The sequence below is a fragment of the Humulus lupulus genome, chromosome X (assembly GCF_963169125.1).
Source record: "Humulus lupulus chromosome X, drHumLupu1.1, whole genome shotgun sequence".
In the NCBI taxonomy this organism is placed as follows: domain Eukaryota; kingdom Viridiplantae; phylum Streptophyta; class Magnoliopsida; order Rosales; family Cannabaceae; genus Humulus; species Humulus lupulus.
In genome coordinates this window covers 251,318,387-251,606,744 of record NC_084802.1, presented here as the reverse complement: position 1 = coordinate 251,606,744, position 288,358 = coordinate 251,318,387, and the positions used below count along the sequence as shown (strand labels likewise).

General features: G+C 43.1%; 1 protein-coding gene across 1 annotated transcript; it reads left to right on the top strand.

Moving 5' to 3' along the window:
• Nucleotides 1-81,760: 81,760 nt before the first annotated feature.
• On the top strand, nucleotides 81,761-82,399 carry LOC133804153 (ethylene-responsive transcription factor ERF021-like). Its single transcript, XM_062242317.1, has one exon. The coding sequence runs from the start codon at nucleotides 81,781-81,783 to the stop codon at nucleotides 82,360-82,362; it is 582 nt and encodes a 193-aa protein (XP_062098301.1). The 5' UTR covers nucleotides 81,761-81,780; the 3' UTR covers nucleotides 82,363-82,399.
• Nucleotides 82,400-288,358: the final 205,959 nt, after the last annotated feature.

Here is a 288,358-nt window from a genome sequence, read left to right as displayed (position 1 = left end):
TTACCCCTTTGTTCCAAGCTGCGTTTTAACAAGTGACCACGCGGTCCGGAGACGTCCGGACCCCACGCTCACTTGGGGGGGGTATACATGGCTAAGGCATAGCCATACGCCCCTTGAACAAAACATACAGAGAACACCACTTATGTGCTAGCATTGTGTTTGAAATTTTTAAATTGTTAAGCTTAGGTTGATTTGTGCCATGAACATATTTGCATTACGTGTCATGTGTGCATTATGTGGTTATGTGAAAATTGCCATGAAAATATCTGCCATTATGCATCATGAAAATGATCTCCTGTGTAGCCTAGCGATGAACAGGACCGAGGGTTGGGGCGCACTCAGAGAGCTACGCCGAAACACCCCCAACTTCCTGACAAGCCCTTCGCAGGATATTCCGCGACCACTGTGAGCTTTGCTTCGCAAGCTCCAGCTCCGGGTCCTGCAAGGCGAAAGGTGGCAAGATCCGCGACCGCTGTAAGCTTTGCTTCGCAAGCTTCAACTCCGGGTCTCATAAAGTAAAGCATGAAAAGATCCGCGACCGCTGTAAGCTTTGCTTCGCAAGCTCCAGCTCCGGGTCCTGCAAGGCGAAAGGTGGCAAGATCCGCAACCGCTGTAAGCTTTGCTTCGCAAGCTTCAGCTCCGGGTCTCATAAAGTAAAGCATGGAAAGATCCGCGACCGCTGTAAGCTTTGCTTCGCAAGCTCCAGCTCCGGGTCCTGCAAGGCGAAAGATGGCAAGATCCGCGACCGCTGTAAGCTTTGCTGCGCAGGCTTCAGCTCCGAATCTCAAAAAATAACACATGGCGAGTCCCTCGACCACTACAAGCTTCGCTTCGCAAGCTTCAACCCTGGAAGCAGATATAATCGATCCCCCAATTACAGCAGGCCTTGCTTCGCAAAGCCCCTGCTCCAGAATCGCACATGGTAGGTGTGACGATTTCCTCGACCGCAACGAACCTTGCCTCGCAAGGCTTCATGCCAAGTCCCTGAAGTCGGCCACCGTGGGTTCCGCGACGACAGTTAGTTTTGCTTCGAAAAGATCTAGCCCTAAGTCTAGTGACGCTCACCAAAAGAACTCCCGTTCCGGCACCATCCCGCGGAAACGTATTAAGTGTTTGCCTCGCAAGCTTTGTAAAGATCGCAATGGAGAGATGGAACAGGTCACCTTAGCAATCCCAGCAAACAGTATAACTACAAGTCCCGGGATTGGCTATTTTCCTTAGGAAAGCTGAAATACGGTGAAAGGAGTCTGGCCGTTGGAACCAAGAAACCTTCGTAACCTAGAAACTACGTGGGAAGAGACATTAGCCGTTGGAACTCCAAGTTGGAAATGCATAGGTTCTGGCCGTTGGAACCAAAACCTCATGCGCCCCTACAACAGTTTCTACCGTATAAAAGTCTACCCTAAACGCAAAGTTAAACAAAGAACTCGGCAGAAAAGGAAAGAAAAATGCTATAAGTATGGCAAATACGTCTGCAATGAGAAAAGAGTACAGGGAGCTTCGCCCCAAAGGAAAAAACAAATGAAAAACAATAATCAGTAAAGAATATTTTTTACAAAAGATAAGACCCCTTCAAGCATTGGGGGTGGTTGCGGCTTCCACGACCGGGGCCTCGGGGACATCGGTTTCAACTGGGGACGGCGGAGTCGGCTCGTTGGAAGGAAGAATGGCATCACTTGCTGGATCAGAGGTCCCCGCCCCTTCGAGGACTTCTGCCTCAGGGGCTCCAGCAGGCTCGTCAATATTGTAAGTTTGGACGTACACCTCTGGGCCTTGATCCCACACCTGTAGCTTCTCCCTCATGGCGTCAGCATCCTCTCCCAGATAGCCTACTACCTCCGGGTTCATTTTCCAGAGTTGATGCATGAGAACCACATGCGATAAATTAATCGTCCTGTTCAGTACCACCTCGGCATCCTCCTTCTCCTTCAAGCGCTCCGCCTCGGAGGTCGCCAGCTTTGCCTCCGTGACAGCTAATTGAGCCCTCAGTTTTTCCACCTCGGCCTTGGATGCATCCCGCTCTTCCTTAAGAGAATCAATCTCCTTGCGCTGCATCTTATTTTGGTTCAGCACGGATTGCTTCTCGATCACATGCCCCCTGGCAGTGAATTGCAAGGCTCCGATCTCTTTATCCTTCTCAGCGAGCCCCAGCTCCAGCATAGACACGAGATCCTTGCTCCTCATGTGATCTTGCTCCGCCTCGTGCAGCCTTGTTTGAAGAGTGGCATATTCCTCGTTCCGCTTAAGGAGAACATCGTTTTTCGATTGCAGGCGGGCATCCAAGGTATCCTTCTCCTTCCTGACCAGGGATAGCTCTTCCTGGAGCTTGGAGTTTCTGGCCCTCAAGTCGTCCGACCGCCGCTTGAACTCATTCTCCGCGCTGGCCCGGTACTCTTGATATTTGGCAAGATATTTCTTATCCACCTCTTCCTCGGCCGTGCGCCGGGCTTGGCTAATCTTCTCCATAGCCTCCCCCTTCATGCCTTCGACCTGTTGGGTCAGTTTCTGCTTCTCCGCCTCCAAGGCCTGGCGACTCGCCTGGCTCTCCTCCAGCTGAACCAGAACTGCACCCACCTCCCGGAACGAGCGTTCCGCGATAAGAGAGGTCTGCAAGGAAAAATAGCATAATGAGTTAAGCAGAACCAAATGTACTAAGACCAATGACCCCAGAACACAGCAACTGATAGCTCACCCCAGTAAGTTGCTGCTTTACAGCGTGTGTCAGCAACAGCGGGTCCTTACTGCTACTGATGGCCCATTTCTCAGAATTGAGCTCGCACAAGCTCAAGGCCATGTCTTCCATCATCTCCGCCCCGAACGGCGCCAGAGCACGTCCGAGTCTAGGCACCAGCCTCTTCTCCAAGGCTGGGCCATCCAGGACCGCCCCAGTTGGGTAAAGGGATCTCACCCCTTCTGCCAGCTCAGCTCTTCACGGCAGACAGGTTGTCTGCCCTTCCCTGAGTAATAGCCTTCTCGGCCTCCAACCGCCTCTTCAAAAAATTATCAGCCCGTCTTACACCCTCCAGGAGGGCAGCGGGGAAACGTGTTGGTTTCTGAGGGAATTGAAACTTCACGCCAGGCTGAGGAAGGCTTGTTTGTTGAGAAAGTGGAAGAGAAGGAGAAGAAGGAGACCCCGGAAGGGTGGACTCCCTTTGGACTGGAGGAGGAGGTAAACGGGGTATTAGGGACGGTAGGGAAGATACTACCACCCCGGTTTGTTGTTGCTGCTGGTGTTGCTGTTGTTTTTGCTGCTGCGGTGGCGGAGGTGATTGCCTTTGTTGCTGCTGCTGGTGTTGCCGTTGTTTTTGCTGCTGCGGTGGCGGAGGTGATTGCCTTTGTTGTTGCTGCTGATTTTGCTGTTGTTTTTGCTGCTGCTGTGGCGGTGGTGGTTGTCTTTGCTGTTGCTGTTGTTGTTGTTGTTGTGGTTGCTGCTGGGTGACAGTAGTCTGGCGAGGACTGCGCGCGGCCCGGAGGTCTCCATCACCTCCGGGAGAAGAATGTCTGAGGCGTTTCTTCTTGTCGCCCTCAGCCTCTCCTCCGGGGCTCTTGCTCGTCCCGGTCGTCTTCGCGGGGAACACAAGCCCTTCCCCGTCGCTGCTACTACTCGAGGCCGCCATGGTCTCGGAAGGCCCCTTGGCAGGAGACACTTGCGCCTCGCCACCTGTCTTCTTGGATGTGGCAGCTTTACCTCCCCTACCAGCTCTGGCTTTTCGTCCTTTCCCCTTGGACGGATCTTGGCTGGTGGCGGCCTTCTTGATAAGTGAGGTGACTCTCCCCAACATCTTTGCTTCGGGATGTTCTGTAAGCAATGCACGAAGCAAAGTTAACCAACCAGCAAGCAATGTGAAAAAAGATAAGCAGAAAACAAAACAAGCAACAACATAACAGCACAAACAAGTCCCCTAGCAGGGAACAAGAAACGAAAAAAGGGAAAAGTCTGAAAGGGACGACCATGCACGAGAAACGTGGATGGCCTTCCCCGAGCAAATCAAAACACCGCTTCCTGCTCCAGGAAGCTCCCGTACTCCTTGAAGTCCGGGAATGACATGCTGAGGGAAGAAGGGTCAACCATGATGACACCTTCTGGCAGACTACCGTCACTCAAACACCCGAGGAGCTCATCTACCCTATCGCAATATCTGTCAAAGGGTATCCTACACGGATCTAGCCTAAGGAAGCGGGGATCGAACCCCGCCTGAGAAGTCCGGGAAACCTCAGACAGGCTGGGGGTGTGGATCAATCGAAAACTAGTCTTACCTCTCCCGGAGGTACCAGCTCCCGGAGTCCCTTCATTGGGGTAAGCTGCGGCGTGGCGAGCCTCGATCTCTTCTTCCTCCGGCTGGGGGTCGGGGAACCTCTCCGCCCAACTAGGAGATAAATTATTCTCGTCCCGGGCCGCTTGGCAGATCACCTTGGACAGCTCCAGGGCAATCTGCTCCCGGATGTCAGCTGACACCTGACTTTGCCCCCTGCCCTTCACTGGCTCAATATTTTGGAAAGAGGCGAGTAGCCCATACTCCCTCAAAGATTCGGTGGTCACAAGTCCTTCCACCTTCAGCTCTTCCTCCGAGAGCCCCTCGTAGAATTTTGACCTCCTTATCATCTCCGCACAGCGAGGTGTCCGCGGGACGACTTCTGCAAAATCCAAATACAAGTATTAGAGATCCTCCCGAAAGGCAAACCAAACGTAAAGAAACAAAGTTAAAAAGGAGAGGAAGGAGCACTTACCAGGGACTTTGAAGTCCAAAGATAAGGCTGGCACCCTCTTCAATGGGAAGCCAGTCGTCAGGAACCAGTACTCCCGGAGATCTGGAACCCTCGCGGTATGACAGGTGGGACACATCACGTCCGGGTACCTCTCCAGCCTGTAAAACCCCACCTTGTCTGGATGACCTCTCATGGGTTGAGACTTCAGCCCATAGAAGTATAGCACCTCCTCCGGGGTAGTGACCTCCAGGTCCTGGGACTTGCAAAAGATGTACCACCCCGCTAGGAGCTTGTAGCTGGGGGGAATCAACTGGAAGGGGGCACTCCCCGCCTTCACACAGAAATTGGCAAAATAACTTCTTAGGGGCAAATGCGCCCCACACACTATGTGTGCCCAGCTCCAGGCACCAAAACCCTCGTGACTCTGACTAGCAGACTCACCCAGCACCGACAGACGGTGCCACATCAGGCCTGGGATGTTCTTCAGGCCTACCTCTGAGGAGTACAGCTCCAGCATGCCGTAGTTCCTAAACAGGTTCGGCTTCTGGTCCATCTCCCAGATTGAACTGTTGATGGTCGGTGGGCTAGCCGCGACCACTTTAGTTTTTCCTTTCCCCTTTGGGCCAGCGACAGGGGAACCTTGCTCCTGGGCAGATTCAGCCTCTACCGCAGCGATGATTTTTTCCTTTGAGGTGTTCGTCACTGAACAAAAGAAACAAAGAAGAAAACACTCTAAGCAGTCAGCACCCTTGTCATACCCTAACGGTATCAAAGGCGTCGGGGAGACCCTCCCCGAAAACTGCTTGGAGAGGCTCCCACCGAGCTTGCCGAGGGGTTGGCACCATGCCACCCGAAGGACAGCAAGGAACCAAACTCAAACTCCGAGCCTAAGCCCGCCAAGAGAAGTGTGTTTCCAGAGGAAGACACCCTAAAGGCGCTCACGCTTATGCCCTAAAACAGCAAACCAGAACAGCACAAGCAAGACGAGGAACGACTTTCCAAACGCAAATCGTCAAAGCATGCAAAGAGATTACTTATTGACTCACATCAGTCACAGGCCTATCAAAGCCCTATTCACGCATGCATAAAGATGACACCGGCAGAAAACTCAACCCTAACAACTACCAACAATCTGAGGTTTAGAAGGAAAAAGCAAAGTAAAAATACTTACTGGTATTCAGGTATTTCAAGATTGAGGGAGTAACCAGGTCACTGCACCGCGCGAACACGAGAAGTAAAGGCTGCAAAGACAAAGCAACGATTCAGACTTAGAACTTCGGCGAACAGACCTACGGTCAAGTCGAAAGAAAAGTTTCAGGATTCCTTACCAAAAGAAGTGGCGAATTCGCAGGAAAGGAAACTTGAAAGCTTGAGAGTTCGAAGATTTGGGAATCTGAAAATCTGAAAGCTTGAGAATTTGAAAGCGTAAAGAGGAAGAAGGGTTCGTTCCCTCGTTTTTATAGCAGGAGCGAAGTCGTTTCGAGTTCCACAAATGGACGGTCCCGATCTTCCCATACCGCATGCATCAGATCCGACGACTGGGGGTAAAGGGCCGGTCCTATTTATGACTCCTCGGATGGGAATAAAGTATTTATTTCCCATCATTGCACCATCTCGGGCCCAGCGTACCATTAAATACCGTCAAATCGCTACTCAGACGGCTGACGCACGCGAACTCAGCCAATCGCCTCACGCACACGTCTTGGTCGCAGAACCATTCCCTGCATGACGCGTAGCCCTCGCCATATTTGAGCACTTGAGTTCAAACAGAAGAAATTTCCTTCTTTTTTCGTACTAACACTCAGACGGGAAAAAAGGAATCCTTCCAGGAACACAGGAGGTGACCCCTCGTCTAATCTAGGGATCAGAATACCCGGAGGACTGTACAAGCTCCCGGACCTCTCAAGTTCCGTGACCTTGGGGGGTAAATGTTATCCAGATTTCCGTATAGCGTTTAGATGGGTAGCCTTCGGGAAGCAGAATTATCAAAGTCTTCCCCGGAGGGTGACCAGGGCTCGCGGATGGACAGAAAGGCTTCGCTTCTCCTGTTTAGTGTCAAGCACACTCCTTCAAACAACCGCGACCCGGAAGCTCGTCAGTTCTCCCGGACTCCCGAAGGGATATCCCTCGGGGAAGGTCCTTCCAGGAGAAGCTCTACAGGTTACCTTCGCGGATACGATTCCGTGCTTCGCAGGGAATAAGACCAAGTGGTCGAGTCACGGAGGAGGCATAGTTGGAATGATACTCACCTAACACAGGATCCCGCCTGACACGCCTGACAGGTCAAGGCCGCACACATCCCAGCACGCCTAAAGGTGCCTTTTCGCCTACTGTTCCGCTGACCGCCTGGAAAAGACGGCTGCCTTTTGGCAACTCCCATACTTTCATGTAATTATACCCACATAGAGCCTTGTAGCCATGCGACTAGAGTAATTGTATCCCCTATTTATGGCTGGTGTAATTAAGACTCAAGAGGACAGAGTAAAACCCTAATAAAAAAACCCTAGCTATAAAGACCCCCTCATTTTACGATAGAGGGGACGGCCAACAAATTACATAGCAAGAACTCTGCTGAAATCTCTCTAGCTGGATCTTCTCCAAGAGAACCCGAGAGAAACACTGTGAGGTTGTGAGGTTCTTGTACACCAGCTGCTTAACTGTAATTCTCTACAAGTATAATAACATCGACTCGTGGACTAGGGCTCGTTAACGCCTGAACCACGTAAAAACCTGTTTGTTTATTTACGTTTCTGCACTTCTACAGTTCTTATCTTTTTACTATTCTGTTCGTATTCGTTTCCGAAAAACTCGGTAAACACTTAGTGAATTTCGAGGAAAAACAGACGAATGTAAAATGGAAATCATAGCACAGAAAGTAAAAAAATATATAAATACGAATGATAAAAATTGTCTTGGACGCATCCGCATCCATAAAATAATACAATTAAAAAAAAAGGAAGGAAGCCCTAACTAAAATACAAAAGCCCAGGCCTAGGCTTCGTCCTGAACTGGGACATCCGGAGTATTCTCGCCTTCTTCATCCCCAACTGAGAGTGCCGCATCAGCTTTCTTCTTGGCCTCAAATTTAGCCCTTTTTGCAGCCAGATCTAGATAGACGAGGAGAATCATGTTCTTGTCCTGAAGCCAGGCCATGTAAATGGCCTCGTCAAAAGTGGCCTCCAGCAATGCATCAGCCTGCTCCTTCACTTGGCAAGTCCCCTTGCTTCGCTTCATCTCCAGCTGAACCATGCCATCCAAGGCTTGGTTTCGGGACTCAAGGTTTGCCACCTTCTCCTACTCCTGGCAAAGTTGGGCCTCAGCTGCCTCCAGAAGGGCCTTGATTGAAGCCTCTGATCCACGAACATGATGCAGCTCTGCCTCCAGGTTGTCCACCAACTACTTATGGTCGGCGTCCTTCCTGGACAAAGCCTCCTCATGTTGGGCTTGAACTCAAGTAGCGTCCTTGTAACGACCCAAATTCAGTGTTTAGGCTTAAGGGCCTGGGGAAGTGTGCCTGGAGGGCATAATGGGATTTTGTGTGTGACTTTAATGAGCTTAATGCATGATTACGATTTATTGCACGCTATGTGTTTAGTTGATTAATTAAGATGCATGACTATGTGAATTAGTATGCATGTAGACCTGATTGTCTTAGAATGAGCATGATTGTAATCTGGCCATGTTTGGGCATATCTGTGATAATTGTACTATGTGAATTGTGCCATGTGAGTGTGATGTTTTATCAGGATGCACGCATCGAGACGGTCCTAGTGAGCCAGTTAGTCTAAAAGTCACAACGGGATGTTGTACCTGGCTCGGGAGGAGCCTAGGGGTACTTCGGGAATCTTATAAGTTGAGTTGAGAACGAGTGATTAGTTATTGGGTAACTTGGGTAACCATTTGTAACTGTGATGGGTAACAAGTTTTAAGATAGAAAGTGATAGAATTGAAATAGAAGTGTAAAAACTTAAGTGCCCTTGAAGGTTTAGTTAGGAAGGATTATTAAGAAGGGGTAAAATGGTCTTTTGGCAAGGGTAATAGACAAAAGGCAGCTAGGATATAGGGGGGCACGGTTTGGGGCATTGGGCATTTGGGTGTTTTGATAAAATTGGAAGAAAGGAAATAGAAGAAGAAAGAAAGGTTAGGGCAAGAAGAAGAAGAGAAGGAGAAGTGGGAGTCTAGGAGGAGATCAAGGAAGATTTGTGTGGATTCTCCATTTGAGGTAAGGGTTTTATACACATTTAAGTTTGGGTTCTGTTTTGATTTGAGGAATTTAATGCCTAAGCTAAGCATTTTTAAGTTTTGGGTTAGTTGCTGAAATTTAAGATCAAAGGTTTGGATCTTGGGTGTGTTGATGTTTAGATCTTGATTCTAGTGTCTATAGGTTGTTAGATTGTTCATATAAAGTTTGGAATTGAGTTTTGTGGTTGAGATATGTGTTTGGGGTGGTTTAAGGTGAGGATTAGAGAGTAAAATGGTGGGTTTTTCTGGGTTCGAAGGGTCGAGCCGCGGCATGGTTCTTGGTGAGTCGCGGCCCTTACCTGTTTTTGGGCCTTTGAGGGTTCTGTTTGGGGGCCATGCCGCGGCATGGGTGGCCTATGCCACGGCGCTTAAGGGATTTTGGGATTTTAGGATTTTAGGCTTGGGAATTTAACCTAGGGTGCTCGGGGTTGAGTCTTTTACCATGTTTGGTGAATTTCAACGTTCCGAGTACTAGAACTTGGCCTGGAAGCTTATTTAAGGTTGTTAAAAGTGTCTTTTGTGTGTTGTGACTAGGATTTTGGGAGAGGCTCGTGCTAGTGGACCGTGCTCGTGACCGTGGTACTTTGGAAAGCTCGGGATACAGGTAAGAAAACCGTAACACCCGAGAATAGGGCATGGCCCCACTGAGTGATTGTAGGGCATGGCCCCAGATTGTAATATGTGCAAATGTTTAACCTTAAATGAATCATGATGTGTGTGAATGATTATTTCGAATGTACTATATGTGTGATTATAATGAAATGAACGACAAGGGCCGAGTGCGGCGTAGGCCGGGGCGGCCGTGGGGCCGAAAGTAACACACAGCACATGGGATGCTTATATTCAGGGTGGGACCCAAGGGATACATGAGTTATCCTCACAGTGAGAACCGAAACTCCAGGCTTTGGTAAGGCCTTGGGGGCGGCATGGCCGTACTTGTTTATTATGATGGTTTTTCCTATGTGTCAGTGAATTATGCCAGCTATTTGATTTGCATATGTTATGTGCTATTTGGGTTTTCTTGCTGGGCTTTGGCTCACGGGTGCTCCTATGGCAGGTAAAAGCAAGGAGTCAGTCAACTGGCCATGAGTATGGAGAGCGTGGGGGCGGCGCGTACATGTTCGGCCTGCCCGACTTCTTTGGTTGGGGGCATTTTGTATATGGCTGTATTTAACCATTCTTTTGATAGCTGATCAAGTGTAAATCTATTTTTGAGTTGTAAACATTTTGTATACCTTATTTTGGGATCCCAGATGTTTTATATTTAACGTTTTCAATGAAGTTGACCACTTTAAAAGAATACAGCCTTAAACTCTGGTTTAATCACACTTTTGGTTTTAGAAACCACTTTGAGTCAATTAAATGCACAATTTCTATTTTAAACTCACTTAGTAACGGCTCTAAGGTAGTAGGGCGTTACAACTTGGTATCAGAGCGAGCCAAGGTTTATTGGTTCTGGAGATCGACCGAACATGTACGCACGCTGCCATTGAAAAGCTCGACTCAGGGTGGTTTGGTATGGTCGATTGATATATTCATAAATATGTGTTTAATGCTTTATGTGCCTGCCTAAATTATTATGAGCATGATGATTGAAATAATATATGCATGATGCCAGAGCAAGGCCCGTTGTATGCTGCATGATAATTGTATGTCACTTTGGTCGATTGATCTTGGTTGTTGTTGAGATTGAGAGGTGGAAATTGGACCTTGTTATCATGCCTAATGAGCGGTGTCATTGATTGCAGGCATTTAGTTGCAATGCCTCGCTAATCATCGAGACTCCGCGGCATTCAGGCCGAGGATGATAACCAGGGGCAGGACCCTCCACCTGCTCCTCAGAACTGGCAACAGATTTTTGCAGAGATGGAGGCTAGGTTGAAGAAAACAGAGGATGAGCTTAGTCAGTTCAGGCAACCAGCTCCTCCACCGGCCACTGTGATACCGCCACCGCCTAGTGTGGTATCGGCTCCGGTTCAACCTGTGACTGGGAACAGGTTGGAACCTCTATATGAAAGATTCAGAAAACAACAACCTCCTACCTTTGAGGGGGGAGCAGACCCACTGCAGGCTGAGCAGTGGATGAGTACAATGTCAGTAATCCTGGACTTCATGAGGGTTGAAGGAAGGGATAGGGTTGATTGTGCCAGTTATATGCTTAGACATGATGCACGGATATGGTGGGAGGTAGTAGGGCAGCGAAGGTATACTGCTATTATGACCTGGGAGGAATTCAAGAGCATTTTCAATGAGAAATACTACAGCGTAGCCGTTCGAGCGGCGAAGGCGGATGAGTTCAACAGTCTGACTCAGGGCAGGTTATCTGTCACTGAGTACGCCTTGGTATTTGATAGATTGGCGAAGTTTGCGCCAGAGCTTGTGCCGACTGATACGGCCAGAAGGGACAGATTTGTACGGGGATTAGGTGTAATGATTGCCCGTGACGTGAGTATTACAATGGCTCCAGAGACTACCTATGCGCAAGTGGTAGACAAGGCCCTCACTGCTGAGAGGGCTGAGGATCAGATCTGGAAGGATAACGCTGCTAGGCGTGATACCAGGAGGGTAGTGCCTTCTTCTTCTGGGCCTAGTCGGGGCAGCGGCCCCAGTGAGCAGAAGAGGAGAGTACCAGACTCATTTACTCCCTATGGTTCTGACAGGAGGGTTTGCGGTTCTGTGGGTGGCCGCCAGGGCGGTAATGACAACTGGAGGGGTTATCCATGGTGTCCTCGATGCAGGCGACGACATCAGGGCGAGTGCCGGTCCGTCTCTGGGGCGGGTGCCGGCATCAGGGCATGTTTTGTTTGTGGAAGCACCAGTCACTTGAAGAAAGATTGCCCGCAGGCCAGGAAGGAGGAACCAAGGCAGGGTGACAGCCTCGCCCCTGCTAGGGTTTTCACCTTGACACAGACTGAGGCAGAGGCCAGTCCATCAGTGGTCACAGGTCAGATTTTTAGCGCTGGATCCTTGTTTACTGCATTGATTGATTCTGGTGCTACGCACTCATTTGTTTCTGCTAGGGTGATTGATCAGCTGTGTAGACCTAGTATTTTGTATGTTAGGGGTTTTCAGACTATATTGCCTACAGGAGAGCTGGTAGTCTCTAGGAGGTGGGTTAGAGCCTTACCAGTAGTGGTAGACGGTAGAGAATTGTTTGTTGACCTGATTGAACTAGATATGGACGATTTTGACATAATACTATGGATGGATTGGTTGACGCGGTATGGAGCAACAATTGATTGTAGGCGACGAATGGTGACCTTTGAACCGGAGGGCGAGGCACCCTTTGTGTTCGTGGGAACGGTGGATGGACCGCGGGTACCTGTGATCTCGGCACTAAAGGCTAGAGACCTGATGCAAGAGGGTTGCATAGGATTCCTAGCAAGTATAGTGGATTCCTCTAAGGTGGCGGCAGTGGGGCCGAATGAAACCAGAGTCGTCTGCGAGTTTCCAGACTTGTTTCCAGCGGATCTACCGGGGTTGCTGCCACAGCGGGAGATTGAGTTCGTCATAGAGTTGGCTCCGGGAGCAGAGCCAGTTTCCAAGGCACCTTACAGGATGGCTCCAGCAGAATTAAAAGAATTGAAAATTCAGCTGTAGGAACTACTTGATTTGGGGTTCGTCAGACCGAGTTTCTCGCCGCGGGGTGCTCCAGTTTTATTTGTTAAGAAAAAGGATGGATCGCTCAGGATGTGCATCGATTACAGGGAGTTAAATAAGTTGACCATCAAGAACAAGTATCCATTGCCTAGGATCGACGATTTATTTGATCAGCTTCAAGGGAGTACAGTGTTTTCGAAGATTGATCTCCGATCAGGCTACTATCAGTTGAGGATCAAAGAAGAGGACATACCAAAGACTGCATTTCGGACATGGTATGGGCATTATGAATTTCTGGTTATGTCCTTTGGATTAACCAATGCCCCAGCGGCATTTATGGATTTGATGAACATAATTTTTAAGGATTACTTGGATAAGTTCGTGATTGTGTTTATTGATGATATCCTAGTATACTCCCAGTCAGAGTCAAAGCATGAGCATCATCTGCGCCTGGTGTTGCATCAGTTAAGAGAGCATAAGTTATATGCTAAGTTTAGCAAATGCGAGTTCTGGTTATCGCAAGTTTCATTTCTAGGCCATATTATCAGTAAGGATGGGTTACTAGTCGACCCAAGAAAGACGGAAGCAGTAAGAGATTGGCCTAGACCCAGAAATGTTCCTGAAGTTAGAAGTTTCCTTGGATTAGCAGGTTACTACCGGCGGTTTGTAGAGGGGTTCTCCAGAATTTCTACTCCGTTGACAGAATTGACAAGGAAGAAGACCAAGTTTGTGTGGACAGATCGATGCGAGAATAGCTTCAACGAGCTGAAGCGGCGGTTGATTACTGCACCAGTGCTGAGCCTGCCAACAGATAATGAGAAGTTTGTGGTCTACTGTGACGCTTCCAGACAGGGTCTGGGATGCGTGTTGATGCAGGCTGGGAAAGTGATAGCGTACGCATCAAGGCAATTAAAGGAGTACGAGCAGAGGTATCCCACGCATGACCTGGAATTAGCTGCAGTGGTATTCGCACTTAAGGTTTGGAGACACTATCTGTATGGAGAGAGGTGCGAGATATACACTGATCACAAGAGTCTAAAGTATTTCTTTACCCAGAAGGACTTGAATATGCGCCAGAGACGGTGGCTAGAGCTGGTAAAGGATTACGATTGTGATATCCTATACCATCCTGGGAAGGCTAATGTGGTGGCTGATGCATTGAGCCGGAGGGGCCCAGGACAGTTATATAGTTCGAGGCAGATATCTGACAGACTAGCAGGAGAGATGACCAGAGCAGGTATAGAGCTAGTGGTTGGTAGGTTAGCCAACATTACTCTTCAGTCAACGCTCCTCGAGAGGATTAAGGAAGCACAGGGAAAGGACCCCCAGTTAGTTGAACGTAGAGAGAATGTCCTATCGGGAGCAGCTAAGGACTTCTCTATTTCTGAGATGGGTTTGTTGAAGTACAAAGGACGGATTTGTGTTCCGATTGATCCAGACATTCGGCGAGAGATTCTGGACGAGTCTCATACCACTCCCTACTCTTTACACCCAGGTTCTACGAAGATGTACCATGACCTGAAGGTTTTGTATTGGTGGTCAGGCATGAAGAGGGACGTGGTGGATTATGTGGCTAGATGCCTAACCTGTCAGCAGATTAAGGCAGAACACCAGAGGCCAGCAGGATTATTACAGCCTCTTGGGATTCCCGAGTGGAAATGGGAAGATATTGCCATGGACTTTGTGGTAGGATTGCCAAAGACCGTGGGTCAGCATGACTCGGTATGGGTGATTGTGGACAGGTATACGAAGTCCGCCCACTTCTTACCTGTGAAGAAGACTTATACTGTGGATCAGTATGCAGAGCTTTATGTAAAAGAGATTGTTCGACTTCATGGGGCTCCGAGGTCGATAGTATCCGACAGAGACCCCACCTTCACTTCCAAGTTTTGGAAGAGCCTACAGAAGGCATTGGGCACGCAGCTTCGGTTTAGTACCGCTTATCATCCTCAGACGGATGGACAGTCTGAGAGGACAATTCAGATACTGGAGGACATGTTACGAGCTTGTGTGTTGGATTTTGAGGGATCTTGGAGTAGGTATCTCCCTCTGATTGAGTTCTCGTACAACAATAGTTATCAGGCGACTATCGGTGTGGCTCCGTATGAGATGCTGTATGGAAGAAAGTGCAGATCGTCGATTCACTGGGATGAGGCAGGTGAGAGAAGGTATTTAGGTCCTGAGATGGTTCAGAGGACCAATGAGGCACTTGAGAAGATTAGAGCTCGTATGCTCGCCTCCCAGAGTCGCCAGAAGAGTTATTCAGATCAGAAACGCAGAAGCGTGGAATTCCAGGTTGGGGATCATGTATTCCTCAGGGTTTCACCCCTGAGAGGAGTAAAACGATTTGGCGTTCGAGGCAAGCTGAGTCCCAGGTTTGTTGGTCCATTTGAGGTTCTAGAACGAATTGGGGAGGTGGCTTACAGGTTAGCAATGCCTCCAGCTTTATCAAGAGTTCATGACGTGTTTCATGTATCCATGCTCCGGAAGTATGTTTCGGACACTACTCATGTGTTGAGCTATGAGAACTTGGAGTTGGATCGGGACTTATCATATGAAGAAAAGCCTGTTCAGATCCTTGATAGGAAGGACAAGGTCTTGAGGAGCAAGACCATCGCCTTGGTCAAAGTATCGTGGAGGAACAGCAAGGTCGAAGAGGCGACATGGGAACTGGAATCAGATATGCGGGAGCGGTATCCCGAGTTGTTCAGGTAAATTTCGAGGATGAAATTCTCATGAGAAGGTGATAGTTGTAACGACCCAAATTCAGTGTTTAGGCTTAAGGGCCTGGGGAAGTGTGCCTGGAGAGCATAATGGGATTTTGTGTGTGACTTTAATGAGCTTAATGCATGATTACGATTTATTGCACGCTATGTGTTTAGTTGATTAATTGAGATGCATGACTATGTGAATTAGTATGCATGTAGACCTGATTGTCTTAGAATGAGCATGATTGTAATCTGGCCATGTTTGGGCATATCTGTGATAATTGTACTATGTGAATTGTGCCATGTGAGTGTGATGTTTTATCAGGATGCACGCATCGAGACGGTCCTAGTGAGCCAGCTAGTCTAAAAGTCACAACGGGATGTTGTACCCGGCTCGGGAGGAGCCTAGGGGTACTTCGGTAATCTTATAAGTTGAGTTGAGAACGAGTGATTAGTTATTGGGTAACTTGGGTAACCATTTGTAACTGTAGTGGGTAACAAGTTTTAAGATAGAAAGTGATAGAATTGAAATAGAAGTGTAAAAACTTAAGTGCCCTTGAAGGTTTAGTTAGGAAGAATTATTAAGAAGGGGTAAAATGATCTTTTGGCAAGGGTAATAGACAAAAGGCAGCTGGGATATAGGCGGGCACGGTTTGGGGCATTGGGCATTTGGGTGTTTTGATAAAATTGGAAGAAAGGAAATAGAAGAAGAAAGAAAGGTTAGGGCAAGAAGAAGAAGAGAAGGAGAAGTGGGAGTCTAGGAGGAGATCAAGGAAGATTTGTGTGGATTCTCCATTTGAGGTAAGGGTTTTATACACATTTAAGTTTGGGTTCTGTTTTGATTTGAGGAATTTAATACCTAAGCTAAGCATTTTTAAGTTTTGGGTTAGTTGCTGAAATTTAAGATCAAAGGTTTGGATCTTGGGTGTGTTGATGTTTTGATCTTGATTCTAGTGTCTATAGGTTGTTAGATTGTTCATATAAAGTTTGGAATTGAGTTTTGTGGTTGAGAAATGTATTTGGGGTGGTTTAAGGTGAGGATTAGAGAGTAAAATGGTGGGTTTTTCTGGGTTCGAAGGGTCGAGCCGCGGCATGGTTCTTGGTGAGCTGCAACCCTTCGAAGAAGTTGTATGCTGATGGAGAAGGGCGGGCCGCGGCATGGCCCAAGCAATGCCGCGGCCCTTACCTGTTTTTGGGCCTTTGAGGGTTCTGTTTGGGGGCCATGCCGCGGCATGGGTGGCCTATGCCGCGGCGCTTAAGGGATTTTGGGATTCTAGGATTTTAGGCTTGGGAATTTAACCTAGGGTGCTCGGGGTTGAGTCTTTTACCATGTTTGGTGAATTTCAACGTTCCGAGTACTAGAACTTGGCCTGGAAGCTTATTTAAGGTTGTTAAAAGTGTCTTTTGTGTGTTGTGACTAGGATTTTGGGAGAGGCTCGTGCTAGTGGACCGTGCTCGTGACCGTGGTACTTTGGAAAGCTCAGGATACAGGTAAGAAAACCGTAACACCCGAGAATAGGGCATGGCCCCAGATTGTAATATGTGCAAATGTTTAACCTTAAATGAATCATGATGTGTGTGAATGATTATTTCGAATGTACTATATGTGTGATTATAATGAAATGAACGGCAAGGGACGAGTGCGGCGTAGGCCGGGGCGGCCGTGGGGCCGAAAGTAACACACAGCACATGGGATGCTTATATTCAGGGTGGGACCCAAGGGATACATGAGTTATCCTCGCGGTGAGAACCGAAACTCCAGGCTTTGGTAAGGCTTTGGGGGCAGCATGGCCGTACTTGTTTATTATGATGGTTTTTCCTATGTGTCAGTGAATTATGCTAGCTATTTGATTTGCATATGTTATGTGCTATTTGGGTTTTCTTGCTGGGCTTTGGCTCACGGGTGCTCCTGTGGCAGGTAAAAGCAAGGAGTCAGTCAACCGGCCATGAGTATGGAGAGCGTGGGGGCGGCGCGTACATGTTCAGCCTGCCCGACTGCTTTGGTTGGGGGCATTTTGTATATGGCTGTATTTAACCATTCTTTTGATAGCTGATCAAGTGTAAATCTATTTTTGAGTTGTAAACATTTTGTAAACCTTATTTTGGGATCCCAGATGTTTTATATTTAACGTTTTCAATGAAGTTGACCACTTTAAAAGAATACAGCCTTAAACTCTGGTTTAATCACACTTTTGGTTTTAGAAACCACTTTGAGTCAATTAAATGCACAATTTCTGTTTTAAACTCACTTAGTAACGGCTCTAAGGTAGTAGGGCATTACAGTCCTCGCGGTTAGCCTTAATCCAGGCAACTTCCTTAGCCAAAGCCTCCTTAGCAGCTTCCCGCTGGTTATTGGCACCCTCCAGCTCCATCTAATCCGTCTCCAGCTTCATCGCATTTCTGCCACCAGATCCGCATTCCTATGTGCCAACAGGGCATCCTGGAACAAACCAAAGTTAGAAAATATACATGCAATAAGTATGGTAAAATAAAAGATCATACGGGCATGTGATTTATCGTGGTGGCCTGGTGACGAATGGCCTGGGAAACGAATATGGCATCCTGGCTAGCCATGGTAGCATACCGCTTCAGCTGGAGGGTGGACTTGGTATTCCCCACCTGGGCTAGCAAATCAGCAGCCAACGGAGCTGTGTCTTGGCCCAGCGCAGGCCGAAACCTGATCTCGATCACCAATCATTCCACGATGGATTGGGGAGCGTTAAAGGCCTCCGGACGAGTGGAAAACTCCACCTTCCGCTGGACGAGTAAGGCCCATACCACTTCATCCCGTTGGTCTCGACCTTCATCCCAAGACCGGGAAACCACTTTTATCCTCTCTTCCCAGAGGATCAAGTCCTCCTCCTCAGGAATGGCTGAATTGACAGGGAGCCTGGTGCATCCGGAAGCTATGGCGTGATGATCAGGCTCCCACCAGAGGACTGTTCCTCGGCCAAGGAAAGATCCTTGGTCCTGGCCCTCTTGGCCCGCTTCAAGGACTCTTCAGCGACTGAGTCTGTTGCCCTCTTCTCTGCCCTTCCACCTTCAAAGGGCTCTTGTTCCAAGTTAATGACCTGGAGAGGAGCAGGTTGGGGCAGGATCATTTCAGCGCACGCCACCAAGAGGGAACTCGCAGTTGGAGCCTTCTCAGAAGCTTCCTAGACTAGCTTTGAATCCCCAAGGATCAGCTCTATGACCTTTTTCTTGGTCGGGCCCTTGGCGGACCTCTTCGCCAAAGCCTTGGCTGCAACCGCCTTGGCCTCGATCATCTCCTTCATCTTAGCCAGACAAAGAAACTGATCAGCAAACTATACGAATGAGGATCAAAGTAAAAAAAAATAAGGGAGATTTTAGTCTAAAGTCCTCTGGGACAAACCCTTATCTAAAGAACGAGCACAACTCAACTCTTCAATGGAGAAAGAGTGAATTCGGCCCCCCATGTCATCCAGGTCAAAAAAGTTACCGTATTGTAAGAACTAGGACGAGTACATGAGGGTCAGTGTATCTATAACAATGGGGCAAGGAGGCCCCACTTTATTGACGGTCCTGGTCAGATAGACCTTGTACTATTGCATATTCCTAACTAAGTCCTCAAAATGAGGAGCATAAGTTAAAATCAGAGGCGAGTTACCTTGCCTCAAAATACTAGCTCCGGGAGTTCCAATGTTTGGCTACCTCCTCTCCAGTTCTTCGGATGCGACCCTCTCCGCTTGACGGGCCTGCTCCTTCTTCTCTGCGTCCGCTTTTGCTGCGGCCTCCATAGCCTCGATGTGAATGAGGGCCAGCTCCCCCCTCAGGGCAGGATCCCTCTCACATTGCAACCCTTGGAAGCTAGGAGCATCTATCGACTGGTTGGCAGTAAGCATCTTACCAGCTGAAAGTTGTCTGTGGTCACGAAGCCCCCCACGTCCAGTTCCTCAACACTAAGGGTGGCGTAGTACTTCTTGCGGTCTAGAATGGATTTAGTGAGTAGAGTCTGGGTGTACGGACCTGTTTTCCAGGAACGTGACTATGGAGCAGACAAAACTAAGAAACTAAGCGAACAAGGAAAAAAGCGACTTACCCACACGCTGGAAGTGTTAGGAGTGTGTCCTAAACGCATGTAAAAGAAATTTTTTATTATGTGAATAAATAAATACAATGGTTTATTATTATTGTTATATTTAGATTATTAAATATTGTTTGAATAATTTTGTAAATATCAGAAAAATTCCATATTTATTATTGAAGATGTGATCTTGTATTAGTACGAGAGAATTAAGATCACATGAATGAATAAAAATAGTCAACAACAACAAATTAAAGTTATGGAATTCTTTAATTGGGGTTGTAAGTACGGTTTGCTGAGTATCATGTTGATACAAATAATCTAGATTCGGATTATTGATGTGGTAAGACATCTCGGTAAATGTGTTTTATATAATATGATTATATATGACATGGACCGATATGAATAAAAGTCTTTATTCAAAAACCATTTAACAATAAAGACTTATAATTCATATCATAACTAATGATCATTTATAGATCAACCTAAATCCTGAGTGTTCAGGAACTCTTATTCATGTTTATTACATCTTTTGATTCATTCGTTAAGGTCTCTTCATAGAATGAGGCTAATGACTTTTGTTTTGGAGATTTAATATCATGGATGGCTGGGAACATGTATCAACAACACGGAATCTAATCTTTCCTAGCGGATCATATATTAGTTCCCTTAAGGGTTAATTCTGGAACTTAATGATTTGGAGCTCAAATCTATAATTAGATTATAGATTAATTATTCACTAGTGAATTAATGGTACTTAAGGAATAAGAAGTAAAATAGAAAGGTAAAATGGTAATTCTTCCATTCTAATTTATAAACTAATTAATTAGAGGGTTAAACTATTGTAAGATTGTTATATCAATGGATGACTTAAGATAAGATTTTTGTAAAAGTACATATATAACATAAAGAGTGCAATTCTGAATTTACAGTGAAGAAATATCAGAATTAATAAATTAACTATTATAATTAAAGATTTTAATTATTTAGTTTCAATTTATTGGAGCTTAATATTATAGGTCCATGGTCCCCGAAATGACTCAAACAAACACTAACAAAGGTAAATACAAAAATGGGCAAAATGACTTATTTGATAAGTAAAATATTTTTCTATGCATCAAACATAATTATTGTATAATTATGTGTAATTAATTAATTATTTGATTTAACAAAAATATAATTAATTTTGAATTAATTTATTTTTTGGATTTTTGGTATTTAAATAATAATACAAATTGGGAAAAATACATGCCATCCCTGGCATGTGGTACACGTGTAGCACAGTGCACAATCACTGTGCTACACGCATAAGAGACTCTGAGTAGTTTCTTGGTTCCACAATTTTAGTTATTTAAATATTAAATAAATAATGAGATATTGTAATATGATTAAAATATTATTATTTAAACATAATCTGATAACTGATTAGTTATTTTCAAATTGTTTAAAATAACTAATATTTTATTTTTAATATTTTGGATATATTAAATATAGGAACCAATAAATAAATATTAAATATATTGGATATATTAACTAATATCAGTTTTTCAGAACGTAACTTTTCAGGGATAGAAAAATATCGTGAAATCTCTCTGAGAGAAAAAGAACAGTGATACAAGTATAGGTCACTGTTCTTCACAAACTTAGGTCCAAATTTTATCAGATCTCATGTGTTGAGAACATCTGATAAATAGATTTTGTCTATTATTCTGTATAGCAAGTCCACACTCGTTCTTTGTGTGTTGAGAACATTTTGGAAGATCTTGGTGTGAGATCTCAAGGACTTTTGTCACACAAAAAGATAGCAGCAAGGAAGGACCTGAGGTAATTTTCTATCCATGTCTTTGATTCAATATATATATATATATGCATGTGAAGAAGTAGATCTAGAAATCTTGGGGGATTAAATTAACAATTTTGATTGTTGTTCCGCTGCGTATAATCTCTGATTTGATCTATAAAAACCAAGAAATGCTACCAGAGCCATCTTCACATATATATATTGAATCTGTGTGGGTTTAATTTTATGCATTTATTTATTTTTGATGAATGAATGGATGGCTTATTATGATTGAATGCATAGGAATGTTGAATCATTAATTGTATGGTGTTTTGGGTTAGGATTTATTTATGATTAGATCATTGTGTAAGCCATTAAAGGGCATAGGATTAATGTAATTTTATTTGGTTTTTGACACCATAAAATTGTAATTTCGATCACACAAAAGTCAGAACGGAGCCCGGGATTCAAAATTCAGCTACCGTTCCTCCGAGGCCGCCCTCCGAGCCGCTGCCGGGGACGTCGTATGGACCGTACGGACAGGTCCGTACAAAATGGCCCCAACAGCCCCATTTGACACCATGTGTCCCCGTCCTGCTGGCCCATAATTTTTTTTTATTTTTTCTGAAATTATTCTGCTATTTTAAAAAAAAAATTAAATGTTAAATATCCTATTTATTATAAATTTTATATTTAAATAATGTGATAATTTTGTTATCCTAACAAACTTTTTTTTGAAAATCTTATTTCAAAATTTAATTTTAAAAATAACAAATTTTAATTAAATATTTCAGTTTCTTGTTTTAATTAAAAGTTTTTTTAATTAAAAATAAAAATAAAAATAATGATTATTTAAAAGTGTATTTTAATTAATCAAAATAATTAGAAAATTGTTTTCTTATTATCAGTCTAGACCAACAACGACACATATCCTACTAACAGTAAAGTAAAGAAGCCTGATGGAGATCAAGACGGTTTTTTTTTTTTTTTTAATTTTATAAAGTGGTTGTAAAATTATAAATACCCAAAAGCACCCGGTTCAACATTTATTTTTTATTTATTTAAATAATTATTTTCATGTGATTGATAACATGTTTATGCATTTTGTGCCATACATAAAAACCCACACAGTCATAATCATGCATCTCATTAGTAGAAACATGATTATTAGGATTGTCCTATATGTTTATATGAATTGTTTTGCGAAACCAATTGCATATAAATTACTTAGTTTTATTTTTGAAAACTTGGTAAAAATATCACACCAAATTTTAAGTCTTTATGACTTATCTTCTTTAAACCAACTTTATTTTAAAATTGTTCTTTTTTTTTAGTAAAGTTTAGATGAACATAAATGGTAATTTAAAATTGGATATGGACCTAGAAACTCGTTTTCTTTCCAATTTTAATTATGTTCATAAAGTTTAAAGAATCTATAATTAATTTGGAATTAATTAGGTTAAAAACACTTATTTCAAAATAGTGAGTGGGAGAGGGTTGATAACTCAACATAACCCATGGTTTCCATTATTAATATAACACCGTGAGATATGAATAGCGCCTCGCGACGACTTTGTTTTCGTCCCCCGAAGGAAGGTGTTTAGACATATTAATAGTAAGGTTATATTTCTTACAAAGATAGGAACGAATGATGTATTTTAGGTTTGACCGACCCTAAGGCGACATGTCCTAAGTTAAGTCATGAACTCTGAAATAATGGGTTACACTCACAAAGTTATGATTAAGCTTTTGCAGTGGATAATCATAACTTGACCAAACTAAGCGGTACTTTAATGTTTAAAAGAGAAAATAAAGAGTTATTTTAAGTTTTAAACAATAAAGATAAGAATGTCTTATAAATTCTCTAAGATTAATTTGACCGACCCTAAGGCGACACTTTAATTGTTTGAAAGTTTTATTGTGGAAAATGAACTTTATTTTATGTGTTTTAATTGTGCTCATGCATCACGTTTAATTTCTGAAACTTTGATATTTATTTTTCTAAATATAATAATATTTATTTGTATTTATTTATTGCTAGAAAAATGTCTATTGGTGAATTACACACCGATGTTTTTCTCAAATCCTTGGTTTTTGAACCTGAAAATATACAACACTGGTTTCTAGGCATGTTGACCATTTTTTCTTATAAGAAGATGATGTCAACAGTTTGTGAAAAACCTCCAACAGAACCACCAGTGGCTACTAGCTATGAAGCAGAAGAAAAATATGCAAATTGGATGAAATCCGATTGGTTGGCACGTTATTGCATGCTTTCAACCATGCCTGATGAAACAAAGGAAAAATATATACACTATGACTCAGCACATGAGATGTGGCGAGCAATGACAGAGGAAGTCTTTGCTGAGTGTCATCATTTATCTCAAATGAAAAAGGTAAATAAGATTTACATATTTTTTTTTTCAACTTTGAATAGTAGATTCAAATACTATGAATATCATATTCAAATTTTTGGATAGTAGATTCAAAAATATATGCCACTAATCTATTTTTCTTTTGTTTTTCCTTTCGCAGAATCAAAATCCTGAAAAGGAGGAAGAGACTGATGAGGATTTTGATAGTGAGTAAAGAGCTGGAGAAGTTGGAGAGTAGTTTTTATTTAGTAATTTTATTGCTAGTTGAACAATTCAAATTTCTTTATTTTGTTTTAGAAATTTTAAATTTCTTTAAAACAAAGAAAACTACAGTCTAGAAATTTAGTTTATTGTTAGTAATTTTGATTATTAATGTTTGGAAACTTATTTCTATTTTTGCATAACATTTATTTATTTATTAATAAAGTAGTTATTATATAAAGAGATTTTCTATTTACTTATTATGAAAATGCTTTGGGATAAACAAAGTTTACATACTTTTAATGAATGACAAATTTTTATAATTCTGAATTATTTAAAACAGCTAATCCTAGATCTATTAAACTGATTCCGATAGTGAGACATATATGTAGCACTTGAGATTGGGCCATATTGGTCTAGACAAAATAAATAGGCTTGTAAAGGATGGTCCTTTAAGAGAACTATCTATTGGATCTCTCCCTGTTTTTAAATCCTGTCTAGAAGGCAAAATGACCAAGAGACCTTTCTTAGCTAAAGGTTCAAGAGCCACAGAGCTACTTCAGCTAGTACATACGGATGTTGCAGTCCACTTAATGTACAAGCAAGAGGAGGTTATGAATATTTCGTCACTTTCATTGACAATTATTCAAGATATGGTTACCTACACTTAATGCAAAGAAAATATGAAACTTTTAGAAAGTTCAAAGAATTTCAAGCAGAGGCTGAAAAGCAATTATGTAAATCACTAAAAAGCACTTCGATCTGATCGAGGAGGAGAGTACTTGGATTTTGAATTCGAGGACCATTTACGTGAGCATGACATTCAATCCCAACTCACTACACCTGAAACGCCACAGTAAAATGGTGTTTCAAAAGGACGGAATAAAACGTTATTAGATATGATTAGATGAATGCTGAGTTTCTCATCATTACCACTGTCATTCAGGGGCTATTCGATTCAATGTGTTCTATACATATTTAATGATGTTCCATCTAAGTCTATCCAAAAGACACCCATAGAATTTTGGAATGGTTATAAACCTAGTTTACACCATTTTCAAATTTGGGGATGTCCTGCACACGTGCTTAAAAGGAAAGACCAGGAAGTTGGAATCATGCTCTGAAGTGTGCATGTTTGTGGGATATTCCAAAGAGACTAGAGGTGGAATTTTCTATAGTCCAAAAGAAAATAAAATATTTGTATTGACAAATGCAACTTTTCTTGAAAATGACTATGTTAATAACCACACACCTCACAGTAAGGTTGTACTGGAGGAGATGGTCTCGAATGAAGTTGCAAAGTCACCAGCAATAACCAATGAAAAATGGCAAGAGGAAACTGCTAGTTCTAATCAGAATAGTATAGAACTTCGTCGTAGTGGGAGGGTTAGTAAGTAACCCACGTACTGTGAACACGAAGTTCAAATGCTTGTGTTTGACACAAACAAAGACGATCCATTGACATTTGAAGATGCAATGAATCATTCTGACAAGGAAAAATGACAAGAAGCCATGAACCAAGAAATGGAATCGATGTATTCCAATTCTATCTGGGTTCTTGAAGATCCACCTGAGAATATCAAACCCATTAGTTGCAAGTGGATATTCAAGAAGAAAAGAGGAGCGGATGGGAAAGTAGAGACTTTCAAAGCAAGGCTTGTAGCCAAAGGTTACATCCTGTAAGAAGGGGTTGACTATGAAGAAACCTTTTCTCCATTAGCCATGCTAAAAATCCATTTGTATACTCTAGTCCATAGCTGCGTGCATGGATTACGAGATCAGGCAAATGGATGTCAAAACAGCTTTTCTGAATGGCTACCTTGACGAAACCATTTACATGTGTCAACCAGAAGGGTTCGAATTAAAAGGTCAAGAGCAAAATGTTTGTGGGCTTCTTAGGTCCATTCATGGACTCAAACAAGCTTCTAGATCTTGGAATCTTAGATTTAATGACACAAGTAAAACATTTGGTTGTTGAACAAAATGTTGACGAGCCTTGTGTCTATATACAAATCAAAGATGGTATAGTAGTATTCCTCATTCTTTACGTTGATGATATATTACTGATTGGAAATTACGTAACATCATTATCAAGGGTAAAGAACAAGTTAGCTGAACAATTCCAAATGTAAGATTTGGGAGAAGCCAAGTATGTTCTGGGCATTAAGATTCTTAGAGATAGACAAAACAAATTTAGTCACTGTCTCAAGTACCTTATACTAATAAGGTGCTAGAACGCTTTAATATGAAAAACTTCAAAAAGGGTGATATGCCAACCCGTTCTGGAGTATTCCTCATTCTTTACGTTAATTCATATCATAACTGATGATCATTTATAGATCAACCTAAATCCTGAGTGTTCATGAACTCCTGTTCATGTTTATTAAATCTTTTGATTCATTCGTTAAGGTCTCTTCATAGAATGAAGCTAATGACTTTTGTTTTGGAGATTTAATATCATGGATGGCTGGGATCATGTATCAACAACACGGAATCTAATCTTTCCTAACGGATCGTATATTAGTTCCCTTAAGGGTTAATTCTGGAACTGAATGATTTTGAGCTCAAATCTATAATTATATTATAGATTAATTATTCACTAGTGAACTAATGGTACATAAGGAATAAGAAGTAAATTAGAAAGGTAAAATGGTAATTCTTCCATTCTAATTTATGAACTAATTAATTAGAGAGTTGAACTATTGTAAGATGGTTATATCAATGGACGACTTAAGATAAGATTCCTGTAAAAGTATATCTATAACATAAAGAGTGCAATTCTGAATTTATAGTGGAGATATATCATAATTAATAAATTAACTATTATAATTAAAGAGTTTAATTATTTAGTTTCAATTTATTGGAGGTTAATGTTATAGGTCCATGGTCTCTGAAATGGCTCAAACAAACACTAACAAAGGTAAATACAAAAATGGGCAAAAGGACTTATTTGATAAGTAAAATATTTTTCTATGCATCAAACATAATTATTGTATAATTATGTGTAATTAATTAATTGAGAAGTAATTAATTATTTGATTTAACAAAAATATAATTTATTTTGAATTAATTTATTTTTTGGATTTTTGGTATTTAAATAATAATACAAATTGGGAAAAATCACATGCCATCCCTGGCATGTGGTACACGTGTAGCACGGTGCACAGTCACTATGCTACACGCATAAGAGACTCTGAGTAGTTTTTTTTTTTTTTTATCAAGAAAAAAGAAATTTTATTGATCAAAACAGACTAATACATCAGCAGGCCAGAGCTAAAGCTCCCCCTCAATTACAAGCTAGAAATAAATTGTATCATGAGATTAGCTCTGGAAGACAAATTCTTGGATATAAGTTTAAGACCAAGAACTCTAGCTATTACAGAAGTTTTAATCATATTAACTACAGAAAAAAAATGTTAGGCAACTGCTATCAAAGTAACACCTATTCCGAGTATACCAGATAAAATATACTGAAGCAACAAGAGCAGCTAAAGTGATCCAGTCTTTATAGCTTTTCCTGTCTGCAGAAAGCCAAATACACCAATCAATAAATTTTGAGGGCCAACAGAGGCCTCGCAACCACTCAAAAATAGACAGCACCACTCTCTTAGAAAAGACACACTCAAAAAATATATGAGAATGACTTTCAACTTCAAGCTCACAGATCGGGCACACCAGAGATGGAAAAGGTAGGTGACAATAATGCAGGATATCCATTGTGGGCAACTTTTGATGAACAGATCGCCACAAAATGAATCTGTGTTTAGGCACTAAAATATTGCACCAAACAGATTTCATGCTAAGATTTGGGGTGCCAGGAAGGAACAAAGAATAAAGTCTGTTCAGCTTCAACTTCCCCTGAACTGTAACTGAATCCAGCAGAGATATAGACAGAGATTTGCTGATCTTGATCAGTTTTTTCCAATACCAACTTGAATCTTGGTGCAAACTATAATCCCAAATCTGAGTCCCCTTCAAGTAGATACAGTTAACCCACTTAACCCAAAGTAATTCATGTCTAGAGGAGATAGCCCAAATGAATTTAGCAAGCAGCACTCTATTCCACAGAGGCCCCTCCTTGAATCCTAAACCACCATGACTTTTTGGGAAACAAACTTGTTCCCAAGAAGTAAGATGAAACTTGCTCCTGGTACCTTTTCCTCCCCATAAAAACATTCTACAAAGGTGATCAATCTCTTTGATGATACTTTGGGGTAAGAGGAAAATACTCATCCAGTCGTTCCTAATACCCAACAGAACAGTTTGAATCAGCTGGACACGCCCTACATAGGAGAGGTTCCTACTGGCCCAGACAAATAATCTCTGTCTGATTTTCTTAAGGACTAAATCACAATCCATTGCTTTCCATTTTGTTGGTCTCAAAGGCATACCAAGATAAGTCAAAGGAAAATCCCCTTCAACCAGCTGATTAAGGTTCAGCAGAGCAACTTTATCATGGGCCGAAACACCACCAAAGTAAATTCTAGATTTATTTTTATTGATAAGCAGCCCTGAAGCAGAGGACAAATCATCTAAAGCATGTTGAATAATCTGAATAGAGCTGGCATTAGCTTTACAAACAATAAGAAGATCGTCAGCAAAATAGAGACTAATTATATTTAAGGTTTTGCATAAAGGATGAAATTTGAAACCTTTTTCCTTAGCAGCTTGAAAAAGAGATCGGGTAAGGTACTCCATAACTATTACAAATAGCAAAGGTGAAATGGGATCACCTTGGCGAAGACCTTTACCACCTTGAAAACTTCCATGAAGCCGACCATTCATCATTAGACAATAAGAGGAATCTCTCATACAAATCATGACCCATCTAATAAAGCGACCAGGAAATCTTAAAGCTTTCAGCAAGTTCTCCAAGAAATCCCAATCTATGGAATCATAGGCTTTGCTCAAATTAATCTTCATCAGGCACCGGGGTGAACTACGTTTCCTTTTGTAACCCTTAATGAGATCTTGGAGAATAAGAACATTATGAGCAAGAGTCCTATCCTTTATAAAAGCCCCTTGGTTCTGGTTGATCAATTTAGGAAGGATATCAACTAGCCTGTGACAGAGCATTTTTTAGATGCATTTATAGATAGTAGTGCAGCAGGCAATCGGTCTATACTCAGCAGCAGTGGTCGGATGATCAACCTTAGGAATGAGGGCTAGAATAGTATTATTCAGAGATTTAGGAACATATCCTGTATCAAAGAAATCAAGGATTGCCTTATACACCTCCTTCCCTATGTCTTTCCATAAGCTTTTAAAGAAACCAGCCCCAAAACCATCTAGGCCAGGGCTCTTTATGGAGCTAATACTGAACATTGCTGCTTTAACTTCATGGCTTGAAAAAGGTTTAATTAACTCTAGCTGGTCTTCAAAACTCAAACTCGGACCCAAATCTGTTATGGAAAAATCTATACATCCAGTAGCTTTATTAGGACAACCTAGGGCAGATTTAAAATGATCAACAAAATGACTAATCACCTTAGGATAGCTATCTTCAACTCGACCATCTTCAGTCACATAAGATGCTATTCTGTTGGCTCTCTTCCTTTGTTTCATATAAGCATGAAAACAGGAGGAGTTTTCATCACCAAATTGGAGCCACTCAATCTTACTTTTTTGTCTAAGAAAACTGCCATAAATTTTCTCTTGTCTTTTAAATCTCAGCTGAACAAAGACTTTGATTCTGAGGGTTAGTGAAGAGTTTAGTTTTAGTCTTTTGATAATCAGCTTTACTGTCCTCATAATTCCTGGCCACATCTCAAATAATCCTCCAGTTAAAATTCTTCAATTCGTGGTTGAGGCAAAGAAGTTTCCAAGAAATCTGATCTAAACCACGCCCCTCAGCTTGTAAGGCTTTGTTCCAGTTAGACAAAATAGTGACCTTGAACTAAGGATAGGCAGTCCACATATTATAGAACCGGAATGGAGAAATACCCTCATTAAGAATTTATGCTTGTTTCAAAAGAATGACACAATGGTCTGAAGTCACCTCCCAGTGAGCAGTTGCTGTAACAGTAGGAAAAACATCCAGCCAACCCTCATTGAAAAAAACCCTGTCCAATTTAGAGTAGATGCGATTATCCCCATCCTGATTATTAGACCAAGTGTAAAATGAGCCCATTATCTTCATTTCTTCCACCAAACCAAGATCAAGCCAATTCCTAGCATCATCTAACTCTTTCTTAGTAACACTCCTACCACCTATTCTGTCATTAGGATCAAAAATAGCATTAAAATCACCAATAATAAGCCAAGGTTTAACTGGAAATGGTAAATTAGCCAACTCAAACCAAAGCGATTTCCTAGCCTCCAATTGATTAGAACCATACACCACAGTAAGACAAAAATCTTGGCCAGTGATACAAAATCGAACTCTACAATGCAGAAACTGATTATGATCTTTAATAGCTTCCACTTTGACCCAGCTATCCTTCCAAATCAAAAGGATTCGACCCTCCAACCTCATACTGCTATAACAATTCCAACCTAGAAAACTTGTTTCCATGACTTCCTTCAGTTTATCGCCCTTAATTTTTGTTTCTAGAAGAGCCCCAATACCACTTTTATTCATCCGACAGACATCCAAAATAGACATCTACTTATTTTTCTTATTTATACCTCTAACATTCCAACTTAGTAAATTGCAACTCTCCATTTAATAGACTAAGATGGGAAGAATCAGTTTGTACCTGCTGCTGTTCTTGAAGAACACTAAAAGAATTCCTAGTTCTCTGAGTTGGGCCTTGACTTGCTGGTTTCAAAGTCCCAGATTTCTTCGGGTAAGACCACACTTGCTCTATTGGTATTTCCTCAGTGTGAGGCTCATCCTGCTGCGCTTGATCTTGAGATGAAGAAGCATGAACGACTACTGGGGTAGAAGTAACCTAAGAAAGTCCATTAGACTCATTCTCTTGAATTTTTGTATCCTCCTTCTTCCTCCATATTGTTTCTGAACTAGACTTACAGGTAGCACTTGTGTGCCCCAATTTTTTGCATTGAGAACATTTCGTGGGCAGCCATTCATAATCTACCAATTGTTCCATAATTTGGCCTCTCTCATTGAGATAACTGATAAATCGGGGCAAATTTTCAGAAATTTCCATGTCCACTAGAACTCAAGCAAATTTGATCATTGATCTATCCTTAGTTATCTTGTCGATCATAATAGGTTTCCCTATTGTACTAGCAAGAGCACTCAAGCAATTTACTCCCCAATACTGTAGTCCAAGATCAGGAAGTCTAATCCACACTGGAACCGATTTTATTGACTTCAAAGATTCAATATCAGTCGTCCAAGGCCTTAAAACTATTGGTTTCTTATCAAAGTGAATCACTCCTGCCTCCAGTACCAGATCTCGGGTAGCTTCATCCCTGAACTTAACCATGGTGAAACCAGCATTCATTCTTGCCACACGTTATATCCCAAGCTTACCCCAAATACGATTTATAAAACCTGTAAAAACTAGTAGAGGAGGGTTAGCACCAATCACCACACATATTAAGGCAGATTTCCAAAAGGATGCTTCAACCTCAATTTCCGTAGTATCCATCTGAGCGATCTTTTGGCCATCCCTCTGAATGGGTTCCTTAAATTGCAGCTTCGTACCCCCATGTGAAGGGAGAGATTCCCTAAAACGGGATCAAACTTCCTTGGCTGAATCTTGAAAATTTTGACCTTCTACCTCTTCCGCCCACGATTTAGAATTCTCACCTGGATCAACATTATTCATTGGAGGAAAGAGGCTACCCACACCACCAGTATCGGATACTAAAACCTCAGAAACTGACTGTTCCTCTGCAATGATCACCTTACTCTCTGTAGTTACATTCTGGTCTACCACTGCATCAATGGATGAAGGGAGATCCGGCGATACTTCTCAGAGAACTGGCTTCTGCACAATTTTCCGCCTCCGCGCCATGGCCAGAGAGAAATTAAGCTTCACGCCTCTTCTGAGTAGTTTCTTGGTTCCACAATTTTAGTTATTTAAATATCAAATAAATAATGAGATATTATAATATGATTAAAATATTATTATTTAAACATAATCTGATAACTGATTAGTTATTTTCAAATTATTTAAAATAACTAATATTTTATTTTTAATATATTGGATATATTAAATATAGGATATCAGTTTTTCAGAACGTAACTTTTCAGGGATAGAAAAATATCATGAAATCTCTCTGAGAGAAAAAGAATAATGATACAAGTATAGGTCACTGTTCTTCACAAACTTAGGTCCACACTTTATTAGATCTCATGTGTTGAGAACATCTAATAAATAGATTTTTCCTATTATTCTGTATAGCGAGCCCATACTCGTTCTTTGTGTGCTGAGAACATTTTGGAAGATCTTGGTGTGAGATCTCAAGGATTTTTTCCATACAAAAAGATTGCAGCAAGGAGGGACCAGAGGTAATTTTCTATTCATGTATTTGATTCAATATATATATGCATGTGAGGAAGTAGATCTAGAAATCTTGTGGAATTAAATTAACAATTTTGATTATTGTTCCGCTGCATATAATCTCTGCTTGGTCTATGAAAACCAACAGGAAGTTCAGCACCAATGTGGGGTTCTTCTCTAGGAGGAACCCGGATATCATGAATCAATAATGTCTGACATCCGGGGGGTGCCTCCAGGTGCTGAATGGAGCCAGATAGTTACCACGTGATTTCAGTCAGTAGAATTCGTCCCGGGTCTTGTCCTTAGAGTTAAACTGCAACTCCAGCTTGTAAAAATACAGTACCTCCACGGGGGTAGGCGCTGGGATCTCCTTCGATGCGCAGAATATGCGCCATCCAGCGAGCAGCTTGTACACTTGGGGCAGAAGTTAGAACGGCGTAATCCCCACAAACTTAAGGAACTGCGTGAAGTAATTATGAAGTGGGATAGTAGCTCCCGCACTGATGTGGCCCCGAACTCGCCCATGCCAGTATGGGCCTTCTCCTCCTTCCGGGCCAGTTGGTTGTAGAAGAGTCCCGGAGTCGACTCCACTCCCAAGTGTTTCTCCAAAGCGTCCAACATTTGGTAATTACATAATTCATTTTTCTCCCCATCCATTTCCCATGTATTGCCAATGGGAAGTTTGTGCCCTTCCACGACTATGGGGCCCGAGTGAACCTAATCTTCCGGATGAAGAGTGACACCATGACTCATGATCAGGGACGTGGAAGCGACAAAGAAAACAAAAACCAAGCAGTTAGCACACGAAGAAAATTGGTTAAGGTACGGGGGTTCTCCTAAAACTACTTGGAGAAGTCCCCTCCGGACCCAGATCCGGAATCAATAAAGATCCCAAGATCTTTAGTTAGGAATTAAAAATCAAAGGTTTTTTCTAACACTCCAAAATCAATCTTGGTAAGTCCAAAGCAATCCGGGACAACTAGACAAGAATTATCGTCTAGAAAATCTACAATTTAGACCTACACCATCCTACCTAGAACCACCCTGCACGGTGTTCACGGCCCTAACAGTTTTATGGTCACAAGAATAGCATTACAATAAAAAAGAATAAACAGAGAAAAAAAATGGCCAGAAAACTTATTGAGAGGTGCTGGGTTTTAAATTTGTAAAGTCTCCAGCGACAGAGTCAGTAGAATCTCAGCCTTAAATCTGAGAAGGTGATGCAACAAGTCGTCTACTGGTTGAACTAAGACTAAACTGTTAGATGGCTGAACAGCAAGAGGTTTGGTCGAAAACAGACGGACACGAAAATGAACTAATCACTGGAAAAACTCGTCGGCAAATTGGGACATAAAAATCTCTCATTTCTACTCTAAATATATAGATTGTGTAAAGTTCGAAATGAAACTGTTGAGGTATTAATAAGGCAGAAATCCACTATTCGATCCAACGGTCCACAGTGGGGGTCCCAAGAGTTTCCCCATCCAACGGTCCCAGATGGTGCAGAGGCTTTAATTGCCCTAGTCGAATACTAAATCGTGGATTCGTCAATCAACGATCCACACCTACCTCATCCAATGATCCATGTCGAACCTCTCAAGGCTATCCCCATCCTATGGTCCCAAATGGTGCAGAAGCATTAAACAACCCACTCGAGTATCCAATAGACTTTCCTCGTACAAATAGGATGCCTCGAGAATGATGCTAACACCCATCGATCTCTGGGACAATCAAAAGATTCTTTCCAGATCCGTGAGGTGCGAGTGGTACAGACGCACCATCATCCTAAAGACACGTGTGTGAAACATTGTGACTTTGAAAGAACGGGGATTGCCTAAGTGGCCCCCAAGTAAATGAACCCATCTTCTAGGAAACAAACTGGGATATTTGGATTTGATCCAGGAGAGTAAGGCAAGTCTCCACCATGCAAACACAGATGAAGACTTGGGGGTAAATGTTATCCCTATTTTCCCCTCAGGACACGTGGCATTACGCAATGGGTCCATGGGCACCCTTATGGAGATCAGGCCCATCTCGAGTCCGATGAATAGGGAAGAAAGTCCTAATGGAACAATCGTCGAAGAGCCCAACAACTTTCGATGGGCGTGACCATAACAAGGGAACCGGGACCAAGATGCGGGTCCAAATCCTCTTCCCGGTCCCAACCTACCCATATCCTCCAGGATGCCAATAGAGGTTGCATGCTCACTAGTTTAGAAATAAAACCTTGTCAAGAATGAACCCGAGTCCTGGTGAACGAACCAAGACCCTGGTAAGTGAACCAGGACATTAGTAAAGGAACCCGAACCAGACGTTCGGATAGGGTAAGTTTTATCTTCCTTGACGTTGACATGTCCCCAATTATATGATAAAATTAAGTGATTATTAGAAAATTCCAAAGTCTATCTATGTGGTCTTAATCTCATATTTGTATAGGAGGATCGAGATTAAGATAATAAACTTAAATAGTTCGCTGTAAAATAAAGTTATGGAATCTTTAGATTAATTACTACTAGTACGGTCCACTAGTATTATGAATACATGTGACCTAGATCTGGGTTACTAATGTAGTAGGACACTTTAGTGGAGGTACTTTGCATGCTGAGAGTATGTAGAGCTGGACCAAATGTGCTTTGTTAGTACTTGTTTAAACACGGCTTCATGGTATTAATCAAACACATCAAACGATGATCATATACATGATGATCTTAATCCTGAGGTTACTATGAACTCTTATATATGTCATCTGATCCTTTGATTCATGCGTTAAGGTTTGTCAGAATTATCAGGCTAAGAACAATTGTTTTGGGGACTCAATAATCTATATGGCTGGGAACGTAGTTTAACAGATATGGAATCTATACCTTCTTATAGATTGAATAATGGTTCCCTATTGGGTTGACTTTTGGAACAGAAAAGGTTATGAGTGCTCAAGTCGCAAACGTGTTGTGACACAACCTTCACTAGTAAAGTCAATGGTACTCTAGGAACAAGATATAGCTAAAACGGTAAAACGATAATAGAGGATTAACGCTGTATGTAATGATTATATCAATGGACACTTTATTCTTAATAAAGTACTCAATAAATATATGTCTAGAATTATCAAGAGTTCAATATCATATTTTTAGTGGAGTAATCATGATATTAATAAATATGATTATTTAATCAAAGAACTTTGATTAATAATGTAATATTTATTGGAACTTGATATTATAGGTCCATAGGTCCCCAGGGTGGCTCTATCAACACCATATCAAGGTAAGAGTTGATACAAGGGTATAACTGCAATTTGGGAATTTGAGAAGAATTTTATTCTTCGGGTCAAGTATGCAATTATATGATAATTGAGGTTGAATAATTAATTATTGATTTCGAAAATATATTTATTAATTTAAATATATAAATTTTTGGATTTCATATATATAAATAAATAAAATTTTGAAATTAATTATTTTATTTGAGTGGGAGAAAATAAAATTGGTAAGTGAAAAATACTTTTTGATTTATTGAATTTTAAAAGATGATGATAACGATGATCATCAATTTGAATTTTGAATTTATAATTTAAATTTTGAAAAATGGTTATCATCTTTTCCTTAAAAAGATTAACACCTTATTTTGTGTGAGATTGATTTTAATTAAATAATTAAATAAAAGAAAAATATAAAATCCTTGAAAAGGGAATAGTAGGACACGCCTCACACAGTCCAAGGACTGTGTGTAACGACCCAAAATCGCTAATAAGGCTTAAGGGCCTTGATTAGTGTGACAGGAGGGCATGTTGGGATTTATGTGTGATTTTATGAGTTAAATGCATGATTATGATTTAAAGCATGTTATATGACTAATTGAACATTCGAGATGCATGACTACGTGGTTAGTATGCATGTTAGGTGAAATAAATATGCATGTGGACCCCGTTTGCATGATAGGGGTAAATTGGTAATTTTAGCCCGCCAAGGGCATATATGTGATAATTGTATTATGTGAATTGTACCACGTGAGTGTGGTGTTATTATTGTGATGCACGTGCCGAGACGGTCCTAGAGAGCTAGTTTACTTAAAACTCACAACAGGATTTTATACCCGGCTCGGGAGGAGCCTAGGGGTACCTTGGGAATTGCTATGGTTAAATTGAGATTTAGCGGGTAATGGTTATTGGTGATTGAGTAACCTGGGTAACCATTAGTTACTGCTGAGAGTAACAAGTTTAGGTGAAAGAAATGGTAGAATTGCAATATAGGAGAAAGGACTAGAGTGCCCTTGAGGTTTAGTTAGCAAAGGGTTTTGATGAAGGGGTAAAATGGTTATTTGGTTGGGAATTAGATATGTTGCAGCTGGGTAATAAGGGGTACACGGTTTGGGGCTTGGTCATATGTTGGTTTTGATATAATTGGAAGGGAAGAAAAGCTAGTAGGAAAGCTAGGGCAATGAGAAGAAGAAGAAGAAGAGGAGTGATGGAGCTGAAATTGGAGACTTAGGAGATGAAGGAAGCTTAGGGTTGGATTCTTCATTCAAGGTAAGGATTCTATGTGATTTAAGGCTTGTTTATGTTATGGTTTGAGGAATTTGAGCATAGTTTAAGTTTGAGTTTTGGGTTTTTATTTTCTGAAATTGAAATCAAAGATGTGGATTTTGGGGGTTTGATTTTTGTGTTTGGGTTTCTTTGTTGATATTTCTGAGTTGTTAGATGGTCTAAGTGGGGTTTTGATTTGGTTTTGGGGCTTGGGTACCTGCTTGGGATGATTTGGAATGGTGTTAGCTCGGGGAAAATGCAGGGAGAAACCCAGAAATCTGGGTTTCGCGTAGGAGCGTCGCGGCCCTGTTCTTGGGCGCCGCGGCGCGAGGCTATTTCTGGGCAGGGGGAGGCTTCTGACTTGCTGGGCACCGCGGCCCTATTGGGCAGGGCGCCGCGGCCCTCTTGGGTAGCGCCGCGGCGCTAGGCCATTTTCAGGACTTGAAATTATGCATTTTTGAGCTTTTGCTCCGGGGGTTCGGGGGATATTTCCGATGGATTGTTTTAGGAATTTGAGAGTCCCGAGAGTGTGGGATTGGTCCCGGGAAGTGGTTATGAATTGATTAGTATTAAAGGATGTTTCATGTGTGTTGTGACTAGGTTATTGGAGAGGCTCGTGCTTGAGGACCGTGCTCGCGGCTTTAGTGCATCAGGTAGCTCGGAGTACAGGTAAGAAAACTATAACACCCGTAGGATAGGGCGTGGGCCCATAGTGTGATTGCGGGGCACGGCCCTATATTGCATGATGAGATGATTGCCGGGCACGGCCCTATATTGCATTACATGTTAGGGTGCAGATTTAAATGAATTGATATTTGTTTGAATGTTGTCTGATTTATGCTATATATGATTATAGTGAAATGAACGGCTATGGCCGAGGGCGGCAAGGCCGAGAACGGCAGCGAGGCCGGAAGTAACACTTAGCACATGGGATGCTTATATTCAAGGTAGGACCCAGAGGATACATGTGAAATCCTTAAGGTGAGGACCGAGACCCCAGGCTGTGGTAAGGGTTCTGGGGCGGCATGGCCGTGTTTGCTTAGTCTAATGGTTGACTTGTTTATCTGTGGGCTATCTGATATGATTAACTGTATATTTTGCATATGTTATGAACTGCATGATTTTTCTTGCTGGGCTTCGGCTCATGGGTGCTCCATGTTGCAGGTAAGGGCAAAGACTGAGTCAACCAACCATGAGTACGGAGAGCGTGAAGCGACGCGTACATGTTTGGCCTGCCCGACTGCTTTGGTTGGGGGTTTATTCGAAAATGGCTGTAATAATCTATGATTTTTATAACTGATCAATCGTAAACTTGTTTTAAGATGTAAATAGTTTTCAAACCTTATTTTGGGATCCCAAATGTTTAATACTAGAAGTTTTATTGAAACAACGCATTTTTCTAAGATTACAGCCTTAACTTTTAATTAGTCACACTTTTGTTTCAAAACCTCGGTTAGCGAGTTCATTGCACACTGTTTTGTCTTAAAAACTCACTTAGTAACGGCTCTAAGGAAGTAGGGCGTTACACTGTGTCATGCGTGTACCATTTGTACTGATATTGTATCAGCATAGTTTTTATTTTATTTATTTAATTATTTAATAATTTGAAGATATTTTTTTCAAATATGGTAAGTTAGATATTTACCAAACATCTAATCCTATCATCATTATTATAATATATTTATATTACTATTATTATTATGAATAATAAGGTAATATGAATCTCTATATATATGATATAAAAGAAGAAGAGAAAAACAGACAAAAAAATATAAATACACAAGAAAAATATATCAGACACAACACAATTCACAATTCAGAATAGTTCTCAGAAGTTTTTGTTAGACAAAAACTCTCTACTTCTTCTTCTTTATTCTAATCATTCTCAGACCATAATCCAAGTTCTCATGTGTTGAGAAATACTTGTGATTCCTAAAATACAAAGCCATGTTCTCTATGTGCCCACACACATCTTGAGGTGTAGAGAACACTCTAGAAGATCATGGTTTGAGTGCTCAAAGCTTTGGATAGGAAGATCGATAAAAATACGAAAAGACTCAAGGGCTCTTGATAGGCTTCAAGAGGTAAAAGTTTATGTTCTTGTTTTTTTATGTTTATACACTCTATATAAATATATTGTACATTTATATACATATCAAGGACACCTTATAGAATGGCTCCAGCAGAGTTGAAGGAAATGAAGATTCAGTTGCAGGAATTACTGGATCTTGGATTCATTAAACCCAGCTTTTCACAATAGGGTGCTCTAGTGTTGTTTGTGAAGAAGGATGGGTCCTTAAGAATGTGTATCGATTACAGATAACTGAAAAAGCTGACTATTAAGAATAAGTATCCATTGCCCAGGATCAACGACTTGTTTGATTAGCTACAAGGGAAGACGGTGTTCTCTAAGATTGACATTCGGTCTGACTATCATCAATTGAGAATTAAGGAAGAGGACATACCAAAGACTGCGTTCCATACGAGGTATGGACACTATGAATTCTTGGTCATGTCCTTTGGGTTAACCAATACCCCAGCAGCCTTCATGGATTTGATGAATAGGGTCTTCAGGGATTACTTAGATAAGTTTGTTATCATATTCATTTATGATATACTAGTGTACTCCTAATCAGAAGCAGAACATGAGCAACATCTTTGATTGGTACAACAACAGCTGAGGGAACATAAGCTTTACGCCAAGTTTCGTAAGTGTGAATTCTGGTTACCCCAAGTAACATTTATGGGCCACACCATTGACTAAGATGACGCGTAAGAAGACCAAGTATGTATGGATAGATAGATGTGAGAATAGTTTCAAGGAGTTAAAACGACAACTGATCACTGCTCGGATATTGAGTCTTCCATTAGATAGGGAAAAGTTTGTAGTCTACAGTGATGCTTCGAGGCAGGGTATGGGTTATGTATTGACGCAAGCTGGGAAGGTGATAGCCTACGCGTCTAGACAAATGATGGAGTATGAGCAGAGGTATCTCACCCATGATCTTGAACTGGAAGTAGTGGTATTCGCACTGAAGGTATGGAGGCACTACCTGTATGGAGAGAAGTATGAAATATACATTAACCATAAAAATTTGAAGTATTTATTTACTCAAAAGGATTTGAATATGCGCCAAAGACGTTGGCTGGAGTTGGTAAAGGACTACAATTGTGATATTTTGTACCATCCATGAAAAGCCAACGTGGTAGATGATGAATTGAGTCAGAAGGGCCCATGGCAGTTATTCAGTTCGAGACAGATATTAGAAAAGCTAGTAGAAGAGATGACAAGAGCGGGAATTGAATTGGTAGTTGGTCAGCTAGCCAACATTACCCTTCAGTCCACACTCCTTGAGAGAATTAGAGAAGCGCAGAAGGAGGATCCTCAGTTGAGGAAACATATGGAGGTGTCTTAGCTGGAATGGCTAGAGACTTTTCTGTTTCAGAGGAAGATCTGTAAGGTATAAAAATCAGATTTGCATTCTGATGGATTCTGGTATTAGGCGAAAGATTCTGGATGAGTCTCATACCACTCCCTATTCTTTACATCCACATACGACAAAGATGTTACTAGACCTAAAGACTCTGTATTGGTGGCTAGGAATGAAGAAGGACGTGGTTGATTATGTGGCCAAGTATTTAACTTGTCAACAGGTGAAGGCTGAACATCAAAGGCCAGCAGGGTTACTGTAGCCTTTAGGGATTCCAGAGTGGAAGTGGGAAGATATCACCATGGACATCGTGGTTGGATTGACGAGGACAGTGGGGCAACATGATCATGTGTGGGTGATTGTGGATAGGTACACCAAACCAGCCCACTTCTTGCCTGTTAGAACAACTTATACGATGGAGCAGTATGTTGAATTGTATGTGAAGGAGATTGTGCGTCTCCATGGGCCTCTGAGATCGATAATGTCCGACAGGGACCCCACCTTCACCTCTAAGTTTTGGGAAAGCCTGCATAAGGCTATGGGCACGCAGATGGATTCAAATACTAGAGGATATGTTGCAGGCCTGTGTGTTGGATTTTGGGGGATCTTGGAGTAAGTATCTCCCTTTTATTGAGTTTTCTTATAATAACAGCTATCAGGCGACTGTCAGAGTGGCTCTGTACGAAATGTTGTATGGGAGGAAGTGCAAATCACCCATTCATTGGAATGAGACGGGTGAGTGGAAGTACATAGGTCTTGAGACCGTTCAGAGGACTAACGAGGCAATTGAGAATATTAGAGCTTGGATGCTTGCCTCCCAGAGTAAACAGAAGAGTTACTTAGACTTGAAACGTAGAAGTGTAGAGTTTCAAGTCGGTGATCATGTGTTTCTCATAGTTTCTCCTTTGAGAGGAATGAAATGATTTGGAGTGAAAGGAAAGTTAAGTCCTAGATTTGTTTGCCCCTTTGACATCCTGGAATGAGTTGGAGAGGTGGCATATAGATTAGCTATGCCTCCAGCTTTACCAGTGGTTCACAACATATTTCATGTGTCTATGCTCTGGAAGTATGTATTAGATCTTGCACATGTGCTGAGTTATGAAAACCTGAAGTCGGACCAAGATTTGTCTTATGAGGAGAAGCAGGTTCAGATCCTAGACCGAAAGGACAAAGTCTTACGGAACAAGACCATTGCCTTAGTGAAAATGCTGTAGAGAAACAGTAAAGTAGAAGAGGCAACCTGGGAGCTTGAATCTGATATGCGGGATCAGCATCCCAAACTATTCAAGTAAATTTCGAGGATGAAATTTCTGTAAGGAGAGGATAGTTGTAACGCCCCAAATCTGCTAATAAGGTTTAGTGCCTTGATTAACATGTCAGAAGGGCAATAATTGATTTAATTGTATTATTATGTGATTAATTGCGATATATGTGCATTAGTACTTAATTACTTGAGTTATAATATAATGTGAATATATATATGCATGTTTAGGTGAATTAAATATGCATGTGGGCCCTTTCTTGTTAATAAGGGCATATTTGTAATTTTGATCCATTGAGGGTATAAATGTGATTATATGTGTTAAAAGATTAAGACCACATTATTATGTGGATATATTTGCGATATTCGACTCTAGGCAATCCTAGGGAGCGGATTAGTGGAATAGTCACAACGGGGTCTAATTTCTGGCTCGGGGTGAGCCTAGGGGTATTTTGGGAACGTAGTGCGTATTTGGGGTTACCAGGTAACAGGTAGCTATTTAGCGATTATTTGGGTATGCCGGGATTAATTGGGGATTTATAGGAATACTTGAGGAATTAGTGGGAATTGTGCGAATGATGGTGTTGACCCTGATTTTGGTCGATGACACGGAGTCTAGGAAACGACAAGAAAAAAATATAGAGCTTGAAAATAATCTAATGGAGAGATAAAGAACACAGGGATTTATAGTGGTTCGGCCCCAGTGATTGGTAATGACCTACGACACTTGATACTATTATTAATATTGAACTCCCAAGGTGTGATCAAAGAACAAGGGTTCCTGAGTTTCACGGACCTTAGAAGAAGAAAACAATACAATGATGAATAATAGTAATATAATTCTCTCAGAAAAAAGAGATCGATCCCCTTCCTTGAGCTATCTCTTGTATATTTATAGGCTCAGGAAGAGTTACATGAATTAGGAAATAATATCTATCCTTAATGATCGGATCTGCAGGTCATAATGAAGAGATATTCTCGGATATCCTCACAACTATACAGATCTTTTCGTAAATGAGCGAACATACGACCAGGCTGGTCGTCTATAGAATTGGATCTCTTTGTGTAAAAATAATGCTGGTCGATAGGTGAGCCATATCTCTGCTACGTGTCCGCCACGTGTCAAAAATCCTTGCCACGTCATCAGCAACTTATTTATGGATAAACATTTTCCCCCCAAGTTTATTTATTGCGACCAGCAATAAGTAAACTTAGGAAAATAACTTTTCGTATGCCCCACGAAATCTGTCAGAACTCTCGTGCGCTCTTGAAAATAGTGACCTAATCACGTCAAATCATGCCTTTTCAGTTTTCAAGAAATCATTCCGACGGCTGTTACACTCCCCTATGCCTTGAAAAAGGTAACTTATGATTACCCCTTTTCGGCACACATCAGCTCTATAAATAATCCCCACAATCTTCTTTTAACTCTTTACATGCCATCTTTTTGCCAAGAACTCTCAAGAAATATATTTCAGAGCCTCGGACTTTAAGGTTTTCAGACATTTTTCCAAGGATCTCTCGCTTGCCAACTCAAAGTCCCTCCTTTTCAAGATCTTCAATCTTCACTCAGGTAAACTTTCTTCGACGTTTAACCTTTGAGATACCATGCATGCTATTTCTGTGCTCTGAAACTTTTTGTGTTCTTGGGTAGAAATTTGTGAAGATTTTTCATATACCATTTGATGCTTGATAGGGTAGTGTACTTTTGATCTATATAAGTTAGGAATCAGTTTGATAGTCTGGATCATGGGTTTAGGGCGTAAAATCGAAGTAAAAATTTGATTTTTAGGCTAGCTGGAAAACTGGGTTTTTCCCATCCCTTTGGAGTTGAAAAAGCTTTTTTCAGAAAAAAACTTTTTACTTTCACTTTTTGATCTGTTTTTCAAACTGCTCGCATAACACTTAGTGTTTCGGTTAGAATGGTGCTGGTCGATAGACGCGAGCAAGGTTATACCAACTTTCAACATAAGCTCCCAGGTTGTGCGTCTTATCTCCCCCTTTGTCTGTTTACAGTTTATATGCAAGACCCGTGGGGAGGAGAAAGACCCATTGACGATGATCTGTTGGCTCAACTACTCGAGGACGAAGAACAACCCTCGATATTGATACCTGATATTCCTTTTTCTCGTATTAATCCAAACACTTACCCAGTTTTGACCCGAAACATGGTTCGCACCAAACTAAGGCCCAGAAAAGAAAAACCTCCAACACTTCTCATCAGCCTGCTACTGATGCTTCCTCGACCAGTGGTCGAGAGGAAAATGTCCCTGATCCAAACATCCAAAGACACGCCCGCCCTCGACACGCTACTCAGCCAGATGTCGAGTGGCATGTAGTCTCTGAAAGTAGGGTGACGGTCAGAATGATCGCCAACTACTTAAGAAAATATAGTTTGACAGGGGTGACCCTAATCAAGCCCAACCCAGACCAAAGGGCTAATCTTCCTGGAGGCGCCTAAAGCGCCTGGTCGTGGTTTCATGTTGAGGTAGGGGCCGCCTTGCCTCTTCATCCATTCTTTCAGGGGGTGGCCAACTATTTTCGAGTTGCCCCCGTCCAAACTACCCCAAATGAATATAGGATTCTCGTTGCACTCTATATCCTGTACAGCCAGAAAAAATGGCTCGTGCCATCGCCACATAAGGTTAACTATCTGTTCGACCTCAAATCAAACCCCAACCATGAAGGCACGGGGTTCTTCCATCTTTGTCATCAGTAAAACGGATGCACTTTCCTGACTGAAACGACCCACATCTCAAACGTGGGGAGGTACTACCAAGAGTACTTCCTTACGCTTGACCTGGTCGCAGACAACTTGGCTTTCGCACGAGGAGGTAAAACTTTCGTATCGCTGGCTGACTTCTTCACTTAGTGTTTTCCTCCACAATGTCTTAAACATTTGATGTCTTCCAGGCCCATGCCTGCGATCAAACCCAACTCTGGGAATGGAGTAAAGATCGACACTCTTAGCCAGCATGCCAGATGCTGAGAAGAGTATCAAGAATCTGGTTACAGAGTCTAACCTTAGGTTGGCTGGCCTCTGGGCCCCTCACTCAAATACGAGGGGGCCTTCGGCAGGGAGTGTTCGCGCTGAAGAGGAACCCGAGAAGCAACCCCAAGCGTCTCCTCCACAGAGGAGACCAACTGGGGTCACAATCAGGGAACTTGCTTGCACTCCTCGAGCAGAGAGGCCCTCAGCCACCTCGGGGAAAGGGAAAGCAGAAGGCCACCGAGCCTGCCGAACTCTCTGACGACTCGTCGGAAGACAACGGTATAGTAATTTTTCTTTTAAACAATTTTTCAATTCCCTGTCATCTATTCGATGGGGACGACAATTTTAAATATGCTCCACACTTAGGGCCAGACTTCTTCGTGCCAAAGAATGAGTGTAAGACTAGTAGAGTCTGTAGTGTAGCGACCAGTAATAATAGCTCGGGTATTGGACTTTGCAATCCTTTTTTGTTTCTTTTTCTGATGTAATGTGTTTGGCTATTCATGCTATCTCATGGTTTGACTTTGTTCTTGCTTTTCAGGTATGGACTCCACCAATGTATTCGACCTTTACAGCACCCAGAGGCTGCTGCTGCCCCTCCGAGCAAAAAGAAAACCAGCAAGAGACATGCTGGGGAGAGCAGCAAGGCGCCTCAGCCGAAGAAGGCCCGGAATGCAGGCCCTTCACAGGACGGGCCCTCTGCCACCGCGACTCCGACTTCCCCCCGCAAGCAGCAGACTCTATCTGCTGCGGCCGGGTCAACTCCTTCTCTTGCCGCCCCATCTGACCAAACCCAGCAAGAAGGTCCTGCTTCAACTGGGAACCTAATGGTTGGCCGTTCCTTTAGATTGATCAAGGAGAGGCTTAGCAAAATTTCCAAGCATGATCGCTGCAGAGACGATGGGCGTTGACCCAATTCTGAACTGAGCCATGAATGAGTTCACCAGTGTAAGTTGTCTCCTTTGTGAAATCAGGTCTTCGGTAATTTACTGTTTGTTTAATATTTGTTCTAAATGTAGGCCATGCTAACCCTCACTGCCAGTCGCATCCGCCTGGGTGCTGTCACCGAGGAGGCCAGGACCTCGGATCAACGGCACGAGGATGAACTCAAAGCAGCCGAGGCCAGACATGCTGATCAGCCGGCGGTGGTGACTGCGGAAAAGGCCCAACTGGCCAAGGAGTTGGAGGAGAAGCAGAAGTCTCTAGAAAAAGTCCGCGAGCAGAGGGACCAATACAAGAGTCCAACCGCCTAACTTCAAAGTGGCTAAGAAGCTCGAGCTAGACTTGATCGCGAGCAGGCAAGAAACAAGAGATTTGGAGGGTCGGGTTGAGGAATTGGAGAAGACCAATTCCGCCAACTTGGAGAGGTACAAAAATGCCACCTTTAGGTGCTTCTATGATTTCTGGAAGCACAATCAGGATGCCAACTTTGATTACCTTCCTGAGAATGCGAGGGAATATGAGCTGGCTCGCTGCGCAGCTCACTGGCTGAAGAAGAGGGATTGAGGGTCCCTGCTTCCCCCGAAATCTCGCTGGCCGCCGGGATTGAGGGTGCGGATAATGAAGCCATCAACCAGAACCCTCCCCAGAATCCTCCAGCTCCTCAAGCTTCTTAATTTTTTCCTTTTATATTTCTTCTTTTTTTTAATTACACGACCTACGGGTCATGATGTAAAGACAATATAATTTTCTGGTTTGCTGCACGAGCAGCTTTTACTTTTATTTTAAACAATTACATCCAAGCAGTTACTGCTTGCAGTGTAAAAGGATCGCTTTGATATTACATCCAAGCAGTTACTGACCGAACTTAGCATAGCACTTTGGTTTGATTTAACAAAATATCAAAATTTTGAAAAATACTCTAAGTGCCCTAGCATGCTTTCACTTATTTTTCACATGTGTTTACATATGTTATCCAATAAATTAGCATTGGTGACGTGGCAAATAATCTCTTGACACGTGGCTGATACCTGGAAGCATCTGCTAGAGTATCGACCAGGAGACACAGTAGAAGCAGGGCAAGCCTGTCTTACCCGCGACCAGTCTGGTCGGTAGTTCCGCATACAAGGCAACATTTATGGGAAGATCTTTATGAATCCCGAAATTATCTCATAAAATCTTCTGGATACCCGATTATTCAGGGAAGAATATCTGTAACAATCTCTTGTAACCCTCCTTGAGCCTATAAATAAGAAGAGATAGCTCAAGGGAGGGGGGCTTTTTTCTTGGACTTTGGAATCATAGGAAGCAATAGTAATTCTCCAAGTAAATCTGTATTGTTCTTGAGAAGAGTGTGAAACTCATTGAACCCTGGTTCTTTGATCACCCTTCTGATTTTATATCAATATTATTCTAAGTGGATGTAGGTCATTACCAGATCCTGGGGCCGAACCACTATAAATTATTGTGTTTTCTTTACTTTTGTCATTGCGTTCTTCTCTATACATTCGTCCATAACGTTTTGACTCTGTGTCAGTTGGCCAAATCTTAGGTCAATATTCTGGTGCTTTCATTGAGAGATTGATTTGTTGCTATTAAGAAAACCAATGGCGAAAGCAGGAAGGAAAACTGGGCAGGCAACCGCCGCTGCACCGTTGAATCCACCACCTCCTCCCCCCCTGCAAGCATGGCGGAAGATGAGCCGCAACTAGATTTTGAAGAGGAGGAAATGGACGATGCGACGCTGAAGAGCACCCTGGGCGCGTTGCAGGAAGAATTGGCTAGTCTGAGGGCCAATCAAGAGACTGCCGCAGAAGTTATGGTGCGACAGCAGCAGGAGATTAATCGGCAGCGTGCGGAATTGAGCGAGAGACAGGCGGAGGTGGATCGCCGCCAGACCGAAGCCATGGCCGCCCTCGAAGCAGCCTTGCTGTTGGCTAGAAATCAGGCCGCACCTGCCTCGCAGCCTGACCAACCCGCGAATGGTCCACCCCAGAAGGGTCCCAATCCTAGCCCACCAATTCAGCCTTCAAGTCTGCAAAGGTCCGACCAGCCTCAGACGCCCCATGACGATGTCCCGTTGGACCCTGAGGCAAATCCACCATCCCAAGCTGCTCGGGGTAATCCCCCGCAACAAAGGCAGAATAGGACCGAGCGTTAGCCTCGTAGTCCTAGGCGCCATGAGAATGATGGGCCAAACCAAGCGAACAGAGGTCACTACCCTCCTGGTAACAGGATGGACTCGGAGCTAGGCTCTGCGGTCCGTGGACCCCCACGGCATGATAATGCACGGGGACACCGCGACCAGCGCAGGCCACCCTCTAACGCTCGGGGCGTTTTTGCCAGAGACGGGAATAGAGGGAACAGTCAGTCTCACCACAGCCAACCAAGGTTCAGAGATGGCCACGGGTACAATGAGGCCGACTCAGGCAAGGGAAATGCTGGTGGGAGGAATGGAGAAAGAGGTAAAGGCAGGAGCCAAGTACCTCAAGGTGACCAGCCAAATAGACAAGATGCTGGAGGTCAGCCCAGACCAAATAATGTCTTCAATCGGCTCGGAGGTAGCGAGCAGCAAAGAAGAGAAGAGGACCTGAGAGATGTACTCAACGATCGTCGCGAGAGGCACGGCGAGAACATCCCCCCAGCCACAGAGGCCACCGCGATTCCTGCCGCAGTGCAAGCCCAGATAGACGCACTCAATCAAGCTGTGCAGCAGCTGGTCGGAGGAAGAACTTCCTATATCGACCACAACAGGAGAAAAGGTACTCCTTTCGTCCAGAGGATAGCTAACGCTGAAACACCCATCAAGTTCAAAATGCCTACGCTCCCAAACTTTTATGGATATGGGGACCCAGTCTCGCATGTGAATAAATTTGAGATTCAGATGGACATTCAGAAAGTGTCAGAAGACGCTCGGTGCAGGATCTTCCCTGCAACACTTTCTGAAGCAGCGCAGGAGTGGTTTTTTAAGTTCCCGCCTGCAAGCATAGTATCCTGGGAAATGTTCGTAAGGGAGTTCTACGGACAATTCTATGCGGGTCGTGTGCACCCAACTGAAGCAAACCAGCTGGTCGAGATTTGCCAGCAGGACGGAGAGTCAGTGAAGGATTACGTCCAGCACTTTATGCGAGCGGCAGCTGGAGCAAAAACAGTAGGAGACGAAGGCAAGATGATGGACATTACCGCAGGGGTAAAGCGTTGCTCTCCCCTCTGGAAGAGTCTCCGAAAGGAAGGAGTTAAAACAACCCAGGAGTTCCTGGACCGAGCTGATCGTTACATCAAGCTCGAGGAAGCCATTGCTGATGATGGAAAACCCTCGAACAAGGGTAAGAAGGCCGCCGAACCTGCCAAAGCCGCCAATGGTTCCAAACCTAATGGCAACGACAAAGGCCACAGAAACGGCAACAATAATGGCAAAAATGGTGGGAAACGGCCGTATAACGAGCCTTCCACCTCCGACAACAAACGAGCTAAGCGTAATCGTTATGAACCTACGTTCACTAACTACACTGCCCTCGTCGAGTCTCGGGGAGAGGTTTATCAGGCCACAAGCTCCAGTGTGCCTTACAAAAAACCGGGATCCATCCGAAAAGACATTTCGAAAAGAGACACCACCAAGTTCTGTCGTTACCATAACGACTACGGACATGACACTAATGAATGCAACCAGTTAAAAGACGAAATCGAGTTCCTTATTAGGCAAGGACACTTGAGAAGGTACATACGGGCCTCGGGAACTTCCCAACGAGAAGCTCCAGGTGGCAACGAGCAGGCGTTTACACGCCAATGCTCGCCACCATTACAGCCTGCCCCCGTGGCCGGAACACTCTTAACCATTTGTGGAGGCCTGCACCTCGCAGGAAATAGCGGAAAGGCCAGAGAACGATACGCTCGGACTCTATGTCACGACCAGGACATCAAGATGATGACTGTGGAGGACCGTGCACAAAAAAAGGCTCGCTCAGAGAAGGGTGAGATAACCTTCTCTGATGACGATTCCCAACACGTCCGGTTCCCACATTCCGATTCGCTGGTCGTGGACATCCAAATGGCCAATATGATGGTAAAAAGGGTACTGGTCGATACAGGAAGTTCAGTGAACATCCTGTGTAAGTCAACACTGGAGCGCATGAAGTTGTCCGTAAAAGACTTGGAGCCCCTGCCGGAATGATCAAGCTTCCAGTAACGACGGGTACAGTGCCCGCAACAAGGACATTACTCACCACTTTTGTAGTGGTCGATTGTCCTTCGGCATACAACGCCGTTATTGGAAGGCCCATACTGGTTGATCTACGGGCCGTCACCTCTATGTGGCACCTAGCCATGAAATTCCCGACGGACGCGGGGGTAGGACGCGTCTTAGGAAACCAAAGGGAAGCCAGGGAGTGCTACAACGCCTCAATCACAAAGACGAAAAGTGGGACATCGAGGAGCACTACCCCAGATCGATTGCAGATGGCAATAGACACGCAAGCCCAATCCGGTGGTGAAGTCACCAAATAGGGTGTTGCCCAAAGCGAGGATGGAGATTTGGATCCTCGCTTTGGGGATTTTGAAGAAAATGTTGGACCCGTCGAGGACCTGGAGGAGGTCCAACTCGACAAAAGAGACCCGACCAGAGTCGTATAGGTTGGGAAGAACTTAGAGCCTACTATAAAGCAAGCACTGGTGGAATTCTTGCAAAAGAACAAGGAGGTTTTCGCCTGGACGCACAAAAACATGGTTGGAATAGATCCTGCAGTAATCAGCCATGTCCTAAACATAGATAAAACCTTTCCACCCGTGCAACAAAAGAGAAGGCTGCTCAATAAAGAAAGATCAAGGGCCTTGAAAGAAGAAGTCGAAAGGCTCAAGGAGAACGGGTTTATCAGGGTAGCGTTTTATCCGTCGTGGGTCTCCAATCCGGTGCTGGTCCCCAAGCCTAACGGCAAATGGCTGACCTGTGTGGATTTTACGGACCTCAATAAAGCCTGCCCAAAGGACTGCTTCCCGCTCCCAAGGATCGACCAGCTGGTCGATGCAACTACAGGACATGAGATCCTCTCGTTCATGGATGCATATTCAGGCTACAACCAGATCAGCATGCATCCCCCTGACGAGGATCGCACCAGCTTTCAGACCGATACGGGCTTATACTGTTACAGAGTGATGCCCTTCGGGCTGAAAATCGCAGGTGCGACTTACCAACGGCTAGTCAACCACATGTTTAAGGAGCTGATCGGTGTAAACATGGAGGTATATGTGGATGACATGCTGGTAAAGTCTAAGAAGGCAGAAGGACATGTGAGGGATTTGCAAGAATGCTTTAATGTGCTAGACAAGTACCGGATGAAGTTGAATCCCCTCAAGTGTTCCTTTGGAGTCGGATCAGGGAAGTTTTTGGGTTTTATAGTAAATTCAAGAGGAATCGAGGCCAACCCCGACAAGATAAGGGCCCTGATTGACATGAAGTCTCCAGAAAGGATTAAGGATGTACAAAGTTTAACTGGGAGGATTGTGGCCCTGAGTAGATTTATCTCGAAATCAACTGACAAGTGTGTCCCATTCTTCAATCTACTCAGGGGGAATAAGAAGTTTGAATGGACGGGGGACTTCGAACAAGCATTCCAGGCCTTAAAAACTCATATGGCGCAACCTCCCATCTTATCAAAACCAATCGAAGGAGAAACTTTGTATATTTATCTGGCAATTACCGAAGTTGCTGCTAGTGCGGTACTAGTACGGGAGGAAGAAGGCGTACAGAAAGCAGTCTATTATGTTAGCAAAAGGTTGATCGGTGCGGAATTAAGATATCCGCCAATCGAAAGATTAGCATATTGCTTAATTCTAGCCTCCAGGAAGTTGCGTCCTTACTTCCAAGCCCATCCTATCACAGTTCTAACCGACCAGCCCCTTCGGCAAGTCCTCCAAAAACCTGAGGCGGCTGGAAGGTTGTTAAAATGGGCAGTTGAACTAGGGCAGTTCGATGTAACTTATTCACCGCGGGCAGCAATCAAAGGACAAGTTTTGGCTGATCTTGTTGCGGAGTTCACTGAACTCCCAGGCAGTGAGCAGAGCGAACAGCCTGAAGCGCCCATGCCTCAAGACAAAACTCCTTCGTGGAAGCTATTCACGGACGGTTCATCCAACGAATCCCACGCTGGAGCAGGAGTGATATTGATAACGCCGGAGGGGCATCGATTTCACTGCGCAATCAGGTTCGACTTTGCAGCATCAAACAATGAAGCGGAATACGAAGCGCTCCTAGCTGGATTGAGAATGGCCAAAGATATGAGCATAAAGACGCTTGATATTTACAGTGACTCTCAGCTAGTCGTAAATCAAGTCCTAGGAGAATATCAAGCACGAGGATTAAAGATGATGGCCTACCTGAATAAAACGAAGGATTTGCTAGCCCAGTTTACAAAGTACACCCTCCAGCAAATCCCGCGAGACCAAAATTCGAATGCAGACGCCTTAGCTAAACTCGCGAGCGCGAAGAACGCTGACACTTTGAACATTGTGCCAGTGGAAAGATTAAGCAAGCCAAGTATACAAGCAACTGATTCCAGTATGGAAATTCGAATGGAAGATACATGGATGGCGCCTTACTTGGAGTATCTGACAAATGGTGCACTACCAACAGATAGAAACAAAGCCAGGACTCTGCAAAGGCGAGCCGCTAGGTACATACTGGTCGATAGTGTTATGTATCGAAGAGGATATTCAATGCCACTGCTCAGGTGTGTTACACCAGAAAAAACTAAGGAACTCATGAGGGAGGTGCATGAAGGCTTCTGCGGAGATTATGCTGGGGGGCAGAGTTTGGCAAAAAAGGTTCTAAGACAAGGTTACTTCTGGCCAACAATGAACGAGGATTCAATGGAGTATGTACGAAGATGCGACAAATGTCAGAAGTTCTCCAAGATCCCACGAGCAGCTCTGAATGAACTAAAACAGATGCAGAGCCCATGGCCCTTCACAGTGTGGGGGATAGATTTGATTGGATCCCTGCCAACAGGGAAAGGAGGAGTAAAGTATGCAGTTGTGGCAGTCGATTACTTCACAAAATGGGCAGAAGCTGAACCACTCGCAACCATCACGACCAAAAAAGTTCTTGACTTCGTCATCAAGAACATTGTATGCCGGTATGGATTGCCCAGGAAGATAGTTTCAGACAACGGGACCCAATTTGACAGTGATTTATTCACCAATTTCTGCGAAAGGCATGGAGTCATTAAAAGTTTTTCTTCAGTCTCACATCCCCAAGCGAATGGGAAAGTCGAAGTCGTGAACAAAACTCTTAAGGACACCCTGAAGAAAAGACTTGAAGAAGCCAAAGGAGCGTGGCCAGAACAACTGCCTGAAGTCCTCTGGTCGTATAGAACATCCCACCGAATAGCAACAGGGCATACCCCATTTTCCCTAGCCTACGGATATGAGGCCATGTTACCTGTCGAGTTAGATCCCCCCTCACATCGGCGTTTGACTTACGACCAGGACGTGAACAGCCAGCTGATGATGGAGTCCCTAGACTCGATCGACGAGATGCGAGAAAAATCTCAACTCCGAGTTGCTGCCTACCAGCAAAAAGTCGCCCGATACTTTAACTCCAAAGTTAAAGAAAGAAAATTCAACGTCGGAGATTTGGTGCTACAACGAGTTTTCTTAAATACCCGCGACCCCACTGCTGGAGTGCTCGTACCTAACTGGGAAGGACCTTACCAGATTGAAGAAGTTCTTCACCCAGGCATCTACAAACTTGCACGCTTAAAGGGAGATCTCGTTTCGCGCTATTGGAATGGAGAACACCTACGCTAGTATTATCAATGAACAGCCCTTCTTAAAGGACTGGCTTGTTTAAATTTCTCTTTTTAATTTTTACAAGTTTTGCAAAGAGGGTTAGCCACGTTGTATGGCTAACTGCTCGTATATGTAAGATTCTATTTCAGAATCACTCGTAAAGACATGTTTAGTCCATTTTTAATACGAGATTATAAGGGACTATGCTCAGCCAGTCATTCTTGCCAACCTTTGTGAATTTATATTTACAAGTATTTGTTCATTACGTGTGTTGTTTTGCTGTATTACAAGTACCAGTTTTACTATGAACAGGAACGTTCGAGCAGGTTATGGTCAAGCCAAGTGACCAAGGACCTAAAGCTCCTCGATCACTTGGGGGGCATATAAGGCACATCGATAGCAAAGCATACTTCTCAAGGTATGTAAACACATGAACAAAATAAGTGAAAGCATGCTACAGTACTTAGAGTATTTTTCAAAATTTGTGTTTGTTAAATCATGGCAAAGTATTATGCTAAGTTCGGTCATACGGAAAAATGTTATAATAAGTAAAGATATTATAGCATCAAGATTTAAGCTTTTACACCGCAAGCATCGTAGCTTGGATGTAACTGTTCAAGTAAAAAGATTTGCTGCCCGTACAGCAAAGTTTCAAAAAGAAACTACTGTCTTTACATCGCGACCCTTGGGTCGTATATCCAAAAAAGAAGAAAAAACAAATGAGAAGAATTCAAGAGGCATTTGGGGCTGGAGGATCCTGGGCAGCATCCTGGTTAGTCACGTCCTCAACAGCATCTTCTTCTTCCAAACCAGCGACGCTTGGAGTTGCAGGGGTCGCGGCTCTTGCCTCCTCTTCGGCCAGTTGGGCAGCACATCGGGCCAGCTCCGCAGTTCTGACTTCCTCTGAAAGGTAGCTAAAGTCAGCACCCTAATTGTGTTTCCAGAAATTGTAGAAACATCGGAGTGTTGTCCTCTTATACTTTTCCAGATTCTTGGAGTTGTCAAGCTCCAACTGCTTCACTTTGCCCTCGAGGGAGAGAATAGCCTCATCCTTGGTCTTGAGTACCTCCCCCAGATGCTTGATTTCGCGAAGATGGGTTTTGTTGAACTCCCGGTACTCTTGCCTCAACTTGACCGCTGCTTCCTTCGCAGCTTCAGCCTCGGACAACTTAGTCACCGCTGCATCCCTCTCTCGGATCACTGCCTCCAACTCCTTAGCATGCTTAGCCTCATCAGCCGAAAGCTCCTCGGCCCCCTTCACCTGATACCTCTCGATGGCTTTTGCCTCGGCCTGCTCGATGTAAGCCTGGGCTCGGGTACGAGCAGCAATGGCAGAAAGTAAGGCCTGTGCACAAAGAAAAAGGAGTTAGAACTTATCACAAGGACTAAAAAACTAAAGACTCGAAGAATAAAGAAACACTTACGCTGGAGATTTCGTTCAAAGCCCTGTTCATGATCTGGTCGACTGGCAGCTCTTTAGCTTGAACCATTACGACCCTAACACGCTCGCCTTTGCCAATGCGATCGAGGCGGTCCCTGGTAGATTGAATGGCACGGCTCATGAGTCTGGCCCCATGAGCCTCTTCACGAGAAAGCTGCTCCCTGGCAGGCGCAGCTGGAGGATTCGGCCGAACGGGAGTAGTTTGCTGTTCAGAAGGAGCTGGAGGAGGAGTAGGAGTTCGCCCAGTTGGCGCGGGACTTTGCCCAGTAGGCGTACCCCGAGGAGGATTTTCTGATCGACCCTTCTTGGCTGGAGGGCCTCGACTGGATTCACCAGTTCTCTTCTTAGGCTTTCGTTGGAGTTGAGGAACTTCCTCTTCCTCCTCGGCCTGGTACATGTCAAAAATGTTGGGAGTTGACATATCTGCATGAAGATAAACATAGCAAGTTTATAAAAAGGAGGCAGGTGAAAGTAAGTTAGACAATTGAAAGGAGGTAACAAAGTAAATACCCGAGCTACAACTACTGGTCGCTACACTACTGACTCTGTTAGTCATATACTCATTATATGGCATGAAGAAGTCTGACCCTAAGTTTGGAGCATATGTAAAGTTACCATCCCCGTCAAACAAGTGACAGGGAATCGGTAAACCATTTAAAAGCAAAATAACTTTACCATTATCATCGGAAGATTCTCCGAAGTCAACAATGGGTTCTTTGGCCTTTTCTTTCCCCTTGCCTTGGGGAGCAGAAGGCCTTTCTGCGGAAGGGCTACCCGTGGGTTCCCTGATTGTAACTCCTGTTGGCCTCCTCCTAGGAGGAGGCACAGGAGGTTGCTGCTCGGGAACCCCCTCGGCAGTGGCTTCATCCACCACGGGCCCTCTATTTTCATGGCGAGGAGCCATAAGGCCAGACGACCTCAAGTTCTTTTCGAGTGTCAGGGTCTTGACACATTTTGCTGCATCAGACATCCTGGCCAGAGTGTTAGACCTCGACACCATGTTTGGTGTTGGGGTCGGACGTAACCAAGGTCCTGAAAAACAGATTAAGTTTGAGAAAAAATGAAAGGAAACACTCTATGTTAAAGTATCGACTAGACGAAGACAAGTTTATACCTCCTCTCGCGAAGGCCAAGTTGTCACTGGTTATGTCCAGAGTAAAGAAGTACTCCTTGTTGTAGTGCCCCACGTTTGATATATGGGTAGTACCACTCAAGAACGTTCGACCGGTCTCCTGGTGGCAGAAGTGGAAAAAGCCTGTCCCGTTGTGCTGTGGGTTGGACTTGAGGTCAAAATGATAGTTGACCTCGTGGGGTGAAGGTTCTGGCCATTTGTTAAGTTTGTACAGGACATAGAGTGCGGCCAGCATTCTATATTCGTTTGGAGTTATTTGGAAGGGAGCGACGCCGAAAGAATTGGCCACCCCCACAAAGAAGGGATGAAGAGGGAGATAAGCTCCCGCCTCGATGTGATACCGGGACCAGGCGCTGTTCGCCCCTCTTGGACGGTTAGCCCTCTGGTCCGCGGTGGGACGTATAATGGTTACCCCCGTGAGGGGGAATTTCCTGAAGCAGTTAGCAACCATTCGAAGGGTCACAGAACTGGCTGGGGGAGTATACCACTCGACATCAGGCGGATTCTGATGACGAGGACGAGCCCTAGTTTGGATATTAGGGTCAGGTACAAGATTTTCTCGACCGCTGGTCGAGGGGGCCCTAGCCTGCGAATCAGGCTGGGCAAGAGGAGTAGGGTTGCTTTTAGACTCGGGCCTTTTCTTGCCAGAAGACTTGGAGCGAGCCATTGGAGAGGAAGGATGTGGTCTGGAAGAGGATCGCGAGAAAGGAATCTCGTGGACACGTACAGCTGGTTGTTCTTCCCCCTCGAGCAACTGGGCAAGAAGGTCGTCGTTGATGGGTCTTTCATCTCCCCACAAATCTGGCATTAAGGTCTGCAAACAGAAGAATAGGGAGGTGAGGAAATAGAACTCTAAAAAGCTTTTTAGAATAACGCTGGTCGAGTATAAAAGTTAGGCTTTTATACAACAACATTCTATCAAAAAGCTAGTTTTTCTACACGAACAGTTTGAAAAGTGGATCAAAGGGTGAAAGTAAAAAGTTTTTCTGTAAAAGCTTTTTCAACTCCCCTTAGGACGGGAAAAATTTATTTTTCAACTGGCTTAAAAATCGAAATGTTACTTCGGTTTTACGTCCTAAAAAACATGATCCTGGGTTTTTAAACTAACTCGTAACTCTACTACGCCTACAAAACATTCTGTCTACAAGCATTTTAAACCAGAAACAGAAAGACTTAAACAGTATACCACCAGAAGCATGCATCACGAGAAATTAGAAGCATGGGGTTTCGAAAACTTACCAAGAAAAGTGATCGTGAAGGTGGCAGAAAGGTCTTCAGAGATTAAAGAGTCCGCAGTCTGAGTCTTGGAAGTGCAGGAAAACGGTCTCCGGAGATGATTAAAGCTTTGGTTTTTAGGGTTTTCTGCAAAGATAATGGCGTGCGTAAAAAGAAAGAAGAGGCTCCAACGGTCTTATATAAGTTTGTCTCTGATATTAAAAAAGTGTGATCATTAGTTTTCCTTTTTCAAAGTATGGGGAAACGTGATGGCCGTCAAAATCGTTTCTGGGGAACTGAAAAGACACGATTAGACAGAAGTGGGTTGCTTTTTTCAAGAACACACGAAGGGTTCTGACACGTCAGGAGGAGTTACCGAAGAGTCGTTCGTTCAAAGTTTATTTACTGTTCGTAGTAAATAAACTTTGGGGGGCAAATGTTATCCAATAAATTAGCATTGGTGACGTGGCAAATAATCTCTTGACACGTGGCTGATACTTGGAAGCGTCTGCTAGAGTATCGACCAGGAGACACAGTAGAAGCAGGGCAAGCCTGTCTTACCCGCGACCAGTCTGGTCGGTAGTTCCGCATACAAGGCAACATTTATGGGAAGATCTTTATGAATCCCGAAATTATCTCATACAATCTTCTGGATACCCGATTATTCAGGGAAGAATATCTATAACAATCTCTTGTAACCCTCCTTGAGCCTATAAATAAGAAGAGATAGCTCAAGGGAGGGGGGCTTTTTTCTTGGACTTTGGAATCATAGGAAGTAATAGTAATTCTCCAAGTAAATCTGTATTGTTCTTGAGAAGAGTGTGAAACTCATTGAACCCTGGTTCTTTGATCACCCTTCTGATTTTATATCAATATTATTCTAAGTGGACGTAGGTCATTACCAGATCCTGGGGCCGAACCACTATAAATTATTGTGTTTTCTTTACTTTTGTCATTGCGTTCTTCTCTATACATTCGTCCATATCAATCACGTTTTGACTCTGTGTCAGTTGGCCAAATCTTGGGTCAACAACATACCTTTTAACGATATGTTTTGCTTACTTGTACCTTGTATGCCCCCCACGTGATCGGGGAGCTTTAGGTCCTTGGTCACTTGCCTTGACTAGAACCTGCCCGAACGTTACTGCTCGTATCAATGCAATTAGAATTATAATACAGCAAAACAACACACGTAATGAGCAAATACTTATAATAAATACAATAGTTGGCAAGAAATGACTGGCTGAGCACAGACCCTTTTATTCTCGTAGTAAATGGACTAAACATGTATTTACGAGTGATCAATAAGATCTTACACAAAACTTGTAAAAAGTAAAATTTATACAAGCCAATTCTTTAAGAAGAATTGTTCATTGATAATACTTGCGTAGGTGTTCTCCATTCCAATATCGAGGAATGAGATCTCCATTTAAGCGGGCAAGTTTATAAGTTCCTGGTTCAAGGACTTCATCAATCTGGTAAGGCCCTTCCCAATTTGGCCCGAGTACTCCAGCAGCTTGATCGCGGGTGTTAAGAAAAACTCTTCGGAGCACAAGGTCTCCAACATTGAACTTTCTTTCTCAAACTTTGGAGTTGAAATATCGGGAAACCTTTTGCTGGTATGCAGCTACTCGGAGCTGGGCTTGTTCTCGCCTTTCATCAATCGAGTCCAAGGATTCCATGAGTAACTGGCTGTTAGAATCCTGGTCGTATATTAATCTATGGTGAGAAGGCGGATCCAACTCAACAGGCAACATGGCCTCATACCCGTATGCCAAGGAAAACGGGGTATGACCTGTTGCTATTCGGTGGGAAGTTCTATATGACCAGAGGACTTCAGGCAACTATTCTGGCCATGCTCCCTTAGCTTCTTCATGTCTTTTCTTCAGTGTATCCTTCAGCGTTTTGTTGACTGCCTCTACTTGTCCATTCGCCTGGGGATGAGCAACTGAAGAAAAGCTTTTAATAATGTCGTGGCATTTGCAGAAGTCTATGAATAGATCACTGTCGAACTGGGTGCCATTATCTGAGACTATATTTTTTGGCAATCCATAGCGACAGATGATGTTTTTGACCATGAAGTCAAGCACTTTCTTCGCTGTTATGGTCGCGAGTGGCTCAGCCTCAGCCCATTTGGTGAAGTAGTCGATGGCAACCATTGTGTACTTTACACCACCTTTCCCCGTAGGCAAAGATCTGATTAGATCTATTCCCCAAATCGTAAAGGGCCATGGACTCTACATCTGCTTTAACTCATTGGGAGCTGCTCGTGGGATCTTAGAAAACCTTTGACACTTGTCACATTTTCGCACGAACTCCATGGAGTCTTCATTCATTGTTGGCCAAAAATATCCTTGCCTTAGGATCTTTTTCGACACGCTTTGCCCCCCAGCGTGGTCCCCGCAAAAACCTTCGTGTACCTCATTCATCAACTCTTTGGCTTTCTCCTTTGTAATACACCTGAGAAGTGGCAGTGAGTATCCCCTTCGGTACAGAATTCCATCGACCAGGATATACCTAGCAGCCTGCCACTGAAGGGTCCTAGCTTTGTTTCTGTCCACTGGTAGCACACCTCTTGATAGATACTCTACATATGGCGCCATCCATGTATCCGCCATTTGGATGACTAGAGAGGTTTCTGTTGCTTGGATGCTGGGTGCGGGCAGTCGCTCGACTGGCACTATGTTCAGAGTATCAGCATCTTTTGCACTTGCCAACTTTGCCAAAGCGTCTGCATTGGAATTCTGATCACGAGGCACTTGCTGTAGAGTGTATTTGCCAAACGGGGCTAACAGATCCTTTTCTTTGTTCAGATAGGCACCCATTTTTAATCCTCGTGCTTGATACTCTCCCAAGATCTGATTCACGACAAGCTGAGAATCACTATAAATGTCAAGTGCTTTAATGTTCATGTCCTTGGCTAATCGCAGTCTAGCAAGTAGTGCTTCATATTCAGCCTCATTGTTAGAGGCAGTGAAGTCAAATCTTATTGCACAGTGAAATCGATGCCCTTCCAGCATTATCAATATCACTCCTGCTCCTGCGTGGGATTCGTTAGATGATCCATCGGTGAATAATTTCCATGAGGGTGCTTGTGTTTGACATTCAGGCTCGCTAAGCTCCTCGATCTGCTCGCCACCCGCGGGCTCTGTAAACTTGGCGATGAAGTCAGCTAAGGCTTGTCCCTTTATTGCTGCTCGCGGCAGGTAAGATATGTCGAACTGCCCGAGCTCGACTGCCCACTTTAGTAATCTTCTGGCAGCCTCTGGCTTTTTCAGAACTTGCCGAAGAGGCTGGTAAGTTAATACCATAATCGGATGGGCTTGGAAATAAGGTTGCAGCTTCCTAGAGGCCAATACTAAGCAGTAGGCTAACCTTTCAATGGGGGGATATCTTAATTCTACCCCGATCAGCCTTTTGCTTATGTAATAGACAGCCTTCTGCACACCTTCTTCTTCTCTCACCAGAACAGCACTAGCAGTGTAATCTGTGATTGCCAGGTAGACGAACAAAGTCTCTTTATCTACTGGCTTCGTCAGGACATGCGGCTGCGCCATATGTGCTTTCACTGCTTGAAAGGGCTGTTCGCACTCATCCGTCCATTCAAATTTCTTGCTGCCTCTAAGTAGATTGAAAAATGGGGCACACTTGTCCGTTGATTTTGAAATAAATCTACTAAGGGCGGCAATTCTCCAAGTCAGACTTTGGACATCCTTAATCTTTACTGGCGACTTCACCTCGATCAGGGCTTTTATCTTCTTGGGATTAGCTTCAATTCCTCTTGAGTTAACTATGAATCCCAAGAACTTCCCTGATCCAACTCCAAAGGAACATTTGAGGGGATTCAGCTTCATCCTATATTTATTAAGGACGTTGCATGACCTTCTGCCTTCTTTAACTTAACCAGCATGCCGTCGACGTAAACATTCCATGTGTGCCCCGATCAGCTCCTGAAACATGTGGTTGACGAGTCTCATGTAAGTCACACCAGCATTTTTCAAACCAAAGGGCATCACCTTGTAACAGTAGAGCCCTGTATCGGTTCGAAAGCTAGTGTGATCCTCATCAGGGGGATGAATACTAATTTGGTTATACCTAGAGTATCCATCCATAAATGAGAGGATCTCGTGTCCTGCATAGAGGTCTCATTTTAGTAATTAATATTAGTTTACTGAAATATCATTTACAAGGAACTAAGTGTTTTAAGGATAAAATACAATGAGGGGTAAAACGGTATTTTAGTCCCATCTCATTGTAGACCGTCTATAGAGGATTGAGTGATAATTATGGTTCTAACAATGGATAACTAATGACGTATCTATATTGCTTATAGAGCGTTCTATGAATTCAAGAGTGCAATTCCGAGTCTTTAGTGGAGTCACAAGGAATTAATAAGTTAGTAAATTTATTTGTTAAATTTATGATAACTTATTGGAGCTTGATTTCATAGGCTCATGGTCCCCACAGTATCTTAGATAAAATCATCTAGATAGTCTCATTTAATTTATTTAATTATCAAAGTTGACCAGGTTAATTTTGGATAGTTTCACAGAGTTATGCTGTAACGCCCTACTTCCTTAGAGCCGTTACTAAGTGAGTTTTTAAGACAAAACAGTGTGCAATGAACTCGCTAACCGAGGTTTTGAAACAAAAGTGTGACTAGTTAAAAGTTAAGGCTGTAATCTCTGAAAATGCGTCGTTTCATTAAAACTTCTATTATTAAACATTTGGGATCCCAAAATAAGGTTTGAAAACTAATTACATCTTGAAATAAGGTTACAGTTGAGAAATCATAAAATCATAGGTTATTACAGCCATTTTTGAATAAACCCCCAACCAAAGCAGTCGGGCAGGCCAAACATGTTCGCGTCGCTTCACGCTCTCCGTACTCATGGTTGGTTGACTCAGTCCTTGCAACTACCTGCCACACGGAGCACCCGTGAGCCGAAGCCCAGCAAGAAAACCCAAATAACACATAACATATGCAAATCAAATAGCTGGCATAATTCACTGACACATAGGAAAAACCATCATAATAAACAAGTACGGCCATGCCGCCCCCAAGGCCTTACCAAAGCCTGGAGTTTCGGTTCTCACCGCGAGGATAACTCATGTATCCCTTGGGTCCCACCCTGAATATAAGCATCCCATGTGCTGTGTGTTACTTTCGGCCCCACGGCCGCCCCGGCCTACGCCGTACCCGGCCCCACGGCCGCCCCGGCCTACGCCGTACTCGGCCATTGCCGTTCAATTCATCATAATCACACATACAGTACATTCGAAATAATCATTCACACACATCATGATTCATTTAAGATTAAACATTTGCTCATAGTACAATCTGGGGCCATGCCCTACAATCACACAGTGGGGCCATGCCCTAATCTCGGGTGTTACGGTTTTCTTACCTGCATTCCGAGCCTCCTGATGCACTAAAGCCGCGAGCACGGTCCTCAAGCACGAGCCTCACCAACAACCTAGTCACAACACACAAGAAACATCCCTCAACACTAATCAACCCAAAACCACTTCCCGGGACCAATCCCGCACTCTCGGGACTCCCAAAATCCTAAAATAAGTCATTGGAAACATCCCCCGAACCCCTGGAGCAAAAGCTCAAAAATGGAAATTTTGGTGTCCTGAAAATGGCCTAGCGCCGCGGTGCTGCCCTATAGCGCCGCGGCGCCCAGCGAGTCAGAGAACCACCTCGCCCGGACACAGCCTCGCGGCGCCCCATCGCGAACCCAGAATTTCTGGGTTTTTCACCTTCAATTCCTTCAACCAAAATACCTCCAAACCAACCCAAACACATATCTCAACCCAAAAACTCAATTCCAAACCTCATATGAACAACTTAACAACCTATAGGCACTATATACAAGATCAAAACATCAACACACCTAAGAATCCACCCCTTGATTCCTATTTTCAGCCACCCAAACCAAAACTCAAACAACTAACTCAAAACTTCAACAAAAACAACTCAAGCTCTAGATTTTACCAATCAAAACAGAAATCAAAACTTAGATGTGTCTAAAAACCTTACCTCAAATGGAGAACCCACACAAAGTCCTTGATCTCCTCCTAGACTCCCAGTTCTCCTTCTCTTCTTCTTCTTGCCCTAACCTTCTTTCTCCTTCTCTTTCTTCTCTTCAATTTCTATCAAGCCTCAAGTGGCATAAATGCCCCAAACCGTATACCCCCAAATCCCAGCTGCCATTTATCTATTTCCCAACCAAATGACCAATTTGCCCCTCCTTGCCTATCCTTTCCTACTTAAACCTCAAGGGCACTTAAGTCCTTTCATTTCTATTTCATTTCTACCATTTTCTTTCTAAAACTTGTTACTCTCAGCAGTAACTAATGGTTACCCAGGTTACTAAATCTCCAATAACCATTACCCGCTAAATCTCAACTTAACCATAAAATCCCAAGGTACCCCTAGGCTCCTCCCGAGCCGGGTATAGAAATCCCGTTGTGACTCTTGAGTTAACTACCTCTCTAGGACCGTCTCGGCACGTGCATCACAATAATACAACCACACCCACGTGGTACAAATCACGGAATACAATTATCACATATATGCCCTCAGCGAGCTAAAATTACAATTATGCCCTTCAACCACAATCAGGGCCTACATGCATACTAATACACATAGTCATGCATCTCAGATAAACAGTTAGTCAAATAACATGCTTTAAATCATAACCATGCATTTAACTCATAAAATCACACATAAATCCCAACATGCCCTCCTGGCACACTAAACAAGGCCCTTAAGCCTTATTAGCGATTTTGGGTCGTTACATATGCAATTTAGAGAAATTTTTTTATTTTAGGACTAATTTATTAATTAAGACAAATTGCTGTCTAAATTAATAAATAAGTTTAAATAAATGCTCAAATTATAAATAATTAATTTGATGAAGGGAAATTTAACAGGCTTTGAATTTAAGTCCAACAGGCTTGTTTATCCAAAAATCAGTTGCTGATGACGTGGCAAGGATTTTTGACACGTAGCAGAGATATGGCTCGCCTATCGACCAGCATTATTTCTACGCGAAGAGATCAAGTTCTATATACGACCAGCCTGGTCGTATATTCGCTCATTTATGTAAAGATCTGTATAGTTGTGATGATATCCGAGAATATCTCTTCATTATGACCTGCAGATCCGATCATTAAGAATAGATATTATTTCCTAATTCATGTAACTCTTCCTGAGCCTATAAATACACAAGAGATAGCTCAAGGAAGGGGATTGATCTTTTTTACTTGGAGAATTATATTACTATTATCCATCGTTGTATTGTTTTCTCCTTCAAAGGTCTGTAAAACTCAGGAACCCTAGTTCTTTGATCACACCTTGGGAGCTCAATATTAATAGTAGTATCAAGTGGACGTAGGTCATTACCAATCGCTGGGACCACACCACTATAAATCCCTGTGTTCTTTATCTTTCCATTATATTATTTTCAAGCTCTATATCATTTTCTTTTCGTTTCCTAGACTCTATGTTGTTGACCAAAATCAGGGTCAACATTCTGGTGCTTTCATGGAGAGACTTGAATCCAAGAAAATCTAATGGCAAAGACTACCAAGAAAACTGGACAAGCTGTTGCCGCACCATCCCAGCCTCCTCCACCAAACATGGCTGAAGACGAACCTCATTTGGAGTTCGATGAGGAGGAAGTGGACTCTGAGGCCCTCAAGACAACGCTGGGGGTGTTACAAGATGAATTGGCCACTCTAAGGGCCAATCAAGAAAGTGCCGCCGAGATAATGGCGTCACAGCAGAGGGAGATAGAGCGCCAGCGCCAAGAGCTGAGCGAGAGACAGTCAGAGATGGACCGTCGTCAGAGGGACGCCATGGCAGCCCTTCAAGCAGCCCTCCAATTGGCAAGGAATCAGGCTGCACCTGCCTCGTAGCCTAATCAACCCCCAAGTGGGCCACCTCAAAGAGGTCCCAATCCTAGCCCTCCGCTCCAGCCAACAAGCCCTCAAAGGCCAGAGCAGCCACCAATGCCTCAGGATGAGGTCCCACCTAGGGACCCTGAGACGCAGCCTCCATCCCAGGCTGGTCGAGGCAATCCCCTGCGTCCAAGGCAGAATAAGGCCGGGCAACAGACCCGACGCCCTAGACGCCCAGAGGGTGAAGAGCCGCACCCACTGAGCAGGGGGCAGCGTCCTTCTGCCAACAAAAGGAATTCAGAGACAGACTCTGCGGTCAGGGGTCCTCCACGGCATGACAATGCACGGGGACCCACCGACCAGCGCAGGCCTCCCCCTAATGCTTGGGAAGTTCCAGCCAAAGGAGGCAACAGAGGAAACCGTCGGTCCCACCATAACCAGTCAAGGTTTAGAGATGGCAACGACTACAATGAGGCCGACTCAGGCAGAGGGAATGCTGGTCAGAAAAACGAGGAGAGAGGTGGAGGCAGAAGCCCACCACCTAGAGAAGACTGACAAGCAGGACGTAATGCTGGGGGGCAACCCAGACAAAACAACATCTTTAGCCAGCGAGCAGCGGCGGAGAGATGACGACTTGAAGGATGTGCTCAACAACCGCCGAGAAAGGCATGATGAGTACATTCCCCCGGCACCGGAGGTCCCAGCAACTCCTAAAGCCATTCAAGCTCAAATCGATGCCCTGAACCATACTATACAGCAGCTGGTTGGGGGCAGACATCGCATATCGAGTACGATCGGAGGAGAGGCACCCCTTTCATACAAAGGATTGCTATGGCAGAAACCCCCAGTACGTTCAAGATGCCTACTCTGCCAAACTTTGACGTGTACGGAGACCCGGTGTCTCATGTAAACAAATTTGAGATACAAATGGACATTCAAAAAGTCTCTGAAGACGCTCGCCATAGGATCTTCCCAGTGACTCTTTCTGATGCCGCTCAGGAGTGGTTCTTTAAGTTCCCTCCTGCAAGTATAATATCCTGGGAAATGTTCGTGAAGGAGTTTTACGAACAATTCTATGCGGGTCGTGTGCACTCCACTGAGGCAAACCAACTGGTCGAAATACGCCAGAAAGAAGGAGAGCCTTTGAAGGAGTATTTTCAGCGCTTCATGCGAGCCGCAGTAGGAGCCAAGACTGTGGGCGATGAAGGTAAGATGATGGCCCTAACCGCTGGGGTTAGGCGCCATTCTCCTCTCTAGAGTAGCCTCAGAAAGCATGGGGCTAATACTACCCAAGAGTTTTTAGATCGAGCTGACTGGTACATCAAGCTCGAGGACGCGATTGCCAACAAAGGCAAATCGCCAGCAAAGGACAAGGGGCCCAAAGAAGAACTCGCCAAAGCCGCCAATGGGTCTAAGCCCAATGGCAACGGCAAAGGTAACAGGAATGGCAACGGTAAAAATGGTGGAAAGCAGGCGAATGGCGAACCCTTGACCTCCAAGATTAAACGCCCCAAAATTAATCGATATGAACCGAAATTCACCAATTACACCGCCTTTGTCGAAAGCCGAGCCGAGGTGTTCTAAGCGACCAACTCGAGCGTGCCCTACAGACGACCCACGCCTATAAGAAAGGATATCTCCAAGAGAGATTCGACAAAGTTCTGTCATTATCATAACGACTACGGGCACGACACCAATGAGTGTAACCAGCTGAAGGATGAGATTGAGTTCCTGATAAGGCAGGGACACTTAAGAAGATATGTACGAGCCGCGGGAGGTTCTCAGCGAGAGGCTTAAGGTGGGAACGAGTCGGTGCCTGCATGCCAGCACTCACCACCTTTACAGCCAGCTCTCGTGGCAGGTACCCTACTCACCATCTGCGGAGGCCCACATCTTGCAGGAGATAATGGAAAAGCGAGGGAACGATATGCTCGAACCCTACGCCACGACCAGGACATTGAGATGATGAGTGTTGAGGAACGTGCACCCCAAAAGGCTCGAATAGAGGAGGAACCGATCACCTTCTCTGATGACGACGCCAAGCATGTATGATTTCCACACTCCGATCCGCTGGTCGTGGATGTCCAAATCACAAATATGATGGTGAAAAGGGTGTTGGTCGATACAGGAAGTTCGATCAACTTCCTATATAAGTCCTCGCTGGAAAGGATGAAACTGTCCATCAAGGACCTAAAGCCATGCAACCAAACCATTTATGGTTTTTCCGGAGAAGGGCTCGCCCCGGTAGGGTCAATTAAACTCCCAATCACAGCATGTACCGCGCCTGCTAACAGGACATTACTCACCACTTTTATAGTGATTGATTGTCCTTCGGCGTATAATGCTGTGATAGGGAGACCTATTCTGGTTGACCTATGAGCCGTCACATTTGTATGGCACCTCACCATGAAATTCCCAACAGACGCAGGAGTAGGTTGCGTTCTGGGAAACCAACGAGAGGCAAGAGAATGCTACAACGCCTCGATCACCAAGGCAAAGAAGGGTGTATCGAAGGATGCCGCCGGAAAAGAGTTGCAAATGGCATCTGATGTTCAAGCCCGCTCAGGTGATAATCTCACCAAACATGGCGTTGTCCAAAGTGAGGATAGAGACTTAGATCCTCGCTTTGGGGATTTCGAAGAAGAATTAGGCCCCATCGAGGACCTTGAAGAAGTCCAACTCGATGAGGAAAATACGACCAGAGTTGTGAAAGTCGGTAAAAACTTATAGACAATAACAAAACAAGCACTGGTGGAGTTCTTAAAAAAAAACCAGGACGTCTTTGCCTGGTCGCATAAAGACATGGTTGGGATAGATCCTACAATCACCAGGCATGTCCTGAACATTGACAAAAGCTTTCCTCCTGTGCAGCAGAAAAGAAGGCTACTCGACAAAGACCGATCGAAGCTTTGAAGGAAGAAGTCGAGAAGCTGAAGAAGAATAAGTTCATCAGGTTGGCATTTTATCCATCATGGGTCTCCAATCTCATACTCGTGCCCAAGCTGAATGGCAAGTGGTGTATGTGCGTGGATTTTACAGACCTCAATAAAGCCTTTCCTAAAGACTGCTTCCCACTCCCGAGGATCGACTAGTTGGTCGATGCCACTGCAGGACACGAGATCCTCTCATTTATCGATGCATACTATGGGTATAACTAAATTAGTGTGCATCCCCCTGATGAGGATCACACTAACTTTCGAACCGAAACAGGGCTCTACTGTTACAAGGTGATGCCCTTTGGTTTGAAAAACGCTGGTCTGACTTACCAGAGACTCGTCAACCACATGTTTAAGGAGCTGATCAGGGCAAACATGGAGGTTTACGTCGACGACATGCTGGTTAAGTCGAAGAAGGCTGAAGGACATGTAAGGGATTTGCAGGATGCTTCAACGTCCTTAATAAATATAGGATGAAGTTGAATCCCCTAAAATGTTCCTTCGGAGTTGGATCGGGGAAGTTCTTGGGATTCATAGTTAACTCAAGAGGAATTGAAGCTAATCCCAAGAAGATAATAGACTTGATCGAGATGAAGTCGCCAGTAAAGATTAAGGATGTCCAAAGTCTGACTGGAAGAATTCAAAATCAACGAACAAGTGTGTCCCATTTTTCAATCTACTCAGAGGCAGCAGAAAATTTGAATGGACAGATGAGTGCGAACAGGCCTTTCAAGCACTGAAAGCACATATGGCGCAGCCGCCCATCCTGTCGAAGCCAGTGGATAAAGAGACTTTGTTCATCTTCCTGGCAATCACAGATTACGCTGCTAGTGCTGTTCTGGTGAGAGAAGAAGAAGGTGTGCAGAAGGTTGTCTATTACATAAGCAAAAGGCTGATCGGAGCAGAATTAAGATATCCCCCCATTGAAAGGTTAGCCTACTGCTTAGTATTGGCCTCTAGGAAGTTGCGGCCTTATTTCCAAGCCCATTCGATTATGGTATTGACCGACCAGCCACTTCGGCAAGTTCTACAAAAGCCAGAGGCTACCGGAAGATTACTAAAGTGGGCAGTCGAGCTCGGGCAGTTCGACATATCTTACCTGCCACGAGCAGCGATAAAGGGACAAGCCTTAGCTGACTTCATCGCTGAGTTTATAGATCCCGCGGGTGGCGAGCAGATGAGGAGCCTAGCGAGCCTGAATGTCAAACCCAAGCACCCTCGTGGAAATTATTCACCGACGGATCATCTAACGAATCCCACACAGGAGCAGGAGTGATATTGATAACGCCAGAAGGGCATCGATTTCACTATGCAATAAGATTTGACTTCACTGCCTCTAACAATGAGGCTGAATATGAAGCACTGCTCGTTGGACTGGGTTAGCCAAGGACATGAACATAAAAGAGCTTGGTATTTATAGTGATTCTCAGCTAGTCATGAATCAGATCTTGGGAGAGTATCAAGCGCGGGGATTAAAGATGGTCGCTTATCTAAACAAAGCAAAGGATTTGTTAGCCCAGTTCGGCAGATACACTCTACAGCAAGTGCCTCGTGATCAGAATTCCAATGCAGACGCTTTGGCAAAGTTGGCAACTGCAAAAGATGTTGATACTTTAAACATAGTGCCAGTCGAGCGACTACCCGCACCCATCATCCAAACAACAGAAACCACTTTAGTCATCCAGATGGCGGATACATGGATGGCGCCATATGTAGAGTATCTATCAAGCGGCGTGCTACCAGCAGACAGAAACAAAGCTAGGACCCTTCAGCGGCAAGCTGCTAGGTATATCCTGGTCAATGGAATTATGTACCGAAGGGGATACTCACTGCCACTTCTCAGGTGTATTACAAAGGAGAAAACCAAAGAGTTGATGAAGGAGGTACACGAAGGTTTTTGCGGAGACCACGCTGGGGGGCAAAGCCTGTCGAAAAAGATCCTAAGGCAGGGATATTTCTGGCCAACCATGAATGAAGACTCCATGGAGTTCGTACGAAAATGTGACAAGTGTCAAAGGTTTTCTAAAATCCCGCGAGCAGCTCCCAATGAGTTAAAGCAAATGCAGAGTCCATGGCCCTTTGCGGTTTGGGGAATAGATCTAATCGGATCTTTGCCTACGGAGAAAGGTGGTGTAAAGTACGCAGTGGTTGTCGTTGACTACTTCACCAAATGGGCCGAAGCTGAGCCACTCGCGACCATAACAACGAAGAAAGTTCTTGACTTTGTGGTCAAAAACATCATCTGTCGCTATGGATTTCCAAAAAAGATAGTCTCAGATAACAGCACCCAGTTCGACAGTAATCTATTCATAGATTTCTGCAAACGTCACGACATTATTAAAAGCTTTTCTTCAGTCACTCATCCCCATGCGAATGGACAAGTTGAGGCAGTCAACAAAACGCTGAAAGATACACTGAAGAAAAGACTTGAAGAAGCAAAGGGAGCAGGGCCAGAACAGTTGCCTAAAGTCCTCTGGTCGTACAGAACTTCCCACCGAACAACAGGTCATACCCCGTTTTCCTTGGCATACGGGTATGAAGCCATGTTGCCTGCTGAGTTGGATCCGCCCTCTCACCGCAGATTAACATACGACCAGGATTCTAACAGCCAGTTACTCATGGAATCCTTGGACTCGATTGATGAAAGGCGAGAACAAGCCCATCTCTGAGTAGCCGCATACCAGCAGAAGGTCGCCCGGTATTTCAACTCCAAAGTTCGAGAAAGAAAGTTCAATGTTGGAGACCTTGTGCTCCAAAGAGTTTTTCTTAACACCCGCGACCAGGCTGCTGGAGTACTCGGGCCAAATTGGGAAGGGCCTTACCAGATTGATGAAGTCCTTCACCCAGGCACTTATAAACTTGCCAGCTTAAACGGAGATCTCGTTCCTCGATATTGGAATGGAGAACACCTGCGCAAGTATTATCAATGAACAATTCTTCTTAAAGAATTGGCTTGTATAAATTTTACTTTTTATAAGTTTTGTGTAAGATCTTATTGATCACTCGTAAAGACATGTTTCGTCCATTTACTACGAGAATAAAAGGGACTGTGCTCAGCCAGTCATTTCTTGCCAACTATTGTATTTATTACAAGTATTTGCTCATTACGTGTGTTGTTTTGCTGTACTATAATTCTAATCGCATTGCTACGAGCAGTAACGTTCGGGCAGGTTCTGGTCAACGCAAGTGATCGAGGACCTTAAAGCTCCCCGATCACTTGGGGGGCATACAAGGTACAAGTACGCAAAGCATATCGTTAGAAGGTATGTAAACACATGAGCAAAATAAGTGAAAGCATGCTAGGAAACTTAGAGTATTTTTCAAAATTTTGATATTTTGTTAAATCAAACCAAAGTGCTGTGTTAAGTTCGGTCATGCGAACAATTAGATGTTATAATAATATGCAAATATATTGTAATATCAAAGCGATCCTTTTACACCGCAAGCAGTAACTGCTTGGATGTAATTGTTCAAAATAAAAGTAAAAGATGCCCGTGCAGCAAACCAAAAAATTATATTGTCTTTACATCACGACCCGTAGGTCGTGTAATTAGAAATATAAAAGAAAAAAAAAACTAAGGACTTTTTGGAGCTGGAGGATCCTGGGGAAGGTTCTGGTTGACAGCTTCATTGTCTGCACCCTCCATCCCGGCGACCATCGAGATTTCAGGGGAGGCAGGGACCCTCGACCCTTCTTCTTCAACCAGTTGAGCTGCGCACCGAGCTAGCTTAGCTTCCCTCGCGTTCTCAGGAAGATAATCAAAATTGGCACCCTGATTGTGCTTCCAGAAGTCATAGAAGCACCTCAGGGTGGCATTTTTGTACCTCTCTATGTTGGCAGCATTAGCCTTCTCCAAGTCCTTAACTCGGTCCTCCATGTCTCTGGTTTCTAGCCTGCTCGCGATCAAGTCCAGCTCGAGCTGCTTAGCCACCTTATAGTTAGAGCGGTTGGACTCCTTGTATTGGTCCCTCAGCTCGCGGGCTTTCTCCAAAGACTTCAGCTTCTCCTCCAACTCCTTGGCCAGTTGGGCCTTTTCCGCAGTCACCACCGCCAGCTGATCAGCATGCCTGGCCTCGGCAACTTTGAGTTCGTCCTCGTGGCCTCCTCAGTGACAGCACCCAAGTAGATGTGCCCGGTAGTAAAGGTTAGCATGGCCTGCATTCATTACAAAAATTAGACAAACAGTAAATTACCAAAAGCCTAATTTCACAAAGGAGACAACTTACACTGGTGAACTCATTCAGGGCTCGGTTCAAAATTGGGTCAGCGCCCATCGTCTCCGTAGCCGCCATTGTCGTTCGGCAGCAATCATGCTTGGAAATTTTGGTAAGCCTCTCCTTGATCAGTTTAAAGGAACGACCAACCATCAGGTTCCTGGTTGAGGCAGGAGCTTCCTGCTGGGTTTGGTCGAATGGGGCAGTAGGAGAAGGAGTCGACCCGGCCACAGCAGATGGAGTCTGCTGCTCGTGGGGGGAAGGCGGAGTCGCGGTGGCCGAGGGCCCGTCCTCCGAAGGGCCTGCATTCCGGACCTTCTTCGCTTGAGGCTCATTGCTGCTCTCCCCAGCATGTCTCTTGCTGGTTTTCTTTTTGCTCGGAGGGGCAGCAGCAGCCTCTAGGGTGCTGTAATGGTCGAACGCGTTGGTGGAGTCCATGCCTGAAAAACGATAACAAAGTCAAATAATGAGATAGCATGAACAGCCAAACACATCACATCAGAAGAAGAAAAGAAAAAAGGATTGCAAAGTCCAATACCCGAGCTATTATTACTGGTCGCTACACTACAGACTCTACTAGTCTTACACTTATTCTTTGACACGAAGAAGTCTGACCCTAATAGTGGAGCATATTTAAAATTGCCGTCCCCGTCGAATAGATGACAGGGAATTGGCAAGTTGTTTAAAAGTGAAATTACTATACCGTTGTCATCCGACGAGTCATCAAAGAGGTCAACAGGCTCGGTGGCCTTCTACTTTCCTTTTCCTAAGGGGGCCGAGGGCCTCTCTGCTTGATGAGTGCTAGCAGGTTCCCTAATCGTGACCCCAGTCCCTAATCGTGACCCCAGTCGGTCTCCTCCGCAGAGGAGACGCTTGAGGTTGCTGCTCGGGTTCCCCTTCGGCGCGAGCACTCCCTACCAAAGGCCCCCTCATATCTGATTGAGGGGCCAAGAGGCCAACCAACCTAAGGTTAACCTCTGTAACTAGATTCTTGACACTCTTCTCAGCATCTGACATGCTAGCTAAGAGTGCTGATCTTGACTCCATTCCCGGAGTTGGGTTTGGTCACAGCCACAGGCCTAGAAAACATTAAAAGTTTAAGACATTGTGGAGGAAAACACTAAGTGAAGAAGTCAGCCAGCGATACGAAAATTTTACCTCCTCGTGCGAAAGCCAGGTTGTCCGCGACCAGGTCCGCCGTAAGGAAGTACTCTTGATAGTACCTCCCCACGTTTGAGATGTGGGTCGTGTCAGTCAGGAAAGTGCATCCGTTTTCCTAATGACAAAGGTGGAAGAACCTCGTGCCTTCATGGTTGGGGTTAGATTTGAGGTCGAACAGATAGTTGACCTCATGAGGCGATGGCACGGGCCATTTTTTCTGGCTGTACAGGATATATAGTGCAGCAAGCATCCTATATCCATTTGGGGTAATTTGAAAGGGAGCAACTCCAAAATAATTGGCTACCCCCTGAAAGAATGGGTGAAGAGGCAAGGTGGCCCCTGCCTCAATATGAAACCGCGACCAGGCGCTATAGGCGCCTCCAGGCAGATTATCCCTTTGGTCTAGGTTGGGCTTGACTAGGGTCACCCCTGGCAAACTGTATTTCTTTAAATAATTGGCGATCATTCTGACCGTCACCCTACTTTCAGAGACTACATGCCACTCGACATCCAGCTGAATAACGTGTCGGGTGCGGGCATGTCTTTGGATGTTTGGACCAGGGGAATTTTCGTCTCGACCACTGGTCGAGGGAGCATCAGCCGTAGCAGCAAGCTGATGAGAAGTTTCAAAGGTTTTTCTTTTCTGGGCCTTGGTTTTGGTGCGAACCATGTTTCGGGTCAAAACTGGGGAAGTGTTTGGATTAGTACGAGAAAAGGGAATATCGGGTATCAATGTCGAGGGTTGTTCTTCGTCCTAGAGCAGTTGAGCTAGTAGATCGTCGTCGATGGGTCTTTCTCCTCCCCACGGGTCTTACATATAAACTGCAAACAGACAAAGGAGGAGATAAGACGCACAACCTGGGAGCTTATGTTGAAAGGTGGAATAACGTTGCTCGCGTCTATCGACCAGCAGCATTCCAACCGAAACACTAAGTTTTATGCGAGCAGTTTGAAAAACGGATCAAAAAGTGAAAGTAAAAAGTTTTTCTGAAAAAAGCTTTTTCAACTCCAAAGGAGCGGGAAAAACCCAGTTTTTCAGCTAGCCTAAAAATCAAATTCTTACTTCGATTTTACGCCCTAAACCCATGATCCTGACTATCAAACTGATTCCTAACTTATATAGAGCAAAAGTACACTACCTTAGCAAGCATCAAACGGTATATGCAAAATCTCCACAAATGTCTACCAAAGAGCACAAAAAGTTTCAGAGCATAGAAACAGTATGCATGGCATCTCAAAGGGTTAAACGTCAAAGAAAGTTTACCTGAGTGAAGATTGAAGATCTTGAAGTGGAGGGACTTGAAGTTGCAAGCGAGAGATCCTCGGCGAAGCGTCTGAAAACTTTAAAGTCCTGGGCTCTGGAATATATTTCTTGAGAGTTCTTGACAAAAAATGGCGTGTAAAGAGTTAAAAGGAGAATGTGGGGATTATTTATAGAACTGAGGTGTGCCGAAAAGGGGTAATCATGGGTTACCTTTTTCAAGGCATGGGGGAGTGTAACAGCCGTCGGAATGATTTCTTGAAAACTGAAAAGGCATGATTGGACATGATTAGGTCACTATTTTCAAGAACGCACGAGAGTTCTGACAGATTGCGAAAATTTATTTTCCTAAGTTTACTTATTGCTGGTCGCAATAAATAAACTTGGGGGGCAAATGTTTATCCAAAAATCAGTTCTTGATGACATGGCAAGGATTTTCGACACGTGGCGGACATGTAGCAGAGATACGGCTCGCCTATCGACCAGCATTATTTCTGCGTGAAGAGATCAAGTTCTATATATGACCAGCCTGGTCGTATATTCGCTCATTTATGTAAAGATATGTATAGTTGTGATGATATCCGAGAATATCTCTTCATTATGACCTGTAGATCCGATCATTAAGGATAGATATTATTTCCTAATTCATGTAACTCTTCCTGAGCCTATAAATACACAAGAGATAGCTCAAGGAAGGGGATCGATCTTTTTTGCTTAGAGAATTATATTACTATTATCCATCGTTGTATTGTTTTCTCCTTCAAAGGTCTGTGAAACTCAGGAACCCTAGTTCTTTGATCACACCTTGGGAGCTCAATATTAATAATAGTATCAAGTGGACGTAGGTCATTACCAATTGTTGGGACCGAACCACTATAAATCTTTGTGTTCTTTATCTTTCCATTAGATTATTTTCAAGCTCTATATCATTTTCTTGTTGTTTCCTAGACTCCGTGTCGTTGACCAAAATCAAGGTCAAGAAGGCTTATTATTAAATGGGAAATTTTGCTGACCTAAATCCCATGATAATTTTGACCAAATGGTTGATATTACCTATTATTTTATTTATTTTTTAATTAAATAATTGACCTAATTGAGTCTATAAAAGGAAGGTTAAGTGAGAGATGAAAAAGATGAACAGATGATCATAAGATCTAGTTTTGGTACCTTAGGGTTTTAGACTCTCTCTACAACAAAAATATTTTTCTAAGCCTTAATAGTCTCTTCTCTTCTTCTCTTTGTATCTATATAATGTGTTGAGAATTGCCCACTCTAGTCTAGGTGATTCTAAGGATACTGTGGAAAGCTGTGAAGAAATTTGAAGATCGATTCAGTTTCTTGGTGATACCCTACGACAGAAAGGATACAAGGGTTAGAGAAACTGAACGAATGACTTATTCATTTCGGTGTATATAATGTAAGTGTTCTTACCATTATCTCTGTTTAATTCAATTATAGAAGCATGTCTTAGGTTTTCTTATATTAATTTGTTTAATATATGATTTACATGAAAATAAATAAGATATTGTATAAGAATTCCCAACAAGACATAAATATACATATTTTTATTTTTCCATTTAGTTTTTATAATGAGAAATTACTTATTTTAATTGCTCTAATCATTAAATAAATAATATATATTTATATATAATTTTTTGTTGGCTTTAAATTTTTTTAAAATAAATAATTAAAATTTGACCAAATAAACTTTTTAAATTCGTTGGGTTTTTTTCTCTCTAGCTTTCTCTCAGCTCTTTGAGCTGGTGCCATGGCGAAAATGAGGGCGAGGATACAGAGCAAACCCAAATCTTCTCTTAAGAAAAAGAAAAATGAGGGCCTGATTCTAGTTCTGATGTAAGGAAGACAAAATCCATGGATGAAGTCCTTGGAATTGAACCATTAAACTTCTCAGATGAGGAAACTGAAGCTGAGCATGTCGAATGTAATTTGCAACCTGTGAAGGGTACAGAGGAGTCATCACCTAGAGCAGTTATGAAGGAGCATCAACAGAGAGAAGAAATTCGAATGAAATTTTCTCAGTTCATGGAAGCTAAGCAATTCATGGAAACTCCCCGGAAAACTGCATCTGCGATTTCTCAAGGTAAGAGTTTTACACCTCCTATCTTGCGATCTGGCAATATAATGCAAAATCTAGATAGCAAATTTGCCGGTTCTGCCACGAAACAAAAAATCAAGATCACAATGGAAGATATTGAAGATGAAGTGGCCTACTGGAAATCCTCTATGGTGTGCTATGTTCTGGGAGAAAATCCACCGTTGTCAATTATAGATGGTTTTGCTCGTCGTGTATGGAAGGATAAGATCGACAAAGTGGGAATGTTGGCTTATGGTATTTTTCTAATTCGTTTTGATTCTATTGAGGACAGGGATCAAGTGATTTCGGGGGGCTATATTTTCTTTAACAAGAGGCCAGTCATTATGAAGGCTTGGGACCCTAATGTCAATTTCAAGAAGGAGGACATTCAATCGGTTCCAATTTGGGTACAATTGGATGATCTTGAATTGAAGTACTGGGAAGAAAAGTCATTATTCAAAATCATTAGCCAAGTGGGAAAGCCTTTGATGGTTGACTCCATTACCAAAATAAGGGACAAGTTAAGCTATCCCCGGGTTCTTATTGAAGTTTCTTTGAAGCAAGATTTTCCAGGTCTTATATGGTTTGAGGATGAGCATGGTTTTAACACTTCAATGGCTGTCACGTATGAGTGGAAGCCAATAATTTGTGACCACTGTAAGGGGATGGGCCATGCTACTAGTGTTTGTCGACGGAAAGAGGTAAGGAAGCCAGAATGGGTTGTCAAGGATACAGAGAAGGAACTGGTTCGGGAGAGACAATTCCAGAATCGAATAAGGATAAGACTTCTTCTTTGATTATAGAATCTATATCTGATCCTGATGGTTTCAAACCAGCAACAAAGGTGTGGAAAGTTAAAGCAAAAGACCCCCCAATTAACACTTCGGTAGCTAACTCCTTTCAGGCTCTAATAGAGCCTAATGGTAGTGATCTGGTGCAAGCTGAACATAAGGAACAACAGAGTCAAAAGCTGATGGAAGTTGGAATTCAAAGTGGGAATACAGGAGGAGGGGGAGCACCTCCTCTTCCCAATGGATAAAATTATTAGCTGGAATGTCCGAGGGATCAACAACCAAAAAAAACAGCAGTTAGTCAAGCAATTTATTGCTTCTCAGAGGGTTGGTTTGGTTGGTCTTCTCGAGACAAGAGTTAAGGCTCAGAAACTAGGAGCCTTATATCTTAATATGTTTAATGGGTGGTGTTTTACCTCCAATAATGCGTGGCATTCTGGAGGGCGAATTGTTGTAAGCTGGAATCCTTCTAGCTTTAATGTCCATATTATCAAGTGTTCTAGTCAGTTGATTCATCTTGGAGTTGCAACTGTTGACAATAAGAATTCTTTTTTTGTTACTTATGTCTATGCTTTTAATGATGAGGAGGGGAGGAAAAGGCTTTGGAAGGAGCTTCAGGATCTGTCTGTTATGGGTCCTTGGATCGTAATGGGAGACTTCAATGACATTTTAGCAAAAGAGGAGCGAATGGGCAATAGAGTCAGATATAAGTCCTCCACTGATTTCATTGAATGTGTTGCAAACTGTCAACTTGAAGATGTCAAATATAGTGGAAACTTTTATACTTGGTGCAATAAACAACATGGAGAAGACAGGATCTATTCTAAGATAGATCGTGTGCTTGCAAACCAAATTTGGTTGAGTTTGTTCCCTGATGCAGAAGCTGTGTTTTTGAATGAGGGATTGTTTGATCATACTCCAGCTGTTCTTACTGTTTATTCTAACGTCCCGTGTGGCAGGAAGCCTTTCAAATACTTTAAAATGTGTTCTACACATCCAAAATATTTTGAAAAGGTGAATTTGATTTGGTAGCAGCAAGTTACAGGGACAAAGATGTATCGAGTAATTACTAAGCTGAAGACTCTAAAAGCCATATTCAAGGAGATTAATGCTCAAGGCTATTCTGATATAAATAGCGCAGAAATGCAAGCTAGAAATCATCTAGCTGAGTGTCAAGATAAGCTACACCTTGACCCTTTAAATCCTGTCATACATGTAATGGAGTTAGAAGCTAGAAACAGGTATGCTCAGGTTCATAAGGATTATATTTCTTTCTTGCAGCAGAAAGCTAAATTGAATTGGGCTAGAGATGGTGATGAGAACTCAACACTATTTCACATTAGCATCCGTGAGAGAAGAAGGCACAATAGAGTCTTATCTATTGTTAACTCAGAAGGTAATCGGGTCGATGAGCCCATACAGGTCATTGAAGCCTTTTTAAACTACTACCAGGAACTTCCAGGTAGTAAGATGCTGCAAAGAAAGACTGTGCTGGCTGGAATTGTGAATCAAGGCCCTAAAGTTACAGAACTGCAATCAGGCATGCTCTTGACAGATTATACAAAAGAAGAGGTTAAGAAAGTGTTCTTTGAAATACCTAGACTTAAAGCACCAGGTCCAGATGGTTATGGGAGTTTCTTCTTCCAAGAAAACTGGGATTTAATTGGAGATGAAGTTGTTGAAGCTATTTTTTCTTTCTTACAGTCAGGGCAGCTCCTTAAAGAGATAAATACCACTGTGCTAACACTTGTCCCCAAAACCAAGTGCCCTAATACAGTGAAGGATTATAGACCGATAGCCTGCTGCAATGTTATTTACAAAGCAGCTACAAAATTGATATGCTCGAGACTCAAAACTGTCCTGCCTAGTCTTGTGGCTCAAAATCAAGGTGGCTTTGTTCAAGGTCGTTTCATAGCACACAATATAATGATTTGCCAAGACTTAGTTCGCCATTATGGGAGGAAATCAACAAAAGCCAGTTGTATGATAAAGCTAGATTTACAAAAGGCTTATGATACTATTGAATGGAGCTTTATAGAAGAAATGTTGTATGGTTTCCATTTTCCTAAGCACTTTATTCAGCTGGTCATGACCTGTATTAGAACACCATGGTTTTCACTCATGATCAATGGTTCGCTGCATGGTTATTTTGAAGCCAAAAGAGGGTTGCGACAAGGGGACCCGTTGTCACCTCTTATTTTTGTACTGGGAATGGAGTACCTCACTAGAATTATGAAAAGAGTTGGCCAGAAATCTGATTTTCTTTTTCATGACAGATGCAAAGAGCTGAAGTTGAATCATCTTATTTTTGCAGATGATGTTTTACTGTTTTGCAAGGCTGACTTCAAGAGCATTTATTATTTACTACAGGGCCTCAAGTTGTTTTCGCAAACATCAGGGTTGCAGCCTAATGCTTCCAAGTCTGCAATATATTGCAGTGGGATGAATAATAATGAGGTCCAACGAATTCTGGATGCTTCGGGCTTTAGAAAAAGTGATGTTCCTTTCAACTATTTAGGTATTCCAATCTGTGCTAAGCGAATATCTGCTAAGGAGTGTAGCTTGTTGGTGGATAAAATGACCAATAGGATCAGGTTTTGGAGTACAAGGAATATTTCATTTGCGGGTCGGGCAGTTTTGATTAATTTTGTTCTTCTCGCAATACACTCATATTGGAGCCAAATCATGTTGCTGCTTAAGAAGTTGATAAAAGAGATTGAGGCCATTTGTAGAGCCTTCTTGTGGAATGGCCAACAAATGATGACTGGAGCAGGGAAAATTGCTTGGGACAGCATATGTAAACCTAAAGTAGCAGGAGGTATAGGCTTCAAGAACATCACTGAATGGAACAAAGCAGCCATGTTTAAGTATGTTTGGGCTATAGCGGCTAAAGAAGATAATTTGTGGGTTAAATGGGTGCACAGTGTGTACATAAAAGAAGAAGATTGGTGGGGTTACAATGCCCCGTTACATGGTAGCTGGTATTGGAGGAAGATTGTAGCAATCAAAGACAAAGTGAAGACACTAGTGGACTTAGCTCTATTCACTCAAGAAAGGTATAAGATTGCAGAGGGATACAAGCTTTTATGTCTTGTACATGATCAGGTCAATTGGAGTAAGGAAGTTTGGGGGAGATTGAATACCCCAAAGCATAGCTTCGTACTATGGCTTGCTATCCAAGACAGGTTGAAAACTAAATCAAGGTTGTATCGGTTTAATGTCCTCCCTGATGCTAGATTTCAGTTTTGTATAGTGGAAGATGAAACAATTGCTCACTTATTCTTTGAATGTCCATTTACTAGTGATTGTCTTCAACAGATTAAGAGCTGGGTGCACTGGGGGATTTCTTCTTGTCAGCTGCCTAGTATTTTGCGGTTGATTGGAAGAATGAAGACAACAAAGTTCAAGAAAATGGCTATTTCAGCTATTATTGCTGCACTGGTGTATCACTTATGGAGAGCCAGAAATGAAAGAATTTGGCTTTCCTCCCTTGACAATCCAAAAAGCATTGTACAGAAGATTAAAGTAGCTAGTAAGAATAGAATTCAAAGTGTTTGGCCAAAAAAAGTTTCTGCAAAGAACTTAGAATGGTATACTGCATTATAAATATAGTGTAATCAATGTACAGATCAAAGAAGTTTGTTTTCAGGCCCTCTTTGGAGGGTGCTGTTTGTTTGTGGTTGGTTATTGGAGTAATGAAAATCACTGTTGATTTACCAAAAACAAAAAAAACTTTTTAAATTCACAGTGTTAATTTATAAGTTTTTAACATTTTATTATATTAAAATTCATAGATATTTTTTCTAAAAGAAAATTAGAAAAAAATTATTTAATTTTAAAACTAAAATGCACTATATCATTATATATAAAAATTATGTATCAAATTGATTTAATTATTCTAATATGTTTATGACATTCTTTTATAATATACATTATTATTTATTTATTTATTTAAAATTTATATAAATAAACATAATAAAAATAAATTAATACATTTATATATGTTCACTATATTGACCTTGAGAAAGTTCTATGTATAGTGGGTCCAATTCCAAATATCCTATTTCACAAAACCGCGTATTCGATGGAAAATGACATTTATATTTATATAATTAAGGATAATATATATGTTTTTCCTTCCTTTTCCAATTATGAGTTTATATTTTGCCCCTCAATTTCCCATTATAAAATTCACCAAATTTAGCAATCACAAATCTAGCTCTATATGCACACAAATCTGGTAAAGTTGTGATAGGTCTTTAGTACACAGATATTTTTTGTTCTCTTTTAAATAACAAATTTCATAATATAAATTAGTATTTTCTTTTAATGGATGGCCCATAAGGCTCAAAAACCCTACACATGCACACATTCACCCTATTTTTATATATTTATTTTTAATGATATTAAACAATAAAATAAAAACTACTGTACATGCACAATATTTTTCATATCCTTTTCGGTTGTGAACCTACGTGGAAGCTTACTTCGAAGCATATGTTTAACCTCCATGATGTTAGAAAAAAAATCTAATTTACATAGGATAAACCCACATCTATAAATAAGTATATGTGATCGGATATCCATATTTGAAAACAAAACAAAGCATTACATGGAAATTTAATGGGAGAGCCAAGCATTAACAATAATAACTTCATGGGCAACCATGGCGCGGCCAGTTCTATCTATAGAGGAGTTCGCAAGAGGAAATGGGGCAAGTGGGTGTCTGAAATCCGTGAACCGGGCAAGAAAACAAGGATTTGGCTCGGTAGCTTTGAGACGCCGGAGATGGCGGCCGCCGCCTATGATGTGGCGGCGCTGCATTTCAGGGGACGGGAGGCGAGGGTCAATTTCCCTCACCTCGTTGACTGCTTGCCCCGGCCGGTGAGTTCAAGTTCGGAGGACATACGCATAGCGGCGCACGAGGCCGCAGTGAGGCTGAGAAGCGGCGGAGTTGGTCCTTCGACAGCGGAGGAGTTTGGTGGCTCTACATCTGGTGGTATGGGTATGGCGCCGATCACTGTTCGGCTTTCGCCGAGCCAAATTCAGGCGATTAACGAGTCTCCGCTTGACTCACCCAAGATGTGGATGCAAATGGTGGAGGAGTCAGCGGTGTTCGGGTTCAACGATGGTGAAGACAATGATCAGTATTGGGATCATGGTGATTATCAGGATATGCATAACGATTCTCTTTGGGATCCTTAATTAGCTAGGTAACAGTAGTATTTTTATAAACATACAATAAAATAATCAAAATGCATGACACGTAACATTATATATATTTATATATTATTTTGTGTTTGACACTATATAAAATTAATTAATAAATAGAAATTAAGATTATTTTCAACGTCCTATTATAAGGGGGTTAAAGGAATATTTTATATTTGACCTAGGTATAGTGTATGGGTGATGAATTGAATAAGCGTATAATAAGTTTGGTTTAGTGATTTGGTAAACATGAGCTTGAGCTTAGCTAGTATTGTTTTACTTGTAAATGACATATTGAAGATTTGGGTTGGAATTGATACATTGTGAGAGTGGTTTGTTTTTTTAGCAGATTTTACAAAAAGGATTACAATTTGATGTTTTCATATATTGGAATAGTACTGTATACTTTCTTTTGAGAGAGAGAAAGTCCCTATTTGTAATATTAAATTCTCAATGGGAGCTGATTTTTTTGGGGTCCCACTTTTATCACATAGAAGAAGAGATGAAGAAATTGGTTATTGGTTGGCTCCATCAAACTAGATTTGTTTTTGGTAGCCAGGTGCCTATTATATATGTGTGGAGTGAATATTGGTTTGTTGGGTCACAGCCACTATAATTCATGTAACCTGGTGTGTGTTAATTTGTTTTATTATTATTAAAATTGTTTATTGTATGAAGTAGAGAGTGATTTTGTAATATTTCCACTTAAATATTATTATAACGCATTTATGCATATGATGTTATATATAAGTATAATATTTTTCCTTAAGTGGGTAGTTAATAATTTTTTTTAGTTTTAACAGTTTTTTTTTAATTTTAACAGAATATTCTAAATATTTAACGAAATATACTATTAAATTAATTAAAAATAAAAATTTATTAATTATATTAATATAAATTCAAATATTATAAAATATTTATTAATTATAAATTCAAATGTTATAACCAGACTAGATAATTATTAACTATATCCATATAAATTCAAATGTTATAAAATATTGTTATTATAATATATATAATCATAATTTTTATAAAATTTCGCTAGAATAAATATTTAGTAATTATATTAGTATAAATTCAAATATTATAAAATATGGGAGTGACAACGCTTCCACTTTTTTTACAATGTCGATGTATCATTTTTTTATTTTTGGCACATGGAAAGATATAATCCCAAATTTTTTATATGACAATATGCATTATAGTTATTTAGAACATCCTATAAATTTTCAAGAAATTCAGAATAGTTTACGAAGCCAAAAACAAGGTTCAAACTATCAAATTTTACACACGTACACAAAAAAACAAACACGCGTGCAACAGACAGTTTAAACTCTGTTTTCGGTACCATAATTTATTCAAAATTTCTTGAAATAAATTTTGATTTTTCAAATTTTTGGAAGGCTTACCTGATGAAAAAAGTGTACTTATTATGAAAATATAATATTGTAAACTTTTCATTTTTCAAATACATGTCAATTTTTAAATATAGCTAGTGTCTCTCATTGGTTGGACACAACATTAATTATGGCAAAAGAAAAACAACTAAATTCGAAATTAATGTAGAAAAAAAAATATTTACCTATTGGTGACTTGCTATACCAAGTCACTATGTTATCAAATCATCATAATTGTTAGTACCCATCTATAGGTAGTAACCATTGAGAAGTCTTCCATATATATATATATATGATGTTTTACTTTATATTATTGTTAATTATTCATTACTTTTGACGAATTATATATATGTATGTATATATAGGGTACAATTATAGTGGGGTATGTTTTTTGTCCCTACTGGTAGGGACGTCTCTATTTTTGGTAGGTAGAAAATTATAATCAAATTTTTTTTAGGACCTTACACCACTTTATGAAAATTTCCAAATGATTTACAATACCGAAATCAAGCTTCAAAATAACTGGTTTCACGTGCGTATAGAACAAGCTTCAAAACAACCTATTTCTTATTTTCAACATTGTAAATTATTTAGAATTTCCCAAAACATTGCGGGGGATTCTAAATAACTACATTGTACACCGTCGTATGAAAAAAAATTGAATTGTAAGCTATCCATATATCGAAAAAATGAAAATAAGTTGTTTTTAAGCCTATTTTATACGCACGTAAATCTAATTATTTTGAAGTCTTTTGCGGCACTGTAAATTAATTGAAATTTCCTAAAAATTGGTGGGATGTCTACTATAACTACAGTGTGTACCTTCATATAAAAAAATTTGGGTTATAATTTGTTCACACACTAAAAATAGAAATGCCACTACTGGTGGAGACAAAAGGCATGTCGCTATATATGAAAATTATTGAGTAGAGATTGTTTTTAATTACTATTTATATGTACTTTCAGTATTTTCGGTACATGGATATGTTGGAACTCTATTTTTTTACATGACAGTATAAAATTTAATTACAGGGGACCTATCGCAAATTTTCAAGAAATTTCGCATAATTTAGGATGCCAAAATCAATATTCAAATTACACGTTCGTATAAATTTCAAAACAAGCACGTGTTCAACAAGTTGTTTGAATCATAATTTTGACATCGTAAATGTACGCCCTAATTTTCCACGGGCTATTAGCAAGCTGAGATATGGCATAATTATATCAGCCACGTGGATACCACGTGGCCGGAGCTGCTGTTGTCAGGTCCTACCTCTTTAGCTTGAGGTAACCAAAGGTTTATCAAGATTATTTAAGGGCCGAGTCAGGAATATGAAGACCGTAGGTCAAGAAGGCATCCAGCTCGAGGCACGAGCTGGAGTTGGAAGTTGTGACCCTTTATAAAGTCAACCACGCAATGTAAACGTGCATATATCAAACATCACGTGTCTGATATATCCCTGAATTCTCGGACACGCAGCATGAACGTGCGTGTTCAGGCACCCACGACTGGGTTGGGCCGTGCGGCCCATTATCCCCCTTACCTATTGATTAGACCACACTTCATTTGTCAGGTTTTAGGAATTAATCATGAATGTCACAGAAATGACATGATGGGTAAGAAGGTCACGGGATGACCCCCCTTACCAACTCCTAGGTGCCCTCTCCTATAAATATGGAGATCCTGGGAGTTGCAAAGGGTTGGATTCTATTGTGTGACGAAATACCTTGTAAGGAATACCAGAAATATAGCAATAATATTGGCTGGTGGAGTAGAAGGATTTAACCTTTGAACCACCTAAAAACGTATTCGTGTCATCAGTCTATTTTAAGATCATTCATCTGTTTCGGTTCATTATTCAGTACTAATCCCTTTCTCTTATTTTCTTAATTACTTGTTGGTGAAGAACCGCGTCAATAGTAAATTATTTAGAATTTCTTAAAAATTTGTGGGAGGTCTCATATAACTACATTATATACCGTCATGTAAATTTTGTGGGAGATCTCCTATATCATGTAAAACAAATAGAGTTCCAACCTATCCATGTACCGAAAATACTAAAAATACATATAGGTAGTAATTAAAAACAATAACTATCATAGTGGTATATATATATATAAATACTAGCATGTGAATTATATTTAATTAATTTTAATTTTTGTTAATTAATTTAAATTATTTGTGAAAAATTAAGTATATTAATATATTTTTATTAAGATTTTTTTTTAAAAAAAATATCTTCTGAACAAAAAAATAAGTAATAAAACCATTTATTTTGTTTAAAATAATTTGAGAATTATTTTTACCTTTTTATAAAATAAAAATAAAAATGTAGGATTAAATTTGATGATGAGTTTTGTACGCCCTAATTTTCCACGGGCTATTAGCGAGCTGAGATATGGCATAATTATATCAGCCATGTGGATACCACGTGGCCGGAGCTGCTGTTGTCAGGTCCTACCTCTTTAGCTTGAGGTAACCAAAGGTTTATCAAGATTATTTAAGGGCCGAGTCAGGAATATGAAAACTGTAAGTCAAGAAGGCATCCAGCTCGAGGCACGAGCTGGAGTTGGAAATTGTGACCCTTTATAAAGTCAACCACGCAATGTAAACGTGCATATATCAGACATCACGTGTCTGATATATCCCTGAATTCTCGGACACGCAGCATGAACGTGCGTGTTCAGGCACCCACGACTGGGTTGGGCCGTGCGGCCCATTATCCCCCTTACCTATTGATTAGACCACACTTCATTTGTCAGGTTTTAGGAATTAATCATGAATGTCACAGAAATGACATGATGGGTAAGAAGGTCACGGGATGACCCCCCTTACCAACTCCTAGGTGCCCTCTCCTATAAATATGGAGATCCTGGGAGTTGCAAAGGGTTGGATTCTATTGTGTAACGAAATACCTTGTAAGGAATACCAGAAATATAGCAATAATATTGGCTGGTGGAGTAGAAGGATTTTAACATTTGAACCACCTAAAAACGTATTCGTGTCATCAGTCTATTTTAAGATCATTCATCTGTTTCGATTCATTATTCAGTATTAATCCCTTTCTCTTATTTTCTTAATTACCTGTTGGCGAAGAACTGCGTCAACAAATTTAAATTGAGGATATTAAAATCCTAATTTTCCTAAAACTTCTACTAAAATTAGAGTAAAAGCACATAGTTCATTATAAAAGTTTTAAAATATTAAATTATATATGAAATTTAATTAAAACTTAATAATATAAAATAGTATAAAATCTAAAAACAAAAGATAAAAATTGAGGCTATGATCGTTATATAAAAAAAGTGTATGCAAATGGTACGGTGAAATTAAATAAATTTGTTTTATTTTCTTTCAAAATTTGCATCCTAAAACCTATGAAATAGTTTCATTAGTGTGCAAATATATATTTATAAATATAATTTCATTTGTGAAATTTGTCTTTACAGCACTCCCAGTAGACGCTCTTCTCTATCATTTAAAATATCTCATCAAAATACTAATTTATCTATTTTACATCTAACTTTTACATTACACCATACATCAGCTTCTCTATTTTTTTTTCTCTATATCATTTAAATATATATTTTTTTATTCATTTAAATTTTGTTCTTTCATTATCAATAGTATCTTTATATATTTTAATATAGTATTTATCCCTATATAATATCAAAATATAATTATACTTTATTTTAGATTATTCCAAAATAAATAAAATAAAAATTAATACAAAATTTAAAAATAATTATCAATATAATAATTATAACAAAATATAAAATAATAATATGTATATAAGTTTTTAAAAAATTACTAAAACCATATAATGTTATTCCTAATATCAAACATGTATATAGTAAAGTTAAAAAAAACAATAATAAAATATTTATAAAGGAGTGAATAGTTGTTTCTACATGTAAATAAAAATTAGTGTATTAAGCTAAAAAAAAAATTAGAGTAGCTCATTTGATAGAGAATTATTTTCTCACATTTGAGCTACAATTTTAAAATATAACTATTTTAAAAAAGCCATTGGGATCGGGAGTGCTCGACTGAGACCATATATTGTTATGTTTTCACTAAAATGAAGTAGGCCATGGCCTACATGTATATATAATATTTCGGACCATATATATAAAATACAAATGTTTATATTCATCTTTTAGTTGACGTACAAGTCTCTTTATTAGTGTGTAATAAGAGATTTAAGGAAAAGACAAAACAACAAAGAACAAAAGAAAGTAATTATTTTTTTTCCCTTTTATTTTTCTACACGGTTTAAGTGTAAGAAGTTGTGAAGAAGCACAAACTTCAACAAAAGAACCAAAAAAGAAAGAAAAAAAAAAAGTCTTCTTTATGTTTTGAAACAGTAGACACGTACTAGGCCAATGGCAAACAAAACAAAAGAGTATATATAATTACTAAATTAACCTATTTAATTTAAATATTATAATATTGAAAAATTCTAGAGTGCACTCATTTCTTGTTTTCGAAACTGGATTGATTTTCGGCATAATTTTTTTTATGACTGTGTAGATTGTAGTTATCTAGAACATCCTGCAAATTTTTATTAAATTTTGAATAATTTACAATATCGAAAATATGATTCAAATAGGTTATCTTCCACGCACATAAGAAAAAACAGTCACAGGTGCAACATACTATTTGAAAATAGAAAAACATTATACTAACTTGTAAATGGAGAAACATTAAAAAAGAATAAGGTGAAAAAAAGTATATTGAAAATGTCCTTTGTTTATTAGTATTTATGTTTCTTATATTATAGTAGATATACTAGGAAATTATTAGTGTAGTGTCTTAAAACTCCTAATGAGATTTAGTACTTTGGTGAGACACGTGAGATAATTATGTGTGAATTACATGAGTTATAATATTATATGACCGTCGATGCATGATTATGTGTATTAAATGGTTTAAAGACCTGCTTTGTTAAAGAGGAGTATTTTCGTAATTTTGACCCGTTGATAGTATATTTGTAATTTTATGTGCTATGTGCTTGAGACCACATTATTATGTGGATATATTTGCGATATTCGGCATGAGTTGATATTTTCAAGCGTTATAGCGGAAAGGTCACAATGGGGATAAATGCTCGGGTTAGGTCAAGCCAAGAGGTATTTTGAGAATTTTAATATTTTGGGATTTATTGGTAATGAAATAAATTGGTGAAATAGTTGTATTTGACGGAATAGTTGATAAATAGAAGATTAGAGGTGTAATTAGAGTTTTTAAGAAAAATAACCAAAATGCCTTTGATGTTAATTAGCTAGGCTAATGGGAGGAAGGGTAAAATAGTCATTTGGTTTTGAGGTGCTGAGAATCTGTTGGAGACTCTCACTCTCACGTGTTCTCCTCTTCACCGTCTTCTAGTTTCTTCTACACTTCTTCAAGTGCTACTCAAAGGTTCTCAAGGCTTGGTTTTGATTTCCAAGAGAAATTTGTCAAGGGTGTAGGAGGATTCAAGCTCCCAATTGAAACTAAAAGTTGCTAGGGCCACCATCACCTTAGGGTTTAGAAATTCAGAGGTATGAAACTCTTATATTTTGCTCTTCACAAGTTCATTCTTTCCTTCATGATAATCTTCATGTATTTGGGAGTTTTAGGGGATTTTCGAAATTTAAGGCTCTAGAATGCTTAGATAGGTTTGCTGTTAGTAGAATTGTGTTGGATTATTAATTTGGTGCATGAATTTCTGCTAGGATCTTCAATTTGTGTTAAATTATCAATTTGGGGGCAAATTGAGTTTAGAACCCTAAGATTTTTCAAATTGTGGTTTTAATGATCATTTTGATGTTTAATTGGTACCTAAGTGATGTTTATAGTGTTGTATATCTATTTTGAGGTCGAATATATGCTTGGAACTAGTTGGAAACAAGTTTGGATCAAAATTGGTAGAGTTCAAAATTTTGGAAAAACGCAAAACTAGCTCTCTGACTTGAGCTGGTCGACCGACCTGCATGCTGGGCTGGGGTGGCCACTTTCAGTCAGCCAGTTGACCGACCTAGGGCAGGTGGTCGACCGACAAATGTTGACGGGTTTTAGGTTCCTTTTCGATGGGTTTCGATGGGTAACCCTAGGGAATCATATGCTAAGATTTCAGATATTATGGGGCATGTTTAAATGGTATTTGGAGCCAAGTAAAGTTCATCGAAAAGTTGTGATAAGTTTTAGTTCAAGAGAAACTAAACCTACACTTTATTGTTGTGACTAGGGTTTCCGAGAGACTCATGAAAGGATCACTCTTGAGGTCATCCTAATTCCTTGCATTTGACTAAGGTAAGAAAGCTGGTGTATGTACATAGGGTAGGGTAACGACCCAGTTACGCTGATATCTATGTTGGTTGCATCTGTTTGTGTTATATTTATTTGTGGTTACTCGATGTGGGCCGTATTCGGCTATAATCGTGCAGAACGTAAGCCGTGATGGCTGGGCCACCATGGGAGTGTTATACACACTCACTTGACATAGGTTGTAAGCTTGGTGTCAGGAGACGCACTTTGCTTGGCATGGTGATAACTCTACAAAATAGAGTTATTTTATCACATTTTTTTATACTAATTGTTGCTTAGTCTTTGAGTTTTTAAGTAACTTATTAAGTTTTTAAGTAATTTTGAATTTTTGAGTCTTATCGTAATTTTATAGATTTTTGTGTAATTTTATAGATATTTTATTATAATATGTTGTAGTTTAATTTTTTGTATTATTTTTGTTAAGTTAGAAGTAAAAAGATGTACTTTTGAACTTAATTGTTTAAATAAATTAAGTTGTAATTAATATTTTTCAAAGAATTAATATGATTTATTTTATAATTGAAAGTATTTAATTATGATTTAATTTATGTTTATTTTGTAGAGAATTTGTTGCATTTTTACGCTTGAAAATAAAGAAAAATGAAGGAAAAGGTGGCATTTTCAAGGAAAAGAAAGGAAAAAAAATGGCATTTTTCCAAATGCCTTGCTGAAGCCTCTGCCCAGGCCCAACACGCACCAGGCCCACGCTCCCAGCCTGCCCCTTCAGCAAGGCCTCCCCCCAGCCATCTGGGCCGCTAGCCACCAGCCGGCCCACAAGCCCTCCAGCAGCTCCCACGGGCCCAGCTCGTGTACCACACCAGCCCGCCTGGCTCCCTGCACCACCGTGGGCCTGCCCCTCCATTTAGACCCGAGGCCCACCTTGCCTCCTTGAAGCCAGCCGCCTGCCCATTTGGTCCACCAACCTGAAGCCCAGCTGTAGCGACCCAAATTTGCTAATAAGGCTTAAGGCCTTGATTAACGTGCTTGGAGGGCAATAAGTGGTTTATTATGTCAATTTATGAATTTGATGATTATGTGATTAGAAATGTATGTGTTAGGTGAATTAAATATGCATGTGGGCCCCATTTGGTTGTTAGGGGCATATTTGTAATTTTAGCCTGTTGAGGGCATAAATGCAATATTTTTATGTATATTGTGATTGCTACCACGTGTGAGTGGTGATATAATTGTGTTGCACGATTCGAGACGGTCCTAGGGAGTAGTTTAGCTTGAAAGTCGCAACGGGGTCAAATACCCGGCTCGGGAGGAGCCTAGGGGTATTTTTGGAATATAACTTGTATTCGGGAATTATTGAGTAATGGTTAGTAGCTTATCAATAATTTGGTATGTCAGGATTAAATGGAGATTTATAGGAATACTTGAGGACGTAGCAATATTTGGGTGAAATGACGGAATTGCCCTTGAGGTTAGTGTAAGAATTTTATTAGGGGAAAGGGAAAAATGGTAATTTGGCCTTAGGAGAAGATAACCTTGGCTGAGGAGAAGTCATTCATGTTATTTACACTTAGGCTTATTCATGAGTTTTCTATTGGAAGTTTAGAGAGAACCAAAAGCTAGAAGGAAGGATAAGAAGAGCTAATCTTCTTTGGGGTCAAGGAAGGAACTCAAGGGTGAACTAGGGGAGACTTTAGGCCAGAAATTCAAGGGTTCAAGGGTAAGTTTTAACTCTCTTCTTTGTTGAATATGCTGAGAATGTTAGGTTAGTGAGCTAAAATTGTGTTATTTGCTTGTGGGTTATTGGAGTGAAGATTAAGCTTGGGAATTAAAGGATTTAAGCTTGGAGTTGGACTTGAAAGTAGCTCAAGGTCGAATCCCTGCTTGAGGTAAGAATTTCATGCATCTTTGAGGTTTATATTCTAATGTGGTTTAAGTTTCTGGTTTGTGGTTTAAGCTTTGTGAAGGGTGGTTTAAGTTTTATAAAGTTTTAAACCACTAGATTATTCATGGGTTTGATTGTGTGTTTGGGCTTGTTGTTGTTGTTTCTGAGTTGCTTTACTGTTTATTTGAGGTTTTAGGACGAATTGGAACTTGGGTATACTTTGGTAGTGTTTTGGATGAGTTTTGGCTCGGGAAAAATGTTGGGAAAAATCCAGTTTTCTAGGTTCGCGTATAAGCGTCGCGACCCTGTTCTTCTGTGCCATGGCGCTAGGTTGAATCAGGATATGGGAACCATTCTAGGCGCCTAGGCGCCGCGGCCCCTATAGGGCTGTGCCGAGATGCTAGGCCATTTTTCAGGATATGGGGATTTTGTGTTTTTAAGGCTTTTGCTCAGGGGGCTCGGAGGACGCTTTTGATACCTTGTGTGGGGTAACGGGAGGTCCCGAGAGCATGAGATTAGTTTCGAGGTACAATTATGAATTGGTTAGTAACGAGAGTGTTATTTATGTGTTGTGACTAGATTTTCAGCAAGGCTCGGGTTAGAGGACTATGCTCAGGATTTCGGTGCTCAAGAAGCTCGGGACACAAGTAAGAAAACTATTGTACCCGTAGAGCAGGGCGAGGCCCTATAGTTTGTTTTGCAGAGTCCGACCCAATATGATTGTATTGCAGGACGTAGCCCCTTGAATATATTTATACGTGTTTAAGTATTTGTTTAAATTATGCTATGTGTGCATATGTGTGAATGAACGGCAAGAGCTGGGAATGGTGAAGGCTGGGAACGGAAAAGGCTGAGTATGTCAAGAGGGTCGGGAGCAGCGCTTAGCACGTGGAGTGCGAGTTGCTAGGGTGAGACCTTATAGGATACCTGGGATATCCACACGGTGTAGACCGCGAACCCAGGGCCTGGTAAAGCGCCTGGGACGGCATGGCCGTATGTGTTTAGCCCGTTGGCGGTTTGATTATGTGTTAAGTGAAATATATGAATATGTTATCTGTTTGTGTGAGTTTTCTTGCTGGGCTTCGGCTCACGGGTGCTCTATGGTGCAGGTAAGGGCAAGGGGAAAATCGACCAACCATGAGTACGGAGAGCGTGAAGCGACGCGTACATGTTTGGCCTGCCTGACTGCCACGGCCAGGGGTATTTTAGGGAGACGCTTGTATTAAACCTAATTTTGTCGTTTAGTTGACTTTAATTATATTTTTGAGTTGTAATTATTTCTAAACAGTATTTTGGGATCCCAAATGTAAAACGCTTTCTAATTTTCAATGAATTGATAAAATTTTAAATTATGAGACTTTGTTTATGAATTAGCTACACTTTTGTCTTAAAACCTTGATTAGCGAGTTAATTGCACGTTTTAAACTCACTTAGTAACGACTCTAAGGAAGTAAGGCGTTACACCAGCAGCCTCCCTGTCGTAGCCCACCTGCCAGCCACCTCCTCCCTGCCAAAATAGCTACCTTTTCCCCATTTTGAGCCCAACAATTGCATTTTTGTACCTTTGTCCCCTATGTCTAAAATGCCATTTTTTTACCCAATTTTCTACAACATTTTACCCAAAATCATCATCAACCCTACAATTTACCCCTAATTTCCATATTATTATTAATTTAATTAATCTAATCAATTTAATTAATTTAAATTGATTATTTTAATAATCTCAATTTTGGCTATAAATATGTAATTTCAAGACCATTTTGGAGTGCTTAATTTTTGGTTACCATCTTCTTTTCTACAATTTTCTCTCTAACATTGTCTCTTCCATTTTTGGGTTTTTCAAGAGCATTTTCAAGTATGTATTTTGTTTATTTTGTAATTTCTATTCTAGTTATATGCTTCTAATCTTTTTCATAAGATTATTAACATCATGATGAAGCAACTTGTAACTAGATAATATTTATGTTGTATGTTGATTCCCCTTGTAATGCAACAAAGTTTATGGAGTTTTCTTCTTCTTCATATTTGTCTTTCATCTTTAATATCTCATATTTTGGATTGTTAGATAATATGCAATTTGTTCTTCATTTTGCAAAACATAATATTCTTTGTGTAAGATGTGTCATTAAATTGTACACATCTAATGCTTAGAACAAAAATATTATGTTTTGCCTTATAAATAATGTTATTTGATATTTTGTTGTTGTTTCATTAGGTTGATTCACATTAAATACTTTGAAATTATACTTTTTGAAAAGTGAAGAAAAATCATATCTTTTTAGAAGTAATTTGTGCTTAAAATTATAAATCTATTTGAAAAATGATAGTTTAACTTATTTTAACTATCAGTAAAACTTGGGAATCAATGTACTTATAAATATTATTGAACTTACATTTTGTGGATTCTAGTATCTTAATAATCTTTCTTTGACAACTTATTTTCAAATCATAATTGGTTTACTTTGTGTTCTCTTAAATAGCTTTATTTTAAATCTTTTATTTTATGTTCATGACATTAAATCTCATCAATATTTGGAGCTAGGTTAGAATTTATTAATTTTAGTTTAAAATAGTTTTTTTTTTATTTTAGACAACTCCTTTGAGTTTGATCTCATGCTTACACGAACACTATATTTCATATACGATTCGTGCGCTTGCGAGTTATAAATTTTTAAAACATACCCGTTTTGGGTCCATCATAGGGCCACTCGGCACGGCTGTGTAAATTAATTTTGTGTTTGAATCGAGTATGTTTATAAGCTTTTGACACATGTTAATGGTTTATATGTTTGGAATAAATATGTTTATAATACACAAAGCATGCTAATTGTTGTTTATATTAAATGTGATTATTATTATGTCTTGTGGGGTTTTCTTGCTGGGTCTTGGCTCACGGATGCTCTATGGTGCAAGTAAGGACAAGCGAAAGGTAGACAAGCAATGGGTTGGAGGGCTTTGGAGCGGCATATACATGTTCATCCTGCTCGGCAGCCACAGTTGAGTTACTTTCAAGGGACGTAGGGTTTAAGTCTAATTTTGTTGCTTAAGTCAACTATTTTGTAACTTGGGTTGTAATTATACTTTGTTTAAAACTCTTTTTGGGATCCCTTGTAAACTTTAAAATTTGAATGGAAAAGTGTATATCTTTCGGCCAAAATTTTATCACCTAAACATTTATTTAACTTTAATTACACTTTTGAGTCCAAATGACTCACTTAACAAGTTAAAGACTATTTTAAATACATAGTGTAACAGTCCTAGATTAGTAGGGGCATCATTTTTGTACCTAACGGTAAGAGTATTTTTGTTTTCGACATATGGAGAAATTATAACTCAATTTCTTATATATGATGGTGTATATTGTAGTTATAGCAGACATCCCATCAGTATTCAAAAAATTCTGAATAATTTATAGTGTTGAAATTTGGATTCAAACAGCTAGTTGCACACGTGCCTAATTTTTTTTTATACGGGTGTAAAACAAACTGTTTGAACCATGATTTCGACACCGTAAATTATTCAAAATTTTCTGAAAAAATTAGTGGGATGTCAGTTATAATTATCATGTATACTGTTATATTAAAAATATGAGTTATAATTTCTCCAAGTGCTAAAAAGAAAAAACACTCCTACCAGCATGGGCAAAAGTGACACTCCAACCTAAACAACTTCGTGTGTGTATACATATATACTAGAAACAAATAACGTGCAATGCACAATTTTGTAGTTTTATTTATAGAATTTATTAATTATTTTTATTAAATTTATATTAATGTCATTTAAATTTCAAATAAATATCATGTTTTAATTAAATAATTTTTTTTAAGTTTATGTTTGTTCTACTTTTTGAATTTGGGAGTGACAACAAAATATTACATATTATATGTTTAATATAATATTAACTATTATACTTGAATTTTAAATTTAAGTTTCTTGCTAGCTTTTTAAAAAAAATAATTTGTTGCTAATTGACAAATTATTTGTTTAATATGATATTATTCTAATAAGTGAGTTTAAGATTAATTAAATTTTATTTAAGTTATAAAACGTATGGTTTTATTATTTTGAAATAATTATCATTGTATAATATCTAAAAAATATCATATTTTAATTTGTTTAATTATTTATTATTTTTAAATAATTATCATTGTAAAATATCTAAAAAATATCATATTTTAATGGAAAAATTACACAACTCACGGTAATCTTTCAAAAAATTCAATATATACAGTGTATATTAAAAATACAATTTCTAATATTACATTTACGGATATTTATATCATTTATACGGTGAAAAGTAAAACCCTACTTCTCTCCTCCATTGTTGTAACGACCCAAATTCGCTAATAAGGCTTAAGGGCCTTGATTAGTGTGCCAGGAGGGCAGGTTGGGATTTATGTGTGATTTTATGAGTTAAATGCATGGTTATGATTTAAAGCATGTTATTTGGCTATTTGTTTAACTGAGATGCATGACTATGTTTACTAGTATGCATGTAGGCCCGGATCGTGTTAGAAGGGCGTAATTGTAATTTTGGCCATGTTGGGCATAACTGTATTGATATGTGATAATTGTATTCTGTGAATTGTACCGCGCGGGTGTGGTTTTATTATTGTGATGCACGTGCCGAGACGGTCCTAGAGAGCTAGTTAACTTAAGAGTCACAACGGGATTTCTATACCCGGCTCGGGAGGAGCCTAGGGGTACCTCGGGAATTTTATGGTTAAGTTGAGATTTAGCGGGTAATGGTTATTGGAGATTTAGTAACCTGGGTAACCATTTGTTACTTCTGAGAGTAACAAGTTTTAGAAAGAAAATGGTAGATATGAAATAGAAATGAAAGGACTTAAGTGCCCTTGAGGTTTAGTTGGGAAAGGATAGGCAAGGAGGGGCAAAATGGTCATTTGGTTGGGAATTAGATAAATGGCAGTTGGGTTATATGGGGTACACGGTTTGGGGGCTTAGTCATTTTGGTCATGGATTGGTTTTGTTAGAAATAAAGAGAAGAAAAACTAAAGAGAAGGAAAGTTAGGGCAATGAGAAGAAGAAGAAGAAGAAGAGAAGTGAAGGAGCTGAAATTTGGAGACTTAGGAGATGAATCAAGGGAGCTTAGGATGGGATTCTCTACTTAAGGTAAGGATTTATGCATATTTAAGTTTGATTATGTTTAGATTTGTGAAACTTAAAGCTTGAGTTAAGTTTTTAAAGTTTGAGTTTTGAAGTTGCTGATTTTTGCAATCTAAGGGTGGATTGTTGGTTATGTTTGTGTTTTGAGCTTGAATCTAGTGTTTATGGGTTGTTAGATGGTCCATTTGAAGTCTTAAATTGATTTTGGGGTTTGGGTATTGGTTTGGTATGATTTTGGAAGGTTTTAGCTCGGAGATAGTGCAGGGGAAAAACCCAGAATTCTGGGTCTGCGAAGGCGTGCCGCGACACAGGTTTTTCGTGCCGCGGCGAGGGAGTCCCTGACTGATGGGTGCCGCGGCACAAGGCAAATTTCAGGTTGACATTTTTGGCAATTTTAGGCCTTTGCTCCGGGGGTTCGGGGGATGTCTCCGGGGTGTTGTTTTAAGGTTTTAGAGGTCCCGAGAGTGCGGGATTGGTCCCGGGAAGTGGTTTTGGGTTGATTAGTATTGAGGGATGTTTCTTGTGTGTTGTGACTAGGTTGTTGGTGAGGCTCGTGCTAGAGGACCGTGCTCGCGGCTTTAGTGCATCAGGAGGCTCGGAATACAGGTAAGAAAACCTTAACACCCGAGAATAGGGCATGGCCCCACTGTGTGATTGCAGGGCATGGCCCCAGATTGTATTATGTGCAAATGTTTAACCTTAAATGAATCATGATGTGTGTGAATGATTATTTCGAATGTACTATATGTGTGATTATAATGAAATGAACGGCAAGGGCCGAGTGCGGCGTAGGCCGGGTACGGCCGTGGGGCCGAAAGTAACACTCAGCACATGGGATGCTTATATTCAGGGTGGGACCCAAGGGATACATGAGTTATCCTCGCGGTGAGAACCGAGACCCCAAGCTTTGGTAAGGCCTCTGGGGCGGCATGGCCGTGTTTGTTTAATTGATGGTTTCCTATTTATCAGTGAGTTATGCCAGTGATATTATTTGCATATGTTATGTATTATTTGGGTTTTCTTGCTGGGCTTCGGCTCACGGGTGCTCCGTGTGGCAGGTAGAAGCAAGGACTGAGTCAACCAACCATGAGTACGGAGAGCGTGAAGCGACGCGTACATGTTTGGCCTGCCCGACTGCTTTGGTTGGGGGTTTATTCGAAAATGGCTGTAATAATCTATGATTTTTATGATTAATCAACTGTAAACTTATTTCAATATGTAAATAGTTTTCAAACCTTATTTTGGGATCCCAAGTGTTTAATACTAGAAGCTTTTTAATGAAACGTCGCATTTTCAAAGATTACAGCCCTAACTTTTAATTAGTCACACTTTTGTTTCAAAACCTCGGTTAGCGAGTTCATTGCACACTGTTTTGTCTTAAAACTCACTTAGTAACGGCTCTAAGGAAGTAGGGCGTTACAATTGTTGTGACCTGGACTTGTCTCTCCATTTTCTCACATTTTTTAAGATTTCAACTCTCTCCATTCTCACTATTTTCACCACCATTGTAAACCAATTTTCTCTACCCATTCCCGCCACCCATTCTCACTGTTCCTCTCTCTAGCTTTTGTAGTGGTCTCACCATCTCTCTCTCTATTTCTCCCCATTTATATTTGTGGCTTGATGAGTAAACCTATTAATCTCTATTGCGTTGTTATTTACTGGGTTTTGATGCAACGTGTTCAAGAGTATAATGATTGGGGTCTGGTTCCTCTTTTATGAAGGATGTGGTCATTAGAGCTCTTTCTAACTCTGATATATATATTAAGTTGAAGTGGAAAACTTCTCCTCTTCAATTGAAAATGCTTAATTTTTGTTTTAATTTTTATTCATGTGAGATTTAGATATTTACACTATTTACCTTTTTTATTAGAAAAATAAATCAAGTGTTGTTGTACATATATTGTACGCCCTGATTTTCCCACGGGCTGATTAGCGAGCTGAGATACGGCCTAATCATGACTACCATGTGGACATCCCCAAGACCGGAGCTGCCATCGTAAGGTCCTACCTCCTTAGCTCGAGGTAACCTAAGGGTTCGCCAAGATTGCTTAAGGGCTGAGTCTGGACTCTGAAGGCCGCAGGTCGAGGGAAGCATCCAGCTCGTGGTGCGAGCTGGAGTTGGAGGCTGTGACCTTTTATAAAGTCAACCACGAAAGGTAAACGTGCATATATCAGACATCACGTGTCTAATATACCCCTGACTTCTCGGACACGCAGCAGGAACGTGCGTATTCAGACATCCACGACTAGTTTGGGTCGTGCGGCCCATTATCCCCTTACCTATTGATTTGACCACACTTATGTGTCACGTTTAGGAATTAATCATGAATGTCACAGAGTTGACATGATAGGTAAGAAGGTCACGGGATGACCTTCTTACCAACTCCCAGGTGCCTTCTCCTATAAATATGGAGACCTTGGGAATTAATAGAGGTTGGATTCTATATTGTAAGAAGGACCCTGTAATCAAGTATCCAGTATATAGCAATAATACTGACTAGTGGAGTAGAAGGATTTTAACCTTTGAACTACTTAAAAAACGTATTTTGAGTCACCATTTCATTTCTAAGATCATTTATCTATTTTGGTTCAACCTAAGCACTAATTCCTTTCTCTTCTTTTCTTAATTACCTGTTGGCGAAGAACCGCGTCAACAGTTTGGGGCTTTCATTGAGAGGAAGTTCGATTAGTGCTGTCGCAATCCAACTATGGTGACTACCCGATCCAGACACGGTAACGAGACAAAACGGCATGATGGGTAGGAGGCTCATCATACTGCCATCCCTGGTGAACAAATTCCTAAAGTCCAACAGCGGCCTGGCAAGCAGCCGGCGGGCCAAGACGACACTGGAAGTTCGGCGCCCCGGCCACCTAATCCGAACCCATGTTATTACACTGCGGTGGAGATGGAGAATGCTCAGCTGAGGAGCCAGCTAGCAATAGCTAACCAGCAGATCAAGGATGTGCTGGCCCGACTACCCCCTCTCACAACCGACGCTAACGTCGGAGAGAGGCAAGGCGAGGCTCCTAAGTCTCGCCGGGGTAATCGATCCAGGCATAGCCGCTCGGACAGACTTCCGACAGCTAACTCCACTCCCTCATCGCACCATCGAGAGGCAAACTTCGGAGAAATGCCTAGATCCGAACAACAGAAGTACAACCGTTCGGTCAAAACATCGACTCCTAGCTCCCAACCAGCCTCGAGCGCGCCCAGGAGAGCTCGGGGAAATTCAAGAAGGAGGTCCGGGGAGGGCTCGCAGCGTCAGCCTGTCCCCAATAGCTGTCCTGCGCCTCGTCCAGATCGCCAGGCGCGGGACCTGCAGGTTGGCAGGGCCGAAAGGCCCCCACCTAATTTGATCCGTCCTGACGGAACTAGGATCGCCTCTCCGGTCAGGCATCCTCTGTCTCCAATCAGATATCTATCTCCTCCTCGGCCCGTCCGAGATATTCCAGCCTATGGAAGTAGCAGGAGGAACCCGCCATCAGCCGGACCTCCCCGACATAGCAGGGCGCCGAGGGAAAGCCCAGATCCTCACCACCAAAGGCGGACTCCAAGTCTCTCTAACAGGAGCTACTGGACCGGCAGTCGCTGGAGTGACCTTTTTGGCGGAGACCTGCGTCAGCGTTTGATCTCGGCACAAAGTCCACAAGTCACCCAAGGGGGCGACCTGCGAGATCGCCTTAACTCTCATAGAGGGGAGCCAGCAGGAGGAGACAGCCATGCTCGCTCAGGGGGGCTCTTTCCGAAGTACGTAACAGCGGGAATGCCCCAAATAACCTATCTCAAGATAGGAGGGGCAATAACCCACCTAATATGTACAATGGATCTGAAGTTGTTGAACAGCCCCGGAATAACCAAGGACATCAGGACCAAACCCTCGAGCGCCTGGCCCAGATGGAGGAGCTGATGAGGAAGCTCCTGTTGGAGAAAGAAAAAGATGAATATGATTCAGGGGATGAGATGGAGCTCTTCACCCCCAGCATAGCAGCAACGGCTTACCCACCTGGTTTCTGTATGCCGCACCTGTCTAAGTTTAATGGGGACGGAGATCCGTCGGATCATCTGGGGATGTTCAACACCCTGAAGATGGCCCACAACATTGGCCCCGAGCTGAGGTGTTTAATCTTTCCTTCCACACTGACTGGACCAACCAGGCAGTGGTTCAAGCAAGGAAAAAGACAGTCAATCAGCTCCTGGAAAACTTTCTCGGCTGATTTCAAGAGCATTTCGAGCCTCCCAGGCTGCCCGCGTTCAGGCCGACTCTCTGGCTAACGTGAGGCAGCAACCCGGCGAAACTTTGAAGGCCTACCTGAGCAGATTTGCGAACGTCGTTGCTCGGGCCAGAGACGCAGATGATAGCTCCAAGCTCATGGCCATGAGAATTGGAATCCTCGTCGGAGGGGAACTCTAGAAAGATATACAAAGAAAGGGAGTTAGCTCGGTTAACGAATTCCTCAACAGGGCCCAGGAATGGATCAACTTGGAGGAAGCCGAAGCCTCAGCTGCAGGAACCAGCCAGGTCCCTGATCAGCCCGCTGGAGTAGGGACTGAGGTCGTGGCAGCGACCCAAAACGTCACACAGAACAACCAACTCGGTGGAGGCAAAAGAAAGGGGAATGGCGAAAACAGCCAGCACGGCCCAAAGAAGAATAAGTCCGTAGACAAGTTCAAGCCCATCTACATGACTTATACAGAGCTCACCCAGTCTAGGGAGAATATCTTCCTAGCTAACTCTACTCGCCTCCCCTGGAAGAGGCTGGAGCCGTTGAAGCACCAGAAGGGGAAGAGAGACACCTCCAAGTTTTGCCGTTTTCACAACGATGTTGGCCACAATACTGATGATTGTAGACATCTGAAAGATGAGATCGAGACTCTCATCCGAGCCGACTGCTTGGCCCAGTACGCGCGGAACAGGATTCCAGCAAGTCGACTTGCTCCGGAAGTCCCGGCCAGTCATCCCGGGTCTCAGATAGATCAGGACGTCCCTCCTCCAGTGATAGGAGGGGAGATATCCACCATCTCTGGAGGACCGCATATGGCTGGCACGAGCAGGGGTGCCCAGAAGAGGTACGTGAACGAGCTTAAGGCGCACAATGGAGTAGAGTTCGTCCCGGAGCAGCGCCTGCCAAAGCAGCAGCGATTGGAGAAGCAACCGATGAATTTTACAGAAGATGATGCGGGCCATGTCCAGTTCCCGCACAATGACCCTCTGGTCGTAGCAGTTCAGCTCGCTAATCGGAGGGTTAGGAGGGCACTGATCGACAATGGGAGCTAGGTGAACCTCCTGTTCCGGTCCACATTAGAGAAGATGGGTTTAACTGTCGCCGAGCTGAAGGCGACCTCCATGATGCTATATGGTTTTTTGGGAGAAGGATCAGCAGCTATAGGGACTATCGAGCTGGTGATCACCTTGGGGGAAGGATCTCAGACAGTCTCCAAACTCCTCGAGTTCGTGGTCATCGACTGCTCTGCTGCGTACAACGCAATTTTGGGACGGCCTACGCTCATAGCTTTTGAGGCTGTCACTTCCATCTGCCACCTCGCGATGAAATTCCCTACTTCCATGGGAATATGCACTGTCCATGGCGATCAGCTCGCTGCCAGGGAATGCTACAGCATTTCCATGAAGGGAAAATAGACACCGGGGCAACTGGCAATGGCCATCCAAAGTGGTGAAGAGGAATCTCGGGACCCCTTGGTTGGTCCTGAGATTGAGAAACCTCAAAGCGCCGAAGGGGAATATATCGTCTTAAGTGAGGATATTGACCCCCGAATAGGCGAGGACAGATCCGAGCTCCAAGCTATTGAGGAGCTCGAGGAAGTAAACATTGATCTGCAGAACCCATCACGGATGGTCAAGCTCGGAAAAAACCTCTGCAGCGAGAGGAAGGCGGAGCTGATCAGATTTCTGCGGGATAACCTGGATGTGTTTGCGTGGTCACACGAGGACATGGTGGGAATCAGCCCGAGTGTCATCATGCACATGCTTCATCTGGATAAAAGCGTTCCTGCAAAGTCCCAGAAGTAGAGACGCCTAGGAACAACCCGGGCTGAAGCCTTAGAGGAAGAGGTAGCCTGGCTCAAAAAATGCGGCTTTATCCGTGAAGCCAAGTTTCCGATTTGGGTCGCCAACCCCATGCTGGTCCCGAAGCCCAACGGGAAATGGCGGACCTGCATCGACTTCTCCGACTTGAATAAAGCATGCCCCAAGGATTGTTTTCCATTGCCAAGGATTGACCAGTTGGTGGATGCCACGGCGGGGCACGAGCTCATGTCCTTTATGGACGCGTACTCAGGCTACAATCAGATCGCCATGAATCCGGCGGACCAGGAGCACACCAGTTTCATGACCCCGACTAACGTTTATTGTTACAATGTCATGCCCTTCGGGTTGAAGAAAGCCGGAGCTACGTATCAAAGGTTGGTGAATAGAATGTTTGCAGACCAGATCGGAAAAAACATGGAAGTGTACGTTGATGACATGCTAGTCAAGTCAAAGACTGCCGATAACCATGTTTCCGACATGGAGGAATGCTTCAAGATACTACGGGAGTATGGCATGAGGCTAAATCCACAGAAGTGCACTTTTGGAGTCGCATCGGGAAAATTCCTGGGTTTCATTGTCAATACCCGAGGAATCGAGGCGAACCCTGACAAGATCAGATCATTGCTCGAGCTTCCCTCACCCAGGTCACGCAAAGATGTCCAAGGCCTAATAGGAAGGGTGGCAGCCCTCAATCGGTTTATTTCCAAGTCCACCGATAAATGTTTTCCATTCTACAACCTGCTCCGAGGAAATAAGAAGTTCGAGTGGACAGAAGAGTGGGAAAGTGCTTTCCTCGACTTGAAGGCACATCTGGCCGAGCCACCCGTACTATCCAAACCAAAAGCAGGAGAGCCTATTTTTTTCTACTTGGCTGTCACGGAGGATGCAGCCAGTGCCGTATTGGTCCGGGAAGAAGACTGGATTCAGAAGCCAGTCTACTACATTAGCAAGAGACTTCTCAGAGCTGAATCTCGGTACCCGTTGATGGAGAAATTGGTGTTCTGCCTAATCACGGCCTCGCGAAAGCTGAGGCCGTACTTCCAGTCCCACTCAATACACGTCATGACCGATCAGCCTTTAAGGCAAGTTTTGCAAAAACTTGAAGCATTGGGAAGCTTGTTAAAGTGGGCAATCGAACTCAACCAGTTCGAGATTCTGTACACTCCGTGAACTGCTATAAAGAGTCAGGCCCTGGCCGATTTTGTAGCCGAGTGCACAGGATTCCGGGTGGATCCTGCAGAAGACTCACCCCAGGTCACCTCGGCCCAGGCATCGTGGAGGATATTTGTGGATGGTTCATCCAATGAGAATGGCTCTGGGGCTGGAATCATTTTGATATCCCCTGAAGGACATAGATTCCACTCGGTGCTGAGGTTCGGATTCAAGGCCTCCAACAACGAGGTCATGTACGAAGCTTTGCTGGCCGGGCTGAGGATAGCCTAGGAGCTGAGGGCGAGCTCCGTCCAGTGATTCAGTGACTCCCAGCTTGTGGTAAACCAGGTTCTGGGCGAGTATCAAGCATGAGGACCCAAGATGGCTACCAATCTGGCAAAGGTAAAGGTTGAGTTGTCCGTGTTCGGGCGAGGCTCGATCGAGCAGATACCTCGGGAGCAGAACGCCAATGCAGACGCTCTTGCCAAGCTCGCCACCTCCGGGGAGATGGAGACCTTGGGGTTAATGCCAATAGAATTCTTGGAGAAACCAAGCATAGAAGAAGTCAGGATGGAGTTCGAGATGATCGACGCTAGGCCGACCTTGATGACCCCCATCCTTGAGTATCTCGTCGAGGGAAAGCTACCTGAAGGGCGTAATGATGCGCGACGAGTTCTGTATCAAGCTCCTAGGTATACTATAGTAGATGGGGGTGCTATACTGACGTGGGCACTCCCTACCTCTCCTACGATGTGTTCTTCCAGGCGAAGCACAGGCCATCCTGCAGGAGGTGCATGAGGGTTTTTGCGGAGATCACACTGGGGGACAAAGCTTGGCCTTAAAGGTCTTGAGGCAAGGTTATTACTGGCCTACTCTGTCCAAGGACTCGATCTCATACGTGAAGAAGTGTGACAAGTGCCAGCGATTCGCCACAGTTGCCCGAGCTCCCCCAGTCGAGCTGAAGATGATCTCTTCCCCATGGCCGTTTGTAGTTTGGGGGATCGACTTGGTTGGCGCCCTCCCTACTGGAAAAGGCGGGGTCCACAACGCCGTGGTGGCCATCGACTACTTTACGAAGTGGGCTGAGGTAGAACCTTTGGCAACGATAACTTCCAAAAAAGTCCTTGACTTCGTGGTTAAGAACATTATCTGCCGATTCGGGCTGCCCAAGAAGATTGTTTCCGACAATGGGACTCAGATCGACAGCGACCTGTTCACCGAGTTTTGTGAGAGGTACGGAATTGTGAAAAGTTTCTCCTCCGTGGTCTACCCTCAGGCGAATGGCCAGGTCGAGGCTGTCAACAAGATGTTAAAGGCGAACCTCAAGAAGAGACTAGACGAGGCAAAGGGAGTCTGGCCAGAACAGCTCCCCCAGGTTCTCTGGGCATATCGGACCTCGTATCGGACTCCTACGGGTCATACTCCTTTTTCCTTGACCTTTGGGAGTGAGGCAGTCCTCCCTGTGGAGATTAAGGTGCTTTCGCATAGGGTCCAGTCATATGACCAGGATCGCAACCACGAGCTTCTTCGCACTTCCTTAGACTTGATTGATGAAAGACGAGAAGATTCGCAACTCCAGCTCGCCCATTATCAGCAGAAGATCACTTGCTATTTCAACTCAAAAGTCAAAAATCGCGCCTTTAACATTGGCGACCTGGTCCTCAGGAGAGTTTTCTTGGCTAGTAAAGATCCCAAAGATGGAGTCTTGGGACCGAACTGGGAAGGACCATATTAAGTCATCGAGGTCATTAAGGAGGGAACTTATAAGTTAACTCGTCTTGATGGAGGGGCAGTCCCACGAACTTGGAACGCCATCCATTTGAAGAGATATTATCAATGATTCACTTGTAAGGCCTGAAATGCCATTTTTTATGTATTAAGCAATGAGAATTAACTTTTTGTCTATGTTTGTACATGTTTTCAAGTGTAATCTAAAGTAACCATGAAAGACCCTTTCCCAGTTACTTGGGGGGCATATGGTACCTGGATATAACTAGGTCGCCTTAATGACTTAGAAGTTGATTCATATCGATTGATCGTTGTTTTTCTTAAAAAACGCGAGATATTGATAAAGATTAACGCGAACTAAGTCCTATCCTGGATTTAACCAGGTCGCCTCATAAAACTTAGAAGTTGATTTAAATCTATTGATCGTTGTTCTTCCTAAAGAGCACGAGATATTGATAAAAATTAACACGAACTAAGTTTTCAAATTAAGATCCTGTATATGACCAGGTCATAAAACTTAGAAGTTGATTTAAATCTATTGATCGTTGTTCTTCCTAAAGAGCACGAGATATTGATAAAAATTAACACGAACTAAGTTTTCAAATTAAGTTCCTGGATATGACCAAGTCATAAAACTTAGAAGTTGATTTAAATCTATTGATCGTTGTTCTTCCTAAAGAGCACGAGATATTTGTAACGTCCTACGTTTTCGGGTACCTTTAAACGACTCGGGTCGGGATTTTTCCCCCAGGTTAAGAATATTATTTTAAATAATATTATATTTTGTTTGTAAGTATTCCATGAGTTATTGCTAGCCAAAATATGAATTTTGTGTTTTTAAAAGTCAAGATAAGACTTTCGGTCCTGGACCGACACAAAAACCCTGATCGGGTAAAAACCTCGGAAAATAAAATGAAAAATCATGGCAATTATATTTTGGGCATAAAATACATTCATAAAAGTTAAAGTTTGGTAAAAAATAATAAACCTAAAAGAAAATGGAAATTTTAAGGCATTTTGTGTTAAATGCCTAATTTTGCCGAAATGGGGAATTTTATTCCATGAATGGACCTTAGGTTAAATTTTATTATGTGATTAATTAAATTAAATGTGAGAGACATTTAATTTAATTAATTAATGTTAAGTTTGGTGATTAAAACTTAATAAGAGTGAAAAATGTGTCAAAAGTCAAATTGAGTTTTTCTTATGAAATAATTGTTCACCATTAAATATATATATATATATATATATAAAACATAGAAAAAGTGAAATGGTGGCCGGCCATGTGACTCTTTTTAAAGATGTGAACAAAAAAATAATTGAGTTTAAATCCCATTTAATTAAAGGTTTGGGATAATGTCAAGTGGGCAAGTGGGAGTAAAGCACTTGAGTGTTTTTTTTAGGAATTTTAGAGTGTGATAAACTCTTCCAACCCTCCCCAACCGACCACACCACTCTCTCTCATTCACTCATCTGATTTTTGAAGACCTCTCAAAGTGTTCTCTCCATTTTTCAACCCCAAGAACACCAAGGAAACTTTGAGGCTAAGTCTTGGTCTAGGAAGTATTTTCCCTAAGGTAAAGTTTCACTAATCTAGGCTTTTGTAAAGTTTTAAGCATAGAGTTTCAAATAGCTAATTGACTATGTTGTTGGGGGAAGTTTGTTAGGGTTTTTGAAAGGTTTTGGAGGAGCCAAAGCTAATAGGAAGGTCAAAACCTTAAGCAAGAACACCAAAGAAGTAAAAAGTTTACTTTTGATGATTTTGTTGTAGGGTTTTTAGTTTTAAGCATTATTTTGTATATTTAATGCTTAAAGTTTCTTGTTGGTGATGTAATAAGGTTATGGTAGTTGTTTAATAATTTTTATGATGCATGTGTATTGATTTTTGAAAATGGGAACCTAAACCACCAAGGGTTTTGTAGGATACCCTAAAACAAAACATGTTTTGAGCTGTGACTTCCAAGGGGTCAAGCAGCCACTGTATATTGGTTTTGTAAAATTAAATTATACTGTGATGTTGTTGAGATTGAGTACATAAAATTGAGCTTTTGAAACACTAAAAAATGTTTAGAAATGAGTAAGTTATGCTATTTCAAAGTTTAGGTAAAAAACAGATTTTTCGTATTCTTATTTTCGGAACCAAGTTTGGACAGCCACTGTATAAGGAAAATGAACCCAGTTTTTTCTAAAATTTTGTGGACATATTTGTGGCATAACCTATTATTCCACTGTAAAATTTGGTAAGAAAATATTGAACGGTTTGAAAGTTATTAACTGTCAAAGTTTGGAAAAAATAAGGACTTGAAAATAAGGTCATTTTTACCTCATTGTTGGAAAATGATTTCACCAATCAAAAATGCTCATTTTGACCTAAGATTTTAGAAAGACCTAAATGGCATAACAAAAATGGAATTGAGAAATTTTGGTAACAATTGGGTAAGTAAATTTCAAGTTATGAACTAACGAAGTATGTAGTTAAAAATGTGAAAAATAAGTTTTTCACACTTAGTGTAAAAATGAGATTTTGGAACATAAGGTAAAAAGTAAAATTTTGTTTATTTCAAGATATAAAATGGTAAGTCTTGAAATCATATTTTCACTAAAATTACCCCTTTAAGTTTAAATGAATTATTTTTATTAAAGAGTTTTTATTCTTTCTAAAAATAAGAGATTTAATTTATTAATAGTTAATAAATTAAAAGAGGGTTTAAAACCCTATATTTTGAGAAAATAATTAAATGAATTATTTTTCTAGTAAGTAAAAATTGATTAATTGCTTTTGGAAAATTAATTAGTCAAGATGAGAAATTTATAACAGTTTTCCTAATTAAGACAAATTAGGCAATTTTCTTAAATCGGTTTTTAGATATTAAAACCTTAAGAAAACTAAAAGGAAAATTTAAAGAGTTTATTTTCTTTAAAAATAATTAAGGAATTTATTTGTATTTTCTGGATATAATACTGGCTAAAATCTTACATATTTTAACCGACTAGTCGAAAGTGCGGGTTAATAGCGATACCTTGAAAGAATAAGATTTTTAGCGGGTTGTGGGGAAATACCATTGTGATACCCGAGCCTAGGTATCGAGACCTTAGGATAGGTCTCCCCGAGACTTAGGGTTTAGTCTCGAATATTTTTTCTGACTTTCCTTAATAGGTTTAAAACCAAATAAGGATTTTAAATCCTTACAAATGACTTTTATTAAAATGACCAAACTGCCCAAAATAATAATAATGATTTATGAGTGCCGTAATTAATCCGAGTATACTGTATGGATAACTACAGTATTTGTAACGCCCTACTACCTTAGAGCCGTTACTAAGTGAGTTTAAAATAGAAATCGTGCATTTGACTGACTCTAAGTGGTTTCTAAAACCAAAAGTGTGGATAAATCAGAATTTAAGGCTGTACTCTTTTAAAATGTTTAACTTCATTGAAACGTTAAGTATAAAACGTCTGGGATCCCAAAGTAAGGTTTACAAGATATTTACAACTCAAAAATAGATTTACACTTGATCAGTTATCAAAAGAATGATTTAATACAACCATATACAAAATGCCCCCAACCAAAGCAGTCGGGTAGGCCGAACATGTACGCGCCGCCCCCACACTCTCCATACTCATGGCCGGTTGACTGACTCCTTGCTTTTACTTGCCACACGGAGCACCCGTGAGCCGAAGCCCAGCAAGAAAACCCAAATAGTACATAACACGTGCAAATCCTATAGCTGGCATAATTCACTGATAAATAGGAAAACCATCATAATAAACAAGTACGGCCATGCCGCCCTGGAGGCCTTACCAAAGCCTGGGGTTTCGATTCTCACCGCGAGGATAACTCATGTATCCCTTGGGTCCCACCCTGAGTATAAGCATCCCATGTGCTGTGTGTTACTTTCGGCCCCACGGCCGTACCCGGCCTACGCCGCACTCGGCCCTTGCCGTTTATTTCATTATAATTACACATATAGTACATTCGAAATAATCATTCACACACATCATGATTCATTTAAGGTTAAACATTTGCACATAATACAATCTGGGGCCATGCCCTGAAATCACACAGTGGGGCCATGCCCTATTCTCGGGTGTTACGGTTTTCTTACCTTTAGATTCAGTAGCCTTGATCAACCTGACTCCTTGAGCACGATCTTACCCAAGCCCTAGCGCTTACCTAAGCAAAATCCACAAGTCAAAGTCATCACCAATCCTCAAGTCCAAAACCTAGCCTCGGGACTAATCCCGAGCCCCCCGGGAGGTCCTAGATCCCTAAAACAAAGTGGCGGAATCAAGCCCCGAACCCTAGGTCAAAATCCCTTCACAAAAGCCCAAAAATCCCCTCTGTGAACAGTGCAGTGCTACAGCGCTCAAAAGAGGGCGCTGTAGCGCTACAAGCAGAACCACCCTCACCAGACAGGGGCTAGCGCTACAGCGCTCCCTAACTAGCGCTGTAGCGCTAGTTGCAGCAGACCAAAACCAAAAATCGCATCTTGCGATTTTCTTCCCCCATTTCGACCCCAAACTTGTCCAACTCTTTCCCAAGCCCAAAAACAAACTTATACACACCACACACTCATCCCAAGCACCCCATGAACTCAATCCCAAGCTCAAGCAACCCACAACTCAAAATCTAACTCAATGAGCCCAAAAACCAGAAAATCACTCAAACAACAAGGATAGGGTCTTAGAAATCATACCGTGGGTGGAATTTCGACCTTGAACTGACCCTAGACCTCCTTGGCTTGCACCTTCACAACCTTGACCTGTTTTCCCCAAAAACCCCATCCATTTAGCTCAAAAACACAGCTCAAAACCAGCAAAACCCTAAAACCGAAAACCTCAAGAACTTACCTCAAATCTCTGATGTGATCTTGCTAATCCCTTGCCAATCCTCAAGCCTAGCTTAGGATCCTCAATGCTCAGCTAACCCTAGCTTTCCACTGAGCTTAACCTCAAGAAAAATCAAGGGAAATGGTTGGGAGAGCCACAAACCGAATCTTCAAAGCCAAACCCTTCAGTTTTCCCTCTCTTCTTTCTCCTCCTTCTTTCTTTCTTTTCAACCTATGCTTTTCTCTACAAAATCCACTAAGTATAAAGACCTTCTTTATTTTATCTCTTACAAGCCTAATGACCAAAATTCCCTCCCTTACTAATTCTAAACCTTTATGTCCATAAAGGGGCATTTTAGTCATATTACCCAAATTCCCACTAATTCCTCAAGTGTTCCTAATAATTCCCGCTCGCTACCCAATACCTGATTAATCAACAAATATATTCCCAAATTCTCAATTAAACTCCCCAGGCTTAACCCAAGCCTGGTACAGGTTCCCGCTTTGACTTTCCGCTAACCCGCTCATTCTAGGATCGTCTCGAGTCATAGATCACAGGTATCAACATAGTCATGCCCAACATGGCCAAATTACAAATATGCTCAATCAGGTCTACATGCATACCAATTCACATAGTCATGCATCACAATTAATCAAATAGTCATATAACGTGCATTAAATCATATTCATGCATTAAACTCATAAAAGTCACACACAGAATTCCATTATGCCCTCCAGGCACACTATCCCAGGCCCTAAGCCTTAATACCGAATTTGGGGTCGTTACAGTATTGGCTAAGCGTAACTAGACTGAACATTGGAGGGTGAAAACCTGCTGAGCACTAAGGACTCCAAGTAAGTCAACTTATATTGTATGGCTGCAACATGAAATGATTATTGTCTTGTATGTTAGTATAGGGATACATGCACATATATAGGCTGTCATAGAAAGTTGCTTAGAGACGTTAGTCTAGTGAGTGCTGATTTAGAAAATATGAACGGTAGAAGTCCGTCATATCCTAAACGGTTGATCCCCGTCACACTGCTTGATTTTATTTATGTCCGGTTCATTACCGCGACGAGTGGCCATGAGATGAGGATAAGATGGTTAAACCTAGGGGCGCCAAGATAAATGGGACCTAGGGCCCTCATGCTTACTTAATCATTGGACGGTTAGAATCCGAGCAAGTGCTCTGATAAGTTATTCCCGAATAGCAGCCGTGAATATTGGCCATTCAGTGAGAGTGCCTAGAGATACTAGGGGTTGCCAAGATTGAGTGAGGCTGAACACCCTAGGGGCAACTGCTCACCAGCACCACTGATTAACGTAGAAGTCTCCGTAAAACCGTGTAAATTGGATTACACTCTTGAATAAGTAGCGATGCCCTAGGTAACACGATAGTTACCCTTGATGAGAATATTTATTGGCTAGATCTTAGTGTGGAGACTCGGTTCTCTTTGACAGATTAACAATTATGTTGGAGGGCGCGTTACGCCTGAATTGTTGGAAATTGTCGAGCGTTGGTTTCGAATTATATGGTGATATAATATATCTGCTTGATTTTCTGAGTGCAGGGATATAATTGTTGATAAGATACAGTTGTGATATAATATATCTGCTTGCTCTGGGATTTTCTGAGTGCAGGGATATAATTGTTGATAAGAATTAGTTGCGATATAATATATCTGCTTGTTCTGGGATTTTCTGAGTGCAAGATTTTTTTCTAGTTATGAATTAATTTATCCTTGGTTATCAGGCATGACCATAAGTTTGCCAGGACGCTTTAGCGTTCTTGAAATTGATTGTGTAGGGTCCGGATGGGTCCGAAACCCTAATTCTCTATATGCTTTGTTTGAAAGTTGATCTTACTAAGCGTTTTCGCTTACCTAGTTGTTTCATGCTGTAGGTAAGTGCAAGGGCAAGGCAGAACAGTGAGCGCTGGAGTCTTCCTTGCAAATGTACATGTGGACCGACCTTTTGGGAAGCCGTTTTATTTTTGGAAATGTTGTGTAATTTTCCTAAGCAAGGCTCACTCTACTCTTTATAAAATATGTTTGTAACTAAATGTTAAGTATGGACATACGACTTTTTAAAAAGTTTTTTTTTATACGGGTTTTTGAGACATTTTGTTAAATGAAAACATTTATATTTCCGCATTATCGAGTCTTGAAAATCCGAGTCGTTACAATATTGATAAAAATTAACACGAACTAAGTTTTCAAATTAAGTACTTGGATATGACCAGGTCATAAAACTTAGAAGTTGATTTAAATATATTGATCGTTGTTCTTCCTAAAGAGCACGAGATATTGATAAAAGTTAACACAAACTAAGTTTTCAAATTAAGTTCCTGGATATGACCAGGTCAAAAAAACTCAGAAGTTGATTTAAATCTATTGATCGTGGTTCTTCCTAAAGAGCACGAGATATCGATAAAAATTAACACGAACTAAGTTTTCAAATTAAGTTCCTGGATACAACCAGGTCATAAAACTTAGAAGTTGATTTAAATCTATTGATCGTGGTTCTTCCTAAAGAGCACGAGATATCGATAAAAATTAACACGAACTAAGTTTTCAAATTAAGTTCCAGGATACAACCAGGTCATAAAACTTAGAAGTTGATTTAAATCTATTGATCGTGGTTCTTCCTAAAGAGCACGAGATATCGATAAAAATTAACACGAACTAAGTTTTCAAATATAGTTCCTGGATACAACTAGGTCATAAAACTTAGAAGTTGATTTAAATCTATTGATCATGGTTCTTCCTAAAGAGCACAGGATATTGATAAAAGTTAACGTGAACTAAGTTTATGAAAAAATTGTAACCAAAATGCGTAGAGGCAAAAAGGAGTTAATCAATTCAAAGGTAAAAATTAATTGTCTCGAGGTGGGAACACCTCATGCAAAAGTTACAACAAAAAAAAAATAAGAAAGAGTGGCGGCAGAATGGAAATGCCCTAGGTTCCACAAGTTGGCCTCTTGGAGGTCACCGTCTTGCCCTGCTCAGCTGCGCCGGAGACTTCCCCGGCCTCGGAAGGTGCTTCTTTCTCGAGGCGAGCTTTGAACTTCTCCAGCAAGGGCTCCCAGACGTCCGCTGCCAAGAAGGAGAAGTCGGCGTCCTGATTATAGGCCCAACAATGGTAGAACATGTCCATGGCGGTGCTTGAAGTTTCCTGCTCGGCCTCCAGGGCAGCCTTGGCCTCGGCCTTCGCAGTGTCTAGGTCAGTCCGCGAGGCGGCGAGGGCGGCTTTGGTGGTCTCGAGCTCTTGCAGCTTGGGACGAGCCTCTTTCAGCTCAGCCTACGCGGCCGCCAGGGCGTCCTTAGCTGCCTGCAAGGAGGTTTGGTGGCTGGCCACCACCGCCTGGTGCTCGCTCCTCATCTCCTCGAGTTGAGCCTTGGTCCTGGCGATGCTCCGGTGAAGGGCAACGACACTCTGCGAAAACGGAGAGGCATATGCCTTAGAAAAAAAAGAGAAGGGAGAAAGAAAAAACAGGGCAAGGTGTAATAATCAAAAACCATAAAAGGTTGAGGTTAGCTTACCGTTAGGGCCATGCCTAGTGAAGACTCCAGCACGCCCACCGGGCTCCTGGTTTCGATGGCCATGAGCTCCTTCTCGTTGACCTTATAGATGTGGCTGACGGCGTAGTTCACCGATTCATACACCGTCCCCCGGAAGGCCTCGGGAATCTTCTCCAGGTCCTGGGGGTCAACTGGGATGCGCACCTCGGAGGTTGAAATTGCCGAAGTCCCGGGTTCCGCCCCTGTGTCCCGGACGAGGGCCGGAGCTCGCAGAGGGGGTGGTTAGTTGCTCCCCCCAGCAGCAGAAGGATCAGTTCTCACGACCTGAGCGGCGGGGGTCCCGACAGTTTTCTTTAAGGTCCGGGGCTTCTTCATTTTGGGCCCAGAGGCCCTGGCTGAGGGATTCCCCCCGGCGAACGCAGCTCAAAGACTCCCTCCGGGCTGAGACATCTCTTCTGTCAAAACAAAGATATGGTTAGTACAAGTTAGCAGCCATTCAAAAACAAAAACAAAGGGGGAAAAAGGAGAAATTCAAGTATATATATATACTAAAAGGGATCCTACCCCCCGAGCTAGAAGAAGAACCTATGGTTACGACCATCGGTCCCGGAGCTCCTGCGGGAGAATCTAAGTCGATTATTTCCCGAGCTGGCGCAAGTTCTGGATCCGACTCTGGTTCTGAACTAGATTCTTCTACATATTGCCTAAGTCCTGGAGCTACGGCACCCCTCCGGAGTGATGGCCATGACCGAAGATTGGTCCCATACTCCTCAAATAGGATCGACCTAAACGCTAGGGTGTTATCTACGACTGCGGTACCCCTAGGTCGGCTATCTTAGTAATCCAGCACGAGCTGGTCGACACAGTGAAGCAGGGTTGTATCCAGGTCTGGATCACTTCGGTGACGTTGGACGAGCTGTCTGGGATTGAACCTAGCTAGCCGGGGGTCGACAATGGCCCTATCTAAATTCCTAAACATGTAGGGATTACCTTGGCCAGAAGGACCCGCGGCTGCTCCGAACCGGATCCTCTCCTCGTCCGTTCTCTGGGCGACCTCCAGTGCCCACTTCCTGTTCCTCACAAGGGGAACCTCGTCCTCCTCATATTCGTCCCCCGCGACCTCCTCCACGATGGTAGGTCTGGTATCGCGAACTGGGGGAAGCGCCCAGAGCCTCCTTAGGTTCAAAGTCTGATTTGGGAAGATCAGCTTGCAGGCCACCATCGTCTCGTCTGGGCAAGCCTGCCAGTGTCTCATACTGGGCCCCGAGGGTCACAGATTTCTCTTTCCTCACGAAGATAGTTGCAGGATTAATCTAATTCAGAAAAGGATACAGGAGGAGCTAAACGATACTTAACTTACGAGCTAAGGTTGAAAAGCACTTACGAGGACGATTGAAGTAGTGGAGCTCGCAGTTTCAGAACCCCATCGACATAAAGAATTGATCTTTGAAGTCGTTGGGGTGGCTGGGCAGATCGATGACCACTGCCGTGTTAGGGAACCGGGTTAAGTAATAAAACCCGTCGCCTCGCCCCCACTGGTCCAGGCTGGCCTTGAGGCAGAAAAAGTACAAAATATCTGCAGGAGTGGGGACCTCCCAATCCTGTTTCAAGAATAAATATCTCAACCCCGCCAACAGCCGATAAGAGTTGGGGGGGAGCTGGAATGGGGAAAAGTTCACGTAATTGAGGAAGTCAGCGAAATACTGATCCAACGGGAGGAAGGCCCCCGCCTTAAAATGCTCGTCGCTCCAAGCCGAGAATGCCTCGTCAAGCGGCGCGCAGCTCCGCTCGCCCTCTGCGGGAGGTCGGGCAATCACGGATGCTCTCCCCAGCCCGATTTTGTGGGAGAGGAATATTTTGTTGACCTTCACCTGGTCGGTAATCTTTGAGACGATCCTCTCCGCCTCAAAGAACGCGTCAGGAGCCACCTCGAGCTCCTGTTCCACCGCTGGCCCGAAGTTGGGGATCGGGGATTCAACCATCCCCTCCTTTCCTTTTTCTTAACGGGAGGACAAGCTGCCTGCAGGCTTCTTGGGAGCATTCTTCTTGGGTCCCATCTGATCGCCTAGCGAAGAAAAAGAAGAAATTTTAGAAGAAGGCGACTTAAAAATGGAGAACAATCTGTTTCCTTGACACGAGCTGAGGTAAGCCCAGCTCGTGGAGAATGAGACCACGCGGTTCTAAGAACACGCGCCTGTGCTCCCAACAAATCCCTAATTACTCAGAATTCGTGTGTCCGGAGGGTCAGATTAGAATTTTTCCTTGGAGGGAAAGTTCCAATAGGCAAGAAAGGCAAAACCGCCTGTGAAGCGTGTCCCCTAAGCTACCCGGTTTTGCACCCAAAATACTGGATATTTTGAACTAAGATCCCAAAAATCCTACCCAGAAATTTTCCCCAGAAAGTGCATCCTGTAAACCATGCTCCTAAACGGTTTTCTACTGCAAAGATACCCTAACCTAAAAGGATTTCACCCTTCATTCCCACAAAACCCAGCAAACCCTTGCATGTGGCTACAGTAAATATTTACCTAAGCTACAGTAAATTTTTTTTTTGAAACATGCACAGTCAGGAGACTTACAGAGTGTTTGGCTGGGAAGTGAATGAGGATATCGCCTGGGTTGGGGCTTCGTCGGAGCAGTTGGTTCCAAGGCTTCGAAGTAGTCTTTGCGCCTGAACTTCTTGAACGTTAGGAATGGCGGTCGGGAAGAAAAGGGTTTTTTCTCTTGAAGATGAAGAGAGAAGAAGAGGAAAATTTCTGAAAAATTTCAAATGAACGGGTGGCCCGTGCGTAAGGTGGCCACCCCTTTTTATATGCGTGAAGGGTCACGTGAAGAGGGTCGTTGGATTGCCCTGATGTGGGATCCAAGGCCCTCCACTCGAAAGACGAAACGACGGCTGGGCATAGGCTAGGCCATTAAATGCGGTTCTCGGAAGACGTACTGTCACCAACCACGATGTTCCACGTATTCGGCGCTTGCGTAGAATGTGGATATGAAGAGTTCATGGGGAAGCCTAAAAGCCCCTACTGTGGCCCTACACGACGTCGTGTACCACGAGCAGAGGCTTGGGGGGCAGATGTACGCCCTGATTTTCCCACGGGCTGATTAGCGAGCTGAGATACGACCTAATCATGACTACCACGTGGACATCCCCAAGACCGAGCTGCCATCGTAAGGTCCTACCTCCTTAGCTCGAGGTAACCTAAGGGTTCGCCAAGATTGCTTAAGGGCTGAGTCTGGACTCTGAAGGCCGCAGGTCGAGGGAAGCATCCAGCTCGTGGTGCGAGCTGGAGTTGGAGGCTGTGACCTTTTATAAAGTCAACCACGCAAGGTAAACATGCATATATCAGACATCACGTGTCTGATATACCCCTGACTTCTCGGACACGCAGCAGGAACGTGCGTATTCAGACATCCACGACTAGTTTGGGCCGTGCGGCCCATTATCCCCTTACCTATTGATTTGACCACACTTATGTGTCAGGTTTAGGAATTAATCATGAATGTCACAGAGTTGACATGATAGGTAAGAAGGTCACGGGATGACCTTCTTACCAACTCCCAGGTGCCTTCTCCTATAAATATGGAGACCTTGGGAATTAATAGAGGTTGGATTCTATATTGTATGAAGGACCCTGTAATCAAATATCCAGTATATAGCAATAATACTGACTAGTGGAGTAGAAGGATTTTAACCTTTGAACCACTTAAAAAACGTATTTTGAGTCACCATTTCATTTCTAAGATCATTTATCTATTTCGGTTCAACCTAAGCACTAATTCCTTTCTCTTCTTTTCTTAATTACCTGTTGGCGAAGAACCGCGTCAACATATATAAATTAAAAAAGACTCCTATTTTTATGTTTTAAAAATATAATTAGGTTTCACAATTTTGTACTGATGGTTACAAAATTAGTAATTATGAGTTACATACATGTAACATATCTTCATATATTTGTAAATATATTTTTATTTATAAAATGAATTTCATATATATTTAAATATTGTTTACAAACATGTAACACATGTTCACAAATTTGTAAGAAGATAGTCTGTAAATATATTTACAAAAAATGATTTTCTGTAATTGGTTTTTATAAATGTTATTTACGAACATATAATAGATGTTTACAAATCTGTAACAGATGTACACAAAACAAATTTGTAACATATATATACAAATGTTTGCAAAAAAGTTCTATTTTACTAATTTGTATTTACAGTTATGCCACTACATATTTATATTTTTGCCCATTTGTGTTTTTCATAAAAAAAAACCGTATTTTTGTAATCCACCGTATATTTCATATTTTTTTTTAATGTTTATGTATTTTTGTAACTTTCCCGGGGAAAATTACACCCATCACCCTATATCTCAAAAAAATTTGAAATATACGGTATATGTCATATATACGGTTTAACTTTTGATATAGGTGTTTGAAGATGTATATCCATATAAATATGCATACGACATGCCTCTATAGTACAACTAATCATATATATCAGTATAATATTATCTATTTGTGTATATTATTCTGGTCATATATAATGAATGAAGCATATATACGTATATATAATATAGTTGAACGAATTAAAGAATATTTTATTTGATCGTCGTATTGATATTTTTTTTACAAATATACTTATAGGGGATTAAAATTAATCTCTTTAAATAATATTAAAAGATGAGTAATTATTGAAATAATAACAAGCTGTTACAAATTAGTAACGTTGTGTTACGAATAATATTGGGAGAATAAATAACTATTAAAATTATAAAACTAGTAAATTTTTATTACAATTATGTTAAGTAGATATATACATTATTTATGCAAATATTAGTTGAAAAATATAATTTTATTTGTGAATTAGTTTTGTAAAATTTTGTTACAAAAATAAAATTTTTTTTGTTATAAATTAATCTGTAATTGTTGTTTTCAAATTTGTAAAAATTATTTACTTATTATAATAGTTTTGTTACTACTTGTTACAATCTTGTAACTAAAATTTATACTTTTTAATGAGTTTTAGTTATTGCATGTAACAATTTTATTATTAATTATAATAGTTTTGTTAATACTTGTTATAATATTAATATTAGTTGTTCTAACATTTAACATTTTTGTAAATTATAGTTACAAAAATTGAATATTTTACTTATAAAATTAATTTTGTAAATCATTGTTACAAACATGTTACCAAAAGAAAAGAGTATGTTACGGTGATAGTGGATTTTCAAATTAGTAAATTAATGATGACCAAATTTTAAGTATTAAAATCTTTATTTATTTGTTTATCCAAGAAAAACTTGTATTTTTATTTGGATTGGTTTTCACGAGTAACATTTTATTTTCTGAATATTTATTTTGTTCTAATTAATTTAGTTAAAAGAGTACGTTAAAAAAAGTCAAACCAACAAACAAATTTATAGTGATAGATTTGGTCATATTATAATATTATGAAATAAATAGTATTCAAATTATTAGACTAATAATTAATAATTATATTATTAGTTTCTAAAAACATTAATAATTTATTATGATGAAAAATTACATGTATTATTGAATGGGATTGACTGCCGTATTTACCAATAAATCATTTATTAGTTGGCATCATCCTACTACCATATATTTGTAATAAATTTCAATTACCGTATATTTAGATTTTTTTTATTAACTTACGGTATATATGCAAATTTCCCTATTTTAATTTGTATAATTATTTATTATTTTCAAATAATTATCATTGTAAAATATCTTATTTTAATTTTTTTAATTATTTATTTTATTTTATTTAAGTTTAAGTGATGTTTACAAACTACCGTTAAATATAAGAATATTTTGGTAAATATAAAAATATTCCGTTTAAGTTAACTATAAAACTAATAAAAACCATTAAAATTAAGAATTTCCGTTATCAACACATTTATTATATAGAAGATATATATATATATATATATATATATATATGGGTAAGACTATATTACGGAAGTGGGTTTTTTTCATATGGGTGGGGTGATTTTTTTGGCCATTTATATGTAATCACGTGGTCAAAAAGGGGTAGGGTACATGAGATTAGGGTGACTTTGTTGTATGTAATTATTTTATAATTTTATTATTTTTATTATGTAAAATTTTAAGTTGTCAGAAGCAAACAAAATTTCTCTATAAAAGAAGAAACAAGGAGTGAAGTTCCTCCTTCTCTCGGCCATGGCGCAGCGACGTAAGGTGGTGCAGAAGCTTGTACAGCCAGATGCTAGGCAGGAGCTCCCTTCATGCACTGAAGATCCTTCTGTCTTGCCTCCGTCCAGATTGGATTACGAGTATGATGCTGTTGAGATTGTGACCTCACAGACCCCTGTGAAATCTGGTAAGGAGGCATTAGATCCTTCTCAGGTAAACCAATCTACTCTTGAATTAAGGTCCTCTTCGTGGGCGGAGGAGGTAGAGACCCAGTTGTTTCAAGAAGCTGCGAAGGAAACCTGGTCCCGATTTAAGGAATCTCTGCCTCTAGAGGGGGGGACAAAATTGCAATTCAAGGAACCTCTTCAGAAGGATGGTCAAAAAATTGCTCAGCTGGACATTGAGGAAATTGCAGTAGAAGCTTCATTCTGGAAGTCTGCATTGATTTGTGTGGTTATTGGAGCCAACCCGCCCTTACCTGTTTTTGAAGGTTTTATCAATCGAATCTGGGGGAAACTTGGGATTGAACGAGTGGCAAGAATGAATTCAGGTTTTACTATGGTCAAATTCAGAGATGAGACTACTCGTGACTTGGTTCTAGAATCAGGGGTGGTTCATTTTGACAAGAAGCCAGTTATCTTACGGCCATGAACAACTGATATCGATTCTTTGAAATCGATTAAATCGGTAACAGTTTGGATCAGACTTCCAGATCTAGGTTTACAGTATTGGGGAACCAATTGTTTGAGTGCACTGGTTAGCAAAATTGGGAAACCAATAATGATAGATAAGATTACCAAAGACAGGTCGATGAGAAAGTTTGCTCGGATTCTAGTGGACATGGAGATATCAGAATCATTACCTAAATACATTAGCTATATCAATGAGAGAATTCAAGTAGTGGACCAATTGATTTACTATGAGTGGCTGCCTACGAAGTGTTCTCAGTGTAAAAAGCTAGGGCATACAACTTCTTCTTGCAAATTTGTGGAAGGAGTTGTTTGGAGAAAGAAGGAGGTCATGACAGCACCTGTAGATGGATGTTCTGATCATAAAGAGACTGATAGTCTTTCGAAACCTGTCCAGGCACCTTCAAGTCAGACTCAATCAAAGGAGGCAGATGAATCCCACCCTATGAAACTTCCAAAGGATCAAGGATGGGCCTACCCGAAAAAACTAGGAACTCAGAAATCGAAAAACCTAGCAACTTCCCAGAAAACAAGTAATCCTTTTAGTGTTCTCTAAGAACAGAAGCAGGTTCTCACTGACCCTTCCTTGTTATTGAATTTGAATGGAAAGTTTCAACATATTGAGCTGGAATGTTAGAGGTTTAAACAAGAGGAATAATCAGTTATCTATTTTAGATATCTGCAAATTGAATAAGATTGACATTGGGGTTCTTTTAGAAACTAAAATAAAAGGAGAGCGAATTAAGGAGGTTATGAGTTCAAGTTTTATGGGTTGGGAATTTTATAGTAGTTTGAGCTTGGAGGGAAGAATTCTTTTAATTTGGAAGGCTAGCTGGGTCAAAATAGAAGTAATAAAGGATCATGCTCAATTTCTTCACTGTAAAATTCGGATTTGGGCTACAGGCCAGTCTTTTGGCCTCACAGTAGTTTATGGATCTAACTAGCTGGAGGCTAGGAGAGTTCTTTGGTCTGAACTATCTGCGTTAACTTTCCCTGTTAAGCCTTGGTTAATAGTTGGAGATTTCAATGCTGTCTTTGACTCAACAGACAGAATGGGTGGTAAGGCCATATCACTAAAAGAGCTAGAGGATGCTAGCCAATGGCTTGATCTCGGTATAGTGGAAGAAATGAAGATTATGGGTTCTTTTTATACTTGGTCGAACAATCAAGATGGGAACAATCGTATTTTTTCCAAGTTAGACAGAGTGTTTTTTAATGAGGATTGGCTTGACTCTTTTCCTAATGTCAATGCCATAGCGAATTGGGAGGTAGTTTTAGATCATTGTGCTATAGTTTTGAAGCATATTCCAGTCCAGAAAGAGGGAATGCGTCCATTTTGGTTCTACAATATGTGGACTAGCCATCCTAAATTCAAGACAAATGTTTTAAATAGCTGGAATAAACCTTTAAAATCTGAGGGTTGTGGTCTGGAGCAGATTTCCAGGAAGCTTCATCGGCTTAAGTTTGAGTTGAAGAGGTTTAATTGGAGGGTTATAGGAGACATTGTAAAGAAGTATGAGGAAAGCAAGAATGCTTACCAGCAAGCTAAAATCAGTCTTTTTTCTGATCCGACTAATCAGACCTTGAGTGTAGCTGAGAGGTCCTCTTATCTGGAATTTAAGAAACAAGAGGCAGCTTATGCTAGTTTTCTTTACCAGAAGAGTAAGATAGATTGGATCCACTTTGGTGATGAAAACTCAGCCATGTTTTATGCTAGTATGAAGAAAAGGAAAGCCAATAATAGAATTGTTTCTTTTGTTTCTGAAAATGGCAGAGTAGAAGATGATTACCCAAAGGTGATTAATCATTTGATTCATCACTTTCAGTCTTTCTTGGGTTGTTCTAGTGCAGCTACTGGACATATTGAATCTTCAATCTTGAACTTAGGTCCGCTTTTGAGTCTGGACGACCAAACTGATCTGATTAAGCCTTTCTCTTCTCAAGATGTCAAAACAGCCATGTTCAGTATTAATGTTGTTAAAAGTCCTGGTCCAGATGGATTTGGAGCTGGTTTTTTCAAAAGTTTATGGTTTGACATAGGGAAAGAGGTGTCTAATGCAGTGCTTGAATTCTTTGACACAGGTTATATCCCGAAGGCTTTGAATAATACCATTTTAACTCTTATTCCTAAAGTTAGTCATCCTACAAATGCCACAGAGTATAGACCGATTGCTTGCTGTAATTCTCTGTACAAATGCATCTCTAAAATGCTTTGTAACAGATTGACATCTATTCTTCCTAAGTTGGTCAATAAAAATCAAAGGGCTTTTGTTAAGAATAGATCTTTTGCCCATAATGTCCTTATTCTTCAAGATCTTCTTAAGGGTTATAATCGCAAACGAAGTTCTCCTCGTTGCTTAATGAAGATAGATATTAGCAAAGCCTATGATTCCATTGATTGGGATTTTTTAGAGAACCTGCTAAATGCATTCAAGTTTCCTGGCAGATTTAGTAGGTGGATTATGATTTGTCTAAGAGGCTCCTCGTATTGCATTCTCATGAATGGTCAGCTCCAAGGTAGCTTTAAGGGTGGTAAAGGACTTCGTCAAGGTGACCCCATCTCTCCCTTACTCTTTGTTCTAGTCATGGAATATCTTACGCGAGCACTTCATGGGGCTGCTAAGGACACGAAATTCAGGTTCCATCCTTTATGTAAATCATTGAATATTACTAATCTTTGCTTTGCAGATGATTTACTTCTTGTTTGCAAAGCTCATGCTAGTTCTATTCAGATTATTCAACAGTCTTTTGAAACCTTCTCAGCTGCTTCTGGTCTGTACATTAACAATTCCAAGTCCCGAATATTTTTTGGAGGTATCCCAGGTACTGAGAAGGCGTATCTGCTGAGTCTTTCTAAAATGACAGAAGGGAGTTTTCCTTTAATTTATCTTGGCATGCCTTTGAGACCTACAAAATGGAAATCTATGGACTGTGATCTCATTATTTCAAAAATAAGCCAAAGTTTACATGGTTGGGCTAGCTGAAACTTGTCTTATGCTGGTCGTGTGCAACTTATTCAATCGGTCTTAATGGGGATAAGGAATTATTGGATGAGCATCTTTCTTCTACCTCAAAAGGTCATCAAGGAAATTGACTGTCTGTGCAGGAACTTTTTATGGGGTGGTAATGGCACTAGAAGTAAGTTTCATCTTGCCTCTTGGGATCTAGTTTGCAGACCTAAATCTTATGGTGGTTTAGGCTTTAAAGAGGGATCTCTCTGGAATAAAATCAATCTTGCTAGATTCATTTGGGCTATCTCTTCTAAGCAGGACATCCTTTGGGTTAAATGGGTTAACTGTATCTATTTAAAAGGGGTCCAGATTTGGGATTATGAGTTGCATAAAGTTTCTAGCTGGTACTGGAAAAAGTTGATTAAGATGAGTAAATCTCTGTCTAACTCGATCTTGAATGAAGCTGTCATACAGGGGAAATTCCAGCTGAGCAAATTGTACTTACTGTTTATTCCTGGCATTCCTATTAATAGTATGAAGGCTGTTTGGTGCAAACTTTCAGTGCCCAAACATAGGTTCATTCTTTGGCAGGTTATTAACCAGAAGCTACTCACTAGGGACTTATTGTAGCACTGTCACATACCAATTATCTCTTTGTATTGTCCGGTCTGTGAGGTTGAGATGGAAAGCCACTCTCATATATTTTTTGACTGTATACTGTCCAAAAGAGTGCTTCAAGCAATTGCTGTCTGGCTGGGTGGTTTAATTTGGCCTGAAAAGTTCATAGACTGGAGCAGTTGGCTGAATGATTCCAGGAATGGTGGCATGGCTCGGGTGGTCTCAGCCACTTTGGCTGCAACTGTGTACTATCTCTGGCTTAATAGAAATAAATGTTGTTTTGAAAGTAGCTGATATTCTGTGTATCATTTAGATTTTCTTATTAAAGAATTAGTTAAAGCTAGAGTTTTTTGCCTTAGTTTTAGAGCTAAAAAGATGAGTTTGAGAGAGAAATTGATGATCTATTTTTTCTCTAGTTTGTAATTGAGGGGGAGTGATTTGCTCCGGCCTTTTGGTTGTATCAGCTTGGTTGATCAATAAAAAATTTCCTTTTCTTGATCAAATTTTTTTTTAAGTTGTCAGATTTCTTGTATTGATGGGTTTTGTCTTGTCCCTGTCAAGCGCTTTTGTAGAGTGACCATGGGTGTCTTTCTCATGACTGCCATTTACCCATTGTTTTTCCTCTTTAGCTAATTAAATAAAACAAGAGACAGCTTTATCAACTGAGTTTTGAGATCTTAAAATAATGGCTATTTATTGTATTTTTTGATGTATGGGTTTCGATTGGATTTTACACCTAGTAGAAGAAGTAAATGTTAGAATATTTTTTAAGATATATATTAAAAATCAATTTGTTACAATTAATTTATTTTTTATTCATTAAATATATTCAAATTAATGGTCAACATTTATCTGTTAAACCTAATTTGAATTTCCTAACTAAATGAAGGAAATATCTCAATTAAGTTGAGATAATATCTCAACCTCTGTAACTGTGGTAGAGACTTTGATGGTAGGTCTCACTCTATAAATATAGAGTACCGGTCCCCAAGCTTACTGCTCATTATGACTTTCAATAACTCCATCTAAAGAGTTAGTGAAGGTTTGGAAGCTCGTGTATTCGTTCTAATTTCTGTTTCTTTTCTTTTGTAGATCTAAAACTAGATCGAGATTATCAATAGAAATGACTAGAGGTATATATTTTCGATCCTCTTCGTATATATTCAATCTATATATATTAATTCCACCTGCATGTATAGAATTGTTTACATGCCTATATTTTATTCACTCTAAAAGTTGGTATCAGAGCTTGATTTTACCTCTACCTTGTTAATATACATAAATTGTGTTTGTATATATACACAAATATATATATTTTTCGGATTTGTTTGGTCGTATATATAAAAAAAATATTTTGGTATTTTGATTGTATTTTTCTTGCCTTTGTTGTTAGGTTGAGGTTGCTTTATTTATTCCTAGCATTTTTGGGCATAAAAACTTATAAAATATGACTATTTATATATATATATATATCTGTGTATGTGTGTGTAAATTTTTTCTTGAGTTTGGCCGAAAGTTTTTCATGCCGTCATTTTTTTTTTTTTGGATTTAAAACCATTTTTTAATCTACATATCATTACAAACTATTTAGTGTATGTTTTTGATGGAGAAGACGACGTAAACGACACATCGTTTGCTTCCCTAAAGTGCAAAAATGACTTGTCATTTGACGGGTCATACGAAAACAATGAGTCATTTCCTCAAGGCAGATTTAAAAAAAAAATAAAAATTGAAGAAAAATTCATAAAATTCAAAAAATTACCCTTTTAATTTATTTTTGGGATTTTATTATTTTCTTGATTTTAATGCTTATTTAGACAATACATTTTATTTTTTAATTTTTTACCAATTTAATTAAAACGTATAATTTTGGTAATTTATATGTTCTTTGAAAATTAATTAAAATGTGCAAATATTTGATTTTGGTGTATTTATTGTATGATATATTTCTTTTATTCATGCAATATTAAATAATTGTACTATTTTAAGAATATAATTACATTTTGTTTTATAATTCAGTTTGTGCACTTATTTTATTAATCCACCAAATCAATAAATAATTTTATAGTCTTATTTAACATGGATTTTTCTGCCATTAAGTGTACATATGAAATTATTGTATTTATTTTCCTACATATAAATAATTATGATAATTTGTGTGATTATTTTGTTATTATTCATGCAAAATTTATTTTTAGTATAATTATATTTAATGTTATATGTATGACTTTATGATTTTAAATACGTTATATATTCTATTATTGTGCTAGATATATTTAGATTATATTCAAACATTAAGATATGTTGAATTATATTTAACACATTTATATTCATAAAATATTCACACTAATATTCATAAAATATTTAGGGTGAATAAAATTATGAATAATACATAAACAATTTTGTGGTTGACATAAGAACACATGAAACTGAGACAAATGCTCAATCCATAACAGTTTTTAATGATCTTCGGACGACCACACTAGGAGCACTACTCTCTGTGATTGCCTATTATGTTATAACGAAATTGTTCTTAGGTTTTCATAGAGCCTAAAACATAATGTCTAGTGAACCTTATAATTTTAAATAATTAGGGAGTAGTCACAACATCTTTAATTATATAAAATTATATATTAATCTAAACACATCACATAATAGACATAAATTGTGATTGATTATATAGATATAATAATTTTACCCCACATGGATTTTCTTAAATTTATATAATTAATTAGGATAATATATTAATTTAATTTTCTTAATTTACCTACAGGAGTTATAATAATTAATTTAATAGTTCTATCATAAATTTTAATTTAGATAGAAATATCAAACCTTAATTTATCCCAAGTAATTTGTTTGAACAATCTAGCATAATGTACATCCAATTTTATTAAATTAAAAATTTAGCCCACACGCAATTTTTGTTTAATAAAATATCATCTTTCAGCATGTTATATATTGGTAAAACATGACTTCATTAAGCCTCAATCTTTAGAAATCTAAATTTGTAATCCTATTCATGCAGCTTCTTCATCTTCCTCTAGTTTCACTGAAATCCTTACTGAAATTCCTGAGCTTAGGGGTGACACTTCAAAATCTGGAAGGAACGAGTTCTTCTTCATTTAGGCTGCGCTGACATGGACTATGCAATAAGGAAGGAAGAACCTGCTACTATCACTGTGACTAGCACTATTGCTGAGATCGCAGTATATGAAAAATGGGAGCGATCCAATCACCTCAGCATCATGTTCATTGTGTCCAAGATCCCTAAGGGAATGCGTGGATCGGTGGAGCAACCTGAGAAAGTTAAAGACTTGATCAAACTGATCGATGACCAGTTCGACACTTCAGACAAACCACTTTACAACAACCTCATCCACTGGTTCTCATCCACAAAGCTCATTGGTGTCAAAGGAGTTAGAGAACATATCTCGAAGATGAGGGACATTTCTGCTCAACTGAAGAAGCTTGATGTAGTCATTCCTGAAACTTTCCTGGTTCACTACATCCATAACAATCTTCCACCTCAATATGGGCTTTTCAAAATTTCACACAACACACATAAGGACAAATGGAGTATCAATGAACTGATAACCATGTGTGCTCAAGAAGAAGCAAGACTCCTACAGGAACAAGGTCAAAGTGCTCACATGGCCACCCAAGGAAAGATATGCAACCCATCCAAGTAGGACAAGGGGAAAAATAAAGTGCCTCCCCAAGGCGAAATAAAGAAGGATTCCATCAAGTGTTTTTATCTGTAAAAAGAAGGGACATACGAAAAAAGAATGCGCCAAGTTCAAGAAATGGATGGACGACAAAGGTAATCCAATTTGATTCGTATGTTATGAATCTAATATGGCTAATGTTAATATTAACACATGGTGGATTGATTCTGGATCAACAATTCACATTTCAAATTCCTTGCAGGGTTTACAAAACCTAAGGAAGCCAGTGGAAAATGAGCAAAGCATCTCATCCGAAAACAAGATGGGCTCACATGTGGAGGCTATTGGAATATGTCATTTAGTTTTAAGTAGCAGTTTTATTTTTAAATTAGAAAAGACCTTTTATGTACCAAGTTTATCTAGAAACTTGATTTCAATTTCAAGACTTGTACCTTTTGGATTTTCCTTTACATTTTCAGACAGATCTATTAATTTATATAATAAATTTGAATGTGTTGGAAATGATCTTTTGTCTAATGATCTTTACTGCCTTAATTTACCAAACAATACCTCTTATAATACTGTGTATGTTCACGCTGGCTATAAAAGATGTGTTACGAATGAGAATTCCTCTTTATTATGGCACCAAAGACCAGGACATATCTCCATTGATAGAATTAAAAGATTAGTAAAAGATGGGCTACTCAATACCTTAGATTTGACTGATTTTGATACTTGTGTGGATTGCATTAAGGGAAAGCATGCCTTCAAGTCTAAGAAAAGTGGTGTCCATAGGAGTTCCGAACTATTAGAAATCATACATACTGATATATGTAGTCCAGACATGGACTCATATGGCCAGAAATACTTCATCTCCTTCATAGATGATTACTTACGCTACATGTATATCTACTTACTTCATAACAAAAGCGAAGCGTTAGATGTCTTTAAGATATTTCAAGTTGAAGTAGAGAAACAATGCAATAAGCAAATTAATATAGTGAGATCAGATAAAGGTGGAGAATATTATGGTAGATACATTGAAGATGGACAAGCACTTGACCCTTTTGCAAAGATTCTTCAAGAAAATGGGATTGTTTCCCAATATACCATGCCCGGTACACCCGAGGAAAATGGTGTTTCAGAAAGAAGAAACTGCACATTGATGGACATGGTGCAGAGTATGCTTAGCGGCAATCCTAATCTTCCTAAATCTTTGTGGACTGAAGCTCTAAAGACAACTGTGCACATATTAAGCTGAGTTCCAACCAAGGCGGTCTCAAAAACTCCTTTTGAATTTTGGAAAGGTTGGAAACTGAGTTTGCAACATGTACACATTTTGGGATGCCCATCTAAAATTAGAATTTACAATCCACAAGAGAAGAAATTGGACCCAAGGACCATAATTGGATACTTTATTGGATACACTGAAAGGTCAAAATGTTACCAGGTTTATAGTCCATCTCATAGCACTAGGATTGTGGAATCAAGGAATGAAAAATTTCTTGAAAATGCCTTGATTAGTGGGAGTAATCAATCAAAGGACTTAGGTTCTGAGAACGATCCTTCAGAACCATCCACCTCAAGAGAAAGATTGATTGTGGTTCATAACACCCCTGAAGTCCAAATGGATGTTGAACCACCACAACCAACTGTTGAAGATCCACAGGTTAATGATGAAGTTCAAATTGAACAAGTTGTTCAGGAGTTACCTATAATTTTTGAACAACAAGATGAACCATTCACTCCCCAAGAGCCTGTTGGTGTAGCCTTAAGAAGATCCACTACGACAACAAAATCGACGATACCTAGTGACTACGTTGTGTATTTTTAAGAATCTAACTACAATATTGGAGCCGAAAATGATCCAGAAACATTTTCACAACCTATGAATTGCAAAGAATCGGAACTGTTGTACAATGCTATGAATGAAGAAATAAATTCTATGAAGATCAATAGAGTCTGGGATCTTGTTTAGTTGCCTAATGGGGCGAGGCCTATTGGGTGTAAATGGGTCTTCAAAACAAAGAAAAACTCATTAGGCAACATTGAGAGACACAAAGCGAGACTCGTTACTAAGGGATTCACTCAAAAAGAAGGAATTGACTACACAGAGACCTTTTCTCCGATATCTAAGAAAGATTCCCTCAGACTTATCTTGGCATTACTTGCTCATTTCGATTTAGAGTTGCAATAGATGGATGTGAAAACTACTTTCCTGAATGGCGACCTAGAGGATGAGGTATACATGAAACAACCAGAAGGATTCTCCTCTAGTGATGGTGAGCATTTGGTGTGCAAGCTTAAGAAGTCTATTTATGATTTAAAATAAGCATCCCACCAATGGTATTTAAAATTCCACGATGTCATCTCTTCTTTTGGATTTGAAGAGAATGTCATGGATCAATGCATATAACAAAAGGTCAGTGGGAGTAAGATTTGTTTTCTTGTTTTATATGTGGACGATATTCTTCTTGCAATCAGTGATAAGGGCATGCTACATGAGGTGACACAATTTCTCTCAAAGAACTTTGAGATGAAGGATATGGGTGATGCGTTTTATGTCTTTGGCATTAAGATCCATCGAGATAGATTCAAAGGTATCTTAGGTCTATCTCTAGAAGCCTACATTAACAAAGTTTTAGAGAGATTTCAGATGAAAGATTGTTCACCAAGTGTTGCTCCTATTGTTAAGGGTGATAAATTAAATTTGAGCTAGTGTCCAAAGAATGATTTTGAAAATGAAGAAATGAAGAACATCCCATATGCTTCTATTGTTGGAAGCTTAATGTATGCTCATGTGTGCACAAGACCAGACATTTCCTTTGTTGTCGGAATGCTAGGAAGATTTCAGAGTAACCCGGGGTTAGACCACTGGAAAGATGCAAAGAAAGTTATGAGTTACCTTCAGGGTACTAAGGATTAAAAACTCATGTTCATACGAACCGATAACCTGGAAGTAGTTAGCTACTCAGATTCAGACTTTGCTGGTTATGCTAATTCACATAAATCAACCTCTGGTTACGTGTTTATGCTTGTTAGTGGAGCTATATTATGGAGGAGTAACAAACAGACCTTGATTGCTACTTCTACTATGGAAGCCGAGTTCTCTTCGTGTTTTGAGGCTACATCGCATCGTGTATGGCTAAAGAGTTTCATTTTAGGCCTTAGAGTTGTAGATTCCACATCTAGGCCATTTGGAATGTTCTGTGACAATTCAGTTGCTGTATTCATGGCTAAGAACAACAAAAGTGGTAGTCGAAGCAAGCACATCGACATAAAGTACTTAGGCATGAGAGAATGTGCTAAAGAAAATAAAGTGGTCATTCAACACATTAGCACTGAATTGATGATTACTGATCCTATGACGAAAGGCTTGTCACCTCATAAATTCAAGGATCATGTAATGAACATGGGACTTGGTTCCCTTATGTAAATTTATTGTACAAACTGAAGTTATTATCAATGAAATTTTTATTTTGATGTTTTCTCATATTTATGCGCATTTTAATTTTATTTGAGAAATTTTTTTATAGGACCTAAATAAACACAGGGTTTATTCGTTTAAGTACATAGCCACATAAAGTACATTGTTATGTAATAAATATATTATAATACATGGAAGATAATACTCACCATAAAAAGAAGACCTATCGCCATGATTCATGTGTTTATTATCTAACAAGGATAATCGTTGGGATTAAGTGATACATTAAATGTTGACCAAGTGGGAAAATATTAGAATATTTTTTACGATATATATTAAAAATCAATTTGTTACAACTAATTAATTTTTTATTCATTTAATATATCAAAATTAATGGTCAACATTTATCTGTTAAACCCAATTTGAATTTCCTAACTAAATGGAGGGGATATCTCAAATAAGTTGAGAGAATATCTCAACCTCTGTAACTGTTGTAGAGACTCTGATGGTAGGTCTCACTCTAGAAATATAGAGTATCAGTCCCCAAGCTCACTGTTCATTCTGACTTTCAGTAACTCCATCTAAAGAGTTAGTGAGAGCTTGGAAGCCCGTGTATTCGTTCTAATTTCTGTTTATTTTCTTTTGTAGATCTAAAGCTAGATTGAGATTATCAATAGCAATGGCTGGAGGTATATATTTTCAATCCTCTTCGCATATGTTAAATCTATATATATTAATTCCGCCTGCATTTATAAAATTGTTCATATGCATATATTTAATTGATTCTAACAGTAACCTCAAATATTTTTACTTTCGCTGATTCCCAATTCAGCCTCACCATAGTGGATCTTGTTGAATAGGCTTCAGACAAGAAGCAGCTGAAGAAGTGTGCTAATGAAGGTTTGTTAATACCCATATGCTTATTTGTGTGTGTAAATTTGTAGATATATATACGCATAACCTTGGTCTTTTCTTTGTGGAGGTTGATGCACATATGGGTTCCTCTTTGTAGTTCAAGGTCATAGTTATATTGTTTTTTGTCCATTGAAAGAGTGAAGAACATTTTTAGTTTCGATTTTATGTTTCCAGGTTCCATGATTTGTTGATGATTTGAATAGGTGTGGACTTTAAAATTTATGTAGATTATTGATCTTACTGACAACAATATGTCTAATTTAATAAGCACCAAACACAGTGGGTGCATCTTCAGAGGCGTAAACACAAATCGAACAAAAAATTGTGTGAACATCTCAGTCCACTTAATTCGTGGAATGAGGAGACGAGGTCCGAAATGGGAAGTGGAATACTAGGAAGTTCAAACTAACATCATCGACATAGTAGTCGTTCGTATTCCACTTCTAATTGGAGAGTAGTCCAGCATACCGCCAATAAACCTGAAGGTGGCTTGTTCACACTATTCCTATATTTTCTGCTTGTAGAACTTACCTGTGTTGCTGAAGCTTGAATCAATTAAGAACCTTTGTTACCAATTCATCACACCCTACCTGGTACAAGTAGTAATTCCTGAAATGTCTCTTTCCTTGATCCCCACCTGGTAATAATCAGATCGTAGATCAATTCTTGAAGACATTGTCTTGTCTTGTAACCGGGCATTAAACTCTTCATCCTTAACAGACGATGCCAACAATTCCCACAATATGATGCTCTGTCCGTAGCTCAATCCTGAAGCATACCCAGTCTCTCCTTGTATACCCATCTAAATTCCTACTGGTCAGCTCAATTTCCATTCAGTCTAATTAACATTCCCAAGTGATATCCCCTACAATCCATTGTTTCCTCTTAACAAATTAACTCTCACTCTGACTCATGTCAAGGTTCCCATATGATGAGCTCTGTTGCTCTCACTATGAACCTCTTTATTACTTGTATTTCAATTCCTCTTCCAGAAGTTTCTAATTCCTCCTCAACAAATACTAATATCTCCAGTCCCTCATATATTACCTCTGAGGCACATTCTTTATGTCTGAACATTTTCTGAGACATTCTCAACATCGAACTCTTCCAGTTCGTTATATAACCAAAAACATGAACTATCCAGTCAACTGATCATCTCCAAGGAACTAGCCTCAGACTTCTAATATAACAAGGCATTCTAGTCTTCCATTCCCTAATTATGGGCAATCCATCCTAACACATCGAATCATTCCATGTAGAAGTCGTGCCCTACCTGGCATCCTTCCAGGTGGCGTCCCTTGCCTCTAGTGCATAATAAACAACCCCACTGATTCCCATCACTGTCCTAACAGCTATCTTGTAAATTAGACCCCTTCCTGCCAAAACCAGGAGCCATAGAACTATCCAGGGTTCTTCTACTTCGATTACCGAGAATCTATCCTTACTAAGTTCCACCAATGGAAATACTGTCATTTGCATCTCTTGCCCTACGACATTCATGCTCTATACCTCATTCCACAGATCTCAAATAACATGGCCCTCTTTACTGCCCAAATACAAATGAAGATCTCATACATTGGAGCAGCCCTGATGCTCTGGACCATTCCAGAGTTTAATCCTTAAATTGGTCATCATTTCCAGCTACACCCGCCTGTATCAATTTCTAAAATGAATTGTTCAACTCACAAAATTCATTGACATACACTGTCGTTACGTTATCATTCCAAATCAAACTCATAAGCCTATTAGTCTCCACATCTCAAACTATGTCTTTATAACCTCTTGTATCAAGTTACCATCTGAGTTCTTCCCAACCCATCATGCCAATGTCTCAATCTGAGTACCGTTCCTGTAACGACCCAAAATCGCTAATAAGGCTTAAGGGCCTTGATTAGTGTGCCTGGAGGGCATAATGGACTTTATGTTTGATTTTAATGAGTAAAAATGCATGATTATGATTTAAAGCATGTTATATGACTATTTGACTATTTGAGATGCATGACTATGTGTATTAGTATGCATGTAGGCCCTGATTGTGTGAGAAGGGCATAATTGTAATTTTGGCCATTTTGGGCATAACTGTATTGATATGTGATGATTGTCGAGACCACATTGTGATGTGGATGTATCTGTGATTTGTGACTCGAGACGATCCCAGAGAGCAGTTTAGCGGAAAGGTCCAGGCGAGAATTTATACCCGGCTCGGGGCGAGCCTGGGGTATAAATTGGAATCTGATGAGTATATTGGGGTTTATTTTGATATCAAGGAATATTATTTGGTGATTTATCAGGTATTGGGAAGCAAGCGGGAAAATATTAGAGACACTTGAGGATTAGCGGGAATTGGGTAAAATGACTAAAATGGCCCTACTTGGACAAAAGGGTTTAGAATTAATAGGGAGGGCATTTTGGTCAATTGTATTTTTAGAGATAGATTAATTGAGGCTTTATATATACTTAGTGGGATTGATAGAGAGAGTTATATGGCTGTGGAAAAGAAAGAAAAAGGAAGAAAAAGAAAAGAGAGAAAAACAGAGGGGTTTTGTTTCAAAGGATCGGTTTGTGGTTCTCCCACCATTTCTCTTCATTTTTCTTAGGGAAAAGCTCAGTGGAGAGCTAGGATAGGCTGAGCATCAAGGATCTTAAAGTTAGACTTGAAGATTTGGCAAGGATTAGCAAGAACACATCAACTTTTGAGGTAAGTTTTTAGGAATTTCAGTTTTAAGGGTTTGGCTGGTTTGAGCTGTGTTTTGAGCTGAGTTGATGGGAACTTTAGGGAATTTCTGGGCAAGCTTTGAGGAAGAGCAAGCTAAGGAGGTCTAGGAAATGAATCAAGGTCGAAATTGCATCAACGGTATGAATTTTAAGACTTTAACTTTGTTGTTTGACTGAATTTCTGGGTTTAGGGTTAATCATGGTAGATTTTGAGATTTGGGATGAATGTACTTGGGTTTTGAGGATTTGGGATGCTTGGGATGAGTGGAGAGTGTTTATAAGCTTGATTTTGAGTTTGGTGAAGATTTGGAGAAGTTTGGGTTGAAATTGGCTCAAAGAAATCGCAGAGAAGAAAATGAGAATTTGCCTGCCTGCAACCAGCGCTACAGCGCTAGTCTTTGGGCGCTGTAGCGCTAGGCCCTGTTTCTGGGGATGCTGATTCTGCTTGTAGCGCTATAGCGCCCTCTTTTGAGCGCTGTAGCGCTACCCTGTGCCCAGAAAGGGGTTTTTGGGTTATTTTTAAGGGATTTTGACCTAGGGTTTGAGGTTCGATTCCACCATCTTGTTTTGTGGATCTAGGACTTCCCGGGGGGGGGTCGGGATTGGTCCTGTAACGACCCAAAATAGCTAATAAGGCTTAAGGGCCTTGATTAGCGTGCCAGGAGGGCATGATGGGATTTATGTGTGACTTTGATGAGTTAAATGCATGATTATGATTTAAAGCATGTTATATGACTATTTGTTTATCTGAGATGCATGACTATGTATATTAGTATGCATGTAGGCCCGGATCGTGTTAGAAGGGCATAATTGTAATTTTAGCCCGCTCAGGGCATATATGTGATAATTGTATTCTGTGATTAGTACCAAGTGAGTGTGGTGTTATTATTGTGATGCACGTGCCGAGACGGTCCTAGAGAGCAAATTAACTTAAAAGTCACAACGGGATTTTATACCCGGCTCGGGAGGAGCCTAGGGGTACCTTGGGAATTTTATGGTTAAGTTGAGGTTTAATGGGTAATGGTTATTGGTGATTGAGTAACCTGGGTAACCGTTAGTTACTGCTGTGAGTAACAAGTTTAGATGGAGAAATGGTAGAATTGTAATGGATAGGAAATGACAAGTGAGCCCTTGGGGCTTAGTTATGAAAGGATAGGTAGGGAAGGGTAAAATGGTCATTTGGCAAGGGGTTTAGACAAATTTGAGCTGTGTTATAGGGGTACACGGTTTGGGCTTGGTCATTGTTGGTTTTGATGAAATTTGAAGAGAAGGAAAAGAAACTAGAAGGAGGAAAGTTAGGGCAATGAGAAGAAGAAGAAGAAGAAGAGGAGTGAAGGAGCTGAAATTGGAGACTTAGGAGATGAATCAAGGAAGCTTAGGGTTGGATTCTTCATTCAAGGTAAGGATTCTATGTAATTTAAGGCTTGTTTCTGTTATGGTTTGAGGAATTTAAGCATGGTTTAAGTTTGAGTTTTGGGTTTTATATTTTCTGAAGTTGAAAATCAAAGACGTGGATTTTGGGGATTTGATTCTGTGTTTGGGTTTCTTTAATGATGTTTATGAGTTGTTAGATGGTCTATGTGGGGTTTTGAATTGATCTTGGGGTTTGGGTATTGGTTTGGTATGATTTGGAGAGGTTTTAACTCGGGGAAAACGCAAGAGAAAACCTAGAAAATCTGGGTTCGCGTATGAGCGCCGCGGCCCTGTTCTTGGGCGCCGCGGCGCGAGGTTGCATCAGGAGGAGGGCAAGCTGCTGGGCGCCGCGGCCCTTGAGGGGAGTGCCGCGGCCCTAGGCCATTTTGGCAGGCAAAAATTCTGGTTTTTAGGGCTTTTGCCCGGGGAATCGGAGGATGGTTCCAATGTATTGTTTTAGGGAAATAGAGGTCCCGAGAGTGCGGGATTGGTCCCGGGAAGTGGTTTTGGGTTGGTTAGTATTAAAAGTGTTATATGTGTGTTGTGACTAGGATTTCGAGGAGGCTCGTGCTAGAGGACCGTGCTTGTGGCCTTGGTGCATCGGACGACTATTGAATCGGCAGGTAAGAAAACTATAACACCCGTAGGATAGGGCGTGGGCCCATAGTGTGATTGCGGGGCACGGCCCTATATTGCATGATGAGATGATTGCTGGGCACGGCCCTATATTGCATTACATGTTAGGGTGCAGATTTAAATGAATTGATATTTGTTTGAATGTTGTTTGATTTATGCTATATATGATTATAGTGAAATGAACGGCTATGGCCGAGGGCGGCAAGGCCGGGATCGGCAGCGGGGCCGGAAGTAACACTTAGCACATGGGATGCTTATAGTCAGGGTAGGACCCAGAGGATACATGTGAGATCCTTACGGTGAGGACCGAGACCCCAGGCTGTGGTAAGGGTTCTGGGGTGGCATGGCCGTGTTTGCTTAGTCTAATGGTTGACTTGTTTATCTGTGGACTATCTGATATGATTAACTGTATATTTTGCATATGTTATGTACTGCATGAGTTTTCTTGTTGGGCTTTGGCTCACGGGTGCTCCGTGCTGCAGGTAAGGGCAAAGACTGAGTCAACCAACCATGAGTACGGAGAGCGTGAAGCGACGCGTACATGTTTGGCCTGCCCGACTGCTTTGGTTGGGGGTTTATTCGAAAATGGCTGTAATAATCTATGATTTTTATAACTGATCAATTGTAAACTAATTTTAAGATGTAAATATTTTTCAAACCTTATTTTGGGATCCCAAATGTTTAATACTAGAATTTTTATTGAAACACCGCATTTTTCTAAGATTACAGCCTTAACTTTTAATTAGTCACACTTTTGTTCCAAAACCTCGGTTAGCGAGTTCATTGCACACTGTTTTGTCTTAAAACTCACTTAGTAACGGCTCTAAAGAAGTAGGGCGTTACAACTTGGTATCAGAGCGAGCCAAGGTTTATTGGTTCTGGAGAATGACCGAACATGTACGCTCGCTGTCAGTGACAAGCTCGACTCAGGGTTGGTTGGTATGAATGATTGATATGATTGAACATATGTTTGAATGCCCTGTTTTCCTGCTTATTTATATCGAGCATGATGGACGAGTTGGCATATGCATGAAATACTGATAGGGCCTGGCCCTTGACTATTGCATGTTGAGATTAATGCATGCTGAATAACATTATTATGCATGTGGATGAATATTGGCATAATGGTTCGCATATTGAGTTTATGTGGTTGATTGTTTAAATTGAATCCGTATGTTATATCCGTTTATTTGCTTGTATGAAGCATGTTGAGACCTGGGTATACTTAGTGATGTTAAAATCTGGTAGCTAAATGTATATCATTGTGGATTTGGCCTAGTATAGGCTTGTGTGTGCATTATACCTGTGGATATTTGGATCTAGTTGTGGGTTGGTTCAGGGTATGAACCTCTAAGTTCAGGAGTTGGTCAGTTTTGACAGATGAACTCGAGTTGTTGGTTCCTAGAAGGGTTATGTGGACCTGATATTGTGTTGAAAAGGGGGATTCTAGATATAAGTTGGAGTTGAGATCTCCAGTTATCCCTGAAAGCAGCAGCAGAGGGTCACTAGTGTGTGAGTAAGCTGTGGAGTTTGTTAGTTGAGATGGGATAGAAGAACAGCGGATTTCTCTGGGGAAATAGTGGACTTCGATGTTCTAACAGTAAGGTTACCAGTGTTGGCTTACTGTGAGGGTATGGACAAAAAAAGGGTATTAAATGAAAGGCTTAAAGGGTGTTATCCTCGGGTTTTGAGGAGAGTTCGGACTGACAAGGAATTTATCAATAGACGGGCAGAGTTAATTCCACCCTTGGGTAAGAGGATGAGAGATCCTGATTAGAGGGTTGTGTTAAATGTTGAGACAGGGAGATGCCTGGAATGGTACTCGGGCTGAGGTACTGGCTTAATGGGTTGGCAAGAACCTAGATGATGGATGGTTAGAAGAGGTTATAAAGGCATGATCTGAACTGTGGAAAGTGGAGGCCTTATAAGTTTGGTTTGGACTGATAGGGTAACAACAGTGTAAATTAAGGGGTTTGGTGAATTGGGTGATTCATTTCGGAAATTTATACTGATGGATATATCTGGAATTGATGGCGACCCATTTAAGGATTTGAGATCTAGAATAGTTTAAGGTATTTGGGCTACCCTGAGGTAAGAATTTATCGTCTGCATGTGGATGGCGGAGAGGGCCATGTTGTTCGAGGAACTGATGGTTGATGTATAGAGCATGAGTGCTAGAGCCGCAAGGGCGGTGCTTCCATTGATGGAGTTAGTAAAGAGAGAATTGTGATAATCAAAGTTGAAAGAACCTCGGATAGTTTTGTGGCTTCTGGTTTTGCCAAGAAAGGGGAAAAGTCTAATTGATAAGATGGTACTTTTATTGATAGAACGCAGCGAGGACAGACTCTCAATTTTTGAGGTAGAAAGACCCCGGACAGTGCTTGGGCACCTAGATTGAGATTGGAAAGAAGCCTGATTGAAAGGTAGTTATCAAGATGCTAACAGGAACCAGAGAGGTTATTTAGTATGCATGAGGGAAAGAATGCCACCTGAGAGGAGGTCAGGTGAGGGCATGAATTCTACATGGAATGAATCGATATGTTAGGATGAATTTCCCATGGTGAGGGAATGGGGAACTGGAATGCGTCGATACATTCAAAGTTCGAGGCTGAGTCCTCAAGGATGAGTATTTAACTGACTGGTTTATGCTTTGGTCATGTAACGAACTGGAAGAACTCAGTGTTGAGAATGTTCCGAGAGGGAGATGGACATAGAGAGGTAGCCTCAAAGGTGTTATTCGAGAGGCTGACGATAATAATACTTATTGAGAAGGAATTCGAAACTCGGGCAGATGGATTGCAGAGGATATCATCTGGAATATGTAAATGAGACTAAGTGGAAACTGGGCTGACCAGTGGGAGAATTATGTGGGTATGAAAAGAAAGATTCAGGGGCACTTCAAGGTCAGACTACAGATAGGATTGGTATAAGGAGTGTTGTAAAAGATGGTTTTTGGCTGACAGAAAAATCTATTGAAACAATCGAAGGAATTTGACCCTGGAGTAGCCAGAGTGTTATACTGTGGGGATTGTTAGCATCGTTGGGTTAGAACGAAAAGTACAATGTTGGATACAAGAAAGGACGATGTCTCCAAGAGTTGATCTATGACCTGGTTATTACCAGTTGGAAACCAAGGATAGAGACATTTCGGGAAATTGTCTAGTTTGCACCTGGTAGGGTGTGAGGAGTCGGTAACAAAGATTCTAGAATGGTTAAAGCTGCAGCGGCACAAGTAAGTTCTTTAGGCAGAGAATGCGTGAACGGTATGGACAAGTCCCCTTCAAGCTCACGAGCAGTGCATGCGGATTACTCCCAGACGAAAATGGTGAGCAATGATTATGCTGAAGACGTTGTACATAGAAGGCAGAGTCACAGGTAAGGTTCTACGGAGTGTTAGATTGGGTGTCGTTAGGAGTACTCAGATTGGAGCTACAAGAAGAAAGGACAGGTATGAGAAGATTTGATCTGAAGTCACAAAGAAGCTAATGAAGAACGTTTGAAGAACAGAAAGCATCTCAGGATTGGTAAGCGTGTCACCTATTGCATAAGTATCTCTGGGGACAACTACATCAGAGATGAGGAGAACAGTAAAACTTGAGATTAGACGGACTGAGTGGTGACACATCAGAAAGAAATTCAAAAGACAGGTAAGAATTAATGGGTATCTGGCGATGCTGGAATATGTGTGTTATGGTTAAGTATAGAGTGATAGCATAAAGGACCTGATCCCTGGTAAGGAGATGGAAATGGGGGAGGGTATCACGATTTGGGCACGCCCAGGAATAATTGACGCGAGGATGGATTGAACCTTGCGGGAGATGAAAGAATGGATCATGGTTGATATCCTTGGAGCGTTAAGTTGACAGTTATGCATATCATAAGGTGCTTGAGTATTGGGTGTTAGTAAGAAAGATGACGTTGAGACACAAATGTGGTGAAAAGTAATAGACGGATGATCAGTGTTTGAAATCCTCGATTGAGCGAGGGGAGATATATTTGGAGGCAGAACTCCTAACGGTGAGGCGTGTGTCAGTCAGGAAATAACGCCATAGATTGTAATGGAGGATACAAGGTAACGACTGAGGTTGGCGTAACGTTAGCAGGTATGATTAGCTGGTGAGTGTCACTGAGCTATGGAATCCGAAGTGTCGGCTTTGGTTGAAGCAAGGAAGAACCCTGCTAAGGTGGTACAAGTTAGGATACCAGGAATGGATGAAGGATCCAATTAGATTTGGTTTATGAATGAGAATTCTGAATGGATATCATTCCACCTCCTAGGGTACGTCGTACCGGGAGGGTCGAGCAGGTGACAGAGTCTAGTGTTTTCCTTTGGACCCTGAAGGGTTAGGCGATGTGGTGGTGCATCGTGGGGATAGACCACAATAGACCTTAAGTAAGGCGTTTGGACATGAAAAGTTTTAACTCGGTTGTTTGAGTTAATGTTGTTGGGTCAAGTGAACTGGTTTCAGGGTAAAACGTCGATGATACTGAATTGAGACCCTATAGTATTTTAAATTTCGGAATGGATTTAGAGAACGAAAAGAACAGAGTGGGAACCTGGAATTATCAGTTGATTGCAAGTGGAATGGCAGTCTGAAAATTTATCAGATATCTTAAAGAATTAAGCGCTGAGTAGGCGAATACTTGAGGTATTAAGGGAAGTGTAATCCCTGATGAATTAGTCGTGATGGCAGTTGCTGGTGTCTTGTTAATGTAACGCGACATAGGGCTTGGTAAGAGGTGAAGGATAGTGAATACTACAGTTTGGCTTTAGTTCAGAGAGAAAGCCAAAGAGGTCGTTGAAACTTCTTAAGGCAGGAGTGTCTGCCTATTTGAAAGAATAAAGAGCTGGTAAATTGCTAAGTTATGAGGAAATAAAGTTCCGGGAAGAAAGAGCTGCGTCTCTGCGTAATAACAGACGAGGATCTGTAAGGTGTTCAGAGAAAGAAGGGATAGTTCTGGCTCTTAATTCAACATAAAATTCTGAAGTTGTACTAAGGGTTAGGCCAGCGGGGCCTACAAGTTGGTCCCACCTAGTAGAGGTGATGACTTTTGAGTATCTCTGGAATCAGGATTAAGACAATGAATTGGTCATTGTAATCTAGGCAGACCCTGAGGCTTCGGCAGGGTTGCGGTGTAAACGAGGGGCTATCGAGAGTATGGCTATTAGACAAGATCTTGTGGGGCAAGATTGTTACGCCTGAAAGAGTGTTGTTGGGAACTAAAGTAAGGCGGTGGACCCTGGGATTCAGGGTCAGAGTTGCGGGTTGCTGACTGATGTATTTTGAGTAAATTTCGAGGACGAAATTCTTATGAGGAGGGGATAGTTGTAACGACCCAAAATAGCTAATAAGGCTTAAGGGCCTTGATTAGCGTGCTAGGAGGGCATGATGGGATTTATGTGTGACTTTGATTAGTTAAATGCATGATTATGATTTAAAGCATGTTATATGACTATTTGTTTATCTGAGATGCATGTAGGCCCGGATCGTGTTAGAAGGGCATAATTGTAATTTTAGCCCGCTGAGGGCATATATGTGATAATTGTATTCTGTGATTAGTACCACGAGAGTGTGGTGTTATTATTGTGATGCACGTGCCGAGACGGTCCTAGAGAGCAAATTAACTTAAAAGTCACAACGGGATTTTATACCCGGCTCGGGAGGAGCCTAGGGGTACCTTGGGAATTTTATGGTTAAGTTGAGGTTTAGCGGGTAATGGTTATTGATGATTGAGTAACCTGGGTAACCGTTAGTTACTGCTATGAGTAACAAGTTTAGATGGAGAAATGGTAGAATTGTAATGGATAGGAAATGACAAGTGAGCCCTTGGGGCTTAGTTATGAAAGGATAGGTAGGGAAGGGTAAAATGGTCATTTGGCAAGGGGTTTAGACAAATTTGAGCTGTGTTATAGGGGTACACGTATTGGGCTTGGTCATTGTTGGTTTTGATGAAATTTGAAGAGAAGGAAAAGAAACTAGAAGGAGGAAAGTTAGGGCAATGAGAAGAAGAAGAAGAAGAAGAGGAGTGAAGGAGCTGAAATTGGAGACTTAGGAGATGAATCAAGGAAACTTAGGGTTGGATTCTTCATTCAAGGTAAGGATTCTATGTAATTTAAGGCTTGTTTCTGTTATGGTTTGAGGAATTTAAGCATGGTTTAAGTTTGAGTTTTGGGTTTTATATTTTCTGAAGTTGAAAATCAAAGATGTGGATTTTAGGGATTTGATTGCGTGTTTGGGTTTCTTTAATGATGTTTATGAGTTGTTAGATGGTCTATGTGGGGTTTTGAATTGATCTTGGGGTTTGGGTATTGGTTTGGTATGATTTGGAGAGGTTTTAGCTCGGGGAAAACGCAAGAGAAAACCTAGAAAATCTGGGTTCGTGTATGAGCGCCGCGGCCCTGTTCTTGGGCGCCGCGGCGCGAGGTTGCATCAAGAGGAGGGCAAGCTGCTGGGCGCCGCGGCCCTTGAGGGGAGTGCCGCGGCCCTAGGCCATTTTGGCAGGCAAAAATTCTGGTTTTTAGGGCTTTTGCCCGGGGAATCGGGGGATGGTTCCAATGTATTGTTTTAGGGAAATAGAGGTCCCGAGAGTGCGGGATTGGTCCCGGGAAGTGGTTTTGGGTTGGTTAGTATTAAAAGTGTTATATGTGTGTTGTGACTAGGATTTCGAGGAGGCTCGTGCTAGAGGACCGTGCTTGTGGCCTTGGTGCATCGGACGGCTATTGAATCGGCAGTTAAGAAAACTATAACACCCGTAGGATAGGGCGTGGGCCCATAGTGTGATTGCGGGGCACGGCCCTATATTGCATTACATGTTAGGGTTCAGATTTAAATGAATTGATATTTGTTTGAATGTTGTTTGATTTATGCTATATATGATTATAGTGAAATGAACAGCTATGGCCGAGGGTGGCAAGGCCGAGATCGGCAGCGGGGCCGGAAGTAACACTTAGCACATGGGATGCTTATAGTCAGGGTAGGATCCAGAGGATACATGTGAGATCCTTACGGTGAGGACCGAGACCCCAGGCTGTGGTAAGGGTTCTTGGGCGGCATGGCCGTGTTTGCTTAGTCTAATGGTTGACTTGTTTATCTGTGGACTATCTGATATGATTAACTGTATATTTTGCATATGTTATGTACTGCATGAGTTTTCTTGCTGGGCTTCGGCTCACGGGTGCTCCGTGTTGCAGGTAAGGGCAAAGACTGAGTCAACCAACCATGAGTACGGAGAGCGTGAAGCGACGCGTACATGTTTGGCCTGCCCGACTGCTTTGGTTGGGGGTTTATTCGAAAATGGCTGTAATAATCTATGATTTTTATATCTCATCAATTGTAAACTAATTTTAAGATGTATATAGTTTTCAAACCTTATTTTGGGATCCCAAATGTTTAATACTAGAAGTTTTATTGAAACAGCGCATTTTTCCAAGATTACAGCCTTAACTTTTAATTAGTCACACTTTTGTTCCAAAACCTCGGTTAGCGAGTTCATTGCACACTGTTTTGTCTTAAAACTCACTTAGTAACGGCTCTAAGGAAGTAGGGCGTTATAGGTCCCGAGGCGAGGTTTTGGACTCGAGGTTTGGTGTTGACTTTGACCTATGTTTGTGCTTAGGTGTGCGCAAAGGCTCAAGCGGGATCGTGCTCAAGGAGTCAAGTGATTAAAGCTATCGAATTGAAAGGTAAGAAAACTATAGCACCCATAGGACAGGGCATGGTCCCATAGTGTGATTGCAGGGCACGACCCTATATTGCATTACATGTTAGGGTGCAGACTTGATTGAATTGATATATGTTCAAATGTTATTTGAGTTAGACTATCTGTGATTATAGTTGAATGAAACGGTGAGGAGCCGAGAACGGCAATGGAGCCGAGGATGGCGAAAGGCCGAGAACGGTAGTGGGGCCGGAAGTACCACTTAGCACGTGAAGTGCTTGTAGTCAGGGTGGGACCCCATGAATACATGTGATATCCTTACGGTGAGGATCGAGACCCCAGGCTTTGGTAAGGCTTCTGGGGCGGCTTGCCCGGGTTGCTTAAGTCTAATGGTTGACCAGTTTATCTGTGGACTCTCTGATATGATTAACTGTATAATTTGCATATGTTATGAACTGCATGAGTTTTCTTGCTGGGCTTCGGCTCACGGGTGCTCTGTGTTGCAGGTAAGGGCAAAGATTGAGTCGACCAGCCATGAGTACGGAGAACATGAAGCGACGCGTACATGTTTGGCCTGCCCGACTGCTTTGGTTGGAGGTTTACTTGAGAAATGGCTGTAATAATCTGTGATTTTAATAATTAATCGACTGTAAACTTATTTTAAGTTGTAAATAGTTTTCAAACCTTATTTTGGGATCCCAAATGTTAAATACTAGAAGTTTTCAAAGAAACAACACATTTTTAAAGATTACAGCCTTAACTTTTGCTTAGCCACACTTTTGTTTTAAAAACCTCGGTTAGCGAGTTTATTGCACAAAGTTTCTTTTAAAAACTCACTTAGTAACGGCTCTAAGGAAGTAGGGCGTTACAGTTCCCGGGCATCCTTCTGCCACAAATACTTAGCGCAACCCCTTAGTCATGACCTCGCATCTTCGTATAACCAAGGATGGAATTAGCTTTGCCCATCCACTGACCAATTCTTAGGCACACCCAAACTTTCCTCAAAACCAGAGGATAGCGCCTTTTAGGCCTTCCATTTAGTACTCTTATCTATCTGCATCCTCATATCAAACCAACACTGGTATCCTCACTGTCAAAGTATACAAAGCAGCTCCTTCCCCAGAAAAGTCTGCTATTCTTCCATCTAGTCTCAGTTATTAGACCCCACAGCTTACTCACATACTAGCGAACATCTGTTGCAACTTTCAGGGGCAGATGGAGGTTTTCAACCCCGATTATCATCTGCAACCCCCTTTAACACTACACCAAGTCCACTTCCATTCTGGGCACAAACAATTTGAATTCATCCGCACTGCTGAGTAAACTCCTCAGCCCTGAGGTCCACACTCCGAACCAATCCACAACCAGGTCCAAATAACCATAATAATAATGTATACATAAAGCATAATAAACACTAATTCACAATTCTATGCATTTAGCTACCAAATTTTATTACTACCAAGTATATTCACACTTTACCATGCTTTCTACATACTAATAAACAGATACAACATATAAGTTCGATTTAGGCAGCTCACCACATACAATCAGTATGCAAAACATTATCCAAATATTCATTCACATGCAATAGCAATGCTGATCAACACGCCTCAATCTCATCACACAATAGTCAAGGGCCAGGCCCTATCAGTATCTCATGCTTCCTATAATCATACAACAAAATACATTCATATTTCAATCGAGAACTTAAGCATATAATCTAATATACTCAATTACAAAACCCTGAGTCGAGATTGTCTTTAGCGGCGAGTGTACATGTCCAGCCAATCTTCAGGAACCCTTAAACCTAGACGTCTTTGATACCAAGTTGTAAAGCTCTGGATAACCAAGACTGTTGCACTATGTGTTTGAAATAGTGCAAGACTTGCTAATCAAGTCATTTAAATAAAAATGTGAATCTAAAGACATAAACAGGTTAAGTTTAAAATATTTTGGTTATAACGAATAATTTTCATTAAAATAAATGTTTGATACATGGGATCCCAAATCAGGGTTTAAATGACATAATTATAGAATTTCTGAATGTTATAAATAATCAAAGCCACTCTAATGGAAAACTGCACATTTTAGGGTTCCGTCCCTGTACAAACCTTCGACCGTGGCGGCTGAGCAGCTGACAATGTACACCTCGCCCCCAGAGCTCTCCAACCCATGGCCAATTCATCTTACCTTTGCCTTTACCTGCACCACGTAGCACTCGTGAGCCGAGGCCCAGCAAGAAAACATAGTATCATAGCATGAACAATATCAATAACCAATTATTCTACAAAGCATAATGTACGCCCTGGTTTTCACGCGGGCTGTTTAGCAGGACGGGCCTCGGACTAAACATGATTTAGTCCGAGGCTCCCACAGGCCAGAGGCTCTATTTCCAGGACGGGCCCTTTCTAGCTCGAGGGGGTCCTGTTTCCAGTTCGCGCTTGTTGCACCAGGAGCTGGGAATAACATCCGGCGACCACGGACGGATAAGCTCGGGTTATGGATCGCTCCGGTAGCGAGCTTCTCAGGAAGCTCTGATCTTATGGGAAGTCAACACGCAAGATAAACGTGCATATTCCTGCCATCACGTGTCTGATATCCCCCTGACTTCTCGGACACGCAGCAGGAACGTGCGTATTCAGACACCCACGGACGAGTTGGGCCGTGCGGCCCATTATCTCCTTCCATACTGATTAGACCACACTTGTGTGTCAGGTTTAGGAATTAATCATGAATATCACAGACTTGATATGACAAATGGTAAGGTCACGGGATGACCTCCCTACCAACTTCCAGGTGCCTTCTCCTATAAATATGGAGACCCTGGGAGTTGATAGGGGTTGGAAAAATAGTTTTTTAAGAACTATATACTTTGTAAACCAATTACCCAGAGAATATCAATAATATTGACTAGTGGAGTAGAAGGATTTTAACCTTCGAACCACTTAAAAACGTGTCTGGAGTCACCTAGTTCTTTCCACAAAGATTTCATATCTGTGACGGTTCTACTTTTAAGTACTAATCTCTTTCTCTTCTTCTCTTAATTATCTGTTGCCGAAGAACCGCGTCAACAGTTTGGTGCTTTCGTTGAGAGCAAGTCCGATTAGTACTACCACAAACATACAACTATGGTGACCACTCGATCCAAACATGGCAACGAGACAGAACAGCATGATGGGCAGGAGGCCCGCCATGTTGCCCTCCCTGATGAGCAAGTTCCTGAAGTCCAGCAGAGGCCAGGAAAGCAGCCGGCCGGCCAAGACGACACTGGTAGTTCGGCGCCCCGACCGCTTAATCCGAATCCATGTTATTACACTGCGGTGGAGATGGAGAATGCTCAGCTGAGGAGCCAGCTAGCAGCAGCTGGTCAGCAAATCCAGGATATTCTGAGTCGACTACCCCCTCTCACAACCAACGGTAACGCTGGAGAGAGGCAAGGCGAGGCTCCTAAGTCTCGCCGGAGTAATCGATCCAGGCATAGCCGTTCGGGTAGACTCCCTGCAGCCAACTCCACCCCTTCACCGCACCATCAAGAGGCGAACTTCAGGGAAATGCCTCAGACCGAACAGCAGCAGTACAGCCGTTCGGTTAGGACATCAACCCCTAGCTCTCAGCCTTCCTCGAGGACGCCCAGAAGAGATCGAGGAAGTTCCCAAAGGAGGGCCGAGGGGATCCGGAGACGTCAGCCCGTCCCCGAAGAACGTCCAGTTCCTCGTCCAGCTCGCCCAGCGCGAAACCAGCAAGCTGGCAGTGCCGAGAGGCCCCCACCAAATTTAGTTCGTCCGGACGGCACTAGGATCGCCTCTCCAGTCAGGCATCCTCCTTCTCCCATCAGATACCCGTCTCCTCAGCCCGTCCGAGACATCCCGACCTACGGAAATAGTAGGAGAGACCCGCCATCGGCCGGGCCTTCCCGGCGCAGCAGGGTGCCGGGGGAAGGATCAGGTCGGAGCCGCCAAAGACGCACCTCGAGCCTGTCCAGCAGGAGTCACTGGACCGGTAGTGCACGGAGTGATCTTTCGGGAGGAGACCTGCGACAGCGACTAAGTTCAGCACAAAGTCACCATACTACCCAGGGAGGCGACCTTCGAGATCGCCTCAACTCTCACAGAGAGGATCGAGTTAGGGATGGTAGCCAGGCCCGCTCAGTTGGGGTCCGATCCGAAGTACGTAATGGCGGGAATGCCCCAAATGACCTATCTCAAGATAGGAGGGGCAACAACCCGCCTAATATGTACAACGGGTCCGGAGCTGTTGAACAGCCCCGGAATAACCCAGGATCTCAGGACAAAACCCTAGAGCTCTTAACTCAAATGGAGGAGCTGATGAAGAAGCTCCTGTCGGAGAAAGAAAAAGACGAATATGATTCAGGGGATGAGATGGAACTCTTCGCCCCCAACATAGCAGCAACGGCATACCCTTCTGGCTTTCGTATGCCCCACTTGTCAAAGTTCAACGGGGATGGAGACCCGTCTGACCACTTAGGGATGTTCAACACCCTAATGATGGCTCATAACATCGGGCCAGAGCTTCGTTGCCTGATCTTTCCTTCCACCCTAACTGGACCTGCCAGGCAGTGGTTCAAACAAAGTAAAAGGCAGTCAATCAGCTCCTGGAAGACCTTTTCGGCTGACTTCAAGAGGGCATTCCGCGCCTCTCAGGCCGCCCGAGTCTAGGCCGACTCCCTAGCTAACGTTAGACAGCAACCTGGAGAGACGCTAAAAGCCTACTTGAGCAGATTTGCAAATGTCGCTGCTCGAGCCAGAGACGCCGACGACAGCTCCAAACTCATGGCTATGAGGACCGGGATCCTAGTAGGCGGAGATCTGTGGAAGGATATTCAAAGGAGGGGGGTCAGCTCGGTTAGTGAATTCCTTAACAGAGCCCAAGAGTGGATAAACTTGGAAGAAGCTGAAGCTTCAGCCGCGGGGACCAGCCAGGTCCTCGAGAAGCCCGCTGGGACGGGAACAGAGATCGTAGTGGCGACTCCTGACGTCGCGCAGAGTAACCAGACCGGTGGCGGCAAAAGAAAAGGAAATGGTGAAAACAACCAGCACGGTCAAAAGAAGAATAAGTCCGCGGATAAATTCAAGCCCGTGTTCACAACGTATACCGAGCTCACCCAGACCAGAGAGAATATTTTCCTGGCCAACGTTACGCGAGTCCCCTGGAAAAGGCCGGAGCCAATAAAACACCCTAAGGGAAAGAGAGACGCTTCCAAATTCTGCCGTTTTCATAACGACGTCGGGCACAATACCGACGACTGCAGGCACCTCAAAGATGAAATCGAGACTCTCATCCGAGCAGGTCCGTTGGCGCAATGCTCGCGGAACAGGGTCCCGACAAGTCGACCCGCTCCGGAGATCCCAGCCAGTCAACCTGGACCTCGGGTAGATCAGGACGTCCTTCCCCCCGTGGTCGAGGGAGAGATTTCCACCATCTCTGGAGGACCGCACATGGCTGGCACGTGCAAAGGCGCCTAGAAGAGGTATGTGAATGAGTTGAAGGCCCACAATGGAGCGGAGTTCGTCCCGGAACAGCGTCAATCAAAACAACAAAGATTAGAGAAACAACTGATCACTTTCACGGAGGAAGACGCGAGCCATGTCCAATTCCCTCATAACGATCCCTTGGTCGTAGCAGTCCAGCTCGCCAACCGGAGAGTAAGGAGAGTGTTAGTGGACAATGGGAGCTCGGTGAACCTCCTATTCCGTTCCACCTTAGAAAAAATGGGTCTGACCGTCTCCGAGCTGAAGGCAACCTCGATGATGCTATATGGTTTTTCAGGAGAAGGGTCAGCAGCGATAGGAACGATTGAGCTGGTGATCACCCTAGGAGACGAGTCCCGAACAGTGTCCAAACTACTCGAATTCGTAGTCATTGACTACTCCGCTGCCTACAATGCAATTTTGGGCCGACCTACGCTCGTTGCTTTCGAAGCTATCACGTCCGTCCGGCACCTCTCCATGAAGTTCCCTACTTCAACAGGGGTCTGCACTATCAAGGGCGAGCAGCTCGCTGCCAGGGAATGCTACAGCATTTCCATGAAGGGAAAATCTAAACCCGGGCAGGTGACGATGGCCATTCAGGATGAAGAGGAATCTCAGGGACCCAAGGCGGCTCCTGAGATTGAAAAACCTCGGGTTTCCGAAGACGAAAAGCTCGCCCTAAGCGAGGACATTAACCCCCGAGTAGGCGAGGACAGGTCCGAGCTCCAAGCTATTGAAGATCTCGAGGAGGTAGGCATCGATGAACAAAACCCGTCACGGACGGTTAAGCTCGGAAAGAACCTCTGCGATAGAAGAAAGGCGGAACTGACTGCGTTTCTAAAAAAGAACCTGGACGTATTCGCATGGTCACACGAGGACATGATAGGGATCAGTCTGAGCGTAATCATGCACACGCTCCACCTAGACAAAAGCGTCCCTGCCAAGTCTCAAAAGCAGAGGCGTTTAGGGACAACCCGAGCCGAAGCCCTTGAAGAAGAAGTGGCCCGGCTCAAAAAATGTGGCTTTATCCGCGAAGCTAGATTTCCCATTTGGGGTGCCAATCCTGTGTTAATTCCAAAGCCCAATGGGAAGTGGCGTACCTGTATCGACTTTTCCGACCTGAATAAAGCCTGCCCCAAGGATTGCTTTCCATTGCCTAGGATCGATCAACTGGTGGATGCCACGGCGGGGCACGAGCTCATGTCCTTCATGGACGCGTACTCGGGCTACAATCAGATCGCGATGAATCCAGCAGACCAGGATCATACCAGCTTCATGACCCCGACTAATGTCTATTGCTATAAGGTCATGCTGTTCGGTCTTAAGAATGCCGGGGCTACCTACCAAAGGCTGGTAAATAGAATGTTCGCGGATCAGATCGGGAAAAACATGGAAGTGTACGTCGATGATATGCTTGTCAAGTCAAAGATTGCCAGCAACCACGTCACCGATCTGGAAGAATGCTTTAACATACTGCGAGAATATGGCATGAGGCTCAATCCTCAGAAGTGCACTTTCGGTGTCGCATCGGGGAAATTCTTGGGTTTCATAGTCAATACCCGAGGAATCGAGGCAAACCCCGACAAGATCAGGTCACTGCTCGAGCTTCCTTCCCCCAGGTCGCGGAAAGATGTCCAAGGCCTCACAGGAAGAGTGGCAGCACTGAACCGGTTCATTTCCAAATCGACCGACAAGTGTTTGCCCTTCTACAACCTGCTCCGGGGAAACAAGAAGTTCGAATGGACAGTAGAGTGTGAAAGCGCATTCCTCGACCTAAAAATGCACCTGGCTGAGCCGCCTGTGTTGTCAAAGCCCAAGGTAGGAGAATCTCTTTTCCTCTACATGGCCGTCACTGAGGACGCAGCTAGTGCTGTTCTGGTGCGAGAAGAGGACCAGGCTCAGAAACCGGTTTATTACATCTGTAAGAGACTCCTCGGAGCTGAGTCAAGGTACCCATTGATGGAAAAACTGGCGTTCTGCCTAATCACGGTCTCGCGAAAACTCAGGCCATACTTCCAGTCCCACTCTGTACATGTCATGACCGATCAGCCTCTAAGGCAGGTTTTGCAAAAGCCTGAAGCCTCGGGACGCTTGCTAAAGTGGGCGGTCGAACTCAGTCAGTTCGAGATTTTCTATACTCCCCGAACTACCATAAAAAGTCAAGCCTTGGCCGACTTCGTGACAGAATGCGCGGGATTCCATGAGATCCCATCGGAAGACTCACATCAGCTCACCTCCTCAGGTTCATCGTGGAGGATCTTCGTTGATGGCTCATCTAACGAGAACGGCTCCGGGGCCGGAATCATTCTGATATCCCCAGAGGGGCATAGATTCCACTCGGCGCTGAGGTTCGGGTTCAAGGCGTCTAACAACGAGGCAGAGTACGAGGCCTTGTTAGCTGGACTTAGGATAGCTAGCGAGCTAAAGGCAAGCTCTGTCCAATGCTTCAGCGACTCCCAGCTCGTGGTGAATCAGGTTCTAGGCGAGTATCAGGCGCGGGGTCCCAAGATGGCCTCCTATTTAGCTAAGGTAAAATCCGAATTGTCTGCGTTTGGGCAAGGGTCGATCGAACAGATACCTCGGGAGTAGAACGCCAACGCAGATGCTCTCGCCAAGCTCGCCACCTCGGGAGAGACAGAAACCCTGGGGTTGGTGCCGGTTGAGTTCTTGGAGAAACCCAGCATAGACGGAGACCGAGCAGATATTGAAATGATTGACATCAGGCCGACCTGGATGACTCCCATTGTTGAATACCTCGTTGAGGGCAAGTTACCCGAAGGGTGCAACGACGAACGGCGAGTCCTTTATCAAGCTCCGAGGTATACGCTAGTCGAGGGGGTGTTGTATCGACGTGGGCATTCCTTACCTCTCCTCCGGTGCGTTCTTCCAAGTGAAGCGAAGGCCATCCTGCAAGAAGTTCATGACGGATTCTGCGGAGATCACACTGGGGGGCAAAGCCTGGCCTTGAAGATCCTTCGGCAGGGGTATTACTGGCCGACTCTGTCCAAAGACTCGATCTCATATGTAAAAAAGTGCGACAAGTGTCAGCGGTTCGCCGCGGTTGCACGAGCTCCTCCGACCGAGCTAAAAATGATGTCGTCTCCCTGGCCCTTCGCCATTTGGGGGATAGATCTAATAGGCGCCCTGCCCACCGGAAAGGGCGGGGTCCGTTACGCCGTGGTAGCCATTGACTACTTCACCAAGTGGGCCGAAGCAGAGCCGTTGGCGACAATAACATCGAAAAAGGTGCTAGACTTCGTGGTTAAAAGCATCATATGTCGATTTGGCTTACCCAAAAAGATCGTCACCGACAATGGCACTCAATTTGACAGTGACCTGTTCACCGAATTTTGCGAAAGGCACGGAATTGTGAAAAGCTTCTCGTCCGTGGCCTATCCCCAGGCGAACGGCCAGGTCGAGGCTGTCAATAAAACTCTGAAGGCAAGCCTCAAGAAGAGGCTAGATGAGGCAAAGGGGATCTGGCCAGAACAGCTCCCCCAAGTTCTGTGGGCCTATAGGACCTCACATCGGACTCCCACGGGTCACACTCCTTTCTCCCTAACCATTGGAAGTGAAGCAGTCCTCCCCGTGGAGGTGAAGGTCCTGTCGCACAGGGTCCGGTCCTACGACCAAGATGGGAACCACGAGCTCCTATGCCACTCCTTAGACTTAGTGGATGAAAGGCGAGAGGATTCACAACTCCAGCTCGCCCATTATCAACAGAAAATCACTCGCTACTTCAACACTAACGTCAAAAGACGTGCCTTTAGCGTCGGTGATTTGGTCTTGAGGAGAGTTTTCCTGGCCGGGAAAGATCCCAAAGATGGGGTTTTGGGACCAAGCTGGGAAGGACCATACCAGGTCATCGAAGTCATCAAAGAGGGAACTTATCAGTTAGCTCGACTTGGTGGAGGGGCGGTCCTGCGGACTTGGAATGCTATCCACCTAAAGAAATATTATCAATGAGCCATTTGTAAGGCCTAGAAGGTCACCTTCCATGTATAAATAAAAATCAAATGTTTCTCGTTATTTGCAAGTGTAATTTTAAAGTAACAACGAAAGACCCTTTCCCAGTTACTTGGGGGGCATATGGTACCTGGATATATCCAGGTCTCCTTAACGACTTAGGTGTTAATTTTTATCTACGGATAAGAGTTATCACAAACTAAGTCCTATCCTGGTCTTAACCAGGTCATAAAACTTAGAAGTTAACTAAAATTTGTTGACCATGGTTCTTCTTTAAAGAGCCCGGGATACGGATAAAAGTTGACGCGAACTAAGTTTTTCAAAATAAGTTCCTGGTCTTAACCAGGTCGCAAAACTGTGAAGTGAACTAAATTTTTTTGAACGCGGATCTTCTTTAAAGAGCCCGGGATACGGATAAAGTTAACTCGAACTAAGTTCATAAAAATAAAGAGATGAATTGTAACCAAATGCATAAAAATATATATGTAAAACTGGCTGAGAAAATTGTCTCGAGGCGGAAACGCCTCACATAAAAAAGAGAATTACAATAGAAAAGAGTTCAAAATACTTAAACGAGAAGTGTCCTAAGCCCCATCAGTTGGCCCTTTGGAGGTCGCGGTCTCATCCTGCTCCGCCGCGGCAGAGGCCTCTCCAGTCTCCGATGGAGGAACCTCTTTATTCAGGCGGGCTTGAAGCTGCGGCAACAAGAATGCCCAGAGGTCCGGCGGCATGAAAGAAAAGTCCGCGTCCGGATTGTGGGACCAGCAGTGATAGAACAGGTCTTGTAAGGACTGCTCCGATATGACCCGCTCGTCTTTCAGGGCGGCCTGGGAGGCCTGGGCTTCGGCCTTCGCCGCCTCAAGATCTGTCCGCGATGCGGCCAGGGAGTTTTTAAGCTCTTGGTTCTCGGAGCGGATCTTCTCTAGCTCGGATGCGGCCAGGGAGTTTTTAAGCTCTTGGTTCTCAGAGCGGATCTTCTCTAGCTCGGCTTTAGAGGCCGCCAGAGCGTCTCTCGCCTCCTGAGACTCCTGGAGGGCGGTCTGGCGATCAGCTTCCAAACCCTCGAGCAATGCCTCTGTAGGCGGCAGCAATGCCCTGCAAGAAAAGAATGATAAATTAACAAACTGGAAGGAAAAAGGCGGCGTGTGAGTGTTAAAGCCTTAAAAGTAGGGGGCACTTTACCGTTAAGGTCATGTCCATCAAAGACTCTATAACTCAGACCGGGCTCGTTGTTTCGATGGCCCGGAGCTCCTTCTCCCTGATATTGTAGAAATGGCTGACGGCGTAGCTAGCCGACTCATACATCGTACCCCGGAATGCTTCGGGCATCTTCTCCAGAGCCCGGGGGTCGACCGGGATACGCACGTCCGGGGCTGCCGCGGCCAGATTCCCGACCTCTATTACCCCGTCCTGGGCGGCTAGTGGAGATCGTTGGGGTGGCGGGTGCATGAGCCTTGTCCTGGCGACAGGGAGGTTCGCCCCCGCGACCTGGGATGGCGGGGCTTTCTCCTTCTCCTTAGCCGGGGATTTGGTGGAGGCCCCAGCCGAGCTCTTGGACTCGCGAAGCCTCTTTAACCTCGGCCCTGCTGGGGGATTCCCACCGCACACAACGCCCCGCAGAATATTCCCGGGCTGAGACATCTCTTCTGCTAAGAACCAAAAAACATGGTCATTACAAGGTAGCAATCATGCAGAAATAAAGACAAAAGGTTCAAAGGCAATAAGAAAGCAAATACTAAGGGAGCCCTACCCCCCGAGCTGGAAGAGCCCAGGACGATTATCTCGCGAACTGGCAAAGGTTCTAGGTCCGGTTCTGACTCGAGGCTGGACTCTTCTACGTACTGCCTAATCCCCGGAGCATAGATGCCCCTCTGGAGCGCAGGCCACGTGCGTAAGTTGGTCCCGTACTCCTAAAAAATGACCAACCTAAAGGCTAGGGTATTATCTACTACTACGGTACCCTTAGGCCGACTCTCTTGGTTGTCCAGCACGAGCTGGTCAACGCAATGGAGCAAGAGCGTGTCCAGGTCCGGATTCCTTGAGTGACGATGGACGAGTTGCCTAGGGTTGAACCTAACCAGCCGGGGGTCTGCAGTGGCCCTATCTACGTTCTTAAATAAGTAAGAGTTACCTTGACTGGAAGGACCCGCGACTGCTCTGGATTGGGCCCTCTCCTCGCTCATCCCCTGGGCGACCTCCAAGGTCCTCTTCCTGATCATCACCTGAGGAACTTCCTCACCATCTTCCTCGCCTTCGTCGTCTGCGACCTCCTCCGCGACGATCGGTTTGTTGTCGCGAGCTGGGGGAGGCCCCCGGGGCCTTTTCAAATTCAAAGTCTGATTTGGGAAAATCAGCTTGCAAAATACCATCATCTCGTCCGTCACGAGCACGCGGTAGTCTTTCTCGCTGGGGGGCAAGTTCGCCAGTGTATCGTATTGACCCCCGAGGGTCACAGACTTTTCGGTCCTCGCGTAAATGGCTGCAAGGTTGGTTGAAATCAGAAGAGGAATAAGGGAGGAGCTAAAACGAGATAACCTTTAAAAGGCGAACTAAATCAAGGATCACTTACGAGGACGGTTGAAGTAGTGATGGTCGCAATTGCGAAACCCAGTTGACATGAAAAACTAGTCTTTGAAGTCGTTTGGATGGCTCGGCAGCTCGATCACTGCTGCTGTGTTGGGGAAGCGGGTTAAGTAATAGAACCCGTCGCCTCGCCCCCGCTGGTCTGGGCTGGCTTTGAGACAAAAGAAATATAGAATATCAGCAGGAGTGGGGACCTCCCACTCATGCTTTTGGAACAAATACCTCAATCCCGCCAGCAGACGGTATGAGTTGGGGGGGAGCTGAAATGGAGCCAACCCCACATAGTTCAGAAAATCAGCAAAATACTGATCCAGGGGGAGGAAGGCCCCTGCCTTGAAGTGTTCCCTGCTCCAGGCCGCGAACGACTCGTCGAGCGGCGTGCAGCTCCGCTCCCCGTCCGCAGCAGGTCGGGCAATCACGGAGGCCACCCCCAGGGGAATGTTGTGGTTCAGGAAGATTTTGGTGATCTTTGCCTGGTCGGTTATCTTCGAGACAATTCTCTCCGCCTCGAAAAATGCGTCAGGGGCCACCTCGGCTTGCTTCTCCACCGCCGGCCCAAAGTGAGGAATTGGCGAGCTGGTTACCACCGCCTTTCCTTTATCCTGCTGGGAGGACGAACTTCCCACATTCTTCTGTGGCAGATTTCTCTTTGGAGCCATCTGGTCGCCTATCGAACAAAAGAAAACACTTTAGAAAAGGCGACCCAAGCAGGAGAGTGAGGCAAGTATTAAGTACACGAGCTGGGGTAAGCCCAGCCCGTGGAGAGTGGTGCCACGCGTTCTAAGGAACACGCGCCTATGCCCTCAACAGATCCCAGATTACTCGGAATTCGTGTGTCAGAGGACTAAGGGTAAAAAATTGCCTTGGGGGGAAAGTTTCAATAGGCAAGGTGTGGAAAAACCGCTTTTAAGGCGTATTCCCTAAGCTACCCGGTTTTTGCACCCAAAATTCCTAAGGATCCTACCCAGAAAACCTCTGCATGTGGCTACAGTAAATTTTTTTACCTAAGCTACAGTGGCATGCTTTCAAAAATAAACAGGGACAGAAGACTTACAGTATATGGTTAGATGGTGAGCGAGGTTGCTACGCGGGTAGGAGCTTCGTTGGCACAGTGGTCTCCAAGGCTTTGAAGGAACTCGTACGCTTAAGCTTCGTGAACGGAGAAGATGAGAGCAATGGAAATGAGGGTTTTTGTTCTTCGGAAGGTCAGAGAAAAGAAGGAAATTTGAGAGGTTTTGAATGGTAAGGTGGCCCGTGCGTGGGATGACCACCCCTTTTTATACACGGGAAGGATCACGTGTAAAAGGCCCTTGGGAGACCCTCCACTCGAAATGTGAAACGACGGCTGGACAGTAGGCTATGCCATTTAATGCGGTTCTCGTAGAGTGTACCGTCGCCACCCACGGCGTTCCACGTATGAGACGCCTGCGAAAAGCATGGAATACGAAGGGTTGTGGGGGAAGTCTAAAAGCCCCTACTGTGGTCTCCCATATCTGACGTCATGGACCACGAGCAGGAGCTTGGGGGGCAGATGTACGCCCTGGTTTTCACGCGGGCTGTTTAGCAGGACGGGCCTCGGACTAAACATGATTTAGTCCGAGGCTCCCACAGGCCAGAGGCTCTATTTCCAGGACGGGCCCTTTCTTGCTCGAGGGGGTCCTATTTCTAGCTCGCGCTTGTTGCACCAGGAGCTGGGAATAACATCCGGCGACCACGGACGGATAAGCTCGGGTTATGGATTGCTCCGGTAGCGAGCTTCTCAGGAAGCTCTGATCTTATGGGAAGTCAACACGCAAGATAAACGTGCATATTCCTGCCATCACGTGTCTGATATCCCCCTGACTTCTCGGACACGCAGCAGGAACGTGCGTATTCAGACACCCACGGACGAGTTGGGCCGTGCGGCCCATTATCTCCTTCCATACTGATTAGACCACACTTGTGTGTCAGGTTTAGGAATTAATCATGAATATCACAGACTTGATATGACAAATGGTAAGGTCACGGGATGACCTCCCTACCAACTTCCAGGTGCCTTCTCCTATAAATATGGAGACCCTGGGAGATGATAGGGGTTGGAAAAATAGTTTTTTAAGAACTATATACTTTGTAAACCAATTACCCAGAGAATATCAATAATATTGACTAGTGGAGTAGAAGGATTTTAACCTTCGAACCACTTAAAAACGTGTCTGGAGTCACCTAGTTCTTTCCACAAAGATTTCATATCTGTGACGGTTCTACTTTTAAGTACTAATCTCTTTCTCTTCTTCTCTTAATTATCTGTTGCCGAAGAACTGCGTCAACACATAACAAAGCATTCGGCAATATATAACATTCACATGTTCAGTGATAACAATCAACCAATTAACAACTTTTCATTCATATAATCACTATATCATATTCATCATATTAACAACAATAATCACATTCATAATCAACAATTTATCGTAACCATTAAACAATATTTAGGGTCAGCACCCTTAGGCCGCACCCTCTATTTAACCCACTGTCTTCGACTTACTTAGGCTGCCCCCAGTGTTATATCCACTGACTTCGGTCAGCTCAATCGAGCTCAGTGATTATTAAGCTGTCCTCAGCTACCAGTGGCTGAGCCGCACCCTGTGCGCAAGTGTTGATTCCAACACTCTTGCATCGTTTATCACATGTCCTCCATGGCATAATACCACCTCATGACATTTATACAATTATAGGGAGCTCTTAGTCCCAACATATTCACATGGTTTATCATAATCATATAACAATGCATATGAATATAAGGAGCACTTAGTCCCAACCTATCCACATAAATGGGTGCAGTTTTCTTGCCTTTAATTCCAAGTGCTTTGATTAAGAAAGACGACCCCCGAGCACAATCCAGCCCTGAGCCCAAGCATACACCTAGTCACAACCATGTAAAAGGATTCCATCAATAATAAATGAATAAGGGTTTCCAGGTCTAGTTCTAGCCTTCGGGACATCCAATTCCACCAAGCACGGTAGTGGAATCGATCCCGAGCACCCTAGGTCAAGTCCCTGCACCTTAAACCTCCAAAAGACCAAAAATATCCTTAAGAGTCGCGGCCCAAGCTTCCTATGCCGCGGCTTGCCCCTGACCAGAGGCCCAGCCTAGACACGGGCCGCGGCCCAACATTCCCCATGCCGCGGCCCGCCTTTCTTCCTTAGCCCCTATCTTCTTCGAAGGGCCGCAAACACCAAGAACTGAGCCGCGGCCTGACCCCTTTGAGCCCAGAAAATCCACCGTTTTTAACACTCAAACCTCATTCAATTCCATCCAAAATCATGCTAATGATACAATTCAATTATCACAAATATTCTAACATGTTTTCAGCAACATAACCCAGCAAAAACCTAACTTAGAAACTCACCAATATAACATTTTAATCTTGAAACCCATAAGCTCAAAAAATCCTTAGAACATACAGTAATTCCCAAAAATTCAGATGCTAAACCATTATTAAAGGCTTACATTTCCTGAAGAGCAAGTCCACCAACTAGTAGCTGAGTTAATTCCCAAGCCTTAGCCCCAATTTAATCTTCAAAATCAAGAACCCAAAACACTTAGAACTCAGCCCAAATCTACAGAATTAAGTCAGCTAAACCACAATTCAATACTCACCTAAACTCCTGGTCTGGACCTTCAGATTGCTACATAAATTCTCCCAACAACTCTAGCTCAAATTCTTGAATTTCCAGCCCAAAGATCCTTTGGTTCCAATGGATAGCTTGAGAGACTCCTTGAGAGAGAGGAGAGAGAGAGAAAGTCGGTTTCAGGCAGGCTTCTAAACGTTTCTTACCTTTGTCTTATCTAACTTAAGCCTCTTAAGTTAATCCCTAGGCTCGGGGTACGAAAAACGTCCCCGAGGGCAAAATGATAAATTTCTCCAGTATTCCCACCTAGGCTTCATAACCTAAAATATATCTCAAATTATTTATTTCCATAATCTGATAACCTAAATAACTATCTAATACCCAAAATACCCCTTGACTCGCCTCGAGTCAAGTATCGGGTCCCGTTGTGACTTTCCCGTTACTTGTTCCCTAGGATCGCCTCGTGCCGAATGTTGCAAATATAAATATATCCACATAATAATGTGGTCTCAACAGTTTATCACATTTATGCCCTAACTGGCCAAAATTACAATTATGCTCTTACAAGCTAAACAGGGCCCGCATGCTTATCTAATACTCATAAACATGTATTTCACATATCCATATAATCATAGGATCATGCATATCACATAATCATGCATTTTCACCATTAATTCACATATCTTCCAATTATGCCCTCTCGACACACTAATCAAAGGCCTTAAGCCTTATTAGTAATTTTAGGTTGTTACAAATTGTCTCTAATTAAATGATACTTCATTTCATGTGCTATACACTCTCATGATTTCTAGTTCTTCTAGAATGGTTGTATCTCCATTGCTTTCGCAATGAGATACTAGTAGTTTATTCTAGTTTGAAACCTTTTCCAGAATGGCAAAGAACTCAACTAAATCAAATAGCCTATTAAACTGCTCGTAGTTGTTACATTTCGGCTCCTATGGTGAAACATACAAATTTGAAATGTCCAATACATTTCCAGATTAATGTGTCTCCTCCAAAATTATGGAAATTGATTCTGATATCAATCTTTGAAGATTTTTATTTGGTTTAAAATCAGTTTCATCCTTTGGGTTCTTAGGTCATTGCCTAAATACACAAATATATAATCTCCATTATATTCAAGATACTCAAAAAATTAAGTCCTTATAATTATACAATGACTCAATCCATCGTTGAATTGACAACTGCTGACTATTCCCACCGTTTAACAAATGTTAATTCGAAGACATAACATTCGATACATTAAACAATCCATCATTGAGTTGTAGGAATATTCTCTCATGTCCTTCTTTTCTAGTACAAGAATAAATGGACATTATTTAGATAATACATCCTCCTGACCGGGAAGGCAAAAAACCTTTATTGAATTTTTGTAAACTAAAGTATTTATCTTCTTTTCTATATAATTTGCTTGAGACAATGCCAAAAGATTGTTCTTTCAATCAATATAGATTTGAATGTATAGAACATTTTTGGCTTTTCTAAATCTAATATTTAGAAGTGTTCAGCGAACCATTTCTTTTCTATTGATAATTTCTCTACATTATTTCCAATGATCAGAACGTTATCAATATTATAAATAAGAATCACAAATAATCTTTTTGGTCGAGATCTTCAAATAGTTTTGTCATGTTAGCCATTCAGTAAAGACTACTTAGACATCCATTTAAATTAAGCTCATAATCCATGCTTAAAGTAATGGATAAGAGTATGTAAACAGATTTAAGCTTTGTTATAGTAGAAGATATTTATTCGAGTAATAAATTCTTCTTTATGTTTATAGCCTTAGGCTATTAACCTTACTTTGAAAAGTTTGTACTTTCCTCTGTTCTCCTCTTCATTTTGAATATCCTATTTTAAATTGAAGTTTAAAGAACTTTAGTTGGATGTTCAGGAATCTAGATATCATAGAATTCCAAATTCCATATCTAGATTCATGGTGTTTCAACCATTAGTTTCTGTAAAAGCCTTTTCATTACATGCTAGTATGTGAATGAAATATAGTTAGATTGTGTTACACACAACCAACTAAACTTTATCTTTTCAATGGAGTAGCTACTAACTAACGCTCCCGCTACAATAATGCTTTACATAATTTGTAATATTCTTTGGTTTTATCATTGTTAATTATCAGTAACTTGCTTACTTGACTTATAGTCATTATTTCTAGTACAATTTAACTAGAAAAATATAGTGATTATAATAATCATGCTTCATTAAAGTAGCATTCAAGAGAAACAAACACTTTTGTGATCTTTTATGATTATTAAATTGTTTCACTAAATGACTTCATGGAAAATTTTCAATTCATTCACATAACCACTTGTGAATCCCAACTTTTAAGTCTTTGATGTTGTTGATTAGAGGTGAAAAGTGCACCTTTATTGATCTTAAATGTCAAAATAAATTAAGTTTTGATTATTATTTTCATTTAATTAATATGATATATTTATGGAAGAAAATATTTGATCATGATTTAATTTATTGTTATTTTGTAGGAATTAATTGATATTTTGGGCACTAGAAAAATGAAAGAGAAAGAAAGAATTAAATCTGAAACAAATAAAAGAAAAATGGGCAAAACTGAAAAGAAAAGGCCCAAGAATTCGACCCAAAGACCCAGGCTTGCCTGGCTTCCTCTCTCCCCAGCGCTAGGTGGCGTGCTCCTGCAGCGCCACGTGTCCTCCTGCCAGCCAACCCAAGGCCGCCACATTGCCCAGCTAGCCAGCCTGGTCTCCAGCAGCTAGCCCGTGTGACCCGGCCCCTCGACCTGCGCCCCATTCCTGGCCCGGTTCAACCTTTCCCCCTCCCTTCCAGCCGCGCCACGTGGCGCCTCCCTATTGGATGGGAATGGGTCAAACCCACCTTTGCCACCAGCCACCTTCAGCCCATATTTTGTGGGTGTTGGGCCTTGCACATTCCCATTTTAAGCTTTAAAGCTCATCTTTTTTTTGGTGTTTTAGAAAAAGAGCATATTGACCATGCACCAAAATAACTAGGTTAATATTTATAATAAGATTTGATTTTTCAAAATCATATTTTATTATTAATATTTTAGATTTTATTTTGTAAACCCCATATTTGTTGTTTAATTTCTTTTTAGTCATTTTCTCCCTCTATAAATAGGGACTCTCATTTCACATTTTGAAGGTAATTTTTAGGTAGCAAAACTCTACCAAATTTTAGTCTCATTTATCATATTTTCTCTCTAGAATTTCATGAGAATGTCTAGCATAATAGACTAACCTTCTTAGGAAGGTTAGGATGATCCTATATGCACTATGACTTTGTTTGGTATTTTTGATTCACCATGTGCTTAAAGTTTATATATTTGAGTGATTTATTTTCTTTCATCTATACTTCTTCATCACTATTTCTTCATCTTGTTATCTATTTTTATGTTTACTAATAGTATATATATTTTGTCAAGCACTTTCTATGTATTATCAAATTAGTGAAAATAATATAGATAATATTTTTATCATTGTTGACCCTCGATTTGGCTAACGACACTGAGTCAAATGTACGACAAAGTATAAAGAAAGAATGAGAAAAATGATCTAACGGAAAGGAAGAAAACACCAAGGAATTATAGTGGTTCAACCCCAAAAAATGGTAATGACCTACGTCCACTTAGTGATATTGTTATTATTGAATCTCAAAGTCGTGGTCAAAGAACTAGGGTTCTTGAGTTTCACAAACCTTGAATGTATTACAATAAGACCATGAACAACTCACTATAGCTCCTTTTTCTCTCAAAATTTCGCAAAAAGATTCAGGAATCAAAAGTCCCAAAGTCCCTTCCTTGAGCTATTTCATGCATATTTATAGGCTCAAGGAGGGTTACCCATGCCAACGTGCCCTATCTTTCCTTAATAATCGCGTATCAAGATAATAATGAAGAAATATTCAATGCAATTATTATACGATTACAGCTTAAGAAGGAAATAAATTAGGTTATACGACCAGCCTGGTCGTATCAAAAATTAACCCTGACGATGCGGTGTGCTTCTGGTTGATAGTCGAGCAGTACTTTCGCCACGTGTGAGAAATTCTCGCCACGTCATCAGCAACCTTTTTTTGGGTAAACATTTGCTCCCCAAGTTTATTTATTGCGACCAGAAATTAGTAAACTTAGGAAACTGACTCTTCAAAGACCCCACGAAATCTGTTAGAACCGCCCATGCTTTCTCAAAAAAGGCCACTAATCATGTCTAATCAAGTCTTTTCGGTTTCCCAAGAATGTGTCCGACAGCCATTTCACTTCCCCATGCTTAGAAAAAGTAACTCATGATTACCTCTTTTGACGTGTTGCAGTCACTATATATAATACCCCAAATCCATTTTTTTACTTTTTACTTTTCGCTCGCCATTTTCTCGTCAAGAACTCCTAAGAACCTCGACTTTCAGAGCCCAGAAAACTTGAAGAGCTTCCATCGCTGTTCTAAGGATCCTCCGCTCAGACACTCAAAGCTGTTTTCTTTTAGACCCCTCTTTTCATCCAAGTAAGTTTTACGAACCCCTTGGAAGTTTGGGATGCCATGAAAAACTGTTTTTTGTGTATTCAAATCTATGTTCATGACTGTTCTTGGCCGAAACTGTTTTGGGGTAGGGGGCATATTGATCGATGCTTGATTGGACAGCGAAATTATGTTTCGTAGGAGTTAGGAGCCAATTTGGTAGTCGAGATTGTAGATTTCGGGCGTAAAATCGAAGCAAAAATTTGATTTTTAAGCTAGTTGAAAAACTGGGTTTTTCCCGCCCCATCGGAGTCGAAAAATCTTTTTCCTGAAAAACTTTTTACTTCTGCTTTTCAATCTATTTTTCAAACTGCTCGTATTGAACTTAGTGTTTTTGTTAGAATGATGCCGGCCGTATAAAAACTTAATTTTTATACGCGAGCAACGTTATTCCAACTCTCAACACAAGCTTTTAAGCTTTACTTCTTACCTCCCCCTTTCTCTGTTCGCAGCTTTACATTCAAGATCCGTGGGGAGGTGAAAGACCCATCTATGACGACTTACTAGCTCAACTACTTGAGGACGAGGAGCAACCGTCGTTGCTAATACCTGAAATTCCCTTTTGTCGCGCCACTTCAAACACTCCATCGACCCTCGTCCAAAATATGGGTCGAGCAAAAACTACAACCCAAAAAAAGAAAACTCCCAATCCTTCAAATCAGCCTGCTCCTCGGGCTGAAATTCCCTCGACCAGTGGTTGAGAAGAAAATATTCCTAACCCAAACATCCAAACTCATGCTCAACCACGAAATGCTATTCAACCAGATGTTGAATAGCATGTTGTACCTGTCAGTCGGGTAACGATCAGGATGACCGCCAACTATATCAGAAAATATGGACTCCCGGGGGTGACACTAGTCCGACCCACTCAAGACCAACGGGCGAACTTGCCTGGAGGCGCTTTCAGTGCCTGGTCGAGGTACCACATTGAGGCAGGGGCTACCTTGCCTCTTCATCCTTTTTTCCAAGGGGTGGCCAAGTACTTCGGGGTCGCCCCTTTCCAAATATCTCCCAAAGGATATAGAATGCTTGCAGCACTCTATTCCTTTATAGCCACAAAAAATGGCCTGCGCCATCACCACATGAGGTTAATTATCTGTTCGACCTCTAGTCTAACCCCAACCAAGAAAGCACGGGGTTTTTTCACTTTTGTCATCAAGAAACAGGGCGCACTATCCTGTCCGACACCACTCACATATCGAACGTGGGGAAGTACTATCAGGAGTATTTCCTTATGACTGACATGGTCGCGAACAACCTAGCCTTCACTCAAGGAGGTAACGTCTTTGTACCACTGGTCATTAATCTTTATTTAATTTTTTCTCTACACTTTCTTAGATTTTTAGTGCCTTCCAAGCCCATGGTTGCGACCAGACCCCACTCCAGACATGGAGTTAAGATCAGCCCTCTTGGCCAGTATGACTGACGTGGAGAAAAGCGTCAAGCATCTGGTCACAGAGGCTAACCTTAGGCGGGTCGACCTTTTGCCCCCTCATCAGGATGTGAAGGAGTCAACAACGGGGAGTGCTACTGGCGGAGAGGTTCCCGAGCAACACCCAGATGTGGAACAACCCCCTCCGAGGAGGGCCACTGGAGTAACAATCAGGGAACCTCCGAGCACTCCGCGGGCTGCTGCTCCCCTCACCCTAAAGGGAAAAGGAAAAAAGAAGGATACTGAACCCCCCTCTCCCATCAACGAATCTTTAGATGAGAACGGTACTGATCTTTCGCTCTTAGATAGTTTGCCAATTCCCTGTCACTTATTTGACGGGGACGGCAACTTTAAGTATACTCCAATCTTAAGTTCAGATTTCTTCCAGGCAGTAAGTAGTTCAGTAAGTAATGTAGCGACCAGTAGTTGTAGCGCGGGTACTTTACTTATAATATCTTTACTTTCATTTTTAGCTCCGTCTATGTATCTTGTCTCACTGTTTGTGTTGTTTCTTTTTGTGCAGTTATGTCATCTGAAGACGTGTTCGAGCATTACAAGGCTGCTGCTGCATCTTCATGCAAGAAGAAAGACAGCAAGAGGACTCGGGGGGAGAGCAGTAAAACCACCTCAAAGAAGACTCGAACTAAGGACCCTCCAGCCACTGTCCCTTCGAAGGAGAACACGCCACCTCCATTGCCTCTCGAGCAGCTGGCCTCAACTCCTCTGGTCGACCAGCACCCTACTCCTTAGGTCCCCACCAGCCAAACACAGCGCACACTGCCCGAAGGCTCCCTGTCCAGCATCGTGGTCAGCTCAGCCAGGGAGAGGATATACAAGCTCTCCAAGCACAAATGCAGTCAAGAGGCCGTTAACGAAGCCATTTCCATGGAGACTGACCAAATACTCAATCGAGGGTTGAATGAACTTTTTAGCGTACGTTACCTCCTGATGCTGAATAATTTGTTTTTGATTTTCTGCCATCGCCTTACCCTTTTAATCTGATTGCAGGGATTACTGACCGTGACCGCAGGCTGGCGCTGTGCGGGTGCAATGGTGTCCAAGACTAAAAATTTTGGCACCAAGCTTGCTGAGGCTAAGAAAGCGCTTGAAGGGAAAAATGCCGACTTGCTCGAGAAGAACAATGAGCTAACTAAGAAGAATGGTGAGTTGCTTGAGAAGAGTGTAGAGCTGTCTAAGCAAAAAGAGGAACTACTCGAGCAGAAAGCCACTCTAACCGAGGAGCTGCTGGAGGTTCGGGACGCCCTGAAGAAATCCAATGAAGACAAAGAAAGATTAAGGGAAAGTGCCAAACTCAACTACCAAAAATGCAAATAGCTCGAGCTTGATTTGATTGCGAGTAGGCAGGAGACGGAGGAGCTTGAGGAACTCGAGGCCAGGAACTTGGAGAAGTACAAGGAAGCCACTCATCTTTTCTTTTACAAGTTTTGGAAGCACAACCGGGAGGCTAACTTTAACTATTTGTCAGAACGACTGAGGAGGACTCTAATGTCTCAATGTGCCATTCGCCTGGAGGAAGAAGAGAGGGCTAATGTTTCTGCTTCCCCAGAGATCTCTCTGGCAACAGGGATAGATGGTGCAGATAATGAAGCTGGCGCAGCTGTCGACCAGGACGCTCCTCAAGACCCTCCAGCCTCTTAGTCTTTTCTCTTTCTATCTTTTAATCTTTTAATTACACGACCTACTGGTCGTGATGTAAAGACATTAATTTTTTATTGCTATGTGGGCAACTATTTTCCTTTTAATCGAACAATTACATCCGAGCAATACTGCTCGCGGTGTAAAGTAATTCGTTTTTGATATTATAATACATTTTCATTTTATTATAACATCTGTTCGCATGACCGAACTTATCATAACACTTTGGTTTGATTTAACAAAATACAAAATTTTGAAAAATACTCTAAGTACCCTAGCATGCTTTCACTTATTTTGCCATGTGTTTACATACCTTTTGATGATATGCTTTGCTTACTTGTACCTTATATGCCCCCCAAGTGATCGAGGAGCTTTAGGTCCTTGGTCACTTGCCTTGACCAAAACCTGTTTGAACAATACTGCTCGGAGCAAAATAGTTGAAATTGTAATATAGCAAAACAACACACGTAATGAGCAAATACTTGTAATAAATACAATAATTGGCAAGAAATGACTGGCTGCGCACAATCCTTTATATTTCTCGTAATAAATGGATGAAACATGTTTGTACGAGTGATCAATAAGATCTTACACTTATAAGCGATCAGTCACATAAAATGACCAACCCTTTTTCAAAACTTGTAAAAAGTAAAATTAATACAAGCCAATTCTTTAAGAAGAATTGTTTATTGATAGTACTTGCGCAGGTGTTCTCCATTCCAATAGCGAGGAACGAGATCTCCGTTTAAGCGAGCAAGTTTATAGGTGCCTGGATGAAGGACTTCTTCAATCTGGTATGGCCCTTCCCAATTAGGTCCGAGTACTCCAACAGCTTGGTCGCGAGTGTTTAGAAAAACTCTTCGGAGTACAAGATCTCCTTCACTGAACTTTCTTTCTCGCACTTTAGAGTTGAAATACGGGCGACTTTTTGCTGGTACGCAGCTACTCGGAGTTGGGCTTGCTCACGTTTCTCATCAATTAAGTCGAGGGATTCCATCAATAGTTAGCTGTTTGAGCCTTGGTCGTACGCTATTCTGCGATGCGAAGGCTGATCTAACTCAACAGTCAACATAGCCTCATATCCATAAGCCAAAGAGAATGGAGTATGACTCGTTGCTATTCGGTGGGAAGTTCTGTACAACCAAAGTACTTCAGGCAATTGTTCTGGTCACGCCCCCTTAGCTTCTTCTAGTCTTTTCTTCAGTGTATCCTTCAGCGTTTTGTTGACTGCTTCAACTTGTCCATTTGCTTGGGGATGAGAGATTGAAGAAAAGCTCTTGATAATGCCATGCCGTTCGCAAAAATCCGTGAATAAATCACTATCGAAATGGGTGCCGTTATCCGAGATGATCTTCCTTGGAAATCCATAGCGACAAATGATGTTCTAGATCACAAAATCCAGGACCTTCTTGGTCGTTATGGTTGTGAGTAGCTCGGCTTCGGCCCATTTAGTGAAATAGTCGACGGCAACCACGACATACTTGACGCCGCCCTTCCCTATGGGCAAAGATCCGATCAAATCTATGCCCAAACTGCAAACGGCCATGGACTTTGCATCTGTTTAAGCTCATTAGGGACTGCTCGCGGGATTTTGGAGAATCTCTGGCACTTGTCGCACCTCCGTACAAACTCCATCGAATCTTCATTCATCATGGGCCAAAAGTATCGTTGCCTCAGTATCTTTTTTGACAAGCTTTGCCCCCCAGCGTGGTCTCCACAAAAGCCTTTGTGTACCTCTTTCATCAACTCTTTGGCCTTCTCTTTCAAAATACACTTGAGGAGTGGCATTGAATATCCCCTTCGGTACAAGATAACATCGACCAGGATATACCTAGAAGCTTGTTGCTGAAGGGTCCTGGCTTTGTTTCTGTCCGTTGGTAATATGCCTTGCGTTAGATACTCTATATATGGTGTCATCCATGCATCCATCATCTGGATCACCATAGCGGTCTCCTCTGCTTGGATGCTTGGCATTGTTAGCCGCTCAACCGGCACTATATTCAGAGTATCAGCATCCTTCGCACTTGCTAATTTGGCCAAAGCATCAGCATTGGAATTATGGTCTTGAGGTACTTGCTGGAGACTGTATTTGTCGAACTGAGCCAATAGATCTTTTGTTTTGTTAAGATAGGCAACCATCTTTAAAACTCGCGCCTGGTATTCTCCCATGACTTGATTCACCACCATCTGAGAATCACTGTAGATGTCTAGCACTTTTATATTCATGTCCCTGGCTAACCACAATCCAGCGAGTAGTGCTTCATACTCGGCCTCATTGTTAGAAGCAGTGAAGTCAAACCTGATTGCGCAGTGAAATCGATGCCCCTCCGACGTTATCAATATCACCCCTGCCCCAGCGTGGCACTTATTAGAAGAACCATCTGTAAATAATTTCCACGTGAGAGCTTGGTTTTGACATTTAGGCTCATTAGGCTCTTTAATATGCTCGCCATTCGTAAGTTCAGTGAATTTTGCAATGAAGTTAGCCAGGGCTTGTCCTTTTATCGCTGCTTGCGGCAAGTAAGATATATCGAACTGCCCAAGTTTGACTGCCCATTTTAACAATCTACCTGCAGCCTCTGGTTTTTACAAGACTTGTCGTAGAGGCTGGTCGGTCAAAACCGTAATTGGATGAGCTTGAAAGTAAGGCCGCATCTTCCTGGAGGCCAAAACTAGGCAATAGGCTAGCTTCTCGATGGGCGGGTACCGCTGTTCTGCTCCAAATAGCCTTTTGCTTACATAGTAAATAGCCTTCTGCACACCTTCTTCCTCCCTTACTAAAACAACACTAGCAGCATATTCCGTGATCGCCAGGTAGATGAACAAAGTTTCTTTATCGGCCGGCTTTGATAGGATGGGTGGTTGCGCCATATGAGTTTTTAGTGCTTGAAAAGCCAGTTTGCATTCCTCCGTCCATTCAAACTTTTTATTGCCTCTAAGTAGATTAAAGAATGGGACGCACTTATCTGTTGACTTTGAAATGAATCTACTAAGAGCGACAATTCTTCCAGTGAAGCTTTGAACATCCTTAATCTTTGCTGGCGATTTCATGTTAATCAGGGCTTTAATTTTCTTGGGATTGGCTTTAATTCCTCTCGAGTTAACTATAAATCCCAAGAATTTCCCTGATCTTACTCCGAAACAGCATTTAAGGGGATTTAGCTTCATTTGATATTTGTTCAAGACGCTGAAGGACTCCTGCAAATCCTTTACATGCCCTTTTGCTTTCTTCGACTTGACCACCATGTCATCAATGTATACCTCCATGTCTGTGCTGATCAGTTCCTTAAACATGTGGTTGACGAGTCACTGGTAAGTCGCACCAGGGTTTTTCAAACCGAAGGGCATCACTATGTAACAGTAGAGCCATGTATCAGTTTGAAAGCTAGTGTGATCCTCATTAGGGGGATGCATACTAATCTGATTATAACCGGAGTACGCGTCCATGATAGAGAGGATATCATGTCCTGCAGTGGCATCGACCAGCTGGTCGATTCTTGGGAGTGGGAAACAATCTCTGGGGCAGGCTTTATTTAAGTCTGTAAAATCCACGCACGTACGCCACTTGCCATTCCGTTTGGGAAATAGCATGGGATTAGAGACCCACGATGGATAAAACGCCACCCTAGTAAACCCATTCTCCTTTAGCTTCTCGACTTCTTCTTTTAAGGCCCTTGATCTATCTTTGTCGAGCAGCTTTCTTTTTTGTTGCACTGGTGGAAAACTTTTGTCGATGTTTAGGACATGGCTGATGACTGCAGGATCTATCCCGACCATGTCTTTATGCGACCAGGCAAAGACTTCCTGATTCCTCTTGAAAAATTCCACCAGTGCTCGTTTTGTTGTTGTCTCTAAGATTTTACCAACTTTCACAACCTTGGTCGAATTTTCTTCATCGAGTTGGACCTCTTCAAGGTCCTCGATAGGTCCAACTTCTTCCTCAAAATCCCCAAAGCGAGGATCTAAATCCCTATCCTCACTTTGGGCAACGCCCTATTTAGTGACATTATCACCCGAGTGGGCCTGAGCATCAATTTCCATTTGCAACTCTTTCCCGCGAACATCTCTCGATACACCCTTCTTCGCCTTGGTGATCGAGGCGTTGTAGCACTCCCTCGCTTCCCGCTGATTTCCCAATACGCAACCCGTCCCTGCGTCTGTTGGGAGTTACATGGCGAGGTGCCATATCGAGGTGACAGCTCGTAAGTTAACCAGAATCGGTCTCCCAATTACAGCATTGTATGTTGAAGGACAATCAACTACTATGAAGGTAGTGAGTAATGTCCTATTAGCAGGCGCAGTACCTGCCATAACTGGAAGCATAATCGACCTTGTTGGGGCGAGCCCTTCACCAGAAAAACCATAAATGGTTTGAAAAGGATGATGTGGCAGTAAAATTGACACGTGGCATGGATTAGTTGGGTGATCTGGCTTAGCAGTAGCCCAATGCATCAGTGAAAAATTTGGACTGCTTGAGAGATGCCATGGTCAAGCCAAATACACCTGAGGAGAATACTTGGGCTAAAGGGTGCGTGGCTCGGACCCTTGTTCGAGAAGCCCAAGTGTTTGATTCAAACTCAAGTCTAAGGAGTTTAAAGGATGTGTTTGGACTTTGGCTCGAGGGACAGAAGCAGCAGGTCTGATCGGACCTTAAGCTTGAAGAGCCCCTAGAAGCTTGGCTCGGACCTATCCGAGGTGAGAAGCCAGGGTGATTGCCTCGGACTTATCCGAGGTAAGCTTTCAAAAGGTTTGGCTCGAACATGTCCGAGGTGAGCCTCCAAGATGGTTGGCTCAGACCAAGTCCGAGGGGAAGTCCCATGCATGCCAAGAGATGGACTTAGATTTTGGCCAAGGAAAGGCAACACACGGTCCGATCAGACCTTAGTTGGAGATGCCAAAGAAGTTGCCTCGGACCTATCCGAGGTGAGATGCCAAGGAAGTTGCCTCAGACCTATCCGAGGTGAGATGCCAAGAAGAGTGGCTTGGACCACCTTGGTCCGAGGAGAAGGCAAAGAGAAGAGTGGCTCGGACCACCTTGGTCCGAGGAGAAGGCGAAGAGAAGAGTGGCTCGGACCACCTTGGTCCGAGGAGATGGCAAAAAGAAGAGTGGCTCGGACCACCTTGGTCCGAGGAGAAGGCAAGAGGAGATTGGCTCGGACCACCTTGGTCCGAGGAGAAGGTAAGGAGATTGGCTCGGACCACCTTGGTCCGAGGAGAGGCCAAGGAAATTGGCTCGGACCACCTTGGTCCGAGGAGAGCCAAGCATGCATGACCTTGGTCCGAGGAGAGCCATGCATACATCACCTGGAGCCAAGGAAAGCTTAGAGGAGTATATCTGACCAATACTTGCATGTAACCAACATGCATGTGTTTGACCAGGAGACTACGTCAAAATCCCCGGAACGACTTCAGCAAGAATCGGTCTAGGCACCCGGGAATCTCTCATTCCTCACTCAAATTGAGGAATCTGTTGTATTTTAAATATCTCTTGTAATTTAAATATAATATGAATAATAAAATATCCCTATCTAAAAGGGATATCAGTTGAGGATCCCAGGCCTATAAATAGAGGGTTGATGGGATCGTAAAAGGACTTTTGGCAAATTGAGAATTAGTCTATGTTCTAGAGAGAGAAAGTGTGTTTTTCTGAAGAGAACCCCTTTTTTGTATTCTTGAATATTTATGCTTAAGAAACTCAGTTGCCACTGGTTCATCTGATCTTGAGTGTGAATAGAGCAATAAAATCTTTATGTGGATTAGGCTATTACCGATTATCGGGGCTGAACCACTATAAAATCTCGTGTTATTTACTTTTATTGATAAAACTGTCTGTTGTCGTTTACATTCTCTTGAAGGCTTGTCGTTATCGACGTTCTCACGTCGTTGGCTAAAAACACAGTCAACAGGTTTGGTTCCATGGCTCCAGGTCTTTGATGGACAACTTCATTCTTTCCAGCGACGACTTGTATAGGATGTTAATCGAACTTCCTGTGTCGACCAACACCCTTTTCACTATCATGTTGGCAATTTGTACGTCCACGACCAGCAGATCGGAGTGTGGGAATCGTACGTGCTGGGCATCGTCATCAGAGAAGGTTATCGATTCCTCCTCTGTATGAGCCTATTTTGGTGCTCGATCTTCCACACTCATCATCTCAATGTCCTGGTCATGGCGTAGGGTTCGAGCATATCGTTCCCTTGCCTGCCCACTGTCTCCTGCAAGATGTGGGCCTTCGTAGATGGTGAGTAAAGTGCCTGCCATAGGAACTGGCTGTAGAGGTGGCGAGCGTTGCCGTGCAGGCACCTGCTCGTTGCCACCTTGAGCCTCTCGCTGAGAACCTCCCGCGGCTCGCACATATCTTCTCAAATGTCCCTGCCTTATCAGGAACTCAATCTCGTCCTTCAACTGGTTACATTCATTGGTTGCGTGCATGTAGTCGTTGTGAAAATGACAGAACTTCATTGTATCTCTCTTGGAGATATCTTTCCTTATAGGTGCGGGTTGTTTGTAAGGCACACTTGAGCTGGTCACCTAGTAGACTTCAGCTCGGCTTTCGACAAGGGCCGTGTAGTTGGTGAATCTCGGCTCATATCGATTGCCTTTGGGGCGCTTACTCTTAGAAGCTGAGGGTTCATTGTTCGTCTGCTTTCCACGATTCCTACCATTGCCATTCCCATTCCCGTTGCCTTTGCCGTTGCCATTGGGTTTTTTCGACCCGTTGGCGGCTTTGGCGGGTTCTTTGGGCCCCTTGTCTTTATTTGGCGATTTACCTTCATTGGCAATCGCATCTTCGAGCTTGATATATCGATCAGCCCGATCCAAGAACTCTTGGGTACTTCTAACCCCATGCTTTCTGAGGCTACTCCAGAGGGGTGAATGGCGCCTAACTCCAGAAGTTAGAGCCATCATCTTACCTTCATCGCCCACTATCTTGGCTCCAGCTGCATCTCGCATGAAGCATTGGACATACTCTTTCAAGGGCTCTCCCTCTTTTTGTCGTATCTCGACCAGCTGGTTGGCCTCTGTGGGGTGTACACGACCCGCGTAGAACTGTCCGTAGAATTTATTCACGAACATTTCCCAAGATACTATACTAGCAGGAGGGAACTTGAAGAACCACTCCTAAGCGGTATCAGATAGTATCGTAGGGAAGATCTGACAACGGGCATCTTCCGACACTTTTTGTATGTCCATTTGTATCTCAAACTTATTAACGTGAGATACTGGGTCTCTGTACCCATCGAAATTTGGCAATGTAGGCATCTTAAACTTACTGGGGGTTTCAGCCACATCAATCCTCTGTACGAAGGGGGTGCCCCTCCTCCTATCGTACTCGATATGGGACGTTCGTCCCCCAACTAGTTGTTGTACCGCCTGGTTCAGGGCATCAATTTGAGCTTGAACTACTTCCGGGATTGCTGGGGCTGCTGGTGCCAGGGAAGCGTACTCATCGTGCCTCTCACGGCAGTCGTTAAGTATGTCCCTAAGATCATCGTCTCTTCGTCTCTGCTCACTAGTTCCTAGCCGGCTAAAGACGTTTGGCTGCCTGGGCTGCCCCCCAACATTGTGGCTAGCTGACCTATTTTCTCTAGGTGGGGGAATTCTGCCTCCACCTCTTTCTTCATTTCTCCGGCCAACGTTCCCTCTGCCGGAATCAGCTTCATTATAGCCATGGCCATCTCTGAATTGTGGCTGACTATGGTGCGACCGGCTGTTCATGTTATTTCCTCCTCGAGGTGGCATCTCTCGAGCGTCAGGGGGAGGCCTACGCTAGTCGTTGGGTCCCTGTACATTGTTATGCCGTGGGGGGCCCCTGGCCGCAGAGCCTGACTCTGTGTTCCTTCTGTTGGCAGAAGGACGCTATCCCCTGCTCGGTAGATTCAGCTCTTCATCCCCTGGGCGTCTAGGGCTGTGGGGCGGTTGCCCGGCCCTATTCTGCCTCGGGCACTGGGGATTATCTCGACAAGCCTGGGATGGAGGCTGCTGCTTAGGATCCCTAGGTGAGACATCATCCTGGGCCATAGGCAGCTGCTCCAGCCTTTGAGGGCTTGTTGGCTGGAGCAGAGGGCTTGGATTGGGACCTCTTTGAGGTGGTGCGCTCGGTGGCTAATCTAGCTGGGAGGCAGGTACAGCTTGACTCCTAGCTAATTGAATGGTTGCTTCAAGGGCGACCATGGCATCCCTCTGCCGACGATCGATTTCCGCCTGCCGCTCACTCAACTCTTGGCGCTGGCGTTCTATTTCTCTTTGTTGTAACGCCATCGTCTCTGCAGCATTCTCTTGATTGGCCCTCATATTAGCCAACTCATCTTGTAATACTCCCAGCATTGCCCTCAGTGTTTCGGAATCTAGTTCCTCCTCATCAAACTCCAAACGTGGTTCATTCTCAGCCACATTTGGGGGAGGAGGTTGGGATGGTGCAGCACCAGCAGCCTGTCCAGTCTTCTTGGATGTTTTCTCCATTAGATTCTTTCACAGTTCTTTCCCAAACACTCAATGAAAGCACCAGACTGTTGACCCTCGATTTGGGCAACGACACAGAGTCAAATGTACGACAAGGTATAAAGCAAGAATGAGAAAAATGATCCAACGGAAAGGAAGAAAACACCAAGGAATTATAGTGGTTCGACCCAAAGAATGGTAATGACCTACGTCCACTTAGTGATATTGTTATTATTGAATCTCAAAGTCGTGGTCAAAGAACTAGGGTTCTTGAGTTTCATAAACCTTGAATGTATTACAATAAGACCATGAACAACTCACTATAGCTCCTTTTTCTCTCAATATTTCGCAAAAGATTCAGCAATCAAAAATCCCAAAGTCCCTTCCTTGAGCTATTTCATGCATATTTATAGGGTCAAGGAGGGTTACCCATGACAACATGCCCTATCTTTCCTCAATAATCGCGTATCAAGATAATAATGAAGAAATATTCAATGCAGTTATTATAAGATTACAACTTAAGAAGGAAATAAATTAGGTTATACGACCGTCCTGGTCATATCAAAAATTAACCCTGACGATGCGGTGTGCTTCTGGTCGATAGTTGAGCAGTACTTTCGCCACGTGTGAGAAATTCTCGCCACGTCATCAGCAACCGTTTTTTGGGTAAACAATCATTTTCTCCATCTCATACATATATATTTACTTTTTCTAAAATCTATATAGAATTAGTCATGCTCTTTCTATTTATTTTATAATTAGTAAAAGTAATATTTGTGTTAGGTTTATGTCCAATCTTTTATTGCATTATTGCCAATGGTTTAATGTCATTTTTAGATTTCTCATAAGTTTTATCTCATTTTTCCATGGTAAAGAATAATAATCACTTGAATACATTTTTGTGAAACATATTTGTGCTTCAGTGTTAAATCTTCCAAATGAATAGTTGGGATGCGAACTACTCATTTGTGTAATTTTTATGAATCAAAGATCCAAATAAATAAGTATGTATATTGGTGACTCTTGATCCTTCCTACTTGTTACCTATTGTTACATCACACTTTAGTCTATCTTTATTTCTAATCTTTAAATCTCAAAAACAACGAAAATGTCACTTGTTCTATTTTCCTCATATTATTTATCGCTAAACTTTATTTATTGATTAACTTTAATTCCTTGCCTCCTCGTGGAATCGACCGCCCGATCTATACTACAACCACCACGTAGTGGATGCACATTTTGGGCGTTAAATATTTGTACAATCAAACATGTATAGAGTATAACAAGTGTTAAAATTATAGAAATAATAAAGACGATAATGATCACTCATTATCTATTTAATCTTATCTAAAATGATTGTATTACATTTTTAAAATACCAATTTTGCTTAGCATTCTAGTTGTATGTGAGTTGAGTTTGAATTCAAAGTTCACATGAAATTTACTTGAATTTCAAATTCGAGTTTAGACTTTCTTTTGATCGGATCAAACAAGTCTTTAAGTGACTTTACTTTGAATGTTGCATGGAAAATTTCTAAAATTTTTGTTTGTATTCAATCAAAAATTAACATATCTTTAATAAATGTCAATCAATATTGACTTACAATTTATTATCTCTTTTAGCTTTGAACATTAAAATGTTCAACATACATCTATATGTATTAGCTAAACCATTAAGTGATTTTTAAGCCTTTATTGGAGAAATATATTCTGGTTAACTTTAATTAATAGACTAAATAAATAGGGAGAGAACCAATGAATGGTTCCAATAAAAGACTATCTTTTATTTGTTTTATGTGTCAGATTAATTATAAGCCAATCTAAAAAATAATTCACATATTTGTTTCACTTAATTGTGGTTGGAATAATATGTCTTATTTATTAAATCTATGATTTGCACAATAATGAATGATTTATAATTATCATTTATACTCATTGATGAAATATGTGGAACAAATATATTTAAAAAATAACAACTGAATTTATTATTCAAAAGAAATATCAAATTTGTTCACTTATCAAATAAAAGAATCTAGAATATAGTTTCTAGAAAGATTTCTGGAACTAATTTAAAGAAAGAACTTATTAGTTTCTTTCATAATGAAAATCAACTATTTCAAAATGACAAAAAATTTAAATTGTTTTTAAAATAAACAAAATAAATTTCTAAACTAATATTTTCTTTATTCAATCGTCTTCATCATTTCTTCTTTGCTTTGGTTTCAATGCTATCCCTTTTCTCAAAAGATTTCTGCATCCCTGAAGACAAGAACAAATGAAAAATAATATTAGTGGCATAATTTTGAATCACCATTCAAAATATTATAGAAGAGTTTTTGAGTAAATTGAATTTACCTCGTATTTCAAAATTGAGAATGTACCATAACATCACTCTTTATCAAGCCCCACATCTCGTATGCAGTTTCAATAACCACATATCTTTCCTTAATGTCGCAATGCATGGTCGATAACATGCATTGACGTGCCAGGTGATTCATTCTCTTCCATTCACCATATTTTTCATGTTCATCAAAGCTGGATGAAAAGCTTGGAACCTCTAGAGATAGAACATAGATCGCTCCGTACAAGTTTTGTGTTCCAAATACACTATGAATCCCTTCATACCATGTTCTTATGTGGTTTAGACTAAATGGAATCTTTTCCAAGAGTTTATCAATGAGGTGTGTGCAAATTCCCATGTTTTCAAGTACTTGATCACGATTAAGAGAATTCACCATTGTTGCTAGAAATAAATAAATAAAATATATGTAATTAAAACACATAATAAATATTAGATTTTATTTGGAAAAGTAAACATGATTCATGAATGCAACATATAAAAACACATAAAATATATATACTAAACCACGATAAATTAATTTAAAAATTAATGGACCAGCCTTGTGGTAGGTCATACTAACTCCAAATTAATTTTGAGACAAATCTCAATTTCATAAGTGAAAACTTAAAAACACATTTTTCTCTTTTGACTTATGAACTACCGCTAGTTTGGTCAAGATGCACTAGTCGTGCTCGAAAGCCTAGATACACATTCAGAGTGTAACCCATTATTTTTAATTATTGACTTAACTCAAGAGTGTGCCTTAGGGTCAGTCAAACTTGAAATATATCACTAATTGTATTCTCATAAGAGAAGTCAACCTTGACATAAAATAAACATATTCAGAAGCCTTTCCTTAGGGAGGCCGCAAACGGAGGTGACACGAGGCCCTTCCTATGCCTCTCAGTGTTCAACCAATAATGGAGACCACGTGACTTATTGTCATAACTCCCTCTCCCACTCACTATTTTGGAAAAGTGTGTTTTTCACAAAATTAATATTTTTTAATTTATCTGTAAAAATAAATTTTATTATTTCTACCAAATGATATTCTAATAATTACTAATCCAATTAAGCAAAAAGTAAAAATTGTGCCCTTAATTCTAATTTTGAATTTTGTTTTAATTAAGAGAATATCATTTTTATTTTAATAAATTTTTTTTCATTAAAATAAAAATTTAAACAACTTTAATTTTAATTTACCATCTTAACTAATTAAGACTAAGTTTATTATTATATGAATTATCATATATAAACATATAATAAAATATAGGACGTTCCTAATAGCATGTTTCTACATGAATGTAATGCATGCTCATTGCATACTGTGTGGGTATATGAATGGCATGTTATAATGCATGACAAAATATTAAACACTTTAATCACATTAAAACATTTATAATAAGTATATAAAAGCGGGTTGGTAACTTTTGGGTATTTCTAGAAAAAATTACAACACTTGCAAAAAATACATGAAAAATGTAACCTAGACTACCTAAGGCTTGATGAAGAGCACCTTGATCTCGAACCTTGAGATGTAGTCCTGTTGAGCCAATGCCATCCTTTTCCATATCCATTTTGAATTATACAACTTTCTAATTATTTTAAAAAATCTTTTAAAATAATTAAACCTTGGGTTTTAACACCCAAATAGTTTCTAAGGCCCAATTTGAATTTGGGCAATTTAATTCAAAAATAAAATTAAACAATTGAATTTTAATAAATTAAAATTAATTTTGGATATTTTAATTAAAATAATTTTAATTATGGAAGAGAATAATTAAAACATTTTTAATTAAGGAAAATAATTAATATTATTTCAATTAAATAAATTTCCAAATTAAAACTATTTTAATTCAATTTCAGATTTTTAATTAAGTGAATAATTAAAAAATTATGGTAACAATACATTAGGGTTTGTATGATACAAACACTAGGTGTGTACCAACGTGGGGCGGCAGTAGGGAGGTCTAGCAGTGGAGGTTGCATGGCTCGGGGTGGAGCTGGCAGAGGCGCACGACTGGGCACAGGGGCTGGCAGGGGCGCGCGGGCATGCATGGGCTAGTAGGGGCGCACGGGCAGACACAGGCTGGCAGGGTCGCGCAACTGCGCAGGCACGACGCGCGACTCGGCAGGGGGCTGGCAGGGGCGTGAGCGGGCACAGCTGGGCGCAGGCATGCGTAGGTGCAGGGGCACGGCTCGGGGCTTGGGCCTTCTCAGAATTTCATCCAGAAATTTAAAAGAAAAATTACAAAATTCCTATGCCCAAAAAATAGCTTACATTTTTCATCTAAATTTTTTAAGAACAATTCATAAACCCAAAAGTAGCATTGTAAACAACTCTTAAGAATTTTTCATCATGAATATAGAATTCATTCATTCAAACATATATCACATATAATATAAACTGCACATAGTCCCACACAACAATTAATAATATGCAGAGATTAATGACCTACTCTGGTACTAATTGTTGGAAAAACAACCAGAGTGCACAACGAAAAATGGCGTGGTGGGCCTAGTTTATTAACACAAAAAATTTCCATCTTTCATATAAACAATTTATATGTTCAAGAAAACATCTAGACAGAAATGTTAATATACAATATTATTAATCATGCAACATATATATAAATATACACATACTTATATATGTATATCATATGCATAGGTATACAAACATTCAAGAACATAAATATTTACCTCTTGAAGCCTATCAAGTGTTCTCGAGTCTTTTCGTATATATATATTGATCTCCCTATCCAACGCTTTGAGTACTCAAACCACGATCTTCTGGAGTGTTCTCTACACCTCAAGATGTGTGTAGCATCCCAAATTTGCTAATAAGGCTTTGGGCCTTGATTAGCGTGCCTGGAGGGCAATAATTGATTTAATTATGTTAATACATGAATTTGATAATTATGTGATTAGAAATGCATGTTTAGGTGGATTAAATATGCATGTGGGACCCATTTGGCTAGTAGGGGCATATTTGTAATTTTAGCCCGTTGATGGCATAAATGCATTATTTGTGTATATTGTGATTGATACCACGTGTGAGTGGTGATATATTTGTGATGCACGATCCGAGACGATCCTAGGGAGCTGATTAGCTAGAAAGTCACAACGGGTCAAATACTTGGCTTGGGAGGAGCCTAGGGGTATTTTGGGAACGTAATATGTGTTCGGGATTTATTGAGTAACAGGTAGTAATTTAGTAGTGATTTGGTCATGTTACAATTAAATGGGATTTATAGGAATAATCTGGGACTTAACGGGATTTGGCAAATGACTAAATTACTCTTGGTGGTACTTGAGGACTTAGATTAACTAAAGGGGAAATTTAGACCTTTTGGCAAGAGGATATACTCGGTTTAGGAGTAGAGACTCTAGAAAGACTTAGATGAAATGGAAGGAAAGGAAGGAAAGAATCTGTTGACGCGGTTCTTCGGCAACAGGTAATTAAGAGAAGAAGAGAAAGAGATTAGTACTTAAAAGTAGAACCGCCGCAGATATGAAATCTTTGTGAGAAGAACTAGGTGACCCTAAACACGTTTTTTAAGTGGTTCGAAGGTTAAAATCCTTCTACTCCACTAGTCAATATTATTGATCTTTTCTGGGTAATTGGTTTACAAAATATATAGTTCTTACAAGACTATTTTTTCCAACCTCTATCAATTCCCAGGGTCTCCATATTTATAGGAGAAGGCACCTGGAAATTGGTAGGGAGGTCATCCCGTGACCTTACCATTTGTCATATCAAGTCTGTGATATTCATGATTACTTCCTAAACCTGACACACAAGTGTGGCCTAATCAGTATGGAAGGAGATAATGGGCCGCACGGCCTAACCCATCCGTGGGTGTCTGAATACGCACGTTCCTGCGGCGTGTCCGAGAAGTCAGGGGGATATCGGACACGTGATGGCAGGATTATGCACGTTTATCTTGCGTGTTGACCTCCCATAGGGTCAGAGCTTCCTGAGAAGCTCGCTACCGGAGCAATCCATAACCCGAGCTGATCCTTCAGTGGTCGTCGGATGTTGTTCCCAGCTCCTGGAACAACAAGAAGGAGCAGGAAACTCCCTCCCCTCGAGCTAGAAAGGGCCCGTCCTGAAGATAAAGCCTCTGGCCTGTGGGAGCCTCGGGCTAAATCATGTTTAGTCCGAGGATCGTCCTGCTAAACAGCCCGTGGGAAATCCAGGGCGTACATCTGCCCCCCAAGCTCCTGCTCGTGGTCCATGACGTCAGACATGGGAGACCACAGTTGGAGCTTTTAGACTTCTCCCACAACCCTTCGCATTCCATGCTTTTCGCATGCGTCTGATACGTGGAACGTCGCGGGTGGCGACGGTACATTCTACGAGAACCGCATTAAATGGCCTAGCCTACTGTCCAGCCGTCGTTTCACATTTCGAGTGGAGGGTCTCCCAGGAGCCTTTTACACGTGATCCCCCCTTGTATAAAAAGGGGGTGGTCATCCCACGCACGGACCACCTTACCATTCAGAACCTCTCAAATTTCCTTTTCTCTCTGACCTTCCGAAGAGCAAAACCCTCATTTCCATTGCTCTCATCTTCTCCGTTCACGAAGCTTAAGCGTGCGAGTTCCTTCAAGGCCTTGGAGACTACTGTGCCAACGAAGCCCCTACCCGCGCAGCAACCTCGCTCACCATCCAACCCTACACTGTAAGTCTTCTGTCCCCATTTATTTTTGAAAGCATGCCACTGTAGCCTAGGTAAAAATTTTTACTGTAGCCACATGCAGAGGTTTTCTGGGTCGCGCGGATATGGAGGGTGATGGCCCTTCTTTGATTAGGGCACATTTGCCATGGGACATCGCCTTAGAACATGGGTTCCATGATTCTTTCTTAGGAACAATTTCTGGTAGGATCCGTAGGAACTTTGGGTGCAAAAACCGGGTAGCTTAGGGAATACGCCTTAAAAGCGGTTTTGCCACGCCTTGCCTGTTGAAACTTTCCCCCCAAGGCAAAAAAATTTTCTTCTTACTCTGAGCCATCTGACACACGAATTCCGAGTAATCTGGGATCTGTTGAGGGCATAGGCGCGTGTTCCTTGGAACGCGTGGCACCACTCTCCACGGGCTGGGCTTACCCCAGCTCGTGTACTTAATGCTTGCCTCACTCTCCTGCTTGGGTCGCCTTTTCTAAAGTGTTTTCTTTTGTTCGATAGGCGACCAGATGGCTCCAAAGAGAAATCTGCCACAGAAGAATGTGGGAAGTTCGGCCTCCCAGAAGGATAAAGGAAAGGCGGTGGTGACCAGCTCGCCAATTCCTCACTTTGGACCGGCGGTGGAGAAGCAGGCCGAGGTGGCTCCTGACGCGTTTTTCGAGGCGGAGAGAATCGTCTCGAAGATAACCAGCCAGGCAAAGATCACAAAAATCTTCCTCAACCACAACATTCCTCTGGGGAAGACCTCCGTGATCGCCCGACCTGCTGCGGATGGGGAGCGGAGCTGCACGCCGCTCGACGAGTCGTTCGCGGCCTGGAGCGGGGAACACTTCAAGGCAGGGGCCTTCCTCCCCCTGGATCAGTATTTTGCTGATTTTCTGAACTACGTGGGGTTGGCCCCATTTCAGCTCCCCCCGAATTCCTACCGTCTGCTGGCGGGACTGAGGTATTTGTTCCAAAAGCATGAGTGGGAGGTCCCCACTCCTGCTGATATCTTGTATTTCTTCTGCCTCAAAGCCAGCCCGGACCAGCGGGGGCGAGGCGATGGGTTCTATTACTTAACCCGCTTCCCTAACACAGCAGCAGTGATCGAGCTGCCGAGCCATCCAAACGACTTCAAAGACCAGTTTTTTATGTCTACTGGGTTCCGAAACTGCGATCATCATTATTTCAACCGCCCTCGTAAGTAATCCTCCATTTAGCTCGCCTTTTAACGGTTATCTTATTTTAGCCAGTCCCTTATTCCAATTCTGATTTCGACCAACCTTGCAGCCATCTACTCGAGGACCGAAAAGTCCGTGACCCTCGGGGGTCAATACGACACACTGGCGAACCTGCCTCCCAGTGAGAAAGACTACCGCGTGCTCATGACGGACGAGACGATGGTATTCTGCAAGCTGATTTTCCCAAATCAGACTTTGAATTTGAAAAGGCCCCGGGGGCCTCCCCCAGCCCGCGACAACAGGCCGATCGTCGCGGAGGAGGTCGCAGATGACGAAGGTGAGGAAGTTCCTCTGGTGAGGAACAGGAAGCGGAGCTTGGAGGTCGCCCAGGGGATGATCGAGGAGAGGGCCCAATCCGGAGCAGCCGCGGGTCCTTCCGGTCAAGGTAACTTTTACTTATTTAAGAACGTAGATAGGGCCACTGCAGACCCCCGGCTGGTTAGGTTCAACCCTAGGCAGCTCGTCCATCGTCACCCAAGGAATCCGGACCTGGACACGCTCCTGCTCCACTGCGTTGACCAGCTCGTGCTGGACAACCAAGAGAGTCGGCCCAAGGGTACCGTAGTAGTAGATAATACCCTAGCCTTTAGGTCGGCCATTTTTGAGGAGTACGGGACCAATTTACGCACGTGGCCTGCGCTCCAGAGGGGCGTCTACGCTCCGGGGATTAGGCAGTACGTAGAAGAGTCCAGCCCCGATTCAGAACCGGACCTAGAACCTTCGCCAGTTCGTGAGATAATCGTCCTAGGCTCTTCCAGCTCGGGGGGTAGGGCTCCCTTAGTATTTGCTTTCTTATTGCCTTTATTTCTGTATGATTGCTGATAACCGTGTTTTTTGCTCTTTGGCAGAAGAGATGTCTCAGCCCGGGAATAGTCTGCGGGGCGTTGTGTTTGGTGGGAATCCCCCAGCGGGGCCGAGGTTAAAGAGGCTTCGCGAGTCCAAGAGCTCGACCGGGGTCTCCACCAAATCCCCAGCTACAGAGAAGGGGAGAGACCCGTCATCCCAGGTCGCGGGGGCGAACCTCCCTGTCGCCAGGACAGGACTCATGCATCCGCCACCCCAACGATCTCCACTGGCCGCCCAGGACGGGGTAATAGAGGTCGGGAATCTGGCCGCGGTAGCCCCGGACGTGCGTATCCCGGTCGACCCCCGGGCTCTGGAGAAGATGCCCGAAGCATTCCGGGGTATGGTGTACGAGTCGGCCAGCTACGCCGTCAGACACTATTACAATATCAGGGAGAAGGAGCTCCAGGCCATCGAAACAACGAGCCCGGTCCGAGTTATAGAGTCCGCTATGGACATGACTTTAACGGTAAAGTGCCCCCTTCTTTTAAGGCTTTGACACACACACGCCGCCTTTCTCCTTCCAGTTTGCTAATTTATCACTCTTTTCTTGCAGGGCATGGCTGCCTCCTATAGAGGCATCGTTAGGACCAAGGCCCAGCTCGAGGGTTTGGAAGCAGATCGCCAGACTGCCCTCCAGGAGTCTCAGGAGGCGAGAGATGCCTTGGCGGCCTCAAAAGCCGAGCTAGAGAAGGTCCGCTCGGAGAACCAAGAGCTTAAACGCTCCCTGGCCGCATCCGAGCTAGAGAAGCTTCGCTCCGAGAACCTAGAGCTTAAAAACTCCCTGGCCGCATCGCGGGCAGACCTTGAGGTGGCGAAGGCCGAAGTCCAGACCTCCCAGACCGCCCTGAAAGACGAGCGGGTCGTGTCGGAGCAGTCCTTACAGGACCTATTCTATCACTGCTGGTCCCACAATCCGGACGCGGACTTCTCCTTCATGCCGCCGGACCTCTGGGCATTCCTGTTGCCGCGGCTTCAACCCCGCTTGAATAAGGAGGCTCCTCCATTGGAGACTGGAGAGGCCTCTGCCGCGGCGGAGCAGGGTGAGACCGCGACCTCCAAAGGGCCAGCTGATGGGGCTTAGGATGCTTCTTGTTTTCGTATTTTGAACTCTTTTTTTTTTTTTATTGTAATTCTCTTTTTTATGTGAGGCGTTTCCGCCTCGAGACAATTTGCTCAACCAGTTTTACATATATATTTTCATGTATTTGGTCATAATTTATCTCTTTATTTTTATGAACGTAGTTCGAGTTAACTTTATCCGTATCCCGGGCTCTTTAAATAAGATCCGCGTTCAACAATTTTCTAGTTCACTCCTAAGTTTTCTGACCTGGTTAAGACCAGGAACTTATTTTGAAAAAACTTAGTTCGTGTCAACTTTTATCCGTATCCCGGGCTCTTTAAAGAAGAACCTCGGTCAACAAATTTTAGCTAACTTCTAAGTTTTATGACCTGGTTAAGACCAGGAACTTATTTTGAAAAAACTTAGTTCGTGTCAACTTTTATCCGTATCCCGGGCTCTTTAAAGAAGAACCTCGGTCAACAAATTTTAGCTAACTTCTAAGTTTTATGACCTGGTTAAGACCAGGAACTTATTTTGAAAAAACTTAGTTCGCGTCAACTTTTATCCGTATCCCGGGCTCTTTAAAGAAGAACCTCGGTCAACAAATTTTAGCTAACTTCTAAGTTTTATGACCTGGTTAAGACCAGGAGCTTATTTTGAAAAAACTCAGATCGCGTCAACTTTTATCCGTATCCCGGGCTCTTTAAAGAAGAACCTCGGTCAACAAATTTTAGCTAACGTCTAAGTTTTATGACCTGGTTAAGACCAGGAACTTATTTTCAAAAAACTTAGTTCGTGTCAACTTTTATCCGTATCCCGGGCTCTTTAAAGAAGAACCTCGGTCAACAAATTTTAGCTAACTTCTAAGTTTTATGACCTGGTTAAGACCAGGATAGGACTTAGTTTGTGATAACTCTTATCCATAGATAAAAATTAACACCTAAGTCGTTAAGGAGACCTGGATATATCCGGGTACCATATGCCCCCCAAGTAACTGGGAAAGGGTCTTTCGTTGTTACTTTAAAATTACCCTTGCAAATAATGAGAAACATTTGATTTTTATTTATACATGGGAGGTGACCTTCTAGGTCTTACACATGTTTATTGATAATATTTCTTTAGGTGGATTGCATTCCAAGTCCGCGGGACCGCCCCTCCACCAAGTCGAGCTAATTTATACGTCCCTTCTTTGATGACTTCGATGACTTGGTATGGTCCTTCCCAGCTTGGTCCCAGAACCCCATCTTTGGGATCTTTCCCGGCCAGGAAAACTCTCCTCAAGACCAAATCGCCGACGCTAAAGGCACGTCTTTTGACCTTAGCGTTGAAGTAGCGAGTGATTTTCTGTTGATAATGGGCGAGCTGGAGTTGTGAATCCTCTCGCCTCTCATCCATCAAGTCTAAGGAGTGGCATAGGAGCTCGTGGTTCTTGTTCTGTTCGTAGGACCGGACCCTGTGCGATAGGACCTTTACCTCCACGAGGAGGACCGCTTCACTTCCAAAGGTTAGGGAGAAAGGAGTGTGACCCGTGGGAGTCCGATGTGAGGTCCTATAGGCCCACAGAACTTGGGGGAGCTGTTCTGGCCAGATCCCCTTTGCCTCATCTAGCCTCTTCTTGAGGCTTGCCTTCAGAGTTTTATTGACAGCTTCGACCTGGCCGTTCGCCTGGGGATAGGCCACGGATGAGAAACTTTTCACAATTCCATTCTTTTCGCAAAATTCGGTGAACAGGTCGCTGTCAAATTGAGTGCCATTGTCGGAAACGATCTTTTTGGGTAGGCCGAAGCGACAAACGATGCTTTTAACCACGAAGTCTAGCACCTTTTTCGATGTTATTGTCGCCAACGGCTCTGCTTCGGCCCACTTTGTGAAGTAGTCAATGGCTACCACGGCGTAACGGACCCCGCCCTTTCCGGTGGGCAGGGCGCCTATTAGATCTATGCCCCAAATGGCGAAGGGCCAGGGAGACGATATCATTTTTAGCTCGGTCGGGGGTGCTCGTGCAACCGCGGCGAACCGCTGACATTTGTCGCACTTTTTTACGTATGAGATCGAGTCTTTGGACAGAGTCGGCCAGTAAAAACCCTGCCGAAGGATCTTCAAGGCCAGGCTTTGCCCCCCAGTGTGATCTCCGCAGAATCCGTCATGAACTTCCTGCAGGATGGCCTTCGCCTCACTTGGAAGAACACACCGGAGGAGAGGTAATGAATGCCCACGTCGGTACAACACCCCCTCGACTAGCGTATATCTCGGAGCTTGATAAAGGACTCGCCGTACGTCGTTGCGCCCTTCGGGTAACTTGCCCTCGACGAGGTACTCAACAATGGGAGTCATCCAGGTCGGCCTGATGTCAATCATCTCAATATCCGCTCGATCTCCGTCTATGCTTGGTTTGTCCAAGAACTCAATTGGCACCAACCCCAGGGTTTCTGCCTCCCCCGAGGTGGCGAGCTTGGCGAGAGCATCTGCATTGGCGTTCTGCTCCCGAGGTATCTGCTCGATCGACCCTTGCCCAAACGTAGATAATTCGGATTTTACCTTAGCCAAATAAGAGGCCATCTTGGGACCCCGCGCCTGATACTCGCCTAAGACCTGATTCACCACGAGCTGGGAGTCGCTGTAGCACTGGACAGAGCTTGCCTTTAGCTCGCTAGCTATCCTAAGTCCGGCTAACAAGGCCTCGTACTCTGCCTCGTTGTTGGACGCCTTGAACCCGAATCTCAGCGCCGAATGGAATCTATGTCCTTCTGGGGATATCAGAATAATTCCGGCCCCGGAGCCGTTCTCGTTAGATGAGCCATCAACGAAGATCCTCCACGATGAGCCTGAGGATGTGAGCTGCTGTGAATCTTCCGATGAGATCTCACGAAATCCCGCGCATTCTGCCACGAAGTCGGCCAAGGCTTGACTTTTTATGGTAGTTCGGGGAGTATAGAAAATCTCGAACTGACTGAGTTCGACCGCCCACTTTAGCAAGCGTCCCGAGGCTTCAGGCTTTTGCAAAACCTGCCTTAGAGGCTGATCGGTCATGACGTGTACAGAGTGGGACTGGAAGTATGGCCTGAGTTTTCGCGAGGCCGTGATTAGGCAGAACGCCAGCTTTTCCATCAACGGGTACCTTGACTCAGCTCCGAGGAGTCTCTTGCTGATGTAATAAACCGGTTTCTGAGCCCGGTCCTCTTCTCGCACCAGAACGGCACCAGCTGCGTCCTCAGTCACGGCCATGTAGAGGAAAAGAGGTTCTCCTACCCTGGGCTTTGATAGCACAGGTGGCTCAGCCAGGTGCGTTTTTAGGTCGAGGAATGCGCCCTCGCACTCTACTGTCCATTCGAACTTCTTGTTTCCGCGGAGCAGGTTGTAGAAAGGCAGGCACTTGTCGGTCGATTTGGAAATGAACCGGTTCAGTGCCGCCACCCTTCCTGTGAGTCCTTGGACATCTTTCCGCGACCTGGGGGATGGAAGCTCGAGCAGTGACCTGATCTTGTCGGGATGTGCCTCGATTCCTCGGGTATTGACTATGAAACCCAAGAACTTCCCCGATGCGACACCGAAAGTGCATTTCTGAGGATTGAGCCTCATGCCATATTCTCGCAGTATGTTAAAACATTCTTCCAGGTCGGCAACGTGGTTGGTGGCAGTCTTTGACTTGACAAGCATATCATCGACGTACACTTCCATGTTCTTCCCGATCTGATCCGCGAACATTCTATTTACCAGCCTTTGGTAGGTAGCTCCGGCGTTCTTTAGACCGAACGGCATGACCTTATAGCAATAGACATTAGTCGGGGTCATGAAGCTGGTGTGATCCTGGTCTGCTGGATTCATCGCGATCTGATTGTAGCCCGAGTACGCGTCCATGAAGGACATGAGCTCGTACCCCGCCGTGGCATCCACCAGTTGATCGATCCTCGGCAACGGAAAGCAATCCTTGGGGCAGGATTTATTCAGGTCGGAAAAATCAATACAGGTCCGCCACTTGCCATTGGGCTTTGGAACTAACACGGGATTGGCAACCCAAATGGGAAATCTGGCTTCGCGGATAAAGCCACATTTCTTGAGCCGGGCCACTTCTTCTTCAAGGGCCTCGGCTCGGGTTGTCCCTAAACGCCTCTGCTTTTGAGACTTTGCAGGGACGCTTTTGTCTAGGTGGAGCGTGTGCATGATTACGCTCGGACTGATCCCTATCATGTCCTCGTGCGACCATGCGAATACGTCTAGGTTCTTTTTCAGAAACGCGGTCAGATCCGCCTTTCTTCTATCGCAGAGGTTCTTTCCGAGCTTCACCGTCCGTGAAGGGTTTTGTTCATCGATGCCTACCTCCTCGAGATCTTCAATAGCTTGGAGCTCGGACCTGTCCTCGCCTACTCGGGGGTCAATGTCCTCGCTTAAGGCGAGCTTTTCGTCTTCGGAAACCCGAGGTTTTTCAATCTCAGGGGCCGCCTTGGGTCCCTGCGATTCCTCTTCATCCTGAATGGCCATCGCCACCTGCCCGGGTTTAGATTTTCCCTTCATGGAAATGCTGTAGCATTCCCTGGCAGCGAGCTGATCGCCCTTGATAGTGCAGACCCCTGTCGAAGTAGGGAACTTCATGGCGAGGTGCCGGACGGATGTGATGGCTTCGAAAGCAACGAGCGTTGGTCGGCCCAAAATTGCATTGTAGGCAGCGGAGCAGTCAATGACTACGAATTCGAGCAGTTTGGACACTGTTCGGGACTCGTCGCCTAGGGTGATCACCAGCTCGATCGTTCCTATCGCTGCTGACCCTTCGCCTGAAAAGCCATATAGCATCATCGAGGTTGCCTTTAGCTCGGAGACGGTCAGACCCATTTTTTCTAAGGTTGAACGGAATAGGAGATTCACCGAGCTCCCATTGTCCACTAACATCCTCCTTACTCTCCGGTTGGCGAGCTGGACTGCTACGACCAAGGGATCGTTATGAGGGAATTGGACATGGCCCGCGTCCTCCTCCGTGAAAGTGACTGGTTGTTTCTCTAACCTTTGTTGTTTTGATTGACGCTGTTCCGGGACGAACTCCCCTCCATTGTGGGCCTTCAACTCATTTATGTACCTCTTCTGGGCGCCTCTGCTCGTGCCAGCCATGTGTGGCCCTCCAGAGATGGTGGAAATCTCTCCCTCGACCACGGGGGGAGGGACGTCCTGATCTACTCGAGGTCCAGGTTGACTGGCTGGGACCTCCGGAGCGGGTCGACCTGTGGGGACCCTGTTCCGCGAGTATTGCGCCAACGGACCTGCTCGGATGAGAGTCTCGATTTCATCTTTAAGGTGCCTGCAGTCGTCGGTATTGTGCCCGACGTCGTTATGAAAACGGCAGAATTTGGAAGCGTCTCTCTTTCCCTTAGGGTGCTTTATTGGCTCCGGTCTTTTCCAGGGGACTCGCGTAGCGTTGGCCAGGAAAATATTCTCTGGTTTGGGTGAGCTCGGTATACGCTGTGAACACGGGCTTGAATTTATCCACGGACTTATTCTTCTTTTGACCGTGCTGGACGTTTTCACCATTTCCTTTTCTTTTGCCGCCACCGGGCTGGTTGCTCTGCGTGACGTCGGGAGTCGCTACTACGATCTCTGTTCCCGCCCCAGCGGGCTTCTCGAGGACCTGGCTGGTCCCCGCGGCTGAAGCTTCAGCTTCCTCCAAGTTTATCCATTCTTGGGCTCTGTTAAGGAATTCACTAACTGAGCTGACCCCCCTCCTTTGAATATCCTTCCACAGATCTCCGCCTACTAGGATCCCGGTCCTCATAGCCATGAGTTTGGAGCTGTCGTCGGCATCTCTGGCTCGAGCAGCGACATTTGCAAATCTGCTCAAGTAGGCTTTTAGCGTTTCTCCAGGTTGCTGTCTCACGTTAGCTAGGGAGTCGGCCTGGACCCTGGCGGCCTGAGAGGCGCGGAATGCCCTCTTGAAGTCAGCCGAAAAGGTCTTCCAGGAGCTGATTGACTGCCTTTTACTTTGTTTGAACCACTGCCTGGCAGGTCCAGTTAGGGTGGAAGGAAAGATCAAGCAACGAAGCTCTGGCCCGATGTTATGAGCCATCATTAGGGTGTTGAACATCCCTAAGTGGTCAGATGGGTCTCCATCCCCGTTGAACTTTGACAAGTGAGGCATACGAAAGCCAGAAGGGTACGCCGTTGCTGCTATGTTGGGGGCGAAGAGCTCCATCTCATCCCCTGAATCATATTCGTCTTTTTCTTTCTCTGACAGGAGCTTCTTCATCAGCTCCTCCATTTGAGTTAAGCGCTCTAAGGTTTTGTCCTGAGATCCTGGGTTATTCCGGGGCTGTTCAACAGCTCCGGACCCGTTGTACATATTAGGCGGGTTATTGCCCCTCCTATCTGGAGATAGGTCATTTGGGGCATTCCCGCCATTACGTACTTCGGATCGGACCCCAACTGAGCGGGCCTGGCTACCATCCCTAACTCGATCCTCTCTGTGAGAGTTGAGGCGATCTCGAAGGTCGCCTCCATGGGTATTATGGTGACTTTGTGCTGAACTTAGTCGCTGTCGCAGGTCTCCTCCTGAAAGATCACTCCGTGCACTACCGGTCCAGTGACTCCTGCTGGACAGGCTCGATGTGCGTCTTTGGCGGCTCCGACCTGATCCTTCCCCCGGCACCCTGCTGCGCCGGGAAGGCTCGGCCGATGGCGGGTCTCTCCTACTATTCCCGTAGGTCGGGATGTCTCGGATGGTTTGAGGAGACGGTTAACTGATGGGAGAGGGAGGATGTCTGACCGGAGAGGCGATCCTAGTGCCGTCTGGACGGACTAAATTTGGTGGGGGCCTCTCGGCCCTGCCAGCTTGATGGTTTCGCGCTGGGCGATCTGGACGAGGAACTGGACGCTCTTCGGGGACGGGCTGACGTCTCCGGATCTCCTCGGCCCTCCTTTGGGAATTTCCCCTATCTCTTCTGGGTGTCCTCGAGGAAGGCTGAGAGTTAGGGGTTGATGTCCTAACCGAACGGCTGTACTGCTGCGGTTCGGTCTGAGGCATTTCCCTGAAGTTCGCCTCTTGATGGCGTGATGAAGGGGTGGAGTTGGCTGCAGGGAGTCTACCCGAACGGCTATACCTGGATCGATTACTCCGGCGAGACTTAGGAGCCTCGCCTTGCCTCTCTCCAACGTTATCGTTGGTTGTGAGAGGGGGTAGTCGACTCAGAATATCCTGGATTTGCTGACCAGCTGCTGCTAGCTGGCTCCTCAGTTGAGCATTCTCCATCTCCACCGCAGTATAATAACCTGGATTCGGATTAGGCGGCCGGGGCGTCGAACTACCAGTATCGTCTTGGCCGGCCGGCTGCTTTCCTGGCCTTTGCTGGACTTCAGGAACTTGCTCCTCGGGGAGGGCAACATGGCGGGCCTCCTGCCCATCATGCTGTTCTGTCTCGTTGCCATGTTTGGATCGAGTGGTCACCATAGTTGTATGTTTGTGGTAGTACTAATTGGATTCGCTCTCAATGAAAGCACCAAACTGTTGACGCGGTTCTTCGGCAACAGGTAATTAAGAGAAGAAGAGAAAGAGATTAGTACTTAAAAGTAGAACCGCCGCAGATATGAAATCTTTGTGAGAAGAACTAGGTGACCCTAAACACGTTTTTTAAGTGGTTCGAAGGTTAAAATCCTTCTACTCCACTAGTCAATATTATTGATCTTTTCTGGGTAATTGGTTTACAAAATATATAGTTCTTACAAGACTATTTTTTCCAACCTCTATCAATTCCCAGGGTCTCCATATTTATAGGAGAAGGCACCTGGAAATTGGTAGGGAGGTCATCCCGTGACCTTACCATTTGTCATATCAAGTCTGTGATATTCATGATTACTTCCTAAACCTGACACACAAGTGTGGTCTAATCAGTATGGAAGGAGATAATGGGCCGCACGGCCCAACCCATCCGTGGGTGTCTGAATACGCACGTTCCTGCGGCGTGTCCGAGAAGTCAGGGGGATATTGGACACGTGATGGCAGGATTATGCACGTTTATCTTGCGTGTTGACCTCCCATAGGGTCAGAGCTTCCTGAGAAGCTCGCTACCGGAGCAATCCATAACCCGAGCTGATCCTTCAGTGGTCGTCGGATGTTGTTCCCAGCTCCTGGAACAACAAGAAGGAGCAGGAAACTCCCTCCCCTCGAGCTAGAAAGGGCCCGTCCTGAAGATAAAGCCTCTGGCCTGTGGGAGCCTCGGGCTAAATCATGTTTAGTCCGAGGATCGTCCTGCTAAACAGCCCGTGGGAAATCCAGGGCGTACAGAATCAAAAGAACTCACAACTCTCCCTCTCTCCTTCGGCTCACCTTCTCTCTCTATGGTGTTTGGTTTTTGAAGGATTTTAGGCCAGAAATTCAGGGGTTCAATGCTGGAATTTGGGAGGCTAGCAGCTTGGAACGCTGGGAATTATTTCAGAGGCTTAGTTAAGTTCAAGGGTAAGCTTTTAAACTCAACTCACTCTGTTGAGTTCTGCTAGGAAGTGATATGCATGTGAGCTGAATTGTGTTTTACTTTTGTGTTATTTGGAGAACTCTTGGGGTTGTTTATGGGGTGGTTACGATGTTTAGACTATGGGCATAAGGATTTTGGGTTTAGGTATTGATTTGGGTTGATTTTCAAAGGAATTCGCTTGAGAAAATGCAGGGAAATTTCTGGGTTTCGGGCATGAGTCGCGACCCTGTTCATTAGAGCCGCGACCTGCTTGAGTTTATAGGCCAGGGGACTTTGGGAAAAATTGCCCAGGTGCCGCGGTGCAAGTTTGGGCACCGCGGCCCGTCTCTCAACAAAGAGGCATTTTGCCTCTGACTTGGGGTGCGCCGTGGCCCTTAAGGGGGGCTGGGCCATGGTGCAAATGCTGAATTTCGGCCTTTTGAGGGTTTTTAGCTCGGGAACTCAAATGCTAAGGCTCAGAAAGGTTTCTACTACCTAGTTTGGTAGAATCCAAGGTCCCGGGGGCTAGATTTATATTCCGAGGATATTTAATTGATTAGAACATGATGGTTGATTATTATTCATGCGTTGTGACTAGGATTTCTTCAAGGGTCGGGTTAGAGGACTGTGCTCGTGATCGCGGTGCTCAGATAGCTTAGGACACAGGTAAGAAAACTATTGTACCCGTAGAGCAGGGTGTGGCCCTATTGCTTGTATTGCAGGGCAAGACCCTATCAATTGAATTTCACGGTGTAGCCCTATTGTCTATATTTAGTATATGTTTAAATATATGTTGATTTTTATGCTGTGTGATGGATATTTGTGAATGAACGACGAAGGCCGAGAACGGCAAAGGCCGGGAACGACGAAGGCTAAGAACAGCAGACAAGGGCTGGGAACGACATTGAGCACGTGGAGTACAAGTCGTTAGGGTGAGACCTACCTAGGAAGCAGAAGCCATCCTCTCGGTGAAGACCGCGAACCTAGGGCCTGGTAAAGCGCCTGGGACGGCATGTCCGTTATTTGTTTAGCCTATTGGCAGCTTTGTTATATGATGTTGATAGATATGCGTATGTTATCTATTTTGTGTTGAGTTTTCTTGTTGGGCTTCGGCTCACGGGTGCTCTATGGTGCAGGTAAGGGCAAAGGAAATGTCGACCAACCATGAGTATGGAGAGCGTGGAGCAACGGGTACATGTTTAGCCTACCTGACTGCCACGACCAGGCTCATTTTGGAAAGATGTGATGTAATGGTATAGATTTGTTGCCTAAGTCGACCTTAAATGTATTTTGAGATGTAAAGTATTTTCTAAATAGTATTTTGGGAACCCAAACGTTTAACTCTATGTTTTCAATGAATGACAACATTTTTATATCACATGCTTATAAACCAATTTATACTATAGTTTTGCCACACTTTTAACTTAAAACCTTGATTAGCGAGTTAATGGCACGCTTTAAAACTCACTTAGTAACAACTCTAAGGAAGTAGGGTGTTGCAATGTGTGTGGGCACATAGAGAACATGAATTTATAATCTAGAATTCACAAGTATATCTCAACACATGAGAACTTGTATAATGGCTTGAGAATGGTTAAAATAAAAGAAGAAGATGATGACAATTTCTTGTGTGACAAAATCTCAAACTTTTTATTTCATAACATATATAGAGATTATATATTACCTTATTATTCCTAATAATAATAGTAATATATAAATAATATCATAATGATGATAAAATAGAGTTAGGTAAATATCTAACTTGCCAAATTTGAAAAAAAATATATTTTCAAATTATTAATTAAATAAATTAAAAATAAAATAAAAACAACATTGATACTTTATCAGTACACTGCTACACACATGGCACAATCCCTGGACTGTGTCATGCGTGTATAGCAGTATTCCCTTTCAGGGGTATTGCATTTTTTATTAATTTAATTAAAATCAATCATTCCACAAAATATGGTATTATATTTTTAAAGAAAAAATCACAACCATATTTTGAAAATTTAAATTTTAAATTCAAAATTGAAATTGAAATTTATGATCATCATTATCATCATCTTTTTAAAATTCAATAAATCAAAAACTATTTTGACTTACCAAGTTTATTTTCTCTCACTTAAATGAAAGAATTAATTTTAAAAAATTTATTTATTTATATATATTTCGAAATTATATATTTAAAGTAATAAACATATTTTCAAAATTTAATAATTAATTCTAAATTAATTATTTAACCTCAATTATCATATAATTGTATATTTGACCCAAATAATAAAATTCTTCTCAAATTTCCAAATTACATTTTTACCTTTGTATGAACTTTTACCTTGATATGATGTTGATAGAGCTACCATGGGGACCTATGAACCTATAATATCAAGCTCCAATAAATATTAGATTATTAATCAAAGCTCTTTGATTAAATAATAATATTTATTAATCTCATGATTACTCCACTATAAATTTGAGATTGAACTCTTGATAATTATAAACATATATTTACAGAGTACTTTATTAAACAATAATATGTCCATTGATATAATCATTGCATACAACGTTAATCCTCTATTAATAGTTCATAATTAAAAGGGAATAAAATTACCATTTTACCCTTTTAACTATATCTTGTTCCTAGTATACTATTGACTTTACTAGTGAAGGTTGTGTCACAACAAGTTTGCGACGTGATCGCTCATAACCTTTTCAGTTCCAAAAGTCAACCCAATAGGGTAACATTATTCAATCTAGAAGAAGGTATAGATTCCATATCTATTAAACTATGTTCCCAGTAGTACGCCCTAATTTTCCACGGGCTATTAGCAAGCTGAGATATGGCGTAATTATATCAGCCACGTGGATACCACGTGGTCGGAGCAGCTGTTGTCAGGTCCTACCTCTTTAGCTCGAGGTAGCCAAAGGTTTATCAAGATTATTTAAGGGCCGAGTCAGAAATATGAAGACCGCGGGTCAAGAAGGCATCCAACTCGAGGCACGAGCTGGAGTTGGAAGTTGTGACCCTTTATAAAGTCAACCACGCAATGTAAACGTGCATATATCAGACATCGTGTGTCTGATATATCCCTGAATTCTCGGACACGCAGCATGAACGTGGGTGTTCAGGCACCCACGACTGGGTTGGGCCGTGCGGCCCATTATCCCCCTTACCTATTGATTAGACCACACTTCATTTGTCAGGTTTTAGGAATTACTCATGAATGTCACAGAAGTGACATGTTGGGTAAGAAGGTCACGGGATGACCACCCTCCCAACTCCCAGGTGCCCTCTCCTATAAATATGGAGACCCTGGGAGTTGCAAAAGGTTGGATTCGATTGTGTAACGAAATACCCTGTAAAGAATACCCGAAATATAGCAATAATATTGGCTGGTGGAGTAGAAGGATTTTAACCTTTGAACCACCTAAAAACGTATTCGTGTCATCAGTTCATATTAAGATCATTCATCTATTTCAGTTCATCATTCAGCACTAATCCCTTTCTCTTATTTTCTTCATTACCTGTTGGCGAAGAACCGCGTCAACAGTTTGGTGCTTTCGTTGAGAGCTTGTTAGATTGGTACTATCGTAAATATCCAACTATGGTGGTCACTCGATCAAGACACGGTAACGAGGCAGACCAACATGATGGGTAGGAGGGCCATCATGCCGCCATCTCCGGTGAGCAAAACCTCGAAGTTCAGCAGTGGCCGGGCAAGCAGCCAATAGGCCAGGATGACACCGGATGTTTGGCACCCCGGCCACCTAATCCAAACCCAGACTTTTACACGGCGGTAGAGATGGAGAATGCTCAGCTGAGGAGTCAGCAGGTGAAAGCTAATCAGCAAATTAAGGAGGTGTTGGCCCGACTACCCCCTCTTACAACCGACACTAACGTCGGAAAGAGGCAAGGTGAGACTCATTAGTCCCGCCGGGGTAATCGGTCCAGGCTTAGCCCCTCGGCCAGATCTCCGACATCCAACTCTACTCCCTCATCGCACTACCGAGAGGCAATCTTCCAAGAACTACCCAAGACCGAGCAACAGTATAGCCTCTTAGTCTGAACTTCAACTCCTAGCTCACTACCAGCCTCGAGCGCGCCCAGGAGGGCTCGAGGGAATTCTAGAAGGAGATCCGGGGAGGGCTCATAGCGACAGCCCGTACCAGCCAGCCGTCCTGCGCCCCGCTCAGATCGCCAGGCGCAAGGCCCGCAAGTTGGTAGGGCCGAACGACCCCTACCTAACCTGATCCGCCCTGACAGAACCAGGATTGCATCCTCGGTCAGGCATCCTCCTTCACCGATAAGATATCCGTCTCCTCCTCGGCCTGTCCGAGATATTCCAGCTTATGGGAGTACCAGGAGAAACCCACCATCCGCAGGACATTCCCATCGTAGTAGGGCGCGCAGAGAAGTCCCGGATCCTCACCCCCAGAGGCGGGCTCCGAGCTTCTCTAACGGGAGCTACTGGACCGGAAGTTGCCGAAGTGACCTTTCTGGCGGAGACCTGCGCCAACGCCTAAGCTCGGCGCAAAGTCCTCAGGCCACCCCATGGGGCGACCTCTGAGATCGCCTTAACTCTCATAGGGGGGACCCGGTAGGAAGTGGCAGCCGTGCTCGCTCAAGGGGAGACTTGTCCGAGGTACGTGACGATGGAAATGTCCCAAATAACCTATCTCAAGATAGGAGGGGCGATAACCCACCAAACGTATACCATGGATCCGAAGCTGTTGAACAGCCCCGGAATAACCAAGGAGATCAGGACAAAACCCTTGAGTGCCTGGCTTAGATGGAGGAGCTAATGAGGAAGCTCCTGTCGGAGAAAGAAAAAGACGAATATGATTCAGGGGAGGAGCTTGAGCTCTTCGCCCCCAGCATAGCAGCAACGGCATACCCGCCCGGTTTTCGTATGCCGCACCTGTCCAAATTCAACAGAGACGGAGATCCATCAGATCATCTGGGTATGTTCAATACCCTGATGATGGCCCACAACATTGGCCTCGAGCTAAGGTGTTTAATATTTCCCTCCACACTGACTGGGCTGGCCAGGCAGTGGTTCAAACAAAGCAAGAAACAGTCAATCAGCTCCTGGAAAACTTTCTCTGCTGACTTCAAAAGAGTATTCCGAGCCTCCCAGGCTGCCCGCGTCAAGGCCGACTCCTTGGCTAACGTGAGGCAACAACCCGACGAGTCTCTGAAGGCTTACCTGAGCAGGTTCGCGAATGTTGCTGCTCGGGCCAAAGACGCAGATGATAGCTCCAAGCTCATGGCATGGAGAACTGGAATCCTTGTCGGAGGGGGACTCTGGAATGAGATACAAAGGAAGGGAGTCAGCTCAGTAAACGAATTCCTAAATAGGGCCCAGGGGTGGATCAACTTGGAGGAGGCCCAAGCCTCAGCTGCAGGAACCAGCCAGGTCCCTGAGTAGCTCGCTGGAGTGGGAACAGAGGTCATGACAGTGACCCAGAACGTTACACAGAATAACCAGTTTGGTGGAGGCAAGAGAAAGGGGAACGGAAAGGGCAACCAGCACGGCCCCAAGAAGAATAAGTCTGTGGAAAAATTTAAGCCGGTCTACGCGACTTATACGGAGCTCACCCACTCTAGGGAGAACATCTTCCTAGCAAACTCTGCTCGCCTCCCCTGGAAGAAGCCGGAGCCGTTAAAGCACCAGAAGGGGAAGCGAGACACCTCCAAATTTTGCCGTTTCCACAACGACGTTGGCCACAATACCGATGATTGTAGACACCTGAAATATGAGAACAAGACTCTCATCAGAGCCGGCCCCTTGGCTCAGTATGCGCGGAACAGGGTTCCAGCAAGCCGACCTGCTCCGGAAGCCCCGGTCAGTCAGCCTGGGTCCCGGGTAGATCAAGACGTCCCTATTCCAGTGATAGGAGGAGAGATCTCCACAATCTATGGGGGTCCTCATTTGGGTGGCACGAGCAGAGGTGCCCAAAAGAGGTACGTCAATGAACTCAAGGCTCATAATAGAGTAGAGTTCGTCCCCGAGCAGCATCTGCCAAAGAAGCAGTGATTGGAGAGGCAACCAATCATTTTTACTGAAGAAGATGCCAGCCACATTCATTTCCCTCATAACGACCCTTTGGTTGTAGCAGTGCAGCTCGCTAATCGGAGGGTTGGGAGAGTGCTGATCAATAATGGGAGATCGGTAAACCTTCTATTCCGGTCCACGCTGGAGAAGATGGGTTTGGCTGTCGCCGAGCTGAAGGCGACCTCCATGATGCTTTATGGTTTGTCGGGAGAAGGATCAGCGGCTATAGGGACGATCGAGCTGGTGATCACCTTGGGAGAGGGACCTCAGACAGTCTCAAAACTCCTTGAGTTCGTGGTCATCGACTGTCCTGCCGCATACAATGCCATTTTGGGTCGACCTACACTTATAGCTTTTGAAGCCATCACCTCTGTTCGCCATCTCGCGCTGAAATTCCCTTCTTCCACAGGGATGTGCACAGTTCGTGGCGATTAGATTGCTGCCAGGGAATGCTACAACATTTCCATGAAGGGAAAATTGAAACCCGGGCAGTTAACAATGGCCATCCAAGGTGGAGAAGAGGAATCTTAGGAACCTTCGCCTAATCTTGAGATTGAAAAACCTTAGAGCGCCGAAGGGGAAAGTATCGTCCTAAGTGAGGATATTGACCCCCGAATAGGCGAGGATAAGTCCGAGCTCCAAGCTATTGAAGAGCTTGAGGAAGTAAATATCGATCCACAAAATCCCTCACAGATGGTTAAACTCGGGAAAAACCTCTGTGGCAAGAGGAAGGCGGAGCTAATCAAATTTCTGCAGGAGAACCTGGATGTGTTCGCATGGTCACACGAGGACATGGTGTGAATCAGTCCAAATGTCATCATGCACACCCTTCATTTGGATAAGAGCGTTCCTGCAAAGTCCTAGAAACAGAGGCGTCTGGGAACAACTCGGGCTGAGGCCCTAGAAGAAGAAGTAGCCCGGCTCAAGAAATGCGGCTTTATCCGTGAACCCAAGTTTTTGGTTTGGGTCGCCAATCCTGCGCTGGTCCCGAAGCCCAACGGGAAATGGTGAACCTGCATCGACTTCTCCAATCTGAATAAAGCCTGCCCCAAAGATTGTTTTCCCTTGCCAAGGATCAACCAATTGGTGGACGCCACGTCGGGGCACGATCTCATGTCCTTTATGGATGCGTACTCAGGCTACAATCAGATCGGCATGAATCCGACGGACCAGGAGCTCACCAGCTTCATGACCCCAACTAATGTCTATTGTTACAAGGTCATGCCATTCGGACTGAAGAACACCGGCGCTACATACCAGAGATTGGTGAATAGATTATTTGCCGACTAGATCGGGAAGAACATGGAAGTGTATGTTGATGACATGCTGGTCAAGTCAAAGACTGCCGATAACCATGTCTCCGAGCTGGAGGAATGCTTCAAGATACTAAGGGAGTACGGCATGAGGCTGAACCCACAGAAGTGCACTTTTGGGGTCGCGTTTGGAAAATTCTTGGGTTTCATCGTCAATACCCGAGGAATCGAGGCAAACCCTGATAAGATCAGGTCATTGCTCGAGCTTCCCTCACCTAGGTCGCGTAAGGATGTTCAAGGCCTGACAGGAAGGGTGGCAGCCCTTAATCGGTTTATTTCAAAATGCACCGACAAGTGCCTGCCATTCTACAACCTGCTCCGAGGAAATAAGAAGTTCGAATGGACAGAGGAGTGCGAGAATGCTTTCCTCGACCTGAAGGCACATCTGGCCGAGCCGCCCGTATTGTCCAAACCAAAGGCAGGAGAGCCTCTTTTCCTTTACCTAGCTGTCACAGAAGATGCAGCTAGTGTCGTATTGGTCTGTGAAGAAGACCGGGTTCAGAAACCAGTCTACTACATCAGCAAGAGACTTCTCGGAGCCGAATCTTGATACCCGTTGATGGAAAAATTGGCGTTCTGTCTTATCATGGCCTCCCGAAAGCTCAGGCCGTATTTCCAGTCCCACTCAATACACGTCATGATCGATCAACCTTTAAGGTAGGTTTTGCAAAAACCTGAAGCATCGGGACGCCTGTTGAAATGGGCTATCGAGCTCAGTCAGTTCGAGATTTTGTACACCCCATGAACTGCTATAAAGAGTCAGGCCCTGGCCAATTTTGTGGCAGAGTGCACAGGATTCAGGGAGGATCTTGTGGAAGGGTCACCCTAGGTCACCTCGACCTAGGTGTCATAGAAGATCTTCGTGGATGGCTCATCTAATGAGAACGGCTCTGGGGCTGGAATCATTTTGATATCCCCAGAAGGGCAAAGATTCCACTCGGCGCTGAGATTTGGATTCAAGGCCTCCAACAACGAGGCCAAATACGAAGCTTTGTTGGCCGGGCTAAGGGTAGCCCAGGAGCTGAAGGCCAGCTCCGTTCAGTGCTTCAGCGATTCCCAGTTCGTGGTAAACCAGGTGCTAGGTGAATATCAAGCACAGGGAGCCAAGATGGCTGCTTACCTGGCCAAGGTAAAAGTCGAACTGTCCGCATTTGAACGAGGCTCAATTGAGCAGATACCTGAAGAGCAGAACGCTAACGCAGACGCCCTCGCCAAGCTCGCTACCTCCAGGGAGACGAGGGCTTTGGGGTTAGTACCTGTAGAGTTCTTGGAGAGACCAAGCATAGAAGAGGTCGCGGCGGAGGTCGAGATGATCGACGCCAAACCGACCTGGATGACCCCCCTCCTCGAGTATCTCACCGAAGGAAAGTTACCCGAGGGGCGTAATGACGCACGACGGGTACTGTACCAGGCTCCAAGGTATACGATAGTAGATGGGGTGCTGTACCGACGTGGGCATTCCCTACCCCTCTTACGATGTGTTCTGCCAGGCGAGGCAAAGGCCATCTTGCAGGAAGTGCACGAGGGTTTTTGCGGGGATCACACTGGGGGGCAAAGCTTGGCCCTAAAAGTCTTAAGGCAAGGGTATTACTGGCCCACTCTATCAAAGGACTCAATCTCGTACGTCAAGAAATGTGACAAGTGCCAGTGATTCGCCACAGTTGCCCGAGCTCCCCCAGTCGAGCTGAAGATGATCTCATCCCCGTGGCCCTTTACGGTCTGGGGAATCGACCTGGTTGGCGCCCTCCCTACTGGAAAGGGAGGGGTCTGCTACGCTATGGTGGCTATCGACTACTTCACAAAGTGGGCTGAGGTAGAACCTTTGGCAACAATCACTTCCAAGAAAGTCCTCGACTTCGTGGTTAAGAGCATTATCTGCTGGTTCGGGCTGCCAAAGAAAATCGTATCCGACAATGGGACTCAATTCGACAGTGACCTCTTCACTGAATTTTGTGAAAGGTACTACATTGTGAAAAGATTCTCCTCCGTGGCCTATCCCCAGGAAAATGGACAGGTCGAGGCTGTCAATAAGACGCTAAAGGAGAGCCTTAAGAAGAGGCTAGACGAAGCCAAGGGGGTCTAGCCAGAACAGCTCCCCCAGGTACTGTGGGCATACCGGACCTCGCATCGGACTCCTACGGGTCATACTCCTTTCTCCCTGACTTTTGGGAGTGAGGCAGTCCTCCCTGTCGAGATTAAGGTATCATCACATAGAGTCCAGGCGTATGACCAGGACCGCAACCACGAACTACTTTGCGCGTCCCTCGACCTGATTGATGAAAGACGAGAAGATTCGCAGCTTCAGCTCGCGCATTACCAACAAAAAATCATTCGTTATTTTAACTCAAAGGTCAAAAAACGCGCCTTTAGCATTGGCGACCTGGTCCTCAGGAGGGTCTTCTTAGCTGGTAAGGATCCCAAAGATGGAGTATTGGGACCGAACTGGGAAGGGCCATATCAAATCACCGAGGTCATAAAGGAAGGAACTTTCAAATTAGCTCGGCTCAATGGAGAAGCAGTCCCACGAACCTGGAACGCCATCCATTTGAAGAAATATTATCATTAACACCCTTGTAAGACTTAAAGGCCACTTTTTTTTGTTAAGTAATGCGAATTAAATCTTTGTTTATTATTGTGTATATTTGCGGATGTAATCTCAAGTAACCACGAAAGACCCTTTCCTAGTTACTTGGGGGGCATATGGTGCCTGGATATAACCAGGTCGCCTTAAAGGCTTAGAAGTTGATTCAAATCGATTGATCGATGTTTTTCTTAAAAAACACGAGATATTGATAAAGGATTAACACGAACTAAGTCCTATCCTAGATGTAACCAAGTCTTCTCAAAACTTAGAAGTTGATTCAAATTGAGTGATCTGTGTTTTTCTTAAAAAGCACAAGATATTAGTTAAGAATTAACACGAACTAAGTTTTCAAATTAACGCCCTGGATGAAACCAGGTCCTAAAACTTAGAAGTTGATTCAAATTGATTGATCGATGTTTTTCTTAAAAAGCACAAGATATTAGTTAAGAATTAACATGAACTAAGTTTTCAAATTAACGCCCTGGATGAAACCAGGTCCTAAAACTTAGAAGTTGATTCAAATTGATTGATCGATGTTTTTCTTAAAAAGCACAAGATATTAGTCAAGAATTAACACGAACTAAGTTTTCAAATTAACGCCCTGGATGAAACCAGGTCCTAAAACTTAGAAGTTGATTCAAATTGATTGATCGGTGTTTTTCTTAAAAAGCACAAGATATTAGTCAAGAATTAACACGAACTAAGTTTTCAAATTAACGCCCTAGATGAAACCAAGTCCTAAAACTTAGAAGTTAATTCAAATTGATTGATCGATGTTTTTTCTTAAAGAGCACGAAATATTATATCAAGAATTAACGCGAACTAAGTTTTCAAGGCAATGTCCGGGGAGCAACCAGGACTTATCTTAGAAGTTGGGTCAAGATTGGTTAACATGTTTTTCCTAGAAAAGTATAAAAGTATAAATCATAGCACCAATAAAAAGAAAAACAAACTAAGACTATTACCGAAGTGCATAGAGGCAAAAGCATATAAACCAATTAAAAGCAAAAATTGATAAAGTCAATTGTCTCGAGGTGAAAAAACCTCATACAAAAGTTAAAAAAAAAATATATGTGTTCAAAAAAGAAAAAGAAAGAAGGCCCTAGGCTCCACCGGGCTGCTTCGTTGAGGTTGCCGTCTCGCCCTCCTGCTCGGCCGCTGTGGAGGTCTCCCCGGTCTCAGAGGGCGCCTCCTGCTGAAGGCAAGCTTTAAACCCCTCCCGGAAGAGCTCCCAAGCATTCGCTCCTAGAAAGGAGAAGTCGCCATCCGGGTTGAAGACCTAACAGTGGTATAGCATATCCTCCATGGCGGAGCTGGAAGCCACCTTCTCCATTGCCAAGGCGGCCTTAGCCTCCTCGGCCTCAGTTTTCGCAGAGTCTAGCGTGGCCCGGGCAGCCCTGGCCTCCTCGAGTTCGGTCGTTACAGCGGCTAGGGCGGCCTTGGTAGCCTCGACCTCTTGCAACTTGGGGCGGGACGCGCCCAGCTTAGCCCAAGCGACCTCCTATTCCTGCTCTTGGGCAGTCTTCAGGGTGGTCAAGGTAGTCTGCTGGGTGGTCAAAATAGCCTGATGCTTGCCCCTCATGTCCTCGAGGCGAGCCTTGGACCTTGATATGCTCTGGTGAAGAGCCAAGGCACCCTACAAAACAAAGAGGCAACTACCTTAGGAAAAAAAAGAGAGAATGTGCGATGCATGGTAACCAAAGGATACAAAATGCAAAGCCAGCTTACCGTTAGAGCCATTCCCAGTGAAGACTCCATCACTCTCTCCGGGCTCCTTGTTTCGATCGCCCGCAGGTCCTTTTCGACGGTGTGGTAGTAGTGGTCGACAGTGTAGGTCGCTGTCTCGTACACCGTCCCCCGAAAAACGTCAGGAATTTTCTCCAAGGCCTGGGGGTCCATCGGAATGCGCACCTCGGGGACTGCAGTTGCCAAAGTCCCGGGCTCCACATCCATATCCTGATCAGAGGCGGGAGCTCGTGGAGGGGGGGGGGGGCATCTTCTCCACTGCTGCAGGAGGTGGAGGTACCTTGGCCTGGGCAGCTGGGGTCTGGTCTTTCCCCTTTGTAGGGGACTTGGATGTTGTCCCAACGGCTTTCTTCGCCACCCAGAGCTTCTTCACCATGGGCCTAGAAGCCCCAGCAGAAGAGTTCCCTCCGGTGAACATAGCTCGCAGGTCTTTGTTTCTGGGCTGAGACATCTCCTCTGGCAAAACAAAGACAACATTAGTATACAAGTAAGTATTTATGCAAGAACAACAAAGATACGAGGGAAAAAGCGGAACTCAAGTATATATTGAAAGGGATCCTACCCCAGGAGCTAGAAGAGGAATCTAAGGTCACGACCATCGGCCCCGGAGCTTCTGTAGGGGAATCTAAGACAATGACTTCGCGAGCTGGAACAGGTTCTGGGTCTGAATCTGGTTCGGGTCTAAACTCTTCTACATACTACCTAAGACCCGGAGCTACAGTACCCTCCCAAAGAGAGGACCACGACCGGAGATTAGTCCCATACTCCTCAAAGAAGGCCGACCTAAAGGCTAAGGTGTTGTCTACGACTACAGTACCCCTAGGGCGGCTACTCTCGTAATCCAGCACGAGCCGGTCGACACACTGGAGTAGGGTTATGTCAAGGTCTGGGTTGTTTCGATGGCGTTGGACGGGCTGGTTGGGATTAAACCTAGCTAACTGAGGATCGGCGGTGGCCCTATCTAAGTCCCTGAACATGTAAGGATTACCTTGCCCAGAGGGACTTGCGGCTGCTCCGGACCGGACCCTCTCCTCGTCCGTTTCTTGGGCGACCTCCAATGCCTGCTTCCTCCTCGTCCTTACGAGGGGCACCTCGTCCTCGTCCTCTCCTTCCTCCGCGGCCTCTTCCTCGAGGTTGGGTGCCATCTCGCGGGCTGGAGGGGGACACCGGGGTCTCCACAAGGCCAAAGTCTGGCTTGGAGAGATCAGTTTGCATGCCAACATCCTCTCATCTGTCACGAGTTGGCGATAGTCCTTTTCACTGGGGGCAAACCCGCCAGTGTCTCGTACTGACTCCCGAGGATCACAGACTTGTCTGTCCTCGCGAAAATGGCTGTAGAATTGTTCTAAGTCAAAAACTGATAAAGGGGAGCTAATCAATACTTAAGTTACGATCTAAGAGTAAAAGGTACTTATGTGGACGGTTAAAGTAATGAAGTTCACAGTTGCGAAACCCCTTGGACTTAAAGAACTGGTCTTTGAAGTCGTTGGGGTGGTTGGGCAGCTCGATGACCGCAGCCGTGTTTGGAAAACGGGTCAGGTAGTAGAACCCATCACCTCACCCCCGCTGCTCTGGGTTGGCCTTGAGGCAGAAAAAATATAAGATATCCGCCGGGCTGGGGATCTCCCATTCCTGCTTTAGGAACTGATATCTCAGCCCCGCTAGCAAACGGTACGAGTTAGGGGGGAGCTGGAAAGGAGCCAACTTCACGTAGTTGAGGAAGTCGGCAAAGTATTGGTCCAGCGGGAGGAAGGCCCCAGCCTTGAAGTGCTCATCGCTCCAGGCCGCGTATTCCTCGTCGAGCGGCACGCAGCTCCGCTCACCTTCTAGTGGAGGTCGGGCGAAAATGGGGATTGGGGAGTCTGTCACCACCTCCTTTCCTTTAGATTGCTGGGAGGACGAGCTGCCTGCGGTCTTCTTAGGGGCGTTCTTCTTGGGTCCCATCGGGTCGCCTAGTGAACAAAAGAAGAAATTTTAGAAAGGGAGACCTATGAATAAGATAGAATCTGAAGAGAAGTGTTTCCTTTGCACGGTCTGAGGTAATTTCAGTCCATGGAGAGTGAGACCACGCGGTTCTATGAACACGTGCCTGTGCTCACAACGGATCCCCGATTACTCGAAATTCGTTTGTCAGGAGGATCAGGATAAAAGTTTGCCTTGGAAGGAAAGTTTCAGTAGGCAAGAAGTGCAAAACCGCCTGTGAAGCATGTCCCCTAAGCTACCCGGTTTTGCACCCAAAAGGCTGGATATTTTAAACAAGCATACCAAAAATCCAGCCCAGAAGATTTCCCCAGAAAACGTACTCTATGAGCCATGCTCCAAAATGGTTTTCTTCTACAATCGATGCCCTAAAATAAAAACCTACACCCTTCATACCCACAAAAAACCAACAGAATGTTGCATGCAGCTACAGGAACTATTTACCTAGGCTACAGTGAAGAAGAAATTCAAAGCATGCACAGTCAGAAAACTTACGGAGTGTTTTGCTGTGGGGGGGATGAAGGGGTCATTTGGGTTGGGGCCTTGTCAGAATAGCTGGTACCAAAACCTCAAAGAAGCCTTTGCACCTGAACTTCTGGAGTGCTGGGAGCGGTGACCGGGAGAAAAAGAGGGTTTTTTTTAGGATGAGAAGAGAGAAGAAGATGGCAAATTTAGAAAATTTTCAAATAAACGGGTGGCCCATGCGTAAGGTGGCCACCCCTTTTATATACGTGAAAGGCCATGTGAGGAGGGCCATTGGATTGCCCTGATGTTGGATTGCCCTGATGTGTGATTCGAGGCTCTCTACTCGAAAGGCGAAACGACGGCCGAGTATAGGCTAGGCCATTCAACGTAGTTCTCAGAAGACGTACCGTCACCAACCACGATGCTCCATGTATTCAGCACCTGCGTAATGGGTGGAGTATGGAGAGTCCATGGAGAAGCCTAAAAGCCCCCACTGTGGCCCCAGATGACGTCGTGTGCCATGAGCAGAGGCTTGGGGGGCAAATGTACGACCTAATTTTCCACGGGCTATTAGTGAGCTGAGATATGGCATAATTATATGAGCCACGTGGATACCACGTGGCCGGAGCTGCTGTTGTCAGGTCCTACCTCTTTAGCTCAAGGTTGCCAAAGGTTTATCAAGATTATTTAAGGGCCGAATCAGAAATATGAAGACCACGGGTCATGAAGGCATCCAGCTCGAGGCACGAGCTGGAGTTGGAAGCTGTGACCCTTTATAAAGTCAACCACGCAATGTAAACGTGCATATATCAGACATCACATGTCTGATATATCCCTGAATTCTCAGACACGCAGCATGAACGTGGGTGTTCAGGCACCCACGACTGGGTTGGGCCGTGCGGCCCATTATCCCCCTTACCTATTGATTAGACCACACTTCATTTGTCAGGTTTTAGGAATTAATCATGAATGTCACAGAAGTGACATGTTGGGTAAGAAGGTCACGGGATGACCCCCCTTACCAACTCCCAGGTGCCCTCTCCTATAAATATGGAGACCCTGGGAGTTGCAAAAGGTTGGATTCGATTGTGTAACGAAATACCCTGTAAAGAATACCCGAAATATAACAATAATATTGGCTGGTGGAGTAGAAGGATTTTAACCTTTGAACCACCTAAAAACGTATTTGTGTCATCAGTTCATATTAAGATCATTGATCTGTTTCGGTTCATCATTCAGCACTAATCCCTTTCTCTTATTTTTTTAATTACCTGTTGGTGAAGAACCGAGTCAACACCAGCCATATATATCATTGAGTCCCCAAAACAATTGTTCTTAGCCTGATCATTCTGACAAACATTAATGCATGAATCAAATGATCAGATGACATATATAGGAGTTCATAGTAACCTCAAGATTAAGATCATCGTGTATATGATCATCGTTTGTTGTGTTTGATTAATACTATGAAACAGTGTTTAAACAAGTATTAACAAACCACATCTAGTCCATTTCTATATATCACTATATATAAAACACCTTCATTAAAGTGTCCTACTACACCAGTGACTCGGATCTAGGTCACTTGTATTCATAATACTAGCGAACCGTACTAGTAGTAATTAATCTAAAGATTTCATAACTTTATTTTACTGCGAATTGTTTCAAGTTTTTTTATCTTAATCTCGATACTCTCATACCAATATGAGATTAAGACCACATAGATAAACTTTAGAATTTTGTGATATTTATTTAATATTATCAACAAAATATTAGAAATAGTCTATATATACAATAATTCAATTCAATTATTTATTTCATTTAAAACATTTGTCAACTATAATTGCTTTAAGGACAACATTCCCAACATCAAGACGATGATATTTTTTAAAAATATTGAGTTTATACTTTTGATAAGTGATAGGATCAAGTTGAATTTGATTTTCATTTTTGTTTACAAATAGGTGATCATCATTTTAATTTCCAGTTGTAATAATAAAATTTCACCCCAAAACTAATTTTCACTTCTCCCTAATAATGTCTCCTTACAAATTAAAACAAGTATCAGGTAACCCTTATCTGACTTAACATGTCAGATAACTAATTATATCAAATGTTGTTTTATGATATGTACAACAAATATGTACATCCCATAACCTAATTACAAAAATTATATGTTAGTTTATTAGGTGATTTTTTTTAATATGTCATAGGCAACTTTTTCATAAACATATTCCTCGGTACTCATCTTAAGTGGTCACCAGATTACCAGGTTGTAAACACAACAACATAATAATAGGATGGGTTTCTTAAATTTGTACCTAATTTTTGGATTTAAACTTTCCATAATAAATATCAAAATAAATGGTTCTACTATGCAGTCATTGTCTAATGTTTATAATCGGCTATAGTTTCATACATGTAACCAGTTCGATTATATTGCACGAGACAACTTACCGTTTATCTCATTTACATTTTTTGAACTATCACTCTACAGAAAATATAATCTCCTCACATGGAAAAATTAACACCAAATAATTAATGTACATCCGCTTTAATCAATCATACTCTATAATTTGTCAGATGTCCAACAAAGAAACAATGAATAACCGACAATGCAGTACGGTTGTTGTAACTGGTTACATTTTTTAAACAATACAAATTTGTAACCAGCTACAATTTTGAGTACTTTAACTGATTACATTTGTTAAACAATGTAAATTTGTAATTTGTAACCGATTAAAATATAGAGTATTGTGACGGGTGGAAACTGTAGATTTTAAAAATATATATACAAGTATTAGCGTCAAATTTTTGGATGGTTTAACTATTCATTATTCCAAACATCCCATAAGCTTTCTACTAACATACTTTGTTTTAAATTTTAACTCCAAATTTGTGCAAGTGCCAATTAAAACATGTCATTTATTACATTGAGTATGATGTTGGGTTTGTTATTGAATATTTATTTCCTAAATTATAATGACACGTAACAATACAACAATTACCTTTTAATTCCCATTTGTCGATTTTTAGTTTTAGACATATAAATTGTAAATGTAAACACGATCCCCCAATATTTTTAGGATTGTTTTTTGTGTTTTTAGACAATCAAATAAAGTGGTGCATAACACTTATTTAAATTGTAAATATCAAGTAATCAATTTATAGTTGACTCTTTAATTATCTCCATTTTTTATAATTAAATATGCATTACAAAATTGAACAAAATAATATTTGTTGACTGCATTTTTCGCTATCAATTTTAATTAAAGAGAACTTGAAAGAAAATGAAAATGACGTAGAGATTTACGCGGTTTAGGTTATAAAACAAACCTAGTTCATGAGTCTATTGTATTGAGATGCTTGGAGCTTGAGAGATCAAGCTCCAATGAAGGTTTTTGGTAGTGTATATGCTGCTCAAATTACACAATAGTCAAACCCCTAAGAAAGGGGTATCCCTGCCCTACATATAGTGGCTAGGGATAATTAAGTGGGACTTTAATAATTACTATCTCTCATAATGATGGGACCTTGGTCCCCATTATTACAATTCTTGTGATAATAAGCTGGAAGGCCTTTACAGATTGCACAAGGCCCATTTACGAGGTGTTAGCCCCTACATTTTGGGAGGACACGCCACTGACAGTGTCTGAGAGTGGCTGCACATCTTCCCGTGTCAGGCGATGCATTGGGACATGCTATTTGTTTGGAGTACAGAAATGACACCACTACACACGGAGTGTGACACGTGTCAGAAGGCTGTTGGTGGTTCCCAAGATACTGTGCTTGACAATTGGCACCATTCACCAGGGGCAGAGAACCTCACGCTGTAACTCTTTGACTAAGAGCCTAAAGAATACCTAGCAGGTTCTAAGGAAACGTTCTCCGGGCCGGGGCATGCTAACTATCCTCCGGAGAATCATGAAAACTCAACTAGTGCCACATGTTGTCTTGACGAAAACACGTACAACATTGCCCCCCCCCCCCCCCCAAGTCTCTACTATTCCGCAGATGGTGGAGACTTAACCAGATGAGTGTTCTCCGAGGAGTACTCGGGGGGAAACATTTGGGCTGGACATTTCCCTCTTTACCAATAAGGCAAAGCCACGCGTCAATTCCCTATTCTTGGGCCTTTATATCGAGGCAAATTGATGACGGGTCTCGTCTATTCCGTACCTGAAATATCCTTTCACACTGTACAAGAAGCGTCCTTTCGCACTGTGCCCTAAGCATCCTTTCACATTGTACTCGAAGCGTCATTTCTCCCACCATTTTGATCTTGATGCCTGCCTCGACAAACTACGATCGTAGGATTACTCTCGAGTACCTACTCCATAGGTAATCAATGGTTGGGGATCGATTCCTTCCCTTGCACGTTTTGAGAGTATAAATTTGAATTTCTAGCTCCTCAGTATCACTCAGAGCCTAAGAGTTCTTGTGCCAAATGCCCTTCTCCCCATAATTTTTTTTTCTGTAATTCCTCCCTTCAAAGGTTTGTGGTCCTGGATGGTTGGAGAGAAGCACGATACTTTTGGGAAAACGACACAAAGTATCTCCACATTCGCACGAGATACAACACTTACCGGAGCTACATTTCGAGTAAGTCTCTTATTCTTTTCCTATTTTTTTTTTATGAGAAGGTTTGAGTTTGGGCATGGCACCTGACACGAGTATGATTTAGTCATATAGGCACATTTAGGTTGTTCCTTGGGCACAGGCCAACATCCCTATCTGCCATGCGGGCCTTTAGGTTGTTCTAGCCTCTCTAGGCCTTTTATTTCCAAAAAGTCTCTTTTGAATGCTCCACGAGATTCTAGGAAATTTCCAGAATCTAGTGTTTTGGCCTTCTTTTCTTTGGTCAAAATAATAACTACTTGGTTTTAGTGTCTCAGATGTCCAAGGACCTACATCAACTTCATGAGCTAGGGTTTTACGACTTCGATCAAGAAATACACGAGATGTCCGAAGTACAGAGAAAACAGAAAGGAGGCGTGAGGGCAGGGGCCTAAGAACATGCTAGGGAAATGGTAGTTCATGTGGATGGCCAGTGCTACCAGCCCAGAGGGGGATGACCGTGGAGGAAGTGAACCACACCCCCATTCCCCACCCCAGTCAGTAGTACGAAGCTAATGGGTTTGAGGAGGAGCAGTATTGCTCTTTACTCCGACACCTCGAGGCCTTGGAGCATGTTATGAGGCACTACGTGATTGGGGAAGAGTGCTAGGTGTGCCTTTGTTGAGATTCTAATAGGGCACACCGAAGTGTCAATGGTCTTGGCACCTGGAGCCAAGCACATCTGGTGGCTGAACTAACCTTGCCCCTACACCAATACTTTGTGGATTTCTTGATGTTCGTGGGGATAGCTCCCTTCCAACTCTCCCCTAATTCGTATTGGGAGCTAGCGGGGATGTATATCCTGTACTGGAGGAGGAATTAGCTTGCACTTTTTCCAGCAGAAATATTATATTTTTACAGTTTTCGCAACAACCCAAGAAAGAAGAGCAACCTTGACGGGTACCATGTGTTGATAAAGTACACCAGCCTGTCACTCAACTACAAGGCCCCTCACCACAATGAGAATCATTCTTGATATTTTAAGGACCACTTCTTCTTTACGAGCGAATTCCCGACTCGTGATAAGCCGACCCTCATCCTCAACTTCTCCAGGGTTGGTGAGTATCATCCTGACGATTGTTTTCTTTCCCTTTTATCCTGCCATATATACTTAGTTTTTTTTATTGAATAGGTCCATTTCGTCGGACTCCATGTGTCCGACTTTTTTAGGACCACCTTCAAGAGCTGAGGACTCTTCTCGAGCAGGATTTGGATCTCCGCTTCCTGGTGATGGAGGAGAATCTTGTTGGGTCCGGACTCTGTTGAGGACAAAGTATCAGTAACCTGGAGCTAACAAGGTACCGCCCCTCCAAGAAGTCTCGAGAGATGGATTCTTGGCACATCAAATACATTGACGGCCACACCCTCTAGTTACTTAATCAAAGGTTGTGAGAAGAGCGATTGGAGAGCGTACGGGTGGTTAAGGTGGCCTGAGAAACCCAAGAAGACCAGCAACTCGAGGCTGAACTACAAACATGCCTAGAGAGTTCTTAACTTGCTCCAGGTAAATCCCCTGTAGCCTTACATCATGCTTAATACATAGGGGATAAGATAAGTCCCGAGCACATCTGGGCTTCTCCGATGTGGCCAAACTGTGGATTGGCACTGGACTAGGAAAGAGTTCCAAGATTACCAAGACCTCATAGATGTCTAACTCCACCATTTAAGGAGGCAATCACCTCCTCGGGGCTTTGTATCCCTAGATTGTGTGACATCCTTTACATCTAGCTGGTATAGTCAATATGGTACCAACCTAAACCATGAGATGTGGGAAAAAATTAGGCACATCAACTGTTTGCACCAAGAAATAATTAATCGTGCCCCCAATAGGTCAGAGACCCTTTTTTTTCTGCTAAGCTCGGGGAATTCATTGCCCCGCTTGCAGCTGAGCTTCTCCAAGGGGTCAGCTCCACCATGTGTGAGCTGACTGCTCGTAGCTTTGCTCAGCTGGGTGATAGTAATGAGGCTTGTCTCATTGCCTCCTATCGCTATGCTATTTTCCGGGCATGTCATCACCTTCTTGGGTTTTTATTAGACTTTAAATATAATGGGTATTTACTAACTTTCTTCTTTGTAAAGGAGACCTTGGCTTGCCAGCGCTTGGGAGATATAATGATGGAGAAGTCCTTCGAACTCCAGTGGGCCCAGGATAGGATCATGGTCCTTAAAGAAAGGGTCCGCGTTCCTCCGGAGGAGCTTACTCGCCTGTAGGCTGCATTGGAGACTTCACAAGAACGTACTCGGGAGCTCGAGGAAACAACCTCAAAGACTATTGAGGAGCTCATAGTAGTTAATGCGGATACCCATAAGGCCAAGGAGGATGCTACGAAGGCCACAACGGAGGCTACTAAAGTAGAATAGGAGATTCTTCAAGTGTAGCAGCAGCTGAAGGAGGTGTAGGAGCAGCTGAAGGAAGCCAATGACCGAGCTGATCTTGCCAAGGTCAAGGTCGTCCAGGCTATGGAGTTGAACAAGTCCTCTCAGCACCAGATGGACAAATTGACGAAAGAAGTCAAGATCATTGCTGAAGATGCCTATTTTGTGGCCTGGTTCCATAACTAGGAAATGAGTTTGGACATTGTACGCCCTAAATATCCACGCACTATTGGCGAGCTAGGAAAAGGCCTAATTTGATCTGCCACTTGTAAATCGTCCACCCAGAGCTGTTTGTTACGGGCCTCCATCTATCCAGCCCGAGCTGATTAGGGAGTTAACTGCTACTCGGAGGCATCGTGCAGTAGTATGAGTGTCACGAGTTGGCACCACATTAAGCTCGTAATGCGGCAGATATCTGACACTCGAATCCTTGTAAAGTCATCCATGTAATATAAACGTGCATATATCAGACATCACATGTCTATTCTATTCCTGAATTATCGGACACACAGTATAAACGTGCGTGTTCAGACATCCCGCGCCTGATTTGGGCCATGCGGCCCATTATCCTTCCTTACCTATTGATTAGACCACACTTCACTGCAAAGTTTAGGAATTAATCATCAGTGTCATAGAGATGACGTGAAGGGTAAAGAGATCACGAGATGACCCCATTGCCAACCCAAATATCTTCTTCCTATAAATACCAAGACCCTGGGTAGTGCAGGGGGTTGAGATATTTTTGTAAAGAAACACTCTGTAAGAAATAGCCAAGAGATATCAATAATATCGACTGGTGGACTAGAGGGATTTTAACCTTCGAACCACCCAAAAAGAAAGGAGTGACCATCTTCCCATGCTATTAGTTTCTCAAGTCTAGAATATAGTTATTTTCATATTACGGTTCACCAATTTTCACTAATCCATCCTACTTATTCGTATAATTATCTGTTGGCGAAGAACCGCGTCAATAGACTTCACGGGGGAAGTCGCCAAGTACAAGCTTCTTTTCGAAGTGCACTTGCAAGCGACGCAAGTTGCGGAGGCTGCCTATGTCGTGGCTCACGAAGTTGGGAAAGCTTCAGAGATGGATCCTGTCATCGATCTTGTGGAGGAGACCAAGAGTAAAACTTTAATTGTTTATTCCCTGGGCCTGCGTGTCCTTTCTTTTTATTCTTGTTCTAGGGCAATAACAGATTTAAGCTCGGGCCCCCGAGCACCTTTATGTGAAAATCTTCACATTGCTGAGTGTCATTATTTTGAGAATTGCCCTTACTCTAATTTAACGTGATCAGAAACGACAAATTTTTTTTGGGCCCTTGCTCTTTCAATGAGATCGCTCTAAGCCAAAAATTCCAGCGCTTTAGCATTGGGTATAGGGCACCAGGTCCCCGACAATAGCTTAACTGTGGTGCCAAGTTAGAGTTCTTAGCATTTTCTTGAGTTCTCCCTCTCGGGGATAGTGAGGTCTAATAACCTTAGGGTCCCTTAACCTTAGTATTACCCACTGGGTCCACTAGGTTGTTATCCATGGCCACAGACACACCCTTGCCCCCTGAGTATCCATTACTCGGGGATTGCCTCACGTTCCTGGGGAAGCACTACTCATCCTTGGGCTCTAAGTCCTCGGGATGCAGTTTGGGAGTTTAAACTAGGTTCTGCTCATCTAGAATGAGCTATTTATCCTCGGGCTCTTGTCCTTGGGGAATATTTAAGTTTTGCAATTTAGAGTTTTATTCTCTAAGTTTTTTATTCAGAACCTCTGACACTAGGCTTGCTTTGCTTTCGATAAGCCTAGCTTCCTAGGTCATGTTCCCGATTTACAATGCTTAGTAAGGTTGCCCTACCATGCCCCCCAAGTGATTGAAGACTTAGTCTACGTTCACTTATCCAAGATATCGGGTACATACTCTTTGAGCATGATATAAAAATAATAAATAAATAATTACACAATTTTTTTTTTGAAATTCCTCTACCGTGTTTTGAATACACGATTTTCATTAGTTGTGTTCAAAAGAAACAAAATGATTACAAAATTTAGACTACTACATTTCTTATATTATTGGTAGTACCAGGGAAGATGCTCGACATTCCAAGCATGGGGTACTAAATACCCACTTAGTTGGGCTAACTTGTATGTTCCTGGACATACGACGTTGTCGAATTGATATAGACCTTCCCAGTTTGGGCCCAATACCCCAGCACCTGGATCTCGGGTTGCTAAGAAGACCCTTCGTAACACCAAGTCTCTGACACCAAACTTCCTATCTTTTACTTTGAAATTGAAGTATCTAGCTACCTTTTGCTGGTAGGACGCTACACTAAGTTGCGAAGATTCTCGGAGCTCCTCCACAAGGTCTAGAGACTTTCGTAGTAATTCATGATTGGTGGTTGGGTCGTATGTATCTTGTCGGTGCATGGAGATAGTTGCTTCAACTTGTAGCATGGCCTCATACCCATAGGCCATGGAGAAAGGAGAATGGCTGGTAGAAGTCAGTTGTGCGATAACTCCACAATGCCTAAGCAGTTCTTCAGGCCAAGCACCCTTCGCTTGTTCTAATCTCTTCTTTAAAATGGCCGCAAGCGTCTTATTGACGGCTACCACTTGTCCGTTTGCCTGTGGATGGGCCACTGAGGAGAAGCTCTTCATTACTCCATGCCTTTAAAAGAAATCGATGAACAATTCACTGTAAAACTAAAGGCCGTTGTGGGACACTATCTTTCTGGGGAGTGTGTAATGGAAAACTATGTATTTTTATGACAAAGTCCAGCGCCTTCTTGGAAGTTATGGTAGTGAGCGGCTCAACTTTGAACCACTTCGTAAAGTAGTCAACCACAACGATAGCATACTTTACTCCTCCTTTTCTGGTGGGTAAGGACCCGATAAGGTCAATCCCCCAGACAACAAAAGGCCAATAACTTGTCATCTAGGTGAGCTCATTTTGTAACGCCCTACTACCTTAGAGCCGTTACTTAGTGAGTTTAAAACAAAATCGTGCTTTTGACTGACTCTACGTGGTTTCTAAAACCAAAAGTGTGTATAAACCAGGGTTTAAGGCTGTACTCTTTGAAAATGTTTAGTTTCATTGAAAACATTAAGTATCAAACATCTGGGATCCCAAAATAAGGTTTACAAAATATTTACAACTCAAAAATGGATTTACACCAGGTTAACTATCAAAAGAATGAGTTAATATAGCCATATACAAAATGCCCCCAACCAAAGCAGTCGGGCAGGCCGAACATGTACGCGTCGCCCCCACGCTCTCCATACTCATGGCCGGTTGACTGACTCCTTGCTTTTACCTGCCACACAGAGCACCCGTGAGCCAAAGCCCAGCAAGAAAACCCAAATAGTACATAACATATGCATAGTACATAGCTCACATAATCCACTGATAAATAGGAAAACCATCAGACTAAACAAGTACGGCCATGCCGCCCCAGAGGCCTTACCAAAGCCTGGGGTCTCGGTCCTCACCGTTGGGATGACTCATGTATCCCTTGGGTCCCACCCTGGCTATAGCATCCCATGTGCTGAGTGTTACTTCCGGCCCCAAGGCCGTACCCGGCCTTTGCCGCTCTCGGCCTTAGCCGTTCATTTCATTATAATTGCACGCATAATATATTTCGAAATAATCATTCAAACATATAATAATTCATTCAAGGTCATACATTTGCAAGTAAAACAATATAGGGCCATGCCCTGCAATAACACAGTGGGCCCATGCCCTAATCCCGGGTGTTACGGTTTTCTTACCTTTAAATTCGATGGCCTTGATCAACCTGACTCCTTGAGCACGATCCTACTCGAGCCCTAGCGCTTACCTAAGCAAAATCCATAAGTCAAAGTCATTACCAAACCTCGAGTCCAAAACCTAGCCTCGGGACCAATCCCGAGCCCCCGGGGAGTCCTAGATCCCCAAAACAAAGTGGCGGAATCGAGCCCCGAACCCTAGGTCAAAATCCCTTCAGAAAAGCCCAAAAATCCCCTCTGTGAACAGTGCAGCGCTACAGCGCTCTAAAGAGGGCGCTGTAGCGCTACAAGCAGAACCACCCCACCAGAACAGGGACTAGCGCTACAGCGCCCCCTGACTAGCGCTGTAGCGCTAGTTGCAGACCAGCACTACCCAAAAATTGCATCTTGCGATTTTCTCCTACCATTTCAACCCCAAACTTGTCCAAACCTTTTCCAAACCCAAAAACACACATATCCACACCTCACACTCATCCCAAGCATCCCATGAACTCAATCCCAAGCTCAAGCAACCCAAAACTCAAAATCTAACACAATGAACCCAAAAACAAGAAATTCACTCAAACAACAAAGATAGGGTCTTAGAAATCATACCGTGGGTGGAATTTTGACCTTGAATTGAACCCTAGACCTCCTTAGCTTGCACCTTCACAACCTTGACTTGTTTTCCCCAAAAACCCCATCCATTTAGCTCAAAACACAGTTCAAACCAGTCAAGCCCTAAAACAGAAATCCTCAAGAACTTACCTCAACTTTCTGGTGTGATCTTGCTAATCCCTTGTCAATCCTCAAGTCTAGCTTAGGATCCTTGATGCTCAGCCTACCCTAGCTCTCCACTGAGCTTGACTCCAAGAAAAATGAAGGAATTTGGTTGGGAGAGCCACAAACCGTTCTTTGGAACAAACACCCTTAAGCTTTTCCTCTCTTTTCTTTTCTCTTCTTTCTTTCTTTCTTTTCAGCCTATACTCTTTTCTACAAAATCCACTAAGTATAAAGCCCCCCTTTAATTCATCTCTTACAAGCCTAAAGACCAAAATTCCCTCCCTTAATAATTCTAAACCTTTATGTCCATAAAGGGGCATTTTAGTCATCTTACTCAAATTCCCACTAATTCCTCAAGTGTTCCTAATAATTCCCGCTCGCTACCCAATACCTGATTAATTATCAAATATACATTCCTCATCATCAAGATTAACCTCAATATATTTCCAAATTCTCATTTAAACTCCCCAGGCTTAACCCAAGCCGGGTACAGATTCCCGCTTTGACCTTTTCCGCTAACCCGCTCATTCTAGGATCGTTTCGAGTCAAAGATCACAAATATCAACACAGTCATGCCCAAAATGGCCAAATTACAAATATGCTTAATCAGGTCTACATGCATACTAATTCACATAGTCATGCATCACAAATAATCAAATAGTCATATAACGTGCATTAAATCATAATCATGCATTAAATTCATTAAAGTCACACACATAATCCCATTATGCCCTCCAGGCACACTACCCAAGGCCCTTAAGCCTTAATAGCGAATTTGGGTCGTTACACATTTGGTGAAGCTGGGGTATGTTGGCACTTGTCGCACCTCTTCACATAGTCCATAGAATCCTTCTTAATGGTAGGGAAAAAGTAACCTTGTATAAAAATCTTCTTGGCGAGGCTCTGCCCCCCAATGTGGTCCCCACAGAATCCCTCGTGCACCTCCCAAAGAATAAGGCTTGCTTCCTGATGGGACACGTAGCGTAGGAGGGGTAAGGAATATCCTCGCCTGTACAACTTGGTGTCCATGATTATATATATTGGAATGGGATAAAGCAACTTTTGATATGTTCTCTTATTTACTGGTTGGTCTCTAGAAACAAGATATCTGACTATCGGTTCCCTCCAACCATCCTGTTGTTGTACGACCTTTACCTCTCGGGTGCAGAGATGCTTAAGGCTGACAAGTAATTGATTGGGACCATGTTGATCAGTTCATCATCTTTAGTGGTAGCAAGATTGGCCAGAGCGTCTGTGTTGTAGTTCTACTCTCTTGGGACTTATCGGATGGTGAACTTAAAGTTGTTCAACATTTCTTGAGCTTTCGCTAGGTATGCATCCATTTTAATCCCTCGATCCTAATTGTAATTCCCTACTACCCTAAAGCCATTACAATGTGGTTTTAAAACGTGTATTTCACTAACTAATTGAGGTAGTAGACCGAAAAGTGTGATTAAATTAAAGTAAGGACTCATTTAATAAACTTTCCATAAAAAAGTTTAAACATTCACTAAGATAATAGAAAAGTTACAGTGGGATCCTAAAATGTTGTTTATGACGAAATTTACAATTCAAAAGTTATTATATAGTCAACCTAGGTGACAAAATCTGACATTTACATTGCGTTCCTCAAAACTACCCCATTTGTGGAGGCCAGGTAGGCCAAACATGTACGCACCGCTCCATGCCCTCCAACTCATGCTTGGTCGGCCTTTCCCTTGCCCTTACCTGCACCATAGAGCACCCGTAAGCCTAGGCCCAACAAAAGACTTCACTAGCATAGCATATAACAATTCATTTCAATAAGTGCATAAATAAACAAACACAACTAACAATTCACATGCATCCATCACAATTCACAACAGCGACCTAAGCCGATCAAGATGCGTACCAGGCACTAAGTTCACGGTCCTAACCGAGTGGGCAAGTACAACACCCTTAGTTGGCCATGCCATGGGGGCCAGCATTCAACATGGTTATTGCCGATTTTGGCCCTTGCCGCTCAATCACAACATATATATAACATAATAGTTGCAGACATCTACACATAACACTAAGCATAAATAATCGAGCCATGCCCTGTCCTACATGCACATAAAGTTTTCTTACCTGAACTCCGCAAGCTCCGTCTAAGTGGCCTAGATATGATTCCCGTCAACCGCTCGGATTATCCCTAAGTCACAATAATATGGAACCTCCATTAATCTTAGGTAAATAAAGACTCTCGAATCTAGTTCTTATCTTCGGGGCCTCAAATTCTACTAAATAGTGTAGTAGAATCCCTCAGGAGCCCCTAAGTTTGAGTTCCCAAACTTAAAAACCCTAATTGGGCAACATTCTCTTTGAGCCGCAACGCTCCTCAAAGGCGCAATGACCCTCTACAAGTCAGAGAGCAAACCTAGGCATTTTCCTAGACTCACGCCGTGGCGCACCTTGCCCAGCACCGTGACGCTAAGGCGGTTCAGCGAACCCCCTAAGGACTCTAAGTTCACGTGAGCCGTAATACTTAAGAATAGCGCTGCGGCGCGACCCTGTGAACCCAGTTTTCCAACACTTCTCCTACGTTTTACCCCGAACCAAAGTCACCAAATCTCAACCCAAACATAACCTAAAACCAGAATTGAGTCCAAGACTCTAAACAACACAACATTAGCACCATAATTACCCTCAAATCCAGCTATAAATCTTATCCTAACTCAACAATTGAAGCTAACACTAAACTTAGCTAAAACCTAAACTTAATCAGAGAAATTCACAGAGAAAACTGTTACATTATTTTATAATATAATGTAATATTACTTTATTTTATAATATAATGTAATATTATATTATATTATAATATAATGTTTTAGATTAAATAAATATGACAAAGAGTGTCACATATTGTAACATATAATAGAGAGTTACAATATTTAGATATATGAGATATATAAAAATATGTAACATATTTGGTGTTACAAATTTGTAACTCCAAATATTACCCTTTATTGTGTATATTTGGTGTTACACAATATTGAGATGAATTTCATAAAGCCATATGAGAAATGGCTATTAGAGATATGATTTTAACCCCAATAATGGGTTTTGGGGGTTACAAAATCAATTGGGAGGGTTTGGAACCGTTTGGAAAAATAACACAAAATGTGTGCTAAAAATGGTCAGTGGTCGCGACCACTGAATGTTGGTGGCCGCGGCCTAGGGGACAGAGAGCAGTGGCCGCGACCACTAATGTCCCTGGCTGCGGCCACATGTGCATTACATACCATTTTTTAACTTTTTTCAATCTTTGTTGAACGGCTCAAGAAACCCAAATAACTCCCAAATCTCATTTTTAATTCCATAATAAACCAATTAATCATTGGTAACAGCCTTGGGGGTTGGTGGAATTTGAAATTCAAAGGGTGTCTCTAAACTCTATAAATAGGAGCCTATTGCTCACTTGAAAGAAACAACATTTCTATCCATTAGAGCACTTGGCTAGAAACTCCTCGAGGCTTGATAATTCCAGAAAGCATTTCTTTAATTTGAGAGAGATCCCTTAGTGCTTGAGTTAGGGGGAAATAAGCTTTTGGACAAAGGTTTTAAACCTTGTTCAAGTTGGTGATCCCCAACACTCTTCACTTAGGTTGTGTAAGTGAGAGTTTTCTGTGTTTTGTTCTTACAATTTCTTCTATTGCTTTTCTTCTCATTCCTCTTGTTTTAATTACTTGTAATTTTGTTTAGAGTTATAATCTTCTTTTCTTTTATTTCAAACACCTTTACTTGTAATCTTTTGCTTAGAGTTGTATTTTTCACTATTCTATTCTTCTTCTCTTCTTCTTCTTCTTCTTCTTCTTCTTCTTCTTCTTCTTCTTTTTGTTTATTTGTACTTTCAGTTATAGAGTTGTAACCTTATTTAATAAATCTATATTTATTTGAAATATATATTGCCTAGAGTTGTAATATTATCTTACCATTTCCATTGAGGCAAATACATATTTTCCTAACAAAAACAAGTTTTAAACCTTACGTTAATGATGATTTCAACCTTCAGCTGTCTCTAATTCTTCTCGTAGTCTTGATTCCCCAATTCACAGCCTTAAGTTTCAAAGCTTCCTCCTCAAAATCCCAAAGCCTCCCTAGCCTTAAGGGAGAGAGAGATGAATGAGACTGAGATTGAGAGAGGGAAAGTTTGAGAGTAATCTAACTATTTCTGGTGGTCTCTCAAGGTGGCCTAAGGTTATCCTTAACACCAAAAGGCCCAAGTACCCCTAACTCCATGCCTTACTCTCTAATTCCCCCAAGGGCAAACTCGCCATTTGCTACATTTCTCACTAATCCTTAAATAATCCTATAAGCTCCCAATTAATTCTGGCATTCCCAAATAGTCACCAATGACTACCCCATTACCCGGTAAATCTTGAATACACACTACGTTCCCAAAATACCCGTAGGCTCACCCTGAGCTGGGTATTTGACCCCGTTGTGACTATTCTACTAATCCACACACTAGGATCGCCTCGAGCCCAATATCGCAAATACATCCACATAATAATGTGGTCTCAGTCATAACAAACACAAAACTAAATTTATGCCTTTAACGGGCCAAAATTATAAATATGCCCTTATTAACAAGAACGGGCCCACATGCATATTTAATACACATAAACATGCATATATATTCCTATTACCATATAAATCACGTATACTACATAATCACACATATATCATATTTAATTCACCTAATAATGCAATTAAATCATTTATTGCCCTCCAGACACACTAATCAAGGCACTAAGAAATTTGGGACATTACAATCAAGGCACAAATCATTTAGAAAATTTGGGACGTTATAGTTATCCCCTCCTTACAGAAATTTCGTCCATGAAACTTTTCCTGAATAGCTTAGGATACCAATCCTGCATATTTGATTCAATCTCTCAGGCTGCCTCTTCTACTTTTTTGTTTCTCCACAACACTTTCACTAAGGCAATGGTCTTATTTCGTAAGAATTTATCCTTTCTGTCTAGAATCAGGACTGGTTGCTCCTCATAAGATAAATCTTGATCCAATTCCAGGTTTTCATAACTTAACACATGTGTAGGATCTGATACGTACTTCCGGAGCATAGACACATGAAACACGTTGTGAACCCCTAATAAAGATTGAGTCATAGCTAATTTGTAAGCCACCTCTTCCACTCATTCCAAAATCCCAAAGGGACCAACAAACCTAGGACTTAATTTTTCTTTCACTCCTCTCAAAATAGAAACTCTGAGAAACACATAATCACCTACTTGAAACTCTACACTTCTACGTTTCAAGTCTGAGTAACTCTTCTTTCTACTCTGGGAGGTGAGCATTCGAGCTCTAATCTTCTCAATCGCCTCATTAGTCCTTTGAACTGCCTCAGGACCTAAATACTTTCTCTCATCCATCTCATCCCAATGAATGGGCGATCTACATTTCCTCCCATACATCATTTCATAAGAAGCCACTTTGATAGTTGCCTGGTTACTGTTATTATAAGAAAACTCAATCAAAGGGAGATACTTACTCCAAGATCCCCTAAAATCTAACACACATGCCCGCAACATTTCCTATAGTATTTGAATCATCCTCTCAGACTGTCCATCCGTTTGAGGATGATAGGTTGTACTAAATCTCAACTGCGTGCCCATAGCCTTCTACAGGCTTTCCCTGTCTGACACTATCGATTTCAGAGCCCATGGAGACGCACAATCTCCCCCACATACAATTTAACGTGCTGATCCACCGTATAATTTGTTCGAATAGGTAGAAAGTGGGATGATTTACTATCTTCCCACTTCCACTCTGGAATCCCTCAAGGATGCAGCAACCCTGCTGGCCTTCGGTGTTCAACCTTCATCTGCTGACAGGTTAAACACTTGGCCACATAATCCACCATGTCCTTCTTCATTCCTGGCCACCAATATAGAGCCTTTAGATCTTGGTACATCTTCATCGTACCCGAATGTAGAGAATAAGGAGTGGTATGAGACTCAACCAGAATCTCTTGCCTGATACCAGCATCAACCAGAACGCAAATATAATTTTTATATCTCAACAAATTTGCCTTTGAAATAGTAAAGTCTCTAGCCAGTCCAGCTAAGACATTCTCCCTGTGTTTCTTCAATTGAAAATCCTCCTTCCATGCTTCTCTGATTCTCTTAAGAAGTGTGGACTGAAGGGTAATGTTGGCTAGGTGACCAACTACCAGTTCCATTCCCGCTCTCGTCATTTCTTTAGCTAGCTTTTCTGATATCTGTCTTGAACTAAACAACTGTCCTGGACCTTTCCGACTCAATGCATCGACCACCACATTGTCCTTTCCTGGATGGTACAATATCTCACAATCATAGTCCTTTACTAACTCCAGCCAACACCTTTGGCGCATATTCAAATCCTTTTGAGTGAAGAAATACTTCAAACTTTTATGGTCAATGTATATTTCTCATTTTTCTCCATATAGGTAGTGCCTCCATACCTTCAGTGTGAATACCACCGCTGGTAGTTCCAGATCATGAGTGGGATACCTATGTTCATACTCCTTCAGCTATCTAGACGCATAGGCTATCACCTTTCCAGCTTGCGTCGATACACAACCCAAACCCTACCTTGAAGCATCGCATTAGACCATAAAATTTTCCTTATTTGATGGAAGACTCAGTACCGGGGTAATAATCAGTCGCTGCTTCAACTCCTCGAAACTGTTCTCACATCTATTTGTCCAGATAAAATTTGTTTTTTTATGTGTTAGTTCAGTTAATGGTGTTGCTATTCTGGAGAATCCATCAATGAATCGCCGATGGTATCCTATAAATCCTAGGAAACTTCTAATCTCTGGTACACTGCTCGGTCTCGACCAATCTCTCACTGCCTCTATCTTGGTTGGGTCCACTAGAATCCCCTCCTTACTCACAATATGGCCCATAAATGTTACTTGGAGTAACCAAAATTTACATTTACTGAACTTAGCGTATATCTAATGCTCCCTTAGCCTCTATAGTACCAAAGAAAGATGTTGCTCGTGTTCTGCTTCTGATTGGGAGTACTCCAGTATATCATCATTGAATATAATTACAAACTTATCCAAATAATCCCCGAATACCTTATTCATCGAATCCATGAAGGCTGCTGGGGTATTGGTTAACCCAAACGACATTATCAAGAATTCAGAATGTCCATACCTCATACAGAACGAAGTCTTTGGTATATCCTCTTCCTTAATCCTTAACTTATGGTAGCCAGACCGAAGGTCAATCTTAGAAAATACCGTCTTCCTTTGTAACTGATCAAACAAGTCGTCAATCTTGGGCAGTGGGTACTTATTCTTAATAGTCAACTTATTTTGCTCTCGATAATCAATGCACATTCTTGATGACCCATCCTTCTTCTTCAGAAACAACACTTATGCACTCCACGGTGAAAAGCTGGGTCTAATGTATCCTAGATCTAGTAATTCCTGCAATTGAATATTCAATTCCTTCTACTGGAGTCATTCTATAAGGTGCCATAAACGTTGGTTCTGCGCCTGGTGCCATTTCAATGACAAATTTGATCTCTCGGAATGGTGGCAACCCTGGCAGGTCTTTTGGAAACACATCAGAAAACTCACACACCAACCTGGTCTCACCGGGTTGAACTGAAATAACCTTCAAGGTATCTAACATGTTTGCTGGAATCTTATGCAATCTTCTTGCAATAGGTCTCTAGCTCTCAATGCATAGATAATAGGTACTCATGCTCCACTCACCATCCCCATAACACATGAAGGCTTCCTCACATTCAGGCTCAAAAGTTACCATCCTTCGCTTGCAGTCTATCGTCACCCCATACTTTACCGGTAACGCTCTAACCCACCTCCTAGAGACTACTAGTTCCCCAGTTGGCAACAAAGTTCTAAATCCCCTAGCAGACAGATCACAAGGTCTACACAGATGGTTTATCACTTTAGCGAATACAAATGAATGAGTAGCTCTTGAATCAATCAATGCAGTAAATGAAGAACCAGCACTAGAAATCTGACATGTCACGACCGAGGGGCTAGCCCCAGCTTTGATCAGGGTCAAGGTATACACTCTGGCTGGAGTGAGGCTGTCGCTCCTCTTTGGTTCCTCTTTGTTGACTCGTGGACAATCTTTCCTCAAATGGCTAACACTTCCATAGAAGAAACATGCTATCACTCTGTACTCTCCCAGATGGCGTCACCTGCACCGTGCACACTTTAAGAAGCTTCTCCAGTTCTCACCCTCACCCTGATGGCCACCAAAGGTAGCCCGTGCCCTCCTATCAAGACCAGGAGGAACAAAAGAATCTGAGGCCTTTCTCTTCTGCTCACTAGGGCTACTTCCTTGGTCAGAAGCAGTGAAGGGAGGCACCATCCTCCGAGCATCACGCCTTGTGGCCCTTTCCTTCCATATCTTGTCTTCAGCACCCTCAGCAGTAAGGGATTTTTCCACTACCTGAGCATAAGGGGCAGTCCTTGGATCCATTGTTATCTTAACATCCCACACTATCATTACAATCAACGCCGTACAAAGCGATCCTTCCTTTCCATATCAGTAGGCACCAAATCTGGCGCGAATTTAGCTAACCGGTCTAACTTCAGAGAATACTCTTTTACAGTCATTTTTTTTTAGTTAAATTAGTGAATTCATCTGCCTTTGTAGCTCGAACTGCAATACTGTAGTACTTCTCATTAAGAAAGTCCTTGAACTCATCCTAAGTCATAGTGGCCAAATCTCTCCTCTGAGACACAACTTCTCACCAGATTCGGGCATCATCCTTTAACATATATCTAGCACAAGCCACCCTCTCATTTCCTTCCACCCTCATAAAATCCAATATAGAAGTAATCATGTTCATCCATTGCTCTGCCCACAGTGGGTCCTAAGTACCCTCAAAGGCTGGAGGGTGTTGCTTTCTGAACCTTTCATACAGAGGCTCCCATCTATTATCCATTACAGGTTGAGCTAGCACTGGTGCCACAACCTGTGGAGCCTGTTTCCCAACATTCTGAGGAGGAGCCTGCTGTCTCAAATCTCGGAGTTCATCTTCAGTTCTCTGAAGTCTTGTCTTGCATTTCTGCAAACATCTATTGCAGGTGGAGGGTCCTGACCCTGGTTGTTATCATTTACCATATTGCAGCAAAATCGGTTTGATTGCTGAGGCATAATTTCAATATGCATGCAATCAATGACGCTGCACATCAGGCATGAAAAAACATCCAAAGAAACCACCCCCAATTAAACCGATCAAACACAAATAAGAAACCAACACAATATGCACATAGCATAATCATATAACAATCAAAGGGGCCATGCCCTAGCATTATATATATGTCATGCTCTATATATCAATCAGGAAAATAGGGCAATTCAGATTAGAAATTAGAAAAATATTTCACTTAATACCGACCAACCCTGAGTTGAGCTTGTCTTTGGCAACGAGCGTGCATGTTTGGTCAATCTCCAGGAACCATAAACCTTGGCATGCTTTGATACCAAGTTGTAATGCCCCACTACCCTAGAGTCGTTACCATGTAGTTTTAAAATGTGTGTTTGACTCGCTAATCGAGGTATTAGACCCAAATGTGTGATTAAATTAAAGTAAAGACCCATTTAATAAAATTTCCATAAAAGGTGTAAACATTCATTAAGATAATAAACAAGTAACATTGGGATCCCAAAACGTTGTTTATGACATATTTACAATTCAAAAGTCATTATACAGTCAACCTAGGTGACAAAACCAGACATTTACACTGTGTTCCTCAAAACTAGGTAGCCGTGGCGGCCAAGTAGGCAAAACATGTACGCACCGCTCCATGCCCTCCAACTCATGCCTAGTCAGCCTTTCCCTTGCCTTACCTGCACCATAGAGCACTCGTGAGCCAAGGCTCAGTGAGAAAACTTCACTAGCATAGCATATAACAATTCATTTAAATATGTTCATAACTTATAAAACACAACAAACAATTCACATGCATCCATCACAGTTGACAACAACGACCTAAGCCGATCAAGATGCGTTACCACGCACCAGGTTCACGGTCCTAACCGAGCGGGTGAGTACAACACCCTTAGATGGCCATGCCATGGCAGCCTGCATTCATTATGCTTATTGCCGATTTTGGCCCTTGCTGATCCCAGCCCTTACCGATCCCAGCTCTTCCCGCTCAGTCACAACATATGTATAACCTAATAGTTGCATACATCTACACATAACATTAACCACAGATAATCGGGCCATGCCATACTCTATGTGCACAAACATGTTTCTTACCTGAACTTCGCAAGCTCCAAGTAAATGGCCTAGATACGATCCCTGTCAACCGCTCGGATTAGCCCTAAGTCAAAATAATATGAAACCTCCATTAATCATAGGAAAATAAAGACTCCCTAAAATAGTTCTATTCCCCGGGTTCTTGAATTCTACTAAACCGGGTAGTAGGATCATTCCCGAGCTCCTAAGTTTGAGTACCTGAGCTTAAAAATATTAATTAACCAATGTTATCCATAAAACAGACACGGATGACATGGCAGGTGATTTTTGAACACGTGGCTGACACCTGGCAGAGTTCTGTTAGGGTATCGACCAGTATGATATTGCAAGCATAACGGTTGAGTTTTTCTTACGACCAGCCTGGTTGTACACTCCGCATATTTCAAGATAATTTTGTAAAGATCATAGTCAATCCCGAGATTGTCTCCAATAATTCCTGATGATCCGATTAATTAGGAGAGAATATCTGTAACAAATTAATGTAATCCTCCTTGAGCCTATTAATAGAGAAAGATAGTTCAAGGAGGGGACTTTTGACTTTTTGATTACTTGAGAGTATAGATTTACGAGAGAATTAGAGCTAATACATTACGAGATATTGTTTATTCTTCAGAGGTTGGTGAAACTCATAGAACCCGAGTTCTTTGATCACTCCTTTAAAATCCCACATAAATGATAGCTCAAGTGGACATAGGTTATTACCAGTTTCTGGGGCCGAACCACTATAAATTCTTGTGTGCTTTACTGTTTTTGTCATTATATTCCTTCCAAATCTTGTTCTCCGCTTCCTCAGCAGTAAGAGCCTTCTTAACAGCCTGGGCATAAGTTGTTCCTCCAGGTACCGTTGTAATTCTATCATCTCGGGCTACCATAGCATTATGCACCCTGATAAATTTATCTTGCCTAGCAGCATCAGTAGGCATAAGATTTGGTGCAAATTTCGCAAGTCTGTCAAATTTTAGGGCATATTCAGTAACAGTCATATTGCCCTGCACCAAACCCACGAACTCATTAACTTTTGCTGCTGTAACGGCAACATTGTAGTATTTCTGACTGAACAAGTCTTTGAAACCTTCCCAACTCAAAGCAGTAACATTCCTGGTCTGCGATGCCACTTCCCACCAGATGCGGGCATCCTCTCTCGACATATAAATGGCACAGGCCACTCTATCATGCCCCTCTACTCTCATGAAATCCAGAATAGTCGTAATCATGGTTAGCCATTGCTCGAATTTCAATGGATCCGGTCCACCTTAAAAAATTGGGGGCTGCTGCTTCCTGAACCGCTCATACAATGGCTCCCATCTATTCCCAACCTCTCCAGATTGCACAACTAGTCCACTACAGGTGGTACAATAGGGGCAGCACTCCCTGATGGAGCCTGCTGTCGCAAAATATGGATCTGTTCATCTTGGCTATGCAACCGAGCCTGGATATCGGCCATAAGTTGCTGCCAGTTCTCAGGGACTGGCAAAGGAATCTGGCCCTGGTCATCACCCCTGGTCCCAGACCTAGTGCCGGCTAGTCGCGTAGATTTTCTTGGACGCATAGTTATCCAAGTCAATCTGCAATCAACGACTTGGCAATCAGACCATGATGACAGGGTAAAAGCTTCTCCAAAATCCACCAATGGAACATAACCACACACAAACAATCAACATATAGGCATTTATCCTCATGCACCGGTTACTAATAAGCATACCCCAACATCCTCACACAACAGCTATGAAACAAGCATTCATCCATACACAATATGCAGTTAATAATCCAAATATTCATGTAAATGCACGACGATGCTAATAAACATGCCTCAATATTCTCACACAACAGTCAAGGGCCAGGCCCTATCAGTATCTCATGCTCCCTATTAATCCAACAGATAACAACAATCATAGTTCATTCCAGGCATATAAGCATATAAGCACATATACACATTACCAAACCCTGAATCGAGCTTGTCTCTAGCAGCGAATGTATATGTCCAACCGGTCTTCAGAAACGCTTAAAGCTAGGATGCTCTGATACCAAGTTGTAACACCCTAGATAGCCAGGACCGCTACACTGTGTACTTATAAAGGTGCAGGACTTGCTAATCAAGTCATTTAGTCAAAACGTGTCACTAAACCATAAATGTGCTAAGGATAAAATGGTTTTGGTCTCAAAAGATACATTTCATATACTTAAAAAAATTTACATATGGGATCCCAAACAGGAACAGTGTTTAAAGGTTAGTTTACAAAATTTCCAAAATACGTTACCATCAGCCACTCTAAGGCAAAACAGACATTTATAGCTTTTTTGTTCCTGTTATACTCTCAACCGTGGCGGCTGAGCAGCTGGTCATGTACATTCCGCTCACAAAGCTCTCCAAGTCAGGGTTGATCAAGTTTGGCCTCGCCTTTACTTGCACCACGTAGCACCCATGAGCCAAGGCCCAGCAAGAAAACATATTACACATCTCAACAATCATATCAAGAGAATAATTCATCAAGCATGATCAACCACTTAACATTCCACATTAATAACATAGCATGTAATCAGAATCAATGATGCAACCAATCATTAATAACAGTCAAATCACATAATAACTAGGGCCGACAACTTAGGCCACACCCTCTGTTTACCCCACTGACTCTGGCCTGCTTAAACCAAGCTTAGTGCATAATTAGCTGTCCTCGGCTACCAGTGGCCAATCCACGCCCTGTGCGCAAGTGTAACCTTTGGCACTCTTAGGCCATTGGTTTACTATTTACATGGCATAATACCATCCTTTTCAAAGCATACATATTAGGGAACCCTTAGTCCCATTACAAATACACAACCGGGTGCAGTTTTCTTACCTTTGACTTCCAAGAGTACTAGTTACGAGCGATGCTCCTTGAGCACGATCCAACCCCCGATCCTTAGCTTAGCACCTAGTCACAACCAAGATAAAGGATACCATCAACAATCTTAAATGAGCTTCTAGACAAAGTTCTAGTCTCTGGAACATTGAACTTCATCAAACATGGTAAAAGATTCAATCTCGAGCACCGTAGGTTAGATTCCCAAGCCTAGAATATCAAAATCCCAAATTCTCTTAAGGGCCGCGGCATTAGCATCCCATGCCACGGCATGGCCCCAACCAGAGACCTTGTAATGTCCAAAAACAGCTAAGGGCCGTGACCCTACTCAGACCAGGCCGCGGCCCGCCCTCCTTCCTCAGCACACATCAGCTTCGAAGGGTCGCGGCTCACCAAGAACTATGCCGTGGCCCGAACCCTTCAAACCCAGAAAAACCTCCATTTTTAACTCTCCAACCTCATGCAAAATCACCCAAAACTACCCCAATTCCACAACTTAATTACCCAAAAACTTCCCACAAGATTCCAGCAACATAACCCAGCTGAAACCTAGACTAGAAACCCATCAAAAACCTATTTCAATCACTGAAACTTTCTAACTCAAGAACACAAAACCCAGCCATGGAAACACTATAACTCAGTCATTAAATCTTAAATTCGAGCTTACCTGAACTGTAGAACCAATCCTCCAAGAGCTCTCTGGGCTAACTTCCAAGGTTCTAGCCTCAATTTAATCTTCAAATCCAAAACCCAAAAAACCACTTAGAACACACTCAAAATCACAGAATTTTCAACAACAGAAAGTGGGAGTCAATCCTTACCTTAGTCCTGGTTGAATTCCTTTGCTAAAATTGAGTTAATCCCTCAAGACCCAAGCCTAAATCACAAAGCTTTCAGCTGAGTTCCTTTGGATTCCAAGAGTTTCCTTTGAGAGAGAAAGGGTGAAAGAGGAAAGAGTCGGTTTATTATGTTCTACTGTTTTCTACAGCTCCTTAAGTCTATCCTTAAACAATCAAGTTAATCCCAAGGCTCGGGGTACCGGAAACGTCCCCGAGGGCAAAATGGTAAAATTTCCCAATATTCCCACCTGGACTTCCTAACCTCGAATATATCTCGAATTATTTATTTTCATAACCTGGTAATCTAAATAACCACCCGATACCTGAAACACCCCTTGACTTGTCCAAAGTCAAATATTAAGCCCCGTTGTGACTTTCCCGCTGTCTAACTCCCTAAGATCGCCTCAAGCCGCCTGCTGCAGATTTACCCACATATTAATGTGGTTCTCACAAGTATAACATTTAACCACATTTATATACATATAATCATACAAGCGTGCATATCATGTAATCATGCATTAAATCAATAAATTCACACATAAACCAATTATGCCCTCTTGGCACACTAATTAAGGCCCTTAAGCCATATTAGTGATTTTGGGTCGTTACACCCTTGCTTTATATTTTCCAATTCATTGACCTCGAAGCTTACCTTCTCAGCAGCTATGAACTGCTTTTTGAAAGATGAGGAAAGTTGGTGCCAGGAATGGATGGACCCGGGCTTATGCTTCTTGAACCACTCGTCGGCTGGTCCAATCAAAGTTGATGGAAAGATGTATCACTTGCATCCTCAGAGATGCGATGATTCGACATCAAGCGGTTGAACTTTGAGAGATGGTAGGTGGGATCCATGCTACCATCATAAGATGCAACGACATGCATTTTAAATCCTCGTGGAAATGGGGTTTCCATGAAGTGAGGGGCGCACAACTCCCCGTCTTCGTCCTCTGATTCTGAGTCATGGCCTTGTCTTCAGGCCATCATGAGGAAGATTCTTTTTAGGCTTTCCAACTAAGATTGTAAAGGATCTGGCCTTTGGTTGGAACTTTGCGCCGGACGCTCCTTCGTATGAGCATTAAGACCTTCTTGGAGGTTTGGATGATGCCTTTCTTTGGGATAGCCCGTTTGAACTACTCTATCCCTGCGAGCATTAAGGTTATCTCACAAATCGAGCTGAGCTTGGTGGAGATGGCCATCCTCGGGATATCCCACTTCAGTTTCTCCCTCCAAATTGTTGTAGTTGTTCCTACCAAGACACTTATCCCACGTCCTTGGTTGGCGGAAACATTTCTATGAGCCCCTCGAGCAGGATTTCTCGGAGGGTATTGCAGTGTGTGTGAAATTACACCTCTTTCCCAACCATGATTAGTGGCTGTGTGTCTAGGCAGCCCTTCTCGGGCTCCTCAATTACTGACCGCAGGGCGAGGCCTCGACCCAATGCACCTTGAACTCTTGTCATGTCTTTTCAGGACGTGTATGGGCTTTGACGCATGAGACCCCCCCTCTTTTCCTTTGGCCGCTCCTTTGTCAACTTTAACCTTGCCATGATCTTGTGGTCGTGGAGCTCAATCTCTAACAAGCTGCACTGGTGGCACGTTTGCTGGTAGATCTTCTGCCCTATTAGTCGGGTGCTCGGGAGGAACATCTTCGGGATTCACAGGTGGAACCTCAACCAGGGGCACGGGTAGCACACCAACTTGCTGGCTCACTGATACTTCGCCATAGGGGTCCATTTGCATCCCTTGGGCTGCCAAAGTGGCTCTCATGGAGTTAACCATCTCCTGTAAAACAATTATGATCCCCTCTTCAGTGTCAAGCTTTTGCTGTTGAGAGGCAATCTAGCCTTTAAGAGACACCACCTCTGGTTTCTCCTCCGTCTACATGGAATGGCACGCTAATCAAGGTTCTAAACCTTATTAACATTTTTGGGATGTTACAAATATCCCCTCCTACTGAGAATTTCATCCTCAAAATTTACCTGAACAACTCGGGATACTTATCCCGCATAGCCGACTCTAGCTCCCAAGTTGCTTCCTCGATCTTGCTATTCCTCCATAAGACTTTACTAGAGGAATTGTCTTATTCCTTAGAACCTTATCCTTTCTGTCTATGATTTTAACTGGCCGCTCCTCATACGATAAATCAGTCTGTAGCTCCAAATCCTCATATCCCAACACATGGGTCGTATCCGAGACGTATTTCCAAAGCATTGAGATGTGGAATATGTCGTGAACCCCTGATAATGACGGTGGTAGAGCCAATCTGTAGGCTACCTACCCGATCCTCTCTAGAATCTCAAAAGGTCCTATGAATCTATGGCTCAACTTGCCCTTTTTCCCAAATCTCCTCACTTCCCGCAATGGTGAAACTCGCAGAAACACGTGGTCCCCTACTTGGAACTCCACATCTCTACGCCTAGGATCAGCGTAGCTTTTCTGTCTACTTTGCGAAGCTAGCATTCGAGCATGGATCTTCTCAATAGATTCATTAGTCTTTTGAATAATCTTCGGTCCCAAATACTTCCTCTCCCCCATCTCATCCCAATGAATGGGTGATCTACACTTCCTTCCATATAACATCTCTTATGGAGCCACTCCAATCGTTGATTGATAACTGTTGTTGTACGAAAACTCAATCAACAGGATGTACTTACTCTAAGACCCCTAGAAGTCTAACACACATGCTCTAAGCATGTCCTCCAATATCTGAATTATCCTCTTAGACTGTCCGTCTGTCTGAGGATGAAAGGCTATACTAAACTTCAACTGAGTTCCCATAGCCTTCTGCAAACCACTCCAAAACTTGGAGGTAAATATGGGATCCCAGCTCGATACTATGGACTTAGGAACCCCATGGAGACATACAATCTCCCTCACATATAACTCCGGATACTGATCCACAGTATAGGTTGTCCACACTGGAAGAAGGTGAGCTGACTTAGTGTACCTGTCTACTATCACCCACATCGAGTCATGTTGCCCCACTGTCCTAGGTAACCTCCCATGAAATCCATGGTAATATCTTCCCACTTCCACTCGAGAATACCCAAAGGCTGTAACAACCTAGCTGGTCGCTGGTGTTCAGCCTTTTCATACTGACAGGTTAAACACTTGGCCACGTATTTAACCACGTTCTTCTTCATCCCAAGCATCCAATATACAGTCTGTAGATCCTGGTACATCTTTGTGGTGCCTGGATGGAGTGAGTATGATGTAGTATGATATTCATCAAGTATCTCTTGTCTAATACCCATATCCATCAGAACACATATCCAATCCTTGTACCGCAGTAAACCCATCTCTGAAATGGAATAATCCTTAGCCACTCCAGCTAGGACATTTCCTCTAACCTCTTGCAACTGTGCATCACATATCTAACCCTCTCTTATCCTCTTCAAGAGGGTATACTGTAAATTAATATTGGCAAACTGGCCCACAACTAATTCTATCCTTGCTCTAGTCATCTCGTATGCTAATTCTTTCGATATCTGCTTTAAGCTAAACAGTTGTCCTGGCCCCTCCAGCTCAAAGCATCCGCCACTACATTGGCTTTTCCTGGGTGGTAACGGATGTCATAGTCCTTTACCAATTCCAGCCAACGTCTCTGTCTCATATTTAGGACCTTATGGGTGAAGAAATACTTTAAAATCTTATGATCAATGTATATCTCGTATTTCCCTCCATACAAATAATGTCGCCATACTTTCAATGCGAATACCATCGCTGCCAGTTCCAAATCATGGGTAGGGTACCACTACTCATATTCCTTCAGGTGCTGTGACGCATAAGCAACAACCATCTCATTCTGCATCAACACGCATCCCAATCCAAGTCTCGATGCATCCTAGTACACTACAAACTTGCCTCCATTTGATGAAAGATTCAGTACCAGAATAGTAATCAATCATCGCTTAAATACCTGGAAATTACCCTCACATTTATCTGACCAGGTGAACTTCAGATTCTTCTGTGTCAACTCAGTCAACGGTGTGGAAATCTTTGAAAACCCTTCCAAAAATCGTCTGTAATATCCCGCTAGTCCAAGGAAGCTCCTTGTAACGCCCTACTTTCTTAGAGCCGTTACTAAGTGAGTTTTAAACGTGCATTTAACTCGCTAATCGAGGTTTTTAGGTCAAAAGTGTAATTAAATTATAAACAGCGAAATAAACTTTGAAAATAATTCCATTTACCATTAACCGTTGAGTGTTTGACACTTGGGATCCCAATAAACTGTTTAAAAATATTTACAACATATAATTTACGAATTTAAGTCGACTAGACGAAAAAATCTAGGTTTTTAATACAACCATCTCCCAAAACCACTGGCCGTGGCAGCCAGGCAGGCCAAACATGTACACGCCGCTTCACGCTCTCCGTACTCATGGTTGGTTGACTTTCCCCTTGCCCTTACCTGCACCACAGAGCACCCATGAGCCGAAGCCCAGCAAGAAAACCCTCACAAGCAGTTTACATAAACATAACAAACACTTAACGGTTAGATAGGCCATCAATAGGCTAAACACATACAGCCATGCCGTCCCAGGTGCTTTATCAGGCCTTGGGTTTGCGGTCCACACCGTGAGGATATCCCAGGTATCCTTTAGGGTCTCACCCTGGCAACTTGCACTCCACGTGCTCAACGCTGCTCCCGGCCCCTTGCCATACTCGACCTTGCACTCAACATGCCGAACGCCGTTCCCGGCCCCTGTCGACCTCGGCCTGCGCCGTTTCTGGCTCTCGCCGAACATTCACATAATCGTATTCATAGCATAAAAAACATATACTGAATACTAACAAATTCAATCAAAGGGCCACGCCCTGCAATTCAAACATATTGGGCTCAGCCCTGCATACAAGCTCTATGGGAACAGCGGTTTTCTTAGCTGTGTCCTAAGCTTCTTAAGCATCGAAGTCACGAGCACGGTCCTCTATCCTGAGCCTCTCCAAAAAAACCTAGTCACAATGTATATAAAACGCTCTTTAATATTAACCAATCCAAAATCATTTCTCGGGACCAATCCCGCACTCTCGAAATCCCCAAATTCCTAAAGCAATTCATCAGAAACATCCCCCAAACCCCCGGAGCAAAAGCTCAAAATTGCAAAATTCCATGCTCTGAAAATAGCCTAGCGCCGCGGTGCTGCCGTAGAGGGCCGCGACGCCCAGCAAGTCAGAGAGCACTCCCTTCCCAAGAACAGCCTCGCGCCGCGGTGCCCAAGAACAGGGTCGCGGCGCTCCTTCGCGAACCCAGAATTCTGGGTTTTCTCTTGCATTTTCCTCGAGCCAATACACTCCCAAATCAACCCCAAGGCATACCTAAGTCCCAAATTTAATTCAAAACCCCACATAGACCCTCTAACAACTCAGAAACACCAACAACAAGCCTAAACAGACAATCAAATCCCCAATTCACAAATTGGGTTAAAACTTCATGAAACTTAAGCTAACAAACCAGAAACTTGAATCACAGCAGCTAATACATAACAGAGACACCTAAGACCCTTACCTCAAGTAGAAATTCGCCCCTGAGCCTTCTTCAAGTCCAAGTCCAAGCAAATCCCTCTTATTCCCAAATTGAACCTAGACAAGCTTCATCCCTAAGAATCCACCAAACTGCCACACAATTCAATTCTCATACCATGATATTCATAGCTGAATTCCACAACATAATCACATAAAAATTCCCTTACCTCAATATGCAAAACAATCCTCTAGGTTTTCTGACCTCAATTCCCTTCTTGATTCCATAGAAATTAAGAAGCTCCTCTCCTTCCCTTCTGTTGTCTCTAGTTTCCTCTAGAGATTTCCAACACAATATTCAGACTATACTTAAGTAAAATAACGTAAATGATTCTTCCTCAACCAAATTCATCTATATCCCAGCCAAATTACTACCCTATCCTCCCATGGTTATCCTCTCCTAACTAAACCTCAAGGGCACTCTTGTCCTTCCACTTATATTACAATTCTACCATTTTCCATCTAAACTTGTTACTCTCAGCAGTTACTAATGGTTACTCAGGTTACCTAATCACCAATAACCATTAACCACAAATTCTCATTCTCAACTCAACTCACGAAATTCCCCAAAGTACCCCTAGGCTCCTCCCAAGCCGGGTGTGAAATCCTGTTGTGACTTTTGAGTTATCTAGCACTCTAGGACCGTCTCGGCACGTGCATCACATTATTATCACCACACTCACGTGGTACAAATCACATAATACAATTATCACATTTATACCCTCAACGGGCTAAAATTACCAATTTACCCCTATCATGCAAACGGGGCCCACATGCATATTTATACCACCTAAACATGCATTCTAATCACATATTCATTTTAGTTCATGTATTCGAATATTAATTCACTTATTGCCCTCCAGGCATGCTAATCAAGGTCCTAAATCTTATTAGCAACTTGGGGTGTTACAATTATCCCCTCTTTACAAGAATTTCGTCCTCGGGATGCCGCTCCCACGTCGCCTTTTCAGCCTTGCTGGTCCTCCACAACACTTTAACAAAGGCGATGGTTTTGCTCCACAAGACAGTACACCCTGTACCTCTGACTATAATTTCCAAAGTCCATCGCTTTTACTCTACTCCTCGACCATACTCTTACAAGAGTAACAATCTTGTTCCACAAGATCTTGTCTAATAGCCATACCTTCGTAAGCCCCCTGCTTACATGACAACTCTGCTGAGACTTCAGGGTTCGCTTAGCTCACAATGATCACCTCATTGTCTTATTCCTGATTCCAGAAATACCCATAAGCCATCCCCCCTACTAGGGTGAGATCAATTTATAGGCCCCAGGCCTAACCCTTGGTACAACTTCATGATTTTATGTTGAATCAGGAGTCAGAACTCCCCTTTCTTTCTCTAAACACCATTCTATTCCTTGTTTGCTCTTACTTAGAGACACAAATCTCTTATCCCGGAACTCTATTTTCAAAAATTGAACAATGTACAAGTTCTTTTATTCTTCAAGATAGGCAAACACTCATGCCTTAAGAATTCCATCAACCCCTTTGGCTTTCCCTCTGAACCAATACTAAACTGTAGTATTCACTGTCTTTCACCTCTTACCATATCCCATATTCGTGTTACCTTATTTAGACGCCAGTATTTGTCACCAAGACTCACTAATCAAGGATTACACTTTCTTAACATCTCAAGTATTCGCATACCCAACGCTTAATTCCTTAAAATATCTGTTAAGCTTTCAAACTGCTATCCCATTTGCAATCAACCGATAATTCCAGGTTCCCACTTTGTTCTCTAGTTCTTTTCCAAAACTTAGAATATTATAGGGTCTCAATTCAGTACCATTGACGTTCTACCCTGTTACCAGTTCACCTGAACCAACCACACTAACCCATCCAGCTGAGTTAACACTTCCCATGTCCAAATACCTTACTTATAGTTTGATGTGGTTTATCCCTACGATACACCACCACATCACCTTACCCTCCTGTGTCCAAAAGAAGACACTAAATTCTGTCACCTGCTCAACCCTCTCGGTACAACATACCCTAGGAGGTGGAATGATATCCATTCAGAATTCTCATTTCTACACCAAACTCTCATTGTATCTTTCATCCGATCCTGATATCCCAACTTGTATTATCTTAACAGGGTTCTTCCCCTTTTCAACTAAAGTCAACACTTTGGACTCCATAGTTCAGTGATACTCTCCCGCTTATCATTATACACTAACACCACACCAATCTCAGTCGTTTCCTTGTTCACTCATTACAATCCGTGGCGTTATTCTTTGACTAACACACATCTCCCAGTTAGGAGTTTCACCTCCAATTAAATTTCCCCTCAGTCGAGGATTCCAAGCACCAATCACCCATCTGTTGCTTTTCACTAAATTTGGGTCTCAGCATTATCTTTCTTACGAATGACCAAATATTCGTTACCTTTTACTATGCGTACTCTGCCTACCCATTAAATCAAGTAAATTTACCATGTTCTCAGTTTACCTTCCACGAGGCTTAATCCATCCTCTCATCAGTCTAAGCCTGGGCGTGCCCCAACCTGTGATGCACCCCTCACAGTTTCCTATCTTCATCAAAAGTTCGATTCTTTATGCTGCAACCATTTATCCAATCATAACACGCTTATTCCTGCATTACCAAATGCTAATCAATTCTTACTCTGTTCTTTGAACGCCTGATCTAACACTTTCCATTCAGTCTATCTTCAAGTTCTGATGTTTCCCCCCAATATTCGGAGTAGGCTTCTACGAAGACATCTGTGTAGTGGATGACGCGTTTACCAATCTTGTTGCTTTCTATCCCTCAGACGTTCTTTAGTAGCTTCTCCATGGCTTCCGACCAAACCTCTACATACCTGTCCTCTCTTCTTCTTGTAGCATTACTCTGAATACCCCTGACAAGACCAAACTGACACTTCATGGAGCTTTACCTGTAACCCTGCTTCTTTAGTGCTAACATCTTCAGCGCAGTCGTTCGCTTTCTACTTCTGACTTGGAGTAGTCCCTCATACCGTCCATAAACCTTGAAAGAGATTATCCATACAGTTCCTATAACTTCTACCTGTAGAGCTCACCTAAGTCGCTAACACTTGAATCGATTAAAAACCTTTGTTTCCAATTTATCACACACCACCCATATAAGTCGTGATTCCTGAAATGTCTCTCTCCTTGACCCCCAGCTGGTGATAACCAAACCGTAGATCAACTCCTGGAGACATTGTCCTGTCTAGTATCCGGGCATCTAATCTCCTTATCCATATTAAATGCTACTAACAGTTTCCACAATGCGATGCTCTAACTGATTCACCCCAAGGTCGAACTTCTTCAACTGCTTCAGTAGTCTTTTTTTTTTCCTTGTTAAACCATTATCATCTTTCATAATATTCCTGATACCGAACCTGTCTGTAGCTGAGTTATGGAGCATGCCCAGTCCTCCCTTGTACACCTATTTGAGTCCCTACTAGTCAACTTAATTTCTATTCCATCCGACTAAAGTATTCCAATTGATTTTCTCCACTATCCATGGTTGTTTCTTAACAAATTTATTCCCATTCTGACTCATGCCAAGACTTCCATATGACGAACTCCTTTGCTCTCACCACGAGCCCTTCTATCACCTATGCCCCAATTCCTCTACCAAAAATTCCTAATTCCTCTTAATATTCCTCAACCCCTCGCAAAGTATCTTGAAACATATTATCTATGTCCCCTGTCTTGACACACTCTCAATACCGAACTCTTGCAGCCTGTTATATATCTAGAAACGTGAACTTCTAGTTAACCAGTCAACTCTGAAAAACTAGCCTCAGCTTCAAATGTAACAAAGCATTCCAATCTTCCATCCCCTAGCCATGGAAAATCCATCTTAACATACCAAATCACTCTATGTAGGAGCCATGCTCTCACCCAACATCCTCCCAGGTGGCATCTCCTGCCTTTGGTGCATAGTAAACAACTTCACTGGTTTCCGTCACTATCCTGATAACTATCTTATCAATCAGATTTTCCCCCTTTTCTGGCAAAACCAGGAACCATAAAACTATCTGGGGTTCTTCTGCTTTGATTACCGAGAATCTATCCTTACTAACTTCAGCAAAGGAAGCACTGCCATTTGCAGCCCTGACACTCATGCTCTATACATCATTCCTCAGTTCTTCGAACAATATGGCCCTCTCCGCCACCCACATACAGACGATGAGTTCTTACATCGGAGCGGCCCAAATGCTTTGGACTATTCTAGAGTTCAATCCTTAAATGGGTCGTCATCATTTCCAACTACATCTGACAGTATCAATTTCCCAAAATGAATTACCCAATTCACAAAACCCATTGATTTAAACTGTTGTTACCCTATCATTCCAAACCAAGCTTATAAGCCCACCAGCCTCCACAGTTCAATCCATGTCTTTATAACCTCTTCTATCAATTCACCATCTGAGTTCTTTCCAACCCATCATGCCAATATCTCAGCCCGAGTACCATTTCTAAGCATCCCTCTGCCACAATATTTAACACAACCCTTTAATCATGATCTCTCATCCTCTTAACCAAGGGTGGAATTAACTTTGCCCATCCACTATCGAATTCTTTGTCAACCAAAACTTTCCCTCAAAATCAGAGAATAACACCCTTTAGGCCTTCCACACAATACCCTTGTCTGTCCATATCCTCACAATAAACCAACACTGGTAACCTTACTATCAAAGCACACATAGCAGCTCTTTCCCATAAAAGTCTGCTATTCCTCTGTCCCGTCTCAACTATTAAACTCCACAGCTTGCTCACACACTAGCGATCACCTACTGCAACTTTCAGGGATAGATGGAGGTCTCTAAGTCCACCTATTATCTAGAATGCCCCTACTAAAAAATACCAAGTCCACTTAACCATCCTAGGGACAAACAACTTGAGTTCATCCACCACTACTGACCAACCTCCTCAGCCCTGAGGTTCATACTCTGAACCAATCCACAACTAGATCCAAATAACCACAGTTATCATGCATACATAAAACATATTAGGCCAAATCCACAACGCCATACATTTAGCTACCGAATTTTGTCACAACTAAGTATATCCACATTCATCATGCTTCATACAAACCCATAAAAAGATATAGCATATCGATTCAATTTAGGCAGTTAACCACATACACTCAATATACAAGCCATTATCCCAATATTCATCCACATGCAATAACAATGCTATTCAGCACGCTTTAATATCATATGGCAATAGTCAAGGGCCAGGCCCTATCAGTATCTCATGCATATATCAACACATTCATCATGCCCCATATAACCAAGCAGGCAAATAGGGCATTTAAACACATATTCAAGCATATCAATCATTAATACCAACCAACCCTGAGTCGAGCTTATCACTGACAGCGAGCGTACATGTTCGGTCAATCTCCAGAACCAATAAACCTTGGCTCACTCTGATACCAAGTTGTAACGCCCTACTTCCTTAGAGCCGTTACTAAGTGAGTTTTAAACGTGCATTTAACTCGCTAATCGAGGTTTTTAGGTCAAAAGTGTAATTAAATTATAAACAGCAAAATAAACTTTGAAAATAATTCCATTTCCCACAAATCGTTGAGTGTTTGACACTTGAGATCCCAATAAACTGTTTAAAAATATTTACAACATATAATTTACGAATTTAAGTCGACTAGACGACAAAATCTAGGTTTTTAATACAACCATCTCTCAAAACCACTGGCCGTGGTAGCCAGGCAGGCCAAACATGTACACGCCGCTTCACGCTATCCTCCCAAATTACTACCCTATCCTCCCATGGTTATCCTCTCCTAACTAAATCTCAAGGGCACTCTTGTCCTTCCACTTATATTACAATTCTACCATTTTCCATCTAAACTTGTTACTCTCAGCAGTTACTAATGGTTACTCAGGTTACCTAATCACCAATAACCATTAACCACAAATTCTCATTCTCAGCTCAACTCACGAAATTCCCCAAAGTACCCCTAGGCTCCTCCCCAGCTGGGTCTGAAATCCCGTTGTGACTTTTGAGTTATCTAGCACTCTAGGACCGTCTCGGCACGTGCATCACATTATTATCACCACACTCACGTGGTACAAATCACATAATACAATTATCACATTTATGCCCTCAATGGGCTAAAATTACCAATTTACCCCTATCATGAAAACGGGGCCCACATGCATATTTATACCACCTAAACATGCATTCTAATCACATATTCATTTTAGTTCCTGTATTCGCATATTAATTCACTTATTGCCCTCCAGGCACACTAATCAAGGTCCTAAATCTTATTAGCAACTTGGAGTGTTACACTCCTAACCTCCGAGGCATTCCTTGGCTGGATCCACCTTAATCCCGTCTCCACTGACAATATGTCCAAGGAATGTCACTTTTGGAAGCCAGAACTCACACTTCTTAAATTTAGCATATAATTGATGCTCCCTCAACCTCTGCAATACATGTTGGAGAAGTTGTTCATGCTCTGCCTCTGAACTGGAATAAACTAGGATATCGTCGATGAGGACAATCACAAACTGATCTAAGAAGTCCTTGAACACCTTGTTCATCATATCCATAAACGTTGCTAGGGCATTGGTCAATCCAAACGACATGACCAAAAACTCATAATGCCCGTACCTCGTGCGGAAGGCCATCTTCAGAATATCCTCATCCTTGATCCTTAGCTGGTGATAACCAGTTCGAAGATCTATCTTTGAGAATACAGTCTTACCCTGCAGTTGATCGAACAGGTCATCTATCCTTGGTAGGGGGTACTTGTTCTTGATAGTCAACTTGTTCAACTCCTTGAAGTCTAGACACATTCTCTGTAACGACCCAAATTCACTATTAAGGCTTAAGGGCCTTGAGTAATGTGCCTGGAGGGCATAATGGGATTTTGTGTGTGACTTTAATGAGCTTTATGCATGATTATGATTTAATGCACGTTATACGACTATTTGATTATTTGAGATGCATGACTATGTGAATTAGTATGCATGTAGACCTGATTATCTTAGAAAGAGCATAATTTTAATTTGGCCATTTTGGGCATGACTGTGTTGATATCTGTGATCTGTGACTCGAGACGATCCTAGAATGAGCGAGTTAGCGGAAAAGTCAAAGCGGGAATCTATACCCGGCTTGGGTTAAGCCTGGGGAGTTTAAATGAGAATTTGGAAAATATATTGAGGTTAATCTTGATGATGAGGAATGTATATGGTGATTAATCAGGTATTGGGTAGCGAGCGGGAATTTTAGGAAAACTTGAGGAATTAGAGGGAATTTGGGTAATAGGACTAAAATGTCCCTACATGGGCAAAAATGTTTAGAATTATTAGGGAGGGAATTTTGGTCTTTAGGCTTGTTAGAGATAAGTTAAAGGGAGCTTTATACTTAGTAGAATTGGTAGAAAAAGAGTTAAGGCTGAAAAAGAAAGAAAGAAGGAAGAAAAAGGAAAAGAGAGAAAACAGAGGGGTTTTCTTCAAAGGATCGGTTTGTGGCTCTCCCACCATTTCCCTTCATTTTTCTTGGAGTTAAGCTCAGTGGAGAGCTAGGGTAGGCTGAGCATCAAGGATCCTAAGCTAGACTTGAGGATTGGCAAGGGATTAGCAAGATCACATCAGAAATTTGAGGTAAGTTCTTGGAGATTTCAGTTTTAGGGCTTGACTGGTTTGAGCTGTGTATTTGAGCTAAATAGATGGGGATTTTTGGGAAATCAGGCCAAGATTGAGAAGGAGCAAGCTAAGGAGGTCTAGGGTTCAACTCAAGGTTGAATTTCCATCCACGGTATGATTTCTAAGACCTTATCTTTGATGTTTGAATGAATTTCTGGTTTTAGGGTTCATTATGGTAGATCTTGAGTTTTGGGTTGCTTGAGCTTGGGGTATGAGCTCTTGGGATGCTTGGGATGAGTGTGAGGTGTTGATAAGTTTGTTTTTGGGTTTGGGAAAGATTTGGACAAGTTTGGGGTTGAAATGGTTGAAGGAAAATCACAAAAAATGATTTTTGGGTGTGGCCTGTCTGCAACTAGCGCTACAGCGCTAGTCATTGGGCGCTGTAGCACTAGGCCCTGTTTCTGGGGAGTTATGGTTCTGCTTGTAGCACTACAGCGCCCTCTTTAGAGTGCTGTAGCACTACACTGTTCACAGAAAGGGATTTTTGGGCTTTTGTTGAGGGATTTCGACCTAGGGTTCGAGCCTCGATTCCACCACTTTGTTTTGGGGATCTAGGACTTCCCGGGGGCTCGGGATTGGTCCCGAGGCTAGGTTTTGGACTTGAGGTTTGGTAATGACTTTGACTTGTGGATTTTTCTTAGGTGAGCGCTAGGGCTCGAGTAGGATCGTGCTCGAGGAGTCAGGTGATCAAGGCTATCGAATTGAAAGGTAAGAAAACCGTAACACCCGAGGACAGGGCATGGGCCCACAGTGTTATTTCAGGGCATGGCCCTAGATTGTATTATGTGAGAATGTATAACCTTAAATGAATTATTATATGTTTGAATGATTATATCAAAATGTACTATGTGTATGAATATAATGAAATGAACGGCTAAGGCCGAGAGCGGTGAAATCCGAGAACGGCCTTGGGGCCGGAAGTAACACTTAGCACATGGAGTGCTTATAGCCAGGGTGAGACCCAAGGGATACATGAGTGATCCTTACGGTAAGGACCGAGACTCCAGGCTTTGGTAAGGCCTCTAGGGCGGCATGGCCGTGCTTGTTCAGTCTGATGGTTTTCCTATTTATCAGTGGATTACATGTCAGCTATATTCTATGCATATGTTATATATTGTATGAGTTTTCTTGCTGGGCTTCGGCTCACGGGTGCTCTGTGTGGCAGGTAAAAGCAAGGAGTCCGTCAACCGGCCATGAGTATGGAGAGCATGGAGGCGGCGCGTACATGTTCGGCCTGCCCGACTACTTTGGTTGGGGGCATTTTGTATATGGCTGTATTAACTTATTCTTTTGATAGTTAAGCTGGTGTAAATCTATTTTTGAGTTGTAAATATTTTGTAAACCTTATTTTTGGGATCCCAGATGTTTGATACTTAATGTTTTCAATGAAACTAAACATTTTCAAAGAGTACAGCCTTAAACTCTGGTTTAGTCACACTTTTGGTTTTAGAAACCTCGTAGAGTCAGTTAGTTGGACAATTTCCGTCTTAAACTCACTTAGTAACGGCTCTAAGGTAGTAGGGCGTTACATTCTCAGAGTCCCATCCTTATTCTTCACAAATAAAGCCGAAGCACCCCATGGCGAGAAGCTAGGTATGATAAATCCCAAATCTAGTAGCTCCTGCAACTGTATCTTCAACTCCTTTAGCTCTGCCGAAGCCATCCTATATGGTGCTTTCGACACAGGCTCTGTACCCGACTCTAACTCAATGACGAACTGAATCTCCCTGTGCGACGACAATCCTAGTAAGTCCTCAAGAAACTCACATACTATTCTAGTCTCCCCCGGCCCTACTGGCGTAACTCTAGTGGTATCCACCATGCTAGATAGAAAACCTATACAACCTTCTTGTAATAGTTCCCTAACCCTCAATGCTCATATCATAGGAACACGGGGTCCGTGCATAGTACCCACAAAAACAAAGGGAACATCACCTTCAGGCTCAAAAGTTACCATCTTCTTCCTGTAATCTATAGTGGCCCCATATCTGACTAGCCAATCCATCCCCAAAATAATATAACAATCATCCATACCCAACTCAATGAAATCTACTGATAGTTCCCTACTATCCACCATTACTGACAGTGCTCTAATCCATCTCCTATAAACTACCAGCTCTCCTATAGGCAGTATAGTCCCAAACTTCCGCAGTATAATACTCACTAGGTCTACACAATTTATCAATCACTTTACAAGAAACAAATGAATGTGTAGAACCAGAGTCAATCAATACAGTATACGAGGAGCCCGCGCTAGAAAGCTGACCTGTCACTACTGAGGGACTAGCCTCAGCCTCTGCCTGTGTCAAGGCTAACATTCGAGCTGTAGTCAAGCTATCCGCCTTCCCTGGTTCCTCTTTCTTCAATGTCAGGCAATCCTTCTTGAGGTGTCCAACCACCCCGCACAAGTAACAGGTCCTTGCCCGGCATTCGCCTAGATGGCTCTTCCTGCATCTAGTACGTTCTTGTACGTTCTTGTACGTTTTGGATAGCTTCTCCATGACTCACTGCCTTCTTGACGGCCACCCTAGGCATCCAACCCCTCATATCAGGACCAGCAGTAGTCGAGGTGTCAGGGGTCTTCCTCTTTTGATCACTGGGGCCTCCACCCCTACTAGACCCTGTAAATGGAGGCATTGACCTACGAACATCCTATCTCGCAACGTTCTCCCTCCAGATCTTGTTCTCTTCCTCCTTAGCAGTGAGGGCCTTCTCAACCACCTGGGCATTATTCGTCTCCCCATATACTAACATGATCCTCCCATCTTGGGCTATCATAGCATTTAGCCCTCTAACAAACCTGTCCTGCTTAGTTACATCTGTAGGCACTAGATCTGGTGCAAACTTTGCTAGCCTGTCAAATTTAAGGTCATACTGAGTAACTGTCATACTGCCCTGCACTAACCCAATGAACTCAGTCACCTTTTCTACCCTAACGGCAACGTTATAATATTTCTTGTTGAACAAATTTCTGAACTCAACCCAACTAAGAGTATAAATGTGTTGAGTTTGGAATGCCACCTCCCACCAAATACGGGCATCCTCTCTAAGCAAATAGGTGGCACAGGTACCTTGTCATTACCTTCCACCCTCATAAAATCAAGAATGGAGGTGATCATACTCATCCACAATTCAGCCTAAAGTGGATCCGGTCCTCCCTCAATGATTGGAGGATGTTGTCTCCTAAATCTTTCATAGAGTGGCTACCACGTATTCCCAGCATCAGGAGGCTGTACAACTGATGCCACAACACATGGAAAATTAGGTGCAACACTCCCTGATGGAAACTTCTGCCTCAAAAGGAGAATCTCATCTTCATGGCTCTGGAGACTAGCTTGCATATCAGCAAGCAGCTGTTGCCAGATCTCAGGGAGTGGTAGAGGGTTCTGGCCCTATTCATCATCTTTAGCCTCGACCCTAGTGCAGACTAGTCGAATTGATTGCCTTGGATGCATAACTATCCAAGTTTATCTGCAATCAACGACTCGGCTAGTAAGGCATTGATAACAAGTTTATATTCATTCCACGGTCTAACGCCAATATCCAAGCCACAAAACACAATCATGATGCAAACAAGCATTTAAACAATTATTCACATGCAATAGCAATGCAAATAAGCACACCTTATCATATTCACATTGTAAACAAGGGCCAGGCCCTATTAGTATATCTCATGCTCCCTAATAAACGTGCAGATGAAACATTTATATTTCATGTAAACACAAACACATAATCACATATATGGTTACCGAAACCCTAAGTTGAGCTTGTCTTCAGTAGTGAGTGTACATGCTCAGCCGATCTTCAAGAACCCTTAAACCTAGACAACTCTGATACCAAGTTGTAATGCCCTGGATAACCAAGATCGTTACACTATGTGTTTAAAATAGTGCAAGACTCACTAATCAAGTCATTTGAACATAAATGTGTTCCTAAACTCAAGTGACAGTTTACGGCTAAAAGATTTTGATCGTAAAATGGTTGATTTTCATTAAAATAGGACTTTGATACATGGGATCCCAAAAACATGATTTACATGGAGGATACAACCTTAAAAAATTAAAGAAACAATAGCTAGTCTAAATGGCAAAATACAAGTTTGAGCTCTAGTCCCTGTAATTCCCACGGCCTTGGCAGTCGAGCAGCTGCCAATGTACACTCCACCCCCAAAGCTCTCCAACTCATGGTTGGTCCAGTTTTTTCTTGCCTTTACCTCCACCACCTAGCATCCATGAGCCAAGGCTCAGCAGGAAAACCATAATCAACAAGTATAGAAAACAACAAAATATACATAGAAAACTTTAGATCAATCAGTCCAATAAATAGTAGAATACAAGTGCTAAACTAGGCAACGATAATAGCTCTATCCAAACTTATAAACCAACCTTAAAACAGTTAAATAGGAGTCAACACCCTTAGGTCGAGCCCTTTGGTTATTTAGCTGATCTCGGCTGGCTTAGGCCAAGCTGCGTTCAGTACGCTCAAAATTAGCCTTGGTTCCCTTAGGCCGTATTTTCATACCACACATAACAGATAAACAAGTTACAGAACACATGTGTTCATTTACAAGGAATCTCAGTCCCATTTACAATTTGGGTGCAGTTTTCTTACCAAGAGTCCCGAGCGAAGAATGTAGAGTGGTCCCGAGCACGATCCTCAGTCCTAAGCCTTAACGGTAACCCTAGTCACAAGCGACAATGGATAACTATCAAAATGTAATCCAATTAAATTCTTTGGAATCAAATACTAACCTCCAGGACCTCGAATTCTACTAAACCAGGTAGTAGAATTTGTCCTGAGTGGTTAGGCTTAAGTCCCCGAGCCTAAAAACCAACCTCGGCTATGGCTGCCTAGGCAGGCCGCGCCTTGCCCCCTAGGGTTGTGGCGCGCCTCAAGTCAGTGGTATCAGCCTCTTGTCTTAGGGGGAGGTGGGCTGCGACTTGCCCCATAGGGTCGTGGCGCGCCCATGTATCAGCAAGCCTCCCAGGGCTTTTTGGGGCACGCGGGCCGCGGGGCCCATGAACTGGGTCCCGGCGCGCCCCCATGAACCCATAAATCCCTGGGTATCTCTGCGTTTTTCTCCAACTCTTAGCCTTAGAATTCGACCCTAAATACATACCCAAGCCAAAACTAGGTGCATAATTCCCAATATCACCCCATAAACAACATATATAGCCTATAACACCAGTTCAAATTTCCGTAAATGCCAAATTCATAAGCTAACCCAAGCATCTCTAAACACATCCAAACCCAACCAGAATTCAGCATAATAGGGCTTAAAATGTTACCTCAGTGATGGCTTAATCCTCAGCTGTTCCTTGCCTACTCCTAGCTTCAATCTTTCAATCCCCAAGCTTCAATTCCCATGCTTCTCCTTCAACACTCCAAAACCTTCAAGCCCAAGAGAGGGAGAGAGAGAGAACGTGTAAGAGAGAGAGGGAGAGAGTGTTTGAGAATAATCCTAATGGTTTTGGTTATTTCCTAAAGTATTAGCCGAGTTTACCTTTTAACCAAAAGACTAAAATACCCCTCAAGAAAACTCAGCCCTCTAATTGCTCTTATGGGTAAAACAGTCATTTTCCTCATTTCCCGCTATTTCCTCGAGTCATTCTACAAATTATCAATTAATCTTGTCATGCCAAACAAACTACCAAATACTTACCGGTTACTTGATAAATCCTAAATATACATTAAACTTCCCAAAATACCCCTATACCGAGTATTAAACCCTGCTGTGACTATTTTGCTAATCTGCTCACAAAGATCGCCTCGAGCCGTATACTGTGAATATATCCACATAATAATGTGGTCTCAATCATTTAACGCATATAATCACATTTATGCCCTAACGGGCCAAAACTACAGATATGCCCTTAAAAACAAGAATGGGCCCACATGCATATTTAATATTCATAAACATGCATATAAATATATTTATATTATCATATAAATCATGCATGCCACATAGTCACGCATTTAACCAATTAATCACACATATATCCAATTATGCCCTCTTGGCACACTAATCAAGGTTCTAAACCTTATTAACATTTATCGGATGTTACAACTGACCACTCAAAAATTAAATATTACTCCTTCAAATGTCTGAGTCCTCCTAGACAATTTCGTTGTCGCTCTTAATGAAAACTTCATAACCTCAGATTTAGTAGTAACTATGGTCATGGGTGGATTGTGCATGATAGGGTTTTTGCCCTAAAAGCATGTGAAAATACATTTGTATTGATTTAAATAAAAGTACATTTTTATTATATTTGAATATTGTCATTATTATCTGAATAATTCATATAAATATCATAAAATTCAATATTCATTTATGAGACTATGGTCTTGTACGTGTACCAGAGAATTAAGATCAAATATAATGAATAAAATAATCAGCAACATATTAAAGTACAAAATCTTTAATGAATGTTTGCCAGTACGGTCTACTAAACATATGGGATGCGAGTAATATAGGTTCAGATTATTTATGTGGCTAGACATCTTGGTAAATGTACTTTATATAATAGTGATTATATTGACATGATCGATGTGAATTAATTATCTGTACAAACTTACCGTTTTCCATAAAGATTTATGTTTATCCAAAAAACAGCTGTGGATGACGTGGCAAGAATTTTTAACACTTGGCTGACACGTGGCAGAGATGCTGCTAGCCTATCGACCAGAGATACTTCCATATGCGAGGTTCAAGTTTTGTATACGACCAGCCTGGTCGTATACTCCGTTTATTTATGTATAAATTTGTATGGTTGTAATGATATCTGAGAATATCTCCTAATTATCTTTACAAACTTACCATTTTCCATAAAGATTTATGTTTATCCAAAAAACAGCTGTGGATGACGTGGCAAGAATTTTTAACACGTGGCTGAGATGCTGCTCGCCTATCGACCAGAGATACTTCCATATGCGAGGTTCAAATTTTGTATACGACCAGCCTGGTCGTATAGTCCATTTATTTATGTATAAATTTGTATGGTTATAATGATATCCGAGAATATCTCTTAATTATAACCTGAATATCTGTTTATTAAGGATAGATATATTCAATTGACTCATGTAACCCTCCGTGAGCCTATAAATATACAAGAAATAGCTCAAGGGGGGATCTTTGGATCTTTTTCTGAATTGTATTGCTATTATCCATCGTTTGTATTGTTTCTCCTTCTAAGGTCTGTGAAACTCAAGAACCTTATTTATTTGATCACACCTTTGAAGCTCAATATTAATAATAGTATCAAGTGGACGTAGGTCATTACCAATCACTGGGGCTGAACCACTATAATTCTTGGTGTTCTTTACTTTCCATTAGATTGTATTCTCAAGCATCTTACTAATTTATTGTCGTATACTTGACTTCGTGTCGTTGGCCAAAACAAGGGTCAACATTCTGGTGCTTTCATTAAGAGCTTGTGAAAGAATCTGATGGCAAAAACTTCCAAGAAGACCAGACAGGCTGCTGCCGCTGCATCATCCTAGCCTCCTCCCCCAAATGTGGTGGAAGACAAACCGCATTTGGAGTTTTATGAGGAGGAGTTAGATTCTGAAACCCTGAAGGCAACACTGGGGGTGTTGCAAGATGAGTTGGCCAATCTGAGGGCCAATCAAGAAAATGCTGCGAAGGTAATGGCGTCGCAGCAAAGGGAGATAGAACGCCAGCGTCAGGAGCTGAGCGAGCGGTAGGCTGAGATGGACCGTCGTCAAAGGGATGCCATGGCTGCCCTTGAAGCAGCCATCCAGCTGGCTAGGAATCAGGCTGCGCCAGTCTCCCAGCCAGATCAGCCTCCAAACGGGCCACCTCAAAGGGGTCCCAATCCTAGTCCTTCACTCCACCCAGTAAGCCCTCAGAGGCCGGAGTAACCACCTATGGCTCAGGATGATGTCACGCTTATGGATCCTGAGCAGCAGCCTCCATCTCAGGCTAGTCGAGACAATCCCCCGTGCTCGAGACAGAATAGGGCCGGGCAACAGCCCTGCAGACCTAGACGCCCAGGGGATGAAGAGTCGCATCCACCGAGTAGGGGGCAGCGTCATTCTGCCAACAGGAGGAACTCAGAGATAGGCTCTGCGGTAAGGGCCACCCATGGCATAACAATGCACGGGGACGCACCGAACAATGCAGGCCTCCCCCTAACGCTCAGGAGATGCCAGCCCAAGGAGGCAACAGAGGGAATAGTCTGTCGCACCATAGCTAGCCATGATTCAGAGATGGCCACGGCTACAATGAAGCCGACTCTGGCAGAGGAAATGCTGGTAGGAGGAACGAAGAGATAGGTGGAGGCAGGAGCCCCCCACCTAGAGAAGACCGACCTACAGGTCATAACGCTGGGGGGCAGCCCAGGCAGAATAACATCTTTAGTCGGCTCAGAGCCAGCGAGCAGTGGCGAAGAGACGATGATTTGAGGGATGTACTTAATGACCGCCGAGAAAGGCACGATGAGTACATTCCCCCGGCACCAGAGGCCCCAGTAATCCCAAAAGCTGTTCAGGCTCAAATCGATGCCCTGAACTAGGCTGTGCAGCAGTTGGTTGGGGGGCGAACATCCCACATTGAGTACGATTGGAGGAGAGGCACCCCCTTCGTACAGAGGATTGATGTGGCTGAAACCCCCAGTAAGTTCAAGATGCTAACGCTGCCAAATTTCGACGGGTATGGAGACCCGGTATCTCATGTTAATAAGTTTGAGATACAAATGGATATTCAGAAAGTCTCTGAAGACGCTCGCTGTAGGATCTTCCCAGCAACACTTTCTGATGCCGCCCAGGAGTGGTTCTTTAAGTTCCCTCCTGCGAGTATAGTATCCTGGGAAATGTTCGTGAAGGAGTATTACGGACAGTTCTATGCAGGTCGTGTGCACCCCACTGAGGCGAACCAATTGGTCGAGATATGCTAGAAAGAGGGGGAGCCCTTGAAGGAATACGTTCAACGCTTCATGCGAGCTGCCGCTGGAGCCAAGACTGTGGGCGATGAAGGTAAGATGATGGCCCTAACTGCTGGGCTTAGGCGCCATTCACCCCTCTGGAGTAGCCTCAAAAAGCATGGGGTTAAAAGTACCTAGGAGTTCTTAGATCGAGCTGATCGGTACATCAATCTCGAGCACGCGATTACCAACGAAGGGAAATCGCCAGCAAAAGACAAGGGGCCCAAGGAAGAACCCGCCAAAGCTGCCAACAGGTCGAAGTCCAATGGCAATGGCAAAGGCAACGAGAATGGCAATTGTAAGAATGGTGGAAAGCGGGCGCACAACGAACCCTCGACCTCCGAGAGTAAGTGCCCCAAAGGTAATAAGTATGAACCAAGATTCACCAACTACACTGCCCTTGTTGAAAGCCGAGCTGAGGTCTACTAGGCAACTAGCTCAAGCGTGCCCTACAAACGACCTGCACCTATAAGAAAATATATCTCCAAGAGAGATGCAACAAAGTTCTGTCGTTTTCACAACGACTACGGGCATGACACTAACGAGTGTAACAAGCTGAAGGACGAAATTGAGTTCCTAATTAGGCAGGGACATTTAAGAAGATATGTACAAGCCGCGGGAGGTTCTCAACGAGAGGCTCAAGGTGGCAATGAGTCGGCGCCTGCACGCCAATGCTCGCCACCTTTATAGCCAACTCCTGTGGTAGGTACCCTACTCACCATATGCGGAGGCCCACATCTTGCAGGAGATAGTGGGAAAGCAAGGGAACAATATGCTCGAACCGTGCACCACGAACAGGACATCGAGATGATGAGTGTTGAGGATCGAGCATTGAAAAAGGCTTGAACAGAGGAGGAATTGATCACCTTCTCTGACGACGACACCCAGCACGTGCGATTCCCACACTCCAATCCGCTGGTCGTGGACGTACAAATCGCAAACATTATGGTGAAAAGGGTGTTGGTCGATACAGGAAGTTCGGTCAACATCCTATACAAGTCTTCATTGGAAAGGATGAATTTTTCCGGAGAAGGGCTCTCCCCGACAGGGTCGATTAGACTCCCAGTCACAGCAGGCACTACACCTGCTAATAGGACATTACTCACTACTTTATAGTAGTTGATTGTCCTTCGGCGTACTACGCTGTGATAGGGAGACCAATCTTTGTCGACCTACGAGTCGTTACCTCTATATGGCACCTCATTATGAAATTCCCAATGGACGCAGGGGTAGGATGTGTGTTGGGAAACCAGAGGGAAGCGAGGGAGTGCTACAACGCCTCGATCACCAAGGCAAAGAAGGGTGTATCGAGAGAAGCCACCGGAAAGGAGTTGCAAATGGCGACTGATGTTCAGGCCCACTCAGGTGATAATCTTACCAAATTGGGCGTTGCCCAAAGGGAGGATAAGGACTTGGATCCTCGCTTTGGGGATTTTGAAGAAGAAGTGGGGCCTATCGAGGACCTTGAAGAGGTCCAACTCGATGAGGAAAATCCGACCAGAGTTGTGAAAGTCGGTATAAACTTAGAGACAACAACAAAACAAGCACTGGTGGAGTTCTTAAGGAGGAACCAGGAGGTCTTTGCCTGGTCACATAAAGAGATGGTCGGGATAGATCCTGCAGTCATCAGCCATGTCCTAAACATCAACAAAAGCTTTCCACCAGTGCGACAAAAAAGAAGGCTGCTCCACAAAGATAGATCAAAGGCCTTGAAAGAGGAAGTCAAGAAGCTGAAGGAGAATGGGTTCATCAAGGTGGCGTTTTATCCATCGTGGGTCTCTAATCCCGTACTAGTGCCCAAGCCGAATGTTAAGTGGCGTAGGTGCATGGATTTTATAGACCTAAATAAAGACTATTTCCCACTCCCGAGGATCGACCAGCTGGTCGATGCCACTGCAGGGCAAGAGATCCTCTCATTCATGGATGCATACTCCAAGTATAATAAAATTAGTATGCATCCCCCTGATGAGGATCACACTAGCTTTCAGAATGATACAGGGCTTTACTATTACAAGGTGATGCCCTTCGGTTTGAAAAATGCTGGTGCGACTTACTAGAGACTCGTCAACCACATGTTCAAGGAGCTAATTGACACAAACATGGAGGTCTATGTCAAAGACATGCTGGTTAAGTCAAAGAAAGCAGAAGGGCATGTAAGGGATTTGGAGGAATGCTTCAACGTCTTGAATAAATATCGGATGAATTTAAATCCCCTTAAATGCTCCTTCGGAGTAGGATCAGGGAAGTTCTTGGGATATATAGTGAACTCAAGAGGAATTGAAGCTAATCCTAAGAAAATTAAAGCCCTGATTGAGATGAAATCACCCGTAAAGATTAAAGATGTCCAAAGCCTGACCGGGAGGATTGCTGCCCTCAGAGATTCATTTCGAAATCGACAAACAAATGTGTCCCGTTTTTCAATCTACTAAGAGGCAATAAGAAATTTGAATGGACAGATGAGTGCGAACAGGCCTTTCAAGCACTAAAAACACATATGGTGCAACCACCCATCCTATCAAATTCGGTCGATAAAGAAACTTTGTTCATCTACCTGGCAATCACGAAATACGCTGCTAGTGCTATTCTAGTAAGAGAAGAAGAAGGCGTGCAGAAGGCTATCTACTACGTGAGAAAAAGGCTGATTGGAGCAGAACAGCAGTACCCGCCCATCGAGCAGCTAGCCTATTGCCTAGTTTTGGCCTCTAGGAATCTACGGCCTTACTTCCAAGCTCATCCTATTACTGTCTTGACCGACCAGCCTCTTTGAAAAGTCCTACAAAAGCGAGAGGCTGCAGGTAGATTGCTAAAGTGGGCAGTCGAACTCGGGCAGTTCGACATATCTTACTTACCGCGAACAACGATAAAAGGACAAGCCTTGGCTGACTTCATCACCGAATTCACAGGGCTCGCGGGCGGCGAACAGACTGAGGAGCCCAGCAAGCCTGAGTGTCGAATATAAGCATCCTTGTTGAAGTTATTCACAGATGGTTCATCCAATGAATCCCACGCAGGAGCAGGAGTGATATTGATAACGCTAGAAGGGCATCGATTTCACTATGCAATCAGATTTGACTTCACTGCTTCTAACAATGAGGCCAAATATGAAGCACTACTCCCTGGATTGTGGTTAGCCAAGGATATGAACATAAAAATGCTTGACATCTATAGTGATTCTCAGCTGGTGGTAAATCAGGTCCTAGGAGAGTACCAGGTGCGAGGTTTGAAGATGGTTGCCTATCTAAACAAAACGAAGGATCTATTAGCTCACTTCGACAGATACAGTCTCCAGCAGGTACCTCGTGATCAGAATTCCAACGCGGACACTTTGGCGAAATTGGCAAGTGCGAAGGATGCTGATACTCTGAACATAGTGCCAGTTGAACAACTATCAATACCAAGCATCCAAGTAGCAGAAACCACTTTGGTCATCCAGATGGCAGATATGTGGATGGCACCATATGTAGAGTATTTGACAAGCGACGTGCTACCAGTGGACGAAAACAAAGCCAGGACCCTTCAACGGCAAGCTGCTAGGTATATCCTGGTTGATGGAATCCTGTACCAAAGGGGATACTCATTGCCACTCCTTAGATGTATTACAAAGGAGAAAGCCAAAGAGTTGATGAAAGAGGTGCACAAAGGTTTTTGCGAGGACCACGCTGGGGGGCAAAGTTTGTCAAAAAAGGTCCTAAGGCAAGGATATTTTTGGCCAATCATGAATGAAGACTCAATGGAGTTAGTGCGGAGATGTGACAAGTGTCAGAGATTTTCCAAAATCCCACGAGCAGCCCCCAACGAGTTAAAGCAAATGCAGAGTCCATGGCCCTTCGCAGTTTGGGGAATAGATATAATCAGATCTTTGCCTACAGGAAAAGGTGGTGTAAAGTATGCAGTGGTTGCCGTCGATTACTTCGCAAATGGGTCGAAGCTGAACTGCTGGCAACCATAACCACCAAGAAAGTTCTTGACTTTGTAGTCAAGAACATCGTTTGTCGATATGGATTGCCAAGGAAGATCGTCTCGGATAACGGTACCCAATTTGACAGTGATCTATTCACGGACTTCTGCAAACAACATTGTATTATCAAAAGCTTTTCTTCAGTCGCTCATCCCCAAGCGAATGGGCAGGTCGGAGCAGTTAATAAAACGCTGAAGGATACACTGAAGAAGAGGCTAGAAGAAGCTAAGGGAGCATGGCCAGAACAGTTGTCTGAAGTTCTTTGGTCATATAGGACTTCCCACCGAACAGCAACAGGTCATACCCCGTTTTCCTTGGCATACGGGTATGAAGCTAAGTTTCCTGTCGAGTTGGATTAACCCTCGTACCGCAGATTAATATACCACCATGACTCTAATAGCCAGCTATTGATGGAATCCCTGGACTCAATCGATGAGAAGCGTGAACAAGCCCAACTCCAAGTAGCTACGTACCAGCAGAAGGTCGCCCGATATTTTAACTCTAAAGTGCAAGAAAGAAAATTCAATGTTGGAGATCTTGTACTCCAAAGAGTTTTTCTAAACACCCGCGACCAAGCTGCTGGAGTACTCAAACCTAATTTGGAAGGACCATACCAGATCGATGAGGTCCTTCGCCTAGGCACTTATAAACTTGCACGCTTAAATGGAGATCTCATTCCTCGCTATTGGAATGGAGAACACCTGCGCAAGTATTACCAATGAACAATTCTTCTTAAAGAATTGGCTTGTATTAATTTTACTTTTTACAAGTTTTGAAAAAGGGTTGGTGTAACGCCCTACTTCCTTAGAGCCGTTACTAAGTGAGTTTTTAAGACAAAACAGTGTGCAATGGACTCGCTAACCGAGGTTTTGAAACAAAAGTGTGACTAATTAAAAGTTAAGGCTGTAATCTTTGAAAATGCGTCATTTCATTAAAACTTCTATTATTAAACATTTGGGATCCCAAGATAAGGTTTGAAAACTATTTACATCTTGAAATAAGTTCACAGTTGATAAATCATAAAATCGTAGATTATTACAGCCATTTTCAAATAAACCCCCAACCAAAGCAGTCGGGCAGGCCAAACATGTACGCGCCGCTTCACGCTCTCCGTACTCATGGTTGGTTGATTCAGTCATTGCCCTTACCTGCAACACAGAGCACCCGTGAGCCGAAGCCCAGCAAGAAAACTCATGCAGAACATAACATATGCAATGTATACAGTTTATCATAACAGATAATCCACAAATAAACAAGTCAATCATTAGACTAAGCAAACACGGCCATGCCGCCCCAGGACCCTTACCAAAGCCCTGGGGTATCGGTTCTCACCGCGAGGATAACTCAGGTATCCCTTGGGTCCCACCCTGAATATATATCATAACACATGTATCCACCGGGCCCCGCCCTGATTATAGCATCCCATGTGCTAGGTGTTACTTTCGGCCCACGGCCGCCCCGGCTTACGCCGTACTCGGCCCACGGCCGCCCCGGCTTACGCCGTACTCGGCCCACGGCCGCCCCGGCTTACGCCGTACTCGGCCCTTGCCGCTCATTTCATCATAATCACACGTATAGTACATTTGAAATAATCATTCACACACATCATGATTCATTTAAGGTTAAACATTTGCACATAATACAATCTGGGGCCATGCCCTAACCTCGGGTGTTATAGTTTTCTTACCTGCAGTCCGAGCCTCCTGATGCACTAGAGCCACGAGCACGGTCCTCAAGCACGAGCCTCACCAACAACCTAGTCACAACACACAAGAAACATCCCTCAATACTAATCAACCCAAAACCACTTCCCGGGACCAATCCCGCACTCTCGGGACCTCTAAAACCTTAAAACAACATCCCGGAGACATCCCCCGAAGCCCCGGAGCAAAGGCCTAAAATTGCCTAAAAATGATGCCCTGAAATTTGCCTTGTGCCGCGGCACCACATCCTTGTGCCGCGGCACCCATCAGACAGAGGATCCCTTGCCGCGGCACGAAAAACCTGTGTCGCGGCACGCCTTCGCAGACCCAGAATTCTGGGTTTTCTCCTGCGTTTTCTCCGAGCTTAAACCTCTCCAAATCCTCCTAAACCAATACCTAAACCCCAAAACTCAAATCCAAACTTCATATGAACATTCTATCAACCTACAAACACTAGAATCAAGATCCAAAACACACTCATACCCAAAATTCAACCCTTGATTTCTAACTTCAGAAAAACTCAAACCAAGGCATGAAACTAACTCAAGCTTTAGATCCACAACTCAAAACAGAAATCAAACTTAAATATGCACAAGATCCTTACCTCAAATGGAGAATCCACTCAAAAGCTCCCTAGATCCTCCTCCCAAGTTCCCACTTCAGCCCTTCACCCTTCTTCTTCTTTTCTCTTCACTTGCCCTAGCTCTTCTTTCTCCCCCTCTTTCTTCTCTTCAATTTCTATCAATGCCACAAGTGACCCCAAATGCCCAAACCGTACCCCCTTAGATCACAGCTGAAATTTTCATAATCCCCTTGCCAAAAGACCAAATTACCCCTTCCTATTAATCTTTCCAATCTAAACCTTCAAGGGCACTTAAGTCATTACTCTTCTATTTCATTTCTACCATTTTCTTTCTAAAACTTGTTACTCACAGCAGTAACTAATGGTTACCCAGGTTACTAAATCTCCAATAACCATTACCCGCTAAACCTCAACTTAACCATAAAATCCCCGAGGTACCCCTAGGCTCCTCCCGAGCCGGGTACAAAATCCCGTTGTGACATCTAAGTTAACTAGCTCTCTAGGACCGTCTCGGCACGTGCATCACAATAAAACAACCACACCCACGTGGTACAATTCACAGAATACAATTATCACATATCAATACAGTTATGCCCAACATGGCCAAAATTACAATTATGCCCTTCTAACACGATCCGGGCCTACATGCATACTAGTAAACATAGCCATGCATCTCAGTTAAACAAATAGCCAAATAACATGCTTTAAATCATAATCATGCATTTAATTCATAAAATCACACATAAATCCCAGCCTGCCCTCCTGGCACACTAATCAAGGCCCTTAAGCCTTATTAGCGAATTTGGGTCGTTACAACTATCCCCTCCTCATAAAAATTTCGTCCTCGAAATTTATCCAAACACACCAGTCAATAAACCCGCAGTTTTGACCATAACTTCCAAGGTCCACCGCCTTTACTTTTCTTTTCAACAACACTCTTACAGGAGTAACAATCTTGCCCCTCAAGATTTTGTCTAATAGCCATGCTCCCGATAGCTTCTTGCTTACCCCGCAACCCTTCTGAAACTTCAGGGTCTGCCTAGATTACAATTACTAATTCATTGTCTTCTCGATAGCCAATTCATTGACCAATTCATCACCTCTACTAGGTGGGATCAGCTTATAGGCCCCGCTGGCCTAACCCTTAGTACAACTTCTGAATTTCATGTTGAAATAAGAGTCAGAACTCTCCCTTCTTTCTCTGAACACCTTACAGATCCTCGTCTGCTAATACGCAGAGCTACAAATCTTTCCTTCCGGAACTTTATTTCCTCAACATTTAACAATTTACCTGCTCTTTATTCTCTCGAATATGCAGACACTCCTGCCTTAAGGATTCCAACAACCTCTCTGGCATTCTCTCTAAACCAAAGCCAACCCATAGTATTCATTATGCGTTACATTAACAAGACACCAACAACTGCCACCGCGACTAACTCGTCAGGGATTACACTTCCCTTAATACCTCAAGTATTCGCCTACTCAGCGCTTAATTCTTTAAGATCTTTAATAACTTTCAGACTGCCAATTCACTTGCAATCAACTGACAATTCCAGGTTCCCACTCTGTTCTTTTCGTTCTCTAAGTCCATTCCAAAATTTAAACTACTAAAGGGTCTCAATTCGATATCATCGACGCTCCGTCCTGAAGCCAGTTCACTCGACCCAACCAACATTAACTCAAACAACCGAGTCAAACTTTTCATGTCCAAATACCTTACTTAAGGTCTAATGTGGTCTATTCCCATGATACACTACCACATCACCTAACCCCTCAGGGTCCAAAGGAAAACGCTATATTCCGGCACCCGCTCGACCCTCCCGGTACGACGTACCCTAGGAGGTGGAATGATGTCCATTCAGAATTCTCATTCACAACCCGAATCTAATTGGATCCTTCGTCCATTTCTGGTATTCCAACTTGTACCACCTTAGCAGGGTCCTTCTCTGCTTCAACCAAAGCCGACACTTCGGGTTCCATAGCTCAGTGACACTCACGAGCTAATCATACCTGCTAACGTTACGCCAATCTCAGTCGTTGCCTTATATCCTCCATCGCAATCTATGGCATTATTCCCTGACTGATACTCGCCTCACAGTTAGGGGCTCCGCCTCTAATTAAATTTCTCCTCGTCCAATCGAGAATTCAAACACTGATCATCAGTCTGTTACTTTTCACCACAACTGGGTCTCAACATTAACCTTCTTACTAATACCCACAACTCAAGTACCTCGTCATAGACCAAGTCCTTTATGCCACCACTCTTAACTTAGCCATAACACACACACATTCCAGCATTCCCAGATATTACTCAATTCTTACCTTGTCTTCTGAATTTCTTTCTGATTCGACACATTCAGTCCGTCTAACCTCAAGTTTTACTGTTCTCCTCATCTCTGATGTAGTTGTCTCTGGAGGTGCTTGTGCAATAGATGACGCGCTTACCAGTCTTGTTATGCCTTCAATTCTTCGGACGTTCTTCATTAGCTTCTTTGCGGCTTCAGATCAAATCTCCTCATGCCTGACCTTTCTTCTTGCAGCTGTAATCTGAGAACTCCTGACGACATCCAAACTAACACTCCGTAGAACCTTACCTGTGACTTCGCCTTCTGGGTACAAACGTCTTTCGCATAGTCACTTGCTCACCATTTCTGTCTGGGAGTAATCCATATGTACTGCTCGTGAACTTGAAGGGAACTTGCCCACACCGTTCATGCATTCTCTGTCTAAAGAACTTACCTGTGCTGCTGTAGCTTGAACCGTTCCAGAATCCTTGTTACCAATTCCTCACACCCTGCCCCGTGCAACCTAATCTATTCACGAAAAGTCTTTATCCTTGGTTTCCAACTGGCAATAACCAGGTCGTAGATCAACTCTTGGGGACATCGTCCCATCTTGTATCCAACATTGTACTTTTCGTCCTAACCCGACGATACTAGCAATCCCCGCAGTATAACACACTGGCTATACCAGGCCCAGATTCCATTAATTGCTTCGATAGACTTTCTGTCGGCCAAGACCGTCTTTTACAACATTCTTTATACCAATCCTATCCGTAGTCTGACCTTGAAGTATTCCCTAAATCGTCCTTTGCATACCCACATAATTTTCCCACTGATCAGCTCCGTCTCCTTTACGTACTCCAGATGACATCCTCAACAATCCATCTGCCAGAGTTTCTAATTCCTTCTCAATAAGTATCACTATCCTCAGCCTCTCGAATGGCACCATAGAGGCACCCTCTCCATGTCCATCACCCTCTCGGAGCATTCGCAACACCGAATCCTTCCAGTTCGCTACATGACCAAAGCATAAGCTCGTCAGATACGTACTCACCCTTGAGGACTCGGCCTCGAACTTTGAATGTATCGCTGCACTCTGGTTCTCCGTTCCCTCACCATGGGAAATCCATCCCAACATCTCCAGTCCTTCTACGTAGAAGTCATGCCCTCACCTGACCTCCTCTCAGGTGGCATCCTCTTCCTCATATGCATACCAATTAACCTCCTGGTTCCTGTCGCCATCTCGATATCTACCTTTTCAATCAGGTTTCTTTCAAATCTCAAATTATGTGCCCAAGCACTGTCTGGGGTCCTTCTACCTCAACAATCGTGAATCCAACCTTGCTGCGTTCTATCAAATAACAGTACCATCCTTTCACCCAGAACTCTCCCCTTTCTTGGCAATTCCAGAAGCCACAACCCTATCCGGGGTTCTTTCAACTTGATTATCACGAATCTATCTTTGCTAATTCCATCAAAGGAAGCACCGCCCTTGCGGCTCTAGCACTCATGCTCTAAACATCAACCATCAGTAACTCAAACAATATGGCCCTCTCCGCCATCCACATGCAGACCAAAAACTCTTTCCTCAAAGCAGCCCAAATGCCTTAGGTTATTCCAGATCTCATGCCCTTAAATGGGTCGTCATCCAATTCCGGATACATCCATCAGTATAACTTCCTGAAATGGACTACCCGCTTTACCAAACCCATTGATCTACGCCGTTGTTACCCCTAACAGTCCAAACCAGACTCACACATTTGCCCGCCTCCACGATTCTAATCATGCCTTTAGAATCTCTTCTAACCATTCATCAACTAGGTTCTTTCCAACCCATTAAGCCAGTACCTCCGCCCGAGTACCAAATCCAGGCATCTCCCTGCCTCAATATTTAACACAACCCTCTAATCAGGATCTCTCATCCTCTTAACCAAGGGTGGAATTAACTCTGCTCATCTATTGATAAATTCCTTGCCAACTCGAACTCTCCTCAAAAACCGAGGTTAACACCCTTTAAGCCTTTCATGTAATACCCTTATCTGTCCATACCTCATAGTAGACCAACACTGGCCACCTTACTGTTAAAACATCGAAATCAGCTATTTCCCCAGAGAAATCCGCTGCTCTTCTATCCCGTCTCAACTAACAACTCCACAGCTACCCACACACTAGTGACCCTCTGCTGCTACACTCAGGGGTAACTGGAGATTTCAACTCCAACTTATATCTAAAAACCCCCCTTTCAACACAATATCAGGTCCCCAAACCCTTCTAGGAACCAACAACACAATTCCACCTGTCAAAACTGACCCAACACTTGAACTCTGGGGTTCCTACTCTGAACCAAACCACCACTAGGTCCAAATATCCACAGGTATAATGCACACACAAGCATATACTAGTTCAAATCCACAATGATATACATTTAGCTACCAGATTTATCACCACTAAGTATATCCAGGTCTCAACATGCTTCATACAAGCAAATAAACGGATAAACTTATGAATTTAATTCAGAAAATTAACCACATACACTCAATATTCAAACCATTATGCCAATATTCATCCACATGCATAATAGTATTATTCAGCATGCATCAATCTCAACATGCAATACTAAAGGGCTCAGCCCAACAGCATCTCCTGCATATGTCAACTCATTTCTCATGCTCCATATAGATAAGCAGGCAAACAGGGCATTCAAACATATATTCAGACATGTCAATTAATCATACCAACCAACCCTGAGTCGAGCTTGTCACTGACAGCGAGCGTACATGTTCGGTCGATCTCCAGAACCAATAAACCTTGGCTCGCTCTGATACCAAGTTGTAACGCCCTACTTCCTTAGAGCCGTTACTAAGTGAGTTTTTAAGACAAAACAGTGTGCAATGGACTCGCTAACCGAGGTTTTGAAACAAAAGTGTGACTAATTAAAAGTTAAGGCTGTAATCTTTGAAAATGCGTCATTTCATTAAAACTTCTATTATTAAACATTTGGGATCCCAAGATAAGGTTTGAAAACTATTTACATCTTGAAATAAGTTCACAGTTGATAAATCATAAAATCGTAGATTATTACAGCCATTTTCAAATAAACCCCCAACCAAAGCAGTCGGGCAGGCCAAACATGTACGCGCCGCTTCACGCTCTCCGTACTCATGGTTGGTTGATTCAGTCATTGCCCTTACCTGCAACACAGAGCACCCGTGAGCCGAAGCCCAGCAAGAAAACTCATGCAGAACATAACATATGCAATGTATACAGTTTATCATAACAGATAATCCACAAATAAACAAGTCAATCATTAGACTAAGCAAACACGGCCATGCCGCCCCAGGACCCTTACCAAAGCCCTGGGGTATCGGTTCTCACCGCGAGGATAACTCAGGTATCCCTTGGGTCCCACCCTGAATATATATCATAACACATGTATCCACCGGGCCCCGCCCTGATTATAGCATCCCATGTGCTAGGTGTTACTTTCGGCCCACGGCCGCCCCGGCTTACGCCGTACTCGGCCCACGGCCGCCCCGGCTTACGCCGTACTCGGCCCACGGCCGCCCCGGCTTACGCCGTACTCGGCCCTTGCCGCTCATTTCATCATAATCACACGTATAGTACATTTGAAATAATCATTCACACACATCATGATTCATTTAAGGTTAAACATTTGCACATAATACAATCTGGGGCCATGCCCTAACCTCGGGTGTTATAGTTTTCTTACCTGCAGTCCGAGCCTCCTGATGCACTAGAGCCACGAGCACGGTCCTCAAGCACGAGCCTCACCAACAACCTAGTCACAACACACAAGAAACATCCCTCAATACTAATCAACCCAAAACCACTTCCCGGGACCAATCCCGCACTCTCGGGACCTCTAAAACCTTAAAACAACATCCCGGAGACATCCCCCGAAGCCCCGGAGCAAAGGCCTAAAATTGCCTAAAAATGATGCCCTGAAATTTGCCTTGTGCCGCGGCACCACATCCTTGTGCCGCGGCACCCATCAGACAGAGGATCCCTTGCCGCGGCACGAAAAACCTGTGTCGCGGCACGCCTTCGCAGACCCAGAATTCTGGGTTTTCTCCTGCGTTTTCTCCGAGCTTAAACCTCTCCAAATCCTCCTAAACCAATACCTAAACCCCAAAACTCAAATCCAAACTTCATATGAACATTCTATCAACCTACAAACACTAGAATCAAGATCCAAAACACACTCATACCCAAAATTCAACCCTTGATTTCTAACTTCAGAAAAACTCAAACCAAGGCATGAAACTAACTCAAGCTTTAGATCCACAACTCAAAACAGAAATCAAACTTAAATATGCACAAGATCCTTACCTCAAATGGAGAATCCACTCAAAAGCTCCCTAGATCCTCCTCCCAAGTTCCCACTTCAGCCCTTCACCCTTCTTCTTCTTTTCTCTTCACTTGCCCTAGCTCTTCTTTCTCCCCCTCTTTCTTCTCTTCAATTTCTATCAATGCCACAAGTGACCCCAAATGCCCAAACCGTACCCCCTTAGATCACAGCTGAAATTTTCATAATCCCCTTGCCAAAAGACCAAATTACCCCTTCCTATTAATCTTTCCAATCTAAACCTTCAAGGGCACTTAAGTCATTACTCTTCTATTTCATTTCTACCATTTTCTTTCTAAAACTTGTTACTCACAGCAGTAACTAATGGTTACCCAGGTTACTAAATCTCCAATAACCATTACCCGCTAAACCTCAACTTAACCATAAAATCCCCGAGGTACCCCTAGGCTCCTCCCGAGCCGGGTACAAAATCCCGTTGTGACATCTAAGTTAACTAGCTCTCTAGGACCGTCTCGGCACGTGCATCACAATAAAACAACCACACCCACGTGGTACAATTCACAGAATACAATTATCACATATCAATACAGTTATGCCCAACATGGCCAAAATTACAATTATGCCCTTCTAACACGATCCGGGCCTACATGCATACTAGTAAACATAGCCATGCATCTCAGTTAAACAAATAGCCAAATAACATGCTTTAAATCATAATCATGCATTTAATTCATAAAATCACACATAAATCCCAGCCTGCCCTCCTGGCACACTAATCAAGGCCCTTAAGCCTTATTAGCGAATTTGGGTCGTTACAGTTGGTCATTTTATGTAATTGATCGCTTATATGTGTAAGATCTTATTGATCACTCGTACAGACATGTTTTGAACATTTATTATGAGAAATAAAAGGGACTGTGCACAACCAGTCATTTCTTGCCAATTATTGTATTTATTACAAGTATTTGCTCATTACGTGTGTTGTTTTGCTGTATTATAATGCTAGTCATATTGCTACGAGCAGTAATGTTCGAACATGTTCTGGTCAAGGCAAGTGACCAAGGACCTAAAGCTCCTCGATCACTTGGGGGGCATATAAGGTACAAGTAAGCAAAGCATATCATTAAAAGGTATGTAAACACATGAGCAAAATAAGTGAAAGCATGCTAGGGAACTTAGAGTATTTTTCAAAATTTGGTTATTTTGTTAAATCAAACCAAAGTGCTATGCTATGTTCGGTCATGCGAACAGATGTTATAATTAGATGCAAATATATTATAATATCAAAATCTATCCTTTTACACCGCGAGCAGTCGCTGCTCGGATGTAATTGTTCAAGTAAAAGTAAAATCTGCCCATGCAGTAATAAAAAATATATATTGTCTTTACATCATGACCCGTAGGTCGTTCAGTTAAAAAGATGAAAATAAAAACAGAAAAAGACTAAGGAGCCGGAGGATCTTGAGGAGCTGGAGGATCTTGAGGAGGGCCCTGATCGACGACGTCTGCAGCCTCATTGTCTGCGTCGTCCATCCCATTGGCCAGCGAGATCTCAGGGGAAGTAGGAATCCTTGCTCTTTCTTCCTCTGCCAGTCGAGCAGCACAGCTAACGAGCTCGGCGTTTCCTGCATTCTCAGGAAGGTAATTGAAGTTGGCACCCTGGTTGTGCTTCCAGAAATCGTAGAAGCATCGGAGAGTGGAATTCTTATACCTTTCCAAGTTGCTGGCATTGGCTTTCTCAAGCTCCTCGATCCGGCCCTCCAAGGTAGTATTCTCCTGTCTACTCGCAGCCAAGTCATCCTCGAGCTGTTTAGTCGCGCAGTAATTGACACGGTTAGACTCCTTGAATTGGTCCCTCCGATCGATGTCTTTGTCCAGAGACTTTTGCTTCTCCTTCAACTCCTCAGCCAATTTATTCTTCTCCTCAAGCACCACTTCAAGCTGTTCGGCATATTTCTCTGCGGTAACTTTGAGTTCATCAACGTGTCGTTGCTCCAAAGATTTGGCCTGCTCGGTAACACCACCCGAGCGGAGACGGACGGCAATAAGGGTCAGCATTGCCTGTGGTCAGAGCTAAAGTTAGACTAACTGTAGAGTATATAAGGGTTGTCTCCGCAGAAAAGATGACTTACACTAGTAAACTCGTTCAAGGCATGGTTTAAGATCAGATCGACGTCCATTGCCTCTGTCGCAGCCATCACCTCTCGGCAACGGTTGTGCTTTACAATTTTTGTGACCCTGTCCTTGACCGATTTGAAGGCACGACTAGTTATGTCACCCCTAACGAAGCAGGACCAGCCTGCTGAGTCTGGTCGGTTGGGGCCGCTGGAGGTGGAGTCGATCTGGCTGGAGCAGGGGGAATCTGCTGCTCGCGAGGAGAGGGTGAAGTTGCATTGGCTGAGGGCCCATCCTCCAGGGGGTCTGCATTATGAGGCTTCTTAGCTTGAGGTGCTTTCCTGCTTTCCCTAGGGTGCCTCTTGCTTGCCTTCTTTTTTCTCAGGGGAGCCGCGAGAGTCTCGGGAGTGCTATAAATGTTGAACACGTTCACAGAGTCCATGTTTGGGAAAGAAGCAAAATGTCGAACAGTGAAATAGCATAACTGACTAAGTATATTGCATCAGGAAAAGAAATAAAGAAAGATTGCAAAGTCAAATACCCGAGCTATTATTACTGGTCGCTATACTATAGACTCTACTAGTCTTATACTTACTCTTTGACATGAAGAAGTCTGGGCCTAAATTTGGAGCATATTTAAAATTTCCGTCCCTGTCAAATAGGTGATAGGGAATTGGCAAGCTATCTAAAAGTGAAATAACAGTACCATTATCGTCTGAAGACTCGTCCAAGTGTTCGACAGGCTTGGTGGCCTTCTTTTTCCCCTTCCCTGCTGGTGGTGCGCCAACAGGTTCCCTGATTGTGACCCTGGTTGGTCTCCTTAGTGGAGGCGACACTGGTGGATGCTGCTCGGGTTCTTCCTTGGCTGTGGCACTCCCTGCTATTGACTCACTCATGTACTGATGAGGGGCCAAGAGGCCAACCTGCCTAAGGTTAGCCTCTGTGACCAGATGTTTGACGCTTTTTTGTACGTCAGTCATGCTGGCCAAGAAGGCTGATCTCAACTCCATGTCTGGAGTTGGGTCTGGTCGCAGCCACGGGCCTAAAAGGCATTAAAAGTTTAAGAGAATGTGGAGAAGAACACTAAATAAAGAGTAACAGCCAGTGATACAAAGGTTTTACCTCCTTGAGCAAAGGCTAGGTTGTCTGTGATCATGTTGGTCGTGAGGAAGTACTTCTTGTAGTACCTCCCTACATTCGATATATGGGTGGTGTCAGTTAGGAAGGTGCGCCCATTATCCTGATGACAGAAATGAAAAAACCCCATGCCTTCTTGGATGGGGTTAGACTTGAGGTCAAACAAGTAGTTACCTCATGAGGAGTTGGCATGGACCATTTTTTGTGGCTGTACAGGATATAGAGTGTTGCAAGCATTCTATATCCATTTGGAGTTATTTGAAAATGGGCAACTCTGAAATAGTTGGCCACCCCTTGGAAAAATGAATGAAGAGGCAAGCTAGCCCCTGCCTCAATGTGGAACCTTGACCAGGCGCTGAAGGCGCCTCCAGGCAGGTTCGCCCGTTGATCTTGGTTGGGTCGGACTAAGGTCACCCCCGTGAGACCATACTTCCTGATGTAGTTGGCGATCATCCTAATCGTCACTCGGCTCTCAGGTATTAATTGCCACTCAACATCTAGTTGAATGGCATGTCGGGGCTGAGCGTGTGTTTGGATATTAGGGTCAAGAACATTTTCTCCTCGACCACTGGTCGAGGGAATTTCAGCCCGAGGAGCAGGGTGATGTGAAGGATTGGGGGTTTTCTTTTTATGGCCTTTGGTTTTAGTTCGAGCCAAATTTTGAGTAAAGATAGGTGGAGTGTTTGGAGTGACACGAGAAAATGGGATGTCAGGTAGCAGTGACGATGGTTGCTCCTCGTCCTCAAGCAGTTGAACCAATAGGTCGTCATCGATAGGTCTTTCTCCCCCCCATAGATCTTCCATGTAAGCTGCGAACAGAGAAAGGAGGAGATAAGACGCACAGCCTGAGAGCTTATGTTGAAAGTTGGAAAACGTTGCCTCGCGTCTACGACCAGCAGCATTCTAACAAAAATACTAAGTTCTATGCGAGCAGTTTGAAAAACGGATCAAAAAGCGGAAATAAAAAGTTTTTCTGGAAAAAGCTTTTTCGACTCCGAAGGGGCGGGAAAAACCTAGTTTTTCAACTAGCCTAAAAATCAAATTTTTACTTCGATTTTACACCCTAAACTTATGATCTTGACTATCAAACTGACTCCTAACTTCTACAGAGAAAAACTACACTACCCTATCAAGCATCAATCGGTATACACACAATCCTCATCCATTACTACCCAAGAACACAAAAAAATTAAGAACTCAAAACAGGCATGTGACAGTATGCATGGCATGTTAGAGAGCATGAAAGTTGAAGAAAATTACCTAGATGAAGATTGGAGGTTCTGAAATGAAGCGACTTTGGGCGTGCGAACAGAGGATCTTTAGAACAAGCGACAGATGATCTTCAAAGTTTCTGAGCTCTGAGATGAAGTTCTTGAGGGTTCTTCGCAAGAAAATGGCGAGTAAAAAGTAAAAAAGTAAATTTGGGGATTGTTTATAATGGCTGAGATATGATGAAAAGGGGTAATCATGAGTTACCTTTTTCAAGGCATGGGGGAGTGTAATAGACGTCAGAAGGATTACTTGGAAACCAAAAAGGCATGATTGGACGTGATTAGGTCACCTTTTTCGAGGACGCACGAGTGTCTCTAATAGATTTCGTGGGGCATACGAAAGGTTAGTTTCCTAATTTTACTTATTGCTGGTCGCGATAAATAAACTTAGGGGTAAATGTTTATCCAAAAAATAGTTGTGGATGACGTGGCAAGAATTTTTAACACGTGGTTGACACGTGGCAGAGATGCTGCTCGCCTATCGACCAGAGATTCTTCCATATGCGAGGTTCAAGTTTTGTATACGACTAGCTTGGTCGTATACTCCATTTATTTATGTATAAATTTGTATGGTTGTAATGATATCCGAGAATAACTCTTCATTATAACCTGAATATCCGTTTATTAAGGAAAGATATATTCAAATGACTCATGTAACCTCCTTGAGCCTATAAATATACAAGAAATAGCTCAAGGGGGGATATTTGGATCTTTTTCTAAATTGCATTGCTATTATCCATCGTCTGTATTATTTTTCCTTCTAAGGTCTGTGAAACTCAGGAACCCTAGTTCTTTGATCACACCTTTGAAGCTCAATATTAATAATAGTATCAAGTGGACGTAGGTCATTACCAATCACTGGTGCCGAACCACTATAATTCTTGGTGTTCTTTACTTTCCATTAGATTGTATTCTCAAGCATTGTACTAATTTCCTGTCCTATACTTGACTCCGTGTCATTGGCCAAAACAAGGGTCAACAATTTATTTCATATCTTAATAGATGATCATTTATAGATCAGTCTAAATCCTGAGTTATTACGAACTCCTGTTTATGTTTATTGAAACTTTTGATTAATTTATTAAGGTCTCTGTTGACGCGGTTCTTCGCCAACAGGTAATTAAGAAAAGAAGAGAAAGGGATTAGTGCTAATGTTGAACCGTAACAGATATATGATCTTGGAAAAGTGAAATGGTGACTCAAGACAAGTTTTTTAAGTGGTTCGAAGGTTAAAATACTGGATATTTGATTACAGGGTATTTCTTACAAGAGATAATCCAACCCTTATCAACTCCCAGGGTCTCCATATTTATAGGAGACGGCACCTGGGAGTTGGTAAGAAGGTCATCCCATGACCTTCTTACCTATCGTGTCAACCCTGTGACATTCATGATTAATTCCTAAACCTGACACATAAGTGTGGTCAAATCAATAGGTAAGGAGATAATGGGCCGCACGGCCTAACCCAGTCGTGGGTGTCTGAATACGCACGTTCCTGCTGTGTGTCCGAAAAGTCAGGGGCATATCAGACACGTGATGTCTGATATGTGCACGTTTACCTTGCGTGTGTTGACTTTACAAAGAGTCATAGCCTCCAAATCCAGCTCGTACCACGAGCTGGATATCTAACTCGACCTTCGGCCTTCAGAGTCCGGACTCAATTCTTAGGCAATCTTGGCGAACCCTTGGGTTACCTCGATCTAAGGAGGTATGATCTTATGACGGTAGCTCCGGTTTTGGAGATATCCACGAGGTAATCATGATTAGGCTGTAGCTCAGCTCGCTAATCAGCCCGTGGAAAAATCAGGGCGTACATCTGCCCCCCAAGCCCCTGCTCGTGGTATACTACGTCGTATAAGGCCGCAGTAGGGGCTTTTAGGCTTCCCCATGAACTCTTCACATTCCACATCTTACGTAGGCGCCTGATACGTGGAACATCGTGGTTGGTGACGGTACGTCTTACGAGAACCGCATTTAATGGCCTAGCCTATGCCCAACCGTCATTTCTTATTTCGAGTGGAGGGCCTTGGATCCAACATCAGGGCCATCCAACGGCCCTCTACACGTGATCCTTTTTATATATAAAAGGGGTGGCCACCCTACGCATGGGCCACCCTTTTATTTGAAATTTCTCAGAAGTTCTTTCCTTCTTCTCTCTTCATCTCAGAAGAAAAAGAAACCCTCCTTTCTGTGACCGCCATTCTCAGTGTTCAAGAAGCTCAGGCGTGAGAATTCCTTCGAATATTTGGAGACAGCAACTCCTACGAAGCTCCAACCTAGGCGACACCTTCATTCACCTCCCAACCAAACACTGTAAGTCTCCTGACCATGCGTGTTTTGAAAATATTTTTCACTGTAGCTTAGGTAAATATTTACTGTAGCCACATGCAAGGGTTTACAAGTTTTTGTGGGTATGAAGGGTGAAAGCCTTTTAGGTTAGGGTATTCTTTGTTGTAGGAAATCGTTTAGGAGAATGGTTTATAGGATGCATTTTCTGGGGAAAATTTCTGGGTAGGAGTTTTAGAATTCTGGGTGCGAAACCGGGTAGCTTAAAGGACACGCTTCACAGGCGGTTTTGCAATCTTTGCCTACTAAAACTTTCCCCCCAAGGCCAATTCTATCCTGACCCTCCTGACACACAAATTCCGAGTAATCGGGGATCTGTTGGGAGAACAGGCGTGTGTTCATTGAACCGCGTGGTCCCACTCTCCACGGGCTGGGCTTACCTCAGCTCGTGCAAATAACATTTGATTTTTCCACATGCTTGGGTCGCCTTTTCTGAAATATTTTCTTTTGTTCGCTAGGCGACCAGATGGCACCGAAGAGGAACGCTTCCAAGTAGACCGTCAGCAGCTCGGCCTCCCAGCAAGACAAAGGAAAGGCGGTGATGCCGGACTCCCCAATCCCCAACTTTGGGCCGGCAGTGGAGCAGGAGCTCAAGGTGGCTCCTGATGCATTCTTCGAGGCGGAGAAGATCGTCTCAAAGATCACCGACCAGATGAAGATCAATAAGATATTCCTCTCCCACAACATCGCGTTGGGGAGGACGTCAGTGATTGCCCGACCTTCCGCGGAAGGCGAGCGGAGTTGCGCGCCGCTTGACGAGGCATTCACGGCCTGGAGCGGCGAGCATTTCAGGGCGGGGGCATTCCTCCCGCTGGACCAGTATTTTGTTGACTTCCTAAATTATGTGAAGTTGGCCCCATTCCAGCTCCCCCCCAACTCTTATCGGTTGTTGGCGGGGTTGAGATATTTATTTTTGAAGCACGAGTGGGAGGTCCCCACTCCAGCAGACATTTTGTACTTCTTTTGCCTCAAGGCCAGCCTGGATCAGTGGGGGCGAGGCGACGGGTTTTACTACTTAACCCGATTTCCCAATACGGCTGTGGTCATCGAGCTGCCCAGCCACCCCAACGACTTCAAGGATCAATTCTTCATGTCGACGGGGTTCAGGAACTGCGAGCTCCACTACTTCAATCGTCCTCGTAAGTGTTTTTCATCCTTAGCTCGGAAGTTAAGTTTCGTTTTAGCTCCTCCCGTATCAATTTCTAACTTAGACTAATCCTGCAGCCATCTTCTCGAGGACAGAGAAATCTGTGACCCTTGGGGCCCAATACGAGACACTGGCGGGCTTGCCCCCCCATGAGAAAGATTACCGCGTGCTCGTAACAGACGAGACGATGGTAGCCTGCAAGCTGATTTTCCCAAATCAGACTTTGAACCTTAGGAGGCCCCGGGAGCTTCCCCCAGCTCGTGACACCAGACCCATCATCATGGAGGAGGTCGCGGGAGATGAAGATGAGGAGGACGAGGACGACGAAGTTCCCCTCGTGAGGAATAGGAAGCGGGCTTTGGAGGTCGCCCAGAGGACGGGCGAGGAGAGGATCCAATCCGGAGCAGCCGCGGGTCCTTCTGGGCAAGGTAACCCTTGCATGTTTAGGAGTCTAGATAGGGCCACAGCAGACCCCCGGCTGGCTAGGTTCAACCCTAGGCAGCTCGTCCATCGTCACCGAAGTGATCCGGACCTGAACACAACCCTGCTCCACTGTGTCGACCGGCTTGTGCTGGACTACCAAGATAGCCGGCCTAGGGGTACCGTAGTAGTAGACAACACCCTAGCCTTTAGGTCGATTCTATTCGAGGAGTATGGGACCAACCTTCGGTCATGGCCATCACTCCGGAGGGGTGCCGTAGCTCCGGGGCTTAGGCAATATGTAGAGGAATCTAGCCCTGAGTCAGCCTCAGACCCAGAACTCGCGCCAGCTCGGGAAGTAATCAACTTAGATTCTTCTTCTAGCTCGGGGGGTAGGATTCCCTTTAGTATACACATACTTGAATTTTTCTTCATTACCCCTTTGTTTTTGTTTCTGTATGATTGCCAACTCTTGTACTAACCATGTTCTCGTTTTTACAGAAGAGATGTCTCAGCCCGAGGAGAGCCTGCGAGGTGCGTTCTTCGGGGGGAACCCCCCAGCAGGGGCCGCTGGGCCAAGAATGAAGAGGCCCCGGACGTCCAAGCACGCCGCCGAGACCCCCACCAAGTCTCCTGCAAAGGAGAAAGAGCAAGCCCCAGCTGCTCAGGTCGTGGGAGTGGTTCCTCCTGCTGCAGGGGGAAGCAACATGCCTCCACCCCCTCCGCGAGCTCCGGCCGCCGCCCAGGACGCAGGAACGGAGCTCGGGACTTTGGTGATTGTACCCTCCAAGGTACGCATCCCAGTCAATCCTCAGGAACTGGGGAAGATCCCCAAGGCCTTTCGGGGAACGGTGTATGAGTCGGCGAACTACGCCATCAACAACATATACAAGTTCACCGAGAAGGAGCTCCGGGCCATCGAGACAATGAGCCCGGTGGGCGTGCTGGAGTCTTCACTGGGCATGGCCATGACGGTAAGCTAACTAACCTTTTCGTGGTTTTTATTACTACACTTTGCCCTGTTTTTCCACTCTTTTTTCTAAGGCAATTGTCTTTTCATCTTCGCAGAGCGCCGTTGCCCTTCACCGGAGCATCACCAGGACCAAAAATCTGCTCGAGGACATGAGGAGCGAGCACCAGACTACCCTGTAGGCGGCTAAGGATGCCTTGGCGGCCTCGCAGGTCGAGTTGGAAAAAACTCGCTCGAAGGTCCAAGAGCTCGAGACCTCAATCGCCACCTCGCGGACAGACCTAGAAGCCACGAAGGCTGAGGCTCAGGCCGCCCTAGAGGCCGAGCAGACAACTTCAGAAAAGTCCCTGGAAGACATGTTCTACCATTGTTGGGCCTACAATCCAGACGCTGACTTCTCCTTCCTATCAGCGAGCCTCTGGGAGCGCTTGCTGGTGAAGTTCCAAGCTCCCCTTGATAAAGTAGCGCCCTCCGAGGCCGGGGAGGGCTCTCGCGCAGCTGAGCAAGGCGAGACGGCGACCTCCAAGGGGCCACCTGGCGGAGCCTAGAGCGTTTCTTCTCTTGTGCCCTTCACTTTATTTTAATATTTTTTGTGTAACCTTTGCATGAGGTGCTTCCACCTCGAGACAATTTGATTCAACACTTTTAATTGATTCTCTTTCTTGCCCTTACGCATTTTGGTTACAATTTTTTGAAAAACTTAGTTTGCGTTAATCTTTATCCATATCTCGAGCTCTCTAGGAAGAACAACGATCAATAGATTTAAATCAACTTCTAAGTTTTATGACCTGGTTATGACCAGGAACTTAATTTGAAAACTTAGTTCGCGTTAACTTTCATCCATATCTCGAGCTCTTTAGGAAGAACAACGATCAATAGATTTAAATCAACTTCTTAGTTTTATGACCTGGTTATGACCAGGAACTTAATTTGAAAACTTAGTTCGCGTTAACTTTCATCCATATCTCGAGCTCTTTAGGAAGAACAACGATCAATAGATTTAAATCAACTTCTAAGTTTTATGACCTGGTTATGACCAGGAACTTAATTTGAAAACTTAGTTCGCGTTAACTTTCATCCATATCTCGAGCTCATTAGGAAGAACAACGATCAATAGATTTAAATCAACTTCTAAGTTTTATGACCCGGTTATGACCAGGAACTTATTTTGAAAACTTAGTTCGCATTAACTTTTATCCATATCTCGAGCTCTTTAGGAAGAACAACGATCAATAGATTTAAATCAACTTCTAAGTTTTATGACCCGGTTATGACCAGGAACTTATTTTGAAAACTTAGTTCGCGTTAACTTTTATCCATATCTCGAGCTCTTTAGGAAGAACAACGATCAATAGATTTAAATCAACTTCTAAGTTTTATGACCCGGTTATGACCAGGATAGGACTTAGTTAGCGTTAGTCCTTATCAATATCTCGCGTTTTTTAAGAAAAACAACGGTCAATCGATATGAATCAACTTCTAAATCATTAAGGAAACCTGGTTATATCCAGGTACCATATGCCCCCCAAGTAACTGGGAAAGGGACTTTCGTGGTTAGTTTAGATTACACTTGCAAACATGTACAAAAAGTCGATTCTCATTAATACATAAAAAATTGCCTTCCAGGCCTTACAAGTGAATCATTGATAATATTTCTTTAAGTGGATGGCGTTCCAAGTCCGCGGGACCACCCCTCCATCAAGCCGAGCTAACTCCTTAATGATTTCGATGACCTGGTACGGTCCTTCCCAGTTTGGTCCCACGACTCCATCTTTGGGATCTTTCCCGGCCAGGAAAACTCTCCTTAGGACCAAGTCGCCAACGCTAAAGGCACACTTTTTGACTTTGGTGTTGAAGTAGCGAGTGATTTTCTGCTGATAATGGGCGAGCTGGAGTTGCGAATCTTCTCTCCTTTCATCAACTAGGTCAAGGGAATTGCAAAGAGCTCGTGGTTGCGGTCCTAGTCGTAAGATTGGACCCTATGCGAAAGCACTTTAACCTCCACGGGGAGCACTTTAACCTCTACGGGTAGTATGACCCGTAGGAGTCCGATGCGAGGTCCAGCATGCCCATAGGACCTGGGAGAGCTGTTCTGGCCAGACCCCCTTCGCTTCATCTAATCTCTTCTTGAGGCTCGCCTTTAGAGTCTTGTTGACAGCTTCGACCTGGCCATTCGCCTGAGGATAGGCCACGGAGGAGCAAAATTTTCACAATTCCGTACCTTTCACAAAACTCGGTGAACAGGTCGCTGTCGAACTGAGTACCATTATCGGAAATGATCTTCTTGGGCAGGCCGAATCGATAGATAATGCTTTTAACCACGAAGTCAAGCACTTTTTTGGACGTTATCATTGCCAAAGGTTCTGCCTCAGCCCACTTCGTAAAGTAGTCGATGGCTACCACGGCGTAACGGACTCCGCCCTTTCCAGTGGGGAGGGTGCCAACCAAGTCTATCTCCCAAACGACAAATGGCCATGGGGACGAGATCATCTTTAGCTCAACTGGAGGAGCTCGGGCAACTGCGGCGAATCACTGGCACTTGTCGCACTTCTTCACGTATGAGATTGAGTCTTTGGACAGAGTTGGCCAGTAATACCCCTACCTCAGGACCTTTAAGGGCAAGCTCTGCCCCCCAGTGTCGTCTCTGCAAAAACCCTCGTGCACCTCCTGCAGGATGGCCTTTGCTTCACCTGGAAGAACACATCGTAGGAGAGGGAGGGAGTGCCCACGCCGGTATAACACCCCATCTACTATCGTATACCTGGGAGCTTGATAGAGTACTCACCGTGCATCATTACGCCTTTCGGGCAGCTTTCCCTCGATGAGATACTCAAGGATGGGGGTCATCCAGGTCGGCCTGGCATCGATCATCTCGACCTCCATCCTGACATCTACTATGCTTTGTTTCTCCAAGAAATCTATCGGCACTAACCCCAAGGTCTCTGTTTCCCCAGAGGTGGCGAGCTTGGCAAGAGCGTCTGCGTTAGCGTTCTTCTCTCGAGGTAACTGTTCGATCGAGCCTCGCTCAAACGCGGACAGCTCAGCTTTTACCTTTGCTAGATAGGCAGCCATCTTGGGTCCCTGTGCCTGATATTCGCCCAGAACCTGATTTACCACGATCTGGGAGTCACTGAAGCACTGGACAGAGCTCGCCTTCAACTCCTGGGCTATCCTCAGCCCAGCCAGCAAAGCTTCGTATTCGGCCTCGTTGTTGGAGGCTTTAAATCCGAATCTCAGCGCCGGGTGGAGTCTATGTCCCTCGGGGGATATCAAAATGATTCCAGCTCCAGAGCCGTTCTCGTTGGACGAACCATCTACAAAGATCCTCCACGATGCCTGGGGCGAGGTGACTTGGTGTGGGCCTTCTGCGGGATCCTCCTGGAATCCCGTGCATTCTGCCATAAAATCGGCCAGGGCCTGACTTTTTATAGCAATTCACGGAGTGTACAAAATCTCGAACTGACTGAGCGATTGCCCATTTTAACAAACGTCCCGATGCTTCAGGTTTTTGCAAAACCTGCCTTAAAGGTTGATCGGTCATGACGTGTATTGAGTGGGATTGGAAGTACGGCCTGAGCTTTCGCGAGGCCATGATAAGGCAGAATGCCAATTTCTCCATCAACGGGTACCGGGATTCAGCCCCGAGAAGTCTCTTGCTGATGTAGTAGACTGGTCTCGAACTCGGTCTTCTTCTCGTACCAACACGGCACTAGCTGCATCCCCGGTGACAGCCAGGTAGAGAAAAAGAGGCTCTCCTACTTTGGGTTTGGATAATACGGGTGGCTCGGCCAGATGTGCCTTCAGGTCGAGGAATGCGCTTTCGCACTCTTCTGTCCATTCGAACTTCTTATTTCCTCAAAGCAAGTTGTAGAATGGCAAACACTTATCGGTGGACTTGGAAATAAACCAATTGAGGGCTGTCACTCTTCCTGTCAGGCCTTGGACATCTTTTCGCGGCCTGGACGTAGGAAGCTCGAGCAGTGATCTGATCTTGTCGAGGTTTCCCTCGATTCCTCGGGTATTGACTATGAAGCCCAGGAACTTCCCGGACGCGACTCCAAAAGTGCACTTCTGCGGATTAAGTCTCATGCCATACTCCCGTAGTATCCTAAAACATTCTTCCAGGTCGGAAACATGGTTATCGGCAGTCTTTGACTTGACTAGCATGTCATCAATGTAAACTTCCATGTTTTTCCCGATCTGGCTTGCGAACATTCCATTTACTAACCTTTGGTAGGTAGCTCCGGCATTCTTCAGCCTGAACGGCATGACCTTGTAACAATAGACGTTAGTCTGGGTCATGAAGCTGGTTGTTCCTGGTCTGCCGGATTCATGGCGATCTGATTGTAGCCTGAGTACGCGTCCATAAAGGACATGATCTCGTGCCCCGACGTGGCATCTACCAGCTGGTCAATCCTTGGCAGTGGAAAACAATCCTTGGGGCAGGCTTTATTCAGGTCGGAGAAGTCTATGCAGGTCCGCCATTTTCCATTGGGCTTCAGGACCAGCACGGGGTTGGCGACCCATATTGGAAATTTGGCTTCACGGATAAAGCCGCATTTCTTGAGCCGGGCCACCTCTTCCTCCAAGCCTTCATCCCGAGCATTTCCTAGGCGTCTTTGCTTCTGGGACTTGGCGGGAACGCTTTTATCTAGATGAAGTGTATGCATGATGACACTCGGGCAGATTCCCACCATGTCCTCATAGGACCAGGCAAACATGTCCAGGTTATCCCGCAGAAATTTAGTCAGCTCCGCCTTCCTCTTGCTACAGAGGTTTTTCCCGAGCTTGACCATCAGTGATGGGTTCTGCGGATCAATGTTCACTTCCTCGAGCTCGAATCTATCCTCGCCTATTCGGGGGTCAATATCTTCTCTTAAGACGACATTTTCCCCTTCAGCGTTTTGAGGTTTTTCAATCTCAGGATTAGCTAAGGGTTCCTGAGATTCCTCTCCACCAACTTGAATGGCCATTGCCAGCTCCCCGGGTTTAGATTTTCCCTTCATAGAAATGCTGTAGCATTCCCTAGCAGCGAGCTGATCGCCATGAACAGTGCATATTCCCGTGGAAGTAGGGAATTTCATCGCGAGGTGGCGAATGGAAGTGACGACCTCAAACGCCATGAGCGTAGGTCGCCACAAGATTGCGTTGTATGCAGCGGAGTAGTCGATGACCACGAACTCTAGGAGCTTGGAGACTGTCCGAGATCCTTCTCCTAGGGTGATCACCAGCTCGATCGTCCCTATTGTTGCTGATCCCTCTCCCGAAAGACCATACAGCATCATGGAGGTCGCCTTCAACTCAGCGACGGTTAAACCCATCTTTTCTAACATGGATCGGAACAGGAGGTTCATCGAGCTCCCGTTGTCGATCAGCACCCTCCTCACTCTCCGATTGGCGAGCTAAACTTCCACGACCAAAGGGTCATTGTGAGGGAATTGGACATGCTCCGCATCTAACTCCGTAAAAATGATCGGTTGTCTCTCCAACTGCTGCTGCTTTGACTGGCGCTGCTCCGGGACGAACTCTACTCCGTTATGAGCCTTTAGTTCGTTCACGTATCTCTTCTGGGTACCCCTGCTCATGCCGGCCAAGTGCGGACCTCCAGAGATGGTGGATATCTCTCCTCCAACCACGGGAGGAGGGACGTCCTGATCTACCCGAGGCCCGAGCTGACTGGCCGGGACTTCCGGAGCAGGTCGACTTGCTGGAACCCTGTTCCGCGCGTATTGAGCCAAGGGGCCAGCTTGGATGAGAGTCTCGATCTCATCTTTTAAATGCCTACAATCATCGGTATTGTGGCCAACATCGTTATGAAAACGGCAAAACTTGGAGGTGTCTCTCTTCCCCTTATGGTGCTTTAATGGTTCAGGCCTCTTCCAGGGGACTCAAGTAGAGTTGGCTAGGAAGATGTTCTCCCTAGACTGGGTGAGCTCTGTATAAGTCGTGAAGACAGGCTTGAATTTGTCTAAGGACTTATTCTTCTTTTGGCGGTGCTGACCGTTTTCGCCATTCCCCTTTCTCTTGCCTCCACCGGGCTGGTTGTTCTGTGAGACGTTTTGGGTCGCTACCACGACCTCCGTCCCCACTCCAGCGGGCTGTTCGGGGACCTGGTTGGTTCCCGCAGCTGAGGCTTCGGCTTCCTCCAACTTTATCCATTCTTGGGCCCTGTTAAGGAATTCGCTAACCGAGCTGACTCCCTACTTTGTATATCCTTCCAGAGATCTCCTTCGACAAGGATTCCAGTTCTCATGGCCATGAGCTTGGAGCTATCATCTGCGTCTCTGGCTCAAGCAGCGACGTTTGCAAATCTGCTCAGGTAGGTCTTCAGAGTCTCATCGGGCTGTTGCCTCACGTTAGCCAGGGAGTCGGCCTGAACACGGGCAGCCTGGGAGGCTCGAAATGCCGATTGACTATCTTTTACTTTGCTTGAACCATTGCTTGGCACGTCCAGTCAGTGTGGAAGGGAAGATTAAACATCTCAGCTCGGGGCCAATGTTGTGGGCCATCATGAGGGTGTTGAACATCCCTAGATGGTCCGATGGGTCTCCGTCCCCATTGAACTTTGACAGGTGCGGCATACGGAAACCAGATGGGTATGCCGTTGCTGCTATGCTGGGGGCAAAGAGTTCCATCTCATCCCCTGAATCATATTCATCTTTTTCTTTTTCTGACAGGAGTTTCCTCATCAGCTCCTCCATCTGAGTCAGGCGCTCGAGGGTTTGGTCCTGATGTCCGTGGTTATTCCAGGGCTGTTCAACAGCTCCGGGCCCATTGTACACATTTGGTGGGTTATTGCCCCTCCTATCTTGAGATAGGTTATTTGGGACATTCCCTCCGTTACGTACTTCGGACAGGGCCCCCCCTGAGCGAGCGTGGCCATCTCCTTCTGCTGGTTCCGCCCTATGAGAGTTAAGGCGATCTCGCAGGTTGCCTCCCTGGGTGGTTTGATGACTTTGTGCTGAAGTCCGCCTTTGGTGGTGAGGATTTGGGCTTTCCCTTAGCGCCCTGCTACGCCGGGAAGGTCCAGCTGATGGCAGATTTCTCCGACTACTCCCATAGGCTGGGATATCTCGGACGGGCTGAGGAGGAGACGGATATTTGATGGGAGATGGAGGATGCCTGACGGATCAAATTTGGTGGGGGCCTTTCGGCCCTGCCAACCTGCTGGTCCCGCGCCTGGCGATCTGGACGAGGCGCAGGACGGTTGTTGGGGACGGGCTGATGCTGTGAGCCCTCCCCGGATCTCCTTCGGGAATTACCTCGAGCTCCCCTGGGCGCTCTCGAGGATGGTTGGGAGCTAGGTGTCGACGTCCTGACCGAACGGCTGTATTGCTGTTGCCTAGCTCCAGGCACTTCTTCAAAGCTTGCCTCTCGATGGTGTGATGAAGGAGTGGAGTTGGATGTCGGAAGTCTATCCGAGAGGCTATGCCTGGACCGGTTACCCGACAAGACTTAGGAGTCTCGCCTTGCCTCTCTCCGACGTTAGCGTCGGTTGTGAGAGGGGGTAGTCGGGCCAGCACATCCTTGATCTGCTGGCTAGCTATTGCTAGCTGGCTCCTTAGCTAAGCATTCTCCATCTCCACCGCCATGTAATAATACAGGTTTGGATTAGGTGGCTGGGGGGCCGAACTTCTGGTGTCATCTTGGCCCACCGGCTGCTTTCCTGGGCGCTGCTGGGTCTCAGGAACTTGTTCACCAGGGGTGGTAGTATGATGAGCCTCCTGCCCATCATGCTGCTCTGTCTCGTTACCGTGCCCGGATCGAGTAGTCACCATAGTTGGATGTTTGCAACAGCACTAATCAAACTTGCTCTCAATGAAAGCACCAAACTGTTGACGCGGTTCTTCGCCAACAGGTAATTAAGAAAAGAAGAGAAAGAGATTAGTGCTAATGTTGAACCGTAACAGATATATGATCTTGGAAAAGTGAAATGGTGACTCAAGACACATTTTTTAAGTGGTTCGAAGGTTAAAATCCTTCTACTCCACTAGTTAGTATTATTGCTATATACTGGATATTTGATTACAGGGTATTTCTTACAAGAGATAATCCAACCCTTATCAACTCCCAGGGTCTCCATATTTATAGGAGAAGGCACCTGGGAGTTGGTAAGAAGGTCATCATGACCTTCTTACCTATCGTGTCAACTCTGTGACATTCATGATTAATTCCTAAACCTGACACATAAGTGTGGTCAAATCAATAGGTAAGGAGATAATGGGCCGCACGGCCCAACCCAGTCGTGGGTGTCTGAATATGCACGTTCCTGCTGCGTGTCTGAGAAGTTAGGGGCATATCAGACACGTGATGTCTGATATGTGCATGTTTACCTTGCGTGTGTTGACTTTACAAAGAGTCATAGCCTCCAAATCCAGCTCGTACCTCGAGCTAGATATCTAACTCGACCTTCGGCCTTCAGAGTCCGGACTCAAGTCTTAGGCAATCTTGGCGAACCCTTGGGTTACCTCGATCTAAGGAGGTATGATCTTATGACGGTAGCTCCGGTTTTGGGGATATCCACGAGGTAATCGTGATTAGGCCGTAGCTCAGCTCGCTAATCAGCCCGTGGAAAAATCAGGGCGTACAATCTCTTGAGATAACGAGGTTATTGACTTTTGATTTTGAGATTTAATATCATGAATGACTGAGAAAATGATTTTAAAATAATGGAATCCATGCTTTCCTAACAGATTGAATATTAGTTGTCTTAAGAGTTAATTCTGGGGTTGAAAAGTTATTGAGCTCAAATCTATAACATGATTATAGATTAATTATTCACTGGTGAATTAATGGTACTTAAGACACAAGAGGTAATTAGAAGGGTAAAATGGT

Coding starts and splice junctions, on each gene's coding strand:
- LOC133804153 (XM_062242317.1), top strand. CDS start 81,781: ATGGGAGAGCCAAGCATTAACAATAATAACTTCATGGGCAACCATGGC.